This window comes from Corvus moneduloides, chromosome 2 (assembly GCF_009650955.1).
Source record: "Corvus moneduloides isolate bCorMon1 chromosome 2, bCorMon1.pri, whole genome shotgun sequence".
NCBI classification, from domain to species: domain Eukaryota; kingdom Metazoa; phylum Chordata; class Aves; order Passeriformes; family Corvidae; genus Corvus; species Corvus moneduloides.
This window is the reverse complement of record NC_045477.1, coordinates 31,701,682-31,906,232: the sequence shown is the minus strand read 5'-3', so window position 1 is coordinate 31,906,232 and position 204,551 is coordinate 31,701,682. Positions and strand designations below refer to the sequence as shown.

The following is a 204,551-nucleotide window of genomic DNA, read 5'->3' as shown; positions in this document are numbered from 1 at the left end:
AAAACAAGGCCTGTTCAGGAAAGGGCTTAGCTATGATACAGCCTCTCAATTTTCCATGTTGGTTTGATTATCTGCCTTCATTGTTTAGATTAGGATCTCATCAAGTATAAGATAGTCTCCTACAAAAGCACCTTACAGCAAATGGCACAGAAAATGCCTTCAGGTGATACTCCAGAATAAAGAAAGGAGCTAGCATGACAGCAACAGGAAAACTTTTGGCAACCTCTTTGAATGGGAAATAAATAGAAGTCTATTAATAAAACCAGGAAACACTGTACTTTCTGTGACACTTCAGCTTTGGGTCCTCATTTATTTCCTCATAGCACTTGACTTAAAAACAACAAACACACTCCACTGCTCATCTACAAGGCTCCACTATTAATATTGTGATCTTCTTCTGGAGGACACACAGCTCTGCGCTGGGATTCCCATTCCACCTCTGCCTGATCCCCTCTTCCAAGCCACCACTCTGCAGGACTGTCCCACATCCTTGAGACTGGATGCATCAGCTTCTCCATCTCTTTTTTGATCCATCAGCCCAATATCTATGAGTCCTGCAATAAGACACTAAGTCTCTATGTTGAATTTATTCATTTCCTTTATTTATATATAGGAAAGGCAATAAAAGAATATGATAGTATATACCAGATACTTGACCCCAAGTGTCCTCTCTAGCAGACTTTCTGCTCACATTATCTGTAGCAATGTCTGTGCTTTGCCTTTTCCTCCAGAGCAACTCAATATTCCTACCCCACTACCCCATGGTCAGGATTAGGCCCTGCACTTAAGACCTAAGGCACAAGTCTCTGCCACTTGAGCTAGAGAAATCTCTACTACAGGTGTGAAGGAGGAGCAGGCAGAGGACAACAGCTGAGGGGGGACATGGAAGGAAGCTGTGGTCCTGTAGATGTGCTGCCCGGGGCTTGAGTTGGCCATCTGCCATCGAAATCAGCCCCTGTCCCATTACTGATTTATATAATACATTGGTTTACATAGTATATATTGATATTGGGTTGATATAACATATCTGGTTGGGCTACTCACATTGCAAATCAGCATTAAAAAAAAATAGATCTTGAGTTAAGGAGAGGTCTGTCATCTGCTGCTCAGTTCAGGGTATCCCAAGGCAAAGCCCAAATTTTAAAGGGCAGATCCAGCCCAGAAAGCCATCAAATGACAGCAGCAGAAGGAGACTAATTGAGTCCTAAAGACAATCTGGAAAAACAGCTGTGTGTCTAGGCCCGCCATGCACACTAACAGCATCCAGAGGTCATCAGTAATGCAGTCGGTCTTCACTGGAGCCCAGAAACCCAAACTGGATCAGGTCAGTCTCTCTTGGCTGGAGGGGTTTATGCCCCTCAGTCTCTTTTGGGTATCTTGCAATGCAGCATAAACCCCCTCTGGCTGACCTGCCACTGCTCGCTGTTACCAAGCAGGCTTACAAGCTCACTGCCCCACAGACCAGCATTGCTACATTTTGGCATTTTCAGACTTTTTTCTACCTTCAGAATTTGTCATGGTGGGTTCCCAAACCACATTAAAAAGAAATACAACTGACCAGAGGTCCTCCCAGAACCAACTTTGCGCCATGGGAAGGGCTGCAGACGGGACATGCATGGGATATCTTCATCCTTAGGGCCTCGCTGGGTCTGTCTTCCTCCCCATGCCTGTCCCCATTGCCTCCTCAGGCTGGTGGCATGGCTCACAGCAGGCAAGACATGGCTATGCTGAAGCAAAAGGACACTTCTCTGAGCTGTCGGCAGCTGCTCATCTCTGCATTAGCTTAGGTACATTAAGGCATGAAGACCAAGTGCATAGGAAGCAGCGAGACCCTCCAGGCGCCTCCAAATCAGCCCCTGAGACCTTTTCCATTGAAATGTTTCTCAAATCCTCCTCCGAGATGCTCACCGTCGTTGGGGTGAGGAAGAGGAGCCTCTGGCTTCAGGTTGGCCCCATGGACACTGCCCATCTGGTTTAAGCCATTGGCTAAAAGACGAGTCCATGGAAGGAGCCGGATCCGCCCCCACCCGCTGCTGGGCTGCAGCCCCCAGACGAGCTGTCATCATCCTTGTCCCTGTCCAAGTCTCTCCACCAGAGCGGGGATTTCGGCAAGGCAGAAATATAGGCGGCTCTGTTCCGCGCTTCTTTTTCCTGCTCCTGGGAAAAGGAAGGGGGAAAAATAGCACAAGGATATCAGCAGATAAAGAACTCAGGTGGGGGGATGCTTCCACCATCCCTGAGGAGCCAGGAGCCTGTAAGGTTCCCCCTGGGAGCTTCCTTCAAATTAAACTGGGGTGTGAAGACCATGTGCTCTGGAGCTCAGCAGGAGGGATGCAGCAAAGCATTGCAGCTCTCCAGGGATCAAACCCAGCCCTCCCATGTGACCTATGGGAGAGGAGGGACCCCTCAAATCCCCCCACATGCAGCTCATGTCATATGAGACACTGCTGTTTGGAACGGGTTGAACTATATCAGTTGAATGCAATCTGTTGTAGTTTGTATTCCCAGCTCACCCATCTGCCCAGGGAAGCTGTGGATGTCCCACTCCTGAAAGTGTTCAAGGCCAGGTTGGATGGGGCTTGGAGCAACCAAGTCTAGTGGAAAGGGTCCCTGCCCATGGCAGAGGGGCCGTAACTGGATGGTCTGTAAGTCCCTTCCAACCCAAACCATTCTATGATTCTATGATGAGAAGAGAAGAAGGAAAAAAAAAGACCTGGCTTGCAATGGCTCAGGTAAACATCAGAGGCGGTAGGAAGGAGCACCTAGTTACCAGTGAGTGAAGGTGGGAAGGAGAGGAAAGGGTAGAATGTAAGGAACAAGTTTTTTACAACGAAGGTGGTGAGGCACTGGCACAGATTTCCCAGAGATGCTTCATCCCTGGGAACACTCAAGGTCAGGCTGGATGGGGCTCTGAGCATCTGATCTAGTTGAAGATGTCCCTTCTCATCCTTCAGGGGAGGTGGACTAGATAGCCTTTAAAGGTCCCTTCCAATCCAAACTATTCCATTATCCTATCTTTCCCAGGCACTTCAAAGAAAATTTCAGGTTGAGCTTCCAGGGGCAGACAATAGCAAGTCAACCCCAAGCACAGCCACAAGGTGTCTTGTACCGATCTCAGCACCCAGTTTCATCAGGAAACTATAACCTGTTTATATCTGGGTGCTAAAAAGGAGAAGGGATTTGGCTTCAGAGAGTGGGTGGGTATCTGCAGGATTTTAACCACGGGACAGGATCCTACTGCTGCCTGGATGGGTGGGAATGTGGCCCTTGAGTCAGACAGTCACAGGATTGCACCCTGCTCTGCACAGCAGCGGGAGTTACCTGCAAGAAGAGGATGTTGTCTTTGGAAATGGCTTCCATCAATTCCTTGTGGAGAGAGGGTTCGCCATGCAGGCGGCCGGCCTCAGCCAGAGCCTCGTGCAGCAGGCAGCTCTGCCGGCCCGGACGCTGCCGGTAGAAGAGGACGTAGGCCGTGTCTTTGGGGAAGAACGAGGTGACGTTGCTGACCGATTCGAAGGAGGAGAAGGAAACTCTGGTGTCATTGAAGAGGTACCACTGGATTTCAAAGTCCAACTGTTTGTCAGAGGCTGGTTTTGGCACCCCATCCCGGGGCTGCCCGTCAGGGACAGTGTCGGTGCACTCCCTGGAGTAGCAGTAGTAGTGGCCACTCTCAGAGGAGATGCCTGAATGCACCACCACACTGCAGAGGTCATACACAACAGTCATGAAGCCGCTCCCTGGGACAGCACCATCCTTCCCATGCTGGCAAACCTCCTCAGTTTCCTCTGGAGCAACAAGGATGGGTAGCTTGAGTACCACAGGGATGGAGACATTGTCCAAGATCTTCTTCCTCTTCATAGTCCGTGGGTCGAAGGAAAACCGCAGCAGTGTGAGGATGAGGTAGTGTGGACCCTCTGTCAGCTCTGCCACCTTCTCAGCATCCTGCAAGGATGCACATTTCTCACAGTGGTATTTATTCTCTGCTGTCAGTCTCTCTGGGGATAGAAAATAGTTGATTAAATCTGGCACGGATCTGGAGTCCTTGGGAGCACATGCCTGCTCCCCAAAAGTTGAGAGAGGGTCTTTGGCTGCATCCACCCCAACATCATTGCCACGTACAGGATTTGCTGCTTCTCCTGGTTCCTGGAAGCGTAATGTTTCCACCGACACTGGTGGGGCTGCATGGTCACTGGCCTTGGGGGCCTTCCTCCGGATCCAGGGAGAGCCCGTAAGCTGGCCTGCATTTTCAGGAGGCTCAATGAACTGTGGGCCAATTTCTTCCACTGGTAGAATAGATGTGCTCCCACGCACATTCCTGTCTGATGGAGGAAAAGCCAGGGACAGGTCTGTGAAGGCTTCTTCTCGGGAGGAAACATTCAGGCACTTCAAGCAGCGGATCTTTGTCATCATTTTACCCCCAAACATCTTCTCAATCAATGTCTTGTTTAAGTAATGATGCTCCACCGCCTGAGACATCAAGCTGGATTCCTTGAGTTTCTGGTAGATCCTTTTTCCAGTTTTTTCTTCTTCATGCAATCTTTGGCAGGGGAGAAAAAGGCTGCATTATGCACCAATACAATGCCAAGAGGTAGTTTCTAAAGTAGGGCTCTGTTCTTCACTGCAAGGGGTTAATCCCAGTTAACCTGCCTGTACCCAGGGGTTCTGATGCTGTGGGAGAAAGGTGGGAAGGAGTCAGACAGGATTTGGGAACCTGAGTCTTCACGTGCCACTGACCCTACACTTCTAGAGGGATCAGTGATTTGATATTTCTAGGTAAAAGGCAAAAAATCAACAGAGATTTGATATTTCTAGGTAAAAGGCAAAAATCAACATTTTACAGAGGAGGGTGAGTGGCTTGTCAGGCAAATCTCTAAGGTTGGTACAATTTTAGATTAGCTATCAGGAAAAATTTCTTCAATGAAATGGTGAAGGGTAGTCAGGCATTGGAACAGACTGACCAAGGAAGTAGTAAAATCACCATTCCTACAAGTGTTAAAAAACGTGTTAATGTGTCATTTAGGGACATGATTTAGTGGTGGACTTGGCAGTGATGCCTTTTCCTGGTCTTAAAATCAGGAGTCATACACGGTTAGAAGGGGAAAAGGGATTTTACCTTGGTATTTATTTTAAGGATCCTTAGGTGCACACGTCCAGGTCATATGATCGAAATGCACCCCGCAACCTGCCCACCCCAAAAGATTGGGTATAACATTATAGGTCTTACTAATTAGCATATCTATCAAAGATTCCCCAATGAGAGGCTCGAGTGAGCCCCCCTCCCCAAGGAGCCTTCCCCTGGATGGTTCTATCTTGGTTTACAGAGTATGTTCTGGAGAGGACCTTGGGATCTGGGGCACACTGATCCCTAACTACGAAGCTTCTGAGATGTTTAGTCTCCTAGCTTGACAAACAAGTCTAAGAATGTGGGCAAAAAGCACTAGGAATACAGAAGTTGCAAAAAAGGTATAACAGGGATATAAAAGAAAAGGCAAAAATTCTTCATGGCATCAGCAGTGCTGGGTTAATGGTTGGACTTAATTATCATAAGGGTCTTTTCCAGCCTTAATGGCTATGTAATTCTATGAATGCCCTCTGTCTTCAGAGCAAAGGCAGAAATTTTCAAGTTGAAGTTCTGACCTTACCCCTAAAATTGTCCAAACAGGGTTTTATTAAGGAGCCTCAGACCAGTCTCACCATCTGTCACCCCAGCCCTCCACTCTCCCAACTCCTCTGAGCCTCAGCCACTTGCCCTGTTTGCATGTGGGTCAGCATTAAACATTACACTGGGGTTTAGGGATGTCGTTGTCACCAGGCTCCGAAATCATGGCATTCATCACGTACCGGTCCAGCAAGTACTTGAGGTACTCTGAGCAGTCCTGCTGAGCTCCAGGGGTGAACCAGGGTGGCCAGGAGGCAGAGAAGAAGCTCTCAGGGGAGATGGCAGGTCGCTGGCAGCAACACAGAAGAAGTGCATTTAGTCCTAGGGATTTTTCCTCAATTCACACAGGGAGATGGAGAGGGGAGGGGAGTGGTCTTTTGGCTGCTTCACTGGGAGCACAGTGTTCTGTGCCTGATAAGGTCCCTTTTTTCCCCCTACAAAGGCTGCTAACCCCAGTGCACAGGAAGACTTTCTTAGTTTGCTGCAAGCCAGGATGGTAAGGATGAATTTCAGACACTATTTTACATACACTTCTATAAAATATCCACGTGTTTATCGTTCAATTTTGCAATGGTTTATTGGCCTGATCCAGATAATTCTACTTAATTCAGTCTGAATTTAATTTGCTTCTCCATTTAATTTGATCAGGATCTCTCTCACCAAATCCTTTCATTTAAAAAAAAAAAAAAACAAAGCAAAAAAATCCACTAAACTCCCACCCAACATTCTGATCACTACAGGCAGGTAATCTGTGTTACCAGAAAATGTAATTGTCGTCATTAGGGAGCAGATGTCCAATTAACATGGAAAAAGACCCATCTTAAGCAAAAAAGTAACTTCAAGAACAACCCAAAAAAGAAAAATAACCAAAAGGAAATTAGCAGGAAACCATTAACCATCAGCTACACAACAAGCAAATATGCTTCTGTACTTGCTCATCACAGAACATAGACACCCTAACCTGCCATCAAAACCTAGACTCTTCTATGACCAAATATTAAATTAAATAGGATGTACATATTTTCCCCCCAGGTCATCTGTAGTGACACAATACCACAATGCTACAAGCCAATTCTGCCAATCAAGGCATGGGAAATGGAGAAGCCTGGATGACTTGCTACCCAGCAAGGGAAAATTCACTGGCTTTCCAAAATCTTGTCTTTCTAGGGACAGAAGGACACATTTTCAAGCGAGGAATTAGATATGACCTAGCTGTATCTCCAGGAGTCACTCCATTAAATTTCATGTTTGTCATGGAAATATTTACAATTAGTTTAAGGGTGTTATTTTTATTTTACTTTCCCTCACATACAGAGGATTCAAAGCATCTGGAATCTAAGGGGGTTTTATTATTATTCTTTTAACAAACTCACTTTTAAGGCAATTTTCATCGATTGCTAGTGTTTTGCTGGGGAGCAGTGGGACAAGAGAGCTGCTCCAGTCTTCTCCCTTGCTGCACAGCAAGAAACAAAACCTCTGCTTCTCAGCTGACCACAGATGCAAACTATTACCTAATGGACTTCGTTGTCAAAACTATTAGTTATTACATCAGCCCAACCCAAGAAGACCACAAGTTAAAGACAGGCAGCCTGGCGTGAACGTAGCCCACTTTCCCACTTTCATGGGTGATAGGAGTTTCCCTCCTCCTCTCCCAAAATTAGCCTCCTTCACATAAACAAAATTCGTCCCATTACAAAAACCCACCAAGATCCACAGCTCCTTATCAGCACGTTAGAGCCGGCAGGAAGCGACTTGGAGACGAGCCTTTCCGCAGCCGACAGTCCAAACAAATACCTAGAACATGAAATAATTACCTGACTGTGCTCCAAAAATGCAAAGAGCCACTGGAGCTTTGTCATCAGGGGCTGGGAGTTGCCTTCAGTTAAATTCAACACTGAATGCCGAAAGCTGTGAAAGAAAAGCAGAGATGCAATCTGTGAGATGAAAAATCAGAGTGGGACACTCAAGTGGGAGCAACCTCTGGAACAGTCTTGAATGGGAGCAAGGGAGCAAAAACTCACTCTGAAGCCATGAAAAGAGACTGTATGATGCTGTTCATGTAGCAGGTGTTTCCCAAGTTAATTAACCCAATCTTTCCCGTCTCTGACTTAGATGCCAGGCGTGGGTAGAAGCAGGCTAGCTCATTCTTCTGGGAGGTCCAAGCATTTTGTCCCAAGAGATGTTTAATCCGGTCCTCATTTGGAATTGGGAGAGCCTTGGAAAGAGAGAGCTGTGTTACAAATCATTACCTGTCCTCACAAGGGGAAGCTGAGGGGCAGGCACTGATCTCTTCTCTCTGGTGACCAGTGACAGGGCACAAGAAAACAGCACAAAGCTGTGTCAGAGGAGGTGTAGGTTGGATATTAGGAAAAGTGTCCTGCACAGGGTGGCTGGACACTGGAACAGGTTTCCCAGGGAAGTTGTCATGGCACCAAGCCAAGAAGCATTTGGACAATGCTCTCAGGTACATGGTGTGATTCTTGGGGTTGTCCTGTGCAGGGTCAGGAGTTGAACTCGATGATCATTGTGGGTCCCTTCCAACTCAGAATATTCAATGAACCAATGACTGATCTTTTCCTATGAAGAATTAGTAATGGGCAACTGCAAAACTCCTCTGCTAGAAGCATTCACACAACTCATTTTACCTGCTCTTCACATGAACCTGCCTCCATGCATGGAAGAGTTTACCTGTTTGTATTAGTCTTTAGAGGCATTTGAGAATAATGTTATAGCTAAAACCTACAGGCACCATCAGGACTTCTGCAGGCCCACCATTAGAGAAATATCTTCCCTCAACCTGCCTACACAGGGCTCAAACTCAGAATTTTAATCCCCTTTCTTCTACCACCGTTTGAGGTGTTGAGGCTAGGACATCCCTACCAGTGGGACAGTCCCTCTATTCCAGGCTACCAACAAAGATGTCATTTCCACATGGGAAGCAGTAAAATGACTGAGCAGGGCATGGCTTACTTTAACTGCTTCTAGGACTGGTTCATAGAGGTCTGGGAATCCTGAGAAGCGGAAGAACATGCAGTGGATGAGCTCAGCCAGCTGCTCCAGGGAGCTGGTTGCAGAATTGGAATCCTCCTTCTTCAAAGAGGCCACCAGCCTGGGGATGTGAGGGAGTAGCTGGAAAAGAAAAATTCACTGCAAAAATTACTCCAAATTATTCACAAAATTTTAATACATTTAGGGGAATGAAATTCACCTGCAGACAGAAAAGAGTGAACAGGAGTTGACTTCAGTGCCATTCTAGACTTCATCCTTCACCCTTTGAACTCAACAGCAACTCTTCTGTTGATTTTGGCAACCTTAGAGGGTTTCACATTGCATGACACCTGCAGGTTTGTGCTGCTGCTTTGCTGAGCAGCAATTGCCAATCTTTAGTCTCCCCTAAACCCCACACCCACGGTGGGAAGAACATGTTGACTGCCAAGTGCAGGGATTCAAACCTGCAAGGTAGATGGGATTAGCCTAAAAGAAATGCCTGCTGTGCTCTATGTTATTTTATACTGAATACACTGAATTGGAATTGGTATGGTCAGATGGGTGACAACATGCATATAAGCAGCACAGTCTTTATTGTGCTTTCATCTCAAAAACGTAAAAATGCAAAAGCAGATGCAAAGGCAAGCAATCCATTGCTCACGGGCACCCTCTGCTGACCCTGCAGCTGCACAGAGAATTAATAACTTATTTCCAACCCTGCAGATGTGCTAGAGTGACCCAGGCACTTACACAACCTTTTTCATATTTATATTTTAAGTTATTTTTAGCCCAGAATAATCCTGGTGTAAAGTATCAGGACTCCAGTCCAGCCATTTCCTGGTCCCCTCTTCCTCACTTGGTCTTCCTCTGCTCTTTTTCTTTCCCTTCAAAATGTTGGGGATTTTAACTATTTACTTTCCAACAGGAAAGGTTTGTTGGGGAAGCAAATCAATTGCAGCACCTTTTTATACATCAGAATTTTGCCAAGCTGTGATGGGAACAATTCTCAAAACCCTTCCAAAGTGCAAGGGCAAATACAAAAAGACATGGTCTTGCCCTGTTGGTTTTTGGGTTTTCTAAATAAAGGAGGAAATTTATGCTTATGGGCTACAGATGGATACTTCAAGCCAAGAGCAACTAACAGCTTTTGGAGTGTTTCAATATTTGATGCCCAACTGAAGACAACACATTGGAATGACTATTTTTAGAAACCAAAGAGTTTCTCAAGAAATTCAGGTTCCTTTAAAGTATCTCAAGTTGAGGAATGAAAAGGCATCAGATGAAAATGTTGGCTAGCTTTGATTTTTCCAGCCTTATCTGTCTATTCTGTGAGCTTTAGGTGAAAAGCCAAATGTAAGGGCTTTAACAAGAAAGTATAAAACCAAACGTTAATTGGAGTAATTTTTCATCACTGCTTTTATCAGTTCAATCACTACAAGCATGCTTTTGCCTTCAGCCTCACTTTTTAAATTCAGCATTCCAGAGGCAGTACCAGCAGGAAGCAGAGCTGTGCCTTAGTGCCAACAGCAAAACAAATTACAAAATATCACTGTGGAAATGAAAAGTGGGTATTGAAATGCTGCCAAAAGCTGGTTTTGCTTTTAACAGAGAATTTGTGTAGTGAAGTATTTTGATCCAGTCTTCTGGTCTTGCTGCATTGATTCTGTACAAACCTTCCAAAGATGGCCCACCACTGAAAGAAATGGGTGCCACATGTTGGTTGCAATTTAAAGTCACATTTGGGATGGGGACCACTAAGTCCAACAGAGAGTGAGGCACCTGCTTAGGAAAAGCAAGGGCTGTTTAATAATGTATTCCCTGCCCTCCACAGTGGGGCCCTCTGAGATGTTCTCAACGCAAAGGCTCCACCTAACGCACTCCAAAACCAGAGCGGCAACATCTGCCATGCCTTAGGTCCCCTCCTAACCCTGCTGCCCCACAGCAGGGTTACACTGAGGAAAATGCCCTCATCCAAGTGCCAGAGACAGCCTTACCAAGTGAAATGCCTCGTGGGAGTGCTGGAAGCTCAGCAGCATGTACTGCAGGACAGACAAAGCTCCCTCCCTCACGATGGGGTACAGCAACTTCGAGAAGACCTGGTAGGGGAGAAAAAAAAATCAAATTGGAAGGCAGGATGGCACTGCAACCAGCAGGAGAAGCAAACAGCAGGAAACAGAGGCACTGGGCATCGACCATGGCTGCTGGTCTCTTCCTACTCCATGCTGGATGTTGAAGCAAGCAGCCTGTAACTAGGTCTGCAGAGTAATCCCCTGTCCAGAGCACTGGCTCGGGGCATCCTAAAAATATTGTGGGGGTTATACTCACCCTTTCAGGCTTGTGTAATGCCTCTATGACAGTGCTGCATCTCCATATCTCCTCATGAAAAAGCCATGCAAGCACAGTAGAATGCTATGTTTTCTAAAATGTGCCTCTTCTACTTTATTCAAGTATTTGGAACTTTATCACTAACCTTGAAGACAAAGAGATAAAAAGGCTACGTAATGATATTTATTCTACTTTACAAAAAATAACTGTATACCCTCTAGTGCTCTCAGATTGTACTTCTGAGGGTTTCCAAAAATCACATGTTATTTTATGGGCTGTGTTCCTTTCCTATGCATTAACAATGAAAGGAAAGATAAAGAAAAGCCAGAGATGCTTGGCTACTGTCCCACTGCTCAATGCACTTGAGGGATCACAAGGACAAATACAGTTATTGATAATGTTCCAATACTGATAATTATAGAATCACAGTATCATTTAGGTTGGAAAATATCTCTAGAATCATTAAGCCCAACTGTTTACCCAGCACTGCCAAGCCCACCACTAAACCATGTCCCTAAGAACACAGTCTTAGTAATGTCTATGGTGACGACTTCTGGCAGCTCAGCCAGGTGTTATCCCCATTATTCGAAGGAGGGAAGAGCAGGACCACAGCATGGAAAGTTTTTGAAATAGTGACCAGTTTCAGTGCTTGATCACAGTTTTCAGAGAGAGCTAGTACTCACTGCTGAAACAGGTGATGGCAACAGCAGCAGGGGGTTTATCTACACTAATAAAAGAACTAAGCCAGGGCACAGGCTTTAAAACTGACCTGTGACTGTGCAGACTGATAATATGCTCACTGATATGTATTTTCCCTCTGCCAGCCAGCAATGACCCAGGCACAGTCAAAGGAGAGCATGACACATTCCCAAAAGCAAGTTTCACAAGAGCTTCATAGTTTGGGAAGGAGAGTGTTCAATTGGCTTGAAAATCCTTGGCTACTTTATTTCATAATCTTGAAGATATCAGTACCTCTGCAGACCACAACCTGAAGAATCCCAGGTTGTTCTAAGGAATATCATTCCTAGCTGCAAAACCAGTATCCCTTGGGACACCAAACTCTTTCTTCTCTATACATCTCAAGTCACATCTCATCATTTGAAAGGCAAGGTGGTATTTCAGGAGCGAGATGGTATTTCCGTGGTTCACATTCACATTTAAAAGAGCCAACTGACCTTTTCTATTTTTGAAAGAGTGACTTCGATCAAGATGCTGAACTTTTTCACTGCAGCCAAACCCTTCAGCAGAGCAATGATCCACTTGTCTATGTTCTTTCCCAGGGGCCAGGACACCCAGTCAATCATCCTGAAATGAAACACAAACTCTTAAATAAATTTAATGCACATATTGTAAAAGCCAAGCTCCACTCTGTGTCAAACCTCCTCCAAACTGATGTCCAGTCACTGGGATGAGACAGTCTCTTCATAAGGCATTTCACATGTTATTCAAAGCACAACAGAGCCTGAAGTGGAAATACCCCAATGTCATCATCATTCTGTGGTTCATCAGAGGATCAGACCCACATCCATAGAGTACAGTGGGAATTTTTCCCACAAACTTCAGTCAAGTTCAAGTTTTTAACACTGGTGCAGTGCTCTATATACACTCACATGAGGGTTGGAGTGAGGTCTCTGCATTGTCACCATTAGAAAACAAGCAACACTAGTTTGATCTCTGCATTGTCAGTGATAAGGAAAAAAACACTCAGACTCGTATCTTTTAGTTCTCTGTGGGAAACATTGATTTCCAAAAACATATTAAAAAACTCAACCTGGAAACCCTAAGAGAAACCAATTATTCCTGAATGTCACAGGTAAAAAATTTCATCTCTAGCCACTCAACCAGCATGTTGTCAAGTTTCTGCAAGAAATAAGTGCTTTACAGAAGTCTCTCATAAAACAATAACCTCAGACTAAGTGATGACACATTGCTTCTGTTTAAAATTAATGTTAAACAACTGGGAAGTAATTAAGACGTGGGATCTCCAAGTATCAAACTTTGCTGACCATTTCAGTACCTTTGATTTGAAGACATCCCAGGCCTTCAGGCTACACCTCAGCCCAGTTACCTTACCCAGTTAGTTCCTTTTGCTTATCAATTTGTATCTCATGCAAAATATAAGAAGGGAAGACAGATAACTAACCACCACAAGGCAAAGAGCAGGAATTAATGAACTGGAAAAATTAAAGTCTAGACAGTAAAAAAAACCTTGAAAAGCAGAATATGTTAGGATGTTGAAAAATAATAATAAGTCAAGCCAAGCTGGATGATAAAGCAAATGCCAGAGAAGCTTCCATAGACATTTGCACCAGAGGAAAACAAGGAGAACCGTGCAATCACTATATGTGGTGAATCTGATGAAGATTAAAGATATGACAGGGTTTCTAGATGTTACTTCCAAAATAAACACATGCATTGACTCCATATTCAGCAAGAGGAAGGAATTGATCAGGGTGACAAATGGATGTAGGAAAAAGATATGAGAACAAAAACTAGAGCAATGACAGCTGATACAAAAGCAAAACACGAAGTGCTCATGGACTCCAAACAAGAGGAGTTAATGATCTCCATCATGTAAAATTCAGCTCTGGTTGGTTTCAATGACTCTAACTTTTCCATGGTGCTTTATGTGGGAAGGTGGTTCCTACAATGAAAACAGGCAATGAGTGGGAAGAATGGATAGAGTGCCACAGAGGGTCATCACAGGTGCCAAACTCAGGTTTGTCAGGACATTGGAATTTCTAGTTAAAGGACAGAAGTAGATCATATCTGATTGGCTCCCTGAAAGGAGGCTACAAACAACGTTCTTCAGGATCTAGTGATGATAGCACAAATATCCTGAACAGGGCTAGGAAGTTTGTAAAGATGCACAGCTGTCAAGCATCATCAACACAAGAGGAAGATCGAGGAGTCACAAGGAAGACCCTGAGGATTAGAAAAGTAGAACTGGAAGGAAATGTATTGTTTCAAAATGCATTCAAGGCACTAGAAATGGAGGCTACATTACAATAACTTATCTGCTTGAAGACAACCAGGCAGACACCAGGTGACTACAAGTTCCCAGTGAAAGAGCAGCCATGGAAAAGACCAGCACCATGCTGTGCTGCAGAGGGAAAGGTGTTCTCTATAGCAAAACAATGACACCTCAGGCTGTGGTCAGGCTGCCATGATGAACATGATGCATGAACACCACCATCTGTGCCCAAGACCAATGAACTGTGTTGAAGAAACCTGCTCAGGTGGTGAGAGGAATGAAGAACACTTCCTGCAAGAACAGCTTAAAATAACCTGGCTTGTTTAGCGCAGCCATGAGAAAGCAGAGATGGGAAGGGACTGCTCTTACTGCACATATTGAAGGAATAAACACCAGGGAGGCAAAAGATATTTCAGCTATTTCTGTTGGCATAAGATCAAATGAACTGTAAGATGGCCAGAAATACACACAGACTGGCTGTTAGAAGAGAGATTCGACCCACTAAAGCAACCCAGTCAGTGGTGGAAGAGCTGTGAAAGAACAGCAGTGGGAGCACTGTCCTGCTTTGAGCAGCGGAGTTGAACATTCATGAAAGGGGTCTGTAATGTCAATGCTATAAAGCAGGTAGATGGATCCAGAGATTCAAAGGTCCTTTTTCTCCCTGTCTTCTTTAAACAGGCATAAAATAACCTTATTTGCTTGAAGCTATATTTTGCCAGGACTGGTGGCTGTTACAGTGCTGCCCGTGTTGCTAGAGCAGGAAGAAATTACATTTTAAATTCATATTGCACTTTCCACATTGTAAGATCCACAAATATTTTAGTCGTGATGACCCCAATTTGACAATGGAGTCATTGATTTGGTATGCTAAACCTTTAGAAGCCCAGATCTCCAGAGGTAGCGAGTGCCTGCATAGCTGTGTGACATCAGATGCCTTCTGCATCTGGACCTGAGCTCTTTGGAACAGATACACCCTCAGGGGAAAAAAAAAAAGCAAAATCCAAATCTGTGAGTACCTCTGATGTCATGGATGCACAATAATAGAGTTTATCTAAAAACAGACAAACTCTGTAAAAGAGATTGTGGTGTACACTTACGCCAGCAGGTGACAGCCTTGCTTTTTTTCTACCACTATTTGTCTTTACATGCTTGACCAGAAGCTCCATCCTAAGTCCAGTTCATTCCCCTGCTACTCCCAAACCCAAACTTCAGAAGAAGACACTTCTGCATGCAACCAGTTTGGCAGGGATACTAAGCTGAAGGATTCTTCAGTATGTCCATTTTCCTTTGATTTTCTAGGCATGGAGCACACACACGTCATGCTGGTTTTGGGGCACCCATCTGCCATAAACATGCTGCCAAAACTTCAACATTTCTCCTAAGTGATCTTAATTATGTTTTGCAGGCTCTGACTAATTATTTACTCATCCTCCTACGTGACAAAGAACGTTTTAAGGAATGATGCAATTGATTTGGCAACCTCTATATTTAGATATTGGCACTCTTAGAAGATTCATCATCTGGAGCTTGCAGCAGCAGGTGTCCAGAAGGAGAAAAAGATGGAGAAGAGGGTTAGGAACTGAACTGATTACTTAATATTTTGTCTTGGGTTGCTCTGGACTCTGGGAAAATCATGACCTTCCCCAGCAAGCCAAAGAGAAGTAGCCCCTTTCTGCATACATAAAATTCCCACCAGGAATAACGTGTTTCTGTCATGTAACCTTATTGGGAGGGACATGCAAATCCTGTAACAAGAAGAGGAAAAAAGATGCTTCCAGTGAGATCAAGTCACAGCAGCTCCCTTGTGTTAAGTGCACACACCACTGCATGTGAATATCATCTATTTAAATGGAGACCTCTAAGGAAAGCATGGGTTAAAGACAGAATCATGGAATGATTTAGGCTGGAAAATACCCTTAAGATCATTGAAGATACCCCTAAGTAAGTGCAGAACAAGGCACAGTAGCACTGCAAAGCTGTAGGACTTGGACATAAGGGTGCAAAGAAGATCTGGTGATGCCAAAGAGGACACTGGTGCTGCAAAGACCAGGTCTGGCATGCCCAACCCACTACTCTTCATCAAGCTTTGACAAGGTCTCCACTGACTCTGTCTGTCCAGCTGCAGCACACCCACCTGACAAAAGCCAAGGTGGGACCTAGAAACAGTTGGGCATACCTCCCCCACATAAGTCTTCAGCTGTGACTGGTGGCTTAAGATGATGTCCTTCTGAAGGGAGACAGAGATCACAATGAAATAGTGAAAAGGAGATTTTTGGGGAGAAAAAGTCCTCAACAGCTTCAGGGGAAAAAAAAAAATCAAACCTCTTCAAGATAGCCTGCGTTGGACATCCCATAATACTATTTATTTCTAAGAAAAGAAACTAAATTAAACCAAACAAATATAGTAAGTCATAATCATAGCAACAACCATTCTTTATTCCTGTTCTCTAGGACCTCAGGGCTAGAAGAAATGATACAGAAGTTTTCTTTTTCCCTACACACTCCTCACCAGGCAGCACCAGCCAAAACCACACAGAGCATTTCTACAAACTGAGTTATGACACTCACTAATGCAGCCTCTCCTACCTGCCAATGGCCATCATCATTTGCACATCAGTGATGCTGTCATCATTGGTTAGGTTTCTTATGACACCATCCATGAGCTCCAGAGGGACAAACTGAACCACGCTGGCCAAGGCATTGGATGGCGCTTCCTGCTCCTCTGCAAGACATGGATGAGCCCCAGCAATGAAGATGTTAGTCAACAAGAAAACCAGGCACACAAGGTCATTTCTTGTCCTAAAAACCAAATCATTTCTGCCCACATAATTAGAATCATAGAATTGTTTAGGTTGGAAAAGTGTTCTAAGATCAATTCCAGCCCTTAACCCAGCACTGCCACTAAACCACATCCCCAAGTGCAGCATCCACACGTCATGGAGTGGATACTGAGCTGCTGCCAATGAGCAGTGTAGAGTCCACCACTGGCTGTGTTAGGAGGATAATTCCCCAAATCCCAGTGCTGCACATAATGAAGCTGGACCTTAGCAAATGGCTGTTCCCTGAAGCCATACATAGCCCCAAGGGAGGAAGAGATCACAGGCATGGCAACATGTTTGGCCCAACTCAGGTACCAAATTTCCTCTGCTTGCTCTCTTTTTACTCAGTACTGCATATAATTGCAAAAGGATGCCACTGCAATTTTGCTTGCCTCCAAATGGGCCTCCTTCCAAAGGATGAGGCTGTCATACTGAAAAACCCATCTCCTGTGGGCTTAGGAATAGCTAAAGCAGGAGCTCGCCAGCCTTTCATGGCACTGGTACCTCCAAAAACCTTCTGAAACCCTCCACAATAACCTAAAGGCTGCAGAAGTTGGATAAATATAGTCTGTGTCACCTTAAGATGCAACTACCCTCCAGACAGTCAGTAGGGCTCTATACCTCTAGGTCAGTGAGAAATAACTGCTTAGCTTTATCCTTAGTCTCTGGTAGGGAGCAGGCTGTGGGGCACCACCAAGTCAGCCGTAAGAGAGTGGCATTTCTAAAAGCTCTCAAGTTCCACTCTAAGAAGCTGCAGGTAAGATGCTTTCCCTTAAGCCTAGCTGATGCTGGAAAGTGCTGAACACACAAACTTGTGCTGCAAATGCTTCAATCCTGTTAACAGCTCCTGCCTGCAGACTCTCTGTGGTTTCAGGGGCATATTGTTTTCCCAGCTCAGAGCCCTGGTAACTTTTAGAGATGCTTGTCTATTATATTTCATCTGTGGCTGCATTTCTGTAGTGGATTAAAACCCTGCAAGATAACAAACTGAGTTTGACTTCATCAGAGCCAACATTTACATACCCAGCCTTTTTTTATTATTATTTTTAAATTACCTGTTGAAGAAATGATAGTGAACAGTTCTTTCAACGAGGGCAGGATGGCTGAGGTCTGAGTCCTCCAGATCCTCTGCAGGAGACCACTCACTTTGTTCACCTGCTCCAAAAACTCCATGATCTCCTCTTCCCCCTCGGATACGCACTGGAACTGCCCAATGCACCGGATCAGCTGCTGACAGAACAAGAGCTGGTGTTTTCCCGTGGGAATGCACTGAGGATGCTGGGTTAAGAGTTTGCTGATCTTCGCACACTGCTTGGGGCTGGGTCTCTCACAGACTTTCCGGAGCACCTCGATCCTCAGTAAGCTGAAGATGCTGTTTGCTGATGGGCTTTCCAGGACAAACTGCAGTCCTAACTGGATATAATCAAGTACATAATGGCTTCTCTTCCCCAGAGGTCCATAGCCTTCTTGGAGGAGACTCAGCAGGAAGCGGACGTTGAAGAACTCCTCAAATTCCTCTGGGTGATAGTGGCCATAGACCTCCAAAACCTCTTTCCCAATCTCTCTTTTATACTTGGTGTCTCCAGTGAGATAAAGCTTGGTGGACAGCTCCAGCATGGACCAGCACTGCTCGCTGTCCATGGGCTGCTTCGCCGCCTCGATGACACGCCTCACAAGCCCTTGCTTCACGTTGTTGGGGTAAGAGGACATCACCACAGCTTCTAGTATCTTATCCATCTCTGCTCACTGCTCCTAAAAGAGAGGGACAGAGCAGCAGGTTAGTTCCAGGAGGGTCTGCTGAGCCTTCAAGCCCAGGTTGGGGCAAGGGAGGTCAAAAAAGCAGAGCTATCTGGAACCACTCTGAAGAAGATAATTCTTGTGGCCTTTTCATGTAGCATTTAGAAAAGTTTCCACTCTGGTGATGTTTGACTGAGACTAAAGCCCCCAAACTGAATGAATACACAAAGATACAGAACTTCTTCCAATTAATCACACATTTGAGCATTTTTGTCCTGCAAACAACCAACTCCAGACCCACAGATGGGACAAGTGGGGAATTAAGGGAGCCAAGGTCTTACACTGGTGTCTGCTGGATCAGGTGTCCTCAAGAGGAAAAGATGGTCCTGATGATTGTCTTCACATTCAGGGAAGGAGAGAAAAACCCTGGGAAGCAGAGCTGGGATTGCAGCCTCTCTGTGCAATGGCAGAGGTGTTTGTTCAACATTTACACTGTGCTGTCAGCCACTCCATCTGAGTGGTGCAGTCTTGGCTGCTCCCCAGGGCCCTGCCGCATTTGTATGCAGGATCAGAGTGAGCAGGGAGAGAAACTGCAGAGTCAGGCAAAGTTTCCCATTTGTCACAGCCTGAATTCACCAGCAATAAAGCATTAGAGAAGAGTTTTTTTAAAAAAACAAGGAATTCCCCAAAAAAAGCTCAGAAACATTTATAACCAGGTGTTGGACGCACTACTGCACAAAAAAAAAAACCTCAACAGAACCCAAACCATTATAGAGTGATAAAATTAGACAGTCAGGATTTCTTACAATATATTACAGGGACTGTAAAGGCTCATCCACAGCAGGTCCCCCCAGAGCATTGTGCTGCACAAATACACACTTGGAGAAGGTCTCTTCCTGCCTATAGCCTGAAATGAGCCACGCTCGTGTATCTGACCAGAATAATAATCACCACCTTTCTGTTCCTGAGCTCCCTAATCTGTGAAATGAGAACAACACGCACCAATTCCTAGCGGGGTTGGCTGAAAGATCCTTCATTAGCACTTGGGAAGCATTTGAAGCTTTTCAAGTGGACAGGGTTATATAAATGAAGAATATACATGCAGGTGGCATGTACCCCAAGTATGGTTTTCACAGATGACATCCAGAAGAGACCTCAGCAGATGCCATCCAAGGACCATACCATCCCTGGAGTAAGCCTGTATCCGAGCCAGAGAGTATCTTTTCTCCTGGTAGACAGCTGCTTGAGGGTGGAGAAGTAAAACCCATGCCAGACACAAACATCAAGCTCTGACTCACAGCTGCTTGGTTGGGAAGCCTTCCCACTTCACCAAACATCACCTCTTCCCATCATTGCTTCCCCACAATCTCACAGGATGAAAAAAACCATTACTGACAAGTATATAAATACATATATAGCCACCTCCAATCCAGTGATGGCTGCAGGCTACATTGCAATGGCTCTCTAGGAACCCCCTTGCCCTTTCTGGCCCCTGCCTGCTGACTCATACTCACACTCTGCTCATGTGCTGGATTTATTTTTCCCCACCAAGCATTACTGCTGCCTTCCCTGCAACAAGCTATGGCAGAGCTAATGCTCTCCATCACACTGTTTTCCCAGGATAGAAGACATAAGCAGGACTCTTGAGGGGCCAGCCTGCATTGAACCAGTGGCAAATGAGGACAAGATAAGAGGAGAAGACAAAATCCCACAGATAATGTCTTTTCACCTCAAACAGAAAGTACCATGGTGTCAGCAAAGGCTAAAAGTCAACCTGGAGAGCAGATGAGGCTGGCAGACAGTCCAAAATCAGGAGAAGCATTTGTCTTTGCTGTAGCTCAGTGGTCACCTTGGCCATACACAAACTGGCACACACCTGCAATCAGGCTGGTACCCCTTTCCCCTCCTCTCTGCAGCTTCCCAGCCTGGGCCCAGACACCCTGTTCATCCAGCAGATAGATAAGGGATGAGGAGGAGATAGGAGGATCTACAGTGCTCACTGGTTATGTCTCACCATTATTTCCCTGGAGCAATCCATGCTGAGCCTGGCACAGTGTTTTGGAAACACCACACACGCAGGACAGTCAAAAAATGGCTAGAGTTCTTTTAGACCTAACCCAATAAATCACCACAGTCCCCTGGTGTATTTGGTGTTGGGTGCTCTCACTGTCCCTCTCAGGGATGATGGCTGCCCACTAGTGTACCACTATGACTGTGCTTTTAGCTACGTTAGCCTTGTCAAACTTCACCCAAATTTTTGGTGCAAAGAGTCTAATTTCATCTGAATTTTGAGATAAACTTGCAGCTCCTTCAAGGGTGTGGTTCTTCCTCAGGCTGATCACAGAAAGGGACATGAGGATGGGCTTCCCCAGTGTTGCTGCCTAGAGTGCAACTAGGTCTCCTCTGACATAGTGTAGTAAGACAAGGCTGAAACAAACTCCCTCCACAGTCAATAGGCAAACAAGTCCCAAAGGACCATCTTCCTCAGCAGGAAACATCATAATGACTTATATTGACATTAGGACCTTGAAGATGCACAGGGGGAACCACCTGAGTTGACCTTGTGGTGAAGGGTCCATGCTCTCATCACCAAAGAAGGGCTTTACAAGACAAGGCTGAGCTTTAGGTAATACAGTCCCACCTGCACTCCTCCAACCACCCTGGTGACATCAAGAAGGGACAAACAAGCCCATGGTTCTGCTGGGTCTCAGGGTAGACCAAATTGCTCCCGGGGTGTGGGGCAGACAAGGCCAGGATGGAGGATGCTAGTCAGGGTATATATTACAATCTTAGAACAACATTAAAGCAACATTCAAGCGGCTTTGTAATATGCAATAACAAATATTATAGTCTTAAAACTACACTAAAAAGCATTCTACACTAAAAGATCATTCACATGTCAAAGACTAAGAATTAAGATGGTGAATTCAAGACAAGCACAGCTCCAGATGCTTTCAGAGCAATATTAGTTTAAGTATCTAATATTAACTTTTTTTCCCCCCAGGACCTCCCCAGAGAGTGAACCGGGGTTTTCAGTGGAGGAGTAAAGTGATTTGGAGTGTTGTCTGTAAGATCACTGTCTCATTTGTTGTAGAAATTGGAAGTGTGTCATAAATAACCCAGGGAACTGCAGGAGAGGGAAGGACAGTTCATTGTCGGGCAGCTGAATGCTGCCTTGGAGATCTGGTCCCTGGCTCTCCTCTGTTTAATACTGAAATAAAGAGACTATCAGACAATCGGGCGTCTATAATGAGCATCCCTGAAGTAGAACAACCTTTCTGCACTTCTTCCTTACCAGCATTAACAACACACTGAAGAGCTGGGAGGATTGGCTCGTTCCTGCTTGTGAACAGAACCGAGTTCCTGGAGTACACAAGGATGAAGTAGAAGGTCAAAGAGTTAATTATTAAACTGAAGAGTCACATTGAGGTTCCCGTCTGTTTTGTAGCTCACATAAAACAGAGAGTACACAACATGAGCTTTGCAGGGACAAAGAAAAAATCCCATGAAACGGCAAAACTGTTCTGCTACCCCAGTGAATGACTGGCAGGAACAAACCAGGCAAAATCACAGAAATGAGGAGAAAAAGAACCTTGGGAGGTCTCTAGCCCAAACCCTGCACACAGCTGAAATCAACCCCAGCTGCTCAGGGCTTTATCCATTAAGTTCTAGAAAATATCCCGGGCTGGAAATCATACAACACCCCTGGGCAACCTGCTCCTGTTCTAATTAGCTCATAATGGGAAGTTTTTCCCTATTTCCAATTGGAAGCCCTTGTTTCAATTTATGTCTGGTTTTCTTCTTCATTCTTCTGCCTTGTACTCCTGTAAAAAGCCTGGATTCATCTCCTGAAGAACCTCCTTGTAGGCACTGGGGGTCTGCTATCAGTCAGTCCCCAGCCTTCGCAGTTCAAGGGGTTAGTCCATCCCAAGTGTCCATCCCAAAATACTTTGCATTTGTCCTTGCTGAATTCCATGAGGTTCATGTCAGCCACAGCATGTCCTGGCCCTCCTATATGGCAGCCCTGTCCCCAAGCATATTGACTATTCCTCAACTCTGGCATTATTCACAAACTTGATGAAGTGAATTTCATCTCCTCCTCCAGATCATTCATAAAAAAAAATTAAGAAGGAAATGTCCTAGGATAGTTCCAGCCTGTTTCCTACCCAATTAGCAGTCCACACATCTGTCTTTGATACAAGGATGGTGTGGGGCATCATCTCAAAAGCCTTACTGACATCAAAGATGCCTGCTGACCACAAAATGGGTCCTTGCAAGGACAGACACCCTACCATGCTCTAGAAACCAGAGAGGGAAAAGGAATTTAAGCAAAGAGCAGCATTGGTCAGCTTAGTGTCACTCTCTAAACTGAGTAAACTGCAAAAAAGACCCCAAAATCTAACCTTGGGATGAAAAATCACCTTTGGCTTTGCTTGGGTCTAGTCTTCATACTCCGTACTGTTCAGAGCTGTACTTATAGTTCTCTTCTGCCTATTCTTTCTCTTTAATTAGGATTCATTTCAATTGAAATCTATCCAATTATTTCTAAATCAATTCATTCCTTTATCCTTGCCAGCAGCAGATTTCCAGTAAAGGTTCCCTAGTACATTTTGCAGAATGCAGCAGCAGTTCCCACAGCCCAGGTCTTAACAAAGCTCTGAAAACATAGATGCAAAATGTACCTTACCTTTAGGAAATCTTAGTAATAAATTCAGCACATTTCCTACAATGGCATCATAGAGACTTTGATAAATACCACTAAAGAGGGAAAAATAATTCCCACCATCCAAACATCAAGTGATACATAAAGTGATTTGCTTCTTACTTACAAAGAAGAAAAATATCTACTTCCCTGAACTCCATGGAGGTCTGGAAGTACAGAAATGAGACTCACCTTTTATTGTCCTTAACTCCTGCTGAAATGGTTTCTTTTATGTCAGCCAAGATATTACTGCTATTCCTGCTGCATCCTCCAGGCAGCCAGGCAATTAGGGCTCAATCCTGCAGCATGCTGAGCTGCTGCAGGATAAAAGGGAGCTCACATAATGCCTTGCTAGAGCACAAAAAATACTCTGTTCTCTAATATTTCTACAAAATTTGCCATGACTTGGTATACAGCTTCTTACAAGGACCAGCCCTGCTGTCCCCTCTCTAGGTCTGTTTTCCAGAAACTTCAATGTAATTGTGTCCTAATGACTTTTTTTGCAGGGAGCAAATATCCAATGAATTCATAGGCAAAGAGGATTTGTTTTGGTTCAAAGTACATCACTGTTCATCCAGCTAAGAGGGGCAAACCACAGCCTGAACATCATTACCACATCTAAGAAACACCCACATTGTTGCAGCAATGTGAAAACTGAGGCACATCTAGACCACAGAATCATAGAATGGTTGGAAGGGACCTTAAAAATTATCTATATCAAAGCATTTGCTCAAGGAGATGGAATAGGTTATGACAGAGCCAGCAGCCAAACCTCTCTAGACCTGCAAATATATTAATGGTGATGCTCCACTGTACTTCGCTTTCAGCTGCTGTCTGAGTTGAACCCCATAAAGTGCAGTGCACCAGGTTAATTTTTCTGAGATCTGAGCAGCAATTCAGAGCTTATAACTGCAGAAAATTCCCGTTAAATAGCCCTTTAGAAAGAGAAATGAGACTCTAGCCATTTGCAGTGATAACAGGGAAAAATTGCCAGCACAGAAGCCTGGCTGAATTTTTTGCATATGATTATAATCTGTCTTTCTAAATTCACCTTCTCTTTTCAAGGAGATCATATATTCCTTGCTTCCTGTCCCAGACTGCTTTCCAGTGGCAGATTGCACTCGTGTTGTGTGTCTCCTGCTCACTAGAGTTAATTACTTTTGGCTGACAAGGCTCTTCATGCTTTTCTTTCCTTGGAATCAGAGCCGCCCTTTAGTACAGCAGCAATGGAGATTGCCCTTCGCCACAGGCAGTAGCAGATTTGGGGCAGGAGCTTGTCCCTATGCTCTGCAGGACCTTGCACCCTGCTCAGTAGCTTTCTGTTCTCTCCAGAGAGTAAAGGTTTATGTAAGGCATTGTCACCCAACTGGACTGCGGGCATTTTGCATGCCTTTGCTGTACATCAGGAGCTCTACCTTGGGAACAATGAATTTCTCTCCTGTGGCCACACTCTTTTAGAGGTCTCAAAAAAGTAACCAACCAGAAGATATCTACTTGTAAACAGCTTAAATTTATCACATAGTAGTCCCTACCTTGTTTAAAATTTGTTGATGCTTTAGATCCACAGACCACTGTGGACCCTTTTCCTTTTTTCTGCAGTACCACATATTTCATTGTTCTTTTTTCCTCTAAAACATCATAAATATGTTTGACCACATCATACAATTCTATCAGCCCTCTCCAAGTGACAACAGTGCTGGCCAGGCTGCCCTACCTCAACCTATCTATCTTACCTACCCTACCCTGCTCTCTTATTCCTCCAGTGCTTCTTCTTTGACCCCTTTGGTGCACACAGACCCCCCCCTCCCCCCAGTTTCTCCTCTTGCTCTGTTTTTTGCTATTAGGCACTCAGTCATCGAATGAAAAAAAGGCTTTGGCTGGATGTCAAAATGATCTGTGCACTACCAAATAAAGCCTAAGGCTCTAGCATTTCATCCTCTCTTTCTCCAGTCTCCTCCTCCTAGCTTCCATTCCTCCCCTCCAGTCAACAGCCACATACACACATCTCTACTACCTACCGGTATCCTTGTCTAATAAAGCATCTCAAAACCATCACTAGCGTGTTATCAGCCATCCTGGTACAGATACAGAAAGCAAGACACAAGGAATTAAGTTCCTCTGTCCAATTGCCTTGAAAACCGGCAGCAGAGAAAAGCACACGAGACAAGGTTTGCTCTAACCACCAGACCAGCAGTGACAAACCACTGGCTCTGTGGCTAAGCCCAACACCAACCCCAGACAAAAATAACCCACCCCAGCTGCTTTTGATTTCTCTGAATTTATTCGGCATTGGATGCCCAAAAGCTCTGTCCTGCTTGCAGTAAGTAAGTTTTTCCTCCTCACATTCTCCAGTTGAAGATATCTTCCTCTTCTTTCCCCAAAAGACCTCTGCTTTCCTGCTTAGCTAGAGCTCTCAGCCTGGGCTGTGACACACTACTTCCATAAGGCTTTATAGTGAGAGTGCCCAGCTCCTGCACTGACCTTCAGGCCAACGTCCTTTCTATCATTGTCCCTGGAGACTCTAAATACATCTACTCCGGAAAGCTGGTTGTTTTCCTGAAGGTATTTATAGCATTAAAATCACTATTCTTTCTTCAGGTTTCTGTCTGCTTTTGTCTCTGTATAGAAATTAAAACCCTGGATATAACCCAAGGAAAAACCACGTCCTGTTCACCAAAGCATACCAGACTGAGGGCGGATACTGCCAACGCTGCCTGGGATTCATCAGACACTGCTTCACTGTTTGGAGACACAGAGATCTCCAATCTTTGGTGGTGCCTTCAGGAAAGGAAAAATGGGGTATGATGCCCATTTGAGACCTCAGTTTCCCTCCAGCCCCCAATATATTTGGCTTTGCATCAGCCAATTCAGAAAGCAGGAAGGCAAAGTGAGACCGCGGCAAACTTTATGGACTCCATCACAAAGGTGCCCAAGGCACTTTGAGACCCCCTCCTCAGGTGAAAGCTCAGCTGCATCCTTTCAGACTAGGTAGGGCAGGCAGTTGAAATTTCCCTGCCACCAGATGCAGCAGGGCATAGTTGAGCTCCCAAAGTGCTGTGAAAACCTCATAGCAGTGCAAATATTCCAACATCTGCTCTTATTCTTCAGTAACACCTGCAAAGTCCAAGCCAGGGCAGATCTAAACTGAAAGTGGATTGGATCTCAGCTAATCTGAATTTGACCCTCACTTCTGGACTCTTTTGGCTCCCTATGGGATGGGAACATCCCTTGGTGTCTCTCCCTAGGTCAGCTTCCCTGGGGAAAACCTGAATCTGTCTTGGCCAGTTTCTTATAACAAGATTCTGCCTCGTAAAGGCAAAGCCTTTGCAAAGCCCTGCAGGCACTGGGGGAATGCACACCCCCCCACTTTCCAATGTTGCTCCTGTATTTCTCCCTCCAAGCATTCACCTATAGCCTGATTCCCAAAAAGCCACATGCTTGAGCACCCCTCCTCCACCATTCCCTTCTGCATCTTGACCACAGAGCATCCCTCTCACCAAGCATCTCTCTGGGAATCCCAAAACCTGGGCCTTTTTCCCAAACTCCTCCCTACAAACATCCCTTTCTTGAGCATCCTTCCTGCATCTGGACCTTTTGAGTAGTTCTTACTCCAACCATCTCTCCTGCATACCTCCCTCCAAGCCCTCTGCTACATTCCAACCCCAAAGCATCCCTCCCTCCCAAGCATCCCTACCCTTACCCTGAGTATCCAACTCCATCCTGACCCTCAAGCAGCCCTTACTTTCAGCTCCTTCGTGCATCCCGACCCCTGAACAACCTCCTGTATCCTGACTGCCAAGCATTCTTGCCTTTGAGCATCCCTCCTGCACCACTTTCCACAAGCATCCCTCCTGCAGCACTCCCCTTGAGCAGCCTATCTGCACCCCTCATTCCATGCATCCCTTTCCCTGACTACCCTTCCTGCATCTCTTCCCCTGAGCACCCTTCCTGTACCCTTCTTGCTGAGTATCCCTCCTGAGTCCTTCACCCCGAGCATTCAACACCCCAAGCGCCCCTCCTGTACCTCTTACCCTGAGCACTTCTCCTTCATCACTTACCCTGAGTATCCCTCCAGGACTCCTTTTCCCGACTACTCCTCCTGCACCCCTTCCCCTGAGCACCCCTCCTACACCCTTCATCCCGAGTATACCTCCTGAATCTCGCACCCCAAGCACACCTCCCGTAACTCTCACCGGAGTATCCCTCCTGCATCCCTCACCCCGAGAGTTCCTCCCGCATTTCTCACGCCGAGCATCCCTCCTGCATCCCTCACGCACCTCTTTCCCCGACTACTCCTCCTGCATCCCTTCCCCTGAGCATCCCTCCTACATCCCGAGCCCAGGCTCCTGCACCACTTCCCCAGCATTCGACCCCCCGTCCTTGCGATCACCCCAACCCCTGACCGCTCCGCTCCCGCACCCCTTTCCCTTACCCCCGCCCCGCGTTACCTCCGGCCGGAGCCGGGATGCGGCGTGGCCGGCTGCGAGCCGCAGCCCCGGGACAGCGCTGGGCAGGGCCGAGGGCGGCGGCGAAACTACATCTCCCAGCGGGCCGGGCCAAGCCGTGCCGGGAGCGCCGCGCCCCTCGCTTCCTCCGCCTCCCTCCGCCTCTCGGCCAGCGGCGGAGCTCGGCGGCTGGAGGGGGCGCAGGTGGGTCCCCGGCGGGGCTGGGGGGGATCCGCCTGGCTGGGGGGCGTGGGGAGGGCCGGAGGCACCCCCAGCGGAAGTCCCCCGGCGGGGAAACTGAGGCACGGGGAGGAAGCGGGGACCGGCGGCCGGGAGCCGCGGAGCTGGTCTGCTGTGGGATGCGGGAAGGACGGGTGAGCCCCCTCTGCGGGGGAATTTGGGGTTATTTTTTTAGCATTTGATGCTAATTTAGTAGTGTGAGCGCCTGGCTGTATAGGGAGGAGCCGTACCTACGATTGTCCGTAACAGGGTCGGGCTCAGTGCCACTTTGCAAACTTTGCACATTCCACTGCCCCCTTCAAATAAAACATCTCCGAAATTTAGGTATTCACAGCGAATCCAAGCCCACACCCGGGACACGCAGCCAGGTGGGTCCGGCTGGGCAATGGGCGTGATATATGCCCTCCAGAGGGTCTAATTCTGGGTGATGCCTACCTTGTTAGCGTGATTTCTGAGGAGGTTTTGCTGTGGTGCAGCAGAATCCGTGCTGGGAATTAGCCGCCCTCTAATTGCAGGGATGCTCTGGAAGCGATGTTGTCAGTGGGAGATGAGGTGGAAACTGGATTGTTGAACTACCCCGTGTGTCCATCAAGCAGGTGGTGGGCTACCAATTGTGTGTGAAGTTGTTCAGGGACAAAATAAAGTGATCCCTGAAGGAAATAAAGAGTATCTGGAAGATAACTCCAGGGATGCCAAGTAATACTTAAATGAGTGTTTGGACAGAACATTGAAAATCAGTGAAAACTTCTGCCCAGACTGGTATTAAATGGGTATACTGGACTGTACAAAGGGTTACAGTGGCTATATTGGACTGTACAAAGGGTTACATCAGCTTGGAAGGAAAAGTGATGCTCCCACTGCCCTGAGACCCCAAGCAGGCTCCTTTCTGGCAGCCGGTGGCAGTGGCCTCCTGACCATCTGCACTGCCCGCCCAGCAGCCCCTGAGCCCACGGGTGTTGAAGGTCACACCAGGAGAGCGCTGAGCACTGCAGCACTTTGGCTTTTATTCTCCAGACCTGGCTGCAGCTGCATCCCTGTGGCTCTGCACTCCTCTCCTCCCTGCTGTCAGCCGTTCTCCTTCAGCAGCTCTTAGCCTTCTTTTCGTTCTCCTGCTCCCTGCTGTGCGCTGCTGCTTTTGTTCTTCTGCTCTCAGGAGGAACCTGACCTTTGCTTTAATATCGCTCCTTGCTTTTTACTAACTGGGCACCAGCTCTGTTTTCCTACCTCTGCCTCCCTACCCCTTCTCTTTATGCGAAAATTCAGCATCGGCAGAGAGCCTATGCGAAGCCTCCTGCATTCAGCTGCATCCCTAAGCAAGCAGCCCAGGAAGATGCTCAAGGGCATGGAGGTGCAGGTTTGGAAAGGGATGAACACACACCATCGTACCCACGACAAACCAGGGGTGTTACGAAATTCCCGTTCACGCTTTCCCACCCCTCTTGCGACTCACTGGCAGAACGGTGTTTCTGTGCATAACAAAGCAGGGTCAGAAATTATATATAAATTAAATACAAGTAACTGGCAGATGAGCAGCTGTGCTCCGAAGGTGGATAGTCAGTATGTCTCTCCCAGTATTGCAGCCACCGGCAGATCGATAGGAATCCTGTCGCAAGAAGAGAAAGGAAGGGTGACCCGTCGTTTCCTGCCTCACGCCTGCTGGGAATTTGAGTCCCTTCCCAGAGCTTGTCACCATGTCACCCGTGCCAGCCTCGGGGTGAGCGGCCTTTCCCCAAACGCCTGCTGGAAATTTCCAGAGGCACCACAGCAGTCCCGGAAACAAATACCTGCTGTGCCTCCCTGCAGGCGCTTCTTTTTGGGATCTGTTTCTCGTGGCAGGCACGCCATGCTCTGCTTCACCGACTGAATTTAAGCCTCTTAACATGCTGCTCAGTTGGAGGGGTTCATATTAAGTAAGTGTCCAAAATCAGGTGGGTCCGTCCTGCAGCAATGGGAAAACATGGGATTTCCTCTCTAAGATTGCCGTAAATAAGCATATAGGGTGCAGAGACTGTATTGCAAATGTTTAACCTTCTGTAGGTGGAGGATGAGCTGAGCTAAGTAAATGTGCATCAGGGATATATGAAGGGAGGGGAGAGTCCATCCTTGCAAAGGATTTTGTCCAAAATTCTTCCTAAAACTCAGCTCTCATTGATGCCCATTGTCTGCTGAGAGCTGGGTAAGTGGTCAGTTAAGGTGTGGTTTGTTGGTTTTTTTTAATCCCCTAAATACTATTGTTTTGTTTCTACGCCCCCCCCCCCTTTAGTTATTTTATTATTTTTTTTATCCTGTCTTTCATGGGGTGACTTCTAGTCTTCAAACTGCCTTGTTTGCAGCCGCCGTAACACAGAAAGGCACGAGCTCGTAGGGTTTGGATTTTCTCCATGACGTTGTCCCCTTGAGAAGGGACAAGGCACAGAACTGTTCTGCAGGTAGAGTTACAGCAGGTGCCATGGGCTTGGCTGTGTCCAGATCTGGAGTTCTCAACTTCATGAGGGTTTGTTTGTTTGTTTGTTTGTTTGTTTTCTCAGGGCTCAGGTGTTTTGTAGAAACTGGAGTTTTTACCTCAAACCAAAACGTGCATTTCAGTGAGACACAGCGGAGCAAAGTGATAACATGCCAAGTGTGGGGAAACTGGGGTAAAACCCAGTTTCGCAGAACGAGCTTCGCACAGGAAGGAGCATCTTTGCCTGATTATATGTTCACAATTAATATGCTCTAATGAAGCAGACTGGAGCCCCATCCTGCAACAACTGCTGAATCCCATTTAAAGTCTCCAGCAGCCATACAGGTGCCCAGCTATTTCTTTTTTCATACTTCCTTTTGAGCTGAAATCAATCCTGCCCCTCCCAAGGCAGAATTACTTCCTATAAAGCACTACCTGATCTGTGTCTTGTAACATTTTTCTCCTGGATGTAGCTTTCACCAGCTCTCTTGGGCAATACGCAAAAAGCCAGAGAGGTTTTTAGTCTGGCTGCGCTTCCTGATGCTTAGCAGAAATGATCCCCGGCTTGCTTTAATTCTTTTGCCATTTAGGCATCTTTCATTGCACTAGCCTAAATAATTAATTTCTTCTCTTTTTTCTTTTTTTTTTCTTTTCTTTTTCCTGTGTGTATGTTTTGCAGTTCATTATTAATCCTCAACTATTTCTTCCAGCAGCTGCATGTATTTCACTGTCTTAAATACAGATTTTCCAAGTTTTGGTTGTGGAGGGATATTTTACAGGTGACCTATTGAAGGCTACACAGTAAAGTTAACCAGCAATGCAAATACTTTATACATAAGGTTAGGAGGCACTGGTACAGGCTACACAGAGAATCTGTGGCTGCCCCATCCCTGGAAGTGTTCAAGGCCAGGCTGGATGGGACTTTGAGCAGCCTCGTCTAGTGAAAAGTGTCCCTGCCCATGGCGGGCGGGTTAGAACAAGATAATCTTTAGGGTCCCTTCCAACCCAAGCCATTTTATAATTGTGTGACTCCATGAAATTAAAACCATTAAAAACAATGACTTTGTAAATGGCCATGTAATGCTACATCTTGCAGCAAAAACCCTATTGCTGTAACAGCATATGTTAACTCTCATTTCAGGGGATGCTACAATTTAAATGCTTTTAATACCATGTGTAAGGGCTTCAGAGGCCCTAAGCAGCCTTTGGGATGGACTTTGGAAACCTTAACAACTCAACATGATCCTCTTCTACCAAATTACAGATTGCTCTTGCTTTGCTGCTCTATGTTTAATTAATCTCATTAATTAAATCCCCTGAATGACACTAGGATCAGCCTGTTATCCACATCTTGGGCATTGCCTCTGAAATCCAGAAGGATTGTTTCATTTTCTTTCCCTGACATATTTAAAGTGAAATCTGTGTTGGCAATCAATTTCTTTTCCCAATAAAAATCCTGTTAAAAATTGTCTCTTTATATATATACATATATATATAGCTATAGCTGTCTTCTTTCAGCAACCATGTAAACATATCTATAACTTTAGACTTTCTGTTAAACTGCATTCTTTTTGCTGATAAGGTTAGATTACAGCTGTATGCATTTTTCAGTGGTTAAAAACATAGTAATATTTGTGCCATTTGTTTACATTTTACTTATGTTGGCAAATCATGACTGATGGGGTTTTTTTTTTTTTGTTTTGATGATTATTGTACACTTGCGGGTTTTTGCCAAGTTGGGTGAAACAGGCACTCAGTTAAATTATGTATACAGAATTTTATTTATTAGCTAATTAAAGCGCTCTTAAATGTGATGAATACAGGAGAGGGGAAATAAGCTTATCCAAAGCTGTCCTACATTCAAAATGATTATGAAACAAAGTGGTATGATAATGATGGTTCTAAATATGTGAAGGCATTGATAACTGAAAACAGTTAGCTTTTGTCATTTTGCATACTTGCATACCTTCCTGCTGTGTCAACCCCCATCACTCTCCCAGCTTCAAACCAGTAATTTGCTGAACTAAACTCATGGGGTAGAGGATTATTACAGAAATGTTCTCTATGCAGCTGTTGAGGATGCTCCTGTGAGTAAAACCCAAGTTCAAATTTACAAGCTGTGGTCAGTTGAAATACTCAGATGCTCAGACAACAGCTTCTGTTCAGGAGTTTGACATTATCATAAAGCTAACCATTGCCCTGCTGGTTTCTCTCAATTTACATCACATCATAAGATCATGACTTTAAGTCAAATGTAGACGTTTCCAACCCCCATGATATTAAAAAAGGTATTTAAATACAGGTTGCTCTTACAAGCATAAAATAGATGTTTTGTTCTTCAGCCAAATTTCTATCTTCAGCTGTCAAATTAGATCTCTAGCTGACCTAATGTGAATGAATTTTAAGTGCTACTTGGGAAGGAGCTACACAAAAAAACTTTACTGTAATTCTCTGCTTCCAAGAACTGTAACCCAATTTGTACCTGTCCTTGGTGACTGCAGGTTACAGAATCATACAATCATAGAATGGTTTGGGTTGGAAGGGGCCTTAAAGATCACCTAGTTCCAACCCACCGCCCCATGGACAGGGACACCTTCCACTAGAGCAGTAGCCTCCCATGTCCAAGATCAGATGCTCTTGGTACCTCCTCTTTGTGGAAATGTCACCAAGAAGAAGTGATTTTCATGCTGCACTCTTGGACAACCTTTATATTGCATTAGCAAAGCACCCAAGCTTGATAAACCAGGGTGGGGGCTGCAAATGGTGGTTGAATGAGCAAAGAGAGAAAACTTACAACCCATTTCATTTCAATTTTTACAGAGTTATGAAAAACATTTTTTCATAAACAAGTTTATAGGAAAAAAAGCAGCAAAGACTGACTTTCCCCAGCTACTATCAAGTATATTGGTTGGTCAACGCATTAAGTCCAGGTTGATGATAAATCCAGTAGACATTCACGCTCATTTGTGCTGATGTTTTTGGGTCTTTTGAGGTTCCCAGACTATCAGATTCATCTTCACACTATGAGGATATAAATCGCTAAGAAATGGGATGAATTAGGCAGAAGACAATTAGGAATGATAGCTGAGGAATAGTTATCCTGCAGCCTCATCCATGGGCAAGATGTTTGCATCATTAAATGTTTGAAATTTAATCTAGTGCAGGCGTAGTGGGCAGGTTCAAAGTCAGAGCAGGCTGGTGTCCTGGGAGAGTGAAATCCAGCCTGTATGGGTCTGTAGACTGTGAAATACCCATAAGCAGAATGGGCTGTCCAGGGCATGTGTCTGAGCAATGCCCAGAGGTGGGAGAGGAGCAGAGCCCACATGCTGAGAGGATGCCAATCTCTGTGCTACTCTTCCAACTCCAGAGCTAAGGCTTGGTTAGATTTCTGATGCTGTTGCTGCCAGCATAGATATGGTCTTCAGCTTCAGAGAGCTCATGTTACTGCCATATTTTGTTGGCAACCTCCCTTTTGGACTGCTGATAAGAAAACAGTTACAGGAGACTTAAATGTTACCTGTTCAGGTAACATTTGGACCGAGCCATCTGCCTCTCATTCAGGCTATCAGTGAGGTGTTGGATCAGAGTAAACCTAGGATGGATGCTGAGTTTGAAATGAAGATACGTATCTTTGGGCCATACAGTGGTCTTTGGGTTGTGACTCTTGATCACAGGCTCTGCCAAGTGAAGCCTTGTCACAGACACATCAAGGGAAACATCTTTCTCTGCGTCTGGCTAAGGCTGGCAGAGAGCATGAGAAAACAACTCTCATGGTGTAGATAGGCAGGCTTGAGCTCAAAAATCTGAAAGCTTCATCTATGAAGAAAGAAAAGGTTGTTTAGTCTACAGCAGCTGCTTAGGGCAGAAGAGGTGGGAAGCAGTGAACATGGCTTTTGGAGTCACTGTCAGTCCTGCTTCTACAGGCTGTGTTATTTGTAGGGAGGTATGGGGAAGCTTCTGTTTGATGAAATGTGAAAAAAAGAGTAAAATCCATTTTAGGCTGCTTTTGTGAATGCCTGATTGTGCTTGTAGCAATGCTTTTGCAGACATACTGCAAGCCCTTAGGGGAAAAAACACATGGCAGCCACTCGTGCTACAGAATTAGATCAGTTGAAGCCTCCACATGATCAAGTTTAAACAGCTCTTGACTCTAAATTGGGTTGAAGTCTTCAAGAGTGGGAAGTACGCTGAGACTACAGTTCCAAGGGGAGTTTAGCACGGGAACAGACAGTTTTTTCTGGAGTATATTTGGCTGAGGTTAGTCACAAGGACGGTCTGTGGTCATCAATGCACGTGTTACTGTGTTGGCCTACGCATGCATCTTTATTTGCCAATTCTGCTGGATGCATGGGACTAAGGGATATACAGGGAAAGCACTCTAGATTTAGAGATCAGCATCTTTCCATTACTGTGCAGTAGGATATAGGCTGTGTGCCAAGGGTTAAAGAACAAAGTGGAATGTTAGTCTCAAACAATTTAAAGACAGGCTCTCCTTTGAACTGTTAATTATCTGCCCTAGGTTGGGCCAGTTTTTCGTAGCAAAATGTGCTGCTGTCTAGAGACGTATTTGTTTTAGGATGCCATTAGCACTGTTATCTGGGTTTTAGCAGCCATACAAGAATTGATATTCCAGCACAAGATGACCTTCTCCCTATCTGCATTTTGCTGTGACTCCAGAGCTGATAATAGTGGGTAGTGTCTATGATTATTCCATTACTAGTTAGGAAAATGCCTGCACTTAAGTTTAGTTTTAAGGGAGCTTTTTGGCAGCTTTCTGTTGAATGGCTGTATGTACTACAGCAAGAGCTACCTCCTGCCTCTGTAAGCAAACACTGGTGGATTTCCTGCTGAACTGTTGATTGATTTAGATTCAGCAAACAAGGAAAAACAGGTTTGCAGGTCCTCAGGTAGCAGGAATGATGGCCCACCTGCGCAAGACAGCTGAGCTGAGCTCAATGGAGACAGCTGCATAGCTCCTTTCTTTTCCCTTGCCCCAGCCCTGGCACTAGTCCAGTTCCAAGATACAGCAGAAACATGCTGAATAGAAAATGTTGGGTTTTCTCTCTAAACTGGCTCACTGTTGGATCAGATGAGTGCCAGAGGTGGCATAAGGGAGGAGGATGGTATGGTGGAGGGCAAAGGGAGGTCATGCCCCTTCCTAAGGCTTAACTGCACCTTAAAATTGCATCCTCAGTTCATGTCAGCTGATTGCAGAGGCTCTGCATGGAAACTATGTCAGCTGGAATATGGCCCCAAATAATTAGAAAATGTTTTCTAGGATAAAGCACATTGAAAGGAGGAAGCCTGGTGGTTTTTTTTACTGAAAGGAGCTGCAGACTGTTGTGTGCTTACAGCAGCAACTGCTGTCTGGCTCCCTGCTAGGCTGACTGCACTCAGACATGTGTCAGGGGATTCTGCTGAATGGCTTTGCTGCTTTAATCATATCTTCAAACACTATGGTAGATGTTGGGATGTGTCCAGTTCTTGTCCTGTCCTTCTTTGTTCCCTCTAAATTCTCTGTTCATGAGGGAAATGAGATCATACAAGCCCAGATCACTACTTCAAAGTCAGCCCTCATTGTAGGTATTGGTGGGAGAGATTCACATTTAGCATAATTGTAAAGTTTTGGAAGACTCATGGTTTCTGGCACTTAAATGAATTATACAAAGTCCTGTTCAAATCTGTTAGGAGAAAAAACATCCTTATGCTTGTTCTCAAGATACAACCTCAGAAAATAATTCCGCACTCCTAATTTCTATGATGAATTCTTGCCATGTGCTTACCCTTATATATTTAGGAATATTTATGTCTGTAGTTTAACCTTCAAAAAGGCCAATGCAACTAAATGTGTGGTGTTGGATTTTTTTTTATTTTATTTTTTTTTTAGAATTAGTCCCAGCACCGTGACTTTTCCATCATGTCAGAACCTATCACGCTCAATGTTGGCGGAAAACTCTATACCACCTCTCTGTCCACTCTGACTAGCTTTCCAGACTCCATGCTGGGGGCCATGTTTAGTGGGAAGATCCCAACCAAGAAGGACAGCCAAGGCAACTGCTTTATTGACAGAGATGGCAAAATCTTCCGCTATATCCTGAACTTTTTACGAACTTCTCACTTGGACCTCCCTGAAGACTTTCAGGAAATGGGCTTACTGCGGCGGGAAGTAGATTTTTATCAAATTCAGCCCCTGATTGAGGCCTTGCAGGAGAAGGAGGTAGAGCTTTCTAAAGCAGAGAAAAATGCCATGCTCAACATCACCCTCGATCAGAAGACCCAGACCGTTCACTTCACCGTCCGAGAAGCACCCCAGATTTACAGCCTGTCTTCCTCCAACATGGAAGTGTTCAGCGCTCATATCTTCTCCACGTCATGCCTGTTCCTGAAGCTTCTTGGTTCCAAACTTTACTATTGTTTCAATGGAAACCTTTCCTCAATATCCAGTTACCTGCAGGACCCCAACCACTTGACGTTAGATTGGGTTGCAAGTGTGGAAGGCCTTCCCGAAGAGGAGTACACCAGGCAGAACTTGAAGAGACTCTGGGTGGTGCCAGATAATAAGCAAATCAATAGTTTCCAGGTGTTTGTGGAAGAAGTGCTGAAAATAGCCATGAGTGATGGTTTCTGCATAGATTCTGCTCATCCGCATACTTCAGATTTCATGAATAATAAGATTATTCGCCTAATTCGGTACAAGTAGGAATGGCTGTTTGTTGTGGTGCCAGCATGGAGATAACACAGGTTAAGTGTTTCCCTTTAAAACACACTTACACCTAATTCAGAATCATGCTTATCTGGATTAAGAGTCACTAACAAGGAGATGATTTTCCTTTAATGTACTTACCAATACGACCTTTCAGAATATGTCCATATTCCAGACAGAAGCAATATTGTCTAGCACCTGAATTAAGGACTGGCTTTATCTCTGTCTCTGCGTCTGACCTGCTGTACAATTCTGGGGAAAATCACTTCTGTGCTCTCTACGTTTTCCAGTTGGAAAATGGGAGTGATCCTTAACCTGCATTGTCAGGGGATGTGAGGGTTCGGTAACCATGGTTCGGAATGTATCTGGAGAACAGATGCAGTGAAAGATACCATGGACAGCACACAGCCCTAGGAGCACATTTGCCGTGTCTTGCTGTATCACCTGTGCGGAGCATCCAAGAAGCTTGTTTGGATCCACGGAGAAGAAGCCTTCCCACGTGCACTCAATACAGCTGTGAAGGATGGTGCAAATTGCAAATGAGTAAGGGATCCTGTCTCCTTGGGTTCAACAAAGGATTTCTGTCACCCTGTGAAGCTGGCTTGGGTTTTTTTCTGAACCCTGTGAGGAAGCCCCTGCTTTATTCTGCTTTCAGGGAAGCCGTGTTGGGATAATGTGACTGGCAAGGAAGCCATAGAAGAGAGAATGGTGTTCCTACAAACCAAGAAGATTAAACCTTTACTTTTACATTCCAAAAGCATCCAAGATACCTAGTCCTTTTCTTTCTCTTAGAATGTTAATATTTGTCTGGAGGATGCTGCTGAAACTTTCTAAGGTGAAGACAGATTTTGGGGCAGAGGCTCCCAAATGTCTTTTAAACATTTGAGCCTCTTTTGGGCACGTGTCCCTTCAGCAGTGCCTGGAATGCATAGGGTGCTCTCTGGGTAGGATGGATTTAATTTGAAAAGACAACATTCTCACCAGGTTACACCTAATATTTTTCATTGCAAAAATGGGGTCATTTTTCCTATCCTGGTACATTGAGCCTTTTTTTGTTTAATATCTTAGTGAAACGGTCAGGTCACTAAAAGAATTTTACCTGCTTGTGTGGCTTCAGTGTCGGCTTGCCAGAGGGAAGGCAGTGGGAAAGCAGAGGTCAAGCTCTTCCCTACACACTGGGTCTGTGCTGTAATGGAGATCATAACTCACTAGCTGCACGTTGTGTCTAAACATCATTTGTGCCACATTCAAGATGGTTCTTTCTCAGCTAATTATGTTTAGAAGTATCTTAACTGTATTTCCCTAGCCAGATTGCTGTGAGTGCATGAAAGGCCCTCTGGAACATTTTCAGGTATCTTTAGTGAGACAGAAGGGAAAATGCAATAACTAAGTTTTGCATTTAGAGTTTTAGTGCTTCCAAAGGTTTCTAGCACAGGGCTACAAAGCTCTATACTATGCATGTTCTTGCTTCCCAAAGTAACTACTTTGTCATTACAATAACCTGACCTGTGAACAAGCATAAAGAAGCTTTTTTTCTTGTGAAAAAACAGTGTGATCAATATATTTCTACTGTCCCAAACTGTGATTGCATGAACAACACAAATCAGCATGCTGATGGGTAAAATGCACATTCTGCAGCTGTTGCCAGCCTGTTATGAATCACTGCCCTTTGTGTGACTTGGTGCTAAACCAGTATGATATACGTGGGACCATGTTGTCAGAAAGCGCTTATTGGGCTTGAAGCCCTCTGAACCGCTAAACATGGCACATTTTGTTAATTTTGAGGATTGTAATTTTTGTTGATTTTGAGGATTTTGTGGCCAATTCCGTTTTGAGTCACCTTGTTCTTCTAGTTTTCGTTGCATTAAGAAGAACTTTTCTATCCCTGTCCTGAATTATAAAATACGAGTTTGCCAGTCAGCTGGACATTCACAGGGATGATCTGTGCTGGTAATATGATTATGATATGTAAAATGAACCTTCTTTCATCACATCTGTGACTTGAAACAGATATGCCTTTGCTGAATTTATGATAACAGAGCTTTTGGGAACTGTTGACAGTATTTCTTTTTAACCTACACCCTTGAGAGTAGATTTTAAATGATCTGTAACCGGAGCTCTTGTATGTCATGACTAAAATAATACTCACCTGTAGGAATTTGTTTCCTGTCAGCTTGAGTTTATCCAAAGGTAAGAGCAATGGGCTTAGACATCATTTGGAAAGGTAGGGGGGTAAAAGTCTGACCTACACCCTTTAGAGCTCTGGATCAGTACTGCTTCATTCTGTTTCGGCAAAATAAAATATTCCATGGGAGAGTTGAATCATTACTGCATTTTTTTGGTGAAAGGCAAGTAAGAGGAGTCTGTAAAAGGAGAGAACTGGACAGAGATCTTCACCTGGAGTGCTTTAACCCATCAATCTGTTATGCAAAAGATGAACAAATTGAATACACATTTATTTGTGTGCATGCAACTAAGTCAGGAGAAGGTCCAGCCGGCCCCAGATCTCTGTCATTTATTAAGAGACAGTGAGATGCAAAATATCTCTCGCTTATATATGTAGATAGATGGAGAATTTCCAACCAGTATATAGACATGAGTGAAGCCATGCTTTGGGAGGAACAGAAAAACTTGAGGTACCTCTGACTTGCTAAGCACAATAAACATCCTTAAGTATGAGGTACTATTTATACTGGAAATGGGCGGTAAGTGGATTGCTTGTGATTGCAGTCAAACATACGTTCTACAAATGCAGCTGCTATTTCAAACTCGCACTAAGCTCAATTTATAACTGCTCCCAATTCTGCAGTCTGTGAGTTATGGTATAATGACTGTTCATAGGAAGGTTCTCTCTCCAGAGCATTTGTTAGCATTTTATCTGAATAGCTGGTGTTTGTTTAACTTCTTTTTCTGAGCTCTGGAGGTGTAACTTGCTCTTGTTTACCAGTCAACAGCACTGATAATGATTCTTCTCAAGAGTTTTCCTGAATTAAAGAGAAGAAAACATGCACAAAGCCATACTAAGTATAGCACAACCCCATCACTAGTCATGAAAAGCACTTGGCATTTATTAGCAGTAACAGCTAAAAATTATTTCACTGTGGAGTGGAATATTCACTCTCAGAACAAACAGTTTCTTTTCCTGGAAAGGATCTAGTGACATTTTCTTCCCTTAATATTTCATGGCTGTTTTCTTCTACATCTTGGTGCCTAACTCCCGATTCTGCCTAAAAACCTTAGTGTACAAAATGAGGTCAAGCCCTGCAATTTTTTTTTAATGGCCTGAATTTTTTTTCCTAAATGACCACTGAATAGAGTGTTCAGTAGTGTTAGAGCAGGAGAATACCAGAGTTAGGGCAGACAATAAACTAGATTTTAGCTGTAGTCTAATGGCATTCTCAGATCTGGACATGTGCATAGCACAGTGGAATTTCTTACATGACAGAAACACTATTATGAAACATCTTAATGGACTCCAGGAAGAATCACTCGTGGGTTTGTTTATGTATTTTTAGGCTTGATATCTCTTCAGTATCTAACAATGTCCAGTTACAAAGACAAGACTGAAACTGTACATAAATATTAAGAGATACCTGGTTTATACAGCTGTTAAGCGTTGGGAGGAGTTGATGGGAGGAGTGTTTGTTTTGCAGGCAATGGTAAAGAAATAAAAGAAGTAGCTGTAAAAAGTTAGATCTGAAAGAATTCATATTCACAAGAAATCCAGGATTTAGAAGGGAGAGAATAAAAATATCTTGATGTGTTTGGGGAAAAAAAAACCAGCAAGATAACAATGGAGACGAAGATTTTGCCACAAGAGGCTGTGATTAGAATGATTTACTAGTCCTTTCCAGTTTTCATCTCCTATTATGCACTTTAAATGTGGGTCATGCCAAGAGTTATGCTAGTAGCTTCTCGGGAGCAGGCAGCTTTCCTTCAATTTGCATGTGCTTCAAGTCACCAAACATTTGCACTGCTGTACTTAGCACATTATAACTGGGTTGTTGAGTATAAATTGCTGCTCCAGTTCACTGGCAGCAAATATCTGCAGTCAATCAGATCTATTCCCAGGAATAAAAGGCAAGGTGGAAGGGCTGATGGAGTCCATATATAAGGCTGATGGAAGTGATAAATACTGCCTTCAGCCACAGACTCTGGAAAATAAATCTAGGATCTTCTGACACTTCACAGATAAATGAAGAAGTTATGAAGAAGACTCCTTTGGGGAGTTTCATTTTCACCCCATCCCATTGAATTTGGTGCCACTGCTCAGAATTTCAATGTATTTTGAAATTTCTGACCTCCATCCTGCATCCACATGCTGATGGACACAAATATGCAGGGTACAAGCAGTGCTAATTTGTGGCCCTCCCTGTAAGAGTCTCATATGTGAATTAGTACCGGCAGTCACAGGTATTCCGTGTAAGAAGGGCTGATGGAGTATAAATATCCAGATCAAGCTCACAGGTTCACTTGGGAATAACACAAGAAATGTTTTCCCTATGAATTCAGAAAAAAAAGGAGCTATAGGGGAGGGGTATATCTAATAATTTCTTTTCTCTTCATCCTCTTGGCATTCCCCTCAATATTTTCATGCTCCAACTCCAGTTACAGATTTTCCCATTGATAGGAATTTGGACCCCAATTCACTAAAAGCCATGCTTTTGAATCAATAGTGTTTGAAAAGTGTGAAAAGATGGTCTTTATTGCTTACCACCTTCACAGAGAGCCTGTAGGGCTATCACATTTAAAAATCTGGTTGCATTTCTCTGCTTGTAACTCTTTCTGTGAACTGTTACTAATATGTATTTAGAAAGCAGTAAATAAAATGTGAACAAAGCAGGAGGTGCTCTGCCTGACATATATTTCTTGAGCAAAAAGCATGAGTGACGCTTGCTGCACCTGTAGCTTTTCCTTTCTCTAATGATGTTACACAGTGCCTTGTTGCTTAACCTTGCCCTCTCCGTGGCTGGGAACTATAGGAAGCTCCCCAGGAATTAGTGCAGTTGTAGAAAACTTGGACGAACAAGCTTTCACAAATAATCAAAGCCATTTTAAATGCATCAGCTCATGTATGTTTCAAACATTTATAAACAGAGGATTCATTTTTCCAGTGAGAACCCTTCTTAAACCCTGATGCTTTACTGCTGTTGGACTTGTCTCTAGTTCCTGAGCTTGAGCAAACCATAACACAGTGCTGCTGTACAGGAAAAAAAAATTGAACATATTATCTGTATGATTTCATGCAGCTCCTACAAGGTACTATTCCTAAATAGATGAAGATTTGCTGTAAGGAAGCTGAAGAGGCATCAGCCTTGTATGCATCCACCCTCCAGGCTGGCAGGAAGGTATTAAAAGAATTGAGCCTTGTCCTCTGAGAGGGCACTTTGTACTTGGAAGCTGACTTGGACACCAGGAAGACTGGTTGGAGAAGGCACCTCCCTGGAGCAGAGGTGTCATTTAAAGCAGCTTCTGCCCAGGGGAGGCTGGGTGGCCTCACACCACCAACCAACTCCTCGCTCACACACACTCACTCCCAGGCACGCTTCCTCCTCCTTCAGCCTCAACACGGGGTTCCCTGCAGCAGTCTCAGGTGCTGGATTTATAAAAGTAAATACTAATAGACTGGTGCAGCAGCAGGTCAGCTCAAGCTGGGTGTCTGCACAGAGGGACCCTGAACAAAGTCCCTGAGCTTTTATACTCCCAGTCTATGCGCTCATTCTTCTCGCGCCTCTTGGTCCAGTGGTGATTTTCTTTCTCTGTGTTCGTGCAGGCTAATCATTAACTGTTTCCTGTGCCAGAGCCTCACCACCCTCACAGGAAAGAATTTCTGACACCCAACCTAAATTTCCTCTCTTTCCACGTGCGCCCGTTCCAGCGCCTCACAGAGCCCCGCCCTTCCCGCGCATGCGCGGCCCCGCTCCCGACTCCGCCAGCGAGCGAGCGGGGCGGGCGCGCGCTTCAAACCGGCGCGGCGGGCGCGGCGCATGCGTAGGGCGGCGGCGGCGCGGGGCGGGGGGTGCGCGCCATGGCGGCGGGCGGCCGCGGCTGGTTCCGCGCGCTGGCGCTCGGCGTGTCCTTCCTCAAGTGCCTCCTCATCCCCGCCTAGTAAGGAGGTTCCCTGCGCACGGGACGGGACGGGATGGGATGGGATGGAACGGGACGGAACGGGAGGGGGGCGGGTGGCGTAGAGCTGCCGCGAACCCGTGAGGGGGGCCGGCCGCGGGCAGCGTGGGGCCGCGGTCCTGAGGAGGCCCTGAAGGCCCATGTGACTCCCGGGTTCGTGAGGGAAGCGAGGCCGCGCTGCCTCCGCCGCGTGGCACAGCTTTGCTTTTCTCTTTGGAAGCCCTCCCTCCTGGCCCGGTCCGACTGGCCGCTGTTCGGGAAGGCCTTTAAGTGTGCTGAAACATTAATGCTTTGTAATTATATGTTTTTATACTGAAAAGAACCCAAACAAATTGCTGTTAAATTTCAGTTAGAACCTGGAATTTCGCACTAATTATCTGAAAAATCGTAGCTATAAATAATTTTTGCTCTATAACCACCTGTATGAGTGACATTTTACATAGTCAGATAGTCATAGGACAAGGAGGAATGGTTTTAAACTAAATAAAATGGGAGATTTAGATTAGACGTTAGGAGAAAAATCTTTACTGTGAGGGTGGTGAGGCACTGGCACCGGCTGCCCAGAGAAGCTGTGGATGTCCCTTCCCTGGAAGTGTTCAAGGCCAGATTGGATGGGGCTTTGAGCGCCCTGGTCTAGTGGAAGGTATCCCTGCCCGTGGCAGGGGGGTTGGAATGAGATGGTCTTTAAGGTCCCTTCCAACCTAAATCATTCTATGATACATCTTTGGCACAAAGTTCTTGAGCAGCATCTTTGTTACTGTTTCAGTTACTTGATCACAGTGGTGTCCTACAGTTGATAAATAGAGACTTCCTTCTTACCTGCCTGTGGTGATGTGCTCTGAAGTATTTCTCCTTTAAGTGCATGTATGTGACTCTTAACGTACACGTTCTGTAGTTACTCCACAGATTTCGAAGTCCATAGGAACTGGCTTGCCATCACCCACAGCTTGCCCCTCTCTCAGTGGTACTATGAGGTAAGTACGTGTTTGGGGGTTTTTTTAGCTGTGTGTAAATTAAAGGCACATTGGGTATGTCAGACCTTGTGAATGTTGGAAGAGATGGTTGGTGACTGTCATGCAGTGGGACAAAAAGATGCCAGTCACAATTTGCTGGCCCTGTGTAGCATTTAGCTAAAAAATGAAAGTTGTTTGGGGCAGCCGCAAGTACTTAAAAATGCAAAATGGCAGATGCAATTAAGGCATGTGGGTTATTGGAAAGGCTGTGTAGCACAGGAACAAGTTGCATCATACTCCTAAATTGCCGGTCTCTTTGCTCTTCTCATTGTTGATACACAGTTACCAGAATAAACATTGAGTCATGCTAATGGGTGTATACATCTATACACTATGAAATCAGTGTATTAAAGTTTTGAGCCTTTGCTGGTGTGCTAGTAAGGATGCATTGATTTTTATCTAGATGAATCACCTTTAGGTTTGTCATAGGCTCAGCCCACCTAATTGAGTTTTAATCTATCTTCTGGTATCTGCTGGAGTACAGGGATAGATACGGTAGTGTCTCGTACTCCATGTAAGCATCCAGGAGTAAATGATTTGTGCAGGTCAGAACTTTGTAAGACTGATCCAAGGGCTGTTTTACAAACAGATTCTATAATGCCAGCATTAACCTCATGCCAGAGCATAGGATGCCTTTCATCAATATGACATAAGCATTTGGGAACATGCTCATTAAAAAATACACCCCATCCCAACCTGCTCTGCTCATCTCTCCTCCTCTCCTGTTTCCACAGCCAAGGAGTTAAAGGAGTTGCTGGTCAAGGGATAACAGCTCTCCTTAGGGGAAGAGATCACATAATGACATTTGATGTTGAAAAGGTTGTATGAGAGTTAAGACTTGCTAACTGATGAGTAAAAGTAATTTTGAGCCTGGAGCAAGGCTGACTGTGTTGGTGATCACTCTAATATAGACCAGTATTGGCTGTGAGGTTTTGTAATATTGGCCCTATTACTGTAAATTGATTTATAGATACCAAACAGTAATATACTGGTTAGGTGCTGGTACACAAAATGCTCTTTAATCTTTTCCTGCTAATCAGGAGACGTCCCATCTCTACCAGTACTGCAGGAGAACAGCTTAAATCATGGTCAGCACCACAGAGCTGGCTACTAATTGTGGAGTGGTTTCAGTAACATAGAGGTTACTGAGAGAAAATGCATCAGCTGGTTTGCTGCAGTGAGCTGTACCTGAAGGACTGCAAACAGCATGGTTTGTTACAAACTATTTAATCTTATTTTGTCTTTAGGCAACCTCGGAATGGACCCTGGATTATCCACCATTTTTTGCTTGGTTTGAATATGCACTTTCTCACATTGCCAAGTACTTTGACCCCCAGATGCTGGTTGTTGAAAACTTGAATTATGCCAGTCGTGCAACCATCTTCTTCCAAAGGCTTTCTGTCATCTTTACAGATACCCTCTTCATATATGCAGTTCATGAGTAAGTCTTAAAGTTCTAATTTTAGGGACAGTGGATAGCCCTTCATATGTGGGCTTGTTCTGTAGCCACAACAAATAACTATTTGTACAAATAAGCTTGTAAATGTGGGGAAATGCCAGAGTTGCTGGAACCTGTTCTAGGAGAAACTTGGAATATGCTGCTAAACACAAGATAACGTGTTCTTCTTGGACATACAATTGCTGTGCATGTATTGGATTTGCATTCACTCAGACACCAGCTGCAGTTTCACATGTTATGCTTGGGTTTGCTTCTGTCACTGGGCTCATTTTGTAGGAGTTGCAGGACAGCTTATGTGCTCAGAACAGGTTTTTTCCTGTTATTTTTCTTACTACTCTGTTCTAGAGTAGAAGCATATAGGAAATTTGTCACAAAATGCATCAAATCAATCATCAAATATGCAAAGTTGCTCTAGTGTTTTTGATGATAAACTGATTATTCCAAGTCTAATGTTTTTAGGATCAGATGCTTTCGGCGTGGCCTGACTTTGTGAAGAACTGTTTACCTTATACCTAAAGAATAGACTGGGGGGATGTTCTGAGAAATATGTTGCCTGCCTTAATGGTTTGGCTGTAAGAGTCTTCTGTTGCTTTATTCTGTCTGCTCAGAACCTGGGTAGGAAATTCTCTGATTGGAGCACTGCCTAAGTTCCTTTATTTACTTTCTTTATTTGAAATTTGTGACTTCTTTTCCTTTTATTGTTTTGACTCACAGATGTATGAATGTGAGGCTGAAGGCTCAGGGCTGGTGTCTGCACAGTTATTTGCCAAGAGTGGTGGTAGATGCCCCATGCCTGGAAAATTTCAAGGCCAGGTTGGATAGGGATTTGAGCAACCCAGTCTAGTGGAAGGTGTTCTGCTCATGGCAGGGAGGTTGCACTAACAGTATTTCAACACAGATAATCTGTAACTTTTTAATGTGATTTAAGATTGCTTTCAAAAGTCATATGAACCATATTGCTTCACACTGAGAAGTAATAAGATGTTTTTAACCAACAGAAATAACTCATAATGGGGCAGGGGTAGCCAGGGAGAGGTTAATGTCCATCTGAGGACCTTAAATACAACTCTCTGAGTTGTCTCCAAATGTAGCAACACACTGCTCATGATGGCAAGCAGGCTATGAAAGCTTTATGCTTGCTGAATGGGAGACTCAAACCTGAGGCTGTTACGTAATGAAAACTTTAGCACGTGGAATGCACCACAGCTATTGAAATTGAAAGTCTTTTTTTTTTAACTAAACTTTGTTCATGACACTGCCTGCCCTTGATGAATTTAGCAAGAATTGTATCTTTGCCTTGCCTCCTGATAAAATGGCTAACTTCAGAGTAAATGTAGTTCTTCACTCTTAAAACCAACAATGTTCCTGCGTGTATGTTTGAATTAAAGCTTCTGTTTCTTCTGCTCTTGTTCAGGTGCTGCAGATGTGTAAATGGAAAACGAGCTGCAAAGGATATCCTGGAAAAACCAACATTTATTCTTGCCGTTCTGCTCTTGTGGAATTTTGGGTTGTTAATTGTGGATCGTATCCTTTCAAACCATTGTGGGTTGTTTGTGGTTCATTTGGTTTTTTAACAACCTGTTACAGTGTGTGGCACAATTCTGTATTATTATTGCTGTCATAGAAAGTAACACTGCTGGTTTTGTTTCTAGGGTTAGTTTAATAACTTTGTTTTCATTAGAATTGCTATTTGGCAAAATGGAAGTTAGTCAGTTCTTGGTCTGATTTGCCAGGAGTGGAAGAGAACCAGCCAGTCTGGCAGCAATGTGGCTGTTCCTCCTCCACCTGCCTACAGGAGTATTAGCAGAGAGGCTCTGTGTTCTGGGTGTGGTTCCAAGTTTGTCCTGTGGTAAGGAAAATCTTCAAAGTGCTTTAAGATTCGGAATGTATTCAATTGGTTAACATTATATGGGAATTAGGAAGTCTTTCTAAAGAAGTTATAGAATCATAGAGTGGTTTGGTTTGGAAGGGACCTTAAAGATCATTTAGTTCCAGCTCCCTGCCCTCCCCTAGACAGGTTGCTCAAAGCCTCATTCAGCCTGACCTTGAACACTTCAAGGGATAAGGCATCCACAACTTCTCTGGGCAACCTATGCTGGTCCCTTATCACTCTCACAAGAAAGAATTTATTGCTAATATCCAATCTAAATCTCCCCTCTTTTAGTTTAAAACCATTCCCCCTTGCCCTATCACTGCATGCCCTTATCAAAAGTCCCTGTCCAGTTCTCTTAAGAGCACCTAATAGTACCTGAAGGGGCTCCAAGTTCTCCCCAGTGTCTTCCCTTTTTCAGGCTGAAATAACCCCAGTTATCTCAGCCTGTCTCCATAGCAGAGGTGCTCCAGCCCTTGGAGCATCTTCATGGCTTTCTCTGAATGCCCTCCAACAGGTCCATATCCTATATAAAAATAACTCTGGAAATTGCAATTACTGCAAGTCAGTCCTGACACAGTGTGCATTTAAAGGAAGGGTTTCATTTTCTCTGTCACAGTTCTTGTGTATGTTGCCTGCTTACAGGTGGTAGAAATACGAGGGCAACTGTCACTATCCATTAACCAATGTGTGGCAGAAACTAATAACTTAAAAATTAAAGTGGAGATTTAACTTTTTTTGGTTTATGTTGCAAAAATTGCACAATACATGTGTAGATTGTTGTGTCTCATTTCATCAAGGTAATAGCCAGCATTAGTGTATTTTGTGTCTAGGAGTACTTACAGGTACGGTTAAATAATTACTTGTGTCTACGTGGTGTGAATTTAAGGTTGCTTTCTTAATTTAAATTCCGTTTTAATTTGAGTTTATTCCTCATAACTTTTGAGTCTTCTCCAGAAACCATAGTAGTAAAGAAAGCTTGCTAAATTTATTCCTTGACTCAAGTTCAGATATTCACTTCCAGTACAATGGCTTCCTGTTTGGGCTGATGCTTCTTTCTGTTGCTCGGCTGTGTCAGGTAAACCCAAGTGACTCTTGTCTATTTGTTGCCATGTGTATTTTGGGTGCATTAGTTCACTTCATAGGTCTGCTCTTGTTGTGGGCAATGGTAGTGGCTTTATGTTGAGCTGCCTGAAGCTGGATGTCTAATTATTTATTGAGTTTGTGGGGAAGAGAAAAACCTGAAACTCACCATAAATGCTTGCTGATGCTGCAGCACTGCAGTTCCCCATTAGAAAGCTAAATTCTGTGTTACCCCTGAGCAATGTGACATCATTTCTTGCCATCTTACCTTCTTCCAAATCACCAGTCCTTAGAAAACGTAACTTCTGAAGCTGTGGAGAGGTGACTGTGTGACAGGATAGTTTCCTTCTCCATAACGGTTGTACATAACACTACTGAATTTGTAATTTGAAGTAAATACTCTTTTTAATGCTTATAATGTCCTGTCACCTTAGGAGTACAACAGAGGACTGTTCAAAGTGAGTACAAAGAGAAGAGCTTAGGTTTTGTTTTCTTTCAGAAAAGGTATTTGGAGGGCGCTCTTCTTTTTGCTGTTCTTCTGCATTTCAAACACATCTACATGTATGTGGCCCCAGCATATGGCATTTATTTGTTACGATCCTACTGTTTTACTGCAAATAATGCAGGTAAGATGGGGTTTTCCTCACTGGCTTTTGGGGGGAGTTGTGTTCATCAGTGGAACTAGGGGAACAGTGAAGACATGCAGATACAGTTGGAACAAAATGGCTGTATATCAAACAAAAATCCTGCTTGAGAGCAGAATTGGTAGGATCTTGAAAGATCTTTGAAATAGATTTGTTTTGTACAATTCCTGTTTCTTTAAGAGTTCTTTATTAAGAAAAACCAACATTAACAAACTGCACTTGGAAGCCATAAGGATTATCCTGGATATGGAACAATCAGACAGTATCAGAATCTATTTCAAAGACCTACTTTGAGTTTCTCCCCACTTTTGAGCACTGAAACATGCCTGATACTCCTCATGTGAACAGGGAAGGTAAATTTGGAAAATACTGAAAGCTTGTATAGTGCAGGAGCTGCAATGTGGGCAAAAGAAATGCTAGCTGTTGAAGGAAGCAACTGAATATATTGACATAAAAGTCAGTGTGCCCCTTTTAGATAGGTGCTAGCAATTCCTTGTCAGTGTGGAATGGGTTGTCTCCCTTCCCACTTCCCACAGCAACTGTTTCCTTAATCTGTTTCTTTCTTGTAGATGGATCTCTGAAGTGGAGAAGTTTCAGCTTTCTTCATGTAACTCTTCTGGGACTTATTGTCTGTCTTGTTTCTGCTCTTTCATTGGGACCCTTCCTAGTATTGGTAATAACCCCTTTCTCACGTGTTACTCCCCTGAACAGTTAGAAAATTTTGTTATAAAAGTAGAAATAATATTTTATCTAAACAGGCCATTTCTTTGTTGTTCTTGTTTTTCTTTGTAGGGTCAGCTGCCTCAAGTCATTTCACGGCTCTTCCCTTTCAAGCGAGGTCTCTGCCATGCCTATTGGGCCCCCAATTTCTGGGCTTTGTACAATGCCATGGATAAAGCATTGACAATTCTTGGTCAGTATGTTAATCTTGCTGTTGGGTGCCTGTTTGCAGATAGAGCTCTCTGTATTTTAGTCTTCCCCATTTGAAATAAATCTGAATTATGTTTTCAGATTGCCATAAATCATATGGTTGTCCACACAATCCGGTGCATGAGTTACCAGCAGTAGGTCAGACATCAACCACTTCCATCTGCCATCCTTTAAAAAAGACAAAACTTGGCCATGTACTTAGTTCAGCTACTTCATTTTATTTATTAGCATTTATCAGTTTGTGCTTTTTTATGTTTTGTTTTTAGGGTTAAAGTGCAATTTTCTTGATGGTACAAAAATCCCTAAAGCCTCCATGACAGGAGGGCTGGTTCAAGAGTTTCAGCACACTGTCCTCCCTTCAGTGACTCCACTGGCAACATTAATCTGTACTTTCATAGCTATATTGGTAAGAACAACTAATTTTTTTGAAATTTGATGTGTTTTGTCCCTAGTAGGTTTTAATTGATTAGTATGCACTTCACATGAATTTTAATTCAAGGGCAACAAATATGCTGTTACTAATATATAGTGACTGATAAAATGCTGTTTAGTGGCTTAGATTGGAAGACAATTTTTGAACACAAATAGCAAGAAGTTGGCTGTGGTCTTTCAGTCTGTTTTTCCCTCCTCATATTTCAACAGAAATCCTCCAGGCTCTACTCCTACATCCAAATAAATTGATTTCCTCCAGTGCTATATAATGCTTGTGCCACCCAAGCAGAACCTGAGTGCAGTGGTGTTTAGTAACATTGACAAATCTCTTTGGACAATGGCTTGTCTTCAGGATTGCCAAACATTTCACTGAAGTCCTGTTTTTGCCTGTTGTTTCTAGCCCTCTGTTTTCTGTCTTTGGTTTAAACCTCAAGGGCCCAGAGGCTTTCTCCAGTGCCTTGTTCTTTGTGCGTTGAGCTCCTTCATGTTTGGCTGGCATGTGCACGAGAAAGCAATACTCCTTGCTATTCTGCCTTTAAGGTAAGTGAATTTTGTACAAAGTTGTTGGCCAAACTGAACCTGCAGCCACTTGTCAAGGAATTCTCGAAGGCAATCACTTTGTTTTCAGTGTATTTCAGAAGAGGAACTTTTTTATAGAATGCCTTAAGCTGTAACAGTGTAGTGCACTTAAAGTTAATTAATTTCAGGCACAGTTCAAACCTTGATGAGTGCTGTGGTTTGTATTTTAAAATGCTGGATAGATTGTTGAGGAGCCAACTGAGGAAAGGGATCTTCTGCACTGTGTTTGACCAGACCAATACATAGTTTTTACCATAAGAACTTCATGCCTGCCTCAGGTAGAAGTGAAGCTGTAGTTCATAAGCTGCCTGATCAGTATTGCTACAAACTGTTATTTTCCTTCCTGAGAGATTTAGTGATGTTTAAGTTCCTATTTTGTGCTGGGCCTTGCTGATTGTTTCATTCAGTGGGTGTGTGGTTTTCTGAGGGAGGGTTTCCTGGCTGATTTTTCTCCTGTGTTTTTATCTCTGAGGCCACGTGGTTTGGAAGCAGGAGACTTCATCAGAGGTCCAGTGTTAGGAGGGATTGGGGTACTGTGAAACTGTTTGACTTGTTCTTCAGTGAATTGCATAGTGTTTTGCTGAAATTAAGTTTCTTTGCTAAAAGACAAAAGCATAACAAATTATTGTCATTTTTAGCTTATTATCTATTCAGAGAGCCAAGGATGCTGGCATCTACTTGATCCTGGCAACAACAGGGCATTTCTCACTTTTTCCATTGTTGTTCACATCACCAGGTAAAACGTTCTTCTATTAGTTAATTTTTATCTAGTTTGCAACATTGAGCTCAATAGCCTTGATCTGGTTGTCATTTTTGCTTTAGTCACTTCCCAGTTGTTTGTTTGTAGTGCTATCTCAAATTGTAGTTGGTGTGTTCAGTATGTTTATAGATAATTGAAGTAAGTGTATTGCAAATGCCTGGCATTTGCTTTAGCAAATGTTTATGCTTATTTTTAGGTATCCTAAGCCGTATGTGACTAGTAGGATTTAAAGATGCTACAATATATATGGCAAAAGGTTTTTATAATTAATTTTAAAAGTACATAATGTCCTTTGTTTTTCAGAACTTCCAATTAAAATACTGCTTATGCTGCTGTTTACTGTTTATAGCTTCTCTTCATTGAAATCTCTGTTCAGGTAATTAAGGAAGTTTGATCTCAATGCCAGGAATAACAACATTTCTTCTGGTGTTGGGAGCAGTCGTTGTCACAAGGGACAAACAGCACAGACAACTGATGCTGAAGTGTCAAATTAAAGTGTTACTAGATAAAAGATGCTGCTGCCTCTGTTCTCAGGAGGCAATGCTTAAATTAGGATTACTGCAGGACATCTGGTTATCATGACAACTGCCCAGTTAGTCCCAGGAGGCTGTAGATCCCCACCTGCCTCATGCTCTGTTAAAGCATGGAGTTGTGATGCTGTAACCTCTGAGGATTTAATTCAGTATTCTAGCACTTACTAAAGTGATTTGTCTGCAAATTGTTTATTGTTTTGTCTTATTGTACTGTGGATTTTTGCAGTAGTGGTTAGTATTTTAATGCGTGGAAGGGACAGGTTGTAAATAACACTTATTTGCAAGCTGTAATTTGTCAACAAAACTGCAAGTAGGTTGCCAGAATATACAATTGCCCAAGTCATCCTGTGTAGTTTCACAGCCTATGGATCTTACCCACTTGGCCAAAGACAGTGCTCATCCTTATAACCCCTGCAGTCCCCACTTCCCTGTTTCCCAAACTTTTCTGGGCAAACCCAAGCTGTAATGAAGGGTTTGTAGTGAAGTACTGTAAACACGTATTCAGTACTTCAGGCACCTGCTTTTTGTAGGTGATTTTCTCTATTTAATAATTCAATCATTTTGTCTCAAGAGCTCTAGCTGAAAAATTCACTCCACAGGAGTTTAGTTTTTGTTTAGAGATGGAGCTTTGGCAAGTTTCCTGTTCCTAATGTGCCAAAACATGACATTCCTTTTAAACTACCTGCAGTAAACCCCTGCCACCAGTGTCCTTTGCAAGAGAGATCAGCTCACAGTACATCCTACAGAAAGCTTGGGGGAAGAGGTTAAAATAAATCTGACATTTGCAGTCTTTGGTTGTAGAACAGCTTTGGTGGAACAAGTCTTTGCTGTTCAGTTGTTGTGAGGTGAAACAGAGCCATTGATGAGGTTTCTCTTTAGGATTCCAAGGCATCGTGGAACTCAATAAGGACATTGAGCTGTACTCTTGGTTATCACACTGGGGTTTTTTCCTACTGAAACTCTTTAAATTGTTATTTAAACTATTATTGTGATCTAATGGGAGATTCTCTTTGCACTGGTGATAGCTGAAAAACAGAATATTTTTAGTTAACATGTATTTTAACACCACCTCTTTTTTAATTTCTCTGACAGGAGAGAGAAACCTCTACTTAACTGGCTTGAAACAATCTACCTCATCCAACTAGTGCCTTTGGAAATCTTCTGTGAAATCATATTTCCCCTGACCCCCTGGAAATGGCACTTCCCTTTTGTCCCCCTGTTGCTGACCTCTGTGTACTGTGCTCTGGGAATCACGTATGCTTGGCTGAAACTCTACGTCTCTGTCTTGACTGAGAGAATTTCTGTCAGACAAAAGGCTGAGTGAAGCCACAGTGCTGGGACCAGTCCCAGGATACCCCTTGGAGGGGATTCCTGGCACGGTGAGGGGTTGTCACAAGGCCATACAGCTCTTGGTGAGACACGGTTGTACGTGTGCCATGGCCACGCGGGAAGCTCTTCTTCCAACACTCCTGTACTGCCCAACAAGGATACCTCTGACCAGAAGCACTGTCACAGTAACAGGGAGGGCTGTGGGTAAACTGTGAAGCTTAACAAGGTCCAGACTTCTGTCCTGAGGAAAACCTGCCTGATTTTCCAATTATGGTTTGTATTTGAATAGAAGGTGTTGTGGCAAATTACGAGGGATGATTGCTGTATAGGAGAGCGTTGTAACAGTGTTCTATGGAATTTGTAAATTAAAAACTTGGTATTTTTTGTTTGAGCATTTCTTGCATTATTTCAGCTCATGTCTAAGCTCTGCTTTTGAGAGACACCTACACAATTAAGGATGTAGTGTGTAGCTGGAAACTTGTCCTGAGGTGCTCGTACACTCAAATATCAAGTTTTAGTATGTCCATGTCCTGTCGATCTCCTTGTTTCATAGATACTTTGCAAATAGGTTTTAATATTCTTCTAGTAGCTCTTTTTTTGTAGAGCAGATGACCAAATTGAGGCATGCTACTCAAATGAAGAAGTATTTTAATGCCATTAAACATACCAGATAATGTGGCTGCATAGTTTATTTGTAATTCATGTAAAATTCTACAACTCTAACAAAAGACTAAGTATCCACGGTTCCTGTAATGACTTAAGGAAAAGGTAGATTGTTTTCTGCCTCTGTGGAATCATGTTCCCTGAAGGATAGCAGTTATTTCTGCAGTAAATAATTACACCTTTTAAACCCTACATAACTCTTCCTAGAAGATGTTGCTCTGAGGTTGGGGTCTGGTTTGGATTCCAGTGCTGACATAAAACTGGGAGGAGAGAGGGATGGATTTTTTTTTATTATTACTATTTCTGACAGTAGTTGTTGAACTTTGTTCCATGTTAGCTGAAGAATGGGCCCTTTTCATCAAGGATAGCCAAGGGGATAGTTATGCTTTTTGAGTTCTTTGAATATTTTGGGTGTTTAAAATTGAGTGGCTCTTGTTAGGGCAATAGGTGAGTGGTAGAGTAATCGCTGTGGATGTTTCTGTAACCAAATATCTTGTACATTTAAAGTTTTCACTGCCAGTGAATTTATATTCAAGACATTCTCACTCTAGTTTTCATTACTTTCTCACAGTTTCCACTTTTTTTACACCATCAAAGGCTTTGCCACATTGTTTTTAGCTGCTGTGGCTGCCAGTAGTGCCACGATGCTTCTTGCACCTGTATTGCACCTCAGGTCCAAGCCTCAAAGCTCTGCCCAGGCTAAGGCATCCACAAAGCTTGTGTTTATCTGTCCACTGTGCTGTCCTGTGGAGGGAAATGCTCATATACAAAAAATCCCTACAACCACCCCTCTGGGCTCTTCTCCAGCAGTGCCTTTGCACACTGTGAAATCCTCCAAGAAGAGGCTGCACAGCAAACCTGTGGGTGTGCTATCCCTGGAAGTGTTCAAAGCTGGGTTGGATAGAGCAACCCGGTCCAGTGGAAGTTCTCTGCCTGTGGCAGGGTGTTGGAAGCAGATGACCACTTAGGTCCCTTCCAACCCAAACCATTCTGTAATTCTGTGAAGTTAAACCTAGGGCCTGATTGTGTAAGTGGCCATGTGTCACCGTTGTTTGATGCCAGGTTCAACTGAAGCATCTCCCACTATGGAGCAGTGACTGCCCCACCTCCTCTTCTGTGGATGTCAGGAAAATCCACAAACGCCAGGGTTTATGTCCAAAAAGGAGGCAGAGCAGTCCTGCAACTTCATTCGAATAAAGAGAGAGCCCACCGGGGCACACGCCCGCGGGGTTTTCTCTCTCGAGGTTTCGGAGGGCACAGCCTCCTTTTATCCCAAACTCCCGGCCGTATGTTGCCCTCTTCCTTTCCCCACTGGCTCAGGTACAGGGAAGGTACAGCCTTCCCGAACCGCCTCCCACATCTTCCCCCCTCGAACCTACTGTTTTACCCCAAACTTCAGAAGTTCAGGCTTGTGCAGACCCTTGTGGGTTTCAGGAGCCAAGCTGTGTGGGCTCTGCAGCAAACCTGCTGCCCAAAGTTAGTAGAGACATTAATACCCATTTCAAAGACATTAACACCCATACCTTCACCCATCGAATTGTTTGTAAATTAGCTTTCCTCTCATGGACAAAGGCTAAATAATGCATTTTTAGGAAATAGGCTGAGAAGCCTTTAGGCCCTGTGCTGTTTTGTTAATGCAGGTTTCTTTAACGGTTCCGTCAGTCCTGCTACAGTGGCAGATGATTTAATGTGATTTCGTATTAATAAAAAAAGGAAAACTAACACTGTGGGGTAGGTCTCAGTCTTTAATCTGTCGCAGGAAGAGCTCTGAAAATTAATTCGATTTTAGTGCGTAATTAACCTCCTAATTTACTTCCCGACCGGCCTCGCTGGCCCTACAGAGGCCGCGGGGCCGCCTCACCCAGTGGACTCAGGGCTGCAGGAACTACCGCCCGCGACCCGGCTAAGGACGCTCAGCCTGGGAGTTTGGCGCGGGGGGTGGGTTTGTGGGGTGGGGGGGTTGGATTTTGGGGTGATTTTTGGGGTGGGTTTTTTGTCAAATAACCGTAAGCGGGGAAAGCAGCGGAACGCGGGAGCGCGGCGCGGGCCGGCGGAGGAAGGCGCAGCCGCCGCACCGCTCCGCCCGGTCACCTTCGGCGGGCGGCAGCCATGGTGTTCCTGCCCGACGAGTCGCGGTCGCTGCCGCCGCCGCCGCTGCTCAACAAGGGCTCGGTGTGGCTCGGGTTCGCGGGGTGGATGTCGGCGCTGCTGAACAACGCCTTCAACCAGCGCCCCGTCTTGCGAGCCGGTGCGGGGGGATGGGGGGACCCTGAGGCGAGGGGGAACGGAGTGGGGTGCGAGGGCAGGGTTAAGGGAGAGTCTGGGGAAGGGGCTGGGTGGGGTCTGGGGTCCCTGAGGGGTAAATGAAGGGGGGGAAGGGAAACAGCGAGGAATGAGGGGCTGGAGGGGACACGGGAGCTGCGGGCGGGGGAATTTGGGTGACCTTGAGGGTTACAGGGGCTGGAGATGGGGAGGGAGCCCTGAAATCCGATGCTAGGGGTGGTAAAGGGAATTTGTGGGCCTGGGAAAAGGGAGTGTGGCATCTGGGGTCACTCTGAAGGATAAATGAAGGAGGGGGGAAGGGGAAACAGCCGGGAGTGAGGGGCTGGAGGGGGTGTGGGGGCTGCAGGTATGTGGGATTTGGGGTGACCGTGAGGGATGTCGGGGCTGGGGAAAGGGAATGGGGAGATAGCGGGAGTATGTGGGCCTGGGCTTGGGGTCACTGAGGGATAAATGAAGTGGGGAGGGGAAGAGAGCGAGCCCTGAGTTCGGGGAGGCTGTTGGAGGGGAAGGGAGTTCTCTGTGTGATTGTGGGGATGGAAGTCAAGGGGTGGGAGCCCTGAAGTGAGGGGTCTGTTGGCACGGGGAGATTGGGGGTAATTGGAAAAGGCTGGGAAAGGGACATCGTATGGAGGTGGAGGGGATTTGAGGTGACTCCCTTAGGGATATGGGTGCCGGGAAGGGAAAGGAGCCCTGAGGAAAGGTGGGCATGGCAAGGGCTGCGGGAGGTGTGGGTGCTGGAGGGGCGAAGCGGGGAGAGGGGAGCTGGGGTGTGGGAGAGCAGAGTGTCTGGAGGCCCTGGGGAAAGCGGGGCCGTGCCTGAGGCCCTCGGGGAGCTGGGAGAGGTGGGGACGTTCCTCTCTCCTCCTGCTGCAGGTGTTCATCGGCAGATCCTGTTCGCTACCCTGGGCTGGTTTGTTGGCTACCAGCTTGTGAAACGCGCGGAGTACATGCACGCCAAGGTGGACCGAGAGCTCTTTGAGTACATCAGGCACCACCCTGTGGACTTCCACGCAGCAGCAGGTACACTCAGCCGGTGTTTTAAGAGACTTCAGCCTGCCGTAGTCTGCCAGTTAACAAGTGCTAATGTCTGTAAAGGTGTTTCTGGGCTATGTCTTCCCTGCTTCTTCACAATCTAAATTGCAGCAGTCTGAAGGATTTTATGATGTGAAAATAGATACTGTTATTGAGCTGTTGCTACGCATGGATGACCGCCTCTTCCTCCTAAAAGCTCATTTTAGTATAAAAGTAGCAGAGCCAAAAAAAAAAAGGATAGACCAAACTTGTACCACTGAAGAAGAAATAATGGAAAATAGAGGTTTTATTCTTGTAACTTCACAGTTGTACTGTCTATTCCTGTAAAATGCCTGTGCATGTAGATTCAGAAATCACATTATGAATTTTCAGAAAACAAGTAGAACAGGTGAAAAAAGAATTAATAGAAATGGCAGGAAACCTGAAGTGGTGCTGGCTTAGAGCAATAGAGAATTGCTCTAAGGGTTTTTGTTACTAAATGTAGTCACTGAGCCCAATGATGCAATGGCAAATTTGGGTGAAAATTGTCCATTTTCTGATACAATACAGTTGGGTGACTCTGGCTGTTGGGTTGTGGTCTGCATTTTGTTGGAAGGAGTATGTAGATAATAAAATGTAGAAATAAAAAAGTGTTACTACTGAGATCCCTCCACAGGGATCTGTGGAGAGCCCTACAGAAAAAAAGTTGTGCATTTATTTACAGCAGCAAGGTAATGGTTTGCTGTGGGTAACAAAACTCAGATTTTTGGTGGCTTTGTTAGCATTAAGGATTTAATATGAAACATCTTCCGAATCGATCTCAAATGCTGATTAGGTTTCCCCGCCTCTTGCAGAAAAGAAAAGAATAGGGCAGCTCTTGGAGGATTTCCGCCCAATTCGCTGATGATTTCTCCAGTGGCGACACGTCACAGGATGAATTCCTGCCATCCCGAGAACTTCGGCAAGGTGGCTGCAACTGTTGAACCGTCCATGGCTTGAAAGATGACACTTTACTCACTTTCATGTAATAAAAGTTTGATTAAATACTTAGTGTTTAATTATTTGCTCTTCTCTCCCATTATGGTTTGTCAATACGTGGATGACTGATATTTGTAACTTTGATTAATGTTTTTTTCAGTTGTTTTATTTGCAAGAGTGGGAAGTTGTTCACACAACATGTATTTTATAAAACCCAGAGAGCAATTCTGTGAGTTCCTCCTTTTTATTTCTCACTGGCATTTCTCCTGACCCTTGAACATGTTCTTGACCAGCCCCTGTAGATGCTGTAGCCTACGTCTTGCTGTAAAATTAATTCTGAAGTGCTAACAAAAATATATGCTCTCCCTAATTAATTCCATGGCTATGTTTTTTATTATTATGTCGTTTTTTCTTTGCTAATAGTGAGGATCCAACCTTTCTGCTTTCCCAATTTGTCATCGGCTTCTGAATCCAAATGCTGAGCACGCTTAGGGGTGGGGAGGTTGTGTTAATTTGGGATTAGGGGATTCTTATTCATTTAGAATTTTGGGTGAAAACTGTGCTTTATCTCTTGTCTGCCTCACACTGAGCCCCTGTGCCAGGTCACTGCTCTCTGATGGATACGAAGTCCCTAAACAGATTTAAAAGAAGTGCTGCCACCCTGATTTGCTTCAACAGTGTGAAAGGAAATGCCCTTTCCCCGTGGTGGCAGGCAACAGTGCGGGTGCCCTGGGAGCCTGTCCAGGGCAGTGCAGAGCCAGCACCCCCTGCCACACCGGAGACGCCTGATCTGCTCTGTCTGCCAGCATCCCGCTGGGACCAGCGCTGAGTTATCCCAGGACAAAGAAGTCTTCTGTGGCCATCTAACCTCTTATCAGCTTTGGCCAGCAGCGGTTGCCAGCAGCAGGGCACCGTCAGGCCTTGACGCAGCCCTGGGGCAGCGTGATGCAATGCCCTGCAATCGGAGCAGGCAGAAGGTTCCTGTGACACACCGGGCTCGCAGCCAGCTGCAGGGACAGCGGCTCTCAGAGAGACCCACGGCTCCTGGGGGGATGCAAGCGGCCCACAACACATCAGCAAGCCCTTCCAGCTGTCCCAGGTCACAGACCTTTGGGGGCATCCTGCATCTCCCACTGGCCACGTTCAACAGCCGTGGTCAGCACTCAGCCCGTGTCCTGCTGTGACGCTTCCCTGGGGCACCACGAGCCTCTCCAGCCGCTGAGCACGCTGCCCAAGCCCAAAGCCATCGCTGCAGGTGACTGCAGGCCGTCCCCGCTGTGACACTGGTGGGGCTTAACCCCAGCCAGCTCCCAAGGCCCACACAGCCACTCGCTCACTGCCCCGCCAGCGGGATCAGAGACAGAATCAAGGGGAAGAACGAGAAAACACGTGGGCTGAAATAAAACCAATTTAATAGGGAAAGCAAAAGCCGTGTATGCCAACAGAGCAAAACAAGGAATTCATTCACCACTTCCCACGGGCAGGTGGGTGTTCAGCAGTCCCCAGGATTGCAGGGCTCCATCACAGGTAGCGGTGACCTGGGGAGACAAAGGCCACCACTCCAAGCATGGCTTGCTTCTTCCTTCTTCCCCCCACCTTATATACTGAGCATGATGTCATACGGTCTGGAATATCCCCTGGGTCAGCTGGGATCAGTTATCCCACCCGTGACTCCTCCCAGGTTCCCATGCCCCCCAGTCCCCTCACCAGCGTGGCAGTGCAGAAAGCAGCAATGGCCTTGGCTCTGTGCAAGCCCTGCTCAGCAATAACCAAAACATCTCTGCATTATCAGCCCCTGTGTTCAGCACAAATCCAACACAGAGCCCCATGCCAGCCACGGGGAAGAAAATCGTCCCCACCCCAGCCGAAACCAGCACAGCCAGCCGTGTTCTCCAGGGGACATAGGTCCCATCCTTGAGCTCCAACCAGGAAAACCACCAGAGGGACATCACCACCTCCGTGGTCCTCACCTCACTGGGAACCAGTGCCCACCCATTCCTTATGGTTCAACACCTGGCTCTGCAATCAGCATGGAGGCAGAAGAGCTCCAAAGGGAGAGCTCCATCAAGGCCCAGCCAGAGGTGGCATTGCCATGGGGATGGCCCAGGTCTCTCCCAACATGCCCCTCATGCTCCATGTTCTCTGGATAAGACAAGGCTGCGACTCTGCCGAAGCTGAGGACGGACACAGAGAGCAGATCAGCTCCGAAATCCTCTCTGGCTGCAGGGAACTGTGTTTGCCCTCATGTGGGGAACTTGCTGATTGGCAGCTGCTTTCCCAGAAAAGCAGCACTTCTGGGTGCTGGTGCAACGAGCTCCTTGGGTCTCTGTGGCCACGGGGCTGGTGCTTGGGCAAGCCTGCCCCACGAGCCACCATCCTCCTGGGGAGCCCATCCCAAGCCATGGCTCAGGAGGGGAGAAACATCACCTCATGTGTCTCCAAATGACCCCCTGTTGTCCCCAGTAGCTCCTGCTGACACATCTCCCATGGCTCTGACTGCCCCAAACCCCTCAGAACTGTCCTTGTCCTCCCTTGAACCTGACCAGGACCCTTTCAGATGTGAGGCACCTCTGGGTCTGGCTCAGCTGCCTCCTCCAGAGTCCCCAGTCCCCTCAGCTGCTCACTCAGCCACAGCTGGCTGGAGACCCTGTCCCTGCTGCCCACACTCGGGCAGGACAAGCCAAAGCCAGAGTGGTCTCAGCAACTGGGAGAAATGGCCTGATCAGGTGAGAGGAGATGGGAATCTCTAATGTGGTTGGACCCACCTCTGAGCTACCTGGGCTGGTGCAAGATGTCCCAGCCCACAGCAGGGCATTACACTAGGTGGTCTCTGAAGATCCCTTCCAACCCAAACCATCCCATGACTTTGGGATTCTTTGTCCCTTTCTAATTCCCCGTGACTGTCCTGGGAAGTTCCCTCCCCACAGAGCCAGGGTCCCCCTGCCCCGCTCTGGGGCACTCCATGAGTGAAAGCACCACACTGACAACGGCTTCACGGGGCTTCTTTTATTAGCAGAAACAGGGGGAAGCGCCCTTGGAGTCCAGGTACCAGCTGGAAAAGGGCTTGGCAGTCTCAAGGGACTGTTGGAGGTCGGGGCCACCTCAAAACACCCCCAGCTTCGTGCCGCTCTTTGAAAATAAAGAGGAGGGCACGAGCCTGCAGCTCTTCCAATGGCCTTCCCGGCACAGCCAGATGCTTCTTCCTATGAGGATACGGCACCATCTGGATCTCCGGTGGTCACAGCCATGGCCGGTGTCAGGGCCAGTGCCGGTGCCGGGAGGTCAGATCAGCTGCCACGGAGTGGGGAGTGCGAGCGTGACTGGGAAGAGCCTGCGCTGCTCAGCGACGGGGTTGTCTTCTGCTTCCTGACACCAGCACCTGTCCTGCAAGAGCAGCATTCCTTAACTCCAAGGATCATCCCAGGGGGACACACAGTCCACCAACCCTGAGTCCATAGACCCTGAGCCCCCGCAGTCTCTGCACAGAGCAATGGCCTGCGTTCCCTCCTCCAGCGTGGAGAGGGATATCTGCCCCCAGCTGAGGGGCCAGCCCCCATTCCAAGGCCCTTCCCAGCAGGTTCCCACCCCTGCATTGTTGGGGACCTCTCCAGGGAGGCCACCCCTTGTCTTGCTGCCCCTGCACTCTGCATCCCCCCAGCTCTTACCTGGTGGCCAGCACAGGGTCACCAGCTGGGCTGCCCCTCGCTGAGGTTGATCTGCTCCAGGATCTGGCTGTACCTCCGGGTCAGGGCGTTGGTGTCCCTGGTGAGGTGGGTGAGGACCTGCTGCAAGCCACTCAGGTGGTGGGACAGGCGCTCCTCCAGCTGGGCGTCCCCGGCCTCGTTGCTGTCCGAGGATGTGTCCATGTCGGTGTCGGCACCGGTCGGGCTCTGGTCACTGACAGAGGCCAGGCCTTTCTCCACCATGGGCTTGATGGCCTTGAGGAGCTGGTAGCGCTCGTAGAGGTCCGTGTGGCTCTCGGCGTCTGGGGCTGCCCCCTCCTGCTGCGGGAAGACCCCTCGGAGCAGGCTGGGGAACATCACCTCCTGCTCCATCTTCTGGGTGGCTGAGAAGTACTGCTCCATGGCCCCTCTCCTACAGCTCTGGCAGTGCTGCTCTGGGCTCTTCTCGGAGTGCCACCTGCTCCCTGTCCCTGCTGGGGCCTTTTTATGCAGTGCTGGGACCTGCCCCTCCTCTGCTGTGCCCTGCTGTCCTCCCCTGCCAGCCCTGGTTGGCCTGGATGGCCTTGGGATCGGGCTTGGCTCCAGCCCAGCTGGGGCCCGGCCATGCCATGTCCCTGGCTCTGCAATCTGTCCTGGCCCAGCCTCCCCGTGGCCTTCGCCCGAGCTGGCCGGGGGTCCCGCTGCCTCCCCATGCCAGGAACTACGGGGCTGTAGCCAGGAGGAGAGGTGCCCAGGGTCTCTCCCATCCTCTACTATCTCAATCCTCCAACACATTCAGTTCTGGGCCCTGTGGGAGTGGGTCCAGCTCCTGCCCCACGGTGTAGGCAGGCTGCAGGGACCGTCACCTCCCCTCATCCTGGCTGCCATGCGCTCGGGACGTGAACACTCCAGGGACATTGAGCAACCCCTTTTGCAGACATATGGAAATCTCGCTGGAAATACACTGGGACATGGGTGTCTGGGCAGAGTGGAGCCTGCTGGCATCCAGAGATTGGGGTCCCCAGAAACATTCACTTCCCCCGACCCCTCCCCGTGAGCTTGGCTGGGATGTGGACAGGGACAGGTGTAGGAACCCAGAGTGCCGACAATATTTCTCTGCCTGTTTTTAAGAGTTTTTACCCCCCTGGACACCACTGGTATAGCTTTAAACCCTGGAAAAAATTACCAACAGTCAGACAACAACTAGAAAATACAGTGGTGTGAATTAGGTGATAGACTACTATGTAAGATTGTCACAGGGTGAAAATTTTAGAGGTTTTAGGCTTCTTTTTATAGTATATAGATAAGAGTAAAAAATACCAAAATGGAGGAATGTTGTTGTTCTCTACACCTTCTTCTCCTTCTTCTACCACTCCATATTTTGCAGTAAAAGTAGTTTGGATTGATTGGATAGAAAATTCCACAGTTCCTGCCCGTGTTACTGAATAATTGGTAAGAAAGTAAAAATAATGTATGTTTTTAGTAACTAGTGGTTAAAATATCTTTAAAAGGCTGTGTAAATCTTGATAATTGCTCTCACTCCTACTTTTCCTCCTTCCATGCTGTACCTGGGTCACGCTAGTGGCTCAGTTTCTCTGATAAGACTTAATAAACAACTATCTAGAAGCATTGAAACTACAGAAGACGTCTCGTTTTATCTTTTAAGCGCCTTGCAAGGACTTTCAGCAAATTCTCTCCCATCAGGAGAGACTTGATTTATGGCACGCTAAAGTGTCAACAGGGACCTGGCTCTCTGAGTGTAACTTCTGTGGCAGCAGCAGCAGCACAGAGCCATTGCTGCCCCCAGGAGATTGTGGACATGGGTACCCTGCCTCTGTCCCCATCTTGGGAGGGCAAAAGCCACAGCCAGGGCACCAGCCAGCATTGCCTGCCCCTGCATGTCCCTGTGGCATGTGGCAATCAGGGTAGATGGTTGTGTCTGGGGAAAGGCTGTGGGGTACCTCGGGCTGAGCTGAACTGGGGTACCCAGCCCTGGTTTGGGCCCCAAGGAAGCTGCTGCAGACCACCAGGGCCCCCGGGAGCTGCACTGAGATCCTCAGGTCTCTGCTGCCAAAGACCCCCAGATCTGGGCAAGCCTACCCCTGACCTGCCACTCCCCCGGGCATCCCCACCCCAGCCTCAGCTCAGAGGGCGGCCCATGCCACCACATGTGTCCCCAAGTGTCCCTGTATCATCCCTGGCACATCCTCCTGTCTTATCCCTCTGCGGCACCAGGGGAAAAGAGTGTGGCACCATGCTCAGCATGTGGAGCACCAGGGGAAAGAAGGACGAGAGGCACAGTCGGAGTGCTGGCAGCTGCCTTGCCAGGTCACCAAGCCATGCAATGGAGCCCTGCTCTCCCACAGGTGGCTGAACACCTGAGTGCCTGTGGGAAGTGCTGAATGAATTCCTTCTTCTGCTTTGCTTACTTGTGCAGCTTTTGCTTTGCCTATTAAACTGTCTTTATCTCTACCCACGAGTTTACTTTTCTTACCCTCCCGATTCTCTACCCCATCCCACCTGGGCAGGAGTGACAGAGCAGCTGAGTGGGGCTGAGTTGCCTGTGGGGGTCAAACCATGATACCCACAGTGAAACTCCAGCCCCGGGGCAGGTGTGTCCCGTCCCCAGCCCACCCTGGGGGGACACTGGGATGTCCCTGCACCTCCAGGAAGCTCCATGGTGGCCCAGAAGTCCCAAGAGCGTGGGGCTGGCAGTGTGTGCACACACCTCAGTGCAGCCCCACTGGGCCCCACTGCAGGACACCCAGGGATGCCACGGGCACCCAGAAGGGGAGAAGAGGAGCCGTGGGTTCAGGTCTGAGGGGGAGAGGGCAGGTGGCAGAATGGGCACCTGGCTGGGGTATGAGGGGACAGCGGGAGAGCTGCCAACACTGAGGGTTGCAGAAGGGATGAAGGACCCTGCGGTCTTTCCCAAAATAGAACCATTTCCTCCAATTGCCACACACTGCAAGATAAGAGGGGACAGGAATTGTGGCCATCGACCAGCCCCGGCCTCTGCTCCAGAATGGTGGTACTGGGGGTGATGGTGGGTTAAGGCCAAGGCCACAGAGAGGCTGGGGCAGGAGCCAGGGGTGGCAAGGAGGAGAGGTCCCTGGCTTCTCTACTATCCTTTCCGATACTATCTCAACCTTCAAACATGTTCAGTTTTGGGGACCTGTGGGAGCGGTTCCATCTCCTGCTCCCAGGTGTGGCCAGGCTGCAGGCGGCAGTTCTGCTGGGGACCATCACCTCCCCCACGCCTTGCTGCCATGTGCTCAGGATGTGAACGCTCCAGGGACATTGAGCAATCTCTGTCCATGACTTCCAGCCAAACAGGCCAGCAGACACCAGCGTGGAACATCTCACTGGGAGTGCTTGGCTGCATGCAAGCTATCATTGCCCACATCTCCCCAGTACCGCCATTCTGGAGCAGAGGCCGGGGCTGGTTGATGGCCACAATTCCTGTCCCCTCTTATCTTGCAGTGTGTGGCAATTGGAGGAAATGGTTCTATTTTGGGAAAGACCGCAGGGTCCTTCATCCCTTCTGCAACCCTCAGTGTTGGCAGCTCTCCCGCTGTCCCCTCATACCCCAGCCAGGTGCCCATTCTGCCACCTGCCCTCTCCCCCTCAGACCTGAACCCACGGCTCCTCTTCTCCCCTTCTGGGTGCCCGTGGCATCCCTGGGTGTCCTGCAGTGGGGCCCAGTGGGGCTGCACTGAGGTGTGTGCACACACTGCCAGCCCCACGCTCTTGGGACTTCTGGGCCACCATGGAGCTTCCTGGAGGTGCAGGGACATCCCAGTGTCCCCCCAGGGTGGGCTGGGGACGGGACACACCTGCCCCGGGGCTGGAGTTTCACTGTGGGTATCATGGTTTGACCCCCACAGGCAACTCAGCCCCACTCAGCTGCTCTGTCACTCCTGCCCAGGTGGGATGGGGTAGAGAATCGGGAGGGTAAGAAAAGTAAACTCGTGGGTAGAGATAAAGACAGTTTAATAGGCAAAGCAAAAGCTGCACAAGTAAGCAAAGCAGAAGAAGGAATTCATTCAGCACTTCCCACAGGCACTCAGGTGTTCAGCCACCTGTGGGAGAGCAGGGCTCCATTGCATGGCTTGGTGACCTGGCAAGGCAGCTGCCAGCACTCCGACTGTGCCTCTCGTCCTTCTTTCCCCTGGTGCTCCACATGCTGAGCATGGTGCCACACTCTTTTCCCCTGGTGCCGCAGAGGGATAAGACAGGAGGATGTGCCAGGGATGATACAGGGACACTTGGGGACACATGTGGTGGCATGGGCCGCCCTCTGAGCTGAGGCTGGGGTGGGGATGCCCGGGGGAGTGGCAGGTCAGGGGTAGGCTTGCCCAGATCTGGGGGTCTTTGGCAGCAGAGACCTGAGGATCTCAGTGCAGCTCCCGGGGGCCCTGGTGGTCTGCAGCAGCTTCCTTGGGGCCCAAACCAGGGCTGGGTACCCCAGTTCAGCTCAGCCCGAGGTACCCCACAGCCTTTCCCCAGACACAACCATCTACCCTGATTGCCACATGCCACAGGGACATGCAGGGGCAGGCAATGCTGGCTGGTGCCCTGGCTGTGGCTTTTGCCCTCCCAAGATGGGGACAGAGGCAGGGTACCCATGTCCACAATCTCCTGGGGGCAGCAATGGCTCTGTGCTGCTGCTGCTGCCACAGAAGTTACACTCAGAGAGCCAGGTCCCTGTTGACACTTTAGCGTGCCATAAATCAAGTCTCTCCTGATGGGAGAGAATTTGCTGAAAGTCCTTGCAAGGCGCTTAAAAGATAAAACGAGACGTCTTCTGTAGTTTCAATGCTTCTAGATAGTTGTTTATTAAGTCTTATCAGAGAAACTGAGCCACTAGCGTGACCCAGGTACAGCATGGAAGGAGGAAAAGTAGGAGTGAGAGCAATTATCAAGATTTACACAGCCTTTTAAAGATATTTTAACCACTAGTTACTAAAAACATACATTATTTTTACTTTCTTACCAATTATTCAGTAACACGGGCAGGAACTGTGGAATTTTCTATCCAATCAATCCAAACTACTTTTACTGCAAAATATGGAGTGGTAGAAGAAGGAGAAGAAGGTGTAGAGAACAACAACATTCCTCCATTTTGGTATTTTTTACTCTTATCTATATACTATAAAAAGAAGCCTAAAACCTCTAAAATTTTCACCCTGTGACAATCTTACATAGTAGTCTATCACCTAATTCACACCACTGTATTTTCTAGTTGTTGTCTGACTGTTGGTAATTTTTTCCAGGGTTTAAAGCTATACCAGTGGTGTCCAGGGGGGTAAAAACTCTTAAAAACAGGCAGAGAAATATTGTCGGCACTCTGGGTTCCTACACCTGTCCCTGTCCACATCCCAGCCAAGCTCACGGGGAGGGGTCGGGGGAAGTGAATGTTTCTGGGGACCCCAATCTCTGGATGCCAGCAGGCTCCACTCTGCCCAGACACCCATGTCCCAGTGTATTTCCAGCGAGATTTCCATATGTCTGCAAAAGGGGTTGCTCAATGTCCCTGGAGTGTTCACGTCCCGAGCGCATGGCAGCCAGGATGAGGGGAGGTGACGGTCCCTGCAGCCTGCCTACACCGTGGGGCAGGAGCTGGACCCACTCCCACAGGGCCCAGAACTGAATGTGTTGGAGGATTGAGATAGTAGAGGATGGGAGAGACCCTGGGCACCTCTCCTCCTGGCTACAGCCCCGTAGTTCCTGGCATGGGGAGGCAGCGGGACCCCCGGCCAGCTCGGGCGAAGGCCACGGGGAGGCTGGGCCAGGACAGATTGCAGAGCCAGGGACATGGCATGGCCGGGCCCCAGCTGGGCTGGAGCCAAGCCCGACCCCAAGGCCATCCAGGCCAACCAGGGCTGGCAGGGGAGGACAGCAGGGCACAGCAGAGGAGGGGCAGGTCCCAGCACTGCATAAAAAGGCCCCAGCAGGGACAGGGAGCAGGTGGCACTCCGAGAAGAGCCCAGAGCAGCACTGCCAGAGCTGTAGGAGAGGGGCCATGGAGCAGTACTTCTCAGCCACCCAGAAGATGGAGCAGGAGGTGATGTTCCCCAGCCTGCTCCGAGGGGTCTTCCCGCAGCAGGAGGGGGCAGCCCCAGACGCCGAGAGCCACACGGACCTCTACGAGCGCTACCAGCTCCTCAAGGCCATCAAGCCCATGGTGGAGAAAGGCCTGGCCTCTGTCAGTGACCAGAGCCCGACCGGTGCCGACACCGACATGGACACATCCTCGGACAGCAACGAGGCCGGGGACGCCCAGCTGGAGGAGCGCCTGTCCCACCACCTGAGTGGCTTGCAGCAGGTCCTCACCCACCTCACCAGGGACACCAACGCCCTGACCCGGAGGTACAGCCAGATCCTGGAGCAGATCAACCTCAGCGAGGGGCAGCCCAGCTGGTGACCCTGTGCTGGCCACCAGGTAAGAGCTGGGGGGATGCAGAGTGCAGGGGCAGCAAGACAAGGGGTGGCCTCCCTGGAGAGGTCCCCAACAGTGCAGGGGTGGGAACCTGCTGGGAAGGGCCTTGGAATGGGGGCTGGCCCCTCAGCTGGGGGCAGATATCCCTCTCCACGCTGGAGGAGGGAACGCAGGCCATTGCTCTGTGCAGAGACTGCGGGGGCTCAGGGTCTATGGACTCAGGGTTGGTGGACTGTGTGTCCCCCTGGGATGATCCTTGGAGTTAAGGAATGCTGCTCTTGCAGGACAGGTGCTGGTGTCAGGAAGCAGAAGACAACCCCGTCGCTGAGCAGCGCAGGCTCTTCCCAGTCACGCTCGCACTCCCCACTCCGTGGCAGCTGATCTGACCTCCCGGCACCGGCACTGGCCCTGACACCGGCCATGGCTGTGACCACCGGAGATCCAGATGGTGCCGTATCCTCATAGGAAGAAGCATCTGGCTGTGCCGGGAAGGCCATTGGAAGAGCTGCAGGCTCGTGCCCTCCTCTTTATTTTCAAAGAGCGGCACGAAGCTGGGGGTGTTTTGAGGTGGCCCCGACCTCCAACAGTCCCTTGAGACTGCCAAGCCCTTTTCCAGCTGGTACCTGGACTCCAAGGGCGCTTCCCCCTGTTTCTGCTAATAAAAGAAGCCCCGTGAAGCCGTTGTCAGTGTGGTGCTTTCACTCATGGAGTGCCCCAGAGCGGGGCAGGGGGACCCTGGCTCTGTGGGGAGGGAACTTCCCAGGACAGTCACGGGGAATTAGAAAGGGACAAAGAATCCCAAAGTCATGGGATGGTTTGGGTTGGAAGGGATCTTCAGAGACCACCTAGTGTAATGCCCTGCTGTGGGCTGGGACATCTTGCACCAGCCCAGGTAGCTCAGAGGTGGGTCCAACCACATTAGAGATTCCCATCTCCTCTCACCTGATCAGGCCATTTCTCCCAGTTGCTGAGACCACTCTGGCTTTGGCTTGTCCTGCCCGAGTGTGGGCAGCAGGGACAGGGTCTCCAGCCAGCTGTGGCTGAGTGAGCAGCTGAGGGGACTGGGGACTCTGGAGGAGGCAGCTGAGCCAGACCCAGAGGTGCCTCACATCTGAAAGGGTCCTGGTCAGGTTCAAGGGAGGACAAGGACAGTTCTGAGGGGTTTGGGGCAGTCAGAGCCATGGGAGATGTGTCAGCAGGAGCTACTGGGGACAACAGGGGGTCATTTGGAGACACATGAGGTGATGTTTCCCCCCTCCTGAGCCATGGCTTGGGATGGGCTCCCCAGGAGGATGGTGGCTCGTGGGGCAGGCTTGCCCAAGCACCAGCCCCGTGGCCACAGAGACCCAAGGAGCTCATTGCACCAGCACCCAGAAGTGCTGCTTTTCTGGGAAAGCAGCTGCCAATCAGCAAGTTCCCCACATGAGGGCAAACACAGTTCCCTGCAGCCAGAGAGGATTTCGGAGCTGATCTGCTCTCTGTGTCCGTCCTCAGCTTCGGCAGAGTCGCAGCCTTGTCTTATCCAGAGAACATGGAGCATGAGGGGCATGTTGGGAGAGACCTGGGCCATCCCCATGGCAATGCCACCTCTGGCTGGGCCTTGATGGAGCTCTCCCTTTGGAGCTCTTCTGCCTCCATGCTGATTGCAGAGCCAGGTGTTGAACCATAAGGAATGGGTGGGCACTGGTTCCCAGTGAGGTGAGGACCACGGAGGTGGTGATGTCCCTCTGGTGGTTTTCCTGGTTGGAGCTCAAGGATGGGACCTATGTCCCCTGGAGAACACGGCTGGCTGTGCTGGTTTCGGCTGGGGTGGGGACGATTTTCTTCCCCGTGGCTGGCATGGGGCTCTGTGTTGGATTTGTGCTGAACACAGGGGCTGATAATGCAGAGATGTTTTGGTTATTGCTGAGCAGGGCTTGCACAGAGCCAAGGCCATTGCTGCTTTCTGCACTGCCACGCTGGTGAGGGGACTGGGGGGCATGGGAACCTGGGAGGAGTCACGGGTGGGATAACTGATCCCAGCTGACCCAGGGGATATTCCAGACCGTATGACATCATGCTCAGTATATAAGGTGGGGGGAAGAAGGAAGAAGCAAGCCATGCTTGGAGTGGTGGCCTTTGTCTCCCCAGGTCACCGCTACCTGTGATGGAGCCCTGCAATCCTGGGGACTGCTGAACACCCACCTGCCCGTGGGAAGTGGTGAATGAATTCCTTGTTTTGCTCTGTTGGCATACACGGCTTTTGCTTTCCCTATTAAATTGGTTTTATTTCAGCCCACGTGTTTTCTCGTTCTTCCCCTTGATTCCGTCTCTGATCCCGCTGGCGGGGCAGTGAGCGAGTGGCTGTGTGGGCCTTGGGAGCTGGCTGGGGTTAAGCCCCACCAGTGTCACAGCGGGGACGGCCTGCAGTCACCTGCAGCGATGGCTTTGGGCTTGGGCAGCGTGCTCAGCAGCTGGAGAGGCTCGTGGTGCCCCAGGGAAGCGTCACAGCAGGACACGGGCTGAGTGCTGACCACGGCTGTTGAACGTGGCCAGTGGGAGATGCAGGATGCCCCCAAAGGTCTGTGACCTGGGACAGCTGGAAGGGCTTGCTGACGTGTTGTGGGCCGCTTGCATCCCCCCAGGAGCCGTGGGTCTCTCTGAGAGCCGCTGTCCCTGCAGCTGGCTGCGAGCCCGGTGTGTCACAGGAACCTTCTGCCTGCTCCGATTGCAGGGCATTGCATCACGCTGCCCCAGGGCTGCGTCAAGGCCTGACGGTGCCCTGCTGCTGGCCACCGCTGCTGGCCAAAGCTGATAAGAGGTTAGATGGCCACAGAAGACTTCTTTGTCCTGGGATAACTCAGCGCTGGTCCCAGCGGGATGCTGGCAGACAGAGCAGATCAGGCGTCTCCGGTGTGGCAGGGGGTGCTGGCTCTGCACTGCCCTGGACAGGCTCCCAGGGCACCCGCACTGTTGCCTGCCACCACGGGGAAAGGGCATTTCCTTTCACACTGTTGAAGCAAATCAGGGTGGCAGCACTTCTTTTAAATCTGTTTAGGGACTTCGTATCCATCAGAGAGCAGTGACCTGGCACAGGGGCTCAGTGTGAGGCAGACAAGAGATAAAGCACAGTTTTCACCCAAAATGTTGGATGAGTATGAAACCCCAAATTCCCTTCTCTAACCAGTCCCAAGATGTCCTAATCACACAACCTCCCCACCTCCAACAATGGGGGGCTGCCAGTACCCCTCCCCTCCCAAAGGGCAGGATCCCTGCCTGTACGCCTTTCAATTTGTGGGGTGCTCTGGCCTTATCTCTGCCCCCCGCTGCTGCTACTGCCCTCCTGGGCAGATGCTGGGGGAAAGCACCCCACACATTCACACCTGCTCACCCCTGGTCTGGCTCTGTGGTCAGGCAACTTGGCTGAAAGTGAGCCAGAAAGGGGTCCTCAGGGCAAAGGCAGTGGAGGGAGGGGATTCTTCCCTTCTGCTCAGCCCTGGTGTGGCCTCACCTGGAGTTCTGTGTCCAGTTCTGGGCTTTCTGGTACAAGAGAGACATGGACATACTGGAGAGAGTCCAGTGAAGGACCATAAAGGTGATAGAGGAGCAGGAGTATCTCTCATATGAAGAAAGGCTGGGAGAGCTGGTGGTGTTCAGACTGGGGAAGAGAAGGCTTAGAAGGATCTGATCAGTGTTTGTAAAGATGTGAGGGAGGTCAAGGGCTGAATTCAGAATCTTCCCACTAGTGTTCAGTGACAGGACAGGAAGCGAGTGATGGGCACAAACTGAAACACAAAAAAAATCCCATCTAAACATGAGAAAACCTTTATTTTTTTCCTAAAACTGAAGGTGCTCAAACATTGTCACAGACTACCCAGAAAGGTGGTGGAGTCTCCATCCTCAGAGATATCCAATATCCATGGTCCCACTGTTGACCTTGCTTGAGCAGTTGTTGAAGCAGATAATCTCCAGAGGTGCCTTCCATCCTCTCCAGCACTGACTCTGGCTCTGTCCCTGCCTCGTGCCCCCTGTGCTGTCAGCCCAGGAGCTGGCTGCAGGCTGCTCACAGCAGCTGACCAGGAGGATGCCCTCCCAGGCCTGGGTGGAAGCTGGAATACTGGGAGGGCTGCTTTGGGCTGGGTCCCACAGTCTCTGACTCCTGTCACTGCCCCTCCAAAGACCCTCCTTCAGACTTGGAACTTTCATGTTTCTCCTCAGGCTGACAACTTCTGAATTTTAAAAGTACCTTCTCTAACTCCCTAGTCACTTTTAAATCCTACTGCTGGTCATATTACTCCTTTAATAAGCAGTTTGGGGCAAGCACCCTTCAGACAAGTATCACCTGTTCATTATCACCTTCTTTTAGCAGGGCTCTCTAGGCCAGTTGCCATGTTGGGCTGGGTGAGACTGCCAGCACAGAAGAAGGTGGGTTTTCAGGCAGAGCACATGGGAGATTCCCCCTCTCTGGATAAACCCATCACTTGTTCTCCATCCCCACTCCTCAAAACTGCCCAGATCAAAGCAGCTTTCCCATGGTGCTGCCTGCAACCTGTCTGCCCTGGGGGAAAGCGCTGGACTCACCATCCTGGGACTCCAGGAGTGGTAGGGATGGTGGTGACAGGGCAGGATGGAAAAGTACCTGACAGACCCCAGGCACCTCCTCACCAGCCCACTCAGAGCACGGGGAGGCGGTGGGACCTTTGGCCAGCTCGGGCGAAGGCCACAGGGAGGCTCAGAAGAGACTGCACAGAGCCAGGGACATGGCATGGCCCCAGCTGGGCTGGAGCCAAGCCCGACCCCAAGGCCATCCAGGCCAACCAGGGCTGGCAGGGGAGGACAGCAGGGCACAGCAGAGGAGGGGCAGGTCCCAGCACTGCATAAAAAGGCCCCAGCAGGGACAGGGAGCAGGTGGCACTCCGAGAAGAGCCCAGAGCAGCACTGCCAGAGCTGTAGGAGAGGGGCCATGGAGCAGTACTTCTCAGCCACCCAGAAGATGGAGCAGGAGGTGATGTTCCCCAGCCTGCTCCGAGGGGTCTTCCCGCAGCAGGAGGGGGCAGCCCCAGATGCCGAGAGCCACACAGACCTCTACGAGCGCTACCAGCTCCTCAAGGCCATCAAGCCCATGGTGGAGAAAGGCCTGGCCTCTGTCAGTGACCAGAGCCCGACCGGTGCCGACACCGACACAGCCTTAGATGAGGGTGCAGACAGCAATCTGGAAGAGCGCCTCTCCCATCATGTCAATGGATTGCAGCAAGTTCTGACAGACCTCACCAAAAACACCAAAGCCCTGACCCGGAGGTACAGCCAGATCCTGGAGGAGATCAACCTCAGTGAAGATCAGTCCAGCTCTTGAGCCTGCACTTCCCATCTCTGAGGTAAGAGCTTGGGGACATGCAGTGCCAAGGAAGAGCTGGCTGGGGCATGACATACTTTGTCCTCATGCCCCGTCAGCTGTGTGGTGTTATAATGTTTGCATCACACCCCCAAATCCCAGGAGTTCTGAGTTTGCATTTCACTGCTCAACAGAAGCATCCTCCTGGATTTGTTTTTCTCAGTTGCCACTGGTGCAAGCTGTGTCAGTAACAAAGGCAACTCTGTGAGCTCCACACTGTCCCCAAGACTCCCCAGTTTGCAGCATTAGGAAATGTCTTTCTGCTGCTGGCCAGACACAAAAGATCCCAGGGACAAAAGGGATTAGTGGTTGAAGGACCCTGAACTTTGGACTCCAGGAGCTGCCAGACACTGGTGCTCCAGCTATTTCTCTTTTTTCTCTGATGGAAAATGCAACAGTCATTTTTAGGGAGGAGTTTGGCACTTTCAGGTCTCCAAATATCTAACTGACACACCACCTGCAAACAGCTCAGACACTTCAATCCCACAGCCTGAAAAGCAAACCCATTCTCTATGCTGGTGGGACTTTCATCCCTGAGGCCCCCTGGGGAGACATCCCCACGATCCATCAGAGACGGGGCTCATGGCCAAGGTCCTTGTAGTGAAATGGAGAGCGCAGAAAAATGACAGCAACAACAGAGGGCATTAACGGGACTTTACACTTATTTAAGAAGACACCCAGACAGGAATGAGGACATCCTGACCAAACCCTCTCCATTATCCCCACAGGGTTCTGCTGTCCAAGCCCAGCGGCACTTCTTCTCCTGCGCCAGGTCCCACTGAGGAGCGTCCTTCGTGAGCAGCGCAGAGCGTGGCCGTCTGCCTGCCGGGTGCCATCTCACTCGTCCCACGGCCGATCCTGCCAGCAAGCTTCCTGCTTCGTTTCACCCCTGTCCCAGGGGGATTTCGGCAGGACAGAAATGAGTGGTTTGTGTAGTTGCTTTGCAGAAGGCGTCTGTAACTTTGAAGCGATGCTTTTCTGTGTGTGCCTAAACCCCTCCGAACCATTCTCTTTGTAATGTAAATGAAATGCAAAGCCTTGTGCAGAGGTGTCCTGTGTTTCCTACCAGCTGTCACTTCTGTAGAACTACCCTTCACATGTAGAACATCCAGCACATGAGGGTGAAGGACCTTGGCCACCAAGGCCAGGCTTCAGTGCAGGGAGACGAGCTGGGTTTCTTTGGCAGGGCTTTGAGATGAATGTTCCCCCAGCTCTCTGTCTCTCCCACCTTGCAAAACCTTGGTGTAATCCTGCCACCATTCTGTGCTTGGTGCTGGATCCCAACCTGCTCCCCAGCATACTTCCTTCCCTCCCACAACATCTCCTTCTCTCCTGGATTCCCAGCTTCTCAGTGCCCCAACCCTATCAGTACCTGCACATCCCATCCCTTGTCCTACACTCATCCCGCCCTTCATATCCAGCACCATGTCCTCTCCTGTGGACAACCTGTTGGAATCCTCACAAGCCCCAGCAAAACCTAGGTGGCAATTCTGCCTCCTCCCTGCTTAGCTATGACACACTCCAGAGCTGGGAGCAGAGGAGGAGGTGGGAATGCTCAGCTGGGGTAGGAAGGCAGGACTTTGCTCACCTCTGATCCCTGTGAGCTGTGGGGAGACCAGGGGCAAAGCCCTCACTGGATGAGTAGGCAGGAGCTGCAAGCTCTTCACAGGCAGGTTGGAGCCTTCAGGACAGGCTGGGTCCCACCTCCAAGTGACTCCTTCCCTCCCAGACACACCACCCTTGGGAAGTCCTACTGACCTGGGCACTAGAGGGAGGTGTCCCATTGCCTGTTCAGAACATTTTAAAAAAACCTCAGCTGTTGAAATAGTGCTCCTTTGGCTGAACAAACACTGGTTCTCCATCAACTGTCCACTTCTGATTATAAAACTGGAGATCTCTGAGCATCTGTGGTGAGAGGAGGATTGTCACCATGCGCTATGTTGCAGGTCTGGTTGTGTTGTTTGTGTTGCTACATGTGCTCTTCGAATATGCTGTATCACAAAAGTGAAATAATATCCTTCAGACTGAAGTCAGAGACTCATCAGCTCTAAAAGTCTCCATCTAAAATGAACAGATGTTCTGCAGATGGTATCCCTGTTTCTTCCATTCACCTGGAAGCAGCTCCATGCCTTGCTCATGTGTTCATGTTAACCCCTTTGGTGGGGTCCTGATTGCTCAGCAGCAATTGAAGATCCACAGCAGTGTAAAAGGAAGAAAAGAGCAGGAATTTCCTGCCTTGCTTTTATTTTAGTGAAACTCTAATTGCACAGAAAATAAAAGCGAAAAATTGTTCTGCTGTTTAACTGTGTAATGTACTGTGGCCAGCTCAGATCTCAGATACAATCCTTCAGCCATACATCCTGAGAAGGTGGGTGGGGCTGATAAATGGCTGGAAGGCACCAGTTAGGAATGCTGACAGTGTTTGCACATGGTATTTGATTTAGGAGTGGTTCTTGAACAGCTGAGTCTCTTAAAAAGAGGCTGCCAATTCAATATATTAAGGAAATAAATAATTTATAAATACTTTTACGGATAGTACTATTCTCCAAACTGATGCATAGTAACAGAATCATAGAGTGGTTTAGGTTGGAAGGGACCTTAAAGATCTTCTAGTTCCAAACCTCTGTGCCATGGGCAGGGATGCCACCCACTGGATCAGTTTCATCAGGTCCCCATGCAACCTGACCTTGAACAATTCCAGGGGTGGGGCAGCCATAACTTTTCTGGGCAACCTGTGCCAGTGCCTCATCACCCTCTGAGTAAATGTGTGTACCAGCACAGAGACATTCCAGCTCACTGTTACATACATATTTATACCATTTTCAAAAAACCACATATTTATTCCCCACAAAGCCACTGTCAAGTTATTCTTCTTTGGTAAACCCAAATTTCCAAGCACTAATATTATTATTATTTCGATTCATATTGGGGTTGCTCATCCAAGGCCCAGGCACAGGCTAATTCTTTCATGCAAAAACAGGGAAAGGATGGTCTCTGCCTGAAAGAGTTTACGGTCTTGGAAATAGCCTTTTTACATCAAATAGAAACTGTAGGCAGAGGAACCAGACCAGTGTGTTTATCACACTGAAGGACCAGCCGTGGTTGGTGCAGCAGTAGAAGAGAGTTGTGGACATGAGCTGGCAACTATTCCTTTTGCTAAAGTGGTAAGGATTTCTGTTGTGGCATTGAAGGTTTGGCCTCAAATGCCATTAGTCACCCTTGATTATGATTTGGGGAAATCTCTCAGATGAGTAAGGTAAGCTCATCTACTGCCCTTCACCCTGCCCTGGTGAAAAGCTTGTGTGAGCAGAGAGGTGATGGCCTACCTGTCTATCCAGTTCTGCAGCTGCAGAAGGAAAGAGAAGCACCTCCAGCATCGAAGACGTGGTGGATGTGAACTCTGTCAGCTATATCCAGGATATTTTCTGAAACACCTCCATAAGCCAGCCCAAAGAATGGGATTTGCAGCACTTAGAAGTCCAGAACATGAAGACCTTCCAGGCCTGTTTTCCAGTATGCATTAATCTTTTAAAATTTATTTTAAGTCACAAAACTTGGTGTCCCAAGCAGACCCCACTGGTGCATCCAGCACTACCAATTCTTCTGGTCTGGCATAGGGAAAATTCATGCATTTGTATTCAAAGCAGCAGAGAGAACTCAGAGGTTCTCATTGAGGATCCCTCAGGATGCTTCAGAGAACCAGAAGCAAAATGCAAGATGGGTTTAATGACAGGTTTACCCAAATGCACAAAGCATTCAAAAGACTCTGGGCCCAGCTTTGACAGAGCCTTTCGTGAGGCCAGGCTTTATTCTCCAAGGGAAGTGAATGAGTCTCAATCGTAATTGTTTTTCCCTCTGTGCCTCAAGCTCCTGCTCAGATCAATGCTGCCTTCTGGGAGGATACAGATCCAGCAAAATCCTGGAGTATTCAAAAGCGACAAAGCTGGTGTCCATGAGCACAATGCAGATTTTGTGCAAATGATTTCCTTACACACCATGCTGTCAATTTTCATCATTAATATCTCTCCCCCAGGAAGATTTTTAGGAAGCATTGTATTTGTCTGAGATTTTTCCTTTGGCTGCTGGTACAGCAACAAAAGAGAGTGAAGCAAGGTTGGTAGAGGAGGTAACACCTTTTATTACACCAACAGAAACTGGAAAAAAATGGAAAAAAACCCAAAACAAGCAAGTTGAAGCAGAATCTGACAGACATGGGAATGCCTCATGTGCCCTAAAGCATGGATAGTTTTATCCATCTGTATCAGGTGATCTAATAAAAGATATTGTCTCTCATTCCAAATGTTAAGTTACATCTCTGGACAATCATGCCCATGGCAATTTTGCCACCATAATGAAACAAAGACACAGAAGTGATGAGTGGCCTGAAGACAAATTTGAAAGCAACAGTGCACTTAGAATCACCTAAAATGAAGTAAAGGAGACCTGCAGGGGTGTGGTCTGGTTCTGGAGAGGTTATTTAGGCTAGCTCTGATGTGGTACTCTGCATTTAATAAATTAACACACAGAATCATCATAGAATCACAGAATGGTTTGGATTGGGAAGAAACCTCAAAGATGATCTAGTTCCAATCCCCGCTCCATCATGAGTAGGGACACCTTCCACCAGACCAGGTTGCTCAAAGCCCTATCCAACCCAACCTTGAACATTTCCAGGAATGGGGTATCCACAGCTTCTCAACCTGTGCCACTGTCTCATCATTCTCACAGTAAAGAACTTCTCCCTTCCATCTAATCTAAATCGCTCCTCTTTTATCTTCAAGCTGTTCCCCCTTGTCCTGTCACTATGTGCTCAGGCAAAAATTCGCTCTCCTTTTTTTATAAGCCTCCCCTTTAAGTACTTTCAAGTTCACCTTCACTACATCTCTGTGAGTGTTTTGATTTTGTGATAGTCTTACAATCACTAAACCAACCTGTGGTGCTGTCCACATTCTGTATTTGGTGGATACAGGATATTAGAAAACAATGTCATGCAAAGATAATAATCCAATATTTACGGCCAATTGAAAAGAATGGTTTATGCTCAAGCAGAGATTCAGGTTTGATTTTATTCACCTTGCACAAATGACTCAGTGTCCAGAGATTGTATGGGTGAGGAAGAAAATGCCACCACCTCAGACAGATTGTAGACACCCTGATCTGTCACCAGTGGTAGTGACAAATGGGATTAGCGAAATTGTTTGGGATAAACTGTGCTTTAAAGCAGCAGAGCATGGAGGCCAAAAAGCTGTGAAACTGTTTACTGGTTTTGATACAAGCAGTTGTCAAGGCAGAGGTGGACACCCAGGCACACGTCATGGGGCTCCTCGGCGGTGCCCTGGGCACTGGGCCTCCCTTGGAAGGGGTTCTTCGGCCCTTAGTCCCTACTCAGATAGCAGTGCACGAGGTGTGTGCTGGCAGCCAGCCCGAGTCCGCCCTGAGCCCTGCTGGTTGCCAGAAAACTAATGAGCAAATACTTCTGCTTTCAGGCTGTCCCCTCCCCTCTCTCTGCACCTGCAACTGGAACCAAGGCTGTGCCTGGGACAAACTGGAGCCTCCGTGGCTACAGCTGGGCTGGGAGCAAGGGAATGGTGACCCAACAAAGACAGAGCAAGTGAAAGAAGATTGGAGCACAGCTGGGAGCCATCCTGAGTGCGTGGCAGGACACCAGCACTGAGCAGCAGCTTTTCCCAAGCAGCTGAGCCCTCAGCTCCTGGGGAAGATGAATATTCCATCGGAGCACAAGCCCCTCGGGAAGCAGCTCACCGGCAGCCTGCACACGGTGAGTAAGTTCTGCGCTCAAGAGCACAATTCCCTCATGTGGGATCAAAGCACCCTTGCTGGGCTACATTTGAGTGGGTTTTTCCCCCATATGTTAATCTGAAGACACCAGGGCTTGCCAAATATATCCCTAAGAAGAAGATTCTAGTTAAAAAGCTGTGTCTGACTCTGGCCTGTTTGCACCTGCTGTGTCACAGAAGGGCCAGCTCTCTCCCAGGCATCCAAGATCTGACAACAGCAAATAACCAGAATGGTTCTTCTCCTTTAGCAAGAGATGGAATTCGATTAATATGAACTTTAATTGATCATATCCCTAAACAAAAGCCTGTTGTAGGTTTGGGGGGGTTTCAACAGTTCTTGTGAATCTCTAATAATGCAAAAGCTGCCCTGTGTTGTTGACATGCAGGATCATCAGCTGGAAGCAGTAGTTTTTCTAGCTATAGGGAAAATTAATGGCAGTCTCAGACAAGCAGCATGTTACTAGGCAGAAATCAATGATGAGATGATTTCCTTTTACTCTCCTCTGCCCTCAGTCTGTTGCTAATCAGTTTGTCTTCCTGGGTGAAGCGGAACAATCTCTTCTCCAGACCTCTCTGTATTAAAAAAACCCAACCTTCCTGTGTTGCACTTTTCACACGTAGGTTGCAAAATGCTTCCCCGTGGAAGTAACTGTTTTACAGATTAATAATCTGGGGCACAAATAGATGGAATGACTTTCCTGAGTGTCACCTTGCTGGCTAATTACAGAACTGGGAATCAGCTGGTTCCAGTACTTCCAGTCCACTGGGAACCACTTTGGTGCCAGGCTAAAACCATTAATCAAGATTTAAGGACATGAAGTTAGTTGGGCTACTGCGTTAAGGAATAACATGTTATCCATTTGTATTAGTGACAAACAGCATGAAACATCTGAGCTGCCATCTGAAAAAGGAGCAAAGGCTCAAAAACCTGAGACCCTCCTGTCAAGTGATCCCTGGTGGGGAGAGCTGTTGGTATCACTTGGACTAATGGCAAATCTCCTAAGGAGAGACTTTACTATAGAAACAGCTTTGGGCTGTGTTTTTCACTGGGTGGAAATCACAAGATAGTCTCAGACAGAATAGTACTTCTCTCCTTGATCCAAGTGTAAATGATTGCTCTTGAGATGAAACTACCCACACTAGTGCAAAGCAACATTCCAGCAGGGTCTTTGGCCTGAATCTGTTGTTGTTTCCCTGGCTTGCTTAGGCTGTGAACAAATTTCTGCTAAATCTGACAGTTTGCTCCTGTTTAAAAGGAAGGTCTCACCCTGCAGCAGGGTTTCCTTTCCTAGTCCCATCCTTTTGTCAGCTCTGTGCTTGTTAAATCCTCTGCCAGCCAATCCAGCTCATCACTAAGATGAAAGAGCAGCAAAGCTGGCATGAGGTGAGCAACAGAGCACGTAGGTAGATGCAAGAACAGGATGGGGAGAGGGCATGTGGGCCCCCCCTTCTCTTGGTGTGGGCTGCGAGATCAGCTCACGTCATCTGTACCCATGTGATCCCGCTAAGCACTTAAGTACACACTTCACCTGAGGCATGTGACCAGCAGCACTGAGGCAGATCCTTGTGTGATGGGATCCAAGGAAGTGCAGGTGAGCTGGAAAACGGGGCTGTTTATTGACTCACGCCTTCCCAATGGCAGGTGTGGCCCTGGCCTGGCTTGTAACTTGCATTACAGTAGTGCTGGCAGGAGGGAAAAGAACTGTCTTCTTTCTTCCCTCTTCTTTTCATCTGCTGAGTACTACATAAAATGACCAAGTACAAAGGGAAGCTAGTAACATTTTTCAGAACTGAACTTACAGGAAGGTCCCAGTGAACACCAAGTCCAGCTTTCCAGGTATCCAGGCCTCCTCCAATTCAGATAATGGTGTTAAGACAGAGGGTAAAAAAAATGCAAACAAACCCACAAACTTTCCATTCTTCCCTCTTAAATCCATGTCAGTTGCATGAAATGTTTCCTTTACTTCCTAGCTAAAGCCATCATACATTTTTAAGTGCTTTGCTGAGCAGCTTCTGTCCTGTACCTGTGATATGATGGATTTTTGTGTCTTACTTCAGTGTTTGTAGCTGAAGCCCCAGATGAGTGGAAGCCAATTCCACCTATTTGTGAAGTTTTAAAGAGCTTTATTTCCCCCTTTGAGGAGAAAAGAACAGTTCAGGTGATAAGAATGAAGTGGCACAGCTTTGGGCTCTATCCTTGTCCATGGGGTGGGTGAGAGCTCACATAGTGCTCTTGCTGTAAGGACAGTGGCCCACAGGGACAACACTTGTGAGTGACTTAGGAGATCAGTATTGAATCCTGTAGTCACTCAGCATTTCCCTGGGCACGGTACTTCTTTTCCCTCCTTCCCACTGGGAAAACGACACTTTCCTACATCCCAAAGATGAAGTGAGGACTTGGCCATTTAGAAATGTCCGCGTCTCTGCTGCTCTGGTTGCGAGGGCTGTATAAGCATCCTGCATCTGCTTTTTGCAGTAAATCAGGTGGAGGTTCCCACCTGATGCCCAAGAAATGGGAGCTCATACTGCTCTTCACACCTTCATTCCGTCCTCCAACCACAATCTTTTCCTTCCTCTTTTCCTTTCCTTTTACTTCCATGTTGATGACCTCAGACTGGTAACACACATGGCTTTTTGTCCCCTTGTGATACTTGCAGTTGTCACCAATTGTGGAGTTAAATGTGGGCGGGGAGATGTACACGACAACGCTGAGCACCTTGAAGAAGCACCCTGGCTCCAAGCTGGCAGAGATGTTCACCGGCCAGCCCAAACTCAGGACTGACTCCGAAGGGAGGTTCTTCATCGACAGGCCGGGCACCTACTTCAAATACATCTTGGAGTACCTGCGCAGTAACCAGGTGCCCACGCAGTGCATCCAGGACGTCTACAAGGAGGCGTTGTTCTACGACATCGAGCCTTTGATCAAGCAGCTTGAGGACTCCCCCCAGATCTTTGGGGAGCTCGTGGCGAGGAGGCAATTTCTGGCTCGTGTGCCCAGCTACAGTGAGAACATTGAGCTGATGATCCGCATCGCGAGGGCAGAGGCGGCTGCATCCCGACAGTCCAGCGTCATCGTGTGTGTGGTCAGAACTGAGGAGGATGCAGCGAGGTGTCAGGACGCCTTGAACAGTTTGGACATGGATAAAAAACCCGTGGTGAAGTTTGGCCCCTGGAAGGCTGTGCCAAGTATTTCTGATCTGCTGGACTGCATTCAAATAGATGTTGAAGCCAAAGGGTATAAAATATCCTTTCAGCCCCACGTTGCTGACAAAGGTTTTCGTTTCAAGTCGCACAACTTCTTCTACAAGTTCCTGTTCACCTGGTGGTAGCAAAGTGCCACCATGGATAGGGAACGTTAGAAAGCAATTATTGGAACAAATGAACCTGGGCTGTGGAGACTAAACCATGGGCTACCAGAGGGACAGGAAGAAACATGCAGGCTAACGAAAGGATCTCCTTTGGCTGTTTGCCATATCAAAGAGCACTTAAGAGCCACTTTACTTGGGTTTTAGGGGATAAGTTTTTAGGGGATTTAAAAGGCTTCAGGAAAAGGAGGAATTTTACTCTTCACTGTTGCTTACTATTCATTCAGTTCAGAGAGATGGCTCTGTGAATTGAGCCAACCTCACTCAACCTAAGGGAAATGAACAATGCCAAATATGTCTCATGGACATGTAGAGTTACTCTCTCTGTGGAAATGGGAACAGACCACAACTGTGCAAATCCTGACTGAAACAGTGACATTACTCTGACATGACTCGAGTCCCATGCTCAAATTACATTTGGTTTCTTAATGAGAAGGCAAAAGCTATTCTTCTCCCTCCTTTCTACACTAGAATCTCAGCTAAAAGGAAGGATTCTGTGTCCTATGATCTTTTCTTATTCCTCCAGTAGACAGCCTACTCTCTAGTCAATGTATTTATTACTAATATTCATTATTTGTTCTGGAGGAAAGACAGAGAGCCTCAGCTACGGTCCAGGACCAGCAAAAGGCAAAAATACCATCACTGATGTGAGGAGTTTATAATCTAAGGACATGCACTCCTTTTTCAGACCACACAATCTTAATCTCTTTCTTATGACACTCATTATTACAATGATGCTATTTCTAACTATATAAGCTTCTGGAAGAACTGGGAAAACCCACCATGATTTGGTGGGAAGGAAGTGGTACTGAAACAACAGCCTGCAAATTCTCTTTTACAGAACACAAGTTGCATTCTACATGGTGTTTAAAAAGTCTTAGAATTTGAAAGTTTATTTTTATACTGGAGATGGCTTGGGTTTAATCGCTCTGAAAATAATAATGGCTGATTTGATAAAGATCATATTTCCTTCTCAGAAGATGGATTTCTTCCAGTTAAGGACAATAACCACAGAATCACAGAATGGTCCCTGGGATTTCAAAGAAATAACTTTTAGATTTTTTTTGAATGATGCAGAAGTGCTTTATTTACTGACGTTTTCCCCTCAAGATCCCCAGATTCTAAAGACCTGAAGTTTTGTCTATAGGGTAACAGATTTGAATCATTCCTAATTAAGCTGTGTTTCAGATGTGCTTATCCTAGCATGGACCTCCCCCAAGTGACAGGCATGAGTCACTCCATGGACTGCAGGGCAGTTGTGCAGAAGGTGTGAAGGGACTCTGAGATCTCCCACATTCATAAGCTTGGTCAGAATGGACACAGTCAGTGTCTGAGAGGACAAAAAGGTTTAGGAAATAGGCTCTTTTGATCATAATCAAGTGTTTGGTGGTGCTCAGCCTGGAAGAAGAGAGATTGAGGGGGCCTCCCAATAGACAAAAGGCTGCTTTAAAGAGACCTGTTACACTTTGTACATACTAAGGGTGGGTGTCATAGGTTAGCAAGCATAGTCCCGGAAGGGATGTCCTTGCTAAGGGGTGCTTACAGCTTCCTCTGGGACCCGATAGAACCTATCAGCCGGCCAGTTTGAATATGGACAATTCTCTAAGCCACTTAAAGTTGTGATCACCTCTGTGATCCACATTTAAGAATAGACAAACTCCCCCCCCAAGCTCTCTCTCGTTTCCGGCGCTGGCACAGGTGGCTGCAGGGACCGTGTGGGGCCAGCGGGCCCGGCCAGGCCCTGCTTGGGCCAGGCCGGGCCGGGCCACGGCCATCCTGGAGCCATGGACCTGTTCCAGCCGTGGAACCCCCCCCCACTGCCTTGCCGTGGGCAGCCGGAGCGGCTCGGCTCTCCCCCCTCTCCACTGCGATAAGAAAAATTCAACATTCCAGCTGCAAAGCTGCAAGGCCGAGGTGAGATTAACCCCTTTACTGCTGTGAAGAGCTGAAAACCTGAGGGAAGAGAGAGAGGAGATGCTTAAAGCTGAAATTCTGTTGTGAAGCTATGATATATCAGAGTATCCCGTTGTAATTCCATGAAGATATGGGGGGTGGAGTGTTCAACTCATAAGCAAAAGCACCTGCGCTGAGATAGGCAGATGCTGACGCAGCTGTAATTTCATGAGAAGTTTGGACAGGGAGAGATGAACCAGATGAGGACTTTTGCTCCAAACGGGAAAGGAGAAAACCTCAGTTCCTAGAGATGAACCAGATGAGGACTTTTGCTCCAAACAGGAAAGGAGAAAACCTCAGTCCCTAGAGATGCTCCCAGAGATAGTCCTAATGATGAAGATGAGGAAGACCCTTTGCTCCCAGGGAAGGAGAAGGGCCTCTGGTTTTTGTTTCTGAACAGCTCAACCTTAAAATTGTACCCCAAAAACTTCAAGAGTGGACCCTCGAAAGCAGTTGCGGGAAAAGCTGCAAGTTGGGGGAAGGGATTCACATACGAGCAGAGAGACTCCTCTTCCTAAATGGACTGAACAATATTTGGAAGCGGGCGGCTGTCTTGTTGTGATACTGTTTTCATAGCACAAGCAAGAAGAGACTTGTCTTTCTAAATGGACTGAACAAAGTTATTATGGAAGTGGTAAACAGAATGAACATCTTTCTACATTGTCAGTGGGAGAAGGGAGGAAGGTGGGGGGAGGAGGAGAGTTCTGAAGGTGGTATAATTTTTTTTCCTTCTTTTTAGGTCTGTTAATAAACTTCTTTATATTCTTTCAAGTTTGGTGCCTGCTTTGCATTTCTCCTAATTCTTATCTCACAGAAGATAAACAGTAATGAGTATTTTGGGCCAAACCACTACAGTGGGGAAGCTGGCTTAAGGCACAAAAAGGGAGGTGGAAATTAGGGATCAGGAGAAAACAATCTCAGTATAGAGTAATTAAAGCCTTACACCAACCAACCTCCTAAGTCTATAAGGACTGCTGCCAGGAGAAACTTTAATTGGCACGCACTCCAATCCTGTGTTCAGTTTGAGGCCCATCACTCCAAGAAGGACATGGAGGGCCTGGAGAAGGGCAACGGAGCTGGGGGAGGGCTGGAGCACAGGTCTGATGAGGAGCAGCTGAGGGAGCTGGGGGTGTTTAGCCTGGAGAAAAGGAGGCTCAGGGGGACCTTATCACTCTCTACAGCTGCCTGAAAGGAGGGCATAGCCAGGTGAGGGACAGGACAAGAGAAAATGGCCTCAATTTGTGCCAGGAAAATAATCAGGAAAACCTTATTCATTGAAAGGCTGGTCAGGCATTGGAACAGGCTGTTGAGTCCCCATCCCTGGAAGTGCTCAGAAAACATGTAGATGTGGCACTTGGGGACAGAGTTTAGTGGTGGGCTTGGCAGTGCTGGCTTAATGGTTGGACTTGGTGATCTTGGAGATTTTTTCTGATTTTAGTGATTCTATGATACTGATAGAAATTATAACACTTTTCTAACTTTTAAAATTCATTGTTTTAGTTAACTTTTAAATTGTTTTAATTAATCACGAGCAGTGTATTATTTATTAGCGTTTTATTAGTCTTAAGTCACTTTTAGCCAGCACATAGCTAAGTTTCTTTACACAGACTGTTATTGTTAGAGTTTGATTGGGAAAAGCAGCAAAACTTTAAGTTTTGCTAAACTAACCCTGATATGCTTCAATGAACAAAACCTGGGAGAGAAAGATGTTTTTCTAAAATCCGACACAAGAAATGCAGAATTTATAGACTACACGGGCATTTTGCCGAAACCGGAAGGTAACAGAGAGACTAACAAAGAATCTTCAGTTTGTGCTGCACAACTCCCTACCTGGGAAAAAGACAACAAAAAGACGGAGAAATGTGGACTGATTAACATGAGAAGCAAGAGTAAAAAACCAATAGAGCACGGAATACTCATTAATGAAGAGAATTGTGAAAAACGAGGTTCACTCTTTGTAACATTTTAAGGAAACAATGATGTAACATGCGAAAAGCCAACATCACAGTACATTTGCAACAGAGGGATCCGCCGGAGGGACGCGCGGTGATCCGGTCCTGCTCGCGGAGGGATCCGCCGGAGGGACTATTTGTGATGCGGTCCTGCCCGCGGAGGGATCCGCCGCAGGGATCAGCGGTGATGCGACCCCGCCCGCCGAGCTGGGAAAAACGAGGCTCGCTCTTTGTAACATTCTAAGGAAAGTTTAATAAAAGGGACAATTAGGAGACAACAGCGAACAGGGTGTTACGGCCGGGTGCTTCGGCAGAGATCCAAAGGCACACCTTTACATCCAAAAGATCGCCTGTAAAAAGACATCGCTTATTCCGTATTCATCACCATCATGCATAATTCATGAATGCTGTGGAGTTGCTGAGTATCATCTTATCAGTCTTATCTTTTTCCTTGGCTCCATTCCGTCTGGTCTCGGTTTTTTTTTTTCTTCTGATAAGATTTTCCAGGAATGCGAAGACCCCCCCCATCCTTCCCAAACTGACCACCCAAACCACAGACACTCCACAGCGTTACATTACAGAACCCCGGCAAAGCTTTTCTAACATTGAGGAACATGAAAAAACCGACATCCCGATACATCCATAACAATTCTGGAACACGCGGAAAGGCAGCACCGCAGTGCATTTGTAACAGAGTGACACCATTTAGAACCGATGAGCATTAATTTCTCTCTCTGCTCACAAAGCAGGAGGAGGTGGGAAGGTTGCCCTTAGGCCGCGTTCCGGTGAGGCCGCCGCGTACCCGGCAGCGCAGCGAGGGCCGGGCCGAGCCGCGCCGCCATCTTGGGGCCGCGTCGCCGTGGCAACGGGAGGCCGCCGGAGCACCGAGTGCGGCCTCCGGGCGGAAAGAGAGGACGCGCCTGTGGCCCCTCCGTGCGGCTGCTCTGTGCCTTCTGTTCCGGGTTGCGGGGCGGCGTCATGGCGGCGCACTTGAAGAAGCGGGTGTATGAGGAGTTCAGCAAGGTGGTCCAGGTAACACGTCCTCCCCGGGCCGGGATGGATGGCTCCGAGCTCTGCCATGCGGCGGGAGGTGCCGGCGGGTGAGGTGGAGCTGTGGGGAAAGCCGCCGGCGCAGGCCGGGGCCGAGCCTGGGAGCGCCGGCCGCCCGCCGGGCGTCGGCGTTGGGGCGGCCCGTGAGGGGTTGAGGAGGAGCGGGACGGGTCGGATTCGAGTTTAGGGAGGCTGGAGCTGCCGGAGGTGGGAGGTCTGAGAGAGGGTTTTCCCCTCCGTGTGGGGAAGGAGAGAGATTGTGCAGTCTCCCTCCCTGGAGATACCCAAGAACCGTCTGTAGGCAGCCGTGTGCAATGTGCTCTGGGACGACTGTGCTTGAGAGGGAGGTTGGAGCAGATGATGCACTGTGGGCTGCTCTCGGCCGGTGGGAGTGGGAGAAGTCGTGTTTGCCGTGGGTTGGTTGGTTGGTGTTGGAAGCAGCATTTGACCCAGGCCAGGGTGGGGAAAGGCCGTGCTTCCCGGGGATAGGGACTGTCTGGGCAGGTCACTAAGAGCCGCAGCGGTCTGAGGGTGTATTTCTTGCTGAGACAGATGAAGGAGAGGCTAGTGCTTGCCGTGGGCCTCCCCATGTTGACTGTGGGAAGGAGTGGGTCTGGATTTGCTGTGTTTCTGAGCCGTGTCCCTCTGCCCACAGCAGCAGCATGAGGAGCTGTCCACCAAGAAGCTGCGGCTGAGCAAGCCCAGTAAGTCAGCAGCGCTCCACGTGGACCTGTGCAAAGCCACCTCACCTGCAGATGCCTTGCAGTACCTGCTCCAGTTTGCCAGGAAGCCCGTGGAAGTGGAGAGTGTGGAAGGGGTTGTCAGGATCCTGCTGGAGCATTATTACAAGGTGGTGAAGCTGGGAGCCAAGCATGCTTGCTCCTTGTGCTTGTTTTCTTGGTGTGGGATGTTGAAGAGGGGCTCCCAGGCTCCTGTGTTGCTGACTCAGTTGCCAAAAGCCTGGGCTGAGAGTGAGGGACTGCAGCCCTTTACCCAGGTGTTTCTGATTGTGTTACTTGGTCCCTGTGCTGATGGTTTCAGGAGCCTGTGACAAGGGTGTGGAAGTGTTATCCCTGCACATGGGCTGTGTGGAAGCTACCTTGGCAAGGGACAAAAGACATGTCAAGTTTTCCTGGGAGCCCATCTGTCCAGAGCTGTTTCAGCTTCTTCTAACTCTTTCCTGACTGCTGTTTCCTTACCTTGGTCTTCATTTCCTCTAGCAGTGGAGAAACCTTTTAGCTATTGCTTATGTTGTGAAAAACAGCACTTTTTAAGTCATAGAATCATGGAATGGTTTGGGTTGGAAGAGACATTAAAGATCATGCACTTCTGCCCCCCCTGCCATGGGCAGGGACACCTTCCACTAGACCAGGTTGCTCAGAGCCCCATCCAGCCTGGCCTTGAACACTTGCAGGGATGAGGCAGCCACAGCTTCTCTGGGTGGCCTTCTCTGGGACAGTACCTCACCACCCAGTCAGTAAAGAATTTCTTCCTACTACTATCAAGTCCATGAAAAAAAGTGTCAGGGATCAGTCTCTTCTCCAATTAACAAGCAATAGAACAAGCAAATGGCCTCAAGCTGTACCAAGGAGGTTTAGAGTGGGTATTTGGAAAAATTTCCACACTGCAAAGATTATTAAGCTCTGGAACAAGCTGCCCAGGCCAGTGGTTGAGTCAGCATCCCTGAAGGTGTTTCAAAGATGTGTAGATGTAGCACTTGGGGACATGGTTTAGTGGTGGACTTGGCAGTGCTGGGTTAAGGGTTAGATTTGATGATGTCAGATGGCTTTTCCAACATAAATTCTGTGATTCTATGAAATACAGAGTTCCTGGACAAATAACACATACTATTTGTGCTTGAAGTTTGTTTTGTAGCCTGTGTTAGAAGAGAGACTCATGAACCTGCAGACGAGGTCACACTGGCAAGAGCACAGTCTGTTACAGAATGCAACTCTTAAAAATACTGCTTTTAAACTGCTGTAGCTGACATTATTTTACTTAAAGACAAAATCTTCAGAAGAACTTGCTTCTTAGTATCTCTGTAAAACTTGCACTTCTGATCCAGGAAGCTGACCCTGAAAGCTGTAACTGCAGTGGAAGTTATGTGATGATTTAGTTGTTTGTACTGTCATTGTTTTGTTTAAGATGGTGCTGCAGCCTCCTGCTCCTTCATCCCTAAATATTTTGGTAGGGCAGTCCCCATGCAGTGCTGATGACAGTATCCATTGTTCAAACACATAACTTCAACCCTAAAAAAACGCTTCTCAGTTCAGTTGAGAAAGGGACTACTCCCTTTGGTGTCACATTTGTCACTTGGAGGCTGTGTGTGGCACTAAAGTCTTTTTTTAAACCCTTGAAAGATACAACAGTTGGAACGGTGAAATTCCTTGTTGAAAGATGGAGTATTTGTTACTGTACTATTTCTGCACCTCTGTGTTCAGTGTTGCACAAATGCTTGGCAAGATCCAAGTGTGACATCCAGATGACTTTTTGTCTTTCTGCTCTGTATTGGATATCCTTGGCAATACAATGAAAGAGGAGCTTCCAGTTATGACCAGGAGCCTTGTGTGCAAGAGTCTGTAGAAGCCTCAAAATGAATCTTTAAAATGCATGAACTTTGGAAATTAATTTTAAAATAATATTAATTGATGAGGCTTACTTATGTAATTATCACCTGTGACAGTATTTGCTGTTTCTTAAATAAGTAGATGCATGCAGGTAATATATGCTGCTATTTTTTTTTTCCTTTAACCATGCTGTTTTGGGGATTTTTATGGGGTGTTGTTTCCTTCCAGGAGAATGATGCCTCTGTAAGACTGAAGATTGCATCCTTGCTGGGATTGTTGTCAAAGACTGCAGGATTTTCCCCAGACTGCATTATGGATGATGCCATTAACACACTTCAGAATGAGAGTAAGGCTCACTTTTGATGTGGTGCTTGAGATCAAGGTGGAATCGTGCTGTCAAAGCATTTGGGACATGGCAAGGCCTTACATCTCAGGTGTATGATTGGAGATTGCTGGTTAGAGTATTTATTTTCTGGTTTTGTGAATGATGACAGATAACACCGTGTTCTGAGGAGGAGAAAAATGTTCCTCTGACCTGCCTGCTGTATCTCTTTGTTGTAAAGGAGTGCAAAGTTTGCTTTTGCATCTCCATGTGAGAGCTGTTGCTTCTGAAGTTCTCTGTTGTAAAGGACAGTTTTGCTTGAAATGGAAATGTGTTTGAAGAGGAGTTTTTTTTATACCATGCTAGAGGCCAGCTCACCAAGCTGTACCAGCAGGAGTGTAGCCAGCAGGTCAAGGGAGGGTATTATGGCCTTTTACTCAGCACTGGTGAGGCTGCATCTGGAATAGCTTATCCAGTTTTGGGTTCCCCAGTGCCAGATTAGTGCTGGTGAGGTTGGGTGAGTTCAGCAGAACCACTGAGGTAGTGGTAGAGGAGTGGAGTATGTGATGTGCAAGGCACAGCTGAGGGAGCTGGGCTAGTTCAGGACTTGGAAGGAGAAGGTTTCAGGATGGCCTGCCACCATGGATCAGTCTGTGATCCTGTAGCTGGTAAGAGTTCAGCAAAGTGATCCATAGCCTTTCACTGTCTTGTTTTGCAGAGTCTCACCAAGTCCTTGCTCAGCTGCTGGACACCCTCTTAGTGATTGGCACAAAACTCCCAGAGAATCCATCTGTCAGGATGAGGCTGGTGGAGGTAGCCTGCAAGGTGAGGTGGCCTCCCTGGGGCCAGGAACTTTTGTTGTTGCCACAAGACAAAAAGAAAGGTAGTCAGTATTTAAATTATTTTCATTTTTCTCAAGAAACTGTTACAATACCAACGTGAGTAACTGCTAGGAAACATAAGATGATGTTTCAAAGGGCTGAAAGAAGGGTAAGAATCCTGTTCCATCTGCTTGTCTCTTGTTCCACAGCATCTGACAGATTCTTCTCATGGTGTAAGGAATAAGTGTCTTCAATTAATTGGCTGTCTTGGCCCAGTGGAAAAAGGTGTTGCAAAAGAGGCTGAAAGCCAGGCGGCCAAAGATGTGCAGAAGATCATAGGAGATCATTTTAATGATCAGGACCCTCGTGTTAGGACTGCAGCTATAAAAGCCATGGTAAGTGTTGCTAGTACAGTGGAAGAAATGGTTTGGGGTTGTATAAGGAAGCTGAGAGGGGGCTGGAAACTAATGCAAAGAGGTTTGGTTTAGAGACCATTTTAATTAACTTAGTAAAAGTCCATTTAGTGTATCAAAATTAGCTGGAAAAGTAAGATAGGTCTTGAAATATGACAGTAACATGAGATCTCAAAGGGCATTTGAGTGAATCATAACTTCGGTTTCAGCTATTGCTGAAGAAGCTTTTCAATTTGTGGACTCTTTTGAGTGTGTATAGGCTTTTCTTTTAGTGAGAGATTTATTTCTTGATTTATTGTTGGTTAGCAGAACTACAATAAGCCTCTAGTGCTCCAAAGTGCAGTAGGTAGCTGCTTATGACAGGAAACCTGCATGATAAGTCCAGAAAGAATTTTGTTTGTTTTAAAGCAAACACTTATATTTTGCCTCATGTTTGCATTCATTAGCATTCTCTAACTGTTCATGAGATATACTATATACTGTTTTTTTGTGTGGGAACCCTTCAGAAGCTTTTAGCTTTGAAGAAATGCAAGCAAAGACTATGCATTTCAAAATATTGCTTAATGTGAGTTGTCTGTGAGTTTATGGGGATGCAGAAGTTTCTCTATTACCCTTAAAGTTGATAACAATGTTCCATCTAATGTGATGGTCAACAAGGATCTTTGAATTAATGTTACCAACCTCCAAACAAAGAAGGAAGATGCATTTGAGGAGATCAGATTGCACTTGAATCTCTCTGAAATCTCCCTCTGCTGGACATTGTACTTACTCATCCTTCACAGAATCATTTAGGTTGGAAAAGACCCTTAAGATCACCGAGTCCAACCTTTAACCCAGCACTAAGCCCTGTCCCTAAAAGCCACATCTATATGTCTTTGAAATCCCTCTGGAGATGGTGACTCTGCCACTGTCCTGGGCAGCCTGTTCAGTGCTTGACAGCCCTTTCCGTGCAGAATTTTTTCCTAATACCCAATCTAGACCTCATCTCGGTCCAATTTTTGTTGGTACAATTTTTTGAAAGTAATTTGCATGACTTTTGTAATTGTGTTCAGCCAAGTCCATAGCAAGATTTATGACCTTGAGTTTATAATTATAGCAGAAAAAAAGCTGTCTTTCTGTTGTTTGAAGTATGGGAACATCTTGTATGAATTCAGGGTCACTAACCACTTTTCAGCATTGGTGATCATAGTTTTTTCTTGCCATGTGTTTGTGGGCTTTTTCCTTTAAATCTGTGTTGTACTTTGAAGGATATAGAAAAGAAAATATTTCTGGTTGACTTTATTCAGCCAGATACTGTTCCTCTGTTTATAAGCCAGATTCATGACACTGTTACTCTAAAACAAAACAATGTAGGACAGTTTGCTGTCCCTGTGATTCAGTAATGGAAAGATTTCCAGGGCAGGAATACTCATTGTCAATACTACTTTTGAATCCGTGTTTCAGGAATGGTAGGAATTATTTTGAGGATTCCTACATCTGTTTTAATTGTGGTTGAATATGGCTAACACTAAAGAATTGTTTGAAGGTTGGGAGAATGGACAGACAGTGTATTTGTATAAATTGCTTTTCCCTAATCAAAGTATGAATGACTCTGAAGCTAAACAAACTATACTGAAGTCAAGGATATTATTTAAAACACTTAATGGTCAAGATAGTGCAATATTTTAATTATAGCAAGCAATTGAGAAATGCAAGCAGCTGAGTTTACTCAAACAGAAAAACAGTGGTGAAAAGTTAGTCTGTGTCCCTTAAACCTATAGTTACACTTTGTTGCATTGTTGTTTTTTTTTTCCTGTAGCTACAGCTTCATGAAAGAGGATTAAAGTTACAGCAAGCTATTTATAGTCAGGTAAAACCTTGTATTTGTTTTGTACTTGTTTGCATATGTTTTTTTGAATTCTCTGGCAGTGTATTTTGTGAGGAGGAGGGCACTGAGCAGAGGCGGAGTATTTTGCACTTAGGTTGCCAATATTCCTTGTTGTTATATGGCAGTGGAAATAAAAGGGTATTTTGCATCCATGGTGCTTAAATGCACTAAGGCATATGCTTTGTTATATATTGTTTGCTGGGGAGGTGATCATGGGAAGGGCAAAGCGTGATGAAGTCATTCCTGTCATCTGGCATAGTGGTAAAGTCTTAAATAGTCCTGAAGGCTCAAACCCTTGTTCATTGGAGAGTCCCCACGAAGCCTGTATTTGTTATGTCAGTAAAGCTGTGCAGCTGCAGCCTGTGTCAGATCAGGTCTATTGCAGACTCACATTTCATCCTTCCTCCATAGTACAGGCAGTTCTGGAGTTTCACACCATGTGCCTTGGTTGACTTGATTAGGACTAGTCTGCCTGATGGAACTTGGAAACACTAGGGAGTGGAAGGGAAGATTGGATTCATCTTGATTTTTAATCTGTCCTGACTGTTTTGTGGCAAGAATGCTGATTACACTGTGGGAAGTGAATGACAGCTCAGCTGGAGATGTTTCAGGAATATTGGACTGTGAATCTTCTTTCAGGCCTGCAAGCTCTTGGCAGATGATTATGAGCAAGTGCGCAGTGCTGCAGTTCAGCTGATTTGGGTCCTCAGTCAACTTTACCCTGAAAGGTATGTCCTGCATGCACTCTCCTCAAAGTACTGGCCAAGTAATCATCCTCATCCTGAGAGTTTTGTGCTAGTAGGTGTGAGGAGTAGCTGTTAGGAAAGTGATGTGTACAAATGGCTGATGCCTGATGGGAATGCACTGCTGCAGGGAAGTTTGGTTCCTGGTATTTGTTGCACATTCACAGGAATTCAGCATAGTTGTTTCTTATTGATGCCATCCAGTATGGAATGCAATCAACAAACTGATTTCTCTATGTCAGCATCGTCCCTATTCCTTCTTCTAATGAAGAAATTCGCTTGGTCGATGATGCCTTTGGAAAAATTTGCCATATGGTTAGTGATGGTTCCTGGGTTGTAAGAGTACAAGCTGCTAAGTTATTGGTAAGTTGCATTCTTTTCTTCTCTAGCAGAGAATAGTCCCTCTTAAGTTACTTTACTTTTCATATACATTTGAAAAGAAAAGTGGGAGGATGTTTCAAACTGTATAGGTAAATTTCTCCCAAAATTGTGAGGTGAATTCAGCTCAACTGTGCAGTGATTCTTTTCGTGAGAGTAGATGGCTGAGCATTAAAGAAAAAAAACAGATCCCTGTCGTAATTCCCTGCCCCTACTTCTCTGCCACAGGACATATGAAGCAACTGAACTCAAGAAAAGCCATATTAACCTCAGTGGGAAAATAAGATGTTCTGCCTCTTAAGTTCACTTTTTTTAGACTCTGACGTACAGTAGTGTCAGGCATTACACAAAGCTGTTAGAATGAGTGGGTAAGATTGGATACCCTGTTGGGATAAGTCAGGAAATGATATATATGGTGGAGTTCAGAATAATCCTGTTTCTTCCTTTTGATTTTTTTTCTTTAGGGTTCTATGCAACAAGTTAGCTCCCATTTCTTGGAGCAGACCCTTGACAAGAAGCTCATGTCAGATCTGAGGGTATGTAAATGTTTGGGTTTGTTTTCCTGTGTGTAGGTACTAAAATGACACAAGAGGTATGTTAATATTGAGTGTGCTTGTTCACCTTGTCCTTGCCTGAGGGCTGTTGAGAGTTAATTGGTGATGACAGGTTTTGTTTTAGATTAAAGTCAATGAAGCAATTGCTAGTTTTAGATTTCATTAACGGAGCATGTAAGAAACAGCTCTAAGCTATTCAGGTTTTGCAGCAGCTGAAAGGTAAATGTTTGTGGTGTTCTGATAGGTTTTTTGGCTAAAAGCTTTGTTCATTGTGTATGAAAAGATTGCATCCTAGTTCTAGGAGCAAGCTCATGGAAACATGCTGCAAGATCTGATCAAAAAACATCACCATTTCAAGAGACATGAGTAGCTAAAGGCTACTTGGCCCTGTAGGCAAGATTTTTCAGTAGCGTTCCTTCCTTAAGCAACATGCTCAAGGTTATGTTAATTTTTTTCTGTCTACAAAAGAATGGTGAAGAGCTGCTGTTTTTTGTGGACTGCTTTGTAAAGGCTGTTAAAGTGCTGCACAGCTTTATTTAGAGTGTGGGGAGAAAGGAGACAGCCTAGCAAGCACAATGAATGAATATGGCATTTTACACATTGCTGACCTCTGGATAGTATTGATAGCATTGAAGTATTTAATTGCAAAGTTGTAGCATTTTTGCCGATCACTTATTGGCTTCTTAACTAGATGGGCCTTTGTTCTGACCCGGTTTGGCTGTTTTTATAATGGATGTCTAAGAATCTGTTAATTGAAATGCATTTGTTATTATCCTTTCCCTACATCAAAACTACAAAGAGTGACTGGCAGTCAGAAATAGCTGTAGAAGGGCAGGTACTGTTTGTTTTTCTTAGCACTTGCCTGTGTGTCAATGTCTAAGCCTCCAGCTACATCTGTTTTCAGATCCAGTTTAATATTTTGTTGAATCACCTTTTGAAGTTGACATGGTTGTAACTGAAACCCTTGTTTGGCCAGAGGAAGCGCACTGCACATGAACGAGCCAAAGAGCTCTACAGCTCTGGGGAGTTTTCCAGTGGCAGAAAGTGGGGAGACGATGCTCCCAAAGAGGAAATCGATACTGGTGCTGTGAACTTGATTGAATCAGGAGCTTGTGGGGCTTTTGTTCATGGCCTGGAAGATGAGATGTATGGTAAGTGTTAACTGGCCATGGAACAGCTAAAGGGAGAGATGTGTGTTAACTGATAAGCATCATTGTGATCTCTGATATGGCAGTTGTTTCAAAGGTACTGTAGTGTTGCATGGAATTTTGGATAGAAATGTTCAGTTGAGTAGCCAAAAGCAAATAGCTTCCTAGAAATGGTAAAGTTTTAGTAACATATACGGTAATAAGTGGTTTGCTTCTGTTCTGCAGAAACCCACTGGGATTATTTGTTGGTTTTGTTGACTTAATTGTAATAGTTGCGTGTGGCTCTAAATTGGCAGTTAGTTGCTGCTGTTTGAAATTGGTGTTTTGTCAGCAGGAAAAAAATTTCATAGAATCGTTTAGGTTGGAAGAGACCTCTAAGACCATAGAGTCCAAATGTTAACCCAGCACTGCCAAATCCCACTAAACCATGTCCCTAAGTGCCACATCCAGATGGTTTCTGAACACATCCAAGGGTGGTGATTCCACCACTTCCCTGCACAGTCTGTTCCAGTGATTGACAACCATAATGTTTTCCCTACTATCCAATCTAAACTTCCTCTGGGTAAACTTGAGGCTGGTATTTGCATAAACCATGAAAATTCCAAGCTCTGAATGTTCTTTCTGAATTTGCCTTTAATGTTACTGGAAGGACGAGGTTGAGTTAAAATGTACAAAACCACCATAACGAAAATATTGCTGTAGATTGTGTTGTAAAAGTTGGATTATTATTCCATGACTCCTGCAAATAAAAGCATGTTTTCCCAATAGCTAAACTCTCCCTGAAGCTTTAAAGTGCACTTTTTTTTTTTCCTAGTAACAGTAAAAAATGTTTCACTGGTTTAGCCCCTTGACCTGTGAAATAGTTCTCTAGTTTCTTGTGCCACAGGTCTTGTGTCAGTATGATGCTGTTGAGGAACGTGGATAAAATGATCAAATGTGGAATATACACAGATCTCTCTCTCTCTCTCCACTGCAGCATTTTTAAATACTGCTGAGCTCCCCCTGCCTGGCAGCACTGCTTCATGTCTTGAATTCCGTGTTGTACCTTAAATCTGAATTAGTGTGTCAGCTTAGGAGAGCAGTATCGGCAAAATGTTTCTCTTCTCTTAATACCTGGGTCTTAATGACCATGGAGACTCAGAGTTGTGACAAAAAGCTTCATTACTGAGCAAGCAGGGGTCTTGCTGTCTGTGCCTTTTCGTACTTAATCAGAATCCTGAGGAGTCAGAGGTCTTCTTTAAGAACAATAGGCCTAAAAGCTCCACACAAGTTCAAGTGAGTGTTTTCAAGGTAGCTAATTTGAGTGAAAAATGTAAGTATGTTTAAAACATTGTTGCAAGACATCAGATGAATTACCATTTTTATGATTCTAGCACATAAATGTTATGGAAGCTAATGAGGATGATTTTAGGGAAGAGAATCTCACCTCTGCCTAACCTTGTTATATCTGGGTATTCTTCAAATTCCTGCAATGTTTTATAGCATAAGTACACTCAGGATGCTTTCTGATGCTTTTTTTACTTTCATTTGAATAATTTTAATATTTAGATGGCACCTTTTTCCTTTGTTTTGAGGAATCTGAAGTCAGAAAGCAGAGGAATTTCATTCTGTTAACTGCCAAAATGTTGATTCTCTGGGGCTTTTCAGCAATTTGTAAAGTGCTACGTAGCAAGTTAAAAATGCAGTGAAAGCTCCAAGCAATTAAAATGTCAGGAAGAATAAAACAACCCCAGTTTAATTAACTAAATGAGTTTGCTTAAAATACCAGTGTTGATGCTATGCTTGCAAAGCATGCTATGAAATACACGGTGTTTATTGGTGGGTTGGAGACCTGTTTGTCACCTGCAGGTCCCTTTTGCAGATGTTTATGGCAGCAGCAGGGGCTCTATCAGAGGTGAGACTTTTGATTTGAAGACTTGCCTGTGAAAAGATCCCCAGTGGGTCCCTGCTTAGGCTCTGTTGCCCTCAGCATTTCCTTAGCATCTCCTGTCCTTAGGCCAGCCCTTGAGTAGTACAAGACCTCGCTGTTGGGTGCATGTCCTTTAAAACCAGACAGTTTTAATTAATTGACAGTTAATTCCCTGCTCCTCTTTTAACAGAGGTTCGAATCGCTGCGGTCGAAGCCCTGTGTATGTTGGCTCAGTCCTCGCCTTCTTTTGCGGAGAAATGCCTGGATTTTTTGGTTGACATGTTTAATGATGAAATTGAGGAGGTGAGGTTGCAGTCAATACACACAATGAGAAAAATTTCCAACAATATCACGCTGCGGGAAGACCAGCTGGATACTGTGTTAGCTGTCTTGGAGGTAAGAGATTCTTGAGGAGGGCAAGAACTGCTCTCCTGCTTGCTTTGGGGTGCTTAATTATGTACTGCTAATCAGTCCCTTCCTCTGAGAGCAAACCCACCTTTTTGTTGGGTTTTTTGGCTCTTTAAACACTGCCAAAGGTTTCTAAAATCTGGTACCTCGTGAGCCCCAGGACAGTAGAATAGTTCTGAAAGAGACAAATTTTAGATAGAAACTCCTCCTTTGATCACTGTGCTGTTGCCTCCATGTGTTTCCTTCTGTCTTGTGTTGTGCTCCAGCACTCTGCACCACTTCATGTTGAATGCAGCTTCAATTTCTTTCTACTCCCTTGACTCAGCCGCTTTGGCTACAGCTTTGCTCAGCAAGCAGAGCTGGGCCATGGGCCTGAGATCTCCTTTCTGGCTGCTCAGAGAGTTTGTCAGTGCGCTCTGCCATACGATTTTGAGTTTTCCCAACCAGCATCCTCCCAGTCAGTGCTCAGCCAGGATTCAGGGAACAGCACGAGTCAGCTGCTCTTCCTGGTTGATGAGGTTGATCCAGGAAGAGGAAGAGATTTTGGCTGTGTGGACAGAATTATGTCAAACTGCTTCCTCTTAGACCTGATTGATTTGCTGAGCTATAGCCCCTGAGGCGCTTTTTTTTTCATCTGCTGCTTGTAGTAGGCAAGTTTCTGCTGCTTTTGGGAAGTGTCCCAGCCTTGGGAGGTGCTGCAAATCCTCTGTTTCTGTCTCTTCACCTTCTATTTCCTTGACCTAGGGCAGCAATTGCCACTCCCAGTTGTGCCTTAGGAAGAAGCAAACTAATTAAACCTATTTTCTCAGTCTGTAACAAATGCTGTGGAATGTGATCCGGATTTGCAAATGCAGCAATGAGCTTTAGGTGCCTCACGTTTTTGTCATTATTTGCATTTGTTTAAGCTGTGGACGTGTGCATTGAGGTATGAAAATGTCCTGGTTAGGCTGGGCTCTTCTGTCCTGACTTGCCATGTGTGATAAACCCTAGATGTATTGTGGTTTACATTATCATAATTATCATAATTATCATCAGACATTAGGATAGTGTAAGTGTGAGAATTATTAACATTTTAATGGATTTATCTGATTCTGAAAGATGCTGGTGCTTTTCTGTAAAATCCCTCTTCCAGTGCAAAAATAAAGGATGTGGAAAAATACTATTAATTTTGGTGCCTAAATTGGATCCAGCAGTGTAAATATGGATCTCTTGGGTGTTGGGGGTGACTACTTTTTTCAGAAGTTACTGCTTTCATTTCATCAGAGTAACTGTACCAGCTACTCCTTGCTTTTCTAACCAGACTTTGGAATTTGCTTTCCCTGTTGTCCTTGATCTCAGTTTCTGTTGAGTTGTGCTCACCTCTGTCTCTTCATGGTCTTCTGGCTCATTTGTCTTGGTACCACCTTTCTAGTGGGCTTTCTTAGTGGTCTGGAGTGTTTTATGTCTGTGGTCATTTCATTCCAGTCCTTAGAGTTTGTCTTCTCTGTGGTCATAGTTTGTCTTAGACCACCAAAACCCCTTTGATCATCTGTGTGTGTTGGCTGTCATTTAAGAGCCTTTACAAGAGGATTGCTCTTTCTTATTTTGTGTAAGACAGTGATGGATGAGCTGTTGATAGTTAGCGAATTATAATTTCAAAAAGGTAAAATCCACCATTGAAAAGCATCCAGCTCTTGTATCCTATCAAATTTTCGTGTTGTGTCCAGCAGCACCAGGCAAATGCTGATAGCAAGGAATGTGGTGATACATGGATATGGAATGTCATGATGGTTTTTGGCAGAAGGAATGTCATTAATTCAGCTGAATGTTCTAGTCTGTCCAGCCACTGACATGTCCTCAGTGTTTACTCAGACCCTCTGGAGGCTGGTGACTGGGCTGAAAGCCTGTGCAGTGGAGCTCCCTGTGTTGAAAACGATAAAAGGCTGCTGTGAAAATGCCAAAACAATCTTTGGTGATTGTCTTACTGAGCTGCCCAACACCTTCCTTTTCTGTGACTGCAAAGATACAACATCAGCCAAACCAAGTAGTGATTTTTGCTCTGCTTGAGCAGGTTAGCGGTGAAGCAGTTCCTGTTCATTCCAGTAAAGGAAGCACAGAGGGGGATGAGACCAGGAGAGCCTGCAGCACTTGCCTGGTTACTCCATCTGTGCTTAGCTCTGGTAACTAGAAACAGACAGTGCTTATCACAGACCTCTTCTATTAACTCAGCCAAGGAACAGAAGCTGCCACCTTTAAAGTGAATGTCTGTGCAGGCACATTTCTCTCAGCACTCAGCAGTGTCTGGGTTGGGTTTTTATTTTAGGATTCTTCGAGGGACATTCGGGAAGCACTGCATGAACTGTTGTGTTGCACCAATGTTTCAACTAAAGAAGGCATCCATCTTGCACTGGTGGAGCTGCTGAAAAACCTGACCAAGTATCCCACAGACAGAGAATCCATATGGAAGTGAGTGTGTTCAGTGTCCTTGTGTGTCTGCTTACTTTCCTATTCTTTTTAGTAAGTGAGGTGTTAGGAAATACTGAGCTTGCTAAGGAGCTAACAGGTGTAGAAACTGGTGTAGAAACTCTGTGTTGTTCTTGCTTGTCAGTACTTGCCCTGGGAATCCAGAACTGATGACCACTCATGGAAATACCACCCTATTCCAGGCACTCAAAGCATTGACAGAAAAGATTAATTCAGTTTTCAGTTTAAAACCTGATGTCTTCTACACAAGTGTTTTTGCTTACTTGACTCTGTGTTAAATAGTAATATTTACCAGCAGTTGACTATATCAGATGTGCTAAGTGGATTGGCTGTGTGACATTGTGCTGTCCGAGGAAATTTTTTCTGTCTAAGCAAAAAGAAGGAACTTCTGTGTCAGATTTTTTGGTTGTTTAATGGAAGCAACAAAAGAAGTGGTGCTCCACAGACATGGTTTGAGATGGAATTCTTAGGTATTATTGGAAACACATATGTTAGCCTTAGCTTCCTTTGACTTCCAGTGTACTTTTACATTGGTTTTGGAGTTTGGTGGAGTTTAGGGGCTTTGGGTTTTTACCTCCTAACTTCCTTACTTCTGAAAAAAAAAAAAAGGCACTCATTCGTTAGCCTTTAGTATAACAGCTTTTCCTGGATTGCACAACTCCAAGTGTTAAGTATTTTTTGGACAGTTTAAATAAAAAGAAATTTAATACTGCTTGTCCTTTCAGTTTTCTTGGATCCTATAAAATGTTAATGCAAATGGTCAGTTGTAAAGAAACAGCTTGGACAGCAGGATTTTTCTTGCTGACCGTCTCAAAGTGTTGCTGCAACATAAAGTAGTAATGCTTTAGAAGGTTGTATTTTGAAATGTGCCTGTTCACTAACATATATTTCAATCTGTGTATTTGCAGATGCTTGAAGTTCTTGGGAAGCAGGCATCCCACTTTGGTGCTTCCATTGGTCCCAGAGCTGCTGAGCACACATCCCTTCTTTGACACTCCGGAACCAGACATGGATGACCCAGCCTGTATCTTTATTCATGAAGCCAGTTGATAATTTTGACTGTAGTAGATTTTATTAAGGATTTCTCAACACTCACATTTCTTAAACCATTTCTCACTGTAGCAGACAAACAATCCTGTGCCTATTTCTGAATCCTTTTGCACTTAGTTTGTTACTCAGCAAGTGATGGAATAACTGTTAGCTGGAACCATCTTCATAAGTACCAGTGGACTATAATTGGCCTTCTTTTTATGCTGTGATGAATAATCAAGCAATTTGTCAAGGTTTAGGCTTTGCAGATGAGCCCTTTGATGTCAAAACATTTGTCTAGTTTGCATTAATTTTGAAGATGCTTTAGCTTTTAAATAAGAAGGACGTTTTTTCATGTCTGTTTTCTTTTTAGGTAAAACTTTTGCTATTCTCACTGTTGTGGAGTTTACAAAACAGAGCCATCTCTTAGTACAGCAGTGCCTGAATCCCCATAATGCTTTGAATTTTTCATCTTTTTGAGATAATTCTATGTCAGAAATCCTTATATTAATGTTGGCTCTTCCAGTGCTTTAGAATACAAATGACTATTGATACACTGTTATCCTCAACAATAGGAGACACCTTGGAAATCCATTTTTCCATTTTTATTCCCCTTGCTTCCCTTCTGTGCAATTGCAGAATATAATATTATTTCTGATCCATGCTGAGACACATTGGACTGGAACCTTCCTCTAGAAGCTGCTGCTTATTTTTCTCACCAGTCACAGGCCATCGAGCAGAAATTCTATCGAGATTAAATGAGTGCCTTGTGAGGATTGAAATGGGTTAGAATCAGGTGGAGAGAGATGAATGTGTAATTACATGGTTTAGTAATAATTTGAGTAAAGTTGTCCTGTGAGTTGAGAGTTAAGGGAACACTGCAGGGGGAAGAAAGCTATTGTTTAACTCAGTGCACCTTCCTGCCGGGAACCAGAATTATGTTGGAGAATGTTTTGGAGGTAACTTGCCACCAAATTTTACAGAGGCATATTATGTGAAGACAGGCCTGTGAGCCAGAAACTATGAAGTAAACCTGAATAGTGTGTTTCCAGTGTAAACTGATATTTAAAAACATGGTTTTGTTTACTTCAAAGCACTTGGGAAATTTGAATCAGAGCTTATGCTTGGAATCAGCCGTGTTGCAGGTGTCAGCCTTTGGGCTAACCGTGAAAGCCTTTGGCTGCTCTCTATTTCTGCAGATCTCAGACTGGGAAAATGTGTTTTCTACTTCAGAATTCTCTTTCCATGTTGATTCTTTGGGTTGCTTAAAGTCTGCATAGAGTGATGTTTTTCAGGGCATCTTAGGTAATGCAGCAATTTTCAAAGACTTGGCAGTAAATGTACAATTTTAGATGTTGTTAGAGCACCAAAAAACCTGAGCAACCTGGTCTAGTGGGAGGTGTCTCTGCCTATGGAAGGGGGGGTTGGAACTAGTAGTCTTTAAGGTCCCTTCCAACCCAAACCACCCTATGATTCTGTGGTGCAAACTGGTGAGCACAGTGTAAGCTGTGAGGAAGAGTGAAAGTCCACCTAATGCGTGTATTCTGCATTTGGGATCCATGGCTCCTTTCCTCTGTGTTGCTTCTGAGCCATCCCCTGTTTGCAGTGACACCCTTTCTCCAGTATGGCTCACCCTGTAATGTTTGCACTTTGTACTTGGTTTTCATCTGCTCAGACAGCTGTTTCTTTGGGTTTTGCTCAGTATTTTCCAACTATAAAGAACTTCTAGACAAATCCTGACCAATGAAAGAGTTGTTGAGTTGTTGTTGTTTTAACTTCCCATCCCCAAGGAACTCTTCTTGCTGTTGTTTATTTTTCTTTAACAATCCATTTGTAATAGACATTGCTGTTCTGGTTCTGATTTTTAATGCTGCTAAAAGTTGCCCAACAATGCCTGCCCTGTTCTCTGACCATACGTTCAGACATTACGCGTATCTTCGGGACAGTCTCTCTCACCTGGTCCCTCCGTTAAGAGTGAGTTGAACCACTTGGTTTGCACTTTGTCACTTGGTTAGGAATATTGCTGGTCTCTTCCATGTCTGTCTGTGTGTAACACTTAAATTCTAAAAGGTTTTTCTCCTATGCACCATGGCAATTAATACTGAAATGTTCATTAAGGCAGGAGAGACAAATGTTAAATTGTTACAGTATGGACTTCGTAATATTTTGGGGAGAATAATAGCATTGTTGCTCTCAAGTGAGAATAGTACATGGTTTGCTGGTTAGGTAAGAATACTGGGAGGGCAGTATTGCTGGGAGTTTTCTGTAGCTCTGGCTGTGTGTCTGTGGGAAAGGCCTTTGTAGATCTTCCAACATTTCCCTTGTGTCCTACCTGAACAGTTTATTTGTCGGTGAAATATGTTCCATTCTGCTTTGCAGCATGTTTTTCCTGCACAGAGGTATGGGTGGGTTAAAGTTGGCTGTAAGTCTTATCACAGCTCATAAAATGAATGGTGGTTTGTGTGGTGTTGGACTTCCCTTGACTTCACAGTGTCAAAGTTAATAGATGAGGAAGATGTTTCCCTCCAAGGGCTGTTGATGTTTAACCTGAGGATCTCTAGTGCAAGTGAATTGTAAAGTGGGGAGAGTAACTAACAAAGATGCAGACTTGAAAGCCTTAGTATGAATTTTGAATTTGAGAAATGAATTGGAGCTCTCAGTTGATCGTTGTTAAATAATATGGCAACATTTGAAATGTTATTACCTGTGTTAGACTTTTCTCTTATTTTTTTTTGGTGTGTGTGTTCTTTCTTGTTTAGTTGCCAGGTAGAAAGCTGGTGTCCTCTGCTGTCTCTCCCAGTATTAGCCCACATGAAGATCCTTCCCAGCAGTTCCTGCATCAGAGCCTGGAGAGGGTTTACAACTTTCAGCACCTCGACCCACAGGGCATACAGGAGCTGCTGGAATTTACCATCCGGTAGGGCCCCAAGCTGACCTGTTTATGGAAAGATGTGTTAGGATTCCAAATTTCTCTGATGCAGGTGCTTTGCTTTTGAATATCAGTGTTGTAATTTGCTGTCCAGCACTTAACTTGAGCCTTCCTCTAGAGACTGTTGTGCTAAAAGAGTGTTCATGACCTGTTTAAAATCAAATTGATGGTCTCAGGTCTGGCACTGCCCCACAAAATAATCAGTGTGCATTTGTGAGGGGGGGCAACTTTTCAGAGCGTGGTAAGAGTTAGGTAAAGGTGTTCTTTTTGGACTGATCACTTATGCTAAAATACACTCTCTGTTTTTATGGTTTATGGGTGACAGCCTTGTGTGTCATTCTCAGTTTTGTGTCCTTGTAATTTTGATCATATTCTTTGTAATGTACATGCACAAGGTTTTCTTGTTTTGCTTTTCTGGGGGGAAAGGTGGTGTCCCCTTTGCTCTTGCATTTTCTGGGTCCTGTGGCCTTTCATTCAGCAGGAAAAGACCTGCTTCTGGTGCTTTGGGTTCTTGCTGCCAGTCCCACTGAAAAAGGACTTGGGCATTCCTCATCAGTTTTCAAATCAGAGAGCTTTTCCAGGAATAGACAACATTCTTGCATGCTGCTGTCTGCTGCTGTGTAGATAAGGAGGGTGTGTGGTGTTGCTTCTCAGTGTGGGTTTTGTGCTGCCTCTTCCATTTCATCTCTAGACTGATTTACATAAACAAAACACTTGACAAGGGTCCTTTTCAGTGTGATTCCTCTGCTTGGAAAGACCAAAAGAGCCTGATTTTGAGAATTAGAAAAACAATCCAAAATGCTTTGTTTGGAATATGAAATTAAAAAAGCTTAATTATTTTTATTCCTTCAAAATAGCTGCCTTCTGTTGTGTGTATGTTGCTGTGAATCACTGTCACACCCATCTGCAGCAGAGAATAAACAGTGTGCTCCTCACTGTAAACCCAGCTGTGGAAACGGTGAGGTTTGTCCTCAGCTGTTTTGCAGCTGCTATGTGCCAGCCTAAAATACAGTCCCAAAGCATTTAATGCACTGAACACTTGAAACAGGTAATCTCTTGGCCAAGCATCCAGAGCCTTTCAGGCATGAGGGTCTGGGAACCTCTCAGGCCATGACTGTTTCCAGTTTTTGAGTTGATGGAAATGATTGGCTTGGCTTTTTTCCTGATGGGATTGCCCCCCAGGAAACCATAGTAAGCCAGCTGCTCTTTTCCATTATTAAGAGAAGGGAGAATTTGGACAAAGCCGGAAGTGTTAAAGGTTACTTTGCAGAGGGCAAGATTTCCCTGCACCAGCAATTTGGTTGCTGAGAGCAAAGGAATGGAAGCAACTCACAGCAGTGGATTCTGCCATGGAACATAACTCTCTCCTCCTTTCTCATGATTGCCATCCAAGGAAATAACAGACCTTGTGGAGTTTGTGTCTACTTGGGACTTAGAGTTTTGGCTGCAGAGCCTGAGGGGAGCATCAGTCTGCAGTGTGGTTAGAAGTGTAAGACAGGCTGTTTAGCAAATCTGTCTGTGGTTTAGTTCCTCCATCTATATGAGAGGAACTTTTTTTTTTTCTTACAGAGATGTTGAAATCTGTTTAAGATTTGTAAGGAAATAGAATTAGTGGAATTGGGAGCTGTGTAAGACTAGGAAATGGAATATTTGCCTAGCTGTTGGTTGAGAGATGACATCCTCTTCCTCATTAGTATGTTGTGATGGATTGTGACATGGGAATTAAGCACCCAGGAGCCTCCTCTTCACTGCTGTCTGGTAAAAGATGAAATGGAGTATCTGTGTAAGGTTGAGGTTGGCTTGGCTGTTGTTGCATTGTTGTTGAAGGAAAGCACAACCCCTGACTATGAGAGACATTGAGGTGCTTGGAGTGTGTCCAGAGAAGGGCAACGGAGCTGGGAAGGGCTGGAGCACAGATCTGAGAAGAAGCGGCTGAGGGAGCTGGGGGTGTTCAACCAGGAGAAAAGGGGGCTCAGGGGGACCTTATCTCTCTACAACTCCCTGAAGGAGGCTGTAGCCAGGTGGGGGTCTGTCTCTGCTCCTCAGTAACAAGCAAGAGGATAAGAGGAAATGGCCTCAAGTCATGCCAGTGGAGGTTTAGTTTGGATATTAGGAAAATGTCTTCATGGAAAGGGTTGTCAAGCACTGGAAAGGGCTGCCCAAGGAAGTGGTGGATTCACCATTCCAGGAGTGATTTGAAAGACCTATGGCTGTGGCACTTGTGGTGGGCTTGGCAGTGCTGGCTTAATGGTGGGACTGGATGGTCTTTTCCAACAAAAATGATTCTATGATTCTCTGCTTAGGAAAGATTTTCTTTGGCTGCATGTTATACAGATAATCTCATGGATTTTTGTTAATGTCTCAGGGCTCAGCAACTCTCTGGTTTGGCCGAGCCAAAGTTTCAGAATTGCATCCTAAATGCAAAGATAAATCTAAAATAAACAAAAGGAAATGATCATCTGAAAAAAAATATTTTAATGATGCAGAAGGAAATGTGGAATTAAAGTGACAATTTTAGTAGACTTTGGATCTAAGCAAAATCCAGAGAAGAACAGACACATGTTGAAACCACGTCAGCCAACCTATTTTCAGTTCTGTAACAAAAATTAATTTTGTTTTCTTAATGCACACTTTGGATCTGAAACATGGCTAGCACTAGAGAACTAAAGCCTTTTTGGGTTCCATTAACTGACAATTTTTTTCGATCATATTAAAAGCTGCTTATATTGCTGTATGATTTACAAGAAATACCAGACAACACACACCATCTAGTTGGGCAAATACCAGTACATCAGATTCCAGCTTGGCTTAAAAGGGCAGCTCTATTTCAGATACACTTGGTTGCATGAGCCTGACACGTTCCAACCAACCTTTCTTAGCCAACATGAATAGTGTGATTTCCCAGCAGTGTAACACAAATGGGTCGTTAGCTGCTGTTGAAGGCTGGAGTGTTTTAAGTTAAATCTGGAACTGCCACTCTGCATGGTTCCCATGGGGCTGCAGAGTAATGTGGGTTGACAGACTTACTGCTTCCACTGCTGTGCTGGTGCCAGCTTCCCAGAAGAAAGGCCATGCTGAGTCCCAAGGTGCAAACTGGTTTGTAGTGTGTGTTTTGCTGCTGTTTCTGGTGCTTGCTCTAATAAAAGCAGGCAGCAGGAGTAGCTGGATTTATTGTGATTGCCTTCTGAGTGTGTTTAGATTAAACTGTTCTCTGTCTCAGTGTTATTTTTTTTCTTTTTTTTTTTTTCCACATGCTTCAGTGATCTTCAGAGACTTGGGGAACTGCAGTCAGAACTGGCAGGGATGGCAGATTTCACTGCAACTTACCTTCAGTGTCAGCTGCTCCTCATCAAGGTTTGACTTCATCTGGGTTCTTTTGTACTGTTCTTCAAAAATGCCCCCAGTCCATCGCAGTGGCGTGCTTTCTTGTTTTGATGTTCATGCTGAAAAGCGATGTGTGATGAAAGAACAGGTTCTGTGGATTTCTGATAATCCTGTTTCCCTCCTGTGGCAAATAATTATGCAATAACTTTGCCAGTGCAGACCTCTGCTGCTGTACCTAGGGCTTATGTTGGTTCACGTGCATTTTGTCAGTGCAGAGTTTATCATCTGACAGGCTGAGGGCAACTGTGTTAGGAGAGTAACTTTTCCCTGCTGATGGCCACTGGAATGTTTTTTGTTAGACTGCTGCCATGAGTGCAATTTTTATTGACAGTGATTTGCAGACAGCTTTATTGGCACCAGTGCCAAAGGAGCTTTTAAGACTTGATTGAGCTAAATATCAGTCATGCTTTCCTTCATAGTGCTGAAATTATCTGTTTAGTATTAGCAGGTGAAGTGGCTACTTAGACACCATGACAGCAACCCTTTGCAAAAGCCCCTTTTCAAAGTTAGCTTCGTGCTGTAAACAGGAACTAATTTTTTGCTTCATAGAGCCATCGAAAATCTTGGGTTGGAAAGGACCCTCTAGTTCCAATGCCCCTGCTGTGGTCAGGGATTCCACTGGATCAGGTTGCTCAGGGCTGTGAGCTGGCAGTAGTGTTTAAGTCTCCTGGCATTCTTTGGTGTTTGAGTGTAACTTACATACATGTAAAGCAAGAACTAAAGCAAGCAGCAAACAGGTTTCCAGAAGGGACTCCATGAAAGCTTTGTTATGTAAAACCAAGGAGGGATTTCAGGTGCTTTGCTAATGCATAGCTGCCAGTTGGCACATCTCATGGCAGGTCTCAAATCCTTGGAATATGTTTATCACCCAAAGAAGGTGTTTCAGATGAGCAGTGTTACAGTTCAGTACAATCCAGCTGAATACCAAGTGAAATGTGCTGTGGAGGCAGAGGACTAGCATTTGGAGATAGCTTTGTTGCCCTTCTCCATGGTTTGACTGGAGTGAACCAGATGGTTTTTGCATCTGGCAGAGGAGTGCTCTGTTTGGAAGAAGGGTAAAAGCTGTATCAGCCATTCTTGGCTTGAGCTGTAGAACAGTCAATAGATCAGTGATGCAGAGGAGTCGGTAACGTGCATGGAATGAAAAGTAACTGATAATACCAGGAATCACAGAATATCTTGGGTGGGAAGGGATTTTGAGAATCATCTAATTCCAGACCCCCTACCACAGGCAGGGACACCTTCCACTCATACAATACAATTAGAAATTCTGATACTGCAGAGAGAACCTGAATGTCTGAGTAGCCCTTTTCAGTAGATTTCTGTCCAGTCGCTTCTTTCCCCAACAGAAAAAAAGCTGCTGGGGGAAAAAGTATCTTCATTTCCCAGCCTCTCAAGGATCAAAAGGTTCCAGACCTTTAAAGGCTCTACATACCCTGTGATTTTAGAGGTAGTTAACTGGGATTCTTGGGCCAGCCAGGGTGAAGTATAGTCTGTACATTCTTGAGCTTTGGCTGCAGCCATCCTTGTGCATAGCTGTATCTAGGGACAGGCAGCTTCAAAAAGGAGGCAGTGATACCAATCATCCAGTCAGGCTTTCTACATTTTTATAAAACGTCAATCAAAAAGCAAACAGAGCGTGGTAGGTGGTTGGGGTTTTGTTTGGCGTTTTTTGTTGGTTTGGTTTGTTTTTTTAATACCAATATCAGTGGTTGAATTAGACACAATATTTGTAGCAACTCCAGGATCTTTGGTGGGGCAGAGACTGTCAGCAGGAAAGTTCAGAAATGTGGCTGTGGAAGGAATTGTGTTTATGAGTTTTTATTGTTTCCACTTTTTGCCTGCACTCTGAGATTGCCCTGATCTTGGTCTCAGGGGTGTGATAATGCAGTGGGCTGTTGTTTTTCTTCATGAAGTACCAGGAGTTTGGCTTGACGAGTCTCTCATTCACAGCTTTGTTAATATTATTCTCAACTTCTTTTGTATTTTCTGGTTGTATAGGTATCTCTGTGTCTTTATAGAACAATGTATATTTTGGGAGCTTTGGTTCCCTGTGTTGTATTTAAAAGCACAAAAGCTTTGGCATGCTTTTTCAACCAACTGTTTAGACTGAATTAGATATTTATCATCATTTCATGGTTTTTTCATGTAGGCCTTGCAGGAGAAGTTGTGGAATGTGGCAGCTCCCCTGTACCTGAAACAGAATGCGTTGGCATCTGCTGCAGCAAAGCAGGTGAGGTGGAAGCAGCTGAGCCTGCATGGAGGCCAGTCCTTGGGTAGGAGTCCTTCCTTGGCCATAGAACAATAGTACACTTCTGGCCTTCCACTGCCATAGTCTGTCCAAGTAAATCTTAGTCCCCAAAACTGGGGTAAGTTTCCTTATCTGCAAAAGGTGAGTGGTGAGAGAGGGAAGTTCGTGACAGCTGCAAAAAGGCAAATATCACATTCATCTTCCAGAAGAGTAAGAAAGAAGATCCAGAAAACCGTGGGCTGCTTGTCTTCCTCACCTCTTTCCTGGGGAAGGTTATGGACCAACTACTTTTAAAAGCTGTTTCTAAATAAGATCAACAAAGCTACTTGGAACAGCCAAAATGCATTTCTCAAAAACAAGTTATGGCTGACCACAAGCACTGCTCTCTGTGGTGAGGGTACTGGTGCTCTGAACAAGGGGAGGGCAGTGGGCATTGGCATCTTTGACTTTAGCATGACTTGACTTTAGCAAAGCTTGGATACAGTCTCCCATCATTTCTTTTTCACCAAACCTGCAGGATTGTGGCTGAATAAGTAGGTGATGAGGCCCCTGCAAGTTGAGGAACTAGTTGATATGCTGGAGGGCATGGCTGCTGGTGTGGACAGACTGGGGAACTGGGATGACAGGAACCTCATCATGTTCAGTACATTGAATATGAGGCACTACAGGAGGCCAATGGCAGCTGAGATGTCTTGGTTTGGGAAATGATCCAGCTCTGGGGAGATGACATCTGGAAGCCTGTGTTGTGTGCTGGGCCTCCCCAGTAGAAGGAGGATGCTGACAAACTGGGGCAAGTTCAGCAGGGGGCCACCAGTGTGGTCAGGGGCTGGAGCACATTACCTGCAAAGAAAGGCTGAGGGAGCTGGAATTGTCCAGCCTGGAGAAGAGCAGGCTTCAGGATGAATTTACTTCTGTCTACCATTGTATCATAGGATATAAATGAGACAGAGCCAGACTACTCTGGACAAGAGGCAGTCAGCAAACGATGAGAAATTTTGATCAGCTATAAAGGGAAAATTTACTGTAAGGATGGTTAAATACTGTTGCCCAGAGAGGTGGGGGGAATGTCTGTCCTTGGAAGTGTTCGCAATTTGATGTGGCCCTGACTAACTGGATCTGAGACCTGCTCTGGGCAGGGGACCAGGCTAGATGACCTCTGGAAGTCCCACCAATCTGGGATATTCTGGTTCTGTGATATATAAATGATCAGATCCTGGGAAAACTGAAGGTAAGCCCTAAGAAAACGTAAAGAAGCAAGCAAGCTATTAAATAATCTGATAATAAATCAAGGGTAGAAGCAAGTTCATGGATCTGTTGGGAAACTCTGCTGACATTTTGAGTCTTAAGGTAATTAAGATGTAATAGACAGATACTGCTCTGCATCAAAGCCTTCTCTGCTGTTGATGAGTAGAAACAAAAGCCATCCAGCTTTTGAAATCTTCTCTGATTGAACTGTTTTTCTTGGGTACCCTCTTGAGTAGTTTGTGAACCTCTGGAAAGTGTTATCTGTTGTGATGATGAATGTAGGTCACTTGCTATCGATGCAAGGTGAGGGAGTATTTCCTGTTAAAGAACTTGCAAGTTCTTGGCCTCTACACAGTCATACTGAACTCAACTGTATTAATTTGGGCACTTCCTCTTGTCTGCTTAATGTGTTCCTCGGTATGAGATAAAAATACCAGAATCTGGTGATCATAGTTGTGCTGGAGTTTAACAGTCGGATGGTTTTTTATCCCTGTTCTGTCTGTCTGGCAGATCCTGGAAGAAACTTACAAAATGGAGTTCATGTACAGCGGAGTGGAAAGTAGACAAGTGGTCATTATTCACCACATGAGACTGCAAGCAAAGGCCTTGCAGCTGATAGTGACTGCCCGCACCACAAGAGGGTAAGGATGACCTGGTCTAAGGATCTTCTTAGGGTTAGCTCTAAGATTACTGTCCTTAAGTTTTGTTTAAAAAAAACAGCAAGGATAAATTAGACACATGACAGGGCAGCATGCCAATAACCATTTGCTAAAGTAATTCAGAACGAAGAACCTTCTTCTGCCTTTGATACAGCTGTATAGCTACACAGTCCTGAATTAGATGACAAAACTATTGGGAAGATGAGTTTTGGGGGTTGAGTTCTCTCATTTATGAACATATAAATAGATTAAAACAGAGTTGATATTTGGGACCTGTTTAAATGAGGAAAAGTCATGTATCAAAAGAATGCACCAATCATGTTTGCTTCATTAAGTATTCATTGCTGAATTTTTAGCATCAGGAAAGTATTGTCCTCTTGACTGATCTGCAACTACTGTGTGGGGGACTCAGAAACTGCTCCTGTGCAGGCTTAGGTACACGAGAGGCTCCAAGTGGTTTGTTTTGGCTGCTGAAGTTAAAGAAGTGACACATGGTTGTAGAATGAGAACTCCAGCTGGTAGAATTAGAGCAAATTAGTTACTGTCCTAATTTACTTCTGTTTCAGGTTTGTTGCCATCAATTTACTGTGTTACTATGGAAGTCCATAGTATATTTGCCTTTTAACCTCTGTTTTATAAGTAGAAAATTAATATTTTCTAACAGTGGCTTTGGGAACTTAATTAGTGCCTTATGCAAATGGGGTTTTTTTTTGTGGGAGTGGAATATAGACAAGTGAGGAACACTTTTTTAGTTCAAAAACTGTAAGATACTTCCATTTTTAGGAGGTTTAATGGGATTCCAAACCACCTAAATGTGTATAGCCGTAGAGCCATTTTTCTTCCTTTAAAAGTAAACCAAGGAATATTATTTTCATTGCAGAGTGGAACCCCTTTTTGGGATGTGTGAAAAATTCCTACAAGAAGTGGATTCCTTTCAGAGGTGACAAACTCCATTGCTTCTTCACTTTGTTAGAAAGTCCCACCACCATTGTCATCATGGGATACTCACTTTGTTTTTCATCTCTTCACATCTCCCTTCCCTGCTGTCCTACATTGGGAACTGTCATGGGATAATAATAAAGCAAGAAGAACCTTCGTAGTTGAAGTCCTTAACATAGAGATGTTATGCTGGTACTTCAGAAACATGTACTCTGAATTAATTTTTATAGAATAGCTGATTTTTTTTTCTTGTATTTTTAAGGATTTATCTACTTTGAGTGGATGCTGTTTTGATAAATACTTAATTTTTTGTTGTTGTTATTCTGTCTCCTGGAGTCCTGATAGCAATTTGACCTTTCAAAGATTAATAAAAAAACAGATTACCCTTGATGCCATCAACATGGAGCAATAAGTCAGACAAGAATTCTGCAATATCTTTCCTGGCCCTGTCTACTGTTTTTGCCACCTCTGAGTAGTCACCTTTACTTCCAGGGAGAACAGATGTATTGTGTCAATTTGCATGAACAGATTGACTCTAGTGGAAGGTGTCCCTGCCCGTGGCAGAGGTTTGAAACCAGGTGATCTTTAAGGTTCCTTCCAACCCAAACCATTCTATGGTTCTGATTCTATGAAACAGTGATGAGTTCTGCTGATCCTGAGGCTCAGTGTGAGGGAAAGATGTACAGGAAATTAACAGTTCTATTCTCCAGCTCCAGCTGAGCATTGGGGTAGGGCAGATTTGGTCCCTTTTTCTTACCAGTTAACCAGCCACAACTGCCAAGCCTATGGAATACAAATAAATGTGAATTTAATCAGAACTAGAAATAAAATTCTGCTCAGCCAGCTAAGGATGCCTGTATCTCTGGACTAGCTATCCAATTCCCTGCTGAGTCATAAAATCATAGAAACACAGAGTCATTGAATGGTGTAGGTTGGAAGGGACATTAAAGAACATCTAGTTGCAACTCCCCTGCCATTGGCAGGGACACCTTCCACTAGACCAGAGTTCCATCAAGCCTGGCCTTGGACACTTCAGGGATGGGGCATCCGCAGCTTCTCTGGGCAACCTGTGCCAGTGCCTCACCACCCTCACAGTGAAGAATCTTCTCCTAACATTGAATCTAAATCTTTCCCCTTTTAGTTTAAAACCATTCCCATTTATCCTATCATGATCTGCCTGTGTAAAAAGTTACTTTCCCTCTTCTTTATAAGCCCCCTCTAAGTACTGAAAATTTGCAATGAGGTCTCCCTGGAGCCTTTTCTTCTCCAGGCTGAGCAACCCCAACTCTCCCACCCTGTCATCATAACAGAGGTGCTCCAGCCCTCTGAGTATCTTCATGGCCTCCTCTGTCCATCTTACACTGGGAACTCCAGAACTGGACACAGTACTCCAGGTGGGGTCTCAGGAGGGCAAAGAAGAGGGGGAGGATCCCCTTCCTTGACCTGCTGCCCACACCACATAGCCCTTGATGGTGTCAGTTTGAGCACGAGGCATGGTCCCAACGTGTAGCCAAAGTCATCTCTTACGTATGAGACACATCAGAAGAGGAATGTAGGTATCTGATTCTGTCATTATAACTTAATATAAGGATTAACTAGCTTGACTGAAAATAATAATACTGTGGAAAAAGTTGAAAAAAGTATTTGATTTTTAATCTATTCTTGACACAGATGCTTCATCTCTGAGCTCCCACATATGCAAGGCAGTTTTGTAGATAAATTGCTGGACTTAATGCCCAGACTTGTGACATCCAAGCCTTCAGAAGTGGTCAAGATTCTTCAGACAACACTGCGGCAAAGTACCTTCCTCCACCTTCCTCTTCCAGAGCAGGTTGGTGTAACAGAAAATTAAAATGCAATATCCTTGTGGACTGTCTTGGCATCTTGACTAGTTTCTAATATACCATGAAGCTTTTAGAATTCAGGGTCTTGGTCAGACTGAAGTGTTACTTATTTCTTCTTTGTCTTCTTATCTAGTATCCTCAGGACTACTGCTAAAAACCTGGAAAACTTAGTAATTCCTGGAAGTATAAAAAAAAAAATCCAAAGTTCATGCACATCTCTGTTAAGAACAGTACTAATTACAATTTTTTTTTCTTTCTTCTTTCACCCACCTCCTTATTTTTGCCAATCACTTTGCCCCTAACAGCTCCATAAAGCCACTGCAAATATCATTGAGCCTACTGGTGAATCTGATAATCCCCTGAGGTTTACATCAGGGTTGGTTGTGGCGCTGGATGTTGATGCAACTGTGGAACATGTGCAGGATCCTCAAGGAACTGTTAAAGTTCAGGTAAGAAGTCACTTGACATAAATGCAAACAAGATTGTGTCTTGGGGGGAGTTTCTTTAAGGATGTCAATACTTTTAGATTGCAGATAATGATACACTTCATTAGTAACAATGCTGGATTTCTGTGTTTTGACCACATTCAGAACCTGGTTTGTCTGTAGTGCACTGAGAGTTGACTTGGGTGCAGTTCTGAGAGTTTGCTCTGAGCGCTTGGATGTCATTCTGTTCTTCCTCGTGCACTGTGCACATTATGGACACAAACACCAATTAATGCTGGTGAACTTCCAGCTGGTCTAGTGGGAGGAGGAGGAGGAGCAAAAGAAGTTGTTCTGAACGGCACAAAAATACACAGGCTCTTGGCTCTCCAGCTTTTCTTCCTGCTGCTGAATCACCAGTTTTAGATGCAGCTGAGGAGGTAGGAGTGGTATGATCCAAGTAAAATATGCAAAGTCACTGCTTAACAAAGAAACAAAAACCTCAGTTACAATGCAGAAGAAGCAGCTGATGCCAGTGTGGCCTTTTTTCCACCTGTGCTGTGGGTTTGAATTGCAGCGTGTGGCTGTTACATCTGGGGCAGCTGAACTCCTGGCTCCAAGCTAAAGCCCACTTTTCTTGCTTTCCCAACTCAAACAGAAAATACCCAAGTAACACACTGTGCAGACAGATCCCCAGTCCAGTTGTCATTCCTTTGCTGTTTTCTCTTTTTTTTTTTTTTTTTTTTTTTTTTCTTTGGTTCTCCTCTAGGTGTTGTATCCAGATGGACAAGCACAGCTAATCCATCCTAAACCAGCTGACTTCCGAAATCCTGGCCCTGGAAGGCACAGGCTGATAACTCAGGTTTACCTCTCGCACACAGCCTGGACAGGTAACGTTAATGATACAAGTTAACGTGGTTGTGTGGCTGTGCTTTTATTAGACACAAGTAGGGTACCCACAGTCTGGGGGGGTTCTGAGGATCCTGGAGTTTCCAGCTGTGGTTGGTGCTGCCCTTAAGTGTCAGTCAGGCCTTTGAGCAGTTACAGCTCCCTGTTTACCAGGCACTGCTGCTCCATAGGGAATTAGAGGGGCTGCTGTCTTGGGAGAGCCGTGGGAGCCTTCACATGAGAGCTGAGTTCAAGGTGAGGTCACCCACTCGTGTGCAGAGCAGTCAGCTGTAGGAGCCAGGTCTGCATCCTCAGGTAAAGGCAAGGGGTCACAGTAAGGTCACTGACTCCTTGTAAGTCATTGTTTTGGGTCTGACAGGTGTTTGAGCATGGCAGAGAACAGTACAGCAGTACAATTGCACTGCTGATTAAACTTCCATCCTTTTAATGCCCTAAAATCCCACCCTTTAGCTCTGATAATGATGTGACTCCAACATTCACCTTCAGTCTCAGCTGCTGTTCACACTTCCCCATGGAAGCACTTCAGTAACTGGCTTGTGGACTTCAAACAACAAAAGCAGAGTGTATTTCATTCACAGCTCCCTTTGTCCTGTTTTCTTTTAATCCCTACATTTTTACTCAAATGTGGGGGTTTCCTCTGAGAGGTTTTTTTTGAGCAATTCTTCATTGAATTGGGTGATTTTTTTTTTTTTTTTAACCAACAGAATTTTGTTTATTGCTGTGCTCCTTCAGATACTTATTTTTGTATAGTGCTTCCATGGTTTACTCACTCATCCTGCTGTCTTTGTTTTGTTTTGGAGAAGAAAACATGGTACTGTTTCTAGGACTGGAAGTATCTGGGTTTAAGGGTTGATCCTGTACTTCACCAGATGGAGCTGAAATCCTTATTTCTACTTCTGCAGCATTCACTGGAAGGGCATTTTAAGCGTGGCCCTGAGGGATTCTCTTCTGGTGTCTCCTCTAGGCATTATTTTAAACATTAACTTTGACATTGGCACTTGGGCATATAAAACAAGGGGAAGACACTGAGCTGGGGGGGGCTCAGAAAATGGTCAGAATTCAAAGTGGAGAAATTGCCTTAATGCAAGACCATGAAACTTGTTAAAGGCCAGTAGAAAGAGTGTGCTTGGGAAGGAGAATGCAAAGCACGGATTAAGTGCCAGGTGTAGAGCAGAAGTGAAAGAGGTGACTCCAAACTGCAACTAAGAGTGGAGTGATGAAAAGGTGAGCTCAGGGAGGTGTTGGCTAAAGTGTGGAGTAACTGTGCAAAAGGGTTATTTCTTGTGTTCTGTCTGGTGCTGATGATGTCTCAGCTGGAGACCCACTGCAGTTCTGGATAGGGCATCTTAAAATCCTGTGGGTTTCAGCAGGTTTAATTTAGGTTTCATTAATGTAGTCCTGTTGTGGGTTATCCCTGGTATCCAGTTAAGCCCCGGCACACCACCTGGTGCTCACCCCCCAGTGGGACAGGTAGAGAATCAGAAGGGCAATGTGAGAAAACTCCTGGGTATTACACTGTGCAGGAATAGCTACAACATCCCTGTGTTATTGACACTATTTTGGTCACAAATCCAAAACAAGGCATCAAGCGAGCTACTATGAAGGAAAATTAACTTTATCCCAGCCCAAATCAGTACAGTCCATAAAGAAAACTTAAACAAACCTGGTTTTCAGTCTAGAAAGGAGAATTTTGTTGGGGATGTAAGTCCAGCACTAAGTCCAGAGTAATACTATGTATACTGAAACCCCACTTTTGTTATGACCACAGTGAGAAGAGTAAAGTGAAATCATCCTATGGACAGTATTAGTAACGTTGCTCTGCCCAGCTGCAGAGTTGGTGAAAGAGAGGAAGAGCCTGTCTGGCGTGCAAAAACTTCCAACAAAAGAGAATCTTCAAGTAATCTCCTGTGCCACAAGTCTTAGCAGATGTCATCTGGGCTGATCCTGACATAAATACAGTGAGCAGGGCCTGCTAGTTCTGTGGGGGTTTTAATGATTGTTATTATTTCATTGAAGTTACTTTCAAACAGTTATTTTTGAAAGTTGCAAGTTAGCGGTAAAATTTCTTAAGTGATGACGGAGGGGGATAAACCTAGAACAGTCCTTAGTTCTGCTGTGCTGAATGTAATGCCAGAGGTTTGTTTTCAGACACTAGACTCGATTCTGGTCAGCCCAGAACAGCTCTGTACTTACCCAGCATACATGAAATTAAAGTTCATTTGATGTTGATTGTTCACTGTGCAACGACAATCACGTTTGGATTGTTCTATTTTTTTCTCTGCAGAGCCATGTCAGATTGAAGTGCGATTGCTGCTGGCTTACAATTCCAACAAGAGCAAAGCATCTACCAGAATTCCTAAATCTACCTGGAGTGACAGCTCAGAGGCTCTCCCACCCTCTGAAAATGGCATAGAGGGGACCATCCCCTTCAGCAAACCTGTCAAAGTGTATATAATGCCCAAACCTGCCAGGCGGTGAAGGCTGGCGCTGAAAGAAACCTATTTATGGGGTTTGTTGGGTTACATGAAAACAAGATGCTGTGTCCCAGATAGCAGCAAACCAAGGCAAAACAGCCTTTTATGTGCATAAAAGGAGTCAGATGTCAAAATAAAGCTGCTGGCGGTGTCCTAAGCAGCAGGCAAATACAGGAGTTACTTGGCTAGTTAGGAGTGGTTTCAAGGAAACACAGGTTTTTCTATATTGACTCAACAGAAACAGGACAGTTCTCAATCAGCATTCCAGTAGTAATTTCGCTGGGCCGTACCTTCAGTTTTTACCTATCAAAAGTCTGTCTCCAAGGCCTCTAGGTTTTCTGCTATGTACTTACTATGTAAATACTTGGGCACATAAATCAATGTTATTTTTACAGTACTCTGAAGGGAAGCTGAGGAGTTCAGCATTTTGTGGAGGGTTGTTGGTTTGTTTCTGGGGTTTTTTGGGTTTGTTTTTTGGTTTTGGGGTTTTTTTTGAATGTCTAAAACTTGCATTTGTGCACTGGTACCTAATTTCTTAACACAAATATAATATTCTAAAAAGTACTATTGTTCTTGTGTGGGAACAGCACCTCGGAAGGAAATTGTTAATTGCTGTTCTACATCCTCTGTGGCTGTGCTGAAGCTGGTCCAGCTCTGGGGAGGGCACAGGTTGTTCATGGTGCAGGGGGAGGAGGATCCTGTTTATGCAGGTGGCAGAACTTCAGTCAGCAGGACGTGGAGTTTAACTGAGCTACAGCACCAAAACAGTTTGTCTCCTGTTGCACCTTTGTACAGCTTGAGGAACAATGGGATTAAGTACCAGTTGGAAAATTCCTAACCACTTCCCTCTAAGTTTTACAGGATCTATTTCTGTGTGATAATCCTGGCCTGAACCAGTCTTAGTGGGATGTGAAAATCAATGTTTTTCAATTCAGCAGCACTTCTGGTACTCCAAGTCTTTCTTGTCAGTTCAAGTAGCCAAACAGACTCTGTTCAGCAGCAGTTGGGCAGCTTGTCAGTGTTCCCATCTGCAGGTGAGCTGGGAGTACAGAGGGGCAAGAATTTAGTTAAAACATGATCCCATCTGGCATTCCTGTCAGGAAGCGTGTCTGTGTATCACTTCTGTGTGCCAGGCTCAGCCGACTGAGGAACCTCCTATGATTTGTAGCAATCCTTTGGTAGGATTTTTTAGGAGGACCTAACATGTGAAACTTTCTAGTGCAGCAGCCAAATGTTACCTGTGTTCATTAATCAGTTGGGGTTTTTTTCTTTTTACAAAAAGGTGTATTTTTAGCAAGTAAACAAAGCAGTGAAGAAATACTTTCCAGTTGTATTTAGTGTAAATAACCCCTTACATGCTTTCCTATAATAAAATTGGCAAACTCATGCTATTCTGTTTCTTTTTTATAATATGAGGGAACATGGATGCCTGCATGGTCCTTGGCTAATAAGATTACTGCATGGTTTTTGTGATTTTAATTTTTTAGCACTGGTAAGTTGTAGCCCAAAGGCTCATAACCATAAAACTTTGCTGCTGCTTTAGGTATTCTTGAATTAAATACACTTCCTTAGTGCTTCTGCTCTTACAGACTGGTTTGTGGTGTTTCACCTTTAGGGCACTGCTTTGAAAATCTCCTGCCCATCTGACAGCTGAGTTGTTATCGTCTGACTTGTCTTCAGCATCCTCAGTTCAGTTCCCAGCAGACAGGGTTGATGGATCTCTCAATTAGGAAGCTGTGTCTGGGCAGATGCTTGACAAGTTGAGTGAGCTCATTACAGACTTTTTTCTTCCTCTCATTTTTGCACTTCACCAGTATTTTGTGCAGTTTGTCATCTTAGTACTGTTTCTAATTTAAATAGTGTCCATAGGCTCCAGACCACAATGGATGGTGTGGTAGGCACAGTTGATACTTTCAATATCAAAATGTTGGCATCTTTCTCTCTTTTTCTAAGTACCGGATCAAATTTCTGCTATTTTGTTCCCCTCATGCTGTCCTTGACCTCCTTCCATATAACATACCAGGCAAAGAGTGAGTGCCTTCTGTATTGCCACCGAGAATCAAATACTGCAGGGCTGTGGAAAAGTTATTCCATCTGTAATTTCAAGATGCCTAAAACAAGCTGAAAATGTAAGGCTGCTGTAACATTTCCAATCTCTTAATGAGAGCATTCTGCAGTTGCCTTCTCTTCTGTAGATTTTTCTCTGATTCCTGGTTTGGATCATGGAAGAAATGACAGCTTTTCCTTTCCTTCTTCAGTTTTACCAGTGCAAGCAGATGACAATTCATCATCTAATCTAAACCTTCCCTCTTTCAGGTTAAAGCCATCCCCCCCTTGTCCTGTCCATGCCCTTGTCAAAAGGGCATCCTCCTCCAGCTCTCTTGTAGCCCCTTCAGCTACTGGAAGGAGCTCTCAGGTTTCCCCAGAGCCTTCTCCAGACTAAACAATCCCAACTCTCTCAGCCCGTTTCCACAGCAGAGGTGCTCCAGCCCTTTGAGCATTTCCGTGGCCTCCTCTGGACTTACTCCACATGTCCACATGCTCACGCTGGGGGCCCCAGAGCTGGATGCAGCGCTACACGTGGGGTCTCACCAGAGCAGAGGGGGAGAATGCAGAATTTCTGCAGCCCAGAAAGGCAGCCGTGTCCTTTCTGGACAAGTCAACTTGAGCTGCTCACCCACCAACACCCCCAAGGTGCTGCCCCCTCAGGGTTGCTCCCAATCCATTCTCCACCCAGCCTGTATTGTGTACTTGGGACTGCCTATTTCACACCATGTTTCAACATAAGGGGAATTGGAAAAGAAACCTGTATAAAAAGCAAGGGTTATTTCAGTTGTTGAAATCCAGATGTTGACTTTTTCTTCCCATCCCCAGGTTTGAGACATTTAGGTTTTTCTGCTCTCAAAAATACCAGAGTTCATGCTCTTTGTGTCGTCTCAGAGGCATTCATGCCGTTCACCCGCTGTCCTTTAATTCTGGATAATTGTTGGGCTTCTGCACTGCAATAGCCTATAAGATGATTGATCTCAGAATGAAAAGAAAAACAAAGGACTCTAGTCATGCACAAAGATAATTTGCATCTTTCATCTCTGTTGAAGGGGGAACAGAGGACTTCAGATGACAGTCACCCAAGTACGGGGAGTTTCTGTTCTCTCAGATGGTTCCAAGTGTAGGAACAGTGTGCCAGTACAGCTGCAGCCACAGGGAGATATGGCAATCTACAAAGGAAGGGCAAATAATCTGCTAAAACCCAACTATGTTCAAACGCCCCTAACCGATGTTCAAAAACCCCTCATCCTAGTTAGACGGAAGGAAGAGGGAAAAGAATCTAGCAGAGCAAGGAAAATGCTGACCTCACATGAAAGAGGGGTAGCTTAGTGGTTTGAAAATGTGTTGTCCTGTTTACCATTAACTTTCTGCATTTAATTTACATAAGGCATCTGTGTATGTGGGAAACCCAGCTTTGAATGCTTTTAGTGGAAAATTCATAAATCAGGACTGCATGACATCACTGAACCATTTAGTTTGGAAAAGACCTCTAAGATCATGGAGTCCAACCATAAACCCAGCACTGCCACACCCACCACTAAGCCATGGTCCCAGGTGCCACATCCACACACCTTTTGAACACTTCACGGGTGCTGACTCCACCACTTCCCTGGGCAGCCTGTTCCATGCTTGACAACACTTTCGGGAAAGAGATTTTTTCTCAATATCCAGTCTAAACCTCCTCTGGTGCAACTTGAGGCTATTTCCTCTTGTCCTGTCACTTGTTACTGACCCTCCACTGGCTATGCTCTTCTTTCAGGGAGTTACAGAGAGCGATATAGTCCCTCCTGAGCCTCCTCTTCTTCAGGCTAAACACCCCCAGCTCCCTCAGGCCGCTCCTCATCAGACTTGTACTCTCCACCATGCTGTGCAGGTCATCATCTTGGGTTCAAGCTCACAGAAATGGATTTCCTCTGGAATCCTGTCTTGCTTGTCTAAGTTATAATTACTTTTTTCATCTTATTTCACTGGCATCTTCCATTTTATTCTTAGTAACAGACACTGGGAAGGCAGAAAAGGCTGTCTTTTTACTTTACAGTTTGCTAATGCGGTATCAGTGGGACTTCAAAATACAAAGTTTGAAGGCTTGTGGATGCCAGGCTTTGCACAAATGCTGCCCAATGTCCCTTAAAAATGCTGGTTGTGTTGCATTTGGTGTCTGTGAGCCTTTTATGGCCTGTTTCTCCTGGCTGCCAGCTTGCACATGCTGCTTCACAAAGATAAGGGCTGGGGACTGACCCACTCGGCGGCAGAGCAGCTGGGGTGGAATCTTCCTGGCTCCCAGCCCAGCCGCAGCTCGGCTTTAATTTCAGCGTCAGGGTGGGAGTTCACTGCCTACTGGGAGATCGTTTTCCTGGTGGGAGGCAGAGCAGTGGTGTATGTGAGAAATCCTGCCCTATAAAAGTGCATTCCCATGATTTGGGCTATGAGCCCATAATTTTCACAAATTATTTATGGCTCTAGCTGAAAGCAGCAATTTAACAAAGATACCAGTTTGAGCTCTGCTGGAATTTTTTGATGAATCAATCCCAGCTGCTTCCACCATCTAGCAAAGCAATTTCAGGCACCAAGAAGGAAATCGGGCTTTCAGTGACTGGAGCAGCCCAAGTGGAACAGATGCTGTTGTGGGAACTGACAGTGCTGACTCAGGAAGCTGTGACGAGAGCAGCAAGAGAAGACATGGATGGAAAAGACTTGCAGCAGATAATCTCTTTGTTGACACCAAAATTTTGTACTGGTGGTGAAGCTTAGCAGTTTGCCTTAAAAAAAAGAAATTCATTTCTTTGCACACTACAGCTCCCTGTTTTGGAAGTGGAATCTTCTGCATCCTACCAGTTGCCAAATGAAGGGAAGAATTAAGAGGCTGCAGCACAAAGCTGGGTAGGGTACACCTCTAAAAGTCACCTGGCAAAACGGGCTCTGCTCCCCGCATGCCTTTTGGGAGGATAAATCGTGTGGCAGCAGCACTGTGAGAAGCCCACAGTATTTGTCTCCAATGTAGGACCTGGGCTAGGCAGTTTTGGTGAATGTGGCATCACCATTAATGTGCCACATTAACATGAAAATATGTAAAAAAAAAAAACAGTAAAAAACAGAGCTGGAGGAGAAAAAGAAGATGTTTGCTCAACTTCTCCTAGCAGTATAATGCGCATGTTTCCATTTTTTTTAGTACTGCAGTGTCCTCTCAGTCAAAGCATTACAAAGCATTTTCCCATTTGAGGCTGCCTTAATGCCCAGAAGCTCATAAAATAACGCAAATACACGACCACGATCAAGAGAGTCAGACCACTGTCACTATCAGAGAACATTTAGTGCAAAAGTCTCCACACCCTGTGGGCTGGTAGGAACTCTTTCTACTGGCATTCCCTTGGGATGACCACAGTCTTCTGGGTCAGCAGTTCGCCTTCTCCTTCACACCAGGCAAGTTATGCAGAAAAATGTCACAGCAGCTACAACGAGCATTATACCAGCTGCTGCCTCAGACAACACAGATGCAGCTGGAAAGGCAGTTCCTGCTGGGTTAGGTAAGATTTTTCTTCAAATGTAGCTACACTAACAGAAAACATTGCAATATTTAGGAGATTGCAAGATAAAACTTTGAAGTATTTACTTTCCCTTTGCTTTTACACCACTTTGTATTTTATCAGATAAAAGGTTCTAAATGATTACTAGAGAAAATAAACAGAAAAAAACCATAGTATTTTGTGCATCTTGGGAAAGTCATTGTGCTCTTCTATCAATCTAAGCCTCTACTACTGCTTGGATAGCTCCAAGTGCCTCAGGGCTTTAACAGCTTCATCTTGGTACTTTTATTAATACACACAGAATTAATATGCACAGAACAAGAAATGGTGAGCCTGGTGAGAAAAAAATCTACAGTAGGTAACTTGTAACTGGCAATATTGATAGAAGCTCACCAAGAACAGCAACCAAGAGAACTCTTTAAATCCTCAGTGTAATAATGTGTTTGTTGGCACATTTAAATCATCAGATAATGATGACCAGTAGCAATTCTCGCAAGCATCCCCAGCTTGCCAGCAGCACCTTGCTAGCAGCAATTTAGACTGATTTCCTAAAGATCAATGTTTTATGCTGCAAACTCTAGTTTTGTAGCGCACCGTTCTGATGATTTTAAGCATGCAGGAACTTCTGAATAGGTATGTATTGGACAACTCAATCCTCACAACTGGCAATTAATAAGAATATTCTTTAAGGCCCAGGTTTTATGTTTATACCCTGTTGACATTTTTTTCCCTTTTCCAGGTTCAATGAAAAATTTAAAAGTGCTACATTACATGATGTTCATAAATTGGCAAATACCCTGACTGAGGTCACCTGCAGGAGGCAAAGTTGCATGTTCTGGGTTTGCTTTTTAATTTACTTTATTTTTAACTTATTTATCCAGTGGTGGTAAAGTGCTTCTTTACTACCACTTCATATCTACAATTTGATTGTTCTCATCAGATATTTTATGGCTGCATTCCAATAGCCAGTAATGTAATTTTGGGCCATTTTCTAATAAAAGTATTCAAAACATAATCTCCTGATTTAGTCAACAGGTGAAAAGTTAAGTAACAAGATTATGGACAGCCTTCAGAGGAAAATTAGGTCAATCTCAACAATACATGGAAATGATTCTGTAATTAAACAATTTTATTAACAGCCCCACCTTTTGTGAGCCCTCGATTTGTTTAAATCCTGAACTAATAAACTGTCCTTGCATTTTAGATTGTCAGTGCACAAATGCCTTGGCACGTAAGTTCACGCTCTGCTGAGTGTAATTGGATTCAGCAGAGGTGTGTCCGTGATTTGGCTGCGGGCCGGGAACGCGGAATGAGCCGCGCTTCAGCAGGTGGAATGGAAGACCCCGCCCACTTTGACACCCTGAGCAGCCAAGGCATTGTACTCGGCCACCGCCTTCTCCGTTTGCAGCACCAGCACGTCAATCCCGTTCTTCTTCAGATAGTCCACAGTGGATGCTGGAACCTCGGAAGAGAAAAGAAATCAGAAAAGCAAGTATCAGATTCTATTCCCCTTAAACTTTAAGACTTGTAGTACACCAGGTACTGATGCCATTTGTTAAGCACGACTTAAGAAACTGCTAGTAGCCAAAATAATGCTCAGATAGTTCTAAGATTGATCTCATTTTCTTCTCTTCGATAAAGCTACTTTTCTACACACACCTCCCATATCTCCTTAGCACACTTTAAAATGCAGTCCTCTCTCACAAAAATAAATAGAACTGGAGCTAAAGGAATTTAATGTAAAGAAGGTGTTGTTCATCCCACCAGAAAGCTAAAAACTTGTTTCTCACCAAGTAAAGCTCAGCACTTCTGAGCTTTCCGTAGCTAGTTTATCTGCTGAAATCATACCCTGGCAACATTAGTGACAAAAATGCCTAATTACCAAAGTATTTAGAGCAGCCTAGAGAGCCAGTTATAACCTCTTGCAAGAGGAAGGGACTAATCACATTCTGAAAAATTCTCCTTGTTTCAGTTGCTCCTGTAGCAGAACCATAAACCTGTTTATTGCTTGACGTTGACACTAATACAGAGGAGCTCAAATGATGTTTCTTTCAGGACCTGAGGGACCCCTGACAGGAGCTCATTCACACTGATCCTCATTTTTTTCCCCTCTCAATGAAGCATCATCGATTTAAATTTTTCCCCCAATCAGAGGGAGAGGGAAAACAAGCGGTTCTCTTTATGCTTGTCACAGAACAAAAACCTACCTGCAAAGCCTCACTCATGCCACGACCAATCACCACAGTTTTAACACCCTTCCTGACGACTTCTTCAAGGTCAGCTGGCTGCACTCCTGGAGAATGCTAAGTGTCAGGGAAGGAAAATAATAGTCTGTGTACTGACAGCATCAACTAGGAAAGCTGTGTCTGTATGTCCTGAACACAGAGCAGCAGGGTAAATTAGCAGTACCAAAATGTAATACAACACTCTTCTGTACATACACACAGTAGACAACATTAGAAACTGAAAAAGGTATTTAATATGCAGATGAAGGATGACAATTAATTGATTGATGGCAAGATTACTCTGTATTAAACAGTCAAAACCAAGAAGATGCATTACACATTTCTAAAACATTTATGTCTACCTTCCGGCATTTTATAAATATTAACAGTTAAAGTGAAATTAAAAAGTTGCAAGAATACTGCTGTTTGATTTCAAATTAACAAAATCTCCTTTGTTGCAAGCCAAAGTTTACTTACTTTAATAGGTCCTCGGATAATTGAAATGATTAAATAATTTTCTTGTTTACTTGGCAAATCTCACCGAAGAGGACTGAAATGTATTGGGTAGCTTCATTTCAGTTAACAGTTTCCATTTCTGCACTATTCTTTATTTTGAAAAAAGAGTATTTGCAACCAAACTCCTCGAAGAAAGAAGGAACTTTCACAGTACAGTAACAGAGGTTTTAAAGAAGTCCACCCATTTACTGCTATTATGCTTTAAACACATGAAAGCACAAATACACCTGTAATGTTAATGTAAAACATTATTACATAACACTAATTCTCTTCCTGGATTCAGTTTCTATGTATCTCCACATGGTCAAAAGTATGATACTGGACAACCTGTGGCTAGAATTTGGCCCCTCTTTGGTGTGCATTTTTATTTTTAAACCATAAATACTATTTGTGCCCCCTTTTTTTTTTAGTAGAATTCTGAAGTTCTGAAGTTTTTGAGAGGTCTGAGATCAGTTTCTCACTTGAAGTAAGTAATGCCATGGTGGACTCATAGAGAATGGAACAAGACTTTCCAAGCTGAAACAAACACATGAGCTCCTAAGGTTGCAGGTGAAAAAAGCCTTTCATGGTAGAGTGCCACTTCCAGTGAGTGAATTATACTTATTCCACAAGCAAGTCTTTAGCACGGCTACTGTCTGAAATTTCAGTAACAGAGATGATTTACCTTTATGGTTCTCCAAGTTCACAGAATCATAGAATACCTCAAGCTGGAAGAGATCCATGAGAATCATTCACAGGACTACCTTAAACTAAACCACAACTTAAGAGCATCATCCAGATGCTCCTTGAACTCTGACAAGCTTGCTCTCTGACCACTTCCCTGGAGATCCTGTTCCAGAGCCCAATCACCCTCTGGGTGAAAAGCCTTTTCCTAACACCCCATCTGAACGTCCCCTGATGCAGCTTGACTGCATTTCTTTGGGTCCTACTGCTGGTCACCAGAGAGGAGACCAGCACCTTCCCTGCACTGCCCTGCCTCTGGAAAGCATAGACTGCAATGAGGTCACCCCTCAGCCTCCTCTTCTCCAAGATGAAAAAGCCAAGTGACCTCAGCTGCTCCTCATAAGCCTTGCCCTCAAGGCCTTTTACCATCTTCATCACCCTCCTTGGAACACAGTCTAACAGTGTGATGTCCTCCTTATGCTGGGGTGCCCAAAACTGCACACAGAACTTGAGGTGGGGCTGCTCCAGTGCAGAGCAGAGTGGGATGAGCACCTCCCTCAGCTGTGCTGTGCTGGACACACTCCAGGACATATGTGGCCCTTTGGGCTGCCTGGACCAGAGTCCTTAGTCCACTTACATTCCATATCCACACCTGGAACGCAGAAGTCACTTGAACAAGCAGAGTTTTCTCAGCCCAAATCACTCTAAGCACTTGTTTATGACAAAATAGGCAACGCTTTTCCTTTGGGGCTTTTTAAGTAGACTCAAAACTTAAGACAACAAGAATTGATGTGTTTTACTGCAATTACAATAATTAGAGTTCTGGGGAAGGTTTGCTGTCACGTGAGAAGCGCTCCTGAGACATTAAAGCCATAGAACAAAAGGATTTTCTTTGGTAAGAGAGGACACTTTGATGCTAGTAAGAAACTAGTGTTACTAAAGGAAACATGTAACATAATGAAATAACTATCATTGTTGATTTGACAGCAGATTTTCTTGCCTGTTCTGTTCTCTGGCCTGCATTTCGGCAATGCTACTTCTTTTCTTCTGCCATCAGCAGACAGCACTGAAATGCAGCCAGCCAGGGAGAGGGGCTGTCATTCATCCCCAAGGGTTAAGGCCACAATATCTGTTAGTGCTTAGTTACAGAACCTTGCAGGGCCAGTTATACAATATTCCTGATGAAAGAATGCTCCACTAGACAGCAGTGTAACAGCAGAGAACGAAAGGAACCAATTTATTTCCAACTAGAGTGTAGGACATGACCAGCACCGCTTGTTTTCCACACTTCAGTTCCAGCTACCTGCAGGAAAAACATGCTCAAAGAAAGCAGGCTAACTGTAAAGTAGTCCATTGTTAAAACAAAATGGGCAGAAAATGCACCTGTTGAATCCTACTGTTTCCAGTGCTGGCAAAAATAACTTTTTTACAGTTCTTCTCAACATTGGAAATGCAGTCTAGAAAAACCTTGGTTCTATTCTTAATATTTGTTGTTTCCAGTTTATTTTAAAAGCAAATCACCTCACTCCTCAGCTGCAAGGACAGAACTGACCTAAAGCAGGAGCTTTACAAGCGACTTACATAAGGCTGTACTTCAGATACGTATTTTTTACTTCCCAATTAAATAAAAAGGATCCCAGAAAACCTACCTCTCCAAAGAACCCAACTATTCTTTTACTCCTCCAATTTTAATTTAACATAGACTTATTTTTCAAATCCTCTAAAGACTTATGGATTTAAACATTTACTTGTGACAAGAAGATATTCCTTGTTAGAAACTTTCAAAAGAAAGCACAGCCTCCTAAATGTTAGTAAGTGCCTATAATTTGAAACCAAAGTTTTCCAGTGGTTGGAATAAATATAAAAATGTGACTGAGCTGGGAACTAGTTGGGAACTTTACAGCGACCGTTACCTGTTCTGCTTCTCCAGTCATGTGCATGTAAACCATGAAAACAACATTGCCAAACAAGCAGACAGCAACTCTCACCACAAAACCCAGCCCTTCGAACAGCCAATAAAAAGTTATTTTTTTATAATCAGGCCATAAATGAAATACATTTTAAAAGGTTACATACACAGCTACCTTTGTCTCTGCAAGGTGCAGGTATCTTTGCATGACAGCACCACCTTTCTCTTGGTATTATGTATTCTGCATAAACCAAACTCTGACAGGTTAAAAAATTCTGTTCCCCCAAAGATAACAGATAAAGTTGCAAACCCAAATGCTCTGCATTTCAGTTGTGTCAAAATGAATCCAAGAGAGCTGCATCCTCTGCGTGGATACAGCTGCAGGTGCTGGGCCTGGTCAGTACATTGTTATTTTGTGCTTTAACTTTTGCTTTGAAAGTGTGGAACTTTTTTTTTCTAGCCACTTACCTATCCCAGTGCAAGTCCTAATACGGGGAGAATTATCAAGTTCCTAATGCAATATATGCTATACTGCTTCTAAATCTGAAACATCAATACTGCTCCATGTATTTTCACCCAATTCTGATTGCATTTACAGATAAACTTTAACAATTACAAGGGCAAGCACTTAGTATATGGCTACCAAGAGAAGTCACTGTGTCATTAGCCAGACTGTGAGCTTTTCACAGAGAAAATAGAGCATGAGACACTGTATCTGCATATTTTTCCTCTGAAATCTGTACAAGGGACTCCAAGGAAAAGGATATAAACCGCATGCAATGCTGTCATCCAAACATGCAAGGTCAGTCACTGTCTATTTTTTTTTTTTTACTTTTCGTAATTTCCTACCTCACTCAAGATAACTTTTGTTTAGACAGTCTGAAGAGAGGTTGTTACTGGCATCTTATGACAACTGCACTCTTAAGCGGATGAAGAACATTGTTTGAGAGCTCTAAGGTGTATGAGAGTTGTCTGGTCAGGGTGGCTATCAGAACTCATGGCAACAGTTGCTACGTCCTGTTGCGTGTAGGATGTTGTGTGACTGCAGCCCTCTGACCCTTCCACACAGTCACCTCCAAAACATACACTCAGTTCTTCCCAGGAAAATCTAATGGCTAGATGAAAGAAAAAGGCAGCCCACTGAATTTTAAAGTTCCACTGGCTGGAATTTTAACTCTGTTCTCTGGACCATTCTGAGAGTCCTGTTTTAAATGCAGGGTAGTAAACAGCAAACTTACATTAGTCCCAGTTTCTCGCCAATCCCACGTCCGGCTTCCTCCTGGCCATACTTTGCAGTCCTTATATGTTATAGAGCAGCCTTTCACCTTCATCTGACCCCAAGAAAGGGAAGCAATTTCAGGGGAAGACATCACAAAGTTGAACCGAAGTCTGGAAAAAGGATATTTAATACTTAACATCAGGCCAACATATGCAGCACATTAATAAAAATGGAAAATTCTGTCCTTGCCCCAAGGAGCTAGGAAGGAAATGCTATTACAGATTTTATCCACGTGATTTTGTGACAACAGACTTGAACTGAGGATCAGCAGATTTGTTGAATTACCAGTCCTCTTGGGGATTTTATGCAGGATTTTGGGCAAATCATTTTACGTGCTAAATCTGTTCAAGTATTGGATGTTCAACTTTTAAAACTATCAGCAAGGATCAGGTCCCAGAATATCATCTCACATATGGGTTTTAATCTTCTCCCTAAAATGAACAATAAGGATGGCAATAATTTTCTAAAACATCAGAAATCTGTACTATTTCTTTGGCGGCTCCATTAAAGTGGTAAATGAGGTAAAAAAGAAATGCCAAACAAACCAAACAGTAAAGCCATGAACCAGTGTCACTGTCAGATTGCTATAGAAAACAAGACTTTCAGGGATGTAAAGGGATTGAGCCTTTGCCCAGACACTTCTGAGAGAGACCAAGTCTCCTGGGATAGTTATACATCCAAACAAGAACTTGTCTAATTGTTTGACCTCCATTTTCATTGTTTCAACTTAAATCCATTATTTCTAATCCTTTCTGCTGAGGACAAGTAGAACAGCTTAATCTTTGTCTTTTTCACCATTTTTTTTTGTTTTCTTGAGGACTTGACTCAGTATTTTTCTCATCTTTCATTTAGATTAAACAAACGTCCCTTCAGTCGTGTTTCCTAAGTCTCTGCTTATTTTCTCTGTTTTTCCTTTGGCAGCCAACCACTGCTACACATCTTCCTTTGAAGTCTGTTGCCTAGAACTTGACAGAGCCTTATCAGTGCTGCTGTAGTCCAACCGTTTTTTGGGGTGTGTCACAGTGATGTTGGGATCTGCTGCCACAATCACTGCTGGGTACCAGCAGGGCAGGGACTCTGCCTCACAAGGACTCTGTCAGCTCCCCACAGAAGCTTTCGCCTCCTCACAGTCCCTCATGGTACTGCAGTCTGATTGCTGGGGTGATTCTGGCAGTAGATAAAAAGAGAGGAATCACAGGGTGATGATACCCTGGAAATGCTTTGGACTAGCATGGCAGTCCACTGAGATGTCTCCAGGGTAGAGTCACCTTTCTGCCCTTCCAAGTCACATGCTCTGAAATCCACATTTTGAAGAAAACTTCTTGTTTCTCTAGTAAAAAGAGGTCCACCTCTGCCTAATCCAGAAAATCTCTGTGGCAGATCCTTCCAGATACACAGATTCTCATCCTTTATTTTTTAATTGTTTACATTCGCCAAGAATCAAATAGTTTAAATTCATCATATGAACCCTGGTGGCACAGATTAAAGACACTGCCCTTGCAAAAGAGAAAACTTTGGATGACCAGGCTTCCAGTCATCCTGGAAGCCTTCCTTCCTGTCTTGAATGTGCTACAAAAGATGCAGCACCGCCAGACAGGACGTGCTCTCCTTGGATTGCTCTCAGTATCCCGCCTAAAACACTGCATGAAGGAAAAAACTGCATTATTTTGGATGCAGCACAGGACTGAGTTTGCCAGAGGTGCTTCTCACATAGGATAGTGGGGAAATTATTTTCCTTCTTGCTCCTGTGAGAAGTTAGTGGCACGTGTGTCCTGTCAAACAGGAAGCCAGGCAAGCAGCTAGAGGGGACTGAAACTTGCTTGGATTCATATATTCTAGATCCTCCCATCACACATCCACGATGCAAAGGATTCAAACAAAGATTTGTAAGATTATTTTTCCAAAAGTCTGCCTGGAGGGAGATTATAGCTGAAGAAATGACCAGCAGTAGTCCCAACAGAATGAAATCAAAGAGTAAAGGCCGAATAAAGTACCCAGAATCTGGCTCTGAAGAATGAAAGTAATTTTTGCCTGGGCTACTTTTTAGATGAAATGGTAGAATTAGACCTGGAGGTTAGACAGAGATGAACGAACTGTAAAATGATCAGGAATATCACCTTCCCCAATCCAAACAGTATCACAAGGCTGGAACTGTGCAATCAAACAGGCATAAACTGCAAATGGGAGAGCAAGGATTCCTTGCTATCTTATCCAAACAGCACAAAAGTAAGTAAATAGCAGAAATGATGCAACAAAACTTACAAGGTACACATAAAAATTTGTCATCTACAACTATTTCCCATAATATTGCCAGAGAATATCAGTAAGGTCAGGCCACTTGAATAAATAAGAATTTCTTAGAGTAAGAATGAACTCATTGACGGAAACTTTGGGCATCCTTTGGTGTAGGGTGTGGTCCAATCACTGAGGAGTAGGAAAATAGTTCTCGAACAAATTCTTCTTTTAATTATTCACTGTGAGAAATGTAAAGTATCAAAATACACAGTAACACTTAAGATCAAAAGAGACCTTGAATTAAATGACTTGCACGTACAACCTAAAATGGCAATTTTTGTAAACTGCAGTAGTCCGAACACAAAGAGACAGGAGCAGAAATGGCTCAAGACTCTAAAAGCAAGGTCATGAGGGTTTAAAAACATCAGAAATAAAGGAAGCAGAACTTAAAAGGAGACAAAATGCAAGTTTATGCCAGGAGACTATACTAAAAGAGAGAAATGAAGCGGTGGCTAAGGATGGCAGAAGACAAAAGCAGCTGAGAAGGAAGCGGAAGAAAGTTAAGATTGAATTGCAGTTGGGCAAGCTGGTGGATTTTAAGATTGCCAGCACACCTTTCTTCTGTGGAGGTAACCAGCAACAAGTGGAATAAAAAAGGTGAACGAGAGCAGTGCACCAGATAATATTATCTGCAGAAGAAAAGGACGTTTCGTAAAAGCCAAGGGGTAACCTGAGACTGAAGAGGATAAAAGTGAAAGAGTAAATCGGTGTACGTGAAGTTTTGGGCAGAACAAACTCCTGTAAGGTGTCAGAAGACAACGTGGTTCTCCAGCGCTGCCTGGGAGCAGGGTCAGGAGGCAGGCGACTTCCCATTCCAGGGGATACAGCAGCCAAAGGAAGGTCAGGATTAAGAACTGACATCAGCAAAGCAAAGAGAAAGGACGGGAGAAGTTTAGATCAGCTGTGTAGGGAGGGGGAAGGTGTCAAGTTCACGAAGGAGGAAAACACTCTTCGGGAACTTGGCAATTCCATTTCGCTGGGGAGCCTTGTGAGGGCAGTTAACCGGGAGGTCACGGAGGTCTGGTAGTAAGAGAAGAGGGGGAACAGCACTTTGTGAATACAGCGGAGAGAAGCAAAGAGACAAGGACAGAAAAACCTGAGAAGCACTGCGGGGGGGTGGGGGGAGGGAGTAGGGAAGGGAAGGTGCTGTTCAGGAGCCCCCGAAACATGGCCTGGCGTGACGGGGCACAAAGACCGGGACTGCCACCGGGACTGCCACGGGCCCGGCCGCGCCCTCCCGCCCGCTCCCCTCACGCCGAGGGTCCGTCACGCGCTCGCACTCACCGCCCCGCGCGCGCGGCCCCACTGCCCCGCCAGGCTCCGCCTCCGCCTGGCCCCGCGGGGAGGGGGCGGGGTCCCCGTTGCCACACTCTCATTGGCCAGCGCTCCCTGCCGGCCCCGCCCCCTCCCGTTTCGATTGGTCGGTCGGAGAGTCTGTCCCCGCCCCTGCCCCGCCTTGTTTTCATTCCCCCTCGCCGCGCGCGGCGGAGGGGAGCCGGCTCGCGCCGCTCTGGCCGCCGCCCCCTGCCCTCCCCTGCCTTCCTCGTCCCCCCGGTGCATTGTGGGATAGTGGCGGCCCGGCCCGGCAGCGCCCCCTCCTCCCTCCCCCTCCCCAGCTCCTTCTCCATCCCCAGGTCCAAGATGGCGGCGGCGGCGGCTCCTCCGGCCCCATCCCCGCCGCCCCCTGCCCCGGCGGGCCCGCGTTGTCCGGGCTCCTGGCCCAACTTCGCCGTTGTCTGCTCCTTCCTCGAGCGCTACGGGGCCCTGCTGGACCTGCCTGAGCTGCCCTTCCCCGAGCTGGAGCGCGTCCTGCAACCGCCGCAGGAGCCCGGAGACCAGGGTGAGCGACTCCGATACCTCTCCCTCCCGCCCGCTCCGGGGCGGCCGGCTGAGGGGGGCGCGGGGGGCGGAGGGGGGGCCGGGGCTGTCCCCCCCCCGCCTCCTCCCGGCCCCGGGGGTGGAGCGCGCCGAGGGAGAGGAGGGGCCTGGGATTCCCGGGGGGGGGGAGGGGGGGGGAGCCCTCGCTCCCTGCTTTTTTTGGGGGGGAGCAGCTATTTGTGTGTGTATGTTGGGGGGAGAGCTTCCTTCCCCCGCGGCGGGCACGGGAAGGAGGTGGGGTACTTCCCCCTCCCCTCTCCTCCCTCTCAGTGCCGCCTGTGACCCCCCTCCGTCCCTCCCCCCCTCCCCCCCCCCGTTTCCCTGGGTTCGTTCCCGAGCTCTGTGCGGGTGGGACTCCTTGCAGAAAAGAAGGATAAGCCGAAATAACTATTTTTGTTCAGCTTGGCGGTGGTAGCCGGTCTCTCTTCCACCTCATCCCTTCCCCACAGCCTGGGGGGCGCTTCATAGCCTCTTTCCCCTCCCCCCCCATCTCTGTCCGTTTACACCTCTTCCCCGAAACAAGAAGGGGACACAAACACACATAATATATACAAACACACGGAATGTCCTGATCCCCAGTGCCCTCCCTCCCTTCCTTTCCTCTCTGTGTATGTGGGATGAGGAATGGGGGTCACGGAGAAGCCCTGAGCCCCCCCACGGCTGCTGTTGTGGGCCGTCTCCTCCCCACAAACACAGCCAGCCATTGTGTGCCACCTCCATCCCTCTCTTCTCCCCCCTCCTCCTCCCCCATCCCCTCTTCCAGTTGCGGGGGGGACAAGCTGTGGCTGCTCGCTGCTGCTCCCCCGCCGCCACCTGAGACGTGCGAGGTGGAGGGATAGGTTATGCACTCCGCTGTTTGCTTTCGAGCTGCTCGCCCTCTTCTCCCTCTCCAGTAGCAGGTTTGATTGCCAGACTCTCTAATCCCAGCCGCCCGCGATGGATGCGGGAGGGCCCGGGCCAAGAGAGCAGCCTGGGGAAGAAGGGCTGTGTGGAGGCGGCCGCAGGAATACAGAGGGGAGGGAGCTTGTTGCTCTTGATCTCTTGTCTCTGTTATTCGTTTGGTTGTTGCCTCTGCACTCTTGCCACATAGGGAGCCCGTGCAGCTCATGGCGCATGCTCGGCAAGGCCCCTTGGAAACTTCCTGCTGCTGGAGAAGCCCGGCTTAGGGCTGCTTCTGGTCCGACAGCTCCTGCTTTTTCCCCAAAACGCGCTCGCTCTCGCCTCCTTTCCCACCAAACCCACCCTGTTTTGGGCAGGGAAGGTGGGTGTGTGATTAAATCGGCATGTAGGTGTTTCCTCATATAAAGGAAGTTGGATTTTGCTAAGCGCAGGTGTCCTTGTCTGAATTCACAACAGCCACTGCTGAAATAGAATGAAATAAGATTAATGTGTTTTCTCCTCATGTTGTCAATATGAAAGAGACAGCTTTCTTAAAACAGGGTTAGCTTTGTGGAAAATACATGTTTAGATTAAATTCCCCACCACTCCTGTACCTCTTAAGTTATATAAAGGACTCATTAGAAGAAACGTTGTTGTGTTAAGCTGTTGCAAAACTTATTAATAAAAACCACCAACACATTTAAAAGTTTGAATTTTTAGTGCAAACAGTCATTTTAAAGTGATGTCTGCAAAAAAAACTAATGCTCTTACTGTGTGGCACAAAGTGAGTGGATATGTAGGAGTAATTTAGTTGTGTGGACTGCAAAATAAATTAAACTGAAAGGGTGAGATAGTGGCCTGTGTTTTAAAAATATGCATTTTATTAAAAAAACCCTAACACCCTAATTCCTAATGACTTTTAATTGCATGATGGGGGTTGTCAACAGGTCAGTGTTTACTGCATGACTATTTTCTAAAAATATTTGAAATTACTTGTCTTATGGAGTTTGCATTTTGGGTTGATTTGATACTTGTCAAATTTTTAAACTTTTCTTTGTATTGCCCTTCCTGTTTGGCAGGGGACAGGTTATTCTTCCTGCTTTAGAACAGGCCCCCCAAATGGGAGCAGATGCAGCTTCTGAAAATGTAATGTCTGAAGTACTGGGGTTCTTTGCTTGTGGCTGGTGTAGCTGATGTAATGGCAGAGATAATTCTCATCTCTAAGAGAGAAAGTGTGGAGGTGTGGAAGACAAACTTGGATAATTCTTGATGCTTTGTGTGATAATTGATGGATATCCTGGATATATTTTCCTTTGATAAAACCAACTCGCTGGGCTTGGTCTGTGGTCTTGGTCTGTGGTACACACTATTACCTGGTGTATTTTACACTTTTGGGAAAATGGCTGCAGTGACTAGATTTCTCTACATGATTTTTACTTCAAGTAGTCCTCAAGGTGGTGTTTTTAAGGGTAGAAGTCATAAAGCTACTAAAAACTGATGGAAAACTGAAGGGGTTCTTTTATTTCTGAACATCTGTTGTTTACAACTGTATGTAGTTTTCCTTGGAATGCAAAAGGGATTTTGATTTCAGTTTGTAATGTATAGTTAGTTTCACTTTTGATACCAGTATTGCTTGACAGTGGATTTGCAGTGACGTAACAAAATCTAAGGAAATAGCTACAGAACCTCAAAGTGTTTGGGTTTTTCTTCTGAATTTTTCAGAAACTGGAGCAAGTTTCAAATCTCAACTGCACATAACACCTATTTGTAACTCCTCTTCATATTAATGGGAGGCAATCAGTAGTTTGAGGGTTTTCTGATTTATCTTTAAAACTGTTTTGATGCTCAGCATTTTAAAAACATTTTTAGTGGGTTTTTTGTTTGTATTTTTTTTTTAACATGGTCTGTTGTGTCTTGTCTGAAGAGTTACTCTTGGGAGATGCCAGCAGAAGTTACTTCCTTTATATTAGGACTCCCAAGGAGAACAAGGAGCTTAAGTTTGGATGTCATTCCATAGTTGTATAACAGTCATATTTTCTCTCCTGTTAATAATTAGAACAAAGTACTTGCTCATTATTAAGGAAGCAGGGTATAACCTTTCCATACTGGAAGGGATGCTGAGCAGATGCTGACAGCTAGGAAGCTACCAGTTATTTCATAGAGGGTTTTTAGATTTTTGTTATTGCATAGACTGCGCTTGAACTTTGCTGTATTACCTCTCCGTAACTGAGAATTTCAAGAAAAATAGTAAGGACAGCAGTGCTCAGGTATGAATAGTTTTCAATAGTAGTTCGACTAATTGAGAGATCAAATTAGCCTGTATTAGTAGCATGTTACATGCTTTAACCAACTGTACACAGGTTGGGATTTAGTGGGTAATGTAAAACATACTTGATTTGGGAAATAAGAATGTGTGGTGTTGATTTCACCCTATTTCACCTATTTCAGCTATTGAATAGTGGGATAAACTGATAGATCTGGAAATAGTCTGCTACTTAAAAAAGCTCTTTGATAAAATAGCTTAATTTTTCTGGCTGATGGCTCATTTAAAAGTTGCAACCATTCAAAAAAAGTAATGAGACCTATAGTTATCTGGTGACTATTTCATTTTATAAAGAATAATTATCTTGCCTTTATGGGTGCTTATTCTTGCTTTAAGTACAATGTTGTGACTTGGGTTGCAATTTTGACAACCTCGAATGTCTTAGGAAGGAGTAAAGTTTAGTGTCTGTCAAGATGGTGACAGTGTTAACTCACAAAATTTGCTAGTTGATATGCCTCAGAAAGTAAATTGTTTCTTACAGGGTTTATTAAAAAGCAGCTGCTGTGGTTTAACCCCAGTTGGCAACTCAGCCATTCCCTCACTGTCCCCTGGTGGGGTGGGGGAGAGAATCAGAAAGATGAAAGTGAGCAAAAGAGTGGGCTGAGACAGAGACAGTTTATTAGGGAAAGCAAAATGAGGAAATCGTTCACCACTTCCCCATGGGCAGGCAGGTGTTCAGCCATCTCCAGGTCAGCAGGGCTCCATCCCATGTAATGGTGACTTGGGAAGGCAAAGGCCATCATTCCCAGTGTTCTAGTCTTCCTTCTTATTAGCCCCAGCTTTACATGCTGAGCATGACACTGTATGATCTGGATATCCCTTGGGTCACTTGGGGTCAGCTGTCCTGGCTGTGTCCCCTCCCAACTCCTTGTGCACCCCCAGTCCCCTTGCTGGTGGGGTCGGTGGGGAGCAGCAAAGGCCTTGGCTCTGTGTGAGCACTGCTCAGCAATAACAAAAGCAACCTGGTATTCACAGGCACAGGTTGCCCAGAGAAGCTGTGACTGCTCCATTCCCTGGAAGTGTTTGATGCCAGGATGGATGGGACTTCGAGCAAGCTGGTCTAGTGGGAGGTGTCCCTGCTGATGACAGGGGGTTGGAATGAGATAATCCTTAAGGTCCCTTCCAGCCCAAACCATTCTAGGATGATCAATACTGTTTTGAGTAAAAATCCAAAACAAAGCCCCATACCAGCTACTATGAAGAATATTAACTTGATGCTCTCCAGGTCCATCACAGAAACCCAGTATATGATTTTAACTGGAACTTCTGGTGGCTGAGAGCTGTCATTACAACCATCTTACTGTACTTCTAGATGCAAAACTAAGGTAATGATACAGATCATCCTGCAGTCTGCCATGGTACTGCATCTCCTTTGCCTCTGGTTGCTTCCAAAAGCAAAACTGCAAACTGGAACAAATTATCACAGGAAAGCAGTACTTGTTCTTCTCGTTCTTACAAACATATGCTGTGGTGGCTTTTTTGTTTGCCTGTGATTTTTTTGTTTAGTTGGTTTTTTTCCCTTTGGGTTTTTTTTTGTTTTTTTTTTTTGAGAGAGTTATTACTTGCAGTAGAAGAGAAGCTGCAAATTTAAATACTAAAAAATATGGCAGAGGGGAGCAAGAACTATATTTGTGTTTAGGGCTGTGTTTAAGGAACCATGCTATCAAGTCACCACCTCCTTTGTGTCGGTAAATAGCTGGAGAATTGGTATAAATGTTAATTAAGCACTCGGTCTCTTGTGAATGAAAATATTAGTAGAATGTTAGCTTGCACAACAGAGATCTAATTTTACACATGACTACGCAAAACACTCGCTGGTTTGCCCGGTTCCCTGGTATGTGAATGGGAGAATCTCTCCCGGAGGTGAATGGCATCTTCCAAAGTGTGCTAGGCTGCGTTAGCTCATCGATTTTTGCAGGCTTTTCTTAGCAGTGTGGCGTTTGATTTGTTCTTCGTTGAAATGGTCACAAGTACACATGCTTGGTGTGTTCTTTCAGCAAAATTGCATCAAAATCTTGTTGGTGAAGATCATGCTAAAGGTGGTCTTGAAAACAGCAAGTGTGTTTTGTGTGGATTTCCAATCTGAAGCACTCTTCTGTACTCTAACTGCAGCTCAAACTTATTTATCGCCTTTGACTCTTGACAGTCACCCTGACAGACTGACCTAGCCTGGAAGATTGATGCTTAATTACAGCATGAATGTGTTACATTTGTTTGGAGTGTGGTAGTAAAAACACTCTGCATGTATTGACTGGGGTTTAAATAATTTAAAGAAAGACATGGTGAGGTGCAAATGCCGGGTAGGAGGTTCATTTTTCTGAATATTTTCTCCCCTTTTCTGTCTTTATAATGAGTGCTTAGGTTAATGGCAGACAGCTTATGGAAAATCTGTACGAACCATTTGTGGGGGTTTTTTTTATTTTATTTTTGGTAGCGAATACTTGTGACTACATTGCAGACCTAAAAATAAAAAAAGTCTTTGGAGCTACCATGCTTCAAAGCAGTAAGTTATATTTTGTAAGATGCTGTATTTTTCCTGAATCTTCTAGACACCTAACACATTTTTTCAAATTAATTTGGATATTGAAATAATTTGTTTTCAGTAGGTTATGTTTGTGGTTTTTTATTATCATTCCAATACCTCTGGAAAGCAATACATTAATCTCAAGGGTTCTTACCATTCTCTGAAGAAGTTAACAATTAACATTGACTTAAACTGCTGTTGAATATATGTATGGCTGAAAGGTACCTGAAGCTTTGTAGCTGTTTAATATAACAAGAAAAGGCAACTGTATCTAATGACAAGGTGCTTGACAAACTTTGAAGCTCAAGATTAGCTGTGTTCCCAGTGAAGAGTGAAATGGTGTTCTGTTAATGTGATTGATTTTTCTTGTATTTCATATTTGATATCAAGCATGTTTGTGTACTGTTGATCAGAAGTTACAGGATTTGATGTGACTCTTAGGTAAAGTTGTGATACATTGCAGTAACTTGTAATATCTACAGTAGATAGGTTAGTATTAAAAGTAGGTGATAAATGTGATGTGGAAGTACTGTCAAACATTGCTTCACTTTAAATTTAATAATTGATATTGTACATGAGATTTGTTATCTGATTTCAATGAAGAAAGATTAATTCATGTGGTGTCTTCTTACGTAAATGGCCAGGTTCTGACTTAAAGGTTGGGAGTGTCTGTAATGCTGGGTGTGTGTAGTTTATTTGCACATTATATATTGCTGCATCTTCTTCATTAACATATTAAGTGTGTGGCATTATCAATATTAGAAGCTTTCTTCTGCCCTAAAGCTGTATCAGCTTGTTGGAGGTAACGCTTTTCATCTGTCTGCAGGCCTGAGTGTTCCTGTCTTTTCACACCCTTTCCTTTGTGAATAAGAAATTTTAACTGCTGTTCTGAATCAGTCAAGTAGTTACCACCTTAATGCAGGCTGACCTGACTGTGTATTTGTGGAATGTAAGTATATAATAGTGCCTTCCTGCTGCATCTAGGGACTGAACAAAAATATTTATGTCAAAGCCATTAATCCACAACCTGGTAGTAAAATACTGCATTTTTAACTTAGCAACTAACTACTGGAGAATAAAAGCATAGCTAGGAAACTTTAGAACTTGGTTATTTCTTCTGTGCTTGTTTCATTTTTTACTATGATGGAGGCTCTACACTCATGTTTCTAGACATCAAATTAACTCATTTGTTGAAGGTAGGCTCCAGTGGCTTGGAACTGATATCCTCAAACAGCATAACAGGGTTAAATCTGGAGAAAGTAAGTAACAGGGGATCATTCCAGTCCTGACTTCATGGCAAATAAGTCTCTAATGCAGAATAAACTCGTCTGGTCTACACTTCAGTTACTGTAGGTTAATCTGATGTTAAGGTCAACATGCCACATCTGCATGTGCTTTTCAGTTATTCATTTGAGAAGTGACGTTTTCCTCGGAAATAATTATCTCATAACTATTCCTATTTTGTTGGTTTTGCCATGGGGAGACTTCACACCTTTATGTGCGTTGAGCTGGCATGTCAGCTCATCCCAGTCTGCTTTCATATTTATGCTGTTAATGCCAGTTTTAGGTAGACTCCGCATCTCATGATCTAGTATAGAGGACACGAAAACACTGTACTTAGGGTGAGAGAAGCAGTTCTGTCTCTTTCCAGTAACACTGCCCATCTGAAAGAGATGCCAGAATGCCATATGGAGTGGAAAAAAGGAACTTGGGACACTGCTTTCCAGGCCCAGATGAGCTACAGAACATCTGAGGTGCCCTTGCAAAGCTCAGCCTTCTTAGGGATTATGCACATTCTGTTGGACCACGTGCCTCCACCAAGGAAGAGCAGTATGCTTTCAGTAGGTGGCTTTATTGAATTCCAACAGTTTGGGTGGCACAGAACTGGAGGAAAAGCTTCTGATATTACTTCCAAGTCAGAGTCTTAAGGCTTATTTCAGGACAAGTGTATAAGAACCAGGAATGTTGGTGGAAATTCTTGTGGCCGGTGTGAGGTGGTGTTCAGTGAAAGAAGCTCCATGGCAGTGCTGTACTGTGGTACATTTGTATTGGAGAACCTTATAATCATCTAAGTGAGTTGTGTGTGACACCGTTATTGCATACAAGATGGAAGTTATGTTTTATCCAGCAATCCCTTAGCACTCTGCCTTGGCCAACTTCAGAGGTCTGCAGACGCTGTAAGAGTTTCTCAGAATATTCTCCCTGCGTCCATCTTTGTAGCTCAAGATCTTAGTGAATTTTCAACACTTACCATGAACTTCTTTTCTCTTGTTTGGAATTACTTCATTACTTATTGTCTAGTGTAAGAACAGTTAGCTGATAGATTTGTACAATTATTAGTGCCCACTGCTTAGTACATACATTTCTGAGCTCATCCCAAAGCTGACATTTAGATTACAGAATCACAGAATAGGTCAGATTGGAAGGGAAAACAGTGGGTCATCTGGTCCAGCTTGTGTGCTCAAGCAGGGTTATCCTAGAGCACATTGCACAGGATTGCATCCAGACAGTTCTTGAATATCTCCAGTGTGAGACTCCACAACCTCTCTGGGCAGCCTGTTCTAGTGCACGGTCATCCATGCAGTAAAGAAGTTCTTCCTCATATTCAAGTGGAACTTCCTGTGCATCAGTTTCGTTCTTCCTGTGTATATGCCCATTGCCTCATGCCCTGGTGCTTGGCACCACTGAGAAGAGCCTGGATCCATCTCCTTGGCACCCTCTCTTTAGGTACTTATATACATGGATGAGATCCCTTCTCAGTCCTCTCTTCTCAAGGCTGAACAGGCCTCAGCCTTTCCTCCTAAGAGAGATGCTCCAGTCCCTTAATCATCTTTGTAGACCACCACTGGACCTGCTCCAGGAGCTCCATGTCCCTCTTGTACTGAGGAGCCCAGAACTGCACACAGCACTCCAGATGTGGCCTTACTGGGGCTTTTCCTAAGGCACCCCAGGATACCATTGGCCTTGGCAACAGGGGCACTGCTGGCTCATGGGCAGCCTGTTGTCCACCAGGACCCCCAGGTTCATCTCTGGAAGGAGCAGAGCTGCTTTCCAGCAGGTCAGCCCCCGGCCTGTGCTGCTGCGTGGGTTTACTCTTTCCCAGGTGCAATACCCTGCATTTGCCTTTGTGGAATTTCAGAAGGTTCCTCTCTGCCCATCTCTCCAACCTGTCAAGGCCCTTCTGAAGGGCTGCACAGCCCTCTGGGCTGTTGGCCACTCCTCCCAGCTTTGTGTCAGCAGTGAACTTGCTGCAGAGGCATCTGCCCCTTCATCCAAGTAATGGATGGATAAGTTATCCAATACTGGGCTCAGTATTGAACCTTGAGGGACCCTGCTAGTGACAGGCCTCCAACTAGACCCCGTGCTGCTGATTATGACCCTTTGGGATCTGCTGTTCCACCTCGCTGTCTGCTCGTCCAGCCCACACTTCCTGAGTTTGTCTGTGAGAATGTTGTGAGAGACAGTGTTAAAATCCTTGCTAAAGTCAAGGTTCACAGCATCCACTGCTCTTCCCTCATCCATCCAGGTAGTTGTTTTGTTGTAGAAGCCAACTGGATTGGTCAAGCATGATTTAGTGAGTCTGTGCTGACTACTCCTGATCACAGTAACAGAATGAATTCTTTTGTGTGGGGTGAAGCAGAGGACAGGAGCTACCGAACTGTCAAGAAGGGGCAGATGATGGGAAGATGATGAATAGATAACTTGATGAAGAATGCTGTGGCTATGTGCTCACTGCTGCCTCAAAACCAGTTGTCTTGCAGTTCTTTGGAAGTGCCCATTTTAACGTCAAGGTCTCTCCCTGGGCAATAAAATACTTCTTGGTACAGCTGTGTTCCTCCATGTTTCTGACAGCTGGGAGTAAATGGAGGTATTCAGGACTTCGTATTACCTGCCATAGTTGGGACAAGTGTCCTCTGGAATCCTCCCAGGACAATCTCTGTTGTGCTCCTCTGGGAGGAAAACCAGGTGTATGGTTGGCGAGAGAGCTGAACTTGCATTCCAGGAGTACCTCCTGATGCAGGCAGTGTGCACTGGGAATGCAGTGTGCACTGCAGGGATCACCCATCCCATGGTGGGGGAACTGCCAGGCTGCCTGTGTGGGCTGTAGCACCCTCCCAGTGTGCTGTAGGCTCTTCATTACTCTCTACTTGAGCGCTAATGATGGGGCAGAGCAGTGCAGCAGTGGTTGATGGTTGGCTGTTGATATTTCTTGAGTTCAGTAAAATGTTTAAACTGTTGAGAAATAATAAAACTTGTAAAAGGTGTGTATATTTTTTTATTTCCTTCAGCCTTGCAGTAAGAGCATAGTGTTCCAGTTGTGCAATAGCAAGGTCTGTGGCTGGTCATAACATTAAGCTGATCTTTTCACCGTATTTCATTACCCTTTCTCTTGTCCCATTTTTTCTCCAAATCAATGAACTTTCCTTTGCTTCAACTCATCTGTAAACCTCAACAAACATTTTAGCATTAATAGGTATTTCTTAGTAGCCTCTAGCATTTGTCAGTCTCTCATATATTCCCCAAGAACTAAAGAAAGCTCTTAAAGCTCAAGCAGAGAATTTCTCAGAACTACTGTAGAAATTTTGACCATGTTGATGTCTAGTGGTCTGGGGAAAAAAAACAATCTCTTTAAGTGAGAGGAGGCTTATTTTTCAAGATTCCTGTGTTTCAGCAGCTCTGTTCTAGTATTCAGTTTCTTTCCATTATGATCATTTAGGTCTTTTAGTACTTCAGAGATAATGCATCTTATACCCTTGAACTCACAGGCTTGATTGATATTTGAAGAATGGGTAGCAAGCAAGTTGTACTTTACCTACCCTAACCTTGAAAATCCTCTTTTCCAGGAAAATGGTTCTTATCAGCATGAAGCTCTGCCAGTTTTTTTGGTTGTCTAGGGCTATTCCATTTTTCTATTCTAACAGTTGTCCTGAACTAGTAGTATGCTGAATAAAGCTGGTTAAGTTTGTGTGTGAGTAAACACTTTATTTCCTACTCTACTCAGTGTCCCTCTGGTACTACCCTGGCTATTTTCCAACTCATCTACAGCTATCTAGGAGCACCAGTGCCAGGGCACGTTTATTGCCTTTTAGTATTAATGACTACCAGGATTATAAAGGTTTCCTCTTGAGAACAAACTGTACTGGTTCACAAAAGCTGTATTAATTAGTGAATGATAAATTGTAGAAATTTTAGTTTGATCCCAGAGCCTGCAGCGTGGTGTTCTTGTAGTTATCAACAATATATTGCAATAAAGCATCCAAGGTGGAGAGCTGTGTGGTGGAGTGCCACAACAACAAAAAGGAACACTTAACCCCTCTCCCAGTATAGCCTGGAGGTGGTAGTTGAAAGGGAACCAGTTTAAGCTGGCATAAAGTGGCCATGTGAATGCCCTGCTTTGCAAAAGACACTTCCATTAAGTGGCAAGATTATCCCTTGAAATGTATATTTAAGCTTAAAAAAAATCTGTAGCAGACAGCATTAGCTGACTTCCTAAATAACATATTAACAGTGTGTATGAAGGTTAGGAAAGTTTAGCAGCAGGTAAGAAAAACTGATATGGCAACAAGGGAGCTTTTGGAAGACCTAACCTTTATGAAGGGAGACCAGAAGGAGTAGTCATAAGTCGAGGAATAAAAGCACTATGTCCTAGATGATGGAGCATCTTCACAAAGCTAGTAGATGTCTCTAAATGCAGGCTGGACAAATGGGAGCAGGATGGTGAGGATAAGCCTAAGGGCTAAATGTTGGTTTGTATGCCAAGTAGAAATTGTTTGAAAGGTGGAAATCTCACCCTGCTGAAATCCAGGCAGAGAACGTATTCATAGCTAGCAGTAAAAAGTCCAAGGTGAACTTGCAGAGCATGTAGAGAGAGAAGTGTCTTGTGTAAAAAGAAGAAAAATCTAGGAAACATGAATAGCTAAAATCATCAGCCATAATGCAATGATTAAAACAACTATGTTGCTGAGAACTTAAATAACCTCTTTGCATAAGGTGTTATTATTAGGCTAATTTGTGATATCTTGCTTCTATTGCCTTTCTGGCAATAAAGATGAAATATGGTAAAACTGACGTATTAGGAAATTATGTGGAATGTGGTTCATAATGTGGAAGCATGCTGAGCTGCCTGGATTAGGTATTAACTCGGCTTTCTAAAAAAGTTTAGAAGTACAGCTGGTAAAAAAAAAATACAGGTGTATATTTGAGTAAAGAAATGGAAACCAGAGTGATTAGCATATTTTGAAGATTGTAGCAAAGGTTTAGGGAATCAAAAGCAAGGAGCTTTTACATCTAGTTTTGATAAACTCTATGAAATTGTAATTTCATAGTTCTGATAGTTGTAGTAGTTATTCTCCAGAGAGAAATATTCTGCTGATTTCTTTTGAAAGCATGGATAGTTCTTGTGAAGCAAAGGTAGATGGCTCGTGTTTGACATACGCTTACGTAGAGATGCAGTCTTTTTAAGGAGGTCGCCGATTAAAGTGGTTGACTTGGCGTTCTGGAGTAACCTTATGTGGCATGACCCAGATAGTAACTCTCATGCCCAACCCTTTCTTTGATGTTATTCTTTGTGGCAGGAGGAATCAGGTTAGGCATGGAGAACATTTTTAGCCTTTGCAGTCTACAGCCCAGCATGTTAATGCAAACTGATGTTGCCAGTGGTCTGTGTTCTTGCTGTTGATTTTAAGTTAAGACTTGCTGGGGAGGGGCTTTGCTTTCTGTTCAGCCCTGACAACTCTACCTGGCAGAGGGCTGGAGGAACATGAGGGGGTGCATCACTCAAGCTGAGTCAACCACTGAATGTGACTCAGCGTCCAGAGTGGTCATCAGTTCAGATGGAAAGCACCATCATAAACCTTAAACTGATTGAATAACAGGAAGTTGGTTAGAAAAAGATTATTTTATATGGGTCACTGTAGTATAAATAAAGTAGAATTCCTAATTTCTTAATTTTTTTTTTTTTTATATCATGGGCTATTAATCTCATTTGCCAAGAAACCAGAAGGACATAAGTTGTTTTTTAAAAAGATCAAGGTGTAAGATGGCTAATTCAGCCTAAGGGGAAACACTGCTGTGGATAAAATAATATTGCCAATGGGCAACAAAACTGCAAATGAAGGAGAGTTGTAAGTGTGTATTATAAAGGAAAATGTTTATAACAAATACATCCCAGAATATTTAAAATTAGCTGTTAACAAAATACTCTAGGTAGTATTGTGATAAGTCAGGAAAGCATGGCTATTAACATGGACATGGAGTTTTAAAATTAAAGAAATACCAGATAGCATGAGGAATGGGCTGAGAATCATATTAAAACTTGGGGGATATACTGAGTATGTGTATCTACCTCCTGTTTTGTCGTTTGCTTGTTTGCCTCTGTCGTGATTTTAGTGCTCAGCAGTGGCAGCTCCACCTTGAAAGATGACACAGAAAGTAGAGGAAGGAGGACTGCATGACATCTTATACTATTAACTTCAGAGCACATTTTTAAAAGTATTCAAAGCAAGGCTCCTAGAGTTTTGCATTTCTTTTATATGGTAAAACTAGAAAAATGGTGCGTTGAATGAAACTCAAAAGTAGTTGAGATTTAGATGCCTTTCACGTGTTCCGTAATTGCAACAATTGCTGCAAATTATTACTGAGGCCAGAGCTGAGAAATATTTAGAAACTGATGAATGTTGAGTTGTAGTGAAAGCATTTAAAAATAAAACTAAGAACACAAAGTTTCTTGCTTTTATGTTAAGCCAGGCTCTATGTAAAGAGGTGATTTAAAGCTAACCTATGGGCAGGTAATTTTGTTCCATGTGCTGTGAGTTTTCTTTACCCACGTTCTGAAACAGCAGCTGGTGGTCACTGTCACATTGAGTGATACGCACTGTGGCTCATAGTTTTCTTTTCCAAGTGCTGTGCATAAACACTTTTTCTACTGCCTGGGTGTGTTCACCTTCCTTTCTGTCTGTTTTGTCTTATAGGGGAAGGGAAGGATTTGATGGCAGAAATTTTATGTTTTCAGACAATGTTGTGTGTTTGGGTTACTTTGCGGCGCTTTCCGTCTGTCTGCAGCCCAAGCTGCCAGGTTCTTCCCAGATGTGGTTGTGTAGTTTGGAGGGTTTGTATCTCAGACATGGGGAGTGAGTGGTGGCAGGCAGTATGGAAATGGTAGCTAGAAACTCAAGTGTCCCTTCATGCTGTTACCCTTGTCTTACTTTCTAGCTCAGATTAAAAGTTGTGTAAGAGATGGCTGACAGCAGCTGAGCCTGAGTTACTGAGAGGCAACAAGAGAGGCAGCAGTGCTGCCAGTCTGGCAAAGTGATCTGGGGCTTTTAGGCTGCTTGGATAGACAGGAGATAATGTTGACCCGAAAGGTACCAGTCTTGGCTCCCCTGGGGAGCTGCAATAGCCCCACAGTTACAACCGTTTCTTGCAATTAAAAGAATTATGTTAACGGCGGTAGATATTTTAATAGTGTTGACAGGTCAAAACATGAGTTTGCTCATAGAAATTCATACTTAAGAGTTGGGCGTTTCAAGGAATGAAACTTCTGTGAATCTTCACTTTGTGCATGATTCGGTTACCAGCTCTCAGGAGGACATACATGGTTTGCTTTTTCTTTAAGTCTAAAGCAGTCTTCATTTTAGATCTAGACTTAAGGAAGTTGGTGAAAAACCACACTGTTTTTATGTACTACTAGCACTTTGTCAGACAACTGTCTTGGACAATTCTGCTTCTTAAATTTCTATTCTCAGATACTTCCTGGGTTTCTTAAGACATAATGGACAAAAAGTTGCTGCTAGCTCTGAAATGATTTAAAAGAACCCTCAAATTCTGTGCTAATTGGGTTAAAGATGGAGAATTCTTTGTTTGGGATCATGAATTCATCTGTAGAATGACTTTCATCCAGCTATGTGACTGCTACCTTTCACAGAATCCTTGTCAGCTCCTAGAAATGTTGCTCTGTTACGATTGTTTTGCCCAAGTCTCTGAGATATCATGTGCCTCATTCTGGATATCTGATATTTTTATAAACTGTTTTAAAATCTCACTTGCACTGCTGATAGATTAATGAACTGATATTACCTTAGAGCAGAACAAACATGCAGTTACTTATTTCCAGCTGACAGAGAAGCGTGTTCTGCATTGCAGAATGACTTGTGTTGGCTTCACCTTCAAAGTTTGCTTATCCTGATCCTTAAAAAAACCTCATGTTCACATAATGCTGCTGCTTGTCAAATACCAAATGCTTACTGAGTAGTACTCAAATGTTTCTGCACAAGTTTGTCGCTGCCGGATGTTTTGAAAAGTAGAAAATGTGTGTCTTTGCACTGTAGTTTTATTCTTATACTTCTTTAGGGTCCAGGAAATAAAAAATATTATTAAAAAGATTATGGTTTGCAAGACTAGGTTTTCACAAAAAGGTGTCTGCAATATTTGACGGTTACAGAGAAACTACAAAGAAATATTTACCTGTTGCTATGGTTCAGTAAAATTGTTGGTAAATGAAAGATAAAATGGTGAATCCCAGAGTGTAAATGAATTTTATTTGAACGCAGGTTGGATCACCAGTGACTAGAGAAAAAACATACTATTTTAAAAATTAAATCTGAAAAAGGACAGAAATGTCTTTGTAGTATCTCTCATGTGATGCATGGAACAGGATAAATATTTGGGGTTCTTTGGTGCTGTGGGGTTTGGTTTTGTGTTTTTGTTTTTGGTTTTTTTTTTTGGTTGGTTTTTTCCATCTGAAGAGAAGACTGAGGAATTATAACCTTGGTAATGAAACTTGCTTTAAAAAAGTGTTTTTTATTCAACATGAGTTTTTTAATATTGCCTTTTTATTTAAGTGAGAGATGTGGGAGAAAGTGATTTTGTAATATAATCAACGTTCTCTCTCTGTAATGCTGTTAATATTACCTGAGGAATATGGGAAAATTGACATCAGAGGGGTGTTTCTAGTAACTGAACAAAGTAAGGGATTAAAATGCATTTACTTCTTTTCATATAATGGAGTGAAAAAGGACTTTCATTCAACTTGTCCTAACAGAAAGTGTTAAAAGAAGCTTGTTATGTTCATTATGAGAATAAAGCTAAGTAAAGCTGGCAGCTTCTTAACTCCTGATGTATACAACTCTATGCTCATGTGTATTAAACACTTCACTTACTTTACTGCATTGATGATGCTTTACTTTAACATAGCAGGCTAGAAGCTTTCATCTGAAGTTAAATGTTGCCATGCTTAGACATTTAATTTTGTCTGCTGGAAGTGTTTGTGTACAGATAAACTGTAGGAGCTAAAGTCACATCTGCAATGGTAATTCGGTGTCTAGTGGGGAGCCTAAGAGCTTAGGGAAGAGTTTAAGAATGAGATGTACCCACCCCCAGTAACTGATAACACTCCTTTAAGACCTTCTCCCACTGAAAGAGCTGGTTTTCACTGGAAAAAGTTGCCAGACACTCTATAACAGAATTAATCTCTCCAAATTTATTTAACACAGCTCAGATGTTTTACTTCAGGATGAGCTGACTATTCCTTAAAGTGTGTTTCTCTCTGTGGGCTGTAAATGGATTATATGGAATTAGCTCAGGTGTCAATATCTACATTTGCTCAGATGAATCCTACTGCTATGCTGCCGCTCTTTCCTATTTTTTAATGGCAAAATATCTAAAAAATTCCGGGAGTTTGGTGTAGGAATGAAAGCTCAGGCTCCTTTTCACAGGAAGTAGGCTCATAACTTCCTTTTCTCCTTTCTTTGGTCCCTTGAATTTTGCGTTTCTTTTCTGGCTGCTTGCCTTCTGTCTGGGCCACCCTCCTTGGAGAGGGAGTCGTAATTTTGATCCTTCTGAGAGTGATCAAGGACACTGAATTAAATTTTACCACTTGAATAGCTGTGCAGCTACTTAGTGTTAGATCAAAAGGTGAGGACGGTGAACACTGCCATCTCAACTTTTGCTTACATCCTTTCTGCAAGTGTGAGCCTCCCTGATTGTAGTGGCCAGCAAGTGCCTCAGGCCAGACTGATATCTGGATGTAAATCCTCCTTTTGCTACCGGTATTTCTGGAGAGGGGTTGTGCTTCTGGATGTGTGCCTTTTTAGCATTTCTTATGATAGAGTTGGATCAACCCATCTGATCAACCTGCTTGTTCTTTTTGTTACGGCCCTTAACCACTTGTGCTTTCTGTAGGACACCTTTGTGCCTGACACAAGCAAAATAGGCAAGTGTATTCTGCAACATGCTCCAAAGGCTGGCTCCCAGTGCCTGAACTGGACATGTTGATGCCACCCACTGCAGCTCATCTCTGCCTGCTTCTTCCAGTGGGAAAAAAACAAACTACTGAAATTTCTATGAAGTGAACTTATCCCAGTGTATCCAGAAGCCGTGGAGATGCATATTTGCACTGAGGAGCTGTGAAGCACTCCAGAGTCCACTACTAAAGTGTAATGTTTACAATTGCTTTTCACCTTTGTCCTACTTACACTTTAAGAATTGTAATTACACAGTTCAGGGCTAAGGAAGGAAACGAGGAGGATTTTCTGTTCATGTTCTAAAAGTCTTGGTTGTATTGGAGACTGAGATGCATGAGCAGGCAAGAGAATCCTGGAATAATTCTAGTTTCCTGTTTGTACCAGCTAGAATGAAAGATACCTGTGCTGCCGTGTCTTTGCTTTTATGGGGTGTGGTCCCAGCAGTTTCAGTCAGGGTTTGCATATGCCCAAATGAAGGATCAGCACGTCAAGTGATTGTAGACAGTAGAAATGTACGGTGTTGTCACTGCATGTGAGGATCACTCACCTGAGTTTACTGCCAACAATGGCCATCAGTGACAATTTCAAATGTTTTCAGTACCTGTTTTTAAGTGCAATCTGCTTGTTTGCGTATTGCTCCAAGGCTTGATTTTTCTTACTTGCTCTTCACATGTCCTAAGTTTGTGGACTGGAGCCCATTTTTTATTCAATACATTTTTTGAGTCAGTAAATTGGGCTTTCATTTGCTGTCTTTCCTGGGCTATTTCCAGTTTCTAAAATAGATTCTGTGCTATTTTTCCTGCATTGTTTTCAAAGTAATTTTCTTTTTTTTTTCCTACCTCCTTTTTCATTGCACAGTACAACATGCTTTTCTTGCTAAATTTTATGCTTTATTCTAACATCAGTGTTGCTTTTGTTAACCTTTCTGCTGTTGCTTATATTAGCTTAAAAAGTCCCCAACATTCCTAGGCACTTAAGAACCAGAGAATGAAATAGGGGGCTTGTGAAAGATTAAGCCATCTTCTGTCTGCTAAAGGGCTGCTGAAGAACAGCTCTCCAGGGATTTTATTTACTTTGGTCTTTAATTCCAGCTTCAAGAGTTATGCTGGTGACAATGAAAGTGATTTTTTAAGTCTCTTTCATATACAGTGAGAAGGTGACTGATGGTAATGTGAGCATTAGAAGGCAAAGCATAATTAGATTGAACTGTAGACAAGGGAAGATTGTAGAATAAAAGATAAGGGAAGAAAGGGTGCTCAAGGTGATGCTATGGGTTTAGGAAAGAGTGTTTGGGAAGCTGCTTGTGGGGAAAGAATCCAGGGGTGTTGCTTGACAGCCCCTGAACATGAGTCAGCTATGTGCCCAGGTGGCCAAGAAGCTCAGTGCCATCCTGGCCTGTATCAGCAATAGTGTGGCCAGCAGGACCAGGGCAGTGATTGTCCCCCTGTACTCAGCAGTGGTGAGGCCACACCTCGAATCCTGCGTTCAGTTTTGGGCCTCTCAGTACAAGAAAGACACTGAGGGGCCTGAGTGTGCCCAGAGAAGGGCGATGGAAGTGGTGAAGGGTCTGGGGCACAGGTCTGGTGAGGAGCAGCTGAGTGAGCTGGGATTGTTTATTCTGGGGAAAAAGAGGCTGGGGGGACTTTATCACTCTACAACCACCTGAAAGGAGGTGGTAGCCAGGTTGAGGTTGGTCTCTTCTGCCAAGTAACAAACAACAGGGCAAGAATTAATGGCCTCAAGTTGTGCTGGGGAGGTTTAGTTTGGGTATTAGGAAAATGTCTTCATGGAAGAGTTGTCAAGCACTGGAACAAAGCTGCCCAGGGAAGTGGTGGAGTCACCATTCATGGACTTACTTAAAAGACGTGTAGATGTAGCCCTTGGGGACGTGGTTTAGTGGTGGACTTGACAGTGCTGGGACTTGGTACTGCTGGGTTGGACTAATGCAGTGAAGTCAGGATGCAACTCTGCTAGCAAGGTCTGTTATGCTGGTGATGCAACTTACTAAAAGAGCTGGGGGTAGAAAACGCATTTTTGTCCCAGTTCAAAGCACTTTCCATGTTGGTCATGATTCATTTGCAAGCAGCAGTGAAAGAGGTGGTGTGCTGGGTTCCTCACATGGAATGTGTAGGAGGGAGTTTACCAGCAGGATAAAAATGTTACCTTTGCTGGATAATGTTAGAGTGACCTGTGCTCTGAATAGTCCAGGTAAGAGGAGAGTGTTCTAATAAGTATTTGTACAAATAAGAGAGATAAATATACTCAGATATTTGTGTGTAAATGATCTAGCTGGTGAGCATCCAGATTTCAAAGTGCTTTCCTAGGATAACAATGTCATTTAAATGTGAGCGTGGTTTGTTTGTTTGTAATGCCTGCCAACAATCTTTCTAGGAACAGGATATAAAACTGCTACTTGGTGACTTGTTCGTTCTGTTTTGATCTGCAGTTTAATTACAGCATGTTTAATTGCTCTTTTCATTCACTCAGGAGGCAGAGCAGTTTTATTTTTTCCCCTTTCTGTGTCTTTTTTTTTTTTTGTAGGCACACAATTTGGTAGGATGATACTCATCAAGTGACTCAGAAAATAAGATACTTAGATAGTTCTTTCAAACAGGAATGACTGCTCTTTTTCTCATGAGGTCACATGATTCCAATTTATTATTTTTATGCCAAGCTTGCTGCATGAAGATGGGGTTCCTTATTGCCACAATTTTTTGTCAGAGGTTTACTGAAATTTCTTGCCTGGTTCAAACTAGAGGGTTTTGTCTTTCTGTTTATTTATTATGCCAAGTTCATACCAAGGCTGCCGTTTTTCTCTGTGATCTATAAACTTCTATGAATAACTAAAAGGACCTCACATTTTCCTTATACTGAGTTGAGATAGAAACAAGTTAGGTAGTTCTTCAAGAAGAATATTTATGTTATTAACCAGTGCTGGTGCCAAAGGGGAGATACTATTCCCTTTCTTTTACTCAGTGTTTGCTAGTTGTTTAATGAAATAGATGAGGGACTTCTCTTTGGTTGAAACTAGTCTGGAAGACAAGATGTTTGCTGACTCAGACTGCTCATGGGACTTCAGACTTGACACAGAAACCAAGGATAATATTAAAGGTGCTGGAAATGTGGTCATGTCTAATGGGGACTCTTATGCCTTTCGTAAGGGATGCAGCTGACCGGATTTAAGCAAATTTATGCCTAAGGACCTGTGAGTAAAGGGAACTAAATGCATGGCCAGTGTGGGATGGGCTAAGTGGTAAATTATAGAATGGTTTGGGTTGGAAGGGACCCTAAAGATCGTTCCAACCACCCTGCTGTGGGCTGGGACACCTTCCACTAGACCAGACTGCTCCAAGCCCCATCCAGCCTGGCCTTGAGCACTTGCAGGGGTGGGGCATCCAGAGCTGCTCTGTGCAGCCTGTTCCACAGTGGCCATGTACGGACTCTTTACTGATGTCTGAGGAGATGCTCTTGCCTTTGCCTGTGCCTCCAGGACAGCTCCCTCTGGCACTCACAGCAGAGCTATTTGAGCAGGGTGGAAACCATCTCGTATTTGCCATTAAACTCTGTGCAGGGTGCCAGTAGCTAATCCACATCAGCTATGTACAGGTTGCTGAGAGCTTCCTTCCCTTAGCAAAAGGAAGGGGAGGTGGGTGATTATTAATGATCTCGTCAATCTCTGCCATCCTCTTGCTCAGTGTGGTGTTATTTGACGGTGCAGTCATAGCGTGCATAGCGTGCTTTGGACAAGGCAGAAAGATGAAAAAGAACATATGGTTAATGGAAATACTTGCCATGTATGTCTTATGAGTCATTTTATTTCCTCCACTTGCCAAAACAAGTTAGCATGGAAAATGGTTTACTAGTGTAACTGGGAAGACCTGTTTGTGTTCATGAAGCATAAAAACTGCCAGCAGCCTTTGCATCCCACAGTTTTAGTTTTGTTCCCTTCACCACAGGTCCCCCCAGCACTAAGAGTTCAGTGTTCTCTTCCCGGGTCCCTGAAGGAGGACATAGACTTTGCAATCCACATCAGTAACAGGTGCTGTGTGTACATCATGGTTCTGATCCTCCTCTCTGTGTCCAGCGCTCCAGATCTGCTCTGACACCAAGGTTTTTCATTTATAATAATTTTCAAAATAACAGATTCCCTCATCCTCCCTCTGGACTCAGGACCTTGTCATGTATGTTTTCTGTTTTCATCCGCTATTTCAGGTTTTTTTTAGGTGAGTTGTGAGCATTTTCATTTTGGCAGGGAAAATAAATAGGGATGAAATGGGCTTATAGTTACATGAGAAGTTGCCTTTTATTTGTGGTTGTGTAGGTGTTTGAAAGTTACAGCTTTTCTAGCCAGATGATGAGGTTTCCACGTTTGTATGTTTTCTCTTCATTTCAATGATTTTGTTGTTCCCGAATTTATTAGACGTGTGACTGATGTATAGGATGCTCCCTGAAATGCTGGAGTAGACAGAATAGTGTTCGAAGGATATTGTGTGAGGCCCAGATGGCAGCCTGCCCTCTAGGGAAGTGTAGGACTTAAAAAATGGGCTGAACTCCACCAGAAGCCTTATAATTGTTTATAGTGACTCATTCTTCCTGGCTTATGACTTCTTCCTATGAAAAGTATGTATTTTTGAATATCTAGCAGAATGCACTGTGCTTTAATTATAGCCAATTCTTTGAAATAGTTCTTCTTTTACAGTAGTGCTGTACAAATTCTATTAGCCCTGTGCACAGTCCTGGTGTTTTCTCCACTGCTTAAGTATATTCTGTGAAGGTTTTAGAGAACTCCTGTATTGCTTTCCAGAGAGCTCAAAGTTTCATAAAAGTTTGAGAATATAATTCAGATTTAGAAGGGTTTTTTTTTATATGTTCCATCGCACTTTTTTGACCAGAACCTTACACACAATGGCAATTATGCAAGAAGGAAGCTATGTATTGTTCCTTCCCTTATGTGAAATTTTTACAAATGCAGAACATTCTTACACATGTTCCTGAAATGAGTGATGCAGGTCCCATGTGAATGCAGATGAAATTTTGCAAAGGAGATGGTAGTCTACTGTTGTTACTTGCTGAAACCAGCCAGCAACACAACCCAAAATAATTATGTTATGTTCATTCTCTTTGATATGTTACATGTAGGATAAAACAGCGTTCTAAAAATGATCCTTATTGATGTCTCAATTCAGTGAACTCTTGTCAGGAATTCTCTCTATAGTCTGAACAGAAGTAAGTTAATTTAAAGTTATATAGGCTCAATGCATTTCTGAGAGGATTGAAATGTTAGTTGTTTACTAGTGCACTTTTGCTTCTTGCCTGGTAAGTGATCTGGGAAAGGAGAGATTTGCCACCACTCTTTATCCTTCCTAGGCCATCTCCCTTAGCTGATGTTTTTGGACAAGTCAGGTGTACATCCTGATCCCTGTATTATTTACAGTTACTTTGCATTTAATAAAGAGTTTGTTTCTCGGTCGTGTAGGCTTCTGCTTCTGTGGTTGTTCGGGCACCTGGCTGGTCAGGCTGCACTTCACACACTCTCTAGAGAGCAAACTAGACATCAGTTTTTTTCTCCAAACCTCCTGCCTCCTTCATTACACCACAAGGATACTGTGTGATTCCTCTAGGCAAAAAGCCAGCCTAGAAGTCCGGTCATTAATATTAGATGGTACATGAAAAGCATCTTGAAAGGGCAGTAAACAGAGAATAGATGTGAAGTGTTTTGTGAAGTTTGTAAAAGTAATCACATTGGTACATCATGAAGGTCCTAGAAATACCAGAGCTGAAATGCTTAAACTGAGAAAAGTGAGATGTCTGTAGGTACTAACACAACTCACAGGAAGTGCTGATCCAAGGGTATGCATATTACTCCAGTTTTTAAAATTTTTCATGTTCTCCATTTTTTCTACACTAAGGCTCTAGCAGAGATTTTTGTGGTGACTGGGAATTTGATTATTTGAAACAAATCACCGGTGCTTCTTTAAACTAGGATTCCTATCAGTAGGTGCCCATAAAAAGAGGTCTGATTAAAAACAAACAAACAAAAAAAGATGCTGAACAAAAGCTTTGATTCAGCAAGACTTTGAATACTCTGGCTCAGTTCCATGTCACACAAACACAAGCAGAGGTTTAACTGTATGACTTAACATAGATAGAATTGCTCATGTGTATAAAGTGCTTTGTGCTTAATTTTGTTAGTGCCAGGTGCTTGGCACTTACTGGGCTTAAGACCTTGTTCCTTGTTCCTTAAGACCTTAAGATCTTGTTCCTTTTAAAATAGGTGTTAGTTCAAAATCATCAGAAAAGCATCAATTTTCAGGAAAAGCAAGGAGATGTACTAGGTGTCTTCAATATGTAATGGTAATGGAAATATTATATGCAAATGGAATGAAAGAGAACAAGCCAGGACTTTTTGCTTATGAATTATCTACATTGAAAAGAGGTCTCTTTGAGAGTACCAGGTTGGTACTTTCTATATTTGTTTATTGAAGGAGTTTGTGTATGAAATATCTTTATTTCTGAACCAACACAAGCATTTTCATCTAACTGATTTTTTAGCAACTCAGTATGTTCACCTGAAAATAGAGGCATTTGATTGAAAGACAAAGAAAGGTTGGGTGAATTCAAGTTAAATATTGAAAAGATTCATGCAGGTGAGTTTTATAAATGAGTAACAGAACGTCTCGGTGATACGTAGTTTAGAACAAACACATTTGATGTGTCAAATAATGCTACTGGACTAGCAGAAAAATCATAGTCATAAATTATGAGAATGAAAGTTCTTGAGTTTAAAGCTTTCAATGTGTATGTGCATAGAGTACTGAAAATGCTTTTAGACCATAAAATTGTATGCAAAGAGGTGAGAAATAAAAATACTTGAAAAGTTAATTTTTGAAGTTTTTCTCAACACATTACAGATGAGAAAGCTGATGTTACTGGGCATGTAGAATTGCATTAATAATTATGAATTATGTATTTTTAAGAAGTTATGCTACTCATTAACTTACAAAATCAATGTTCTGCAAATTTGCCACTTGGTGGTGCCAAATTGATTTATAAATCACAGATGTGAGCTGAGACAAGCTGTTGAAGTTGTTTCTGAGGAGTGTACACTGAGAGATACATAAATTTGGTTGGAAAACTTTGATTTTATGACAGCACTGGTGCAGCTGTGCTCAGCATCACTTCTGGCCTGCATTCCTCAAGCCCCATATCTTGAGTACCTCTCTGTCTTTCCAGTACAAGAGAGAGTAAGTGTATAGCAAAGCTACATCTGTGAGAACAGAGTTTCAGGAACATTTCTTCCGTACCATGCACCTGGCAAAAAATAGTTTGGATCCAGTGATATTCCAGGCATGGTGCAGAATGTAGCTTTGGGGTTTCTAGAGGCAGCTGCAGGTGTACTACTTGCAGTGTTATTTTTGTAGGTGTTTGACTGGAGTAGTTCCTGTCCAGTTGTGGTTTTAACACTGCCAGAATTTTCACATGTTTGTCACTGAGGTCTATATCCTTGAACTGAAGGGTGATGATTATCCTAAATGTAAATCTAAACAAAAAGACTCATGATTAAATTAACCTTCCTCCATCTCTCGGATTCAGGGTGGCTCTTCAGCAGGCTTGAAGTTTCTGTTTTGTTAAAATGTCTTGGTTTGTCACAGAGTTTCAATGTAATCAGTGTTTAGCATTGAAGAATATTTGCACCAGACTTAACGACTTCTTTTTTTTTTTTTTTTTTTTTTTTTTTCTTTTTCTGTCTCTCAATACTGCAGTCCCAAAAGAATTGGTGGAGCTTCACTTGAAACTGATGAGAAAAATTGGGAAGTCTGTCACAGCAGACAGATGGGAAAAATACTTGATCAAGGTACAATATGCATGTTATATTATTCTGCAGTGCTGGAATATGGCTGTGAGGAGCAGTTGTGTGAGCAATCCCTGGTATGAGTTATAGGAGCCTTGGGCTGTGCCAGCATCGACATGCGTGCATCAGATCCCAGACTTGCAGTCTGCCTAAGCTTCTTGAAAAAAGCTGAAAATAGGCACCATCTTCTGCATGTGAAAGTGTCCACCTTCATAATTGGTAGGAAAATACTTTCTTGAGTATTAAGACTCTAAATAAAGAAGATTTAGTAGCCTGCAAATGGGTTAAATTGAATAGAGATTTATACAGTAACAATTCATTTGTATATCACTTGTCCAGATATGATGTAATTACTGTGATTTGGCTAATATTCATATAGGAACCGTAGAGAGGTCTTGTAGCATGTGTTAATAATGTAAGAAAGTATTGCAGTGATTTATGTCTGCGTGCTCAGAATGGCACAGCTAAGATGAAAAGGTAGTTATGCATCAGTAAAAATAGAGCATCCCATTGTTTTACATAATTCTGTCTTGGTATTTTAATTGCAGCTGTGTCTTTGTTGACACTTTACATACAAAATAGTTTCCAGTTTAAGGAATTTACACGGCTTCAACAAATAAAAATATAAGGGTAGTCTAAATTAATAGGTTACCATTTCCCCTCTGGATGTGTTCCATGTGTCTTTTGATCCACAGAATTGTAATCATGTTATTGTCTGTACAGCCATGATCACATCTTGCTTAGAAATACAGCATCGTGGTAATAGCAACCATACAAATAATGGCACTTGGCAAATCCAGCTGCAGTTCTCCCCCTTAAGTGCTATCTATAAGCTTTACAGAGAAATAAATTTGTCTTGAGGTTTGCGTACCCTTTAAGATGATGATGTTTTTAGGGCTGGGAGTGTGTTGGGGAATGACCTGCTGAAGGGCCTTTGTTAATCCTAATCCCTTAACCAATTTAAAAGTATTGATGATAATTTTTAAAAATAGCAATGTAATAATTTATGTAACTTGTGTGTACTTTGTGTATTACCAAGTACTGTGGTTACTGAATTGTGCTAAATTCCTTAATAAACCCAAAAACCATTGCAGCAAACTGAGAAAACCCAACTCTGACTCGAGAACTTATGTACCCCACTGGAGCCACTTACCAGTTGTGTGGTAAGCAGAAAGCAGGGCGATAAAACAAGTTTGAGGGAGTAGTTTGGAAAATCTTCAAAGCAGTTTGGAAATTCCTCTTCAGGGAAGCAGTAAGGAAACCCTCCCTCACACCCCTGTTAAGACCAAGTAAGTGTTAATAAATTCTACTTCATTTAACAGTCTCCAGAGCTAACTTGAAGCTTATTCTGGCCAGTGGTTCAAAGGAACCTTGAAGAACAAAGGAATTTGAATATAACTAATTAGAAAGGTATGCTAATATTGTCCCCATTTCAAAGGAGTATGATTAATTTAGAAAAGCAAGGAAGAGTATTGGGAAATGCTACAAAAGCCAGGAAAAACTGAAAAGGTGTGGAAGCACTGAGAGCATTCTTCCTTGATGCCTGCAGTATTGTTCCACATATCATGGATGACATTCTAACAGGCAAAGTTGACCTGTTTTTCCTTTGTTAGAAACTACTGATGTGTTGCTTTGATAAAACAGGGTTTGATATATTCTAGATGTTCTTACATAGGTGGAAACTTTAGTGGAGGACATTCAGACTTACATGCTCTTAATATTTGTGTGCATGTATTATTGTATTTTGTTTATATACCAACTAATTGTAAAATGCACTTCACTTGACGGTTGTGTTTATAAAGAGTATCTTAAAAATTGTCTCTAAGCTGTGGCTGGTATTTTGGCAGATGGGATATATTTTGGGATAGGAAGTGAACACGGTAGTTGAGAGTGCCTTCCCTCTTCTGATGATGAGCCACCCAAGTTGGATCACCAGCATGTGCACTGGTGAAGGTGCATTGGCACATCTTCTTTTATGGAAGAAAATGGCTGTAGGTCTCTGTGAGTCTGACTTTCCTCCTCTGCACAAGGAATGTTGTGTAGTCACATATGGCTGACATAATCAGCCATAAATGCCTGGTCCTAAACATTCCAACAACTAAGAGGAACTGTCCAGCTTAGCTGATTTTGAGAAACATGTAGTTAAGTCACATTGCACTGTCTCCTGGCAAAGTGTTTTACTTGAACTATTGTCAAACATAACTTAAATTTTATACAGAGGACATTTCTCTGCACTGGTCCATCTGAAACCTTCAACCCAAAATCAGCACATTCTGAACGCATTTGTCTTTTCTGATTGTTACAATTTGGGTGTCTGTAGTCCCACCCAAGGAGACTCCTCTGCTGTGTCTTTCACCCTCCTGTTTTTCTTGTTTAAAGTGAGTATTTAGAACGTGGTAATAGTGTTGGATGCCACCATAGCTGCTTTGGAATTATTTGAGAGATGTTTCAGCATTTCTTGCAGGGTGGGAAGGTGCTGACCACTCTTAGCATGCAGAAGCCAGCAGTTGCTGCAAGCAGCAGCTATTTGATCAGTGTGAAGCATCCTCTCTGTGAAGGCAGAGACTTAAGATTTCAGCGGAGCTTGGATCAATGAGATCTGTAGCTCAGGGTTGTGACAGTACTTGTCAGGAGAAAGCACAATTATCTAGTTTTTAATTGTCAAAATGTAGTCTTTTCAGTTTGAACAGACGCTTCATCAGCTCTCATGTCTCAAAGCTTTTGCTTTGACAGTCACACACTTCCATAGCACATGAAGCTTCTCATTATTGCTCTCATACTTAATGACTAAATAATGAACAGCAACTAGCATATGCCCTGAGCAAGGGTTTTGATATACAGTTTCCCAGTGCTCTTCACATTACATAGTTGAAAAGGAGAGAGAAAGTGGAGTAGCCTCATTTTGTGAGCGAGCAGTGATTGTCTCCTGCTGTGAGCTTTGGCTTGGCATCAGAGAAGTCCCAGTGTAATATTCCTTGACCTCAGAGCAGGAAAAACTGCTCTTCAGCAGGATCCCTTGTGACCAGAGTGCTCTTCACAGTTCTCTGTAGGTCACAGCTTAAAAGTCAGAGTATGATTTATGGTGTGGCTGAGCTGACCTTACTGCTGGCTTACCCTTGTGCCACCTGAGAAATGGTGTCAGTACTAGGGATAGTGGAAGGTTGGTAGTGTGGCTGTAGGGACAGTGGAGGGGTAGCTGCCCCTTTGCTTGGTCGAAGCCCAGATGGAGTTTTTAATTATGAATCAGTTGATCTTTACTTCTGGTGGCTGAAATTTAGAACTATTTTTGCTGCTGTTTCCAGAGAAAGCTGCTTTCAGATGTGATTGACAGGTTTTAAGTAGCTTGGTAACTGTATCTTATGTTTCATAATAGTCTGTTGATGAGGAGACTACACTGTTTTAATTGAGTCCAGCCTTGCAGACTGAAGGGCACTGATTTGCACTGATTTGACAGCTGTGATTCAGCAGTGGCACTTCAAAATAATCCCAAATGGAGTTGTAGCTGTGATCAGCTTTTGCCTCCTCATGGATATTTCCACTGGAATAGCCTCACTGACTGGAGATCCCACCATGTGTCCTCAATTGATGAGCAGCTTGTCTCTGTTCATGAGAGTTGTCTTAAGCACATCCGAGTTGTTTAGGAGGGAGAGGGCATTTCTTCTTCAGCTTTGTTATTGGAGCTCATGCTGATTCAATCTATTTCTCCTCTACTGCTGCTTTTTCTGGTGTTAGGGTTTTTTTCCCCCCCGTATTGGGGTGGTGGAATTTATTTGCTTTAATAAATTGAAATTTGCTATACTTACAATATTTTAAAATATTTATCAAGCAGCTTGAAGTCCAAGATATTTTGTAAGGAATAATAGTTCCACAGTGTGGAGTGAGTAGCAGTTGCATTTATCTGCAGTACAATTGAAGGGCTTCAGGGGCCCCAAGAGACCCTGGCAACTTATGTGCTAAGTGTTGTAAGGAGATATAGTAGGAAAACATGTCTGCTTGAGAGAATTTATGTTCTAAATAGACAGAAATAGAAAAATATGTGCACAACAAAAATAATAATACCTTCCCATTCCAGAGTTGTGCTACCTAATTTAGGATGCTTAGAGAATGTGGTGGTGATCAGGGCCTCGATGATCTGCTCTTCCATGAAAGTTCAACAGTGCTTGCTAACATACCTCAGTTTTACTTTTTATTTTTGTGTAAGACTTTGACTGCAATCCCAAAGAGGTCATGTATGATTAATTATTGTAGTAAGGTACTATTAATAAAACAATTTAAAGTTGCTTTTTTCTCCTAACCTTAGAAATCTGCTTATTCTGTTTGTAACAGATATGTCAAGAATTCAACAGCACTTGGGCTTGGGAGATGGAAAAAAAAGGATACCTAGAAATGAGTGTTGAATGCAAACTGGGGATTCTGAAGGTAAACATTCATCATCCTAAGGTTCTAAATTACTGCTTCCTCACTCACTTTAAGATCTTGCAAATTTAGCTTGACTGAACCATAAGTACATGTATTAAATATAGAGCTGATCTTGGAACAGACAGTCCAAACTGCGTATTTTTGTTTTGTTTGCATATTTTTCACACTTTGTATGACAATAGTCTTGTGCTTACTGTTTTGTCAAGAGCTCTTTGTCAGTGGAATACACACTTTTAAACGTGTTTGTTATCTTGCTGAATTCCAAAGGCAAAATGGGACTTCATCTTTTTTGATCTTGACAGATTTGTCAGTATTGGTTTCAAGTTATGTATGGGTTCTACTGTAGAATGAGATCAATTTTACTACGTAATAAAAATTTAGAATAAGCTTTCTAAGCTAGCCAGGTTAAAAAAACCCAACCCAAAACCTTGTATATCGCTTAAAAAGAACGTGGTCTGGAAAAAACTGATAGCTACAGCTGATGCACAGATCCAACAGAGAGAGGCCCAAAAAGAAGCTCCAAATTACACTGAAATAAAATGAGCTGGTTTTCTTCTTTCTGTTTATATTTTTGATATCTTAACAGTCTTTCTACTTTTTCAGTATCTCTGCGAATGTCAGTTTGATGACAATCTAAAGTTCAAGAATATCATTAATGAAGAGGATGCTGACGCCATGCGTCTGCAGCCCATTGGTCGGGACAAGGATGGCCTCATGTACTGGTATCAGCTGGATCAAGAGCATAACGTCAGGATGTACATAGAAGAACAGGATGACCAGGATGGATCCACATGGAAGTGCATCGTTAGGTATTCCTTCTTTTTATTTTGTAGGATTTTTTTTAGGTATTTGTGACTGGGGCTCAGAAATGTATTTCAGTAAATCTTCATTTCTCGCACAGTAGGATTCATGACAGTGGGATTTCCTGCACTGACATCTATGTTCTAGTGAAAAATCACGTACAGAAATAACTCACAGATTTGTTGGTAACAGCCATCATGTAATTTGTTTCCTGCTTGTTCAAGCTACAATGAATATATAGAAAGGGTAGCAAGAAGAGACTGTCTTGACAACCATGGCTCCATATGGCTTACTGGCCAGCTAAATGCCTTAGAAAATAGAACACTAATGCTTCTTTAACTTCCTTTTGTTAGGAAAGTTACAAGTGGACAGATTTGTTCTTGGGGAAATTATATCGCAATTACTCCTGTTGGAAGGAATCCAGAGGAGGCCAAGGAGATGCTCAGAGGGCTGGAACACCTCTCTCATGAAGACAGGCTGAGAGACTTGGGATTGTCCAGCCAGGAGAAGAAAAGGATCCAGGGAGAACTCAGAGCCCTTTCTAGTATCTAAAGGGGCTCAGGAAAAAGGGAGAGGGATTTGTTACAGAAGCGTGTAATGACAGGACAAGGGGGAATGGTTTCAAACTGACAAGAGGGCAGGTTTAGATTTGACATTAGGGAAAAAATCTTCTCTGAGAGTGGTGAGGCAGTAGCACAGGTTGCTCAGAGAAGCTGTGGCTGCCCCATTCCAGGAAGTGTTCAAGGCCAGGTTTGATAGGGCTTTGAGCAACTTGGTCTTGTAGAAGATGTCCCTGCCCATGGCAGGGAAGTTGGAAGTAGATGGTCTTTGAAGGTCCTTTCCAACCCAAACCATCTGCAGGTTATTTACGCTGCCATAACTTCAGTAACCAAGGGAGGTGTACAGAATTGTTTAAACCACTTAAATGATAAGCATTACTACGAGTTACATGTAGACAGCTGTTGTGGGGGAATAAAGTAAATTTATCCAAACAAACAGATCAAGAGCTGATCCATGCATCATCCATCTCTTCCATACATTATAGACTCCAAAATTCATTGCCAAAAGAAGAAGAACTCAGGGTTCTGCTGGGAAGGTTCTAACAGTCCACACTCACAGCAGAAAACCACAGTAATGCATTAAGAAATCCGAAATGGTTTTGAAACCTGTGGGATTGTTTCAGGCTTCCTTCCTTTCTCTAAAACTGGGGGAAAACAAATTGCTGAACATCAACTTTAAAAAACAGGTGTGAGAGCCTTATGATTCTAGTCCATTAAGAAAACAATGACTCTGTTCAATCATGGCTCAAATTCTTTATAAATTAAGGTGGTTTTTTTATAGTTGGATGTGCAGTTTAAGTAAGGAGTTACAGTGCACTGAGATCCACGCTCATACAGATATGCACCAACATTTTTTTGCTGTCATAACTTGAGTTGGAGTTTTCTAGACAACTTGGTGGTGTTTGTTGCATGTGCTTAGGATGGGCACTTGCAAAAATTATTTAAATTATTTTGCTGGTTGCTTTTGCAAATTTCACCTAATTATATGGTTGCTTCTTTGGTGCATGAGCAGAGAGCTGTAGCTTGTTCTCTGTTGAGAGAAAAAAAGAAATAGCAAAGAATAATCAGTGATGGTTAACAAGAGGATAATAAATAACAGAATTAATAGTAGCAGCTTGGATCGAGACCCAACAGGAACTGAGATAGATAACTTCCAAAAGCATAATTTTATTTTGGTATGGATAAATTGGAAGGTTTCTAACTGCAAAGTTGCAGCCACTGGTGGGACAAGCATTTCGCTGTGCTTGTGTTTTCGCTATCTAACTCTATAAGGTTTTCAGGGTAATTCATTTAAGCAGTTAATGTTTGTTTATTTTTTATTAATCCCTTTGGGGTAAGAAAGTGGCTTATCAGACAGTGTGTTTTTCTCTTCCAGAAACCGCAATGAACTTGCTGAGACCCTTGAGCTCTTGAAAGCACAAATTGATCCTGCTCTGTTGAAAAACAACAATTCTCAGCAGGAGAATTCATCACGTGAAAGTCCAAGCATAGAAGATGAAGAGAGCAAAAAGGGTGAAGAAGCAGCCACACAAGGTTTTCTGCCTTCTTTTCTCAAACTTTAAGTGTTTTGCTGTGGCAATGTTGGAATTTTCAGCTTCACAAAAAGTTACTGTGTTAGATTAGGACTTTAAAAAAGTAAATCAAGTAAATATTGAATGCTTTGAAATTATAAATATATTTTGGGATTTTTCAGTACATATTTGCTCTCAAACATTTATTTATAGGAAGATAGCTGTGTAAAAATGTTTTCTCAGTAACTATTTTTTTTGCTGTACATTTTGTATAATAATGTGAATGCTCGTTATTGTATGTTTTTGTGGGGCATTGAACTGCTGCCAAACTTCTTCTGTTTTAGCGACATTAAAATTTGAAAAAAAAAAAAAAAAATCTGCTTGTGCAATGCCATGATTGAAATCAAGACAGTATTGGGTGCGGTGTTTATTCTTGCTTTTGAGTTAGAAAAATATAGGTTATTTCCTCAAATGTTTCACATCTGACATGATGTTTCAAGAAGACATGAGCTTAAGTTAAAACAATTTAAAATGCTAAAACATTGTAGAAGTGAGGCTGTCCTTATCTGCCTCCACTATATTGTTGTTATTAAAATCACAGAATTATTTAGGTTGGAAAAGATCTCCAAGATCAAAGCCAAGAACCTTTTTCCTTCCTTATTATCATGTCATTGCACGTATTTAGTAACTCGCCTGACCTGTTGGTTTTTGCATTGGTTTTGCTAAGTATCAGTCAGCCTGAAGTATTTGACTTTTTAAGAATCTGATCTTGTTTCAGGTCATGAAGAACTAGAAGCTTGTTATCCCAAGTAATTTTACCCGAGTTTTACTACTTGGTCTTCTTATTTTGTTAAAATACAGGAAAATATTTTCACAATCAGAAACAAGTATTTCAGTATGTTAATAGATGCTTCTGCAAACGTGTAGAAGTTAATTGGATTTATGGAATTAGCCAAGGCCTGTCTTGGGTTTGAGTATCAGAGAGAAGGACTTACTATTCTGTTCTCCTTCTTTGCAACAAGCAGTGTATAACAGAAGAAATAAATAAACATTTAGATAAAATTGGAGTTGTTGTGGAAGTACTAAGAGATGATTGTAGTCATGGCAGTAAATTGTGACAAACACCAGCAGAATTCTCTTTCGCTCTAAGGCATTTCCAGTATCTAACTCTGCATGTAAGTGCCAACGCTACCTGCATAGTTACCAACACTGCAGAATTAATTCCATGTACTGATCATGCTTTTGTCTCGGTCAAGTCAACTTAAATCTTGAGACCTAAAACTTAACTTAAACTTAAATTTTGAGACCACTTCTTCATATACGATTTTGCTTTACATTGAATCCAGAAGCAGCCATTTTGAAACATTTAATTAATGTCCCTAATGTAGATAATTCCCCAAATCCTGTGGCACACTCACCTGGCTCAGTACTTGCATTAGGCTGTGTATTGGTGTAAAATCATCTCTAGGCACTAGGTGCAGAATCATAGAATAGTTTGGGTTGGAAGGGACCTTGAAAGGCCATCTAGTCCAACCTCCCTGCAATGGGCAGAGATATCTTCGACTAGATCAGGTTGCTCAGAGCCCCATCCAGCCTGACCTTGAGCACTTCCAGGGATGGGGCCAGCCACAGCTTTGCTGGGCAACCTGTGCCAGTGCCTCACCACCCTCGCAGTGAAGAATTTCTTCCTCATATCTAATCCAAATCTCCCTTCTCTTAGTTTAAAGTCCTTCCCCCTTGTCCTGTCTCTCCATGCCCTTGTCAAAAGTCTTGGAAGACCCCTTTAAGTACTGGGAGATGCTTTAAGGTCTTTCCAGAGTCTTCTCCAGGCTGAACAACCTGTCTCTCAGCCTGTCTCCATAGCACAGGTACTCCAGCCCTCTGAGCATCTTCATGGCCTCACTCCTACAAGTCTATGTCCTATCTATGTAATAAATAATGAAATTACTGACATTTGCAGTGATTTGAGTGCTGTCAGTGTGTTTACAGAACATTCCTTAGAGCCTTTCAGTTGAAAATCTGTAGTATCTCCTCTTTGTAGTCCAGGATTGCACTGAAAGCCCTACTGAGATGCAGGGAAAACATGCTGGAAGACCTGATACCTGTTTGCTTTGGCCATTTTCCATGTATCATTAAATTAGTTCATACAGATACACGGCAAACTGACCCAATGCTTGCATGTTTTCTGCTGGCCTGATTGATTGACTTGAGTAGCATTAGGAGAGCTTGTGCATTGACTTAGTCATTTTGTGTATATGTGAAATGTTTTGTGATAAGTTCAGGGAGTTAAACTGTAGAACATCTGCTGATTTTTGGTATGGAGAGGTTTCGGGATTCTGGTGATCCTTAATGAAATTTGGGAGAAAGCAGTAGGCGAAGGGAAGAAATGGTTGAACAAAGTTTAGACAGACAGAAAAGAAGGGAAAGTGGAAGAATCTGGACACAGAGAAAATACTTCATTCTCACTGTTAGAGACAGATATCTTTGCAGAGAGTGTTAGGGCTCTGAGTGGACATCATTCTATGAAGGGGGAAAAACCAGCCTTGAGCCTTCAAGATGTGCATCTCTAAGGCACCTTACCACTTCTGGAGCCTTAGAGATACATCTTTACTGTACTGATACTGGGATTTAATGGATACATATCTTGTATTTGAAAATACAAGATCTGTGAATTCCTCCTCACTGTTCTTTTCTCAAACGCCTAATTTCTTAGATGTAATAGTTAGCTGTCATGTCCTTTCCCCTATATATTTCTAACCACTTTTGGAAGCTCTCATCATGCAAAAAAACTACACGAGCTCTGATGGAGAGGGGTGAGATAGAAGGAAAAAAAAACCATTTTGTTTGCAGTTGTGGCATGCTTGCAAAAGCACCTTCCAGGTGGCAGGAGCTGCTGTTCTGGTATATGCAGTGCTATTGTATTTGTTTTTTCTAATTAGTTCTGTTTCTGGCTGATACAAAATGGTTGGTAAAATACAAACACCTGAGATACCAAGAGGCTATGGTAAAAATAAATAACAAGTTTAAGTGCATAGTGACAAAATAGCTGTATGGTTTATTCTGAATGCTGGAACTGTACTTCAAGCCCTAATGATCTTGAATTAGCAAAGTGGAATAACCTGATGCTTTAAAGGTCTGCAGGTTTTTCTGGGATATGCTGCTATTCATTGCTTTTTTTAAAAACAGCAGATGAAGTGAGTGTGGAGTATTGTCTGCATGTAGGAAATGCCCAGAGAACCCGGATGAATTTCGCCGTAGGCCATAATGCTGAATGTCTTTTCTCTGAACTGTTGAAATACAATAGTTAAGTATATCTTGAAATAAAATCATGTACAAACAGGGGACTCTTTTCTCTGAGGAATTTCCCTTGAAGGCCATGGAATCTTACACGATGTTCTGTTTTCTGAAATAGTCCAGAGACTCGAGCGAGATTTCATGCCTCTGCCTAGGTTTTTTGTATCCTCTGGAAGTATTGTGGTAATACTGAAGAAGGGACTGAGATGTCTGTTGAAAGAAGCATAAATCTAGAGTTCTGCTGCTGGCTTCTGAAATTTAGATTTATCTTGGTATAGAATTAAACCGAACAGTGGTTCTATAGCTAAAAATTGTCAGCCCACTTATTTAATGACAGTGTTGGACAAGCCAGATTTCTACTAACTCAGTGAGAGAAGAGTCCTTTGTGTGAGACTTAGGCTGTTGGGTTTTTTAGGTATGCCTCTGTTTTAATGAAGTTCTTTGTAATCCTGTAGGTCCCGTGGTTGTTTCATAGCTGTTTTTCTCTGTCAACAGAAAATCAATTGAAAATCAAAGAAGAAAAAGAGGAGGTGGAGGAACAGTCAGTGGAATCAGAAAGCCTTCCTCCTCCTGTGGTCAAAGAAGATGAGAATACGCTTAAAAGTGAGAAAGTGGAAGAAAAAGAAATTATAAAATTACCAGTAATAGTGAAATTAGAGAAACCTTCAGAACACGATGAAGAAAAGCAAACTGTCAAGGAAGAAAGTGACTCCTTTAAGGAAAACGTCAAGCCTGTTAAAGTAGAGGTGAAGGAAAACAAAACAGAACCCAAAGACCTAAAAGAAGTAAAAAGCTGTATGGACAAAATAGCAGTTCACGAGCCAGAGAGGTTAGAATTTTGTGTTAATGTCAAAACTCCACAAGAAATTGTGGAGAAATCTGTGGAAGAAAGTGAAAAACTTAAAAACGACCAACAGGCAAAAATACCACTTAAAAAGCGAGAGATCAAACTGACAGATGACTATGACAGTCCAATAAAAGGGCCCCTGTGTAAATGTGTTACTCCAACAAAGGATGTCTTGAAGGAAGAAGGGAAACCAGAAGAAGAAGCTTTTAAGAGAGTCCCTACAATTACTGCTTTATGTCCTGATGGGAAAGTGCTAGTAAATGGAGAGGTTAGCTGTGAAAAAATAACCCCAAGTGTCATACAAAATAATAAGTCAGAACACTCTGCTAGTGCAATGGAAGACAGTACCTCATTAAAAGAGAAAAATGGAAAAAGTGGGGAAAAAGTATTAGACTCCCTAAATTCTGTTAGTAAAATTATAAAAACATGTGAGATTGAGAAAAATGCAGTAACGGTGCTGAAAGAGATTGGGGCTGTGGTCTCTGAGGTTTCTAATCAGCAAGTGCCTTCAAAGGAGGAATCTAGTCCTGTGGAAAAAGAGTCCCTTGACAGCACAACTACTGAGACGGTAGCAGAAGAGTCTTCAAACTCTGAAGACTGTGCCAAAACAACTGAAGAGAAGCAAGCCACCGATCTCAAAAACGACAGCCTGCCACCACCCAAAGAATGTTCAGAGAAGCTGGAGATGTCCCCAAATGCATCTGCTCCTGCAGAACTGCCTAAGCTTGCACTGGCTGATGAAGAGACTTTGAAAAGTAAAGATGAGCCTGAGGAGAAAAACAACTCTCCAAAAGCTGCTGAGATACCTCCTGCATCCACTTCTCCTGTTACAGTAGAGAAACCTGTTTCAGGAAAGGAGGACTCCGATAGTAAAACAACTTTACCTGAGGAGAGCAAAGCAGAAGAAAAATCCAGCCCTGAAAAACAAGAGGTAGAGCCAGAAGCTGCCAAAACAGAGCCAGATAGATTAGGTGATGCCCATGCATCTAATCTAGAGGACTCCTCAGAGAGTAAAAAGGAATCTCCAGTACCTAAAAGCAAATTTAAATATAAGCTAGTTTCTGAAGAAGAAACCTGTGCAACAGAGAATAAAGAAATAACTTCTGAAAGACAGAAAGAAGGAATTAAATTAACAATCAGGATCTCTAGTCGGAAGAGAAAGACAGAAACACCACCAGAAGAGGTCACCATTGGCCGCACATTAAGGCGGTCACCAAGAATATCCAAGCCTACTCCGAAAGTTGTGGAGACTCGGGATCAGAAGCCTGAGAAGAAACGACCTGAAGAAGAAGAGGAGAAACCTGCAACGGCACAAAAACCAGAACGAAAAGAAGATGCAAAAAAACAAGAGAAGGAGACAAATTCTAAAGTTAACAAGGTAAATAGTTTTATTACCTGGGACTAAAGAAAACTCGCAATCTTATCTATAAAGAGAATATACTCTTACATAGGAATACTGAGGATTATGTTCCTTTGGTCAGCTTTTGGAAGAAACTAGCTTTGCAATCGAGTCAGTGGACTCAACCAATTTAAAAACACCCCCTAGGAGAGTGCTAATATCTGTTGACTTTTTATAAACTTTGACAGTTTATAAAATCTGTCACTTAAACCAACTTAAGTAGACCAAATCAACCTGAGTGAATTCTTCTAAAAAATGACATGATCAGATACGAGTCTGTGTGGTTGAATGGAGACTTGTAACCCCTCTGGATTTACTAGATGGATACTTGCTGGTGTGTGGTTGGTCATGAACATAAGCTAAAAAGGAACCAGCAAATGGTAAAGAATAAAAATATTATGACATCTATTTCTAGCTGAAGCTAAAGGTATTGTGGTGAATTCATGATATAATTTAGCTTTTCTCACAAATGGGATACATATTTTAATGTGGGTGATGGTATTTTTTTCATTATTAACTTCTGTTTATTCAGGATAGATCTCTAAAAATACATGCGGTAAATATATCACAGGAAGTTAAACATACATTTGTATGATGTGCTTCTGAGACGGTGTATTTATAAATAACCCTTTCTTAATTTATCTTCTGGTTTTTTCTGGATATGCAGTACAAAACAAAAGAGGAACAATGAGTTTGTATTTTTAAGTGCACTTTTTTATATCAACTTGTAAAATCCTATTAATTTTCCACTGCAACACATTTTTGACTGATGTTGTCGTTTTCCCAAAGCATTCACTCATTTAGCAAGTTTCTTTCACATACTGCTATGTTGGATAACCTTAATAAAATGAACAGACAGTTGATTTTTCAGTGAATGGTAACATCTATACTGCATGAAGAAATGAAAAACAAATTTTCCATTTAAAGATTTTAATTAAAAAAGAAAACATATGAAAGTAAGAGTGATTGTAAGTCCTAAAAGTCCTTAGAATTTTGAAGTACTGTTGCAACAGGTGTTTTAACTTGATCTCGATTTGTGAAAGATTAAGAGATCTAAAGATGTTTACTTTTTAGAGATATTTTAAAATAATTATGATAGAGGAAGAAGTTTGAAGCTGTTAAGTTTCTGTCATTTAAACAGGATGGATACCAGAATCTTTATTAGCTTACGTTGTATCTTGGGGTTCCTTTTCTTTATTTAAGATGGGTCTTATAAAAACCCGATTTGAAATTATGATGCTGTATGATGAATCCTAAACCTAAACTTACACTATTGTGGATTTGAAATACCTTTGCTGCTAAATCTTAGAGAACAGTAAAATCCCTAAATAGGTAGAAACTGATGTTAAGAACCTGAAATGAATTTTATCAATGTGACGAATACTGCTTTGATATGAGTCCATCCTCCAGGAGAAATAGAATACTTTGTGGATTTTAGTTTATTCATCTTATTCAGTTCTGTGAGTAGTTTAGTCAAAATTCAAAAAATGTTTTGAGTTGAAAAAGCTGGAAAAGTTATTTTCCTTTTTCAGTGTCTGTGGGGAGTGAGGGTAATGAGTTGTGAGAGAATGACGGGTGTGAGAAACAAATCAGTCAATGGGAACAAAAGTTTCTTCTGTTTGACATGTTGCTTTAAATCTAAACTATCTTAGTTGCATGAAGTAGTTTAAATAATTCAGAATTGTCTTCTGAATTTTAATTGAAACCTGTTTTTCATTCAAAATGTGGTAATATATATTCAAAATATGATATTTCATTCATAATATGGTATATTATTGAAAGGGGTAGATGCCCCTTTGATTAGCAAAAAAGAAGCACCAACTGAATCATGTTTCACTTAAGAAAAATAATGAAAAAGTATAAATGTGAAAAAAGACCTGGACAGAAGTTATGCACTTAAAAGGTGCAATGATCTTTTTTCAGAAACAAACACATTTTCTAAAGTAAAATAAAATGCATAAACTCTTTGGGGGGGGGGGGGGTAGGTGGGAGAAAAAAAAAATCTCTTTGGGTTGAGGCAAATTATCATGAAAAAGTCAGAAAGTTGAAATGTGGAATTACCGTGTTCACTATGAAGTTTGCCTTGCCAAAGTAGAAAAAAAGGGGCTGAGTGAAAAAATTTGTCTTCTTACTTTTAAATCTTATTTGAAAGTTTCTTTCTGCACATAGATGCAATGTTTTCTCCCTTTATCTTGCTGCATTTTAAGGATCTTAAGACAATATATTCATTGAAATGCTCTGCTGCAAATTTACTGCAGCTGTTCTGACTGAAATGAATCACTTTACTCTGGAGACAAATATTTTTTTTAAGATCTAGGAAGAACTGTGAGCTTCCTTTGTGTTTTTTCTTTAAATGGTGTCTCATAGAGAAGCAAAGTTCGGTGGACGGGTACACGGACACGTGGCAGGTGGAAATACTCAAGTAATGAGGAGACTGAGGACTCTGAGAGTGAAAAAAACTCTGAGGAGGAGGAAGAAGAGGAGGAAGAGGAGGAAGAAGAAGCTCCACCTGCTGATGATGATGAGCCGTGCAAGAAGTGTGGCCTTCCCAATCATCCTGAGCTGGTAGGATTTTGGGGAAAGCCTCTGTGGATTGTTGTGTCAGATTTGGTGGATTGACTTTGATGGTGCTGAAGGCACATCATCCTTCAGGGTGGCCATACGTAGGAGGGTATCTTCTACGTTTTAGGTGGTAAACTCATGAGAGTAGGTGAGTTGCCTTTGATAAGGAGGGAAGGAAGTTATTTTTCCTGTTTGCCAAAACAAAAATACCATGTTTTATGAGGTATAACTCACCTTAGCCCATTGAGAACTAATCTGTGTGAGGCTTTGAGATTGTGCCTGCAGTTGCAACGAATGCAGAGGAAACAACATTAAAAAGATTCCCAGCAGTGTGATACCTGCTTTCCAATATCTTATGACATAGCTACAGCTGCATAGTCATCTTCATTAGATGTAGCTGCATCTCACCCCGAGGACTGAGTACAGTGAAATCCCAGACACAGCACAACATGATTTTGCTGTTTCTCATGGTTCTCATTTATTTGTGGTAGATAGCATCATGAATTCCTCTGTTTATCTGGGAAATCATCATGTGCAGTCCTGATACAAATCCACAAAATAAGCCCGCTCTTGGCTGTTTGACAGATATCCTGGCATAGCTGAGAGAAAGTTTGACCTTTAGGATGTTAGAGATAAACATTTCAGTAGATATACACACAGGTTATGCCAGCTTTGTTCCTCAAGTTTTATGGCAAGGGATATCTCAAATTTTACCCAACTAAGGATGAACTTTTAGTAGTTGCCTAATTCCGGCTGTCCTGCAAGCCTGCCAGACTTTGTCCCTACTGCCCAGGTCATAAAATTATCCTGACTAAGGAAATAGGCCAGGTTTCCTGCATAAGAGTGTACAGGGAAAACAGGTCATACCACATCTTGGTCAGATGGAGTTTTCCACTTAGTCTAGGGTCTGGAAAGCATTACCAGATTCTACACTAAGGGCACATAGTCTACATAGTCCAGTAGCACTAAGTACTGAGAAGATACAGTAAGGGGAAATCTGGAGTTAGCATGGAAAACTGTGATAAATAAACTTTTCCATAGAAATCCTGCTACAGGATAAGTGGTACAGGATTTTTGGGGTTTTTTTGGCACAGTCCAAATGCTTCTGCATTGGCTGGGGAAATAGTTCTGGAGCTTGTTACATGTTGTGAGTGCCAAAAGATATTCATGACATGTTTTGTTTGCACAGATTTTGTTGTGTGACTCTTGTGACAGCGGCTACCACACAGCCTGCCTTCGCCCTCCACTGATGATCATCCCTGATGGAGAGTGGTTCTGCCCGCCTTGCCAGCATGTATGGTTCCTGTGTGACTTCACTCTTCTTTGCAGCTTTCCTTGTGGTTGTGGAGATTGGCTGGGACTTTAACAAGTTCTTTCTATAATCTTTTTCATCTGTTAACAAATAGACTGTGATGAATGGTAGGACTGCTGATCTTCTCTCCTTTCTGTTAGTAAAACTGAGTTTGTGATGTGGTTTTCTCTTTCTTTCTTCTGCTAGTGATGAGTGACTGTGTGTTGCTGACTTGTAGATGGGAATCTCCAGTCACACTGAGCATCTCCCTTCTCTGATTAAATCACCTCAACACTAGTATAGTATTAAAGATATGTCTTAATTTTTCCCAAAAGAAACATTTAAGTTATCATCCTGGAGGCGGAAGCAGTAGGCAACAAGGGATGGATCAGTGGCCAGAGCAAGCAGCTGTTTCTGAAGTGCTATTCCTTCTTCAGAGATGTTTGCTCAGAAGCTGGTTAGAGAAAGCTGCTGTACTGATGAAGCTCAGGGTATAGTTTGTCTCTGCTGGGAAAGCCAGGGTTGTTCTGTTCAAGTAATAGACAAGTATGAACCCTTTTTTCAAGGTTAGAAGCAGAGTTGGTACTTGGGAGGATAAGCAGGAAGTGTGTGATGCTGCTCTTGTTAAATTAATGGGAAATAATTTATACACATTTTCAGAATAATCTGCTTGATCCCAAACCCCTTCCTTGGTTTTAGAGAAATTCTGTGCCAAAAGGGCTGTTGCCCTACAATAAGCTAGTGACATTGGGCATGATGTGAGATGAGTCTGTTTGGTGTTGATTTTTAGTTGTATTCTGAGGAGTGTTTTTAAGTAGTGATGATTTTGAATATGTTAGAATGTTTTCTTTACACTTGTAGTTAGACCATATCCTTGTTCTGTTGCTGTTAAAGTACTTGTCAATGTGAAAAATGACAGATGTTGAAAGGGTGAAGATCATCCTTGGAAATAGTATAATGAGAGCATTAACATGGAATAAGGCAGAATTTGTCCATTGGAAGTCATTTTTACATACAGCTCCTTGAGTATTTGGTAAGAAAATGATCCTAAAGTGTATCTCTGCTTTTTGCTGTACTGTCCACTGAACTCACAGAGTTCCAACCTCCTTTGCCATGGGCAGGGACACCTTCCATTAGACCAGGTTGCTCAAAGCCTCATCCAACCTTGACCTGATGGTGCAGCTCATGTTTTAAAAAGACAGGTTTTATTGTGAAGCCTTGTTCATTGAAGAGAAGCCTCCAGTGTAGCAAGGCTTCTTCCAGGCAAATACAGACAGAGTGAATGAAGAGTCTGAATGTAGTTCAATGTGAAAATAGCTAGTTATGAAATAGACTAATACTGTGTTTCCTTCCTTTAGAAATTACTCTGTGAGAAATTAGAGGAACAATTACAAGATCTGGATGTTGTCTTAAAAAAGAAGGAGCGTGCAGAACGCAGGTACTGTTGTTTGGATGCACTCACAGCAGTGCTGTGCAGGGGGTGGTAATAACTGAGCAAGCATTAAAATAACCGGGGACTGGGGAGAAAAGCATAGATGAGACTAGGAATTGGTTAGACCAGTTTTGACTTCCCACCAATTATTGCTGGCTCAGTGCTGGGACAGCTTGCAAGAAGGGAGAAAAAGTCCAATAATTGGAAAAGATAAGCAAATACATATGTACTGAACTTTAGTTAAAGTGCCTGAACACAAATTTGACTTTCTTATACCAGTAGTTAAAGGGTTTCCAGCACTGGTTCAGCTTCTTGTGTTCAGGAATACTTCAGTAATACTGTCAGTCATGTGTAGACTTCCTGCTGTAAGCAAGGTTAAGTCTTGACTTTGCTCCAAAAGTCATCCAGATTATTGTGGGATTTGAGTGTTGTTGCTTTAGAGTCTATTAAACTCTGTCAAATGTACAAGATTATGCAGCAATTGGTGTAGGGCAGTGGGTCAGTGAAGTTTCACAGAATCACAGAATATTCTGAATTGGAAGGGACCCACAAGGATCGAGTTCAACTCTTCAGTGAATGGCCCAGGCAGGGATTGAATCCACAACCTTGGCATTATTATCACCCTGCTCTGACCAACTGTCCACCCCTGCCATTACCAAAGGCTAAATGCAAATAGATTTACTGCATTTAGGAACAACAGTCTTAATAGTTCGAACATTCTATTGGCAGTTTTCACACCTGAGAATGAGGGACATGAAACACAGTCTGCATAATTTATATCTTTTAGGACATATATTGATTACTTTGCAGAATTTAATAACATCTGTATGCATTATTAAACAAAATTTTTCATGAATTTTATCTTAAAAGGCAAATTTCACCAGAAGGTGACACCCTTTTAAAGAAAGTAATTGTGCAGGCTTGTATTTGTGGCAGGGACTATAGTATTGAGATGTAGCGAGTCAGTGCTGGGAAGATCAGAGCACAATCTGTGTGTGCTTTCAGCTTTCTTCAAATCTGTTTGTTATTGCTGTTGCAGCAGCAACAATGATAGTGACAGATCAAGTACCAACTGTTCCTGATGTCACTACTTCTGCTCAGAGTGTATCTACATCATACTGTGGTGAAATTACCCATTGCCAATTCTGCTGAATTTGTAGCTTTGGGAGTGAAACTATCAGCTATTTTTATGAGTGAGCTCAGCATATACACAGCCTCCATCTGTGCAGGAGTACGGGACACACAGGAACTCTGCTGCTTTGCTTTGTGGTGGGAGTGCTCATTACTAGTGAACAGTATTTTCGGACCTACTTTGGTAATTATTCTGCTGGCAAACATTACATGGCATGCAAGCTTTTGCCAGTCTGTCTTGCTTTCTTGAAATCACCAGTGTTGCATAAAAACACAATCTTCTGAGAGCAACAGGAGAAGATACAATTGATACCATAGCAGTTTTCAGTGTCTGAAACAGATGTTTAATAACTGTTTTGCAATTTGATCCTCATACCAAATGAACTTAATGCTTTATATTGTATGTCATAAAATGGAGGTTTTTATTTAGTTATTTTTAATGTTTTTTCTTAGAAATAAGCTTGAGTTACAATAGACTTCAAAATACAATAGTCAAATATTGAAGTCTTCCAACTTAATAGTGTATTGTAGCAAACAGTAAGGTAAAAAGGCTGAAGAATTATAATGCCAGAGAAAATGATAGTCCTTATTACAGCTCAGTGTATAAGTTAAAGCAGGTTGGTTGTTTGGGGCACAGACATACTTGAATGTAGTGTTTCTGAAAACTTAGTATATGGCTGGTGTCTGTCTTTTTTGCAAAGAGAAGAGATCGAACTCTGTCATTGTGGATCTGTCTACCTAACAAGTTCTTTGAACCAGTGTTACTATCATGCTTTTTGAAGTAGTGATATTGTTGTGCTCTTTCCAGCTCTCAGGAATGACTGAGGCTGATTCAGCTGCTCAGCCGTGTGCTTGCGCATCCCAACTGTTACGTCACTGGTTTTTTAAATGAAACCTTCAGCTTTCATGTTGACTTACAAATACATGGATGAAGTCATACCTTTTTCCCCCCCTTTTTCTCTTCATGAATCCAAGGTGCTACCACAACAACCTGGCTGAATTTCAGGTTTCTCATGTACAGACTAACTTCTATAATCATGTCCTACCACCAGCTGGAGGGATTAAAGCTTTTTAGGATCCCCCTTTTAATCCATGTTAGATACTCTCAGACTTCTTAATTGAAAATCTGTCTAGGAACTACTTGTCTAATTCTCCCTGGCCAAACCAGGTGGAGTACTTGCTTTCATGCACACTTTCATAACTTCCCTGTAGAAACTCTTGCAGCCGCTTAATTGATACAAAATATTTGCTTGAATTTATAATTTTTTATATTGACTTTATAACCAGTCAGTGCTTATCTGCTGCTGCCCTCTGAGATGGCTTGGTTCAAATGTTCAAACTCTTGGCTAAAGTCTTGAGCTCCTGTCTGCCACAAAAGGAATAAGGAATTCATTTGATAAAATTTTGCATTTCCTTTCAAGACCTTTACCCTCAGCCTTGTTCCATTTGCTGCATTCTTAAGCAGTGTATACTCAAGCCAGGGAGAAGAACAGCAGAACTGGAAAACCTTGCTGATCACGTTTAAAAACAGATGAATTTTTCTTCTGTCTCTTGATGTTTTGCATTACAAGAAATGAGAAGTTGAGTAAACCATCCAAGACACTTGCTGAATACTAAAACGTTTGCACTTCTAGTTCCTTTCTCATTTCAGCAATTGTATTCCTTGCCTTAAAATGTTATTTTAATTCATTTTCAAGAGCAAAGTAATTTTGCACAGCCTTCTTCCTCCTCATCTAACCAATCTCATGGTGCCCAGGTGGATGAGGATTTCTTTTTATCTATCACTTAGAAGCATTTACATTCCTTTTATAGACAGCCAGTCACTTCAGTAGGCATATTGATACCAAGTTGTCAAAGTCCAGGGTCTTTTTAGCTGTAAAACAACCTAAAATCCATTTTTACTCTTTGTAAGTATTACTTTAGGAACTGTGCTTGTTCATTTTAAGGAAAGAATATTATGCTAGAATGTAATAGTGCAGAAGGCTACTCAGAAGACTTTCCAAATTTCCTTAGATTCTTTAGAACTTAATGAGAGTACTGGAAACAAAATTTTTACACACAGATGCCTGTATTTGCAAAACGTAACACAATGAAGTAAACATATCTAAAATTAATATGTGTCTTGGGCATTTGTGCAGTTATGTGCATAATGCATCCTGTTGCAACTCAAGTGTAGTGTGACATGCTCATGCGAGCACTCCCTGTAACTTCAGTAAACTGATTCTGATTGATGGAGACACTTCAGTTCAAAAATCCTGAGTCCTTCCAGACACCAGTAAATGCCACCAACTTTCATTGCGCTCTTAATTTGTTTCAATTACCCCTTTTTTTCTTAGAAAAAGGCTAGTAGGGACTTATGGTGATGGGAATTTGGTTACCCACCCTGGTCTGCATTAGTACTTGGCTATTCTTCCTGAGACACTGCTTTTTTGAAAGCTCAGTTCAGCACCATGGAGATCAGCATCCTGTTTCTGAAGTGTTAGGAAATCCATGTCTAGTTGAGACTGACAGATACAACAAGGCTTAGAGGAGACTTGTGTCCTTCAGGAGCCAGAGTTGTCTAAACTGAATTTTGCTTACGAAGATTTAATCCTGTAACATGCTGTGCACAAGGAGGACAGCCTGCTTCTCCTTACAAGAGTCTTTGCTGTATTTGAGTACTTCTCTCTCTCCCATCTTTGGTCAAGTGTTCTCTACACCAATCTATCCTATTTTTTTAGTCGTTCTGTACAGAGCATGTGTGCTGCCCTCCAGTAACTCCCACTGGCTAGCTCTGAACTCTTCAGCTGGATCACATCTTTCTTGGAGAATGTGTGGTGCCCAGATGGCTTTAAGTACTCCAGCCAGGTGTGAACAGGGCTGACTGCCATGGCAGGTGTCCTTCAGGTGTCCTGTCAGCTGTTTTCGTATTTGCACATCCATCTGTCATCATAGTTCTTTGTGCAGCAGTTTGGCTCTGCTGATCTTTGCTCAGGCTGTTCTTCTCTGGCAAAGAATTGCTCTGTAGGCAGTTATTTTTCCCCTGGTGTTTAGAGTTGGTTGTTCCTGCTTGGGTCTAAGATCTGGCATTTATCCATTTTGGATTGCATCCTATCTTTATGTATTTTTTCCAGTTCAGTGTGATTTTGAATTCCCATTTTCTTTCATCGCCTTCACGATTGGTGGTAGTTATGGATCTGACAACACAGTCTTCATCACAGCATTAATATTTTTCAGTCGGTTTTTACTTTTTACACCCCAAATTCAGTAATTTCTGTGGTGCCCACAGTCTTCGAGTACTGTTAATTATCAGAACTCTTTGGCTATATCTTACATTATACATGCAGGAAAATGTAATCACATGAGAATTAGCACATAATCCCAACTTCAGTAACTGTTTTCATTTGGAACATCCTCTTGGGATGTTTCTGCCTAATGATAGTAAGAGCTTCAAATGGTGCTAATTACAGCATTATTTTAGATACCTGCAGGCTTTCTGTAAGCTTATTTTCATTTTCTTTCTCTCCTCAAGAAAAGAGCGATTGGTGTATGTGGGCATCAGTATTGAGAACATCATTCCACCTCAGGTAAGCTACTGTTTCTACGTGGTATTATTGTTTTATTTTCCAAACTTCTCAGGGAGGAAGTTCCTCAGTGCTCTGTCAGAGGTGGTAGTAGCATCTTGGAAAGAAAAATCGATCTATATGCAGATCAGAAATAATTCTAGACCCTTCATTTTAGACAGAATATAGCAGAGAAGCCAAGGGAGCTTTATGGTGTTTACTAGAGCCACCCGATGCCACACAGAGTCCTCTCCCAGTGAGAGATTGCAGAACCACCTCCCTGCCCATTACAGTTGGGTTTTGCATTGAGTGCTCCAATATTCAGTAGTTTATAAAGGTGGGATTCAGTTACTTAACTCCGGTGTTTGCTGTGCAGTTATCTAGGTCTGAGCTAATTGTCAAGGCTTTCCTTTGGAACTGATGGAAACAAATGTTTCTGGCTTATGATTCAGAGGGGAATATGTAGTATCTTTTAGCAGCATAGCATTTGCCTTCAATGAGGGGATGTTAAGGTCATGTGATTAAAAACTGTAAACATTCAGTGTTTCATTAACAGATGCTTTTTTATGGTTTCCCTTGGGAAAAGAGGAAAAATGCTTTGATTCACATGAAGAACAGCCTCTTCTCACTTAAATACATTCTAAAGCAAGTCTCTTGAAGTCTTAGGCAAATGCTTTCATCTGGAATTGTACAATCTGTTCTTTGCAGCTTAAAATGGGAACTTTTGCTCATTTTAAACATAGACTTTCCACTCTGCCTGGCTGTAACAAGGCCAGCTTTTCCTCCCTGTCTCTGAATAACAGAAGAACGATAACAGATTTTAAAAACTTGCAAAAGAGTTGATGGCTGAGAGCAAATATTTGAAAAATGCAGCCTGGGGGCAGATTATGTTGCTTTTAAATTAATAACTTGCAAACAATATAGTAAAACTAACCTGCATGAAACTTTATTAAAACTGCACTGTGTAAAGCTATCCCTGTGCTCACTATGTAGAAGTGGTGGCCACAGTTTGTTCATTTACTAGTCCTGGGAGTATCATCCGAGGCGTGATCTCAGCATTGCAGTATAAACACAATGATCCAATAGCCTAAACCCTTAAACTCTGTGTTTGGAAAGTTATGTAGCCAGTAAGAGAAAAATGTGCAAATTCACCTGAACTGCTGTAATAAGTCACTATATTACAAGTTCAAATGTGCTGTGTTGGGCACATGAGCTTTCTAGACAGAATGAATAATCTGTATCACATGAGTTCAGTCATAATGACTGCGAAGGGAGAGAGAAGATAAAGCTTTTTGACACTTCTGTCTGATCTGAACAGGAGCCAGAAATACCTGAAGGCCAGGAAGAAAAGAAGAAAGATTCCAAAAAGCCCAAATCAAAACTCGAAAGGAGATCTACCAGAACCCGAAAGTGCATAAGCTACAGGTAAGCAGCTTGTTTAAATAGCTTGTACAGCAAAAGTCATACTGTTGTTTTCTTTCTGAATCATTCCACCAATTCTCATGTGAACTCCTACATTTAAAAGAGAAGCTCAACTAAACTGTCTTTGTTCTTTCCTCTGAATACTGGTTATGCTTGGTGGTTGTGAGAGCATGAGGTGGTACAGTAAAGGGGTGATGCATTAAAAAAATGAAAAGGTATCTGGTGTCTTGTTCAGGAATAGTTGAGAAGGTTTTGGTACTACTGCAGTTTCTGAAGTGAGTTAAAGCAGGTGAATCAAACCTCTCCTTTTTGCAAGGGAAACTTCTGCTTGTGTCTAAAGGCCTTCAATTCCTTGCTCTCTTCCCCCTCCCTGCTTTAGACCTCCCTTACATGAAAGGGGCATGAAAGTTAAAATGTAATTATCACACAGTACATCTAAAAATGTACCTCTTTAGAGAAATCTGTAACTCTTTAGAGAAATTGTGACAAAAATGCTATTAGTAAATGAAAGTGCCAAGATATTTGATATTTTGATATTGAGCATTCTGAAAGTAGAATAGGTCACTAAGGTTTCCAAAATTCAGCATAATCTTAATAATAACTTTTGTTCTCAGTGTATTACCAAGTTGTTTCTATAAACTGCTTTCTAAATAATACCTTGTGACACTGTGTCATCTTCAGTCCACTAGGCAAGTAGAATGCCTTTGGGATTAGAAAAGAATGTGGTTGCCTGAGAGATTGTGGGGGTTTGACCAAGATGCATTAGGAATGTTAAAAAAACCCCCTACCTTTCCAGTAGTTGCTTTATGTAGACCTTTATAATCAAAAATCAGAACACTCCAGTATTAGAACAGCAAACCTTGCAATAATACCATCATTGAGTTTAAAGTCAGCCTGGTTTTGCTGCTGAGGAGAGGCATCGTGTTTGTATAGGCTGGGTTTTCCAGCCTGGTCAGAACACTCAGTCTGACCTTGCTTAGCTGTTGGACTTTGATGACTTTTTCGGCAGAAGTCGCACTAATGAAAATGCCACTGCTGCTTTGGGAAATTAAGTATTCCTGTAAGGAGTGTTATGCTACAGGCAAGATTACATAGATCTGCTATTACATTAATAATAGGTCAGGCAGCATCTGACCACGGGGAAAAAAAACCCTTGCCTGTAGGGTGTGTGGCACAACTTCAGCAGGACCCATGTTGTGCAAAACCAGTACATTTTTATTGAAAGTAATGTTCCAGAAGAATCAGTCTTCTGATCAAAAGTGATAATCTTTCTTACAGACTACATCATGCACATAAGTTTGAGCTTAGAAAAATATTACATGTATCAGTGTGTTAGACTTATATGTCTGCAGTGAAATTCCACTGATATCACTGAGAGTTGTGACAGCAGGGGAAAATAAATGCTAAAGGTCTTATTCCAGTTTGAAACAGATCTGTATTGTGGAGCATCCTGGTTCTCTAAAAGATCTGTAATCCCTTTGTATCACCTGAGTCATCTGTTGAGTCCTCTCGTGAGCAAGTTAGCAAAAACCTGTATCATGAATAAAGCAGCAGCAGAAGAAATTATGTTCCATTACACCTAATGGACAAGCAGCTGTCAGCTCATGGCTGAGCTCAGGTTATTTGGTAGCAGCAGTTTTGAAAGCATTAAGTGATTTCTCACATTTTAAAGAGGGGATTTTTTTAGCTATGTGGAGGGAAAACAGTGTTTGAGTAATATGGAACTAATCTTACTAATGGAATAACTTCCAAGTTATTTCCTCACTGGGTAGAGCTGCCTTGAGCATGGTATGCAGTTGTTCTTAAAGAATATAAAGATATCAGAAGTTCTTCACCTTACTTTTAAAGGAGAAAGTGTTTTATGCTTACTATTGGAATACAGAGTAAACTATTAGACTGCTGGAGGTTCCTATGGAGGGCCAAGGTAAATATAACTGTAATCTCTCTTTCATGACTGAGAAATGGAATCTTTAATGAATGTATTGTCCAATTGTTAGTTGTCTGTATCTGAAAAAATGCAAAAAATTAACTTTTTGAAAAACAAGAAGAAAAATTTACATCTAAATAAAATATCTTTTCTATATAGTTAATAAAATTTGTACCTTTGCATGTCGGAGCTCAAGGCCTCTCTTTGTTGGAACAGGTAACAATCCTTTTCTATGGAATTGGAATTCATAACTGAAGAAACAAACTGAGGTCATCTGTGTTGAAAGGATTGGATCTCTTCAGTTTGCTGTTCTCCTTAAATGAGTTACTCAGGGTGCAGAGGTTGATGCAGTTTTAGAAAAGCTGTTGCAGGACAAACACACTCAAATACTTTGCTTTTGTTTGTCCTATTCAGTTATCCTATTCGGTAACATTGCATTACAACTTACTTATGTAGATTTACAAGGAACTTTGTACTTTGTGTTTTATTTTATCTGTTCAGCTTAGAATGTTGCAGATCCATAAAGTATCATGAGCTTTAAGAGTAGAAAGCAGCTATATGAAATCAGAATAAAGACAGAATAAAGAATTTTACATTGAGTTTAATAGATGATTCTCAGGCTGTTTTGAAGGTTGGTAGAGCTAATGTCATCTAATAAAAGTGGAAAAAGTGATGAATACTTTGTGTGAAAATGCCACTGAAACTATTTTAAAGAAGTTTCAGATTATATATTGTTAAATTCACAGGCATGTTGTGTAAAATGGAAGGGGATTTCTGTTCATATAACTCAATAGTAAGAGAGGCAGTGGTAAATAATTTGCAAGCAAATAGAAATAAGAAACACAACTTTGATAATAAAATAGCCATTTTTTAAAAATCTGGCCCATTATTTTAGTTTATTATGTATCCAGCCCACTGTCTGTGCAGTGTAACTTCTTCAGATTTTGAGGTGTGTTTTCATAACGATTTAATTAAGGTTCACTTCAAAGTGGTAAATGAAAGCTGTTATTTTTAGGTTTGATGAATTTGATGAGGCAATTGATGAGGCAATTGAAGATGATATCAAGGAGGCTGATGGAGGAGGTATGTTTCTGATGTTACTTGTTTTCCATTGCAATGGTGATAAGAAGATGGAGACCAAATTTATTTTGATAGGAGAAGCAACAAATATAATCCTCTCCCTTTAAACTTTGAAGTTTGCCAGGGTTTTTTTTACTGCTGTATTTTTGGACATGAAGTAAATTTCCCTTAGGAATGGTCATCCCAAGCTGGCAAAAGGTGTCAGAAAATTAGTAAAAGTTGATAGTTAAATTCAGCCTGTACGGGTTTTTATATATGTAATGAGTAAATTTTGGATTTGAGATTGGAGTGGCAGCAGTGCTCTTGACATTTGTCCCCTGTAAAAAGAGGGCTCACAAATTGCTCTGCAACTGGACCCTCTGAAGCCTGTGTGTACCAAATTTTCTTAATATTCATCCAGCTCTATAAGCACTTCTCAGCTGAATGTGAGTAAAGTGAAATTCTGTTCTTTGTTGCCTGTTAAGGCAAAAGAGATCTTCCGCACTGTCTGAGGGATGGAGGTGGATTTGTGCTTCTGTATCACCTTCGCTTGCCTGGAGAAAACAGCCATGAAGTATTGTCCCTCAGTTGTTTGGCCTGTGGCATTTCCATGCACTCACCAGATTCAGAAGCTCATGGATGTAGGCAGACAATCTGAAAATCGTGTGTCTGTGGGTGTGTAACACAAGGTCCACTACAGTAAACATAACCAAGTCTCAACACTGAAGCAACTTTTCAAAAACTCTACTTCCTGGCCAAACAGCTACTCAAACACTTAATCTCCCAAGAAGGGTATTCAGCATTACAAAAAAAGTATATTTTTTGATAATTGCCCTCTCAAAAGGCATTGGTGGGGTAATAATGTGGGTTGGGGTTGAGCATCAGAGTGCTGACACTTAACCATGACCTTCTGCATGGACCACAGTATTTCCAAGCGACCACAGCTGGGCTGTGTGTGTCAGGAGCAAGACTCTGGACAGAGTCTTGCTTGACAAAAAAATATTCTGCTTTACAGAAAATAAACTGAAGTTAAGCACATGCAAGATCTGTGGAAAGTTAAGCAAGAAAATAAACTTGCTATTGATTCCCCTTTCTGTCTCTGAATTCAGGCATTGGCAGAGGCAAAGACATGTCAAATATCACAGGTCACCGTGGAAAAGACATTTCCACAATCCTAGAGGAAGAAAGGAAGGAAAACAAGCGACCACAAAGGGCTGCTGCAGCACGACGCAAGAAACGACGGCGACTAAATGACTTGGATAGTGACAGTAACATGGATGAAGAGGAGAGTGAGGATGAATTCAAGATCAGTGATGGGTAGGTCTGCAATTTAACTTCCACCACAAATCACTGACCTCTACAGGCTTCTGTGACTCTGCAGTGCCCCTGAAATGATCATCAGGAGCATGTTCCCAGTGCTGGGATGGCACTACACAGTGCCAGTAAAAGTCACAGAATGATAGAATGATTTGGGTTGAAAGGGACCTTAAAGATCACCCAGTTCCAAACCCCCTACCATGAGGTCCTCCTTACCTAGGGGAGCATCATTGTACTGGAAAAACTGCACTCTGGATCCATGTGCTGACATCATCCAATTAAATTTTAAGCATAACACATTCTGGAAATGTTACTGGGATGTTTGAGGCCTCACTACAGGCTTTTGTTGGTGAAGGAGCCAGGTGGGCTCAGTTCTCTGGCTAATGTGACTGTCCAGCAGAAATCCTTAACAAAAATGTAGCTAAAATGAAGCTGCTTGTTTCCTTTTAAAAATAAAAGTTGAAATTCCTATTCTGTGGGAATTTTTTTTGGCCCGATTGTCATTTAGAAATTGGAAGAGGAAAATTTTCATTATTTAGAGCATGCGGAACTTGACAGGCAGATTCTGAAATTAGTTCTTCATTGCTGCTCTGTAGGAGGTAGAGTTTGAAAACAGCGAAAGAAGTGGCTTATACTGTAGAAAACAAATACACGTCATGTGAAGCTTTAAACTACATGAGTATTGCTCTGGCTGACTGAAACTCACTTTCCACAGAATTTCTCATCATTCAGTCTGGGCAGTTAGTGATGTTAAAAAAATTGATAATTTTAGATTAACTTTATGCCTCAATGAAGCAACATAATAAAGCAAGCATGAGGCTGTAGGCTCTTCACCAGCAACATTTGAAGCTTTACACCAATCACTGGAGTCAATTTACTAAGTGTATGGAAAATCTATACAAGATAGATGCAAATTTTGAGCTTTGTTTTTCACCTGTGACCGTGCTGAGGACATTTCAGTGGCACCCTGAATAATTGAGCTACGTGTGCTGGAAATTTCCAATCAATGAGTGTAGCTTGTGGAAATGTCATAGAATTAATAGTGCATTGATCTGTTAAAGTGTACTCATGCATTTTCAGCTCCATCCTCTGCTTAGGACCTTCTGGATCTTACACTGGAATTTAGGTTTGGCTAGCAGCCAAATGCAAATGACTGTGTACCTTCAGTGCTCAATGGTTTTTAAAAAAGCCTTGTCTCCTTGGAAATTGTGGGAATGTTACAAGTTTATGAGGTTGTGAGGTGCATGTTTTGCATTAGAGCCATAGTTTTGTGTTAAGACACGATATTCTAATTCTCAGAAATCATGTGGGGACAGTTCTTGGTTTGTGAAGGAGAGGTCAGCTTTGCTAGAACATGGTTGGTGTTTTTTCCCCTCCACAGGTACTGCTATGCAGACATTACATTGCAGTGAACCATATGAATGCTCCAGAATCTGTCCTATGTTAATGCCTCCTGCAGTGTTGGTTTTTTTGACAGAGTGTTTCTATCCACCTGCTGTTCTGGTCTGCTGTGTAATGTCATGCACTGTGGAGCCATATCCCAAATACACAGCTGAAACCTTATGTCAGTGATGGCAGGTTGCTCTCTCTGGGTCTTTGCCCCTCATTATAAGATTTGTGCTTCTTTTTGTTTTGTATAAAACAACACTTATCACTTGCTTGTAAAATACAAGTACTATTTCCTTTAGTTTTGATACCTATCTCTGTTGTCTGGGGTTTTCCTTTGAACAGATCTCAGGATGAGTTTGTTATATCAGAGGAAAATCTAGATGAAAGTGAAGATGACCCACCATCGAACGAGGACAGTGACTCCGAGTTCTGTGCCCGCATCTCCAGACGACACCTCTCTAGGCCCATGAGGCAAAGCAGGCGGTTACGAAGGAAAACAGTCAAGAAAAAATACTCTGAAGATGATGAAGACGAAGATTCTGAGGACAATTCAAGCAGAGAGTCTGGTGAGTATAAGCAATCTTAGATATTTTAAGTACTTTGTTCTGGAGAGAGGAAGATTGGGAGTCTCAGTTCCTGTCAGGACTGACACTAACTTTTTTTGCTTGCTTTGGTCAAATCAGATATCATCTTTGCTGTAAAGCAGTTTGCTACTTGTTCTGCTGTTGGTATTTTTCAGGAAACTGGTATTAAACACTAGGTTCTTGGCATTTCTAGGTAGTTACGTATTTAAATAAATGCTTGTCCTATAATTCTAGAGGCCACCTTTGTGGATAGTTGCAGCTACCTCTGCACCTCTCCTGTTTGACACATGATTACAGGAAAGAGGATGGAGACAAAAGTGTGCTTCTTTATAGCTACTAGAAGACCTTCTGAACACATCTATCAAAAAGATTCTGAAAGAAACATTTTCTGTCACTTTTATGGAAGAAAACTTCAGTTGTATGGCATTCTGTGTTTTCTGGCAGGCTTGAAGGCAAAGAATAACACCATGAATCTCTCTCTCCTAAAATTATCCTTAAAATCTTTAGTAAATGAAGACTCTTGCATCACAGGAGAACCTAATAATTCACTTTATTCTACTTGTCCTTCAACTATTTCATTTTCTGTTGGCACGGTTTGAAGTATGAGAATAGTACCTGCAATACTTTAACCTTTTCATGATCAGCATCTTTCTCTGAAGACTGTCCTCCTTGTTTTGCCTCATTTGAGACACAGACTAGAAAGTACCATATACATGAGCACTCATGTTTTCTCACTCTTACTGTGAATTTAAGGTTCTAGCTATACTGGAGTGTTAACTTGCTGCAGTGTGTGTTATCTTTCCAATGTTTTGTCTGTCTGTGTAGAATATAGATGATGAACATGTTGGAGTAAGTTGCTTTGGAGTACTGATTTCCAGAAGGAGGGTTCATGCATGGACAGATGAAGACAGCTGTATGAGTGGTTAGAGTGATTGTTGTCTCCCTGTCCTCAATGCCTCACTGCACTGATCATAAGCTCTTATCAATGAAGATACTGGCAGAAATCTAAAGAGGTTGCTTATCTGTTCTATAATGCCCAGGAGCAAGTGTTTGTTTCCTGGTGGACACACATCTGTGATAAAATAAACTGATTTCAGTATAATTCTATATATATATGAAAGTATAATCTTAACTGTGTGTTTCTATTTCTCTCTCACCTTTATTATTGTCCATCAGGATCCTGCTTTAAGCCTGTTTTGAGCTAAGGAAGTCAGGTGCCCTGCAAGTGGCTTTGTTTTCAGTCTCCAGAGATGGAATTTCTTTCTGAAGCTGGTTGTTCTTGCTGACTTGCTCTATTTCTTTGCCTAATGTTTTAGGAAGTAAAGAGGATGCCACTTTGTTCTGTGACTCATGTCAATCACTAACTTAGGAACAGTGTGTGACTTTTATAGAAATGTATCTTGGGATAATTGTTCTGGCATAGCTCAGTGAAAAGCAGCTGAAGTTGATTTGAGGCTATTTTCAACTGATGTAAATAAATTTAATTTTTGAAGACATTAGCTGCAGTAGACTGGTGCAGGAAGAATTGTGATTACTGGTAAGTTTCTTCTGTATGGTTTCTGTTTTAAGCAAATTCATGATTGAGGGAAACTGATTTTTGTTGTTAACCGATATAGCTCAGGTCCTGGAGTTTCATCTTGTCAGTCGTTTTTCATCTACCTGTTCTTAAAGTCTTCTAGTAGAGTACAATTTATTTAAATTTTAAATACAGAACAGACTCTCCTGAGGCACTGGTAACATGCGCCATCAGCTCCAGTTCAGTAAGTGAAGTGGTTATTTCCACTGTCAGGAGTTCTAGAGATGTCTTTGACACCAATAGAGATGAGGCAACAAAAACACTGTAAGGAAAAATATCTGAATTAGGAAACTTAACTAAATTTTTTTTGTGAGGCAGTTTTGCTTTGATGGAATAATGCATGTCACTGTTTTGTTCCATACAGAGAGTGGTGATTACACAGATTACAGTGATGATGATTACCTGGAAACCAGGAGGAGAAGATCAAGACGGAATCAGAAGAGACAAGTTAATTATAAGGAAGATTCAGAAAGTGATGGCTCACAGAAAAGTGTCCGATATGGGAAGGAGTTGAGAAGAGTTCATAAACGCAGGCTCTCCACTTCAGATAGTGAAGGTAAAATAAACAGTCTGGCATTTCCAGGAGCTGGTGTATGTCAGCATTAGCACGAGGGGAAAGCTATATAGTTCTGAGATTTCAGAGACTTGTTTTTCTAGAGTTTCTTGATGTTTCTCAGAGACTCTTTCCTTCTGAAACAGCCCACTGGTACTTCATGATGCACTGAGTCACTTCTCAAATTCATCATTACCCCTAATCCTGACTTACAGGTCTGAATGTACTGTGCCTGGCACAGAGTGTTGGGATTCCAGAATTGGCACTAATGCAACTATTTCACCATGTTTCTCTTAAGAGGTCACAAAACTGCATCCCACGAGCCTCTAAAGATTGTCTTATGTAAGAGGAAGGGCATTGCCTCTGGTGCCTTGACTGTGTTTGTGCTGGTGGTTCAGACTCATTCTATCTCCTGTTTAAGGAGCTGTGCAAAGTGCAGAGGAAGCCTCTCTCAGTAATGCCAGTCACACTGAGCGATTGGTGTGCTTTGTGATGTATAACTAATTAGCTTTTACGAAACCAACCACTGACTTGAGCTGTTTTGGATTGTGGGTGCCCAGCTTATGAGACCTTAGGTCCGGCTTTCCAAATGCTGAGCGGTGCAGGTTGCGATGGATACCAGGCTTCATCAGAAAATGAGCCATCCTTGACAGCCCAAGTGCCTCAGTTTTGGAAGGGCTGTCCTGAGATTACAGAGTGGTAGAGTATCCTCTAGGTGAAGAGAAACAAGTATGTGATGCAAGTGTGTAGTATCTCAAAAACATGATCTTCAATACAGCCTGTTCTCAGGAATCCGCTCTCTGGTGGCTTTTGTTTTTCCCAGCACTAGTGGCTTTAAACATTCCTTGATTGACACTGTCTTTTCTTCATGAAATCCCATCTGCTCGGGTATTTTTGGTACTGGCTTTCCATGCATTAAAATCAGCACCATCTAGCACCTTTCCAGCACTCTCCCACAGTTCCCACAGTATATCATAAAATGCATAAGAGCATTACTGGAATTGTAATTACTTTGAAAATAGAGGAACACTGACAGTCTCTATCAACTTGAACCTACATTAAATAATACCCTTTAAAATGAAAATTCACGATTTCTAGTGGAAATCACAAAGACACAACAAATTGTTTGCCATTTGATTTTTCAGTTTCCATCGCTTCTCACCACAACCATCAAAGATCAGTGTAAAGGCTGTCAGTGTGTAGGCAATAAAACCAAGCTTCCCATTAAAGAGCAGCAAACTTTAGGTGACAGGCAGCGTTCCTTTACTTTAGAAGTTGTATATAATTTGGGCGTGGCAGGGGTATAGTACAGCTTTGTGTGTGTGTGTAGATATATGAATTTTATGACAGAGCAGCCATTATTTGGGTTCTCAGTTTCTGTCAGGGCACAAATAAAGTGCATACTGTGAGATGAGGAATGCAGTTCTGCGTTATTCACAGCATGGAGTTACCAATTTTAGGGGAGAATACACCTACTTCCAAAGCCTTTGGTACTCCTCATCTTGGAAACAGAATATCCATAAGTTGTTGATACTTGCTACATTAGAAGTTTATTTAAAAAGAAAAAAGAATGCAAGCGTTTGGGCTTGGTTGGGGAACCTGGGGAAGGAGACAGAAATGTGTGTGCTGAGAGAGCTGTCTTGTTAATGAGTGTGAAAGGTGAAAAATAAAGTGTAAATGTTGCACTGAGATTTGCTAATGGCTCTAAGTCTACTGCTTCTTCCAGAGAGCTACACATCTAAGAACTCTGAAGATGATGAATCCACAAAGGAGTCAAAGCGATTGATTCGAAAACGTCGGCGAAGTACGGATGACTATTCTGAGGAAGGAGGAGAGGATGAGGAGGAAGAAGGGAAGCCTGTCCGCAAACGCCTGAATCGAATCGAGACTGACGAGGAAGATACCTGTGAAAACGCGAATGACGACACAGAAACCCCCGCTCCTGCAGATAAGCTGCCAGCAGCACAAGCCCCCCAAGACAACCCCAAGAAGCACTGCTACCGGATAGAGAGTGATGACGAAGATGACTTTGATAACGTAGGGAAAGTAGAGAGCCCTTTGGACTACAGCCTGGTGGACTTGCCTTCCACCAATGGACAGAGCCCAGGGAAAACCATTGAGAACTTGATTGGCAAGCCAAGTGAGAAGACCCAGGCTCCCAAGGACAGCACAGCCAGCGCCAGCCTGGCGCCCAACGGGACAGGGAGTGGGCAGGAAGCAGTAGGGCCGGAGGAAGATGAAGATGAACTTTTGAGAGTGACTGACCTTGTTGATTACGTCTGTAACAGTGAACAGTTATAAGACTTCCATTTTTGTGCTAATTTATTCCACGGTAGCTCATACCAGCGGGCCAGTTATTAAAAGCTGTTTTATTTTTCCTAGAAAATTCTCCACTACAGTATCACTTTCTAGAAGCAAGAATTTCACCAGTCCTGCAGTCTTTCTGTGAAGTGACCAGTTTTGAACTTTGAATTGCTGTAAATTCCCTCTCTTACCCCCCCTCCTCCTTCCAAGTCCATGGTCCTGGGTAATTTCACTCACAAAAACCTTATAACAACAAGAGATTTGTATATTTTTGACTTTATATTTCCTGAGTGCATACAAATTTGTGGAAATGGGTGGCCTAAGAAAGCATTCCAAATCAGTCAGGGCCCAAACCGGAACTGGGGTGGGTTTGACTCAAGGGGTGGGGGGACGGGAGGGGGGTGGTGCAGAAGCACTTGTGCTTTAGCTTTTTCATATGAGATATATATTATATTTAAATGTTCACAACTTAGATTACAACTTAACAGACAGTTAAAAGCAAAATTAATGTCTGTACTGTCGCATTTTGTGAGTTGTAGGTTAACATACCATAGCTCATTTTAGTAATCACCTTCATGGAAGCAGTTTGATTTTAATACTGGAGGCAAACAGAATTATTAGAGGCCAAGAAGGTACCATAAACAAGAACTCTGCTATCCATTATGACTTGCAGACTTTCCTAATAAACATCCTTTAAAGTGTTTGTACAGTGAAGTGTACTGTAATGAAGTTTTTGACAGTCGAAACACTCTAGCCATGAATTTCTAAAGCGATCTCATGCACAGTTCATCAGATGGCCTTCAATGCACAGTGTCTAGTGGGAGGACGTATTGACGTCAAGTTAGTCTGTAAGCTGGATGTCAAGTAAGTCTGTAAACACTGCAAACTTTTACAGACAAAAGAACACTGCGGTCGCTGCCCGGCCACGTGAGTTTCACCACCAGTTGGAGTATTCTGAACAAAATGTGTTTGTACAAACAGCATTGACCACAGAATGACAGTGCATCAGAGGATGGAGGGATTTTCAAATAAACCATGACTGGTCCATTCATGCCCTTAATATCTACTTCAAATTGAAGTAAACAAATGGAACAGTTTTCCTTTTGGAGGTTTCCTGTTTGGGGTTTGTGTGTGGTTTTTTTTTTGGTTTTACTTATCTGCCTGGATGTATTAGCAGGTTTTGAATGTAGTTGTTGGCCTTTGGCCATTAGAATTTTCTTAAAATACATTTTAATAACTGTCATGTGACCAACTGATTTCAAGAAGGCAGAGTTTGAGAGAAACGCTTGACTCCAAGACATCTCATCAACTTTTGAGCAGGCATGAAGTGATATGTGCTTTTTTCAAGGGAAAAAAAAGACAATGGAAGAATAAAAACCCCACCAAATCAACATGGGGGCACATCAAGAGCATTCAGTATTCTCTTTACTCTGATTAAGATGCAGGCTGTAGCATTTGTACATGTTATAGGACACAGACAGCTCAAACAGATCTGCCAAACATTGAAATCCAAAAAGGTCACATCTATTAATCCTTTTGCTCTGAGATTTGGATTTTTGACTGGTGTTTATGTCCATTGCCGGCAATGGATGCACCAAAACTGCTGCTGCCACTGTGGAGTGAGTTCTCCTTTCCTGCCCCACCTGATTCCCTTCCATTATATTGTATTTACTAGTCAGTCATTAAGCACTTCTGTTTTCTTGTAATAAAACCAGCATTAGGCCTTTACTAAATACCTCTAGAAAACCTAGATCCAAAATTTACCTACCTTCTGGCCTTTAAAGTCTTGGTTTTGTTTCCCCACCTCTTTCTCCACAAGGTCTGTCAGAACCCCTCCATAACACTTACTTGTTTGGGTTCTAGCAGTGCACATATCATGCTATAAAACTAGGATCAGAAAGATGCAAAAAAATGGAACTTGCTCATTATCTGCTGTGCTAAGCAAGCTTGTGATTAAAAACAAAGAGAAGTCACTCTCTACATGACAATTTAATTTCCTCAAAGATTACATGTTTTCCTACCTTACTAGTGTTAACAACAGTTAAATGATTAAAATGGGGTAGTGACGAGCCACAGAAACTTAGAATGAGTTCTTAAAAGCATGTGTAGTGTTTTAAGCTACTCTAGTGCTTTCTTTGCTTAGGTGATACATAAATGTAGTGCTTCTAAATTCTAATATACTTGTGGTTTAGAACCAGTAAGAACATACGGCTTCTACTTGTCCATGGCGGTAGCTGCTGAGCATTTTTAATACTTGCAGTGCAAACTGATTCACATACAGCAACACTGTGCAATTGATGGTTCTTCATTTGTTTTGGCAGTGCCATATTTTTCTTTGCTGCCTGAGGGAGCCTTTTAGTATCTGATCAAACATTCTTGCTTGTAGAGTCAACTGCAAATGCTAAACACATAGTGGGCAGGTAATTGTCCATGTAAGAAAATACAAAAGATTTAGAATTCTGAATATACTAATCAGGAAAAAAATTTGAGTGCTGAGTTAGAGTGATGTAAAAGCAGGAAAGACCAGGAAGCAAATTAGGAGCATTGAAGCTTGCATCAGGAGTGTCATGTTTTAAAAATGGCCAGTTGTTACCAAATTTTACTTTCTCTAGGTCACTTCTCAAAAGCAACTTTTCTGTCTTGTAAGAAGTCACCCTTGGTACCTGACATGGCTTCATCGCACAGGATCTGGAGTTCCTCCTTAGATCAGTGGGAATGGTGTGCAAGGAAAAACTGCAAAAAGTGCTCTGGAAAGTATTACCATTTTAAAACTTGGTATTTTTCTCATTTTTAAGGCTTCCTGCTTGGTGGAAAATGTATAGTCTGTTTGGGAAGATGACATTTTCTCAGAGGCCAGCTATCACACAGGGTTCATGCTGTTACAGTACGTATATGTGATTCCAGAGTGAAAATGCCTTCCTGGTGTCCTTACAGTCTTGTGCCCTTCTGTGCTCAGTGTGAGATCAGAAGTTAGTTGTCTTTGAATAGTGATCTTCAGGTGTACCTTTGGGCTTAAGCTCAAACTGAATGGGAAACAGGGGCAACAGGCCAGTGTTTTTAACGAGAACAAGCAGCTACTGGCAGAACATGCAGAGCATTTATTCAGCTTGTTTACTCCACACAGATTGTCACTAAAAGCTTTGTCTTTTTTTACCTGTAAGCTCTTCTGTGTATAACTGACTGGGAGGAGAACTATGCGTAGTCTAAGTAGCTGGGAGGAAGAACATATAAATCAAGTGGAATGGATTTTTTTTGTGCCACCAAGATAAATGCTGGCTGTTTGCTTCCCTGTGTGGGGCTTCTGTGACTCAGCAACAAAAAGCACACAAGCAGGGCCACTCTGCAGTAATGAATGGAGTGTGTCAATCTGAGCAGAAGGGGGAGATAGATTTAACAACTGGGTTGGTTTCACCACAGTTGCTGTCTTCTGGTTGCTGAGTGATAAACCTGAGCATATTCTTGATATAAAATGGAAAATGACATCACATTTAACGACCCTTAGTTAGCAAGGCCAGTGCTGAACAATCAACTCTTTGATACTTTCATTTTGTACATGTTGAATTACGTTATGAAATCACTGCATCTTCCTGATTATTTTTTGAATGAAAAGATTGCTCTGGTCTAGCAGCACTTAAGAGAAACAAGAGATGCTTTTTTTAAAAAGGTCATTTTTGAAGTGTCACCTTAAAGATTTTGTTGTATTAAGTGTCTCCGTTACTCTCCATATTATAGGAGCTAATGACTTAGTTGGACTTGTTTTCTGTTCACTTCTGTTTTCTAATTGCTGTGTCTGAACTCTTGGTGAGAGACTTTACATTAAGAAGCTCAAGGGGCAAAAAAAGTATGTTCACAAAAGAAAAATTGTGTGGTAGTGGTACACTTGTTCTGATTTCTCTTCACATCTATTATTTGAACTACGCTGGTATCCAGATGCTGCAACTGTTAAATAATTTTAATCCTTCATTGTCAGGGGGTCCATTTTTATACCTCTGTTTTCAGGTGCTTATAACATGGTTTTCAGTTTTCTTCAGTAGGAAGCTCTAGTCTAAACCTTCCAATGATGATTTCAAATCACATATTTTCACAAACTTCTTTTATGAAAAGTAAGCAAGGAATTTTTACAGCACCTGCTTTTAAAATTCACTTCGTACACAGTGATTTAAATAAATTATGGCAGTAATGCTCACCCCCAGAACTGGTCTGAAAGATTTGTATCACCTAATTCAAAAAGGCTTTATATAGGCCTTGAAAATTTGGTTTGATACATGTGCAGTGACTGCTATTCACAGACTTGTAATACGGTTCTGATGTGCAGTGTGTGCACCCTAGGTATATATTTGCATTTCATGTATGCTTCTGATTTGGTGGGTATATAAAATCCTTAAATATATATGAATATATGTAGAAGATGAAGTATCTTCAAATGAAACCGTAACTTTGGGAAAAAATCCGTGTTGAATATGGTGTGGGAATCTCTAGAAATAAGGGAGCAGAATTTTGCAATTCCTTAAGTGTTTAAACCTTCCATAGAAGCGTTTAGGATATTGTCTGAAGTAAGGATTTGCAGGATCAAGACCACATTTCCTGGTCGTTTCATCTTCCTCCCCTTCCCTAACAGCGTAGGGGCTATATCTCACTTAAAATGTTGGAAGGCAGAAAGTAAAAAAATCCGGCAGAAATTATCCACTTGGGGTTTTTTTTCTGGTATATCTGATGTAAGAAAAATTCTATGACTAATTTTTGATGCTTTACCCAGTCTGAGACCTAACAGAGAGCTCTGGCTTCAGAAATATTTATCAGTTGGAAATTATTTCTGGACACCCAGCAGTTGGGGTATTGAGGATTACTAATCACTTTGGAAAGTCACATCACTTACCAAGCTCTTCTTTTGGATTAGGTGTAACTAACTGAGATAGTTCCAAACAACAAAAATGTGGGAATAATTGTCCCAACACTTCAGAGTAATTTAACTTACTTTGTATATTGCAAAAGATGTATATTGCTTAGTATAACACGTAAAAAAACCATTGTGTAGAGCTTCTGGGGGAAAGAATAAAACTCTTTAAAGTAGTTAAGTTTTTATAGTTGAATCTGTGGTGTAAAGCCCCCCGATTCAACTGCAATTAAAAGCAAGTCTTACAACTTGGGTTTTTGACTATCATCTTGCAAATGCTGGCGCCCCACACCTGAGCTGAGGAGCAGGCGAGGGGGCAGCACTGCAGTTAGAGGGGCACACGTGCCTGCCAGTGGATCTGCTGTTGCTCCCTACAACCCCAAAGGTTGCTGAGGAGAGCCGAGCGACGGCGCGGCTCCGTTTGTTCGGCTGGTTTACTTCGTGCACTTTGCAGCACTTTGTGTATAGTCAGTCTCACTGGTTCCCCAGGTGCAGACCGAGTCACTCGCTCCTGCTGTTTGGATGCTTGTTCCAATAACAGGGGAGATGGGGAGTAGATGGAGGGAAGCGGAATGGAATAGTGTGTATGCAAACCCAGGCCATTTGCAAGACAGGTCTTGGACAGGCCTAGAAACTACTTGTGACATGCCCTTTAAAGGCTGAATTTCCAAAGGAAGGTCTCCATTGAGGAGAATCATCCCGATACCCTCCTTTTCTCATCCTGATTTTCAAAGTAACTGGAAAATGTACTTTATGTCTCCTTCCTTGAGAGAATAAATAATGTTCCTCCATCAGTGCAATGTGGATGTGGAAAAAATTAGAATCAGTCTGTAGAATATTATGACAATGTTTGTCTCTAGGGATGACAGAGTTCGCACAGTTTGCTTTCTTGTTTGTTCCTCTTACTGTGTCCCACACAACTGAATTTGGATCAGTCTGTCAGAACTTAAATGATTCTACAGGGATAAAGTCCTTCTGCAAAAACACATTATAGACCTCGTTACCAGTGCATCGTTTGTTAGTTAGAACAGATAAAAGTCCTTAATAGATACTAATCTGCTACTCGAGGTAGTTGTAGAAAAGGACATCAAGTCATAAAGCTGTAAGCCTTGTTTAGTTTTCCATTTTGTACTCATTATATGGACTCTAAAATCTTGTACAGTACCTTATTCCTATCCTATATTCATTCAAAGGATGCTCCTCCCCCTAACTGGCATTAAACCGCTGTGTTGCCAGTGCAGTTGCTGGTTCCTGCCCGTGTTTCACAGCCATCCTGCTGCACCCAGGGGATGGATGTGACTGATCCAAACGCGTCACGTTACCATTCCTGGGTGCAGGGCAGTTCCCACACAGGCACACGTCCTGTCCAGGAGACAAACATCGGGGATTCTCAGCATCCCAGGTGGATGCTTACCCTCCAGTATTCTTTTGAGAACTGGATCGATTCTGCCAGATAGGTCTTTTAAAATTTAAGATATGCCTACATGAAATACAGTTTTGTCTTGCTGCCGTGTGCTGTTTGTATGTTTGTAAAGATGCCTTGAGTTCCTTAAAAATGGTCTCCACAGCTGGCCTCATCTTTTGTTTTCTTTCTCTAAAGAATTAACACAGTAAAGTTCCACAAGCTGAGCTCTTTATGTAGAGTTTAATCCTTGCATTTTTTGAGTCCTGAACCCTGGTTTTTTCAGTCTCTCTTCAATCATGACTTGCTACAATATCAAAGGGAAAGGACCGAGGGGACACACACTGTGTGTGTGGGAAGGGGGGGAGATACCTTGAAAAAACTGGAAGTGTTATTCTTGTTGCACATAAATTGGGTGGTGCTTTCACTGTCTTTTCCCTCCCACTGGTAATACCACGTGCATGTAAAACATGCTGCGTTAAAACTTTTTAAAATGGAAGTCATGGTGGCATAGTGCTCAAAGGGTTAACTGCAGTTTATTAACAGCTAATGTTTTTAGAATTGCAGTACACAACTGTTTAAATACTGTATTCCTTGTAAATGAAGTAAGAAAAAATGTTAAGGCTGGTGCCAATATTTTTGTTAATGAATTGTTCAGCGTTGTCTCTCACTACAGTCTGGTCAGAACTCTTTGTGTATAAGCTGGGCCTGAAGCCATTTTATAGCTTGTAGGCCTAATTGTGTAACTTTTCTTTCATAATGGTTTTGTTATAATATCTACTGTCATTTCTTTCATATAAATATGACATGTAAATTGTCATAATAAAAAAAAATTGAAATAACTCGATGTACAAAGTATAATGTGTATTGCAGATACAAGTGCTTTTTAATGGGCATTACACATGCACGTACCTCTCTTAGTTTTCGAACGAGCACTGAGTAATGGCTGCTGTGTATTGTTCCATGACGGGGCCACTGCCTGCCATGGGGACGGGCAACTCCTGGTTTATGTTGGTTTTATTATGGCAGCTCATCTGACAGAGTCTTTTCTTTCTTTGAGCAGCTCTGGCTGATGGTGGGGAAGACTGATGGATTTGTTTTTGCAGTCACAATGTTTTTCTGTGTGTGTTCCATCTTCTGTATAATTTTTGTATCTCACCTCACAGTGGTGTTGCAGTCACTTGACAAAAGCCAATGTGCCTGCAGCTGGCACTGTACCCAGCTAGGCTGTTCCAGCAGACAGCCATGAGGTGTCCACGTGCTCCTCCTGACAGAGGAGCCAGGTTCATTTATTTAGGTTCAGATGTGTAAAACCTGGGAAAAATGGGGAAAAAAATGGAAATCTGCAGAGACGCACTGAAGAAGCAGGTGTTCTGACACGTGGCAATGGATGTGGATGATATTTCGGGACTTTAACAGGAGAGAGTCAGGGAGAAAGAAACAAATCGAAGGAGAGAATGGCTTCTCTGTGTGAATTGCTGAAGCCTGTCAATCTTTATTTTGAATGTGTCTGTGGTTGCAGTCAAGCTGCTGCGTGTTCCTGTAGTGATGAGAAATTGCTGTGAAATCTGTCCTCTTGCTCCAAATCCACTGCTGAAACTTTACACTTCCATTTCTAACAGATTCGGGGTATCTAAGTCTGAACTGGCCACCTTATGGCAGGCAATGCTGTGGAGAGAAACAAGCTCCTCTGGATGGTGAGTCCTGCCTTCTGTCCTAAGGTGACTCTTAACCCTGTGAAGGTACCTGCTGCCCTTCATTGCCTCTGAACATGGTCCTGGTTGACTAAATCACTGCTGGACATCCAGTGTTCAGATGTCTGTCCGAGGCTGGATTTTAACTCACTTAGCTGAAGAAAAGTTTTCAGATAGTGCCATTCTGTTCCATTCAAGCCTAGAGGAAATGTCTGCCTTCACCTCTAAGCTTCTGTTTGGTGCAGCACTCAGTACTCTGGTGTGAAGTGTCTGGATTATGTAAACAAGGAAGATGTGGATTTCTCCTCCTCCTTTAATGCCTCATCCTCAAAACCAACTTCCTGCCTGGGCTTAAACCATCCATTTTCCCATTTTCTTTTGGAAGAGTGGTATGCCACAGAAGAAAGACTCGCATTTGCATGCAGGAAGAGAAATGGACTCTCTGCTGCTCCACTGCAGTGGCTTCAAGCTGCAGTAATTCAACCC

General features: G+C 43.7%; 11 protein-coding genes and 1 long non-coding RNA gene across 24 annotated transcripts; 8 read left to right on the top strand and 4 right to left on the bottom strand.

Annotated features, from left to right (window-relative positions):
- Positions 1–580: 580 nt before the first annotated feature.
- On the bottom strand, positions 581–27,741 carry USP35 (ubiquitin specific peptidase 35). 3 transcript variants are annotated; one of them, XM_032099013.1, is made up of 11 exons: positions 27,653–27,741; positions 17,821–18,517; positions 16,533–16,668; positions 12,148–12,277; positions 10,642–10,743; positions 8,630–8,788; positions 7,681–7,874; positions 7,474–7,567; positions 5,842–5,948; positions 3,322–4,537; positions 581–2,157 (listed from the first exon to the last, which is right to left on the bottom strand). In XM_032099013.1, exons 2-11 carry the CDS (start codon positions 18,500–18,502, stop codon positions 1,987–1,989), a joined length of 2,991 nt encoding a protein of 996 aa, XP_031954904.1. In that variant the 5' UTR covers positions 18,503–18,517; positions 27,653–27,741; the 3' UTR covers positions 581–1,986. The 3 variants fall into 3 exon arrangements, with proteins under 3 accessions (XP_031954904.1, XP_031954906.1, XP_031954905.1); XM_032099015.1 differs by lacking the exon at positions 27,653–27,741 and adding an exon at positions 23,397–23,544; XM_032099014.1 differs by lacking the exon at positions 27,653–27,741 and adding an exon at positions 18,844–19,106.
- A 46-nt stretch (positions 27,742–27,787) lies between these two features.
- KCTD21 (potassium channel tetramerization domain containing 21) lies at positions 27,788–41,880 on the top strand. 5 transcript variants are annotated; one of them, XM_032099021.1, is made up of 3 exons: positions 27,806–27,853; positions 30,418–30,677; positions 36,220–41,880. In XM_032099021.1, the coding sequence occupies exon 3, from the start codon at positions 36,250–36,252 to the stop codon at positions 37,030–37,032; it is 783 nt and encodes a 260-aa protein (XP_031954912.1). In that variant the 5' UTR covers positions 27,806–27,853; positions 30,418–30,677; positions 36,220–36,249; the 3' UTR covers positions 37,033–41,880. The 5 variants fall into 5 exon arrangements, with proteins under 5 accessions (XP_031954913.1, XP_031954912.1, XP_031954915.1 ...); XM_032099020.1 differs by lacking the exon at positions 27,806–27,853 and adding an exon at positions 29,377–29,799; XM_032099022.1 differs by lacking the exon at positions 30,418–30,677 and having other exon boundaries at positions 27,788–27,853.
- Positions 41,881–43,042: 1,162 nt separating this feature from the next.
- Positions 43,043–54,184, top strand: ALG8 (ALG8 alpha-1,3-glucosyltransferase). 2 transcript variants are annotated; one of them, XM_032099011.1, is made up of 13 exons: positions 43,043–43,143; positions 44,057–44,135; positions 45,422–45,615; positions 47,048–47,157; positions 48,514–48,581; positions 49,086–49,212; positions 49,800–49,903; positions 50,023–50,143; positions 50,427–50,566; positions 50,993–51,132; positions 51,810–51,907; positions 52,235–52,307; positions 53,557–54,184. In XM_032099011.1, exons 1-13 carry the CDS (start codon positions 43,064–43,066, stop codon positions 53,786–53,788), a joined length of 1,566 nt encoding a protein of 521 aa, XP_031954902.1. In that variant the 5' UTR covers positions 43,043–43,063; the 3' UTR covers positions 53,789–54,184. The 2 variants fall into 2 exon arrangements, with proteins under 2 accessions (XP_031954902.1, XP_031954903.1); XM_032099012.1 differs by lacking the exon at positions 52,235–52,307 and having other exon boundaries at positions 53,557–53,703.
- A 2,289-nt stretch (positions 54,185–56,473) lies between these two features.
- NDUFC2 (NADH:ubiquinone oxidoreductase subunit C2) lies at positions 56,474–59,102 on the top strand. Its single transcript, XM_032099010.1, has 3 exons — positions 56,474–56,704; positions 57,613–57,759; positions 58,605–59,102. The coding sequence occupies exons 1-3, from the start codon at positions 56,566–56,568 to the stop codon at positions 58,652–58,654; spliced, it is 336 nt and encodes a 111-aa protein (XP_031954901.1). The 5' UTR covers positions 56,474–56,565; the 3' UTR covers positions 58,655–59,102.
- A 2,617-nt stretch (positions 59,103–61,719) lies between these two features.
- LOC116439462 (thyroid hormone-inducible hepatic protein-like) lies at positions 61,720–62,886 on the bottom strand. 2 transcript variants are annotated; one of them, XM_032099008.1, is made up of 2 exons: positions 62,394–62,886; positions 61,720–62,107 (listed from the first exon to the last, which is right to left on the bottom strand). In XM_032099008.1, the coding sequence occupies exon 1, from the start codon at positions 62,811–62,813 to the stop codon at positions 62,412–62,414; it is 402 nt and encodes a 133-aa protein (XP_031954899.1). In that variant the 5' UTR covers positions 62,814–62,886; the 3' UTR covers positions 61,720–62,107; positions 62,394–62,411. The 2 variants fall into 2 exon arrangements, with proteins under 2 accessions (XP_031954899.1, XP_031954898.1); XM_032099007.1 differs by having other exon boundaries at positions 61,720–62,112; positions 62,394–62,885.
- Positions 62,887–64,788: 1,902 nt separating this feature from the next.
- LOC116439461 lies at positions 64,789–86,801 on the bottom strand. The gene is made up of 3 exons (XR_004238167.1): positions 86,790–86,801; positions 86,265–86,275; positions 64,789–64,859 (listed from the first exon to the last, which is right to left on the bottom strand). It is a non-coding gene; the product is annotated as an uncharacterized LOC116439461 (long non-coding RNA).
- Positions 68,351–69,509, top strand: LOC116439452 (thyroid hormone-inducible hepatic protein-like). 2 transcript variants are annotated; one of them, XM_032098998.1, is made up of 2 exons: positions 68,351–68,835; positions 69,122–69,509. In XM_032098998.1, the coding sequence occupies exon 1, from the start codon at positions 68,416–68,418 to the stop codon at positions 68,815–68,817; it is 402 nt and encodes a 133-aa protein (XP_031954889.1). In that variant the 5' UTR covers positions 68,351–68,415; the 3' UTR covers positions 68,818–68,835; positions 69,122–69,509. The 2 variants fall into 2 exon arrangements, with proteins under 2 accessions (XP_031954889.1, XP_031954888.1); XM_032098997.1 differs by having other exon boundaries at positions 69,117–69,509.
- LOC116439457 lies at positions 73,700–75,248 on the top strand. Its single transcript, XM_032099003.1, has 2 exons — positions 73,700–74,186; positions 74,932–75,248. Exon 1 carries the CDS (start codon positions 73,775–73,777, stop codon positions 74,162–74,164), a length of 390 nt encoding a protein of 129 aa, XP_031954894.1. The 5' UTR covers positions 73,700–73,774; the 3' UTR covers positions 74,165–74,186; positions 74,932–75,248.
- KCTD14 (potassium channel tetramerization domain containing 14) lies at positions 79,653–83,427 on the top strand. The gene is made up of 2 exons (XM_032099002.1): positions 79,653–79,982; positions 82,659–83,427. Exons 1-2 carry the CDS (start codon positions 79,923–79,925, stop codon positions 83,328–83,330), a joined length of 732 nt encoding a protein of 243 aa, XP_031954893.1. The 5' UTR covers positions 79,653–79,922; the 3' UTR covers positions 83,331–83,427.
- A 1,369-nt stretch (positions 86,802–88,170) lies between the features above and the next one.
- INTS4 (integrator complex subunit 4) lies at positions 88,171–121,386 on the top strand. 2 transcript variants are annotated; one of them, XM_032098996.1, is made up of 23 exons: positions 88,171–88,303; positions 88,980–89,171; positions 91,117–91,234; positions 91,929–92,035; positions 92,241–92,426; positions 94,243–94,293; positions 94,951–95,039; positions 95,297–95,417; positions 95,897–95,968; positions 96,963–97,137; positions 99,234–99,439; positions 101,754–101,896; positions 102,823–102,938; positions 104,784–104,917; positions 105,703–105,860; positions 109,133–109,226; positions 111,409–111,489; positions 113,263–113,393; positions 114,292–114,351; positions 116,022–116,181; positions 116,500–116,643; positions 117,386–117,506; positions 119,810–121,386. In XM_032098996.1, the coding sequence occupies exons 1-23, from the start codon at positions 88,250–88,252 to the stop codon at positions 120,001–120,003; spliced, it is 2,907 nt and encodes a 968-aa protein (XP_031954887.1). In that variant the 5' UTR covers positions 88,171–88,249; the 3' UTR covers positions 120,004–121,386. The 2 variants fall into 2 exon arrangements, with proteins under 2 accessions (XP_031954887.1, XP_031954886.1); XM_032098995.1 differs by having other exon boundaries at positions 88,172–88,303; positions 88,977–89,171.
- Positions 121,387–125,842: 4,456 nt separating this feature from the next.
- Positions 125,843–136,329, bottom strand: AAMDC (adipogenesis associated Mth938 domain containing). 3 transcript variants are annotated; one of them, XM_032099006.1, is made up of 4 exons: positions 136,237–136,329; positions 132,124–132,274; positions 127,780–127,875; positions 125,843–127,034 (listed from the first exon to the last, which is right to left on the bottom strand). In XM_032099006.1, the coding sequence occupies exons 2-4, from the start codon at positions 132,253–132,255 to the stop codon at positions 126,894–126,896; spliced, it is 369 nt and encodes a 122-aa protein (XP_031954897.1). In that variant the 5' UTR covers positions 132,256–132,274; positions 136,237–136,329; the 3' UTR covers positions 125,843–126,893. The 3 variants fall into 3 exon arrangements, with proteins under 3 accessions (XP_031954897.1, XP_031954895.1, XP_031954896.1); XM_032099004.1 differs by lacking the exon at positions 136,237–136,329 and adding an exon at positions 135,744–135,839; XM_032099005.1 differs by lacking the exon at positions 136,237–136,329 and adding an exon at positions 135,744–135,840 and having other exon boundaries at positions 126,907–127,027.
- Positions 136,083–203,213, top strand: RSF1 (remodeling and spacing factor 1). The gene is made up of 16 exons (XM_032098994.1): positions 136,083–136,299; positions 161,067–161,158; positions 165,482–165,574; positions 166,178–166,383; positions 168,311–168,468; positions 172,236–173,965; positions 176,354–176,551; positions 177,738–177,842; positions 179,198–179,277; positions 183,914–183,968; positions 185,263–185,369; positions 188,309–188,376; positions 189,462–189,669; positions 191,401–191,624; positions 193,583–193,774; positions 195,498–203,213. Exons 1-16 carry the CDS (start codon positions 136,101–136,103, stop codon positions 196,070–196,072), a joined length of 4,290 nt encoding a protein of 1,429 aa, XP_031954885.1. The 5' UTR covers positions 136,083–136,100; the 3' UTR covers positions 196,073–203,213.
- Positions 203,214–204,551: the final 1,338 nt, after the last annotated feature.

Coding starts and splice junctions, on each gene's coding strand:
- USP35 (XM_032099013.1), bottom strand. CDS start 18,502: ATGGATAAGATACTAGAAGCTGTGGTGATGTCCTCTTACCCCAACAAC. Junction 12,278..16,532: donor ATGATGATGGCCATTGGCAG/GTAGGAGAGGCT, acceptor GTTTCATTTCAG/GATGATTGACTGGGTGTCCT. Junction 2,158..3,321: donor ACAACATCCTCTTCTTGCAG/GTAACTCCCGCT, acceptor TCCTTTTCCCAG/GAGCAGGAAAAAGAAGCGCG.
- KCTD21 (XM_032099022.1), top strand. CDS start 36,250: ATGTCAGAACCTATCACGCTCAATGTTGGCGGAAAACTCTATACCACC.
- ALG8 (XM_032099011.1), top strand. CDS start 43,064: ATGGCGGCGGGCGGCCGCGGCTGGTTCCGCGCGCTGGCGCTCGGCGTG. Junction 50,567..50,992: donor GTACTTTCATAGCTATATTG/GTAAGAACAACT, acceptor TGTTGTTTCTAG/CCCTCTGTTTTCTGTCTTTG. Junction 51,133..51,809: donor CTTGCTATTCTGCCTTTAAG/GTAAGTGAATTT, acceptor TGTCATTTTTAG/CTTATTATCTATTCAGAGAG.
- NDUFC2 (XM_032099010.1), top strand. CDS start 56,566: ATGGTGTTCCTGCCCGACGAGTCGCGGTCGCTGCCGCCGCCGCCGCTG. Junction 56,705..57,612: donor GCGCCCCGTCTTGCGAGCCG/GTGCGGGGGGAT, acceptor CTCCTGCTGCAG/GTGTTCATCGGCAGATCCTG. Junction 57,760..58,604: donor GGACTTCCACGCAGCAGCAG/GTACACTCAGCC, acceptor CGCCTCTTGCAG/AAAAGAAAAGAATAGGGCAG.
- LOC116439462 (XM_032099008.1), bottom strand. CDS start 62,813: ATGGAGCAGTACTTCTCAGCCACCCAGAAGATGGAGCAGGAGGTGATG.
- LOC116439452 (XM_032098998.1), top strand. CDS start 68,416: ATGGAGCAGTACTTCTCAGCCACCCAGAAGATGGAGCAGGAGGTGATG.
- LOC116439457 (XM_032099003.1), top strand. CDS start 73,775: ATGGAGCAGTACTTCTCAGCCACCCAGAAGATGGAGCAGGAGGTGATG.
- KCTD14 (XM_032099002.1), top strand. CDS start 79,923: ATGAATATTCCATCGGAGCACAAGCCCCTCGGGAAGCAGCTCACCGGC. Junction 79,983..82,658: donor TCACCGGCAGCCTGCACACG/GTGAGTAAGTTC, acceptor TGATACTTGCAG/TTGTCACCAATTGTGGAGTT.
- INTS4 (XM_032098995.1), top strand. CDS start 88,250: ATGGCGGCGCACTTGAAGAAGCGGGTGTATGAGGAGTTCAGCAAGGTG. Junction 109,227..111,408: donor GTCAGCTGCTCCTCATCAAG/GTTTGACTTCAT, acceptor TTTTTCATGTAG/GCCTTGCAGGAGAAGTTGTG. Junction 116,644..117,385: donor AAGGAACTGTTAAAGTTCAG/GTAAGAAGTCAC, acceptor GTTCTCCTCTAG/GTGTTGTATCCAGATGGACA.
- AAMDC (XM_032099004.1), bottom strand. CDS start 135,835: ATGAGAGTGTGGCAACGGGGACCCCGCCCCCTCCCCGCGGGGCCAGGC. Junction 127,876..132,123: donor GGCGAGAAACTGGGACTAAT/GTAAGTTTGCTG, acceptor CCTGACACTTAG/CATTCTCCAGGAGTGCAGCC. Junction 127,035..127,779: donor GCATGAGTGAGGCTTTGCAG/GTAGGTTTTTGT, acceptor TTCTCTTCCGAG/GTTCCAGCATCCACTGTGGA.
- RSF1 (XM_032098994.1), top strand. CDS start 136,101: ATGGCGGCGGCGGCGGCTCCTCCGGCCCCATCCCCGCCGCCCCCTGCC. Junction 185,370..188,308: donor CGAAAGTGCATAAGCTACAG/GTAAGCAGCTTG, acceptor TGTTATTTTTAG/GTTTGATGAATTTGATGAGG. Junction 189,670..191,400: donor GAATTCAAGATCAGTGATGG/GTAGGTCTGCAA, acceptor TCCTTTGAACAG/ATCTCAGGATGAGTTTGTTA.